This window comes from Elephas maximus, chromosome 3 (assembly GCF_024166365.1).
Source record: "Elephas maximus indicus isolate mEleMax1 chromosome 3, mEleMax1 primary haplotype, whole genome shotgun sequence".
In the NCBI taxonomy this organism is placed as follows: Eukaryota; Metazoa; Chordata; class Mammalia; order Proboscidea; family Elephantidae; genus Elephas; species Elephas maximus.
Genome location: NC_064821.1, coordinates 160,462,146 through 160,750,503, shown reverse-complemented (window position 1 = coordinate 160,750,503; position 288,358 = coordinate 160,462,146). Strand labels below are relative to the sequence as shown.

Genomic DNA, 288,358 nt, shown 5'->3' with positions numbered 1-288,358 from the left:
AACAATCCAAAAAGAGCAGGATGGTGGGAATGTAAAATGGTACAACCACTTTGGAAATCAATTTGGCATTTCCTTAAAAAGCTAGAAATAGAACTACCACATCACCCAGCAATCTCACTCCTCGGAATATATCCTAGAGAAATAAGAGCCTTTCCACGAACAGATATATGCACATCCATGTTTATTGTAGCACTGTTTACAATAGCAAAAAGATGGAAGCAACCAAGGTGCCCATCAATGGATGAATGGATAAAAAAATTACGGTATATTCACACAATGGAATACTATGCATCATTAAAGAACAGTGATGAATCTGTGAAACATTTCATAACATGGAGGAACCTGGAATGCATCATGCTGAGTGAAATTAGTCAGTTGCAAAAGAACAAATATTGTATAAGACCACTATTATAAGATCTTGAGAAATAGTTTAAACTGAGAAGAAAACATCTTTTGTGGTTACGAGTGTGGGGAGGGATGGAGGGTGGGAGAGGCGTATTTACTAATTATAAAAAAAAAGAGCAGGAGTGGCAATATTAATTTCTGACAAAATAGACTTTAAAATTAAATCCACCACAAAGGATAAGGAATGACACTATATAATGATTAAAGAGACAAAATGTCAGGAGGATATAACCATATTAAATATTTACGAACCCATGACAGGGCTTCAAGATACATAAAACAAACTCTAACAACATTGAAAACAGAGATAGACAGCTCCACAATAATAGCAGGAAACTTCAACACACCATTTTCATTGAAGGACAGGATATCCAGAAAGAAGCTCAATAAAGACATGGAAGATCTAATCGCCACAATCAACCAACTTGACCTCATAGACATATACAGAACACTCCACCCAACAAGTATACTTTCTTTTCCAATGCACGTAGAACATTCTCTAGAATAGACCACAAGTTAGGTCATAAAGCAAGCCTTAGCAGAATCCAAAATATTACAAAGCATCTTCTCTGACCATAAAGCCATAAAAGTAGAAATCAATGACAGAAAAAGCAGGGAAAAGAAATCAAACACTTGGAAAGAGAACAATACCCTGCTCAAAAAAGACTGAGATATAGAGGATATTAAGAATGGAATAAAGAAATTCATAGAATCCATTGAGAATGAAAACACTTCCTATCAGAACCTTTGGGACACAGCAAAAGCAGTGCTCAGAGGTCAATTTATATCAATAAATGCACACATCCAAAAAGAAGGGCCAAAATCAAAGAATTAACCCAACAACTTGAACAAATAAAAAGAGAGCAGCAAAAGAAACCCTCAGGCACCAGAAGAAAGAAAATAATAAAAATTACAGCAGAATTAAATGAAATAGAGAACAGAAAAACAATTGAAGGAGTTAACAAGACCAAAAGCTGGTTCTTTAAAAAAAAATTAACAAAATTGATAAACCATTGGCCAAACTGACAAAAGAAAAACAGGAGAGGAATCAAATAACCTGAATAAGAAATGAGTGGGAGATATCACAACAGACCTAACTGAAATTAAAAGAATCGTATCAGATTACTTTGAAAAATCATACCCTAACAAATTTGAAAACCTAAAAGGAATGGATGAATTTCTAGAAACACCCTACCTACCTAAACTAACGCAAACAGAGGTCAAACAACTAAAGAAACCCATAACAAAAGAACAGATTGAAAAGGTAATTTAAAAATCTCACCCCCCGAAAAAACCCCTGGCCCTGACAGTTTCGCTGGGGAGTTTTACCAAGCTTTCAGAGAAGAATTAACACCACTACTAAAGGTATTTCAGAGCACAGAAAAGGATGGAATAATCACAAACTCATTCTATGAAGCCACCATATCCCTGATACCAAAACCAGGTAAAGACACTACAAAAAAGAAAATTCAGACCTATATCCCTCATGAACTTAGATGCAAAAAACCTCAACAAAATTCTAGCCAATAGAGTTTCATAACATATCAAAAAAATAATTCACCATGACCAAGTGGGATTCATATCAGGTATGCAGGGATGGTTCAAAATTAGAAAAACAATCAGTGTAGTTCATCATATAAATAAAACAAAAGAAACACATGATCTTATCAATTGATGCAGAAAAGGCATTTGACAAAGTTCAACACCAATTCATGATAAAAACTCTCAGCAAAATAGGAATAGAAGGAAAATTCCTCAACATAACAAAGGGCATTTATTCAAAGCCAGCAGCCAACATCATCCTAAATGGAGACAGTCTGAAAGCATTCTCCGTGAGAACGGGAACCAGACAAGGATGTCCTTTATCACCACTCTCATTCAACATTGGGCTGAAAGTCCTAGCCAGAGCAATTAGGCTAAACAAAGAAATAAAGGGCATCCAGATTGGCAAGGAAGAAGTAAAAGTACCCTATTTGCAGATGACATGATCTTATACACAGAAAACCCTAAGGAATCCTCAAGAAAACTACTGAAACTAATAGAAGAGTTCAGCAGAGTATCAGGATAAAATGAACATACATAAATAAGTTGGATTCCTCTACACCAACAAAGAGAACGTTGAAGAGGAAATCACCAAATCATTACCACTTACAGTAGCCCCCAAGAAGATAAAATACTTAGGAATAAATCTAACCAGAGATGTAAAAGACCTATACAAAGAAAACTACAAGATACTACTGCAAGAAACCAAAAAAGACCTACATAAGTGGAAAAACATACCTTGCTTATGGATAGGAAGACTTAACATTGTAAAAATGTCTATTCTACCAAAATCGATCTATAGATACAATGCAATTCCCATCCAAATTCCGCCGACATTTTTTAACGAAATGGAAGAACTAATCACCAACTTCATATGGAAGGGAAAGAGGTCCCAGATAAGTAAAGCATTATTGAGAAAGAAGAACAAAGTGGGAGGCCTCACCCTACCTGGTTTTAAAACCTATTATACCACCACAGTAGTTAAAACAGCCTGGTGTTGGTTTGACAACAGGTACATAGACCAATGGAACAGAATTAAGAGTCTAGACATAATCTATCCACATCTGAGCAGCTGATATTTGACAAAAGCCCAAAGTCAGTTAAATGGGGAAAAGACAGTCTATTCAACAAATGGTGTTGGCATAACTGGATATCCATCCGCATAAAAATGAAACAAGACCCATACCTCGCACTATGAACAAAAACCAACTCAAAATAGATCAAAGACCTAAATATGAAATCTAAAACAATAAAGATCATGGAAGAAAAATAGGGACAATGTTAGGAGCCCTAATACATGGCATAAACAGTATATGAAACATTACTAATAATGCACAAACACCAGAAGAGAAACTAGGTAACTGGGAAAAAAAAAAAAATTTTTTTTTTTTTTTTTTTTTGAGCTCCTAAAAATCAAACACCTATGCTCAACCAAAGACTTTGCCAAGAGTAAAAAGACTACCTACAGGCTGGGAAAAAGTTTTTAGCTCTGACATTTCCAATCAGTGTCTGATCTCTAAAATCCACGTGATACTGTGAAAGCTCAACAACAAAAAGACAAATAACCCAATTAAAAAATGGGCAAAGGATATGAACAGGTACTTCACTAAAGAAGACATTCAGGCAGCTAACAGGTATATGAGGAAATGCTCACAATCATTAGCCACTAGAGAAAGGCAGATCAAAACTACAATCAGATTCCATCTCACTACAACAACAAAAAAAAAGGCTGGCATTAATCCAAAAAACACAAAATAATAAATGTTGGAGAGGTTGTAGAGGGACTGGAACACTTATACACTGCTGGTGGGAATGTCAAATGGTACAACCACTTTGGAAATCAATTTAGGGCTTCCTTAAAAAGCTAGAAACAGAACTACCATACGATCCAGCAGTCCCACCCTTGGAATACATCCTAGAGAAATAAAAGCCTTTACGCAAACAGATATATGCACACCCATGTTCATTGCAGCACTGTTTACAATAGCAAAAAGTTGGAAGCAACCAAGGTGCCCATTAATGGATGAATGGATAAATAAACTATAGTACATTCACACAATGGAATACTATGCATCGATAAAGAACAATGTTGAATCCATGAAACATTTCATAACATGAAGAAATCTGGAAGACTATGCTAAGTGAAATCAGTCAATTGCAAAAGGACAAATATTGTATAAGATCACTATTATAAGAACTGGAGAAACAGTTTAAGCAGAGAAGAAAATACACTTTGATGGTTATGAGAGGGGGGAGGGAGAGGAGTATTCACTAATTAGATATTAGATAAATTTCATTTTAAGTGAAGGGAAAGACAATACACAATACAGGAGAGGTCAACACAAAAGGACTAAACCAAAAACAAAGAAGTTTCCTTAATAAACTGAACACTTCAAAGGTCAGTGTAGCAGGGGGAGGGGTTTGAGGACCATGGTTTCATGGGACATCTAAGTCAATTGGCATAATAAAATCTATTAAGAAAACATTCTGCATCCCACTTTGGAGAGTGGCGTCTGGGGTCTTAAACGCTGGCAAGCAGCTATCTAAGATGCATGAATTGGTCTCAATCCACCTGGAACGAGGAAGAAGAACACCAAAGACGCAAAGTAATTATGAGCCTAAGAGACAGGAAGGACCACATAAACCAGAGACTGCACCAGCCTGAGACCAGAAGAGCTAGATGGTGCCTGGCCACAACTGATGACTGCCCTGACAGTGAACTGAACAGAGAAACCCTGAGGAAGCAGGAGAGCAGTGGGATGCAGACCCCAAATTCTCATTAAAAGACCAGACTTAATGGTCAAACTGGGACTGGAGGGGCCCCGGATGCCAGGGACCCCAGACCTTCTGTTAGCCCAGGGCAGGAACCATTCCCAAAGCCAACTCTTCACACAGGGATTGGACTGGAATAGGAGATAGAAAATGATACTGGTGAAGAACTATCTTCTTGGATCAAGTGGACACATGAGACTGTGTTGGCATCTCCTGTCTGGAAGGGAGGTAAAATGGCAGAGGGGGCCAGAAACTACCTGATTGGACACAAGGAGAGAGAGTGGAGGGAAGTACTGTGCTATCTCATTAGAGGGAGAGCAATTAGGAGTGTATAGCAAGGCCTATGTAAATTTTTGTATGAGAGACTGACCTGATTTGTAAACTTCCACTTAAAGCACAGTAAAAATTAATTTAAAAAATAAATAAAGTAAAAAAAAAATTTTCAAGACCTATCATGAATTACAATGCTGTCAGAAGTAGAATAATACCCATATACCCACAAGAAAGACCAGTTAATACAGCTATTAGTCAAATTTATGAGCCAACCACTAACGCCAAAGATGAAGAAACTGAAGATTTTTACCAGCTTCTGAAATTGAACAAACATGCAATCAAATCCATTGATAATTACCAGTGATTGGAACACAAAAGTTGTAAACAAAGAAAAAGGAACTGTAGTTGGAAAAATGACACCAGGGATTGCATGATAGAATTTTGCAAGACTAACGACTGAAAATACCTTTTTTCAACAACATAAACGGTGACTATACACAGGACCTTGCCAGAGGTAAGGTGCTGTATATCAACAGCAACAAATATTTGTTGAGCATTTATTATGTTTAGGGATAGGTATGTTTTAAATGTATCATTTTATCCTTCACTGAGATACAAAGTAATTTTGTCATTGTGTTGTTAGGTGTCGTTGAGTTGGTTCTGACTCATAGCAACCCTATGTACAACAGAACAAACACCGCCCAGTCCTGTGCCATCCTCACAATCGTTGTTATGCTCGAACCCATTAGGGTCTTCCTCTTTTTTGCTTACCCTCTACTTTACGAACCATGATGTCCTTCACCAGGGACTGATACCTCCTGACAACTTATCCAAAATATGTAAGACATAGTCTCTCCATCCTTGTTTCTAAGGAGCACTCTGGCTGCATATCTTCCAAGACAGATTTGTTGTTCTTTTGGCAGTCCATGGTATTTTCAGTATTCTTCACCAACGCCATACTTCAAAGGCATCAATTCTTCCTCAGTCTTCCTTATTTGTCATTCAGCTTTCACATGTATATGAGGTGATTGGAAACACCATGGGTTCAGTCAGGCTCACCTTAGTTCTTAGAGTGACTTCTACACTTGTTAACACTTTAAAGAGGTCTTTCACAGCAAATTTGTCCAATGAAATGGGTCATTTGATTTCTTGACTGCTGCTTTCATAGGTGTTGATTGTGGATCCAAGTAAAATGAAACCCTTGACAACTTTAATCTTTTCTTCATTTATCATGGTATTGCTTATTGGTCCAGTTGTGAGGATTTTTGTTTTTTTATGTTGAGGTTTAATCCATACTAAAGGCTGTAAAAAAAAAAAAAAAAATTTTTTTTTTTTAAAGGCTGTGGTCTTTGATTTTCATCAGTAAGTATTTCAAGTTTTCTTCACTTTCAGCAAGCAAGGTTCTGTCATCTGCATAACACAGGTTGTTAATGAGCCTTTCTCCAATCCTGATGCCCCTTTTTTCTTCATATAGTCCAGCTTCTCGGATTATTTGCTCAGTGTACAAATTGAATAAGTATGGTAAAAAGATACAACCCTCAAGCACATCATTCCTGACTTTAAACCACGCAGTATCCCCTTGTTCTGTTCAAACTACTGACTCTTGATCTATGTACAGGTTCCACATGAGCACAATTAAGTGCTCTAGAATTTTCATTCTTTGCAATGCTATCCATAATTTGTTATGATCCCCATAGTCAAATGCCTTTGCATAGTGAATAAAACACAGGTAAACACCTTTTTGGTAAACATGACACAAAGTAGTTGGTACTACTATTAACCTAATTTTATAGCTAAGGAAACTTGAATTTAGAAAGGTATGTTACTTGCCTGGGTTTAGCCAGTAGGTCTGGAAAGAGGACAGAAAAGCCTTCTTATATTTACACAGTGCTTAACAGTTCACGAATTAATTTCATATAGTTCTCATTTGGTCCTTCCAGCTTCTGTTGCCGGCACCTCTATGCCTTTAATTAAATAAGGTTCTTGCCTCTCACTGGTTAAGAGTGAACAAGTAAGGCACTGAGAATATTCCACACGAGCAAGTCTTTATTAAAAGAGGCTTGGAAGCGGAGACGAGGAGAACTTAGGCAACGCTTACCCCCAACTCCCAGAACAAAGGACTTGCTTGGATTTTTAAAAATTCTTGAGGTGGAGGGGGGAAGATTCATGTTTATTCAGAGGCATAGGCAGGGTTTTCTGGTAAGTGGCCCATTTTGGGCAGGGGATAGGTTAACTAAGGTGTGCACTCAGCAGCTTTTTAAGATGGGTTTAAGACGGCCCCTGTCCCAGAGTCTTCCGGGATCCACAGCAGGATTTATTATGAGGTGTCACACCTGCACAGTCACCTGTTCCCCAAGCTCGATTCCCCAGCTGCAGCTGCACCCCCTCACTGCTCCTAGTCGAAGGTCATACAGCGGTCACAGGCGGATGTTCAGCGCATGTCCCTGGGGCTGGTTTCATTTGGCTGCTTCTGAAAGACAACTTTAAGAAAGTTTCTGGGCTGTGTTCTGATACCCTGCCCCATTGTTCTGAGGAATGGCTTTGTTTCTGGGCCCTGGCCCATTTCCTGTTACTTTGTTACTTTAATTTATTTATGTGAATTGCAGATTTGGGGCTCCCCTCTGTTCTCTGCCTTACTACCACTTTGGAGTTAGTCAACTCTTAAAGATCATTCAATCAGGAAAGTAAGAACTCGAGAAACCGAGACCTGTTGAGAGCTGTTATAAGTAGTGCAGTTAGAAAGCAGCAGATACGGATTCAAACCCAGAACTTCTGACTTCAACTCTGGGGCTCTTTTCATTATCCCATAGTTGTTCATGATCTTAAGAAAATAGACCTAACTTGGAATTACTTCTGAAGACTGCAGCACAACCTTCAAATATCCTTAATGGAACAAAACATTCTTCTCTGAGAAGCACAGTTACCCTGAACAAGTATCAGGGAGCCCAATGATGATCAAAATGAACAATCTTATTTGAATAAAAATGGAGGTATGACTCTAAAGTTAAAAGGTTGGTTTTGTACATTTGCATGTGTGTGGTGAATGTGACTTGTGAAAAGAAGTTTACAAAGTGCCTTGAACAGCAACATTTTGGGGTTGATCAAGGCTGACATCGGCTGGGAAGTAATACCTCCCAAGGTATTTATTCAGAGTATATCATACTCTTTCAGGAGGGACCTCATGTACTTATCAAGAAATCAATTCCACCAGTGGACAGACACCATACATATTTACTCAAAAACTCCTGAGTGGGAAAGAAAAAGTAACAAAAAGTAGAAGAGAAAAAGTAGTAGAGAAGACAGAATTTGCCCTTGTGAGGTTTATAAGCCAGATGTGAAGATATGTCTTAGGTATCTAGTGTTGCCATAACAGAAATACCACAAGCGGATGGCTTTAACAAAGAGAAATTTATTTTCTTACAGTCTAGTAAGTTACAAGTCCAAATTCAGGGCATTGGCTCCAGGGGGAGGTTTTCTCTCTCTGTCGGCTCTGGAGGAAGGTCTTTGTCCTCAGTCTTCTACTGGTCGAGGAGCTTCTCAGGCGCAGGGACCCTGTATCCAAAGGACGCACTCTGCTCCTGGTGCTGCTGTCTTGGTAGTATGAGGTCGCCACCTCTCTCCTTGCTTCGTTTTCCTTTTAGCTCTTGAGAGATAAAAGGTGGTAGAGGCCACACCCCAGGGAAACTCCCTTTACTTTCGCTCAGGGAGGAGACCTCAGTAAGGGTGATGTTGCAATCCCACCCTAATCCTCTCAACATGAAATTACAATCAAGAAATGGAGGACACCCACACAGTATTGGAAATCATGGCCTAACCAAGTTGACACATATTTTGGGGGGGACACAATTCAATCCACGACAATAAGACTGATAAAAGGCAGGCGTATACAAATTTTGACCTTTCTGCATGGATTTTCTCATAGTCTTTTACTCATTTTCTCCCATGATCACATCATGGGATCATACTGTTGTTCACTAAAGTACTAAACTTTGGTTCCTTGCTCACTTTCTTAGGTTGGGAATTATACTAGACAGGTGTGGAGAGATTTTCAGCTCTGGGAAGCAGCCCTCTGCACTAGCATCTTAATCACCATGGACAATTGCCATAAATGCTTTCTCCCTTTCCTGCTGGCACCTGCAGGAGGGTCTGCTTCCTGAAGTTCACTTATGTTGGACCACATGCTGGCAAAAAGCCCAAAGGAATTCTTTGTAAAATTGTGCAGTTGTTACATTTTCAGCTTAAGCTGATTATTTTTGCATAAAAGCAGGACTTTGAACTGGTCCTTCCTGGTTCAGTCATGGCCAAGGAAGCAAAACTGGAACACATCGAAATTTTTAAAATTTGGGTGAACTAGACTGGGACAAGAAAAATTTGGATATGGATTGAAGCCCTGCTAGAAACATAATCTCCCTCTTGGAAAACAAGGGCAGCATATGTCTTGCATAGCAACCAAATCTCTTGTCCATCAGATTTTGAGCAGAGTTGGAAACAGTGGTGCCCTGCTCAAAGATGGTGGCTGACCACACTGCTATAAATGTGTGTCCCTCTCCACAGTTCTGACAATAATTCAATCTCATGCATCAAGCTCCTGAAAGGGCTCACTACGCCTCTTCCGAGTCTTCCATTCCAGGGATTCAATCTGTAATTTTTCCATTCTGGTTATCATTCTGGATCACGCAAATTGTAAAATTTCGGGTCTGTTCTGGTTTCATTTCGTTGATTATGACAGAGCCAGTCTGAACCCATTCAAAGCTCTGCTTAAAAGATTTTATTGAAATACCATTCACAGTAGCCCCCAAGAAGATAAGATACTTAGGAATAAATCTTACCAAGGATGTAAAAGACCTACACAAAGAAAACTACAAAGCTCTACTACAAGAAATTCAAAAGGACATACTTAAGTGGAAAAACATAACCTGCTCATGGATAGGAAGACTTAACATAGTAAAAATGCCTATTCTACCAAAAGCCATCTATACGTTTAACGCACTTCCGATCCAAATTCCAATGTCATATTTTAAGGGGATAGAGAAACAAATCACCAATTTCATATGGAAGGGAAAGAAGCCCCAGATAAGCAAAGCATTACTGAAAAAGAAGAAGAAAGTGGGAGGCCTCACCTTACCCGACTTCAGAACCTATTATACAGCCACAGTAGTCAAAACAGCCTGGTATTGGTACAACAACAGACACATAGACCAATGGAACAGAATTGAGAACCCAGACATAGATCCATCCACGTATGAGCAGCTGATATTTGACAAAGGACCAGTGTCAATTAACTGGGGAAAAGATAGCCTTTTTAACAAATGGTGCTGGCATAACTGGATATCCATTTGCAAAAAAATGAAACAGGACCCATACCTCACACCATGCACAAAAACTAACTCCAAGTGGATCAAAGACCTAAACATAAAGACTAAAACGATAAAGATCATGGAAGAAAAAATTGGGACAACCCTAGGAGCCCTAATACAAGGTATAAACAGAATACAAAACATTACCAAAAATGATGAAGAGAAACCCGATAACTGGGAGCTCCTAAAAATCAAACACCTATGCTCATCTAAAGACTTCTCCAAAAGAGTAAAAAGACCACCTTCAGACTGGGAAAGAATTTTCAGCTATGACATCTCCGACCAGCGCCTGATCTCTAAAATCTACATGATTCTGTCAGAACTCAACCACAAAAAGACAAACAACCCAATCAAGAAGTGGGCAAAGGATATGAACACACATTTCACTAAAGAAGATATTCAGGCAGCCAACAGATACATGAGAAAATGCTCTCGATCATTAGCCATTAGAGAAATGCAAATTAAAACTACGATGAGATTCCATCTCACACCAGCAAGGCTGGCATTAATCCAAAAAACACAAAATAATAAATGTTGGAGAGGCTGCGGAGAGATTGGAACTCTCGTACACTGCTGGTGGGAATGTAAAATGGTACAACCACTTTGGAAATCTATCTGGCGTTATCTTAAACAGTTAGAAATAGAACTACCATACAACCCAGAAATCCCACTCCTCGGAATATACCCTAGAGATACAAGAGCCTTCATACAAACAGATATATGCACACCCATGTTTATTGCAGCTCTGTTTACAATAGCAAAAAGTTGGAAGCAACCAAGGTGTCCGTCAACGGATGAATGGGTAAATAAATTGTGGTATATTCACACAATGGAATACTACGCATCGATAAAGAACAGTGACGAATCTCTGAAACATTTCATAACATGGAGGAACCTGGAAGACATTATGCTGAGCAAAATCAGTCAGAGGCAAAAGGACAAATATTGTATAAGACCACTATTATAAGATCTTGAGTAATAGTAAACCTGAGAAGAACACATACTTTTATGGTTACGAGGGGGGGAGGGAGGGAGGGTGGGAGAGGGTTTTTTATTGATTAATCAGTAGATAAGAACTGCTTTAGGTGAAGGGAAAGACAACACTCAGTACATGGAAGGTCAGCTCAATTGGACTGGACCAAAAGCAAAGCAGTTTCCGGGATAAAATGAATGCTTCAGAGGTCAGTGGAGCAAGCGCGGGGGTCTGGGGAATATGGTTTGCGGGGACTTCTAAGTCAATTGGCAAAATAATTCTATTATGAAATCATTCTGCATCCCACTTTGAAATGTGGCGTCTGGGGTCTTAAATGTTAACAAGTGGCCATCTAAGATGCATCAATTGGTCTCAACCCACCTGGAGCAAAGGAAAATGAAGAACACCAAGGTCACATGACAACTAAGAGCCCAAGAGACAGAAAGGGCCACATGAACCAGAGACCTACATCATCCTGAGACCAGAAGAACTAGTTGGTGCCTGGCCACAATCCATGACTGCCCTGACAGGGAGCACAGCAGAGGACCCCTGAGGGAGCAGGAGATCAGTGGGATACAGACCCCAAATTCTCATAAAAAGACCAAACTTAATGGTCTGACTGAGACTGGAGGAATCCCGGCGGCCATGCTCCCCAGACCTTCAGTTGACACAGGACAGGAACCATCCCCGAAGACAACTCATCAGAAATGAAAGGGACTGGTCAGCGGGTGGGAGAGAGATGCTGATGAAGAGTGAGCTAATTATATCAGGTGGACACTTGAGATTGTGTTGGCAACTCTTGTCTGGAGGGGGGATGGGAGGATAGAGAGAGAGGGAAGCCGGCAAAATTGTCAAGAAAGGAGAGACTGAAAGGGCTGACTCAAGAGGGGGAGAGCAAGTGGGAGTAGGGAGTGAGATGTATGTAAACTTATATGTGACAGACTGATTGGATTTGTAAACGTTCACTTGAAGCTTAATAAAAGTTATTTAAAAAAAAAAAAAAGATTTTATTGTGACTAAATTATAAGATGAAAAATTATAAAATACATATATATAACCATTTAAAGAATAATAATAAAGCAAACACCTTGTATTCACCACTCAATTTAAAAACTAGAAGCCTTGAAAGTCTTTCTTTTTTTAATTGTGGTAAGTATATATACACCAAAACGTTTGCCATTTCAACTTTTTTTATATTTACAATTCAGTGACAGTAGTTACATTTCTCTTGTTGTGCAATCATCACCACGATTTGTTTCCAATATTTTCCATCACCATTATCTTTTTATGTCCAAACTTTAACCAAGTCCTCTCAGCTCTGACTCCTTCATGAGTTTCTGAGTCTGTTTACTCCATGAATGAATGCCTGCTGTCATTACTTTAGCCCAGTCCTTTCTCATCTCTCACTGCACAATTGGAATAGAATCCTAACTGGTCTCCACCCCACCATACCAGAAAACCAGTCCTGTTGCTGTCAAGTCTGCCTCACAGAGACCCTATAGGACAGAATAGAACTGTTTCCGAGGCTGTAATCTTCATGGAAGCAGACTGCCACATCTTTCTCCCGTGGAGCAGCTTGTGTGTTTGAACTGCTGACCGTTTGGTTACCAGCTGAGCGCTTAATCATTGTACCACCAGAGCTCTTCCTTCCATTATAAAACAAAAAAAAACCATAGTCATTGCCATTGAGTCAATTCTGACTCACAGTGACCCCACAGGGCAGAGTAGAACTGCCCCATAGAGTTTTCAAGCCTATAAAATTTTATGGAAGCATACTGCTACATCTTTTCTCCTGCTGAGCGGTTGGTGGGTTCAAACCACTGACCTTTCGGTTAGCAGCTGAGTGCTTAACCACTGTGCAAGCAGGGTTTCTCCTCCCCACCTCACCCCCAATCATCCCACCCATTTGTGCCATCGAGTAGGTTCTGACTCATGTTATTGTTGTTGTTAGGTGCCATCAACCCGGTCCAACTCACAGAGGCCTTATGTACAACAGAACAAAACATTGCCTGATCCTGTGCCATCCTCACAATCGTTGCTATGTTTGAGCCCATTGTTGCAGCCACTGTGTCAGTCCATCTCATTGAGGGTCTTCCTCTTTTTCACTGAACTTCTACCTTACCAAGCATAAGGTCCTTTTTGGGGCTTATCCAGACAAGTTATGCACTGTCTACTGCCACCTATTTTCCTAAAAGCATGAGAGTTTCCTCATGAGATTACTGAGAATTGTATGCTTCTTGAAACTGAAAACTGCATGGCCTTACAGATACGTAACTATACACAAAAATCACTCATTCAAAAAATAGCTGCCATTTTTGAGCCTCTACCTCAGGTGTCAGTCACTATGCTAGGCATTTTATAAACATTGATAACTTACATAGTCCTAAGAACAACCCTACCGTTTTAAATAAAGCCTCAGGGAAGTTAGGGAATTTACCCACGCTCACAGCAAGTTAGAGATAAAGACAAAATTTCAGCATAAGTATTCTATCTGACTGCTAGTCCTATGATTTTTTCTTTTTTTTAATCTTGTCTTTCGTTTTATTTTCCATCCTTTACTCCTTTTCTTACATTGTTCAAAGTTTTAATACAACAGTAATTTTACTCAAATGCAGATAGTTCATACTTATTAACACAAGCAAAATCAGCTTGTCATAAATCTTTTGTGCTGTTGAATATGTATGAACTGAAGGACAAAATAAAAATTGAGCAGGCACAAACATAGGGTGTGCCACTCTAACTGCTCATCCCTCCAACTGGGACTCAAGCCCGTGACATTTCTATATGCTCAGGCACCCATAATAAGACAAAGACTGCAGAGAACTGAAAGCGTAATATGGCATGCTACTGCCCTCAAGAAGTTCAACGTCTAGCAGGGGAAACAAACATATACCAAACAGCTATAACACAAGGCAGAAGATAAAGAGATTTTCAAGTGATTAGTGCTGGTGTATCCAATATTTTAAGATAAATAAGTAGCAAAATAATCCAAATTTTAGATACCCCTGACTGCTTTGGTAGATATTTATAAACAAAGTGTTTGTTGAGGGGGGTGGTGGGGCAGGGAACTGAGGAAGAGTTATCTTTCCTATACATGCAACTTTTTTTTTCTTTTCCATTTTGGGACCGATGTAGCTTTAGGTTAAAAACCTATTGCAGTCAAGTTGATTCCAACTCATAGCAGCCCTATAAGACAGAATAGAACTGCCCCACAGGATTTTCAAGGAGCAGCTGGTGGATTCAAACTGCCAACCTTTTGGTTAGCAGCTGTGCTCTTAACCAACTCGCCACCAGAGGTTGTTGTTATTGTTAGGTGCCATCGAGTCAATTCCAAATCCTAGTGACCCTAGGCACAACAGAACAAAACACTTCCCAGTCCTGAGCAATCCTCACAATCATTGTTATGCTTGAGCTCATTGTTACAGCCACTGTGTTAATTCATCTCATTGATGGTCTTCTTTTTGCTGACCCTTTACTTTTATTTCTTCAATTAGCCAGTACTAATTCCATATTTTAGGAAACAAAACTTTGAAAATTTTCAATCATTCAAGCATTGATAAAATATTTATTGAATATTACTTATGAGTAAGGGATTATATTAAGTGCTAAAGATAAAAGTGAATCAGGCCTTTTTTCATGGCAAAATGGAGGCGTAGGTCTACATGCTACAACATGGATGAACCCTGAAAACATCATGTTGAGTGAAGTAGGTCAATCGCAGAAGAACAAATATTGATGATTTCGCTTATATGAAATATCTAGAATAGACAAGTGTATGAAGATCAAATTTTAATAGTGGTTAACAGGGAAAGGACGGATGGAAAGGGGGAGTCATTTTTAGGAAGTATTTAATTTCTGTTTATGGTGATAGAAAATTTTGACAAGGGATATTAGTGATGGTTGCACGACCTGATTGATATAATTGGTGCCACTGAATTGTACCCATCAAAGATGTTGAATTGGCAAAGGTTGTGTTACCTATAATCTTACAAAAAATTTTTTTAAAAGTGAATCAGTCCCTTTTTCTTGGCAAGGTGGAGGAGTAGGAGTTGACACATCACATCAAGCACTACTTGGAACACAATCTAGAGTATATGTTGATTTAATTTCTTTTCATAAGCAAGACATAGAAAGAAAAATGTCTCCTGTGAGGGAAATTGAATCTTCTTAGGGATGCCAATGTGGTAAACTCTGCTATGGTTGCTTACAAAAGCCTCCATTCTGATGATATTCTTCATGCTTTGAGAGAATAAAACACCACAGTTGCTAAATGGAACAGCTTCAGGCAGAAATGGAAGCAAATTGAAGATGTTTGAAGATCCCAAAACTACTAGGAAAATGCAGTTAGCCAGGGATGGTCAAATGCTGCTTGACCACCTGACTGACAAGCATGGTTTGGGCAAGAATACTTAGACGTACTCTTAAACCAGTTGCTGTTGATTCGGTTTTGACTCATGGCTACCCTATGTGTGTCAGAATAGAACTGTGCTCTATAGGGTTTTCAATGGCTGATCTTTCAGAAGGAGATCACCAGGCCTTTCTTCTGAGGTGTCTCTGGGTGACTTTAACTTTCAACCTTTTGTTTGGCATGATAATCTCCTCAGGACTCCGGACATGTTCTTAGTTATACAAAATTCCAATATGAATGTGCCAATTGCTCATGAGCAGTAGGATATCTTTACTTTGTTGGGGTATTGGTTTCAGCAATAGATAGAAATGCTTTCAGTTCACTCTGGAGGAAACTGACCTCCACAATCACAATGCAGACATGGGATGCACTATAGAAGGCCTCACACAATAAAGACTGCAGATAAAAATTCTGTCAATTTTCCACTTCAATCTCTTCAGCACTGATCTCTTATTCACTGATCTCTGTTTTTTTCAGTCACCACAAAGGCAGTTGTTGTTGTTGTTGTTAGGTGACTTTGAGTCAGTTTTGACTCATAGCAACCGTATAGGACAGAGTAGAATTGCCACATAGGGTTTCCAAGAAGAGGCTGGTGGATTTAAACTGCCAACATTTTTGGTTAGCAGCCGAGCTCTTAACCAGTATGTCACCAGGGCAAAGGCAGTTGATGACATTATTAATCTCTTCTTTTACCAGCCACAGTATCTCAATACAATTCAGATGATGTGGCCATATAGTCTCCACTTCTCAACTACAGCAGTCATGACAAAGATATTGTAAAAAGCAGGCAGGTGCTAAAAGGCCTAGTCAAAGTTATTCAGAAGAGTCTTACACATATAAAGAACCTATTTCAGTTTGCTGAATGAGTTTGTTGGGGCCAGAGTAATGTGAACAGGTGCTTGTGGATTACTTCTTGAGGACTGGAAGAATTTCCTTGAAACTACTGGTCCTCTCATATTTGAGACCTTTGGTTGCATCCACCAGTGTGTATCATCATTGATATGTTTGCAGAAAACTGGACATGACCCCAAAAGAACCTGAAATATATGTTGTGGATTTATTACAAATGCAAGATTGATTCTAAAACAGGCTCTGTGGTTATGGATAGTCTCATTCCATCCATGAGTGATTGAAAAGACCAAAGTGTTTCATTTAGAAACTAGATCTTGGCCATGAATATGGAGAAAAAGCTTAGTCAGAATAGTAAGTCAGACTCTTTCAACTGGGCAACTTGGAACTCTGATTCCTATTGAAGAAGTATAAAGGAATTTTTTAAAATTCAGCATCATAAACCCATTATAAAAATATGATACACACCTTGGAAATATTTAAAATATTATGATAAACTAGAGGAGGGGTAGTGAATCAAGCCTGGATCCTATTCTGAAATCATTTATGACCTGAAAGGGAAGATAAAACACATAAGTAAATAACTATAATACAAAATGGAAATTAAAATTGCATAAAAGATGCTTTATAAGAGTTTAGGAGAGGAGAAATTCCTTAAAGCTAGACGAATCAAGGGAAAATGAATGAAGGAAGGGGCATTTGATATGGGCATTGAAGGATGGTAGGATTTAATATATATGAGGAAGGGAGGGAAGAGAAAAAAGAAAGAAAGGTACAGGGAAAACAACTTTTATAGAGTGTTATGGATTGAATTGTGCCCCTCAAAAACATGTGTTGTAAATCCTAATAATCTCTGTGCCTGTTGTTATAATTCCATTTGGGAGTGAGTTTTCTTTGTTATGTTAATGAGACAGGATTAGGGTAGGGTGTTCTTAAATCAATCTCTTTTGAGATATAAAAGAGATTAAGCAAGTGAGAGAAGCAGAGATGGGGGAAGAGAGATGCCAAGCTTCTTGAAGATCTCTAAGGAACCAGAAAGCAAAAGCTGAAGAGACAAGGACCTTCCTCCGGAGCCAACAGAGAAAGAAAGTATTCTCCTAGAGCCAGCACTCTGAATTCAGACTTCTAGGGTTCTCAACTGTGAGAAGATAAGTATATGTTTGTTAAAGCCATTCACTTGTGGTATTTCTGTTATAGCAGCACTAGATACCTAAGGCATAGAGTAAACTAGCTCTTTGACAAAATTCGAAGGCATGTGAAGAACATTACAGGGTATTAGTGCAAGAAGTTAGGCAGAACTAAACCACAGAGGACACAAAACCTGGCCACAACATGGCACAACGCAGCCCTCCTCTGCTTCTGACAGGATTCCTTCCAGAAAGCTACCACATAGGGCTCCCCACTCAATGTCACGACCTTATTTAAATCAGACCTGACACCCAACACCTCTCTCTTTTCTTCCCCAAGACATTTCCTTTCTAACCCTGACAGGAAGCTTGGCCCCAGAACAGCCTTGAGCACCAAGTTCCCACTTTTGCAGAGATATTACCGAGAGACTTGTGGTGTGGCAGCTTGCCAGGCACCGATCACTTAGCCAGGGGAGACCACTATAGGGGAGTTAATCTGACACGCAGAATGAGCTGCAAGGCTCCCTTTCCAAAACCAGTGCTAGGGCATCAGTGCTAAATTGTACCTGACATTTAATTCCAGCTTTGGGCAGTTTTGTTTGAAACTTAACTTCAGTGAGACATTGATCAGCCCACAACCTTTCATTAGTTTTGACACAATCAATTTTCTCCGGTAGATTGGGCAATCATTAGCTGACTTATAGAAAGGCCTGGGTCACGCACAGCTTTCTACAGGCCTCAGAACTGCACGCCAAGAAGAAACGATGAAAAATTGCTGCTGGCAAGTGGCTGCTCCCTTCTCTACAAAATACAACCAACAAGAGTCTAGAAGAGTAGACATACTTTCGATCTCATCACCTCAGAAATTGGGTCTTTGTAGTTCAAAGAAAGAAGAGAGTCAAGAAAATCATCCAGTTGATTGGACAAGTGGGAAAAGTTGGATGATACTCCATTCACTTCAGGTGTCCTTTACAATGCTGTATTATCCCAAAACTTCTTAACTTACTCTCTCCATGTTTATTTATTGATCTAGGAAGAGATGGAATTAAAAATAAGGGACTTAAAATTTGGGTCCATATAAATTAATTGATGTTTTGGTGACTGAATCAACAAGCACTACCAGATTCTTAGAAACAGTGTAAAAAAGGCATTACTCTCTCCACCCCTTGATGATAGATAAGATGTCGGAGATTACATGATAGAATTTTGCAAGACCAATGACCTATTCACTGAAATACCTTCTTTCAAAAACATAAACAGTGACTGTCCCAGATGGAATTGTGTCCCCCAAAAATATCTTTTGACTTGGCTATATCATGATTCCCTTGTATGATTGTATGATTGTCTACCATTTTATTTTCTCATGTGATTTCCCTATGTGTTGTAAATCCTACCACTGTGATGTAATAAAATGGATTAGCAGCTGTTATATGGATGAGGTCTACAAGATTAGGTAGTGTCTTAAGCCAATCTCTTTTGAGTTATAAAAGAGAGGAGCAAGCAGAGAGACATGGGGACCTCATACCACCAAGAAAGTAGTGCCAGGAGCAGCGTTCATCCTTTAACCCTGAGGTACCGGCACTGAGATGCTCTCAGACCAAGGAAAGGTTGACGACAAGGGCCTTCCTCCAGAGCTACAGAGACAGAAAGCCTTCCCCTGGAATTGATGCCCTGAATTTGGACTTGTAGCCTACTAGACTATGAGAAAATAAATTTCTCTTTGTTAAAGCCATCCACTTGTGGTATCTCTGTTTTTGCAGCACTAGATGACTAAGAGAGCGACTATACACATGGACCTCTCCAGATGGAATACACAGGAATCAAATTGACTATATCTGTGGAAAGAGATGATGGAGAAGCTCAGTATCTTCAGTCACAACAAGGAAAGGGGCCAACTGTGGGACAGACAATCAATTGCTCATATGAAAGGTCAAGTTGAAGCTGAAGAAAATTAAAACAACTCAATGAGAGCCAAAGTACCACCTTGAGTATATCCCACCTGAATTTAGAGACTATCTCAAGAATAGATTTGATGCACAACATGGCACTATAGACAGAAGCATCATGCTGTTGCTCTGCAACAAAGACCTGAAAAACCAAGTAAAACAGATACAAACATCAATTCTGGAACCATAAGTGAAATGAAACCCTGGTGGCATAGTGGTTAAGAGCTACGGCTACTAACCAAAAGGTCGGCAGTTTGAATCCACCAGATACTCCTTGGAAACTCTATAGCGCAGCTCTACTGTGTCCTATAAAAAAAAAAAAATAGGGTTGCTATAAGTTGGAATCTACTCTACAGCAACGGGTTTGGTTTGGTTTTTAAGTACCAAATGAAGAGATAAAGAACTCATCCAAGCACTGAATGGAATAAGAAAATGACGAGAACAGAGAATGAAGAAAGCTACGGAGTGGAAGTCCTCTATCAGCTAACATGGCATGGATCTGCCATCTTGGACCCCTTAGCCACCAAGAATGGTAGACAGTGAGTATGGGAAAGTAGCTTAACAGAGCTTCCAGCAGGAGACAGAGCACCAGGTAACCAGGGATACATGCTTTCCCACTCCCCAACTTTCTTCCCCATGTGCAGTCTCCACTAATTTCTGGTGGCCTGAGGCCCTTTAGCCAGGGAGACACTGGCTCCTTGCTGCTTGAACTCCCCCCACCCCCACCGGCCAGCTTCTTCAGTGCCATTTTTTGTTGTTGTTGTTGCTGCTTTTTTGGCATCTTTTGATTTCTTCTCTCTCACCTCCTTCCTTTCGTTTCTCACAAACACCTGGGACCATCTGCCAATGCTGCTCTTTCTTGACAAGCTGAGCAGTACCACTTGGCTAGGGAACCACTTCCCTGGTCCATGCCACCAAGCCAGTGGTCTCCCTCAGAAATTTTTTTCTCTTTTCTCTGTTTCTTGTCACTCTCTACCTTTCTTCCTTTCCATTCTCCCTAACGCCTGTCACCATGTGCCATCTCCGCTCTTTCTTGATGGGCTGTGCAGTTCTACTCAGCTGAGGAGCCAATTCCATCATCCGTGTTGCCACACCAGTGGGCTCCCTTAAGGTTTTTTTTTCTTTTTCTTGATTTCGTCTCTCTCTCTCTACCTTCCTTCCTTTCCTTTCTCCAACCCTCCTAGCCACTTATGCCAATTTGGCCTCTTCTAGATGGGCTGTGCAACACTGCCCAGGTAGAAAGCCACCAGCACTGGCTTCCTCTGGTCTGCACCATTCCAATGACATGCTCCCACAGCATCTTTTTGTTTTGTTTTATTGGCTTCTGTTTTTCTCTCATCTTTCTTTTCCTCTCCACACCCACTTACATCTGCACATCACATCCTCACACTCCCTCCTGCCTATATACACCACATGCTGAATGCTGAACCCCTGAGCAGCACAGGCATGAACCACCAGACTGTGCCCTGAACTGCCCCCTGGCCCCACCCTGTTGGCATCAGTATATGCCACAAAAGACCCATCTCTGCTCCTTCCCCTCCACTGCACGTGTCCTGCTGCACCATAACTAACTGGCCTTGCACATTGGGCAGGATGGTGAGAAGTGTCATACCCACAGGCAAGCAAACAACAAAGAACACCCAACCCACCTGAGATACAATCAAATAAAACAAAAAAGTAGGAAGAAATGAACGAATCTACAATCAATAAAGGAAGAAAATAATTACTGAATGTTCCAAAGACAGAAAACAATATTAAAATATATTTTAAAAAATAGGACAGGATAGTCCCAATAGGTGCCCAAAATAAAACATCAGATGAACTTCCAATTGAAGAACAGGCACTGGACCTACCTGATAGGGAATTCAAAACTCTGATGTTCAGTGTTATCCAAGAGACAATGGAAAAAACAGACAAAACTGAGGAAAAAATAGATAAAATCACGGAAAATGCAGACAAAATCATAGAAAACACAGAGAAAAAGGAAAAATTCAGGAAAATAATACAGGAACAAAAAGTCAAAATAAACACACGATGAGAAATCATACTAGAAAAGCAACTAGAAATCCAAAAGAGAGGTGGAGCCAAGATGGTGGAAGAGACAAAAGCCTCTGGCAAGCCCTATTTACAACAAAGACCCAAAAAAAAAATGAAACGAGTATATTTATGACAAGCTAGGAGCTCTGAACATCAAAGGAAAGCTTAGGAAATGAACTGAGGGGCAGAGGGCAGAAGAGGCAGCTCAGAAGTGGAGAGGAGCTACCAGACTTGAATCGTGGGGAGCCCTCAGGCACCATTCTTGGAGCAGCAGCAGCAGGCTTGTACTAGCGTTCAGCAGCAGTTTCCTCAGAAAGAAGCAGCCAGCCACACACCCTACTCACACCTCTGGAACAAGAGAAGAACAGAGCTCTTGGCAAAAGCTAATTATTTGCATATATTTTACCGTGCACCCCTCCCAAGCCAGCTTCAGCGGCTGAATTCCCTGGGCCTGAGATAGGCACTGTCAAGTGCCTAGAGCCATCCTCCTGGCCTTGGAGAAGGAAAAAATTTGCAACTGGGGGAAAAGATAATTTGCCAGCTCCACTAACCAGGGGAGCTCAGGACAGAAGCATCTTCTGCCCAGACATAAACGGTCAGGGGACTTTGAGCACCTTTCCCCTAGCATGGACCTGTGTGGGCCTATTTCATGAGAATAGGGCCTTCTTGTCTGATTCCAACTATTTCAGCTGTGTGGGGGAGAGGTGGGTGTTTGATGTTTGACATTGCTTTGCTTATTAAACAGGGTCCTCACCTACCCACATCAAGGACCTAAGGACTGGTGGATCCACTCATGTAACCCAGCCACCTGTGACAGGAGACCAAGGATAACTGGTACCACCCAGTCCTTACAACCAAAAACATTTGGTGCCCATGGTCCCTCTGCAGAACCCACCCACCTGTACACTGTAGGGAACAGGGACACGCTTTCCTAAGAGACCCTTGGGGGTCAGTACTCAGCCCCCGCCTTGTTCAGAGCGTGACCCCCTGCTGCAATCAGATACCAGTATATACACCAATCACCCCTGCCACTCTAAGACTGTAGGACAGAGCCTCTGCCACACACTTCATGATCAGTTACCCGGACACGTGAGCTAAATTCATACAAGAAAAGTGAATGAACTCCCAGACTGATATACCTGATAATAACTACAGCCATCTGGGGAGAGGACACCAGAGCTCCAAAGGTGAAAGTAATAAAGCTACCTCGCTCAAGTCACCCATATGGGCATAGCAAAACAAAACAAAGCAAGAAGCTATGACACAGTAAGCAAGCATAAACTAATACAATAACTTATTGATGGCTCAGAGACAACAGTCAATCTCAAGTCACATAAAGAAACAGATCATGATCACCTCAACAAGCTCTCAAAACAAAGAATCCAGGAATCTTCTACATGAAAGTGCATTCCTGGCATTACCAGAGGCAGAATACAAAAGATTAATATACAGAATCTTCCAAGACCTCAGGAAGGAAATGAGGTAATATGCAGAACAAGCCAAGGAACACACAGATAAAGCAACTGAAGAAACTGGAAAGGTTATTCAGGAACATAATGAAAAATTTAATAAGCTGGAAAAATCCATAGACAGACAGCAATCAGAAATTCAGAAGATTACAATAAAATTACAGAAGTAGACAACTCAATAGAAAGTCAGAGGAGCAGAATTGAGCAAGTAGAAGCCAGAATTTCTGAACTTGAAGATACATCACTTGGCACTAAAATATTTGAAGAAAAATCAGATATAAGTATTTTAAAAAATGAAGAAACAAGAATCATGTGGGACTCTATCAAGAGAAATAACCTACGAGTGATTGGAGTACCAGAACAGGGAAGGATAACAGAAAATACAGAGAGAATAGTTGAAGATTTTTTGGCAGAAAACTTCCATGATATCGTGAAAGATGAGAAGATATCTGTCCAAGATGCTCGCTGAACTCCACATAAGGTAGATCTTAAAAGAAAGTCACTGAGACATCTTATAATTAAACTTGCCAAAACCAAAGATAAAGAGAGAATTTTAAGAGCAGCTAAGGAGAAACAAAAAGTCACATACAAAGGAGAGAAAATAAGAGTAAGCTCAGACTAATCAGCAGAAACCATGTAGGCAAGAAGGTAATGGGATGGCTTGTTTAAAAAAATTGAAGGAAAAAAATTGTCAGCCAAGAATAATATGTCCAGAAAAACTGTCTCTTAAATACGAAGGTGAAATTAGGACATTTCCAGATAAACAGAAGTTTAGGGAATTCGCAAAAACCAAACCAAAACTACAAGAAATACTAAAGCAACTTCTCTAACCATAAGGCCATAAAAGTGGAAATCAATGACAGAGAAAGCAGGGAAAAGTTCTTTGGCTAGAAAATCAAGAATATCAGGTACCAACCCAAGACAAGAACACTAGGCAGAGCAATCAGAAGTCAACCCAGACAGGGAAATCAAAAAAACAAACCAAGATTTAAAAAAAAAAAAAGCTCAAAACAAGGTAACAGCAATGTTATTACAAAAACGAAGACAACATTAAAGCAATAAAGTGGGACTAAGAAACGTAATCACAGATATTCCATATGGAGAACAAGATACGGCGATACAAAGAAATAAAAGTTAGTTTTAAATTTAGAAAAATAGGGGTAAATAATAAGGTAACCACAAAGGAGACAAACTATCCTACTCATCAAAATAAAATACAAGAAAAAAATTGACACTCAGCAGAAACAAAATCAACAACAAATATGAGGAAAAGGCAATACATAAAGATAATCTACTCAGCACATAAGATTAAGTGGGAAAAAGAAACTGTCAATAACACACAAAAAGACATCAAAATGACAGCACTAAATTCATACCTACCTATAATCACACTGAATGTAAATGGACTAAATGCACCAATAAAGAGACAGAGAGTGGCAGAATGGATTAAAAAATATGATCCGTCCATATGCTGCCTACAAGAGACACACCTTAGACTTAGAGACACAAACTAAAACTCAAAGGATAGAAAAAATATATCAAGCAAACTATAATCAAAAAAGAGTAGGAGTGGCAATATTAATTTCTGACAAAATAGACTTCAAAGTTAAATCCATCAGAAAGGATAAGGAAGGACACTATATAATGATTAAAGAGACAATATACCAAGAAGATATAACCATATTAAATATTTATGCACCTAAAAAAAAAAAATTTTTTTTTTTTTTTTTAATGACAGGGCTGCAAGATACATAAACAAACTCTATCAGCATTGAAAAGAGAGATAGACAGCTCCACAATAATAGTAGGAGACTTCAAACACACCACTTTCGATGAAGGACAGGACATCCAGAAAGAAGCTCAATAAAGACACGGAAGATCTAATCTCCACAATCAACCAACTTCACCTCATAGACACATACAGAACACTCCACCCAACAGTAACCAAGTATACTTTCTTTTCTAGTGGACATGGAACATTCTCTAGAATACACCACATATTAGGTCATAAAGCAAGCCTTAGCAGAATCTGAAACATTGAAATATTACAAAGCAACTTCTCTAACAATAAGGCCATAAAAGTGGAAATCAATGACAGAGAAAGCAGGGAAAAGAAATCAAACACTTGGAAACTAAAAAATACCCTGCTCAAAAAAGACTGGATTATAGAAGACATTAAGGATGGAATAAAGAAATTCATAGAATCCAATGAGAATGAAAGCACTTCATATCAGAACTTTTGGGACACAGTGAAAGCAGTGCTCAGAGGTCAATTTATATCAATAAATGCACATATCCAAAAAGAAGGGCCAAAATCAAAGAATTATCCCTACGACTTGAACAAATAGAAAGACAGCAACAAAAGAAAGCCTCAGGCACCAGAAGAAAACAAATAATAAAAATTAGAGCAGAGCTAAATGAAATAGAAAACAGAAAAACAATTGAAAGAATTAACAAGACCAAAAGCTGGTTATTTGAAAAAATCAACAAAATTGATAAAACACTGGACAAAAAGACAAAAGAAAAACAGGACAGGAAGCAAATAACCTCAATAAGAAATGAGATGGGTGATATTACTGCAGACCCAACTGAAATTAAAATAATCATATCAGATTACTATGAAAAATTGTACTCTAACAAATTTGAAAACCTAGAAGAAATGGATGAATTCCTAGAAACACACCACCTACCTAAAGTAACACGAACAGAGGTAGAACAACTAAATAGACCCATAACAAAAGAAGATATTGAAAAGGTAATCAAAAGACTCCCAACAACAACAATAAAAAAGCCCTGGCCCAGATGGCTTCACTGCAGAGTTCTCCCAAACTTTCAGAGAAGCGTGAACAGCTCCACTGCTAAAAGTATTTCAGAGCATAGAAAAGGACGGAATACTCTCAAACTCATTTTATGAAGCCACCATATCCCTGATACCAAAACCAGGTAAAGACACCACAAAAAAAAGAAAATTACAGACCTATATTCCTCATGAACATAGATGCAAAAATCCTCAACAAAATGCTAGACAATAGAATTCAACAACATGTCAAAAAAATAATTCACCATGACCAAGTGGGACTCATACCAGGTATGCAGGCATGGTTAAACATTAGAAAAACAATTAATGTAATCCATCACTTTTTTTTTATCACTTAAATAAAACAAAAGAATCACATGATTTTATCAATTGATGCAGAAGAGGCATTTGACAAAGTTCAGCACCCATTCATGATAAAAATTCTCAGCAAAATAGGAATAGAAGCAAAATTCCTCAACATAATAAAGGGCATTTATGCAAAGCCAACACCATCCTAAATGGAGAGAGCCTGAAAACATTCTCCCTGAGATTGGGAGCCAGACAACGATGCCCTTTAACACCGATCTTATTCGACATTGTGCTGGAGGTCCCAGCCAGAGCAATTAGGCTAGATAAAGAAATAAAGGGCATCCAGATTGGTAAGGAAAAAGTAAAATTATCTCTATTTGCAGATGACATGATCTTATACACAGAAAACCTTAATGAATCCTCATGAAAACTACTGAAACTAATAGAAGAGTTCAGCAGAGTATCGGAATACAAGATAAACATACAAAAATTAGTTGGATTCCTCTACATCAACAAAAAGAACATCAAAGAAGAAATCAACAAATCAATACCATTTACAGTAGCCCCCAAGAAGTTAAAATACTTAGGAATAAATCTCACCAGAGATGTAAAAGACTTATACAAAGAAAACTACAATACACTTCTGCAAGAAACCTACATAAGTGGAAAAACATACCTTGCTCATGGATAGGAAGACTTAACATTATAAAAATGACTATTCTACCAAAAGCAATCTATACATTTAATGCAATTCCGATCCAAATCCCAACAACATTCTTTAATGAGATGAGAAACTAATCACGAACTTCATATGAAAGGGAAAGAGGCCCCAGATAAGTAAAGCATTACTGAAAAAGAAGAACAAAGTAGGAGGCCTTACTCTAACTGATTAGAAAACCTACTATACCGCCACAGTAATCAAAACAGCCTGTTGCTGGTACAACAACAGATACATAGACCAATGGAACAGAATTGAAAATCCAGACATAAATCCATCCACATATGAGCAGTTGATATTTGACAAAGGCCCCAAAACAGTTAAATGGGGAAAAGACAGTCTTTTTAACAAATGGTGCTGGCATAACGGGATATCCAACTGCAAAAAAAAACAGAAATAACACACATACCTCACTCCATGCACAAAAACTAGCTCAAAATGGATCGAAGACCTAAATATAAAATCTAAAATGATAAAGATCATGGAAGAAAAAATAGGGACAATGTTAGGAGCCCTCATACATGGCATAAACAATGTACAGAATGTTATTAACAATGGGGAAGAAAAACTAGATAACTGGGAGCTCCTAAAAATCAAACACCTATGCTCCTCCAAAGACTTCACCAAAAGATAAAAAGATTACCTTCAGACTGGGAAAAAGTTTTTAGCTATGACATTTCCAATCAACACCTGATCTCTAAAATCTACATGATACTGCAAAAACTTAACTACAAAAAGACAAATAACCCAATTTAAAAATGGGCAAAAATACATGAACAGACACTTCACTAAAGAAGACATTCAGGTAGCTAACAGATACATGAGGAAACGCTCACGATCATTAGCCATTAGAGAAATGCAAATCAAAACTACAAAGAGATTTCTTCTCACTCCAACAAGGCTGGCATTAATCCAAAAAACACAAAATAATAAATGTTGGAGCGCTATGGAGAGATTGGAACACTTATACACTGCTGGTAGGAATGTCAAATGGTACAACCACTTTGGAAATCAATTTAGGGCTTCCTTAAAAAGCTAGAAATAGAACCACCATACGATCCAGCAATCCAACCCTTGGAATACATCCTAGAGAAATAAGACACTTTACACGAACAGATATATGCACACCCATGTTCACTGCAGCACTGTTTACAATAGCAAAAAGATGGAAGAAATCAAGATGCCCATCAATGGATGAATGGATAAATAAATTATGGTATATTCACACAATGGAATACTACAACAGGCATGAATCTGTGAAATATTTCATAACATGGAGGAACCTGGAAGGCATTATGCTGAGTGAAATTAGTCAGTTGCAAAAGGACAAATATTGTATAAGACCACTATTATAAGAACTCAAGAAATAGTTTAAAGAGAGAAGAAAATATTCTTTGATGGTTACAGGGCGGGGGAGGGAGAGTGGGAGTGGGGTATTCACTAATTAGATTGTAGATAAGAACTACTTTAAGTGATGGGAAAGACCATACACAATACAGGGGAGGTCAGCACAATTGTACTAAACCAAAAGCTGTTTCCTGAATAAACTGAATGCTTCAAAGGCCAGGATAGCAGGGGCGGGGGTTTGGGGACCATGGTTTCAGGGGACATCTAAGTCATTTGGCATAATAAAATCTATTAAGAAAGCATTCTGCATCCCACCTTGGTGAGAGGCGTCTGGGGTCTTAAATGTTAGCACACGGCCATCTAAAATGCATCAATTGTTCTCAACCCACCTGGAGCAAAGGAGAATGAAGAACAACAAGGACATAAGGTAATTACGAGCCCAAGAGCCAGAAAAGTCCACATAAACCAGAGACTGCATCAGCCTGACACCTGAAGAACTAGATGGTGCCCGGCTACAACCAATGACTGCCCTGACAGGGAACACAAAATAGAACCCCTGAGGGAGCAGGAGAGCAGTGGGATGCAGACACCAAATTCCCATAAAAAGACCAGACTTAATTGTCTGACTGAGACTAGAGGGACCCCAGTGGCCATGGCCCCCAGACCTTCTATTGGCCCAGGACAGGAACCATTCCCAAAGCCAACTCTTCAGACATGGATTGGACTGGACAATGGGTTGGAGAGGGATGCTGGTGAGGAGTGAGCTTCTTGGCTCAGATGGACACTTGAGACTATGTTGGTATCTCTTTCCTGGAGGGGAGATGAGAGGGTAGAGGGGATTAGAAGCTGGTGAAATGGACATGAAGAGAGAGTGGAGGGAGGGAGCGGGCTGTCTCATTAGGGGGAGAGCAACTGGGGGTATGTAAAAAAAAAAAATGTAGCAACGTGTATATGGATTTTTGTGTGAGAGACTGACTTGATTTGTAAACTTTCACTTAAAGTACAATGAACAATTTTTTTTAAAAAAATACAAAAGATAAACAACAAGATTTCAGAAATGGACAGTGTCACAGAAGGTTTGAGGAGCAAGTGTGAAACAAAGGAATCAGCAAAATTGTAGACAAATCTTCGGATACCACTTTAAAGGAAAATCAGAGAAAAGAAAAATGAAGAAACCTTAGAATTATGTGGAATACAATCAAAAGCAAAAATTTGCAAGAATCGGAATTCCAGAACAGGGAGAGAAAACAGAAAACAGAGAGGATCACTGGAGAATTGCTGACGGAAAAATTCCCTAATATCAAGAAAGGCGAAAATCTGACCATCTAAGAAGTTAAACATACCCCAATATAGGATAGACCCAATAAAATCACCAAGGTATATTATAATCTCACTCACTAAAACCAAAGACAAAGAATCTGGAAAGCAGCTCGAGAAAAACAAAAAGTCACATACAAAGGGAAAACAATAAGACTAAGCTCTGATTACTTGGCAGAAATCATACAGGCAAGAAAGCAATGGGATGACATACATAAAACCTTGAAAGAAAAAAACTACGAAATAAGAATAATAAAATGTCCTGCCAAATGCTTGTTTGAATACGATGGCATGATTAGGACATTTCCAGATAAACAGAAATTAAGGGAATATGTAAAAACCAAACCAAATTTACAAGAAATATTAAAAGGAGTCCTTATGTTAGAGAATCAACAACAAAAGACAACAGCCTGAATCTAGGACACAAGGCTGCATCAGCCAGATAGAACCTAGGTAATAAACTCCCAAAGATAAAACAAACCTAAAAAATTTACAACAGGGAACCAGAGAGGTTAATCTGTAATTCACAGCAACCTCAGAACAATAAGAGGGACTACACGATGTAGATATAGAATCTTCAAATGGAGAGGAAGTCAAAGTGATACCAAGTAATAAAAAACTAGTTCAAACTTAGGAAGGTAAATTTCAAGATAACCACAAAGAAATTTAACAAACTTACTCATCAAAATAAAGAAGAAAAGCATAAAGTCTGAGTAAACACAAAATCTACAAAAATGAAAAAAAAAAAAACCCACAAACAAAAGGAATTCAGCACAGAAGAGTAAGAACAAAGAAAGCATCAGCACCACAAAAAAAGAAAAGCACTACTAAGTGACAGCAATAAACTCACACCTATCTTTTTTATCGATAATCACACTGAACATAAATGGCATAAATGCACCCATAAAGAGACAGAGAGTGACAGTATGGATTAAAAAACAGGGCCCATCAATATGCTGCCTACAAGAGAAACATCTTAGAAACAAAGGCATAAATTTGTTAAAAATCAAAGGGTGGGAAAAAATATGTCAAGTAAACAGCTAACAAAAAAGACAGGGATCACAATAGAGGGTCCCAGACAGAGCTGGAGAAAAATGTAGACCAAAATTCTAACTCACAAAAAAAGACCAGACTTACTGGCCTGACAGAGACTGGAGAAATCATGAAAGTATGACCCCCGGACACACTTTTAGCTCAGTAATGAAGTCACTTCTGAGGTTAACCCTTCAGCCAAAGATTAGATAGGACCATAAAACAAAATGAGACTAAAGGCACACAACAGCCCAGAGGCAAGGACTAGAAGGCAGGAGGGGACAGGAAAGCTGATAATAGGGAACCCAAGGTCAAGAAAGGAGAGTGTTACATGTTGTGGGGTTGTTAACCAATGTAATAAAACAATATGTGTACTGTTTAATGAGAAGCTAGTCTGTTCTGTAAACCTTCATCTAAAGTACAATTAAAAAAAAAAAAAGCATGAGTGCCAATACTAATCACAGAAAAATTAGGCTTTAAAACAAAATCCACTACAAAGGACAAAGAATGATTAAAGAGACGATCCATCATGAAGACATACTCATGATATATATTTATGCACCCAATGACAGGGTTCCAAACCAAAACACATAAAACAAAACTTCAGGGGACTTCAGCAAACATGGCACCATAGACAGAGGCACCACACTGTCCCTCCACAGCAAAGACCCGAAAAACTAAGTAAAACAGAGACAAACATCATTCCTGGAACCTGAAGTGCCAAATGAAGAGATAGAGAACTCAGCCAACAATCAAATGTAATAAGAAACTGACAAAGGTCAGAGAGCAAGGAGAGATACTTGCAAAGGGCCGCATCAGCTAACGCAGCATGGATCCACCATCTTGGACTCCAGTCGGGGATGAACAGACAGGGAGCACGGGAAAGCAGCTTCACTGAACTCCCAGCAAGAGACAGAGCACCCAGCCTGGAGGTGCAGCATCTGGGTCTCCTGGATTTGCCACTCCCACCCAAAGTCAGAGGTCAGCGAACAGGCAGTATGGAAAAGCAGCTTCACGAAGTTCCCAGCAGGAGACAGAGCACCCGGTAACAAGGAATATATGCTTTCCTAACCCCACCCCGGTCTTCTTCTGCCCCCTTAGGCCTCCTCTGCTTCCCACTAGCTGCAGTCTCTTGGCCGGGAGGCAACTGCTTTTGCCTCAGGCTGCTTGGATTCACCCTGCCCACACTGGCCAGGCCCCTGAGCTGGTGTTGGTTCTTTCCGTCTCTTTTGGTTTCTTCTGTGCCTCCTACCACCTACCCCTCCTTCTCTGGAACACATGACTCTTTGTGCTATCTTTGCTTCTTCTTGAAAGGCTGTGAAGCCACGGTTGGCTGGGGAACCACTCCACCAGCCAGCAACACCACACTGGTGGGATCCCTGGGGCTTTTTTTTTCCTTGTTTTGCTTTGTTTTGTTTGTTTTCTTTTTCTTTTTTCAGCTTGGGAGCCCCTTGTAGCCAGTCTGCACTGCACAGCTTGGGAGCCACTTCCCCAACCTCTTCAGCTGTGTAGGTGGGATCCCTGAGGTCATCTCTATTTTTCTTCATTCTTTATTTTTTCTTTTCTCTCTCTTTTTCCCTTTCTGTCTGTATTCATTTCTCAGTTCTTGTCTCTCTACATTTATCTTCTTTTCCTGTCTCCTGAATACCTGGTGCTCTGTGACATCTATATGCCATCTAGTCAGGCTATACTGCACAACTGGGAACCCACTTCCCTGGTCTTAGTAGGCCCACCAATGAAACTCCAGAACACCTGAGGGCTTTTCTTTCTTTTTTTTTTTTTTTCCAAATTTTTATCTAGTTTTTTTTCTTTCTTTTTCCCATTTTGTTTTTCTCCATTTCTCTGTTTCTTATCTCCCCACTCCAAAGGCAAGCCCCCTCAGCATGCTTTTTTTTTTCTTTCCTTGCTTATTTGCTTTTGGCTCCTCTTTTTCTCTCCTCTCTCTCCTCTTTCCCATGCTCTTATTTGGTCCACACATCACAACTTCCCCCTCTTTCCTGCCTACCTATACCGTGCAGTGAACATCACACCCCTAAGCAGCACAGGCAAGGCCTACTGGAACCTGCCCAGTACTGATTCTTGGCCCGCTCTGTTGACCTAGTATGTGCCACAAACAACCCACCCCAGCCGTTTCCCTTCAGCTGGACCTGTCTAGCTGCACTATAGCTGAATGACTGGCCCTGCCCATTGGACAAGGAGGTGAAAAGTATCATGACTAAAAAAAAGAATGCACAACCCATCTGCTCAGACATAACCAAATAAAACAAAAAAGCAGGATGAAACAAACAAATCTACAAGAAAGAAATGAAGAAAATAACTACTGAATGTCCTGAAGACAGCAGACAATTTCAAAGCATATTAAAAAACGGAACAGGATGGGTCCAGTAGGCATCCAAAATAAAACACCAGATGACCTTCCAGTAGAAGAAAAGGCACTAGAACTACCTGACAGGGAATTCAAAACTCTAATATTCAGAGCAATCCAATAGTTGAAGCTAAAAGCAGACAAAAATGAGGAAAAAATAGACAAATTTTTGGAAAAGGCAAATTCATGGAAAACACATACAAAAAAAATGGAACAATTCAGGAAAGTAATACAGGAACAAAATGCCAAAATAAATTCACAACTAGAAATGATACAAAAACAACTAGAAATCCAAAAGATAAACAAGATTTCAGAAACAGACAGTATCATAGAAGGAATGAGGTGCAGGTTTGAAACAATGGGAGACAGAATCAGTGAAATTGAAGACAAACACTTGGATACAACTCTGAGGAAAAATCAGAAAAAAGAATGAAGAAAAATGAAACCCTGAGAATTATGTGGGATACAGTCAAAAGAAAAATTTGCTAGTGATCAGAGTTCCAGAACAGGGAGAGAAAACGGAAAACACAGAAAGGGTCATTGAAGAATTGCTGACAGAAAACTTCCCTAATATCATGAGTGATGAAAAGTTGTCCATCCAGGAAGCTCAAAGAACCCCATATAGGATAGACCCCAAAAGAAAAACACCAAGGCATAGCATAATCACACTCGCTAAAAATAAGACAAAGAAAAAATACTGCAAGCAGCTGGAGAAAAACAAAAAGTCACATGCAGAGGAGAAACAATAAGACTAAGCTCTAATTATTCAGTAGAAACCATGCAGGCAAGAAGGCAATGAGATGACATATACAAAACCTTGAAAGAAAAAAATTGCCATCCAAGAATAATATACCCTGCAAAACTTTCATTCAAATATGATGGTAAAATTAGATCATTTCCAGACAAACAGAAATGAAGAGAATATGTAAAAACCAAACCAAATTTACAAGAATTATTAAAGGGAGTCCTTCAGTCTAAGAACAAACAACATCAGATCACAGCCAGCATCTAGAATGCAAGGTTGTACCAGCCAGATACTAACCTAGGAAATGAACTATCAACGACTATCCAAAACCAAAACACTTGCAATAGGTAACCAGAGAGGTTAATCTGTAAATGACAACAACGTCAGAACAATAAAAGAGGGAAGAAACAGTATAGGTATAGAACTTCCTAAGAGAGAGAAAGGCAAGGCAATACCAAGTAATATAGACTGGATTAAACCTAGGAAGATAAGGGTAAATTTCTAGGTAACCACGAAGAAAGTTAACAATCCTACTCATCAGAATAAAGAAGAAAAACATAACGTCTCAATAAAAACAAAATCTGCAAAAACAAAAGAAACAAAAAAGAAATCCACAAACAAAAGGAATATGAGACCACTACTGTAAAAACTCATGAAAAGGTTTACATACAAAAAGAAACAATATTTGATGGTTACCAGGGAGGGCAACGGTGGGGATGGAAAAAAGCTTTATAGAAAAAAGATAAGAGGTAACTTTGGTGAAGGGTAAGACAATACACAATACTGGGGAAGCCAGCACAACCTGTACAAGGCAAAGCCATGGTAGCTCTATAGACACCTCCAAACTCCCTGAGGCACTGAATTGCTGGACTGAGGGCTGGGGGAACCATGGTCTCAGGAAACATCTAGCTCAACTGGCATAACAGAATTTATAAAGAAAGTGTTCTACATTCTACTTTGGTGAGTAGCATCTAGGGTCTTAAAAGCCTGTGAATGGCCATCTAGGATACTCCTGGTCTCACTCCTTCGGGAGCAAAGAATAATGAAGAAAACTGGAGACAAAAGGGGAAGATTAGTCCAAAGGACTAATGGATCACATCTACCACGGCCTTCACTAGACTCAGTCCAGTACAAGTACAAGGTGCCCGGCTACCACTATTGACTGCTCTGACAGGGATCACAGTACAGGGTCCCATACAGAGCTGGAGAAAAATGTGGAACAAACTTCTAATTCAAAAAGAAAGACCAGGCTTGCTGGCCTGACAGAGACTGGAGAAACACTGAGACTATGGCCCCCAGACACCCTTTCAGCTCACTAATGAGGTCACTCCTGAGGTTCACCCTTCAGCCAAAGATTGAACAGGCCCATGGAACAAAACAAGATTAAAGGGGTCCACCTGCCAGAAGGCAGGAAGGAGCAGAAAAGCTGGTAATAGGGAACTGAGGGTTGAGAAGGGAGAATGTTGACATGTCATGGGGTTGTTAACCAATGTCATACAACAATGTGTGTACTAACTGTTTGATGAGAAACTAGTTTGTTCTGTAAACCTTTATCTAAAGTTCTAAAGTTCAATTAAAAAAAAAAAACTCTAATAGCACTGAAAAGAGAAATTGACGGTTCCACAATAATAGTAGGAAACTTCAACACACCACTCTCTATAAAGGACAGAACATCTTGAAAGAAACTCAACAAAGATATAGAATGTCTAAGACCACACTTGACCTCATAGACATACTTAGAACACTCCACCCAACAGCTGCAAAGTACACATTCTTTTTCAGTGCACATGGGGCTTTCTCCAGAATAGTCCACATCTTAGGCCACAAAGCAACCCTCAACAAAATCCAAAACATCGAGATAATACAAAGTATCTTCTCTAACCATAACACTGTCAAAGTAGAAATTAGCAACAGAAAGAGCAAGGGGAAAAAAAAAAAAAAAAACACCATGAAGGTAGAAATTAATAACAGGAAGGGCAAGGGAAAAAAATCAAATACATGAAAACTGAATAAAGCCAAAGATGGAATCAAAAAATTCCTAGAACCAAACAAGAATGAGAGCACATCGTACCAAAACCTTTGGAACAAAACAAAGGCAGTGATCAGTGGCCAATTTATAGCAACAGATTCACACATCAAAAAAGAAGAAAAGGACAAAATCAAAACATTAGCTACACAACTCAAACAAATAGAGAACAGCAAAAGAAGCCCACAGCCACCAGAAGAAAAGAAATAATAAAGATCAGAGCAGAAATAAATGAAATAGAGAACAGAAAAACAATAGAAAGAATCAACAGAACCAGAAATTGTTTCTTTGAAAGGATTAACAAAATTGACAAACCATAGGCCAACCTGACGAAAGAAAAACAGGACAGGATGCAAATAACCCAAATAAGAAATGAAATGGGGGACATTACAACAGACCAAACTGAAATAAAAAGGATCATAACAGAGTATTATGAAAAACCATACTCCAACAAATTCAAAAACCTAGAAGAAGAAAATTTCCAGAAACACACTACCAACCCAAACTAACACAAACTGAAGTTGAAAATCTGAACAGACCCATAACAGGAGAAGAGATTGAAAAGGTAAGGAAAAAAAAAAGTCCCCCCGCCCCTCCCCCCCAGAAAAAACCCTGGCCCAGATGGCTTCTCTGGAGAATTCTACCAAACATTCAGAGAAGAACTGACATCAATATTACTCAAACCATTTCAGAACATAAAAAAGGAAGGGATACTTCTGAATTCATTCTATGAATCCAGCATAGCCCTGATACCAAAACCAGGCAAAGACACCACAAAAAAGAAAATTACAGACCAATATCTCTCATGAATATAGATGCAAAAATTCTCAACAAAATTCTAGTGAAGAGAATTCAACATCATGTCAAAAAAAATACTACACTACAACAAAGTGGAACTCATACCAGGTATGCAAGGATGCTTCAACATTAGAAAATCAATCAACGTAATCCACCACATAAATAAAACAAAAGAAATAAATCAGATGATTATCTGAATCAACACAGAAAAGACATTCGACAAAGCCCAACGCACATTCCTGATAAAACTCTCAATAAAATAGGTACAGAAGGGAAATTCCCCAACATAATCAAAGGCACCCATACAAAACCAACAGCTAACATCATTCTTAATGGAGAGAGGCTGAAAACGTTCCTCCTTGAGAACAGGAACAAAATGAGGATGCCCTTTATCACCACTCCTATTTAATATTGTGCTGGAAGTCCTAGCTAGAGCAATAATGCAAGAAAAAGAACTAAAGGGCATCCAAATTAGTAAGAAAGAAGTAAAACTGTCCCTATTTGCAGATGATATGATACTATACATAGAAAACCCAAAAGACCCCACAAGAAAATTACTGGAATAGAAAGATTCGGCAGAACAGCAGGATACAAGATAACCATAGAAACATCAGTTGGATTCCTATGCACCAATAAACAGAGCTATGAAAAGTAAATCAGGAAAACAATACCATATATAATAAAAAAAAAAAAAAAAATAGCCCCTAAAAAAATATAATACTTAGGAATAAATCTAGCCAGTGATGTAAAAGACCTATACATAGAAAACTACAAAACACTACTGCAAGAAAACAAAAGAGACCTGCATAAATGGAAAAACTTTCCATGCTCATGGATAGGTAGACATAACATTGTGAAAATATCAATTCCACCCAAAACAAATACAATCGATCCTAATCCGAATACCAACAGCATTCTTTAAAGAGATGGAAAAACTAATCACTAACTTTATATAAAAAAAAAATAGAAAGGGAAAAATCCCTAGAGAAGTAAAGCACTATTGAAGAATAATAAAGTAGGAGGATTTGCTCTGCCTGATCTCAGAACCTGTTATATAGCTACAGTAGTCAAAACAGCCTGGTACTGGTATAATGACAGATACATCAACCAATGTAGCAGAATTGAGAATCCAGATGTAAATCCATTCACCTACTATCATCTGATCTTTGACAAAAACCCAAAGTCCATTAGATGTGGGAAAGACAGTCTTTTTAAGAAATGGTGTTGGCAAAACTGGTTGTCCATCTGCAAAAAAGTTAAACAGGGCCCATACCTCACACCAGACACAAAAAGTAATTCAAAGTGGGTCAAAGACCTAAATATAAAACCAAAAACTATAAAGGTCATAGAAGAAAAAATAGGATCAATACTAGAGCCCTAATACATGGCATTAACAGGACACAAACCACAACCAACAACACACACTCCAGAAGATAAGCTAGATAGCTGGGATCTTCTAAAAATTAAACACTTATGCTTATCAAAAGACTTCAACAAAAGAGTGAAAATAGCATCTACAAACTGGGAAATGGCATTTGGCTACGGCAAATCTGACAAACGTCTAATCTCTGAAATCTACAGGAAAATTCAATACCTCTACAACAAAAAGCCAAATAATCCAACTAAAAAATGAGCAAAAGATATGAACAGACACTTCACCAAAGAAGACATACAAAAGACTGACAGACACATGAGGAAATGCTTGTGATCACTAGCCATTAGAGAAATGCAAATCAAAATCACAATGAGATACCATCTCACCCCGACATTATTGGCACAAATAAAAGTAACGAAAGTTGGAGAGGCTGTGGGGAGATTGGAACTCTTATGCACTGCTAGTGGGAATGCAAAATGGTACAACCATTTTGGAAAACAATACAGGGCTTCCTCAGAAAGCTAGAAAAAGTAATACCATATGATCCAGCAATCCTACTCCTAGGAATATACTGTAGAGAAATAAGAGCTGTCACACGAGTAGACATATGCACATTCATGTTCATTTCAGCATTGTTCATAATAGCAAAAAGATGGAAACAACCTAGGTGCCAATCAACAGATGAACTGATAAACAAGCTATGGCACATACACACAATGGAATTCTATGCAACAATGAAAAACAATGAATCTGTGAAGCATCTCACAACATGGATGAATTTGGAGGGCATTATGCTGAGTGAAATAACTCAGTCACAAAAAGACAAATATCGTATGAGACCACTACTGTAAAAACTCATGAAAAGGTTTACACAAAAAGAAACAATCTTTGTTGGTTAGGAGGGAGGGGAGAAGTGCAGAGGGAAAAACACTAAATAGACAACAGATAAGTGGTAACTTTTGATGAAGGGTAAGACAGTACACAGTACTGGGGAAGCTGGCACAACTTGTCCAAGGCAAGGCCAAGTAAGCTCCATAGACACATCCAAACTCCCTTAGGGATCAAACTACTTGAGCTGAGGGCTGTGGGGGCCATAGTCTCGGGGAACATCTACCTCAATTGGCATAACATAGTTTACAAAGAAAATGTTCTACATTCTACTTTGGTGAGTAGCATCTGGGGTCTTAAAATTTTGAGAGCAGCCATCTAATATACTGCACTTGGTCTCACCCCATCTGGAGCAAGGGAGAGTGAAGAAAACCAAAGACACAAGTGAAAGATGAGTCCAAAGAACTGAAGGGCCACAACTATCACAGCCCACAAGACTGAGTCCAGTACAACAAGATGGTGCGCAGCTACCACCACTGAGTGCTCTGACAGGGATCACAATAGAGGCTCCTGGACAGGGCTGGATAAAAAAGTAGAACAAAATTCTAACCCACAAAAAAATGAATAAATAAAAGACCAGACTTACTGGTCTGAGAGAACCTGCAGAAACCCTAAGACTATGGCCTCTGAACACCTTTTTAGCTTGGCAATGAAGCCACTCCTGAGGTTCACCCTTCAGCCAAAGATTGGACAGGCCCATAAAACGAAACGAGACTAAACCGACACACCAGCCCAAGAGCAAGGACATGAAAAGGAAAGCTGGTAATGGGGGACCTATTGTCAAAAGGGGAGAGTATTGACATGTTGTGGGGTTGGCAACCAGTGACACAAAACAATATGTATATTAATTGTTTAATGAGAAGCTAGTTTGCTCTGTAAACCTTCATCTAAAGTAAAATTGAAAAAAAAGAAATGATTTGAAGCATTGAACACTAATGACAAAAGAACAGACAAGTTGTGGGATGACAGCAAAGACATCATACATGAAAAAAGCAAAAAAAAAAAAAAAACCCACTGCCATCGAGTCAATTCCAACTCATAGCGACCCTATAAAAGGGTCATTAACATGGAAGGGACTGGACAATGGGTTGGAGAGAGATGCTGACGAAGAATGAGCTACTTGTATCAGGTGGACACTTGAGACTGTGTTGGTATCTCCTGTCTGGAGGGGAGATAGGAGGGCAGAGAGGGCTAGAAACTGGCAAAATTGTCACAAAAGGAGAGACTGGAAGGAGGGAGTGCACTGACTCATTAGGGGGAGAGTAAGTAGGAGGATGGTGTAGGGTGTATATAAGCTTATATGTGAGAGACTGACTTGATTTGTAAACGTTCACTTAAAGCTAAATAAAAATTATTTTAAAAAAAGGGTCATTAAAAAGACAAAAAAGAAAGAAAAGACCAAAATGGGTGTCAGAAGAGACTCTGAAACCTGTCCTTGAGTATTTGAATAGCTAAAGTGAACAGAAGAAATGATGAAGTAAAAAAGCTGAACAGAATATTTCAAAAGGCAGCTCAAGAAATCAAAGTATTATAATAAAATGTGCAAACACCTGAAGTTAAAAAAACAAAAGGAAAGAACAGGCTTGGCATTTCCCAAGCTGAAAGAACTGAAGAAAAAAGTCAAGCCTTGAGTTGCAAGGATTCGATTGGCAAAATATCGAATGACGCAGAAAGCATCAAAAGATGGAAGGAATGCACAGAGTCAACTGTACCAAAAAGAACTGGTAAACGTTCAACATTTTTTAAGAAGGTAGCATATGATCAAGAATCAATGGTTTTGAGGGAAGAAGTCCAATCTGCACTGAAGATGTTGGCAAAAAGGCTTTAGAATTGACTGAATACCCACTGAGATGTTTCAAAACAGGCATGCTGCACTGGAGGTGTTCATTCGTGTATACCAGGAAATTTGGAAGGCAGCTAACTGACCAACTGACTGGAAGAGGCACATAATGTGTCCATTCCAAAGAAAGGTAATCCCACAGAATGTGAAAATCATTAAACTATATCATTAACATTGCACACAAGTAAAATTTTGCTAAAGATCATTCAAAAGCAGATGCAGCAGTATATCAATAGGGAACTGCCAGAAATTCAGGCTGAATTCAGAAGAGGACATGGAACAAGGGATATCATTGCTGATGTCAGATGGATCTTGACTGAAAGCAGAAAATACCAGAAAGATGTTTACCTGTGTTTTATAGACTATGCAAGGGCATTTGACTTGTGAATCATAACAAATTATGGATAACATTTCAAAGAATAAGGGACTTTAGGATTGGAGGAAGACTCATTAACAACCTGCGTTATGCAGATGACACAACCTTGCTTGCTGAAAGTGAAGAGGACTTAAAGCCTTACTGCTGAAAATCAAAGACCACAGCCTTCAGTGTGGATTACACCTCAACATAAAGAAAACAAAAATCCTCACAACTGGACCAATGAGCAACATCATGATAAATGGAGACAAGATTGAAGTTGTCAAGTATTTCATTTTACTCAGATCCACAATCAACACCCATGGAAGCAGCACTTAAGAAATCAAAGAACACATTGCATTGGGCAAATCTGTTGCAAAGGACCTCTTTAAAGTGTTGAAAAGCAAAGATATCACCTTGAAGACTAAGGCACGCCCGACCAAAGCCATGGTAGTTTCAGTTGCATCATATGCATGTGAAAGCTGGACAATAAATAAGGAAGACAGAAGAAGAATTGATGCCTTTGAATTGTGGTGTTGGCGAACAATATTGAATATGCCATGGACTGCCAAAAGAACGAACAAAGCTGTCTTGGAAGAAGTACAATCAGAATGCTCCTTAGAAGCAAGGTTGGCAAGACTACATCTTACATACTTTGGACATGTTGTCAGGAGGGATCAGTCCCTGGAGAAGGACATCATGCTTGGCAGAGTACAGGGTCAGCGGAAAAGAGGAAGACCCTCAACGAGGTGGATTGACACAGTGGCTGCAACAATGCGCTCAAGCATAAGGATTGTGAGCATGGCACAGGACTGGACAATGTTTCGTTCTGTGATACACAGTGTGTCTACAAGTCAGAACCAACTTGATGGCACCTAACAACAGCAATAGTACAAATTATTTGTACTTGAAGTTTAAATGGTATGTGTTGGTACATACCATTTAACACATAGTAGTATGTGTTACACATAGTAGTATGTGTAACACATACTACTGAGAAACCCTATATAGCATAATAAGCACCGCTGCTTAAAGACGATGAGACTATAATCCCAGCTCTCTCATTCTCAGTATGATCTTGGAAAAGTCACATAGCTTCCTTGAGCCTCAGCTTCCTCAACTCTTAAGTAGATTTGATAATGCCTGTCCAATGTATCTCACAGAGACTGGTAAGAGCCAATTCAGACAATAGATGGGGAAATGCTTTGAAAAGGATTAACAATGATACAAATGTAAGGTGTATTCTGTGTTTTTCTTTAAAACAACCTGGCACGGAACCCTGCTTAGATATGGTCCAATGAAAGGTTTACATTTCCTTCTTTAACATGTCTTCCCTGAATATGGATTCTGACTCAGAGACTGCCTGCCTCCAAAGATGGTTCTCCTGTTTATTTAGAAAGACCGGGAAGCATGTTCATCAATGTGGACAACTTCAGCTATAGGTATTGGCCAGCATTTATTCAGAATACTTAATGCAGTGGAAATGAGTAAAGTAATAGCTTTGTTCCATGGTCATACTTGGATCACCCCTCAAGCACATGTTTCCCTTGGAAAGAGACAAACTCACCTTAAGCCAAACTATGGCCCACTGTACCCATCAGAGTAATAACATCAGCTACTATAGCAAACCATCAGATCCCATGAGCTTAACCCAACTAAGGCTTATTTCTTACTGGCACCACAGTCCAATGGAAGTTGGGTGGCTCTCCTTTAAAATTAATCCAGGGCCTCAGGCTACCCTCCATCCAAATGTTAGATGGGGGTAAAAAGTTGAATGTGAAGAAGACATGCCAGATACTTACCATCTCAGCTCAGAAGTGACAAGCATCACTTCTTCTCACAATCCATTGACTACAACTACTCACATGGCTAGGAGCCCTGGTGGCACAGTGGTTAAAAGCTTGACTGCTAACTGAAAGGTCAGCAGTTTGAATCCACCAGCTGCTTCTTCGAAGCCTTATGAGGCTGTTCTACTCTGTCCTGTAGGGTCACTATGAGTTGGAACTGACTCAACAGCACATAACAACAACAATTCACATGACCAGTAATTGTCAGAGAGACTGGGCAATGCAGAGGAACATGAGCAATAGTAGTGGGCACTGATAGTCTCCTTCGGACTCCATAATTAGGAAGACTAGTCCCGGCTCAGCAGTCCACTTTCTGGTTTTATAGGCATGACTACAGCATTATCTACCCTGATGGAAACCTTTGGTCATCTCATACCTCATTAAGATAGGCTGGGATAAAATGTGATAGAATGCAAAGGGGAGAAATGAGATAGGATGGCTAGGCTGTCCACTCCTTATAAGTGTCTGTGTACCACTAGGACCTGCGCAGTGCCTGGCTTGTACTAGATGAGATAGATAGATAGGCAGATGATAGATAGATAGACAGTTTGGTAGCTAGATACATAGATTATAGCTATGTAACACAACAGAAGAAGTATAGTACAGAGTGAATATCCAAGGAAGATGGGAGAATATCTCTACAGCAGGCTTGAATTGTGTGGTTCTCAGCAGTCTTGGATTGTGAAAAAATCAATGAGGCTTAAAGATTAGATAAGGGAGAGAGAGCACTGATCCTCTTCTTTTCTTGGTGGTTTTAATTTTGTTCCACAACATCTACTCAAGTTCTCTACTTTCTTCACTCCAGTCTCACATTTTCCACTCTTTTTCTCTCCCTATCTCTTTCTGCTTCTCTCCTCAGCTCCAGTTTTCTCCTTCATACTCGTCTCCTTGCTTTTCTTTACATCTCCTAGTGCCAAGGGGCAGAAAGGTTGGAGCAAATGTGGTCGAAGTTTAATGCGTGGTTGATTCTGGACAAAGGTGGGTAAAACTAGAAGTGTGAGAAGTTATTAAAGAGAATGTTAGGTCTAAAAGGGATGCTAAAGACTATGAATTTTGCAAATAAGCAGTTATTTCCTGCCCAATAATTATGATTTAAACATTCTGTGGAACCTATCCATTGCTATTATTTCTTTTAGATATTCATATTTTATGTAAGATTTCTTGGCTAACATATTTGGAAAAGAGTGATGTAGACCAGTACACCTGATTTATGGTGGTAAAAAAATAACCCATAGAAGAGAAAATGGCTTGGCCCAGGTCATACAGTGAGTTACTGAGTGAGTGAGTGGCCAGAATGATCTAAAACCGCACTGTCCAATATGGTAGCCACTAGTTACTTGTGATTATTAAGCTCTTAAAATGCTACCAGTCCAAAGATGTGCCATAGTGTAAAATACACATTGAATTTCAAAGACTTAGTAAAAAAAGAAAAACATAAAATATCTCAGTAATTTTTTATTTTGATGGCATGCTGAAATGATAATATTTATGTTGGGTTAAACAAAATATATAGTTAAAATTAATTTAATCTGTTCATTTCTTTTTTTCAGTGGGACTACCAAAAAATTTAAAATACACTTGTGCTCAAAATACATTTCTATTAGAGAGCGCTGGACTAAAATACAGGCCTCTTGACTCTACCAAGACATTTCTTTTCCGTCTCACTGTACTACTTTCATTTGCTTTGTTAGTTTGTCCATTTGTTTGTTTGCTCACTTATTTTCTTCAGCACCAAGCACAGCCCAGTCAGGACCATGTTCCTTTTACCAACTTTAAGTCAAAAGCACATGTAAGTAAAAGATCTAATCACTGGCTTTCACCAGCTATAAAAATGCTCCTGCAAATAGAGACAAGTATCAATATGCACTAAGTTACTCATGTGTGAAAGAGGGACAGGGAAAAGAGGAAGACTCTCAACGAGATGCATGACACCATGACTGCAACAATGGGCTCAAGCATAACATCGATTGTGAGGATGGCACAGGACGGGCAGCGTTTTGTTCTGTTGTACATAGGTTCGCTATGAATCAGAACTGGCTCAGTGGCACCTAACAACAAGTTACTCTAGCTCTGCCTAGCTGAGATACAGGGGGCCTTAGAGTGTAAATTGCATATTTTAATCTACCGCACACACCAAGGAAACTGCTAAACCCAGTGTCTGCTAACTCATGAGAACACGTGTGCAGGTTCAAACACCAGCAAATGCTGGAAAAGTCTAGCTGTCCTCAGGAAGACCTATCTTCACAGTTTTAGAAGTTTGTTGATAGTTAAACAGAGAAACAATTTCTATTCCAACTCATTTAATCTGTGACCCTCTCTGTGGGAAGGTCACAGATTAAAGCTTTAGTTCTCACCAAGGAGTATCAATGTCATTAGTAAATGCTTCTGAGCATCTGCACCGTATGTGTCTTTAAAATGTTCCTATCAATTACTACGGAGTGTCCCTATTACTCAGTCTTCTCTCTGGTCCCAACCTGCTTTTTGTATTATCTTTTTCTGAAGTTCCTCCTTGACAGGAATTGAAAGAGCTTATAGGCCTCAGTACCAGTGCCTGTTCTTCCATTGTGAATCCAGGAGGAAAACTAAAAGGGGTAAAGAAAAGTAGAAGAGGATGCAGTCTGCTGCTACTGTTCCCTTGTCTTCTGTTCCTTTTCTTGGCTTCTTGCCCTCTTCTGTTCTGGCCTCATCCTCCCATCCTATTTTGTTGTTAATGCAACCAAAATCAGAAGCTATCCCATGTGCAAACACAGATCACTCGCCTGCTTTAGCCAAGAGGACAGTGTCTGTCAATCAGACAAGTTCCAATGGCTTATTGAATGCCAAAGACCCGATGTTGTGTGGTGTGTCACGAGCGGAAGAAATTGACCTCAAGGTGCTAGCCCTGCAACATCACTACCCGGTGGTATATTCCAAAGTGTTCCATCTAGCACTGTATTTACAGAAAGCTTTTTTAGGAAATTACTCCTGCACAGCATCATTGGAACTCAAGCCCAGTCAGAGATACCTGATCAGTGGTTACTCTTTTATTAATTTCCGTCTCATTAATCCATGTTGTAATCCTTTAATAGGGGCTTCACTGTGGGAAGGTCACAGATTAAAGGATTAGTTGTCATCAGGAGTATCAATGTCATTAGTAAATGTTGCCCTTCTAGATTTCTGCATTGCAGGTGTATTTAGAATGTCCCTACATGGGGTCGCCATGAGCTGGAATCAACTTGACAGCAACGGGACAACAACATAAACAATTATTGAGAGTCCTCACTATACTTGAAATAACTCCAAATGGAATTAGTTTTCTTAGACATATGCTCTGAAGCTTGCAAAGCAAGTCAGTGTGCAGCCTGCATAAGCATTTTCCCCTCCTTCAAAATTTGTTCAGTGGAAATAAAAATGTTGACTTAGCAACCACTCTCTCACTCCTACCCTTGACCCAGGAAATGAGGAACAGAGGTGATTCTAGGGAAAGAAAATGAGCCCATCCTAGCTCAGATTTTACTGCTAATTAGAAGGATTCTATATTCCATAGAAAAAACTAAATTCTTCCCCAAAACAGCAGAACAGACCCTTTCCAAATTGTCACTAAAGCCAGGCTATAAAAACCACAGCTGTCACCCAAGTCACACATACACACACACACCCACACCCACACACACACACACACACACACACTGGCTTCTGCGTACCATCCAGGGTGATCATCAGCCACATCTTTGACCAGATTCCAAGGACCCCAGTATATTCCCTGAACATTCCGTCACAACTTTTCCAAGGGCATCCGTTCAGGTGTATTAACAATTCACTTTAACTCAAATCACTTTTTCCCTCCTTTAATTGAATAAAAACAGGAAGCAGTGGGCAGAAGTGGAGGGAGGTAGGGTGGGTTTATAGCAGGAAGCAAAGACCATATGCTTAGGTTAGGGTGTGCCTGGCTCAAGGGATGAGGAAAGAAGGGGAAAGAGTTATTACCGAACCTCAGCAAACCAATTTGTTGAATTATCACACAAGGTCATGAGTAGGGCTTCAGTTTACAGAAAGGGAGAAGCAAAGAGTCTAAATTTACCCTTTAGGACACTACTGGGAATTCAACTCTTTTGTCCCATGTATTCATTATCTATTTTTATATAACAAATTACTCTAAAACTTAGAGGTTTAAAACAGCAAACATTTATTATCTCACAGTTTCTATGGATCAGGAATCAGGGTATGGCTTAGATGGTGTCATGGATTCTGTTCCCAAAGAATATGTGTCAATTTGGTTAGGTCCCGATGCCCAGTTTTGTGTGGTTGTGCTCCATTTTGTGATTTTCCTATGTGTTATAAATCATAATCTCTGCCCATGGTTAAAAGGTATAACAGTGGGATATAACACCTTTGCTCAGGCCACATCTCTGGGGTGTGGCTTGCAACACCTTTTATCTTACAACAGATAAGAGGAAAGGAAAGCAAGCAGAGAGTTGGGGACCTTATACCACAAAGAAAGCAGTGCCGGGAGCAGAGTGTATTCTTTGGACCCAGGGTTCCTGAGCAGAGAAGCTCCTACTCCAAGGGAAGATTGATGACAAGGACCTTCCTCCAGAGCCTACAGAGAAAGCCTTTCCCCGGAGCTGATTCCCTGAATTTGGACTTCTAGCCTACTAGACTGTGAGAGAATAAACTTCTCTTTGTAGAAGCTATCCACTTGTGGTATTTCTGTTATAGCAGCACTAGATGGCTAAGATGGATGGTTACATCTGGCTCAAGTTCTGTCCTGAGGTTACAGTCAAGCTGTCAGATAGCTTTGGTCAAGTTTTGGTCTCATTAAAAGGTTTGACTGAGGGTGTAGGAGGTCTGCTTCCAAATTCACTCATGAGGCTTTTGGCAGGATGTAGTCCTTCACACCAAGGATACTGCTAAGCCCAATGTCTACTGACTCAATGAGATACCTGCACAAGTTAGGACATGAGCAAATGCTGAGGCTGTCCAGCTATCCTCAGAAAGACCTAGCCACATTGTTTCAGGTGGCTGTTGCTATTTAAACAGAAAAATTGTTACTATTCCAACTATTCAGTCTTCTCTCCAGTTGTGATGGTTAAGGTTGTGTGTCAACTTGCCTGGGCCATGGTTCTCAGTGGTTTGCCAGTTATGATGAAGTTTGTCAGCTATGTAATGATGTAATCACTGCCATAATGAGATCTGATAATATAATCGCTTCCATGACAAGACCTGCTATGAGCAGCCAATCAGTTGAAAGGGAGTTTCCTTGGGGGTGTGGCCTGCATCCAATATATGTGGACTTTCTGGTAAAGTGCACTAGCTTTTGCTTGCTCTGAATCCTGCATCTGACATCTGACCTCCTGTTCTTGGGACTTGAGCTAGCAGCTTACCTGCCGATCTTGGGATTCATCAGCCTCCATAGCCTGTGAGCTAGAGGCCTGCAGTCTGACCTGCTGATCTTGGGTTTTCCAACCCCTGTAGCAACGTGAGTCAGGAGAAGCCTCCAGCCTGACCCATGGACTAGGGACTTTTCAGCATCTACAACTGTGTGAGCCATTTCTTTGATATAAGTCTCTCTCTCTTTCTCTGTCTCTACATATATATGTATACCAGGACTAAGGTGTACCTGACCCAAGCCATGATGTTTTCAATCACCTCATATATATGTGAAAGCTAGACAATGAATATGAAAGACCAAAGAAGAATTGACACTTTTGAGTTGTGCTGTTGGTGAAGAATATTAAATATACCATGGACTGCCAAAAGAATGAACGAATCTGTCTTGGAAGAAGTACAGCCAGAATGCTCCTTAGAAACAAGAATGATGACATTCCATCTCACATACTTTGGACATGTTATTAGGAGGGATCAGCCCCTGCAAGAGGACATCATTCTTGATAAAGTGGAGGGTCATTGAAAAAGAGGAAGACCTTCAACAAGATGGATTGACACAGTGGCTGCAACAATGGGCTCAAGCATAACAATGATCACGAGGATGGTGCAGGACCAAGCAGTGTTTTTTTCTCTTGTACATTGGGTCACTATAAGTCAGAACCAGTTCAATGGCACTTAACAACAACATATAAACCAAACCTGCTGCCATTAAGTCAATTCTGACTCATAGCAACCATACAGGACAGAGTAGAACTGCTCCATAGGGTTTCCAAGGAGCAGCTGGTGGATTCGAACTCCCAACCTTTTGGTTAGCAGCCAAGCTCTGAATCACTGTGCTGCCAAGGCTGCATATACAAACATATACATATGGTTCACTAATTTTGCTTCTCTAGAGAACTCAGCCTAAGATACCAGCATCAACCTGTTTGTTTTTTGTTTTAAGCGAGAAATGTTAGGTAAAGTCTAGTCCACACTCAAGGAGAGAGGATTATGAATACCAAGGGTCACTGAGATCATCTTGGAAACTTTCTATCACATTTCCTGTCTTGATTAATTTTGATGTAAGAGTTTTGTTTTTTATGTTTCTGTTTCTTAAAGTTTGCTATATCAATTATAAGTAAAGCATAAAAGAAATACTACCTCATGATGATAGATGACTGAGCTAAAAACAATTTGACTTAAATTTTGCTGAAATAGCATTGGTCCAACAACAATTTGGTCAAAATATATCCTAGTCATTGGAGAAAATAACTGTGAAAGCATAATAAAAATATAACCTTGCCAAAAAAAAAAAAAGTAGAACCCCCTCAAATCCTGCAAGGCAGTTAAAAATGCCTTAAGATTCATAAGGGGCTGCAAAAATACTTTTCATGATGTACCAAAATAAATCATATTATGAAACTGGAGACAGGCTATTCATATTCCAACAAATTATCATATTGGTCAGCTGGCTTCATAAGAAATTTCATTGGGCCCAATTGCACTCAGCTGAATCACCCTATCCCATTAAAAAAAAAAAAAGAAATTAAATCACTTTGGTGCATGCTTGTTGTTCAGCATTTCACATCAAGATTTCTAGAGTAGGTAACTAGTGTTGGAGTATCCAGAGATGGAGCTTAGTAACAAATTATCCCAAAACCATGTGGCTTAAAGCAAAAATAATAATTTATCATCTCTCATGGTTTCTGTGGGTCAGGAATTCAGGAAGGAATCCACTAGAAGTTATCACTTAGGGTCTCTCATGCAGTTACAGTCAGGTATCAGCCAGCCGCAGTCATCTGAAGCCTTGACCAGGACTGAAGCCACTTCCCAGATGGCTTGTTAAAATGGGTGCCAAGTTGGTTTTGGCTGCTGGTGGAAATCTCAGTCCATCTCCACATGGGCATCTCCATGTGGCTACTTGAGAATGTCATGGCCAGGTAGCTAGCTTCCCAGAGCGAAAGGTCCAACACACCAAGATGGAACTGCAATACCTTTTATCGCCTACCATGTCACATACTGTCACTTCCACCATATTCTATTGATCACACAAGGCAAGCCTTGACTCAAAGTAGGAGGACACTACACAAGGGCATAAATTCCAGGAGGTATTTAGGGGTCATCATGGAGGTGAGCTATCACATAAATAAAAAATATGGACCACGCTCTGCCAGTTCTCTACAACTCCTCCTCTCTAGAACCCTCTGTCTCATTACAGGGATAGACACTGGTCCCTCCTTGGCTTATACAGAGCTCTAAGTCAGGATGAGTTCAGGCCTTTAGGCTGCATTCAAGATGGATAACTGAAATTCAGTTTATGGGACTATCTATCCTTAAACATAAAAGCAGTAAGGTTGCTGCCTGGTGGAACATCAGGAATATGAGGGAGAGCTCTTGCCCAATAAAATACCAATCCCACTACTTAGTGAATAGAGTTTAAATTCCACTAGAAACAGACAAAATGCTGTTACATATTTACAGGAAAATCTTAAAGTACATACACCCCCAGGAGAGGTAATACTGGCCTAAATTTACATCAAGGTGTGAATGATTGATGACAGATTTTTTCCTGAGAAGACGCTTTCATAGAAGTTGGGCAACAAATAGAAAGTGGAAATGACTCTACGAAAAAAGATGGGAGAGGCTTCCAGGAAAGTGGAAGTCAAATCACTGACATCACCATTTTTCCAGGACCTACACGTATCCCACATCAGTTTGAAAAGGGAATTAGAGAAAGTAAGATACAGTAGCCAAAAAGTAAAAGGATCCTAAAATAGAGTGCAGTTGGGAACTAGTAAATAAAAGACACACAGTTTTTAGGGACTATAACTTATTTTTGCCTTTTGAGAATGGCCTATCCACACATCTTCCTCTGTTATGTTAGACCTTTAACAGCTCTTACACAAGGCAGCAACAAAAGATGAAGGCCAGAGATAGAGGAGATGGAACTGAGCTCTGTGGAAATGCAGTCATAAAACCACACTCAGACCAGAAATAAGTTATTGCTGCCACGCTCCTGCTGGCCTTTCGCACCACCTGGAATTATCCCAAATGGGCATAAAAAATAATACTAACCTTGGCCCATTTCCTACCAATGACTAAGAGTTGGCTGTGTAAAGAGTGTTTTCAGGTCAAATCCCATGACAATGAGCTTCAGGGAGCAGGGAGGGGTGTTCAAAAGTTTCCAGGGTTCTGCAATTTGGTTGTACCAAATATCACTCGCAATCACTCCCAAATACCTGAAAACCATTCCAAGGAAATAGTCCCTACTCAAAATAATTATGACCTAAGATATATAGCTCATAGACTATAATTTTCAAAAATGTGGATATTGCAATACCTAATTCTTTTGCCATGTCTCCCTTTTTCCTGCCAGAATCAACTCTGCTACTACATTCTTTCTTTCTGCTAAAGAAAACTACTCCCATCTCTTTTCTACTTGTTAGCTATAGCCACAAGATACCATTTTTGCCATGATCAGTGAGTGCTCCATGGGCTGTCTTGCCCACATACTAAACCATGCAAACGAATGTTTCATATTTTGACTTTAGAGGAAAGTCCATTCATACAACTAGGAATTCAAGAAATTCTACACACAAAAATATAAAAATTTCATCTCATTCTTTGTGAATTGCAAACTAATTGGAGTACCAGCATACCCACTGCCATCGAGTAGATTCTGACTCACAGCGACCCTAAAGGACAGGATAGAACTTCCCCAAAGGGTTTCCAAAGCTGTAAATCTTTACAGAAGCAGACCACCACATCTTTCTCCTGCAGGGTGGCAGGTGAGTTCAAACTGTCGACCTTTTGGTTAACAGCCGAGCTCTTCACCACTGTGCCACCAGGGCTCCTTATCCAGCATAGATATATGTATTTTCCTCAGTGGAGCCCTTTGCAAAGGAAATATTACTTGTGAAATGTATTTCTCTGTAAAGAGACTATGAAATGCAGAAACTGATATGAAAACAAGAGAATTTAAAATAGTGTCCTTTTGCCTTCATCCTTTAACAGGGCTTTAAAGACTATGTCTGTCTTGTTCAATGTTTTATCTCGGTATGTAATAAAATGCTTAGCATATGGTAGATACTCAGTGAATACTTACTGAATGGATAAATCTGAATAAATAATAAAAGTCAATAAGCTCTTCACCTTAACGATGACCTGCTGCCCCACAACTTCTATGGAAAACCTATTTTTCCAAACCATAGAATACAACTCTAAACCCAAGATTCATCTGGATTCCCAAAACTCTTTCCCATCTCCTTCCTAGCTGACTTTAGTTTCCAAATACATGGATACCACCTTTCTCACTTCCCAATCTCTCTCTAGTCCCTACTGATCCTCAAAGACAGGACAAAAATTTTCTATTTCCAAGGCAAAGCAAAACTAAAATATGTTCAAAAGAAATTAGACCTCCAAGAAAAAATACTTAGTTGCCTTACCACATACGCCCCCACTAAAACCCTGATTTCAATCATTTCTGTGTTCATATATTAGTTCATTCTTTCAACGAATAATTGTTGAGTGACTTCTGTGTGCTATTACCCATGTTAATACAAAGATGCATCCAACACAGAACCTTCATGAGTTATAGCCCAATAGTCAAAAATTAACCAAAATTGTATATATGGCCTTGGTCATAGAAATGACACTGGAGATCGCATGATAAAATTTTGCAAGAACAGTGATTTATTCATTGCAAATACCTTCTTCAACAACATAAACAACAATACATGTGGACCTCATCTGATGTAATACACAGGAATCAAATCAATTACATTTGTGGAAAGAGACAATAGACAAGCTCAGAACAAGGCCAGGGCTAACGTCAGAAGAGACCATCAATTGCTCATATGCAAGTTCAAGTTGAAGCTGAAGAAAATTAAAATAGGTGCGCGAAAGCCAAAGTACAACACATCTGAACTTAGAAACCATATCAAGAATAGATTTGACGCACTGAACACAAATCACCAAAGACCATCCCACACAAGGAGTTGTGGGATGATATCAAAGACATCATACATGAAGAAAGTGAAAGGTCATTAAAGAGACAAGAAAGAAAGAAAGAAAGAAAAGACCAAAATGGATGACAGAAGAGACTCTGAAACTTGCTGTTGAACATGCTGTAGCTAAATCAAACAGAAGAAATGACGACGTGAAAGAGCTGAACAGAAAATTTCAAAGGGTGGCTCAAGAAGACAAAGTAAGGTAGGCGGGGCCAAGATGGCGGACTAGGTGGACGCTACCGTGGATCCCTCTTGCAACAAAGACTCGGAAAAACAAGTGAATCGATCACATACATAACAATCTACGAACTCTGAACAACAAACACAGACTTAGAGACGGAGAACGAACAAATACAGGCAGACAGCGATCGTTTTCAGAACCAGGAGCCAGCGTACCAGGCAGGTGACCTTCGGAGCCCAATCTGGGGCAGAGCCCAGCGGGGCAGACGGCACAGACAAGGGGCCCAGCCCTAGCCCCCGAACTTATCCCGGGAGGGAGCCTAGCCGGTTGGCACGGGCGGCCTAGCAGCGCAGCCGGTGGGAGAAGTCCCCGGGAGGCAGTGACAGATCTTGGAGCGGGGAGAGCAGCGTCCCAGCCGGGGAGCAGTCCCGCTGGGAGTTTGGCAGGGAGAGGGCTTGGCGCGAGTGTGGGGATCAGCTATATTTCCCTTAAGTGACCCCAGGGGGGGCCCAGACGTTCCTGCGGGCGACGCCCACCAAGTTCGCGCGTACGCCGCGGCGCACCGGAGGGAGAAGTCCCTGGGAGGAAGTGACAGGTCTTGGAGCGGGGTGAGCAGCGTCCCAGCCGGGGAGCCGTCCCGCTGGGATTTTGGCGGGAGCGGGCGGGGCGTGAGCGCGGGGACCAGTTATATTCCCCTGAATTGACCCCGGGGGCGGGCCCAGCTGTTCCTGCGGGAGACGCCTACCCAGTTCGCGCGAGCAGGGCAGCAAGCCAGAGGGAGAAGTCCCCAAGAGGAAGTGACTGATCTTGGAGCAGGGAGAGCAGCATCCCAGGCAGGGAGCCGTCCCGCCGGGATTTTGGCGGGCACGGGCAGAGCGTGAACGCGGGGATCAGCTCTATATTCTGAGGTGCTACACTCCTAGCTCTCTGATCCCTCCCCCACTCTCCCCAGGCGGCACCATTAACATCCGAATACCCTGAGCCAGAGGGAGAATTCAGATAGGGATCCGACTGAATTTTTTTTTTAGCTGATTACCTGGAAAAGCTAGTTTCCCAGTAATGGCTCGGAGACAGCAGTCCATATCAAACCACATAAAGAAGCAGACCATGATAGTTTCTCCAACCCCCCAAACAAAAGAATCAAAATCTTTCCCAAATGAGGATACAATCCTGGAATTATCAGATACAGAATATAAAAAACTAATTTACAGAATGCTTAAAGACATCACAAAAGAAATTAGGCTAACTGCAGAAAAAGCCAAGGAACACACTGATAAAACTGTTGAAGAACTCAAAAAGATTATTCAAGAACATAGTGGAAAAATTAATAAGTTGCAAGAATCCATAGAGAGACAGCATGTAGAAATCCAAAAGATTAACAATAAAATTACAGAATTACACAACACAATAGGAAGTCAGAGGAGCAGACTCGACCAATTAGAATGTAGACTGGGACATCTGGAGGACCAGGGAATCAACACCAACATAGCTGAAAAAAAATCAGATAAAAGAATTAAAAAAAATGAAGAAACCCTAAGAATCATGTGGGACTCCATCAAGAAGGATAACTTGCGAGTGATTGGAGTCCCAGAACAGGGAGGGGGGACAGAAAACACAGAGAAAATAGTTGAAGAACTCCTGACACAAAACTTCCCTGACATCATGAAACACGAAGGGATATCTATCCAAGATGTTCATCGAACCCCATTTAAGATTGATCCAAAAAGAAAAACACCAAGACATATTATCATCAAACTTGCCAAAACCAAAGACAAACAGAAAATTTTAAAAGCAGCCAGGGAGAAAAGAAAGGTTTCCTTCAAGGGAGAATCAATAAGAATAACTTCAGACTACTCAGCAGAAACCATGCAGGCAAGAAGGGAATGGGACGACGTATACAGAGCACTGAACGAGAAAAACTGCCAACCAAGGATCATATATCCAGCAAAACTCTCTCTCAAATATGAAGGCGAAATTAAGATATTTACAGATAAACACAAGTTTAGAGAATTTGCAAAAACTAAACCAAGACTGCAAGAAATGCTAAGGGAGATTATTTGGTCTGGTGACCAATAACATCAGGTACCAGCACAATACAAGGTCACAAAACAGAACGTCCTCATATCAACTCAAATAGGGAAAGCACAAAAACAAAAAAACTAAGATTAATTCTAAAAAATAAATAAATAAACAACATAATACACATAACAGGGAATCATGGAAATCAATAGGTAAAAGATCACAATAATCAAAAAGAGGGACTAAATACAGGAGGCATTGAACTGCCATATGGAGAGTGATACAAGGCGATATAGAACGATACAAGTTAGGTTTTTACTTAGAAAAATAGGGGTAAATAATAAGGTAACCACAAAAAGGAATATCAATTCCATAACTCAAGAAAAAAGCCAAGAAAAACGTAATGACTCAACTAACATAAAGTTAAACATTATGACAATGAGGATCTCACAATCTACTAAGAAAAACGTCTCAGCACAGAAAAGTATGTGGAAAAATGAAATGGCCAACAACACACATGAAAAGGCATCAAAATGACAGCACTAAAACCTTATTTATCTATAACTACGCTGAATGTAAATGGACTAAATGCACCAATAAAGAGACAGAGAGTCACGGACTGGATAAAGAAACACGATCCATCCATATGCTGCCTACAAGAGACACACCTTAGACTTAGAGACACAAACAAACTAAAACTCAAAGGATGGAAAAAAATACATCAAGCGAACAATAAGCAAAAAAGAAGAGGAGTAGCAATATTAATTTCTGACAAAATAGACTTTAGACTTAAATCCGCCACAAAGGATAAAGAAGGACGCTATATAATCATAAAAGGGACAATTGATCAGGAAGACATAACCATATTAAATATTTATGCACCCAATGACACGGCTGCAAGATACATAAATCAATTTTTAACAGAATTGAAAATTGAGATAGACACCTCCACATTTATAGTAGGAGACTTCAACACACCACTTTTGGAGAAGGACAGGACATCCAGTAAGAAGCTCAATAGAGACACGGAAGACCTACTCACAACAATCAACCAACTTGACCTCATTGACTTATACAGAACTCTCCACCCAACTGCTACAAAATATACTTTTTTTCTAGTGCACATGGAACATTCTCTAGAATAGACCACATATTAGGTCATAAAACAAATCTTTGCAGAATCCAAAACATCGAAATATTACAAAGCATCTTCTCAGACCACAAGGCAATGAAACTAGAAATCAATCACAGAAAAACGAGGGAAAAGAAATCAAATACTTGGAAAATGAACAATACCCTCCTGAAAAAAGACTGGGTTATAGAAGACATCAAGGAGGGAATAAGGAAATTCTTAGAAAGCAACGAGAATGAAAATACTTCCTATCAAAACCTCTGGGACACAGCAAAAGCAGTGCTCAGAGGCCAATTTATATCGATAAATGCACACATACAAAAAGAAGAAAGAGCCAAAATCAGAGAACTGTCCCGACAACTTGAACAAATAGAAAGTGAGCAACAAAAGAATCCATCAGGCACCAGAAGAAAACAAATAATAAAAATTAGAGCTGAACTAAATGAATTAGAGAACAGAAAAACAATTGAAAGAATTAACAAAGCCAAAAGCTGGTTCTTCGAAAAAATTAACAAAATTGATAAACCATTGGCTAGACTGACTAAAGAAAAACAGGAAAGGAAACAAATAACCCGGATAAGAAACAAGAAGGACCACATCACAACAGAGCCAAATAAAATTAAAAGAATCATTTCAGATTACTACAAAAAATTGTACTCTAACAAATTTGAAAACCTAGAAGAAATGGATAAATTCTTGGAAAAACACTACCTACCTAAACTAACACATTCAGAAGTAGAACAGCTAAATAGACCCATAACAAAAAAAGAGATTGAAACGGTAATCAAAAAACTTCCAACAAAAAAAAGTCCTGGCCCGGACGGCTTCACTGCAGAGTTCTACCAAACCTTCAGGGAAGACTTAACACCACTACTACTGAAGGTATTTCAAAGCATAGAAAAATACGGAATACTACCCAACTCATTCTTTGAAGCTACCATCTCTCTGATACCAAAACCAGGTAAAGACATTACAAACAAAGAAAATTATAGACCTATATCCCTCATGAACATAGATACAAAAATCCTCAACAAAATTCTAGCCAATAGAATCCAACAACACATCAAAAAAATAATTCACCCTGATCAAGTGGGATTTATACCAGGTATGCAAGGCTGGTTTAATATCAGAAAAACCATTAATGTAATCCATCACATAAATAAAACAAAAGATAAAAACCACATGATCTTATCAATACATGCAGAAAAGGCATTTGACAAAGTTCAACACCCATTTATGATAAAAATTTTTACCAAAATAGGAATTGAAGGAAAATTCCTCAACATAATAAAGGGCATCTATGCAAAGCCAACAGCCAATATCACTCTAAATGGAGAGAACCTGAAAGCATTTCCCTTGAGAATGGGAACCAGACAAGGATGCCCTTTATCACCGCTCTTATTCAACATCGTACTTGAAGTCCTAGCCAGGGCAATTAGGCTAGACAAAGAAATAAAGAGTATCCAGATTGGCAAGGAGAAAGTAAAGCTATCACTATTTGCAGATGACATGATCATATACATGGAAAACCCTAAGGAATCCTCCAGAAAACTACTGAAACTAATAGAAGAGTTTGGAAGAGTCTCAGGTTATAAAACAAACATACAAAAATCACTTGGATTCCTCTACATCAACAAAAAGAACACCAAAGAGGAAATAACCAAATCAATACCATTCACAGTAGCCCCCAAGAAGATAAAATACTTAGGAATAAATCTTACCAAGGATGTAAAAGACCTATACAAAGAAAACTATAAAACTCTGCTACAAGAAATTCAAAAGGACATACTTAAGTGGAAAAACATACCCTGCTCATGGATAGGAAGACTTAACATAGTAAAAGTATCTATTTTACCAAAAGCCATCTATACATATAACGCACTTCCAATCCAAATTCCAATGTCATATTTTAAGGGGATAGAGAAACAAATCACCAATTTCATATGGAAGGGAAAGAACCCCCGGATAAGCAAAGCATTACTGAAAAAGAAGAAGAAAGTGGGAGGTCTCACTCTACCTGATTTCAGAACCTATTATACAGCTACAGTAGTCAAAACAGCCTGGTACTGGTACAACAACAGGCACATAGACCAATGGAACAGAATTGAGAACCCAGATATAAATCCATCCACACATGAGCAGCTGATATTTGACAAAGGACCAGTGTCAGTCAATTGGGGAAAAGATAGTCTTTTTAACAAATGGTGCTGGCATAACTGGATATCCATTTGCAAAAGAATGAAACAGGACCCATACCTCACACCATGCACAAAAACTAACTCCAAGTGGATCAAAGACCTAAACATAAAGACTAAAACGATAAAGATCATGGAAGAAAAAATAGGGACAACCCTAGGAGACCTAATACAGGGCATAAACAGAATACAAAACATTACCAAAAATGATGAAGAGAAACCAGATAACTGGGAGCTCCTAAAAATCAAACACCTATGCTCATCTAAAGACTTCACCAAAAGAGTAAAAAGACCACCTACAGACTAGGAAAGAATTTTCAGCTATGACATCTCAGACCAGCGCCTGATCTCTAAAATCTACATGATTCTGTCAAAACTCAATCACAAAATGACAAACAACCCAATCAAGAAGTGGGCAAAGGATATGAACACACATTTCACTAAAGAAGATATTCAGGCAGCCAACAGATACATGAGAAAATTCTCCCGATCATTAGCCATTAGAGAAATGCAAATTAAAACTATGATGAGATTCCATCTCACACCAACTAGACTGGCATTAATCCAAAAAACACAAAATAATAAATGTTGGAGAGGCTGCGGAGAGATTGGAACTCTCATACACTGCTGGTGGGAATGTAAAATGGTACAACCACTTTGGAAATCTATCTGGCGTTATCTTAAACAGTTAGAAATAGAACTACCATACAACCCAGAAATCCCACTCCTCGGAATATACCCTAGAGATACAAGAGCCTTCACACAAACAGATATATGCACACCCATGTTTATTGCAGCTCTGTTTACAATAGCAAAAAGCTGGAAGCAACCAAGGTGTCCGTCAACGGATGAATGGGTAAATAAATTGTGGTATATTCACACAATGGAATACTAAGCATCGATAAAGAACAGTGACGAATCTGTGAAACATTTCATAACATGGAGGAATATGGAAGACATTATGCTGAGCGAAATCAGTCAGAGGCAAAAGGACAAATATTGTATAAGACCACTATTATAAGATCTTGAGAAATAGAAAAAACGGAGAAGAACACACACTTTTGTGGTTACAAAGCGGGGAGGGAGGGAGGGAGGGAGAGGGTTTTTTATTGATCAATCAGTAGATAAGAACTGCTTTGGGTGAAGGGAAAGACAACACTCAATACAAGGGAGGTCAGCCTAATTGGACTGGACTAAAAGCAAAGAGGTTTCCGGGATAAAATGAAAGCTTCAAAGGTCAGAGGAGCAGGGGCGGGGGTCTGGGGAACATGGTTTGAGGGGACTTCTAAGTCAATGGACAAAATAATTCTATTATGAAAACATTCTGCATCCCACTTTGAAATGTGGCATCTGGGGTCCTAAATGCCAACAAGCGGCCATCTAAGATACATCAATTGGTCTCAACCCACCTGGAGCAAAGGCAAAGGAAGAACACCAAGGTCACACGACAACTAAGAACCCAAGAGACAGAAAGGGCCACATGAACCAGAGACCTACATTATCCTGAGACCAGAAGATCTAGTTGGTGCCCGGCCACAATCGATGTCTGCCCTGTCAGGGAGCACAACAGACAACTCCTGAGGGAGCAGGAGACCAATGGGATACAGATCCCAAATTCTCATAAAAAGACCATACTTAATGATCTGACTGAGACTAGAGGAATCCCGGAGGCAATGCTCCCCAGACCTTCTGATGGCACAGGACAGGAACCATCCCCGAAGACAACTCATCAGACATGAAAGGGCCTGGTCAGCGGGGGGGAGAGAGATGCTGATGAAGAGTGAGCTAATTAAAGCAGGTGGACACTGGAGAGTGTGTTGGCAACTCTTGCCTGGAGGGGGGATGGGAAGATAGAGAGAGAGGGAAGACGGCAAAATGGGCACGAAACGAGAGACTGAAAGGGCTGACTCAATAGGGGGAGAGCAAGTGGGAGAAGGGAGTAAGATGTATGTAAACTTACATGTGACAGACTGATTGGAATGGTAAATGTTCACTTGAAGCTTAATAAAAATTAATTAAAAAAAAAAAAGACAAAGTAAAATATTTTAAAGAAATGTGCAAAAGGCCTGGAATTAGAAAACCAAAAGGGAAGAACACGCTTGGCATTTCTCAAGCTGAAAGAACTGAAGAAAAAATTCAAGACTAGAGTTACAGTATCGAATGATTGTAAGGGCAAAATATTGAATGATACAAGAATCATCAAAAGGGGGTAGAAGGAATACAGAGAGTCACTGTACCAAATAGAATTGGTCGATGATCAACCATTTCAAGAGGTAGCATACGATCAAGAACCGATGATACCGAAGGAAGAAGTCCAAGCTGCACTGAAGGCATTAGTGAAAGACAAGGCTCCGGAAATTGAAGGAACACTAATTGAGATGTTTCAACAAACCGTTGCATCGCTGGAAGTGCTCACTCATCTATGCCCATAAATTTGGAAGACAACTACCTTGCCAATCAACTGAAAGAGATCCGTATTTGTGCCCATTCCAATAAAAAGTCGAAATTATCAAGCAATATCATTAACATCATACACAAGTAAAATTTTGCTGAAGATCATTCAAAAGCAGTTGCAGCAGTACATTGACAGGGAACTGCAACAAATTCAAGCCAGATTCAAAAGAGGATGTGGAACAAAGTATATCATTGCTGATGTCAGATAGAGCTTGGCTGAAAGCCAAGAATACCAGAAAGATGTTTACCTGTGTTTTATTGACTATCCAAAGACATTTGACTGTGTGAATCATAACAAATTATGGAAAACGTTGCAAGGAATGGGAATTCCAGAACACTTGCCTGCGCTGCTCACGCAGAACTTGTACATGGACCAAGAGGCAGTCGTTCAAACAGAACAAGAGGATACTGCTTGGCTTAAAATTAGGAAAGGTGTGTAAAAGGTTGCATCCTTTCACCACACTTGTTCAATCTGTATGCTGAGCAAATAATCCAAAAAACTGTATTATATGAAGAATAATGCAGCATCAGGATTGGAGGAAGGCTCATTAACAACCTGTGATATGTAGGTGACACAAACTTCCTTGCTGAAAGTGAAGAGGACTTGACCGATGAAAATCAAATATTACAGCCTTTGGAATGGATTACACCTCAACATAAAGATAACAAATATCCTCACAACTGGACCTATAAGCAACGTCATGATAAATAGAGAAAATATTGAATTTGTCAAGGATTTCATTTTACTTGGATCCACAATCAGTGCCCGAGAAAGCAGTAGTGAAGAAATCAAACATATCGCATTGGGCAAATCTGCTGCAAAAGACCTCTTTAAAGTGCTGAAAAGGAAAGAGGTCACCTTGAAGGCTAAGGTGTGCCTGACCCAAGCCATGGTATTTTCAATCTCCTTACATGCATGTGAAAGCTGGACAATGAATAAGGAAGACTGAAGAAGAATTGATGCATTCAGGTTATGGTTTTGCCAAAGAATATTGACTATACCATGGACTCCCAAAAGAAGGAACACATCTGTCTTGGAAGAAGTACAGCCAGAATACTCCTTAGAAGCAAGGATAGCAAGACTTCATCTCACGCCCTTTGGACATGTTACCAGGAGGAACCAGTCCCTGGAAAAGGACATCATGCTTGGTAAAGTAGAGGGTCAGTGAAAAAAGGCAGACCCTCAATGAGATGGATTGACACAGTGGCTGCAACAATGGGCTCGAACATAGCAAAGACTGTGAGGATGGCTCAGTGTTTCGTTGTGTCATAGGTAAGGTCACTATGAGTTGGAACCAACTCTACAGCACCTAGCAACAACATAAATACATACATATTCCTTGTGCTAAAGTGCCAAGTTATTCCTAGTACTGAATCTCATTTCAGTAATTATTATGATGATGGGGAAACTAACATTACTAAGTTTCTACTATGTGCCAGGCACTGTATTGGATACTTTCCATGTCATTAAAAATTATTGCTATGGAGCATGAATGATGTCCTTGGATACTGTTTCATTACACTGGGCCTGCGTATGTGCAAGAGAGTCCTCCAGCTCCCCACATTTCCAAAATTCTCTAGTTTTTGTGAAACCAACAACTGAGTCACAGGTAACAGAAGCAACTATACTTATCAAGTCACAGATCTTGTTAGCGTTTGCAGAATTGTGATGCCACCAGAGTAAGGTTTCCTTTGTGGTATTAGTCAATGTTAGAAGGTTAGGCCTACATTACTCCTAGGCTGTACGAAAAAAAAAAATTGATTTCGAATTAGTCAGAAAGGAGATGACTGAGTCCCTGAGGATGAACATTAATGAAATCAAGAATAAACTCACTGATATAAGTCTTTGGCTTTATTGCACTCTAACCAAATGATTTTGTTTTTTTTTTTTTTAACCAAATGAATATATCCATGCCTACTGAAACTCTGACTAGCAAAATATCTCTTTTCCTTTGTTCATTTCAACTTCTGACTGTCTTATTTCCCTTGTCGGCCGCCCATCTCTCCATCTCCAAATGTGAATGGTTATTTTCAAGCCTCTTAGATTTATGCACATTGAACATAGCTCACCATTCAAAATGCTTCTAGGTTTGGAGACCTCCTTCTGAGTCAGGAAAAGTGAGATGGTTTACCAGGTGCATGAGTTCTCCATGTGTGCCAATGTAATGCGCCAAATCACTCAGGAAGGGATATAAGATTTTCCAGTGTCTTGATGAGCCAATGAAATAGGTTTTAAATGCCTGAAATATAAATTGACTGCATTTTGTGAAAAGATTCTCTGTTATAACCGAAACCTGGCAGGAGGAGGAGCAACTTGAGGGGACTTTTCTCCTCCCTGACTTGAAGTCCACGGGGAAATGAGGTTTCACCTTTACGCGGGTCTAGTTGCCAATGAATTCAGCATGATTGGACTTCACAGTTTAGATTCCAAGAAATTTCCATTAAAAAGAAAACTCTTGAAACTTGCCTTTATATGGTCATAGAATTCTGCACCAGTTAGCACATTTACCAGCACCTGAAATGATGAGGGAACATCTTGATTCAGTTTAGCATAACAAGTATTTGATAAAACAGAACCCTTTGAGGCATCTCTGAGGTGTTATAATGAGCCTGAGCTGTCATCAGTACATAATCTCTGGTATCTTCCTGATTAATTCTGATCGCTACAGCCAGGTCCACTGTGGGTAAATTGGTGGAAATGGAAGTATCTACCACGCGTTCCTTTTGGATAGGTGAAGAGAAAAAGGGCACACAAAACCTGAACACAGAAAAAGTTTGACCTTAAATTGGAGCCCTTTCTAAACCGGTGCTAATGATTCACAAAACCTTCTATCCCCCACCATCCTCCATTTCAAAAGCACAAAAAGTCAAAAAGGAAATAAGGATGAAAGGGTGATAAGTCAGAAGGTTTTATAATTGTAATGATGTTTATTTACACTTAATAAAATTAAAATTTCCCTTTTCAGTCTCAAATTTTTCTTGTCTTGCTTTTGCCTTAATCAAGCCCTTATCTACAAATACTTGCAAAAAAAATCGTAAGGTAGGTCTATTGCAGGAAATTAAAGAACTGAGAAAATCTTTATATAATTCATCGTAGATTATTATCATCAATCCTACACTTCTCCTGAAGAAAATATTTGAATGATAATGATGAGCAACACAACTCCATTCATATTCTGTTTCTTTGTGTCTGAGCAGATCACAAATACTTAGGGCTTCCTTTCTTTTATTTTAAATCAATTAACTTACTTATTTTTATTTATTTGTAGCAATTATATATAGTTTACAGCAATTAGCTATGGATAGTCAGATTGAGGATTACTTGCTCTGAATATTTTTTAATTTTTTGACTAGAACAATGTATCACTTTTCAAATAAGGGGAAAGGGTGAAAAAGGACAATAGACAAAAAAAAAAAAAAACTATCAAGTTTAAGAAAAGGCTCTAGATCCTTCCCGTTTAATCAGGTTTTCTCCATCTGGATGTATAAGGCTCAATTCCCTGGAGTTCATCGACTGCTTTGTCTTTACGCTTGATGAGGGACTCACATGCACAACCCTAAACTCTCTCCTCTATCCTTCACCAATCACCCCTCCTCCATGTGCTAACTGCATGGAATCTGCCTCTGAATTGCTCCTTGGCTCCATATTCTTCTTCAGTGAGGGTGAGTTTAGGTAGCTAGAATTCTCTCTTCTCCATCCTCTATTACTATGAGCAACAAGACCCTGAATACAAGACCTTGACCATTTATGTTCATTCGACTTTTACTAATTGAGTAATACTACTTTAGAGGAGTTGGCAGATTTGAATCTGGCAACACTATATTCTAGCTCTATTTTTTGGAAACCATACAGGAAATAGAATACAAAATTTGTCTTCATTCCCTGTCTTCAAGTGCTAGGACGCCTCTCAGCATTAAACAGCTGCCACATTCCTCCTCCAATATAGACTCATGTAGTGGAAGGTAAAATGATCCCAATAAGAACATTTGTGTATGAGCACAGTGAAAATTTTAAAGTGCTTTGAGGTCTTCCAGGATGGAAATATGCAGCTATTAATAGTTCCTCATTAAAAGAGTTGGGCTTTGTTGGATTGGAAACTTTAGCATTCTTCTTAATGACTATATCTGCCAGCTAAATGAGGTAGAAGGAAAAGAAACAGAGATTCACCAGAGCATTGGATTTCAAAAAGGCCTGTTCAGTTGACCAGTTTTTGACTTTTTGGTGAACTTGCTTTGATGTTTCATAGCCATGTTTCCACCGAAAGAAAGTGAAAACTCACTTTCTGCAAGATCTGCTGAAGTCCCTTAGGGCTTGATGAGGTGAAGCAGGTGAAATTGCAATGTTGCTATAAATTAATATTTATAGGGAGGATGCTTGGAAACAAACCTGTCTTCCCTTTGTTGGTATCTATGTTGGGCATCATAGAATGGATGAAATAGCCTCTCTATAATGCCTATTACCTTTTATCTAGTACAACTAATATGATTTTTAAAATATATCAAGATACTGAGAGATCTTGGAAATTACACTAGAAAATTAGTCCACAAGTCTAGGAAAACTAACTCTAATTTTCACATTTACATGCCATAAAATGGGGCATCTTGGTCTGGCTCAGTTATTCTGATCATTAACTAGTGGACTACAACAAGATTAAAGACCTGCCAGCCATCCTGTAGTGCAAGAAAACTGGCAATAAAATGCAGAGTGCTGTCTTTCGTGAAAACTCCAAGCAAAACGCCAACTAGATAACATTTTATTTCTGATGCCATAGTCAGAAAGATACGTGAAAGAACTAAACCACAGACAAGAAGTCTCTAATTATTAGCACAGAGTATTTTATATAACACTTGCCAAAACTAAGCCCCTTGCGGTCGAGTTGATTCGGACTCATCACTACCCTATAGGACAGAGCAGAGCTGTCCCATAGGGTTTTCAATGATTGGCTGGAGGATTCAAACTGCCAACCTTTTGGTTAGCAGCCTGAACCTTATCCACTGATCCACCAGAGCTCCACATACACTGGGCCAATCAATATACATACATATATATATATATATATATATATATATATATATATATATATATATATACACATACATATCTAATCATTCCAAACAATTTCAGTGACATCAACTTCCTCCTCATTAGTCAGTTCATATGAAGTTATATTGTGCTCGTTCCTGACCTTCATCCATAATATCCAGACAATCATAGAGCCTTGCTAGTTATCACTTTACTATCACTCACATTGTCCTTCCCTCTCCTTCTCCCATCCCGATTCTTCATCAGTCAATGTCTGAATTACCCAGTATCACTCAATCTTCCCCTTCTGATCCTTCTTGAATGCTACTAAAGACAAATCTTTTTCTAACTCTTCTTTGGTGTTATTATTCTGCTACTTGAAAACATACAGTGGCTTCCTGGTACTTACTGCTTCAACCCCAGCCTTCTGTATCAGGCTTTCTAGACCTCCTTATAATCAGTCTCACCCAATTTATACAACCGTACTTTCCACTAGCGCCCAACATACTTCCTCCATTGCTTACCAGTCACTTTCAGTAAACATGCCCTGTTCCTTTTGAGACTTGATGACTTCCTTGTTGACTTCTCTCTGAATTGCCTCCCTCAACTCAGTTTCTCAACTAATTGCAAGTTTTATCAATTCAATTCATTCAAATATACATAGATTTATCCATTCATCTTGGTAAGGAAACTATTCCAAACAAAAGAGCAAAGGTGTTCTGTGTGGGGAGAGAGAATTGTTAAGCAGCTTCAACATGAAACATGGTGGTGGCAGAGTAAAAGGCTAAAAAAAAATTAATAAAAGGTCAAATCATAGTAATCACTGAAGTATAAGCTGAGAAAAGTATGCCAAAAGTGTTATTTAAAGGCTTTATTTTTTTATCATTCAAATTTATTCTTTTAATTTTTCTTTGTGTGTGTGTGTGTATTTATATGTGTGTGTGTGTGTACTTATACATTCATGTATATTTATATACAAATGGTTAAGCACCAGACTACTGACTGAATGGTTCGTGGTTCAAACCCACCCAGAGGAACCTTGGAAGTAAGGCCTGGTGATCTGCTTCTGAAAGCTCACAGCATTGAAAACACTACGGAGCAGCTCTACTCTGCACACATGTGGTTGCCGGGAATTGGAAAGGACTCAACAGCAGCTAACGACAACAACATTTACATATTCATATAATTTTACACAAATGCATAAATGTGATCATTTACCATACACACTGGATTTTTTAAAGGATTTTTTGTTCCCCTATCACTTTTTAGAGCAGAGAGGATTGGCTTCCATTCACTCTCCTCTCTCTACCTCTAACCAAATTATCTTCATTCCCAAGCAAGAAGTTCATGTTAATAACTAACTAGTTTGTACTCATCCACCTTTTTATAGTCTCATATAGCCTTATACAGGCATATATAAACATATGCATATAAAAAAAAAACCATATACAAAAAATCTTTTGACCATTGTTTTTTGTTTTTTTTTTGTTTACAAAAATGGAATCATATTATATATATGATACTTTATGGAAATCCTCCAAGTAAACTGATACAGCTCCAATTCCCTCTTTTCTATTTATTGCATAATACACCATAGTATTAATGCACAACATATTTCATCATACCCACTAGGATGGCCACTGGATGATTTGTTTTCATATTTTTCACATACTGACATTACTACAATAAATATCCAATGAAATCTCTATGGATAACAACAGATTATTGCCCAAAACAGTGCTGGAAGATGGACGCCCTAGTTTAGAAGGCTTTCAAAATCCACAGTGCCCACAAATGTGAACTCAAGCATACCAAAGTGAAGATGGTGGAGGACTGGGCAACATTTCATTCTGTTGTACATGGGGTTACCATGAGTCGGGGACAACTTGATGGCAACTAAAACACGAAAGTGCCTTAATTATGTTACCTCCCTTATGCACTTCTTTTTTTTTTTTTTTTTTTACAATTAGTACTTGCTTAAACTTTTTTATTGACATGTTTGCAAATTCCTTTGCATTCTGTTACTTCTTACATCTTATGCCTTCCTTCTTCATTCCATCCTACAAAACACTCAAGAAGTTCTTTTGGTGAGATCTATGAATAGTCAATATTCGTTCTTTAATGAGATTTCAGAATTCAAATCTGGTAGGTTTTCTGGTTTTTTCCTCAGCCCTTTGAAGATTTTATTTCACTGAATTTTTTAAATCTATTTTTTTTTTCCTTTTAGGCAACTTTCTTTGGTCTTTGGTTGCATTTAACTATTTATTTTACTATTTGTAATACAGTTTTACTACTAGATACGAATATATTTTTCTTTATATTGCTCAAGTCTCATTGTGCTTCTTCAAACAAGATGTTCACATCTGGAATTGTCATTCTGAAAAAAATTCAGGTATTATATATCTTTGAATACAAACATTCCCTGTATCTCTCCCTTTTCTTTTTTTGGAACTCTGAACAAGATACTTTGTGGTTTAAAATTAGGAAAGGTGTGCATAAGGGTTGTATGCTTTCACCATACTTATTCAGTCTGTATGCTGAGAAAAGAAAGTGAGAAACTGGACTATATGAAGAAGAATGTGGCACTAGGATTGGAAGAACACTCATTAACAACCTATGATATGCAGATGACATAACTTTGCTTGCTGAAAGCAAAGAGGACTTGAAGCACTTGCTGATGAAGATCAAAGATTATAGCCTTCAGTATGGATTACATCTCAACATAAAGAAAACAAAAATCCTCACAAGTGGGCCAATAAACAACATCATGATAAACGGAGAAAATACTGAAGTTGTCAAGGATTTCATTTTACTTGGATCCACAATCAACGCCCATGGAAGCAGCAGTCAAGAAATCAAACAACATATTGCACTGGGCAAATCTGCTGTAAAAGACCTCTTTAAGTGTTAAAAAGCAAAGATGTCACTTTGAGAACTATGTTGTGTCTGACCCAGGCCATGGTATTTTCAACCACCTCATATGCACGCAAAAGCTGGACAATGAATAAGGAAAACCAAAGAAGAATTCATACATTTGAATTTTGGTATTGGCAAAGAGTATTGAATGTACTAGCGACTGCCAGAAAAGCAAACAAATCAGTCTTGGGAGAAGTACAGTTGGAATGCTCCTTAGAAGCAAGAATAATGAGACTTAATCTCACATGCTTTGGACAGGTTATCAGGAGGGACCAGTCCCTGGAGAAGGACATCACTCTTGGCAAAGTAGAGAATCAGCATAAAAGAGGAAGACCGTCAGTGAGATGGAGTGACACAGTGGCTGCAACAATGGGTTCAAACATATCAACAATTGTGAGGATGGTACAGGACTGGGCAGTGTTTCATTCTGTTATACATAGGGTGGCTATGAGTAGGAACCAACTAACAGCACCTAACAACAACAGGTATATATTGGGCCTTTTAATTATAAACTCTGTGTTTTGTAATCTCTCATTCATATTTTCTGTCCTTTTTATATCTCCTTACCTCTACTCTCCCAGAGTACTAGCCTAATGAAGGGGTTTACATTCCAGCTCTTCCCTTTCATGGGTGCACAGCTGTTATGTATTCTTTTTAAGATGCTCTCAAATCACATATGTATAAGTCACTATGATGTATGCTACTATAATGCTTACACCATTATGATGCATTTTATGATGTTTTTAAACAACTATGTGTAAGTCACTTATAATGTGAAGTTGGAAACGAGAATTTCTGGACTTAGAAGTAGAAACATGTGTACTTCTATGACAATCTCTAACCATTAACTTCAAGTCATTAGACACTGTAAGTAATTACAAAATTGTTCTAACCATGGAAATAGATCGGGGAACTATGAGAAGTATGTGAAGTATACAGTAAACAACCTCCCTGATAAAGAAATGTAACATTAATCAAATCTCTGTAATTAGCCTGGGACACAAATATGTCATACAATTCCCTTAATTGACAATAAAACATACTAATAATTCAAATCTCTATAAATTGGCCTTGAGACATAAATACATCATATACCAATTCCTTAATTAGCAATAAAACATAGTAATCTTGGTTAAACGTGACAACACCAAACCCTTATCTTATGAAGTCAAGGTGAAGAAATTGTATATAAACCTGCTCATTGCTGAGAGAAGACAGCAGCAAAAGTTCTCTCTAACTCTTGCTCTCTGTGAAGACTAAGAGTTTGCTGCGATACTGCCCACCGCAACCGACCTCCGACCCTTTGTACAGGGAACTTCCTCTGAGTTCTAGAGGTGGTCAAGTCTTCCTCCCAAGACTACTCTTTAATGGTAAAAGTCGAAGTCTAAAGATTTGGACTCTAACCATTAAGCTAACATTGTAATTGTTAGCTCTGATTCTTCAGTGTTAAATGGATGTCTTCAGGTCTCACTTGCATGCCTTGCCATAACTACCTTGCAATACACTAAAACAAGTTTATGCATGAAAAATCTGAGCATTTCTTTATTTATTCTTAAGTTAAAAGTCCTCCAGGAAAACAGCTATGTGCCCTATTCCCACGAGAATGTTAAAACTTCAACTTCTAGCTTCTTGAGCCTATACCTAAGTTCGGTATCCCTCTGCACTCTCAATAAATCCATTCATGTTGATGTGTACAAGGTGCAGGCATTCAGAAGATGTGAACCAGGATGGTGGCAAGCCTCAAAATCATGTCAAGTAGGGGGGTTGTTTATTTCATGCTTAGCTTTGAATAATACTTAACCTAAGTAAAGAATTCTAGGTTGGCATTTTTCCTTCTCAGAATTTTAAGGAGTTTGACATTGGTCAGCAAATACATTAAAAACAAAATCTACTCCCAAACCACAAACTCTTTCCATAAAAATAGAGAAGAAAAGTGTTATTATTGAATAATCCTTAAACCAGAATATTATGCATAATAGGGAATCTATTAAAGAGATTGCAAAACCAGAAAGACATCTTACCCATCACATTTATGCTTTCAAATAAAATTGCTAATTTTCCAATATCTTTATGGCAGAATATCTGAGGTTATGCTATTATCCTTCCAGGAAACCAGGAGGTAGGGGATGATTACTCGAAGCTACATTTTAAAGAAGTAGCTCCCAGGTCCTTGAGTTAATACCTTAGATTTACATACTTTTCAAAGAGTCCGAGGAAGATTTTACAAGTTATCTAAAGTGAATTATGAAAAAATAGGGGAGAAGAGCCTCTTCACTTCTTTTCAACATAAAGAATTAAAATCATATTTTCAATTTGTATTTGTCCTTACAACATGGAGAATATAGGTTGGAGAATATAAGTTGGATAATATGTCTTCAAATATCTGAAGAGTTTTCTTGGAAAAGAGTAATTAAATTTTCTGTGTCAGAACTAGGGTTTTTAGGTGCATGCTACAAGGAAATGTCTTCTGGTTCATAAGAAGTAATCTTTCAACTTTCAGAACTTCCAAAGATGGTATGGGCATTCTCAAAAGGTACTGAGAGCCACAGCATTAGAGAGATTTTCAAGGATAACTAAACAGAGTAACCGTCTTCAAGGAGATTTTCAAAGACGACTAAACAGGGCAATCATTTGGCACGGATGCTGTAGAGGATATTCCATTATCATAGGATTATTGAGCTTTTAGGTTTCTTCCAAAACTGAGAGACTCTAATTCGTTTGCATCCCCTAGATATGATTTCAGAGTATTCACTATGCACAGGCACGTGTTCAATAAATGTTTATTGGCTACTTGAACAAGATTTCTGTATTATTCAGATCCAAAAATGTCAGTGCCTTCTAAAATAAACATTTATTTCTTGCTCACATTATACAAGTTTGCTTACTACTCTGCTAGACTATGCTGTGATCAGCCAGATATGGGAGGTTCCACATATCTTCTCATTCTGGAACAGTCCTAGCTGGGTTCTCTGGAGAAGCAAAACCAGTGAAGCATATAAACATGTAGAGAGAGAGATTTATATCAAGGAAATGGCTCACATGGTTGTAGGGGTTGGAAAGTTCCAAGTCCATGGTCCTGGCTGGAAGCTTCTTCTGATCCACATAGCTGCAGGAACTAGTGAACCCAAGGTCAGCAGGTCAGAAAACAGGCCTCTTGTCCACAGGCTGCGGAGGCCAACACACCCCAAGATCGGCAAGTAAGCTGCTAATTCAAGTCCCAAGAACCAGAGGTCAGATGAACAGGAGCCAGCTGCAGTATCCAGAGCAAGCAGAAGCCAGTAAGCTTTGCCAGAAAGTCAACTTATATTGAATGCAGGCCACACCTCAAAGGAAACTCCCTTTTAACTGATTGGCTGCTCATAACATCTCATCAGGGAGGTGGTTATATTGTACCAGGTTTCATTACAGAGGTGATTACATCATTACATAGCTGCCAAACCATAACAGCCAAACCACTGAGAATCATGGCCCAGCCAAGTCGACACATAACCTTAACCATCACAGGGACCAAAGCTAAAGGAGTAGCCACTAAATAAGGCAGATTGTTCTCTAAGTAGAAAGCAGAAACTCAAATGAAAAGCAGAGCCAAGCCATATAAGCACATTTAAACCTTTGCTTAGATGTGGCTTATGTCATTTGCTCACATTCCCTTGGTCAAAGCAAGTCATATGACCAAGCCCAAAGTCAAGGGGAAAGGGAAGAAAATACCTCCTACCATATCCATTTCCATTAAGTCAAGTCTGACTCATAGCAACCCTACTGAACAGAGTAGAACTTCCCCATAGGGTTGCCAAGGTTGTAACCTTTACAGGAGCAGACCGTTACATCTTTCTCCCACAGAGCAGATGGTGGGTTCAAACCACTAACCTTACAGTTAGCAGCGGAGTGCTTAACCCTATGCCACCAGGGCTCCTTATACCTCCTACAGGGAGGCTTGCAACAACCAATTTTTTAATTTCAGGAATTTTGCCATTTGGTTGTTAAACCCTTTGTAGATTAAAACCAGCCACATGGGAATATTCACACCATGGAAGTCGGCAAATTCTACAAATTAGATCTCCCTCCACTCCCTTAGTGGTTGTTAAACATTTATCAACACAGCAATGAGGGGAACCAATAGTTCTGAGCAAATAAAGCAGCCTACCATTGTTTCCTTGGCAACCAGGGTCTCCAAGAGCCCAATAGTAACAATGAATAACACTTAAAAATCCTTCCAGGTGTGTTTCTTCTCTCTACCCAAATGGACATAGCACTGATTTTCTTAGCTCAGAGAAAAGAATCAGTGCCTTAAAAGGTGAACCCTCCTGAACCATCTTCTGTCACACCATGTTGAAACAAAATCAAGGAGGTAAAACTCATTCACCCTCCCTCATCTTTCATGAGCTCAGTTTAGGGTCTTCTGTTTCCTTGGCAACATACCTGACACTGAAACTACTTCCAGTTCCCTCTTTGCTCAGCTACTTTGAGTGTATCCAGTAAAATACTTCCATGCCTTTCTGCTCTGTTGGCACGTTCTATTGCTGTCACCCCACATGAGCTCTCGGGATGGATTCCAGGCTGGGCCCCCCACTTTAGTATACAGTGCCTTCCTTAAACTGAGCTCTAATTGAGTCCAACACTTTCTCTCCTGCAGTGTGGGCTGGATAGTGCTAACTGCTGTCACTTAAGGAACCCCAGGTGCAAAGGCTGGGCCTCCCCCAACCCCACACTGTCATCTCCCCACCTCCCACACTTACCAATTGACCTACACTGTCAAGATTTCCTAAACCAGTGCCTGAAGTCAGGGGTATTTGTGGAATCCCCCTGGAGACCATCCCATCCTGAAGATGATGAAAAGATTAAGGAGAAACCAACTTGAGATGATACCAATAGGTTTCGGCAGAGCGGCACAAGATCCATGGCCATTCGCCCTCTTTGTCTTTTCTCTCTTGCTCCCAATTTCCCCTTCTCAGCCTCCATCCCCACCCCACCCCCCACCCCCAGAGGGCTGGTTCCAATTGCAAGATTATTCCTGCAACAATCTCTGGCAACTGGAGTGAAAGGTGTCGACAAAGAGGCCCTCTCCACAGCTTCCTTTTCACAAGAAGCATGTATCCAATTAAAGGATTTTAATTAAAATGCTTTCTGTAGCGTCCTGTTTCTATTCACTGTTATAAATTAAACTTGACATTCTCTGATTTAACAGGTGGGTGAGATTATTCTGAAAGCTGCCAGATGAGAGGAAATAGAAGCTAGTCTGGAGGAAGCTGTGTGCCTGGAAGTGTGAGTGTGTGTGTGTGCACATGTGTGTGTGCGTGCACACTCATGCACTTGCGCAAGTTCACAATTATGTGTGCATGTGTCTGTCTTTAAATTGGTTTTAAATTGTTCAATTTCAAGTGGAAAAGTCATGATACAACAAGAGGGGCCCACCAAAAGAAAACAGAACCCCCATCTAAAAAATTAATCTCATGTGATATTTTTAAAATCTCAGCCAGCACTACTGCTTTGCACATTTTTCATGGGTGACATTCCTTTTCAAAGCATCAGCTCAGAAAGATCTGTAACCTCCATTTGTTGTTTCCCATCAGCGATGTTTTAATCCTCATTACTTCTCTATGTAGGAGCGAAGAGGGAAGACGTTGCAGTGTTGGCCATTACAGGCTTCACTTCCTCAGGGCTTTAGAGGGTTGTCACATAAAGGCTCTGAGGAGTTCTTACCAACTGTGCATTACACCCTTGGATGTAACCCGGTCACTTCAAGGACCCCCTTTGTTCCAGCCAAAGTCATTTACTCACAAAATCTAAACTTGAATTGTCTTATCTTGACTCTGTCTTTCTCCACATAATCCCCTCTGCCTAGACCTCTTTTCCTCAAAACTGTCTCCCTTCCAGATTCTGCTCCCATTTCTCCTCCTCCATGAAACTTTCCCTGATCACTCCAGCACATATTTACTGCTTTAAATGCCCACCATATTCATTTATTTATTCATTCAACAGAATGAATGGTGTTCTAGATGCTGAAGGTAGAATAGTGAACAAAAAGAAAATGAACAAATATGAAATATGTCCAGTGGTGGATATGTGCTAGGAAGAAAAGTAAAACAAGGTGAGATAGGCATCTAATTCTATCATTATTTAAAGTTTTACATGTTGATGTTCTACTTCTCCAATTAGATTGTGATTTCCTTAAGGATGGGAATTATGACTGAAACCTAGGGGTAATATTTAAATTATTTAACAATTGGTACAGCAGGGGCACTGACCAGTGAGACTGGACCCTAGCTATCCTAGTGTGTCCCAGCTGGATACCAACCTTGCTAAAGCTTCTTGCATCCTCCAGGCCACAATATCACTCAATATTTAATCCACATATTGGCTTAATAGTAACAGTTGGTTTCTCATGTTATCTACTCTAAAAAAAAAAAAAATCTAGTAACCTGAAAAAGTAAATGTATTTCAACCAAAGATCTAACTTATATTTAGAGAATATGAAGGATAAGCACTCCTCAACCAGAGCCAGTTACCATTAAGCAAAAATTAAGCAGGCTGAGTAAATTTCCTTGTCAATCTTAACATTGCTTCCAATCTCCCACCCTGACTAGGAAAGATTTTTCAGGAAAAATAGACCCTTTGAAAGAATGAAGAAAACTAAAGACACAAGGGAAATATTAGTCCAAAGGACTAATGGACCACATCTACCACAGCCTTCTCCAGATTGAAACCAGTACAACTAAATGGTGCCTGGCTACCATCACTGACTGCTCTGACAGGGATCACAATAGAGGGTCCTAGACAGAGCTGGAGAAAAATGTAGAACAAAATTCTAATTCACAAAAAAAGACCAGATTTACTGGCCTGACAGAGACTGGAGAAACCATGAGACTATGGCCCCTGGACACCCTTTTAGCTCAGTAATGAAAGTCACTCCTGAGATCTACCCTTCAGCCAAAGATTAGACAGGCCCATAAAACAAAACAAGACTAAAGGGACACAACAGCCCAGGGACAAGGACTAGAAGGCAGGAGGGGACCAGGAAGCTGGTAATAGGGGACCCAAGGTCAAGAAGGGACAGTGTTGACATGTCATAAGTTGTTAACCAATGTCATAAAACAATATGTGTACTAACTGTTTAATGAGAAACTAGTTTGTTTTGTAAACCTTCATCTAAAGTACAATAAAAATAATAATAATAAATTAAAAAAAATAATAAATAAATAGGCCTCTTGAAACCCCCTAGAAAAGGTCTAAAATTGCAGCTTCACTCTTTACGTCCATGGAGAAAAAGTGCATAATAGTATAGTCGAAAAATGACTTTGGATTTAACCAGGTCTGGATTCAAATCCTTACTTCACCTGCCGTTTGTCTTAGGTACTTAGCCTAGCTAATTAACTTTTCTGAGGCTCAGTAACCTCAGTTGCAAAATGAAACCAAGGATGAACTTACTTTGCAGTTTTATTGTGAAAATTAAATGAAATAAAGTGGTAAAATTGCATGATACCTACCTGATAAAAAAATCAGTGCTTTGTGAATGATACCTATTGTAGTTATTGTCATTATCTATTGTTATTGAAAACAGCCCAGTCACACATGTGGTTAGATAGCAAATTACACACAAATTGCATCTCCACCTTCAAATGCTGATGAATATCTATGTGAGGCTTCTATCCCAACATTCTCCAAGCTCCACTTTTAGCTCTTTCCACCACCTTGCAGATATTAAATATTCCCACGATACTGCAAGCTCCTTGATGACATGAATCTCAACTTCTCTCTCTTCTGCACCTCCATTGCCCTCCATTTCTATACCATTACTGGTATAAAGTTCTGACCACGGGATGAAACACAGCACAGAGCTGGGAAACTGGAGAAAAGTAACCAACATGATTGAAGGAACTGAGAGTGGGGGACTGGGAGAGTTAAGACTCTTGAGCAAGACTGAAGGGGGCATGCTAGAAGTCTCCTGAGTCATATGAGGGTGCATCCAGTGAACGCAGATTCTTTCATTAGGGGACAATTGCTTCAAGCTGGAAAGAGGCAAACCTAGAGCAAATAAATAAATATGCCGTTTTCCATATGGATTTTATGATTATGGAACTTATTACTCCAAAGAAGTGATGCATGTTGAAAATATAAATGGTTACAAAAATGAGTGAGAAAAACCCATGGAAGAGTGATGCATCATACGGTTCATTAAAAGAAACTAGAATATTTAAGGTGCAATGGCAACAATCAACAAGCATTTACTAAATCCCACTCTGTGCCAAGCCTTCCACTAAGTGCAGATGGAGAAGCAAAGAAATAGACAGGGTCCCAAGCCTGAGGGATTTTACAGAACAGAAGAGACAAGAGATACCCACAAAAGGCTGCAGAGCAAGTTAGGATATAATCAGCATCAACAAATTGCTATGGAAAATGAAAGGAGACAGAGATGGCTTCCACTTGAAGGCTTCAAGAAAGATGTGGTATGTGAGTTGCACTCTGAAGAAGGGATAGAATTTGGGAGGTGGAAATTAGAGGCAGAGCCTTGGGGAAGGACAGTGGGCCTTGAGAGAGGGAGGCAGTGGCGGGTCAGTGATAGAACTCTCATCTCCTACGCAGAAGATTCAGGTTTGATCCCCAGCCAAAGCATCTCAGCACAGCCACAACTCATCTGCCAGTGGAGGCTTGTGTTTTGCTATGATGTTTTTTTTGAACAGGTTTTAGTGAAGCTTCCAGAGTAAGATGAATTAGGGAGAAAGGCTTGGTGATCTACTTATGAAAAATCAGCCAACAAAAACTGATTACAACAGTCCAATTCTGTTATACACGGGGTTGCCATGAGTTAGATACCAATTCAAAGACAGCTAACGACAACAACATGGGCCTTGGGAGAAAAAGGGTAAAATGGGATTGGCATGCAACATAATGGGACCCTATCTTCCTTTCTGCTGCTGGGCCCAATAACCCTTCCCCATCTGCCCTACCTGGTGGAGGCAGTAGAGGGGAGGTGATTAAAAAAAAAAAGGTAAGGCAAAGATAAGAAAAGGCAAATGACAAAAAGTCTACCCATTTATAAAACAATAGGGGAGAGGAGGTTAAAAATGATGACATCTAAAATCCCCACCAGAAGTCCCTTAAGTAATTTTGTATCTAACATTTGCCCTTTCTGCCTGATCCCCCTCCCCAGCACATTCACACATTATACTCCCATTTCTGAAATGCTTAGCGTATGGCCCCACAAACAGGAAGAAAAGTACCATGTAACTGGGGAACCAGAGAAGGATAATCAACATTGTGAAAGGCATAGGGCAGGGGGCACTCAGGTGGTTGATCAGGAGGCTGAATGAAGATTGGCACACTCAACAGATAAAAACATAAATAACTATGTAATTACAATCCATGATAGCAACTCTACAAAAAGACATCATGGTGCAATGAGGGTGATTGGGTGACATATGAAAGGGCGGTAAGGATTTCCAACCCTCTTCCTGGAAGAGGTCTACATTTACCCCAGATGATACATTTAGCTTCTCAAGCAACTTCCCAGCATTTTCTCCCATCTGATTTTCAATCCATTACCACTTAAAAACCACATATCACACATATCACCTCTTTAAAAGGTAGGACTTCAACTTACAGCAACCCCATTTGTGTCAGAGTAGAACTGTGCTCCACGGGGTTTTCGATGGCTGATTTTTCAGAAATAGACACCCAGGTCTTTCTTCAGAGGTGCCTCTGGGTGGACTCAAACATCTAACTGTTCAGTTAGCAGTCGAAGACATTAACCATTTGCATCATCCAGGAATCCCAAAGCACATGTAAAAGAATAGTTTAGAAAACTATTGTAGAGCTGGAAGCCAAGTTTTAAATCATAGTTGGTCACACACATACTGTCTAAGCATCCATAGGACATGGATATATGGATCAAAACATCTGCCCCAAGCATCTAAGGAGATAACTTTCCCAAGAATTCTCCCCAAATGGACTGTGTTTTTCATTCCAGGAAGAAATCCACTTATGACAGTCTATGTTTGGTCTCTGGTTAAAAGATAAATTTTTTTTGGCAATTATGTATGATACCGTGTCAACTCTTCTGGCATTGAGTAAGAAGGACATAAAATCTGCCTGTGTTTCTTCATGAAGGGACTGAGCTATTACCCATCCAATTATTGCTAAGAAAACACTGGCAGCAAAGAATAAATATCTAGGACTGGAGTATCAGGATTAAGCAGTGTTCAGGCCTAGTACTGAGAATTCATCCATCTGAGGTTAAAGGATCAGCAGTTCAAATGCACAAGGAACTATGGAAAAGCCCTAATGTTAAAATGTTCAACCACACCTTTCATATGGAAACTCATTGCCATCAAGTTGACTCAGACTCATAGAAACCCTATAAGGCAGAGTAGAACTGCCCCCACGGTGTTTCCTAGGCTGTGATCTTTCCAGAAGCAGACTGCCACATCTTTCTCCCCCAAAGTGGCTGATGGGTTCAAATCACCGTCCTTTCAATTAGCAGCCAAGTTCTTAACCACTGTGCCACCAGGGCTCCTTACATATAGAAACTCACACCAAGAAACTATATTTCATTCTTCAGGGAAAAAAAGAGGGTGCTTCCAGAATAATTTCTTCAGCTCTCAACTCTTTGCCCAAATAGGCCCACCAACACAATGGCTTGCCCAAGCATAGCTTTAACAACTGGTGTCTTTCCAACTTTGAATATAATCTTACTCTTATTTAGGGATACCTGCTGATAGCATCTCGGGGGTACAGAAGGGAACAGTAATCTTCCTTCTGCTAGTTCTGCTGCTACAATACAGGAAGACTGACTAATTGTCCCATTTGCCCAGCATGACCTTGTTTAATCACTGAAAGTCCCATGTCCTCTCGGTCCCAGGCAAACCAGGTCGGCTGGTCACCCTATCAGAACACACCAAGCCGTGTCCTGAGTCACCAGTGAGGGGGCAGACCATGACTTGGGGAATTAAATGGAAACGGTTACTGGAACAGCACAATAGACTAATTTTGCCTCCTTCACAATTTGATAGGGGCCCAGGTCTCGACTGAAAAAGATCTTTAACTCGTGTTTGTCCGGGACTAAAAAATAAAAAGTTACAACATGGGAACAATATCCAAAAGCTTTCCTTTACTCTGGATAAATTCCTGACAAGAAAATCTAAAATGAAGCCTGCATCCTTCAGTTTACTTGTTTCAAATGGAAAAATCTAACTTCTGTAGTAAAATACCAGGGCTATTAAAAATGTCTTAAGGAAATCTTGACTTCCTGTTTCATAAGCAGCAGAAAGTGAAAACACAATCTCTCAATCTCAAATTGTACTTTGAATGAACGGGAAAATATTGAAGAATGATCTTTAGTAATGGCAAGTATCAAACGTACCAGATCCTGTATAGCTTCTGTCTCCGAATCAAGGGGGACAGTCTGCAAACTTGGGAGAATAGAATAATCACCATTGCAAAGGATATGCAATCTCAGAAGGAAAGGAGGCAATAAAAGATAACCCAGGTCTCTCATTCCAAAAAGTTGCTCCACAGAGTGGCTGCATCGAGATCCCTGGCTGCATCAAGGTTTCCTAGTTGGTATGAGGTTCATTAGAAAAGCACATGCCACATAGTAAATGCTGAATATGTGTGAGTAGGTTTTAACAGTGCTGAAAGAATTGGCAGATGAGAGCCTAGAATCACCACTAGTGATTCTGTATGAAGTTCAGAACATGAGAGAGGTGGCAGAAGAATGAAGATAACTTACTAACTAATCTTCAGGAAGTTTAAAACAATGCTTCCCGGAAACTGTATTGACTTCCAGCAAAATTCTAGAGTATAGTAGATTATTATGAGCACTGAAGAAAATAAGGATCACTAGAAGCCAGTGTAGGTTTACTCACGTTGCATAATGCTTCGGTTCAAACATCATTTCAGTTGGCATTAGTGATTTTTATTTTGATTTCAGGAAGTCATTCCTAATATCTTCATGAACATGATGAGTGGGAGCTCAGATGAGAGATATCTCAAGCCAAACATGTTCAGATTAGAACTGAATTCTCCTAACCACCACCTAACCTAATTCTACTTCAGCCTTCCTCGTCTCAGAAATGGTACCAACATCGACACAGACACCTGAGAGTCATATTTATTCCTAATTTCCCTTCCCCACGATATGCAATTCATAGAAAAAAGAAGAGAAAGAAAGAAAAGAAAATTGCTGTAGAATTGACTGGAACACAAGGCAACCCCATGTGTGTCAGGGTAGAACTTTGCTCCATAGGGTTTTCTATGCCTAATTTTTCAAAAGTAGGTGGACAGGCCTTTCTTCTGATGTGCCTCTGGGTGGGCTTGAACTTCCAACCTTCGGCAACTGAGCACATTAACCATTTGCACCATCCAAGGACTCCCAATTCATCAAATAAGGCAATAATCTCTGCCTCCAAAATATACCATCCATCCTCCTTGTTCATAGATGATTCCGTATTTGGTATTTCGCCTATTGACTAAAAGTCTGCTGCAGACATGTGCATGTGCAGAAAGGTGGAAATAGTCCTGGCTGGGAGCCCAGTATCCAATGTTCACTAATTTGTTCATTTACTTGTCTCCATCCTCACTGCTGCCACACTGGTTGGTCTCGCCATCCTCTCTTGTCTACAATCTCACAACAGCCCCCTAACTGGCCTTTCTATTTCAATTCTTGATCCCTATGTGGCATTCTCCACACACCAGCCAGAGTGGGCTTTCAAAAATCTATTCTGTATCGTTCACTGCTTGAAACCTTGAATGTCTTCCCGTTGCACTTAGAATAAAGTTCTAAATTCCTCACCATGGTCTACAGGAGCCTGCATAATCTGCCTCCATCTTCCCCCATCTCCAACTAGTTCTCCACTCTAGTTTCTGCCACACTCCCTTCCTCTTAAACGTCAACCATACAGGTCTTCTTTCAGCTCCTCAATACGTGCTGCTCACCCCAGAGGCTCCAGGCTTGCTGTTCCCTCCATCTGAGTGGTCTTCCCCACTTTTCTCACAGCCAGTCTCTTCTCATTCCTCAGGCCTCAGCTGAAACGTCTGTTCACAGAGATGCCTTATCTGACCCTTGCCATCACACCTAAAAGGTGACTTTCCGTTAGTCTGTATAACTGCATCCTATTTATTAGCTTCGTAGCTCCTATCATGTTTTGTGATTAGTTGTTTGTTTGTTTTTTAACTTCTTTGCTTGCTTATCTCCCTAACAAGGTTGCAAACAGGGTGAAAGCAGGTTATGTCTGTTTTACCAAGCAATACATACCCAGCCCTGTATCTACCTTATAGCAAATAACTAAAAACCAAACCCATTGCCGTCAAATCAATTCCGACTCATAGCCGCCCTACAAGACAGAGTAGAACTGCCCCTTAGGGTTTCCAGGGAGTGGCTGGTGGGTTCGAACTGCTGACCTTTTGGTTAGCAGCCAAACATCTTCAGCACTGCGCCACCAGGGCTCAGTTATAGCACATGCTGTAATATGTTGGATGAATAAATACATTAATGAAAGAGGTAAATTCGTAGCCAACTAAACAAATCTACCAAAATGCTTGAATAACGGATATGTTTTTATTTTTAATGATGCAATATTCTTACAGAAATTTTGGTGCTTTGGTTTTTCTGGTGAGGTTGGGGGAAGACGGCATATAGTAAAATATCTTATTCTCCTAGGGCAGCAATATCGGGGAATGTTTTGGGAGCAAAATAATACAAAACAGTTGCTGTCAAGTCAATTCTGACTCATGGCAACCCCATGTGTGTCAGAGTAGAACTGCTCTGTAGGGTTCTCAATGGCTGTGATCTTTCAAAAGTAGATTGCCAGTCCTTTCTTCTGAGATGCCTCTGCGTGGAAATGAATCACCAACTTTTCGGTTAGTAGCTTTTTTTTTAGGGGGCAGCAGTTCACGAAATACCCCTCAAGTATTGCCATAACAACCACTATTTACTTCTCCCAAGACCAACCCTAAGAGCATTATTTAATTTTAATCTTCTTTCCACTCTGACCCTGCACAGTGCTCAACCGGAGCCATAAATGGTATTAACTAAATTGGCCACCAGCGAAATGTCCTGAAGTGAATAAAACAGCCACGGAACAGGACAACGCTTAATTCAGCCCCCACACTTAATAATGGTCTGTCACATCAACGTAGGGAGTGTTGGGAATGGGTGAGGCCGCGGTTGGTAGCTTGTCTGAATAAAATTCAACGGCGTTAGAGATCCATTTCCCTCGTGTCTAGGTTACTTTTCCCCACAAAGCCTACACGAGGGTTGTTGGCAAGGAGCCAGATGGATCGATGGGAGTTCCACACCACTCACTCCTTTCCAAGCCTGGGTCTCTGGTGGAGGTGCTAATGTGCAGTAAAAAGGCCAGGAGGTGATGAGGAGGAGGGGAAAGGGGTCTGGATTACCCATGACCTATACAATCAATCCTTGAAGATGGAGCCTAACTAGATTTGCAGGATTTCCTTTCCACCCAAGAGTATGTGAGAAGTTCAGAGGAGATGGTAAAGAACCAGGAGCTGAGACATGGCCTTGTTAAAATGTGCAAACATTGATGCAACTTTTATAAAAAGTGTTTTGGGGACTGAGGATGGGTATTGAATCCTGTGGAATTTCTTATAGCTCCTTCAGTGACAAAAACTAGTATGACATATTTGGGCAGAGGTTTCTGGAAACCCTCTTTCTCTTCTCCACCCCCACGGCTTAATTCTATGGTCTTCCCCTTCAGAGAAGAAGTTTGGCAAACTAACCCACCCACTGCCGTTGAGTCGATTCCGACTCATAGCGACCCTATAGGACAGAGTAGGACTGCTCCTTAGAGTTTCCAAGGAGCGCCTGGCGGATTTGAACTGCTGGCCTCTTGGTTAGCAGCCGTAGCACTTAACCACTACGCCACCAGGGTTTCCTAGAACATGCAAAATGGTATACTCGTAAATCAGCTCTCCAAAGGAAAGCAAAGCCCTGGTTTCTAGGGTATGGTTATGCCAACTTCCATGGTATGAATACAGGATTTCAAACTACCAAAAATGTCACCCAAAGCAAAGTTAAGAAGAGAGGTGCAGAATCAACTGTCATGATCTGGTATGAGCTGACTCCAGCATACCATTGATACATGGATTTTAGAAGGCAAATAATTTAGCTCAAATTCTGGGTCTGCCCATTGCTAGCTGTGTGACCTTGGATAAGTTACTTAACCTCTCTGTGCCACATATTCCTAATCTTTTAAACAGGGATAATGTAGACAAAGGGGGCCCTGGTGATGCAGCTGTTAAGCACTCAGTTATCAGCTACTAACCAAAAGGTCAGCAGTTTGAACCCACCAGCCACTCTGAGGGAGAAATGTGGCAATTTGCTTCCATAAAGATTACAGTCTAGGAAACCCTATGGGCCGCTTTTGCTCTGTCTCATAGGGCTACTGTGAGTCAGAATTGACCCCACAGCAATAGGTTTTGTCTTTTTGGGTTTGTTTTTGTTTTGTTAATGTAGATAAAATACAAATTAGTTAAAAACATAAGTTGAAAGAAAACAGTGTACCGTATATGGTAAGTCCTCCCTGAATGTTGGGAGATGGTGGTATTACTGATGATTATTTACTTCAGCTAAAAGGGCTGTAATTTATTATAAGTGACTGACGAGTAGCCAAGAGTTTCTGTATAGGAAAGAGTAAACGCCAACAAACTTAAATGCTTAGGCCCAAGGGCTACTAGACTCCAAGCATCTTTCTTGGGAAGGAATTGAAGAAAGAAGGAAAACTATAACTTTTTACTAGATACATAGTTTGCATTTTTATAAGTATTTATTCATGTATTAAATGTATAGTTATTTTAATTTTTAAGATAACCTATGGAGAGAAAATTTCAGAAGCAATACTTTCAGGGTAGTAGAAACAAACAATGAACTTTAAGATTGCCTAGGAATTGAAAATTATGTACAATTCAGTTGCTGTGACCCTCTAATATAAATGCAGATAAAATTCCTGGGAAAATCTTTTTAGAGAATGTGAATTTGGACAGCAGTATATACCAAAGGGTATTCAGTGGATTCAGAGAAATCCCTAGAGTGAATTTTTATAGATGAATTGAGATGATATACTTTAACAGAAACTGTATAAACAAACCAAAAAAAAATCAATAAAAGGATAATGATCAGAAAACAAAGTTCAGTTTGAAAATCACTCATGGTAGAAATAGTATCGACATAGTGCTGGGTGGAATGCAATGACCTTCATAAAATCACATCTATCCAGGCTTATATGCCCATGACTTACAAAGTTTTTAAAAAATGATTGTAAAGTTTTTGTGGAAGACTTACAAAAAGAAGGAGTCAGGATGGTGAATTGGAGTGACTGAGAAATAATCAGGTTAGTAAAGTTTTGTATTTCACAATTTCATTGGGTCAGTGATCTGTGGACAGACATTCTACAGCGGGGAATTCAGATCATCTATTTAATTCCATGTGAATCACTGAAGGCAGACCTGGGGCCAAAAATAGACTTTGAAGGTGACAGTACTATGTGCAATCTCTGAAATGTCTTGGAATGATGATCATGTAGTTCCTTCATAAAGTTCTGAATTGCAGCAGATTCTTTTGGATCAGGGCTAAAGGCAATACCACCATCAAGGTGTTTGAACACATTGGGCTCGTTTGCTTCCTGAGAACAGAGACATCATTGCCCAAGACTCAGGTGGGTGTGCAATTCCCATCGCCTTGACCAAAACCTAACAGTGGAAACTCTTTAGACTTGGCTCAGCAAAGTACTTCAAAGCACACATTCCATGACAAGGCTGCAAGGAGCAGTGGAAACTAAGACTTGGCCTGATCCAGGGTGCCAAATATGTCTAGAGGTATAGGTTGGTGGGGCCGTGTTAAGAAAAGTCAAGACATGAAAATCTAAGTTGATTTAAAAGATAAACCAGGATCCAATTATTCTTGTCATGTATACGACTTGCCTTCAAGAGATACTGTGTGTTAAAATCAGTGAATTAAAAGACTCTGTGTAAATAAATAGAGTAGTAGATTGCGAGAAAAAAGTGTCTTTATTCACTATTAATGTATTCCTCCTTATTCAATTATTCAAGAAGTATTTATTGAGCAGTTACTCTAATTGTTCAGGTAAAAAGATAATAAGTATCATGGTCTCAAGCTTTTTTACAAATGTTTTCAAATTCATTGTCTGAAATACTCCAGACAATTACTCTGTCACATAGACAAGGCAAATAGTATTATTTTCTCTCTCGTCATAGTCCTGAGTACTGAGGGTCTAAGGATTTAAATGACCTTCTCAATAGTGAGTAGCTGAGAAGCAGCATAGCTACCAGGCAGGAGTTAAGAACACAGTCTGGAGTTCTACTACTTGGAATCAAATCCCGCTTCTGCTGTGTGACTTCCAGCAAGTGACAACGTCTCTGTGCCTTGGTTTCCTCAATGGTAAATGGAGAAAATAATAGTTCCTACCTCATAAGGTTATTGTCCCTAACTTAAATAATATGAGTTAGATACTCAGAACTATGTCTGACAGCTGGTAAGTACTTAATAACCCTTGACCATTATCATCAAACTCAATCCCATATGAAAGCTTCCATCACGCTGACTCTGTCCATAACTCCTCTTTGATTCCACTTTGCTCAGGGCTTTCACTTCCTCAAATCAGAAGCATTTATATTTCAAACTCTCCAGTTCCACTGGAAATTCTGACTAGGCTAATCAAAACCATTATGACCAAAGCCTTAACACTGGTAGCCATGAATCAATACACTCCAACAAATTTTCACTTACTATAGGAAAAACAGTTATATTTTCCAAGTCCATCAATCTTCCTGCATGAAAATTAAACCACCTGGGATTCTTGTAAGCATGATATTCCTTTCATTTAAACACTAGTTGTTTTTTTTGTTTTTTTGTTTTTGCTTTATGTAGTAGAGGTAAGGCTTGCCTCCAGGAGCTGGTACACACTTTAATATCCACACAGACAAGGATCCCTTGAGAATTAAAAAAAAAAAAAAGTTTTAGTTTAGTTTGGTTGAAGTAAGAGAACTTCTGTGATTGCATTTTCACACACTGGACCCTCAGCCAGCCACTGGTCAGTCAGCATACATTTCCTAAGCACTTATCTTATGCTGGGCCTTGTGATAAGTACTGGAGATTCAAAGATAAGAAGTGGTTCCTGACATCACACCAAAAGGAAACTGGAGAGGCAGCTTCTTCTGAATGGGTATCCACATGTTCATATGAATTACCTTATTTGAAAAAGTCTGATTTGGAAGGAGCATTTGAAAATTGCGTGCTGAGCTCACTTCCTTTGGTGCTTTAAGCAAGTTGAAGGTGCCAAGAAACTGAGAAGTCTCATGGAAGTAACGACCACCATGACGGGTACAGAAAGAATTGGATCCATTCTACCTATAAAGTCACAGATTTGGGGAAATCCTGCAGCTCATGTCCAGGATGGGGAGATGTTTTGGCCAGATGGGAAGCCCACATCAGGTTGGACAAATGTCCTGCAGTTAGGCTCTCGGGCCCAAGATGTGTGTTCTCTTGGCAAAATAGCAACTTCCTGCTTCAAAGTAAATAGGCTTAAATGGCTTATGGAAATGGCGCTGAAGGATGCTTGGCTATCCAAAAGCTCTTACAAAACAACTTTTGATAAGTTAAGTGTGAAAGAATCAGAAACAGATGGATTAATTTCACACAGAATACTCAGGGCTTAACAATTAACCAGAAAAGAAAAGTTTTAAAAAGGGAAGGAGGGAAATCATGTTTGGGGATTGTCCAAGTCAGAACTCTTGAAGGAGTGTTTGGGAAGTTCTGCCAAACATCTAGATTTGTCAGGCCCTTTATTTTGACCATTCTACAGCAACAGAACCCTAAATGAAATCAAGTTTGCATGCTTCTGTAGCCCTCTCCCAAATATGAACCATGAAAAATGTAGTGAGACGCCCCTTACGTTTTTAGGTCTTTTTCCAACTATGTGCTCCATGGAGCACTGGTTCTGCAAGCTTCCATTCCCTGACTCATGGCATCCTCTCTCTCAAGGAGGCCTTTCATTGTTGAATTAAATCTGTCATGTTCCTTAAGGCCCACCTTCGATGCCAGCTCCTTGATGAGACCTTCCTTGACCCTCCTTCAGGCAGGTCTCCCACACAGCCTGACAACTGCACTTCTTTTTGGGTGTCTCCAGACAGCTGCCACCAAAGTTAAAATATAGTTGTCCACAAACCAAGAAATGAGAAAAGGCCACTTCTGAGAACAAAGTCTGCACCCCAGTGGATCTCTTAAACTGGAGAGAAGAAAGACCAAGCTATGGAATACTCTGTGTATTGGTCCAGATTTAATCTAGAGGATATTTCCCAAGGTATATTCCATGAGATGTTTGAGATTTTACACAAAAGTAAGATTCTGTGGTCAAATTAATTTGGCATTTTTCCAAAATTTCTTAGACCATGTAATATGCTATTTTACGTTGTAAACTTCCAAAGTGGGAGTGGTGAGAAAATAATTGGGTACAGTGTTTCCCAAACTCATTTGACCATGGAACCTATTTTTGAAAAGCATCATTGTGGTGCTCTGAGAAACACATACAACAAGAAAAAGATAGTTTTTCTGCCTTCTTTTTTTTTTTTTTTTACAAATAAATGACATAGTAGCCACTTTAATCTGACTGCCTCTCACGATAATTAAACCGGTTGCCATTGAATCGATTCTGACTTAAGAAGACCCCATGTGTGTCAGAGTAGAACTGTGCTGCTTAGGGTTCTCAAAGACTGATTTTTTTGGAAGTAGATTGCCAGACATTTTTCTGATGTAGCTCCAAGCTTTCAGTCTGCAGCCGAGCCCATTAACTCTTTGCACCTCCCAGAACCATAATAACTGCTCTTAATTATTAGTCCTTAAAGTGAGATCCATGAATGGGTTGCGGGATTTTGTCAATCTCCTGAAATTGCATGCAAAATTGTATGCGTGTATGTATTCTAGAGAGACAGGCCCTCAAATTTTGGGAGCCGTTCAAGACTCAAAAGTAAGGAAAATTCTTCCAACAACACCTTGGTAAAACGGAGGGTGTTATGGATTGAACTGTGTCCCCCAAAAATGTGTATCATCTTGGCTAGGCATGATTCCCAGTATTGTGTGGTCCTCCTCCATTTTATGATCTGATGTAATTACCTATATGCTGTAAATCTTAACCTCTATGATGTTAACGGACCCCTGCTGGTGCAGTGGTTAAGAGCTATGGCTGCTAAACAAAAGGTTGGCAGTTCAAATCCACCAGCCAGTCCTTGGAAACCCTATGGGGCAATTATACTCTGTCCCTAGTGTCATTATAATGTTAATGAAGCAGGATTAGAGGCAATTACATTAATGAGGCAGGACAGACTACAGGATTAGGTTGTATCTTGAGTCAATCTCTTTTGAAATATAAAAGAAAGAAATGAACAGAGAAGAGAGAGACCTCATCACCACCAAGCAAGAAGAGCCAGGAGTGGAGCGCATCGTTTCAACCCAGGGTCCCAGCACTGAGAAGCTCCTAGATCAAGGGAAGATTGATGACAAGGACTTTCCCTCAGAGCCGACAGAGACAGAAAGCCTTCCCCTGGAGCTGGCACCCTAGATTTGGACTTCTAGACTCCTGGACTGTGAGAGAATAAATTTCTATTTGTCAAAGCAATCCACCTATGATATTTCTACGATGGCAGCACTAGATAACTAACACAGAGGGCAAATCCCTTTTTGTCCCAGGTAAATGCGGGTACAGAAACAGGCTCAGGAACACAAGTATTCCTCTTAATATTGTCATCCCATGATCAGTATCAAGGTGAAGAATGTTCCTAATTTGATCCAGAGTCCTTTTCTAGGCAGGATGTGGAATTTCCTGTGATGGAAATTCCAGTTTCCAAGGCCCTCATCCTGGGCTGTTCCATCGACAGACTGACTGGTGAGGATATGGATGGCAAATCTGTTGGAAGGACCCCAGATGCCTTCAGGCATCACAGAAATGGGCCTCATTGCACAGGAAAAGAATCCAAGAAAAAACGAGGGAGTTCAAAAGATCAAGATGCATTTTCATTGATCTTGGACTTGTAAGAGCTGCACCATTAATCATAGTCGTTTAAAAATTCCTATTAATGGCCTAGAGTTCTGGGACTCCCATATGGTTTGTCTTTGTAACATTTGGTCTTGGGCATCTCTTTGGAATCAGCATGAGAATCTGTCAGTGTCAGATTCAGACCCGCGCCTACTGCCTGACTCCTGGCCAGTAGCGTAAGGAAGGGAAACAGAAACGTGTGCTTCAATGCATGCTTCAGGATGATGCATACTTGGGGCTCAGCTAAGGGGCCAGAGGACTACAACATTTTGCCCATGGGAGAAAGAAGAAAACTGACGCATATTCAACCAGGCCAAGGAAATGTGCTAAGACCCTTTTGGAAAAACAGTAAGGAAGTAGGATGCTTAGAAAGGAACTCTGCCGTGTCCCATCTATCCCAGATGTGCTGGCAGCACCAGAAGCAGGGCTCCTGGTAGGGAAACAGTGAGGACTTGAGGGTCTGTGTGTTTAGAACAAACCTGTTGCCATCAAGTCAATTCCGACTCCTAGTGACACTATAGGACAGAGTAGAGCTGCCCCACAGGTTTTCCAAGAAGCAGCTGGTAGATTCTTACTGCTGACCTTTTGGTTAGCAGCCATAGCTCTTAACCACTACGCCACCAGGGTTCCCATTTAGAACAAAGCAGTGGCAGTTCAGAAAGGACCAAGACCCAGAGCCCAAAGGGAAAAGGGCTTGCTTCTTGCTCCCTTTCTTGCTGTCACTGAAGCAATGCAATGTGCACCAACTTCATGCAGAAGGGCAAAGTACAGAGCTGCAATGTTCAACATGGAAACCACTAGTGAGGTGTGACAAGTGAGGAAATGGTTAATCTGAACTTGAGATGTGCTGTAAGTATAAAATACATATCAGATTTATAGAATTAGTATGAAAAAATTATGTAAAATATAGCATTTATAATTTTTATATTAACATGTTAAAATAATAATATTTTATATATCGGGTTAAGTAAAATATATTGCTGAAATTTATTTCCCCTCTATACATTTTTAAAGCCGCTACTAAAATATTTTACATTACATATGCGGGTCACATTATATTTCTATTAGACAGACCTGTTCCAGAACATGGCTAAAAGCATCCCTTTTAAGGAAACCAAGCCTCTCCTCCATAAGGAACACTCATTTCTTCAAGCATCAAGTTGTGAGGGATACTGCCGTGTCCCCGCTCAGACTTACTGCACACACCCTGACCCCAGAGACAACTGCTCTGTGGTAAGGAGCTTGCTGATGTAGAACACACTCATGACTGGAGATTAGCAGACTTGGGCTCTAGCCCCTATTTCTATCTTTAACCACTCTGTTGTTGTGTGCCAGTTGAGTTGATTCCAACACATGGTGACCCTATATGACAGAGTAGAACTGCCCCTTAGGGCTTCCTGGGCTGTAATCTTTAAGGGAGCAGATTGCCAGGTCTTTTCTCCCAAAGAGCTCCTGGGTGGTTTCAAACCTTTTGATTAGTAGCTGAGCGGAGTGTTTAACAATTATGCCACCAGGGCACCTTAGCCATCAGCAAAAAGGCTAAACCACTCTGAGCTTCAGAGTTTCCCTATTTCTGCAATGCAAATACAAACTTCTGCACTTCCAAATTCGCATATATCTGTGAAGATCGCTTGGGATAATTGCGAATGTGCTTTTAAAAGTACTAATAATTTATATGCAAATACGAGCCTTTGTTGGAGGCACCAGCTCTGGCTCTTTCTCTTTCTCTATAGCTTGGAGAGAAACAGGAGTAGCCCTCTACCTGCTGGAGGATCTGCCATCTCTCAGCCTCTGGGCACCGATGGAGATGGACTCCTGCAACACTCTGTAGCCCTGGAAATACCACCTTCAATCCAGCCTCCCCACTGTGGCCAGATGCTTATTTAAAAAATAAAAAAACTCATGTCACTCACCCTCTGTTTAAAATCTTTTACCAAAAAAAATCTATATATATACATATATATAGATTTAAATAAGTAGAGTCTGCCTACTTCTGACCCAGGGAGAGAGGGAGGGAGAGGTGAGGATAGTCTCCTATCAGTCTCTTTCTGGTTGAGGTCCCAGGATTGGGAGTCAGGCAAAATAAACAAAAGATCTTAGTTGATGAAAGATTTGAAAAACTGTGTGATGTACAGAGGAAGAATGGACACTATGACACATGGAATACCTGTAGCCATTCAGAGTAAGCCCAGGACATCTAAGCCAATTGTGAGCCAGGCCTAATGGTAGCCTCATCTCTGGGTTCATGATAAGGCTGGGAGAAGACCAACAGCTGCAGCCAGACCAGGTTCTGATGGTCCATCAGAGAGAAGAGCTCCAGAGGAAGCCTGAATTAGAAACACTTACCGTTTCTCATTAGGCCCAAGAACGTTATTTATTTTGTTTCTCCCAGACTGTTTTATTTGGCAAATCCTGGGCGAAATGGCATCCTCTTTTCCCAGGGTCCTTGAAGTTGCTTATTTGTTTTTGCAATTGGCCATTTTACAAGTCGGGGTCACAGGCATTCACACGGAGACCTGATGGCACTGGTGAGCATGTGACGGCTACTATTTGCAGCAGCTCTGCCAAGGATCATTCCAAAGCCCTCTCCCTTCACTGTGTGCGGAGAATTCCTAAACCAAGCGTGGCTGTTCTATGGACACCTCCTGCGTCCTCCACAACAGTCGCTATATAAATATGTAATACAGGTATGGGCCTCTGGCAATCCATAAACTATTCTGACCTGTAGAGTGATTGGACAAATTGATTCACCCTTTGATCTTTTGGGGAAATTTTTCTTCTCACCCAAACTGGACATTAAATCACAAACCACCCAGGAGTGACTTTAGAGAGCTGGACATTCCTCAGTCTATGAATCCATACAGACTGCATCTTGGCCTTCTGAATATTCAAAACTAAATCGGAAAAAAAGATCCTATTATTGGTATGACTCATTCCTGCAGAAATTTCTGGGAAGAATATTGAATGTAGCAGAGCAGTTGAAAAATAATGTCTGCATTCTGGATAAATTTATTATAGAAACTGAAATCAATTAGAATTTGGAACACTTGTAAATATACTTGGTTTAGCATAGTTCCCTGGCTTGATTATATTGGTGAAACAACTGCATGTATTTAATTACCACTGAACTGAATTTAAATGTATTTTAAAGGTTTCCAAGCCAGATAAATTTAAGTCAGTTCAATCCACTTTGGTTGAATCCAGTGGAAACCGCACTTGCCTTCTAGGACATGCATCACCAGGTCCTTGCACATTTGTACCTTGACAATGCTGCACAACGTTAATTAAATATCTGAGCCAGGAAGAGGTTTTGAGCCAATCTTTGTGCACTTGCAACCAACTGCGATGAACCTGTATATGTTAAGCTAGTAGAGGCCCTTTGTGCTGAATACCAAATCAACCTGATTTAGTTTGATGGCAACAAAAATCTAGGGGAGTGGGTATGCCTCTGCAAAACGAACAGAGTGGGGAAACCCTATAAAGTGGTTGGTTGTAGCTGTTTGGGTTGTTAAGGACTATGGCAAAGAATCTCAGGCCAAGGATGTCATCAGAGAATATTTTGAATGCAAAAAATGAACAAATTAAAAACTTAGCTCTCAAAAAAATAATAATAATAAGGTCTGCATGACTTTAATAAAGAAGCAAGGATTGTCTATTTTGAAAGGTAAAAGCTGGGGATGGTCTACAGGTTGTTATATGGAAATGGAATCTACATTTCCATTGTGCCCAAAATAAGAGAAAGTGGGTTAGAAAACAATTTGGTTCTGTGGAAGGAAACTGGGAGAGATCCTCAATATGGGCTGATTCATTCATTTTTGGATCACGAATCGTTAATGAAAATCTGCTATGGCTTTGGACACTGAAAGCTCAAGCTTATGAAGACCAGGAAGAACACCTCCTGTTCTTAAGAAACTCACCAAATAGTTGGGAAGACAATATGCATCTTAGGCTGGGTTCTCTAGAGAAGCAAAACCAGTGAAGCAAATATATATATATGTGTGTGTGTGTGTGTGTGTGTGTGAGCACACGTGTGTATATGTATATGCATGTGTGTATATATGTATATGTATGTATATATGTAAGTATATGTATACGTATACGTATATGTATATACACATACACATGTACGTGTGTATATATGTATATATACATATATAAGAGAGAGAGAGATTCATCTCAAGGAAATGGTTCAAGTGGTTGTAGAGGCTGGAGTGTCCCAAGTTCATGGGTCAGGTTGGAGGCTTCTCCTAACTCATGTAGCTTCAGGGGCTAACGAACCCAATATCCACAGGTAAGATGCTGGCCCAAGTCCCAATAGCCGTAGGTCAGATGCCAAGGAGCCAAATGCAGGATCCAGAGCAGAGCAAAAGCCAAAGAGCTTTGCCGGAAAGTTCACATATATTGGATGCAGGCCACTCCCCCAAGAAAGTCCCTTTCGACTGATTGATTCACAGCATATCCCATCAAAGAGGTGATCACGTTATATCAGATCTCATCATGGGAATGATCACATCATTATACAACTGCCAAGCTATGTCATAACTGACAAACCACTGAGAATCATGGCCCACCTAAGTTGACACACAGCCTTAATGATCACTGTCCACCCCTTGTCAACTTGGCACCTGTACACATCTCCTTAAATCATACATCATCTCTGAATAAGGTCAAGTATAAAGTCATATTTGCACCTTAGATGATAGAACTAAAATGCATACAACTGAAAATGCACTAGCCCTGTTTATATCTGTTATTTTACAAATGAAGGAAACAAAAATATTTGATGCACTCATACCAGAAAGGAATACTCATGACAATCACAGTTCTTATTACTGCAACTGGCCATGTGGTCATAGCTGGTATTTAGAACTACCTTCTTTCACCAACCATTCCGTATTTCCTTTGCCCTCAGCGAGTACCTCAGCTGGTCGAGGTTCTTTGCCTAGTGGGGTGACCCAAACCTTCATTATTGAAGGGTCTGGCTCGTTAGTAGTACTGTCAGCATTAGGTTGCTATAGTTTTCCATTGACTTTAATCACAGCGCATGGTAGTACTAAGAGAAACCCTAAGGGATCTCCTGCCTTCCAGGCATACTCTTCTTTACATCCATTATGTAATATCAATCTGATTTCCTCTTGGTAACCACAATCAATCAAACCAGCCAATATGGCAACTCCCTTCTTTGCCTGTTGATCTACAGGTATAAGGAGTCCAAAGTGGCCAGATGACGTTCTTAACTTCCAGTTCAATGGAAGAAATGAAGTGTCTCCAGCTGGGAGTATTCCTTCCTTTGGAACTAAGACCTCTAAAGCTGAGAACTTAGGGTTGTGGGAACAGCAAGGAAAAATTTTTTGAGTGGATTACTAGAGGTAATAGTGAGTGATACCACTCACATTTCCACCACTTGGTTCCTGGACCCATGCATCCTGGCTATGGGAGAAACAGCACCATATATTGGACACTGATTTAGAGAGTATACAGACTCCTAGAGAACCTTGCCCCAACCTTGCAAGGTATTACTACCTAGCTGGTTCTGTAATTGTGTCTTTAAAAGGCCATTCTATCGTTCTATGAAGCCAGCTGCTTCAGGTTGAGAAACATGGTTAAGACCAGTGAATTCCATGAGCATGGGCCCATTGCCACACTTCATTTGCTGTGAAATGAATCCCTTGATCTGAGGCAATGCTGTGTGGGATACCGTGCTGTGTGGGATAAGACATTCTGTAAGTCCACGGATGGTAGCTTTGGCAGAGGCATTGCATGCAGAGAAGGCAACTCAGTATCCAGAGTATGTGTCTATTCCAGACAGAACAAAGCACTGCCCTTTCCAAGATGGAAGCAATAAATGTAATCAACTTGCCACCAGGTTACTGGCTGATCACCTTGAGTAATCGTGCCATATTGAGGACTCAGTGTTGATCTCTGCTGCTAGCAGGTTGGGCACTCAGCAATGGCTGTAGCCACACTGGCCTTGTTGAGTAGAAGTCCATGTTGCTGAGCCCATGCATAATCTCCATCCCTGCCACCAGGACCACTTTGTTCATGAGCCCATTGAACACTGACAGCAGTAGCTGGGAAAGAGGATGACTGGTTTCCAAAGAACAGGTCATCCTGTCCATTTGATTGTTTTGGTGAGCATTCACATGAGACACAAATATTTTCACTTCTTTGGCCCATTCAGAGAGGTGTATTCACATACCTCTTCCCCATATCTCCTGGTCACCAATTTTCCAGTCATGTTCCTTCCATATCCCTAACCATCCAGCCAAACTATTGCACACTTCCCACGAATCAGTTTTCTATCGCACACCTGGCCATTTCTCCTTCTGATCAAAGAGAACAACCAAGTGCAGTACTCAAAGTTCTGCCCATTTGGAGAATTTCCTTTCTCCACTGTCCTTCAGGGAGGTTCCAGAAAGGGGCTACAGTGCTGCCACTGACCACTTGTGAGTGGTGCCTGCATATTGCACAGAACCATATGTAAACCAGGCATGAGTCTTCTCTTCCACAGTCAACTGATCATAAGGAACTCCCCATGAGGCCATAGGTGCAGACTGGGAGACAGAGGTAATGCGACAGGAGCGGAGACCATGGGCATTTGGGCTACTTCCTCATACAGCTTACTTGTGCCTTTAAGTCCTGCTGTGGCCTGATCTCATATATACTGCTTCCATTTAATGATGGAGTGCTGCTTGGTACATCTGACTTTATAACTCTGTGAGTCAGACAACACCCAGTTCACAATGGGCAGCTGCGGCTGCATGGTGACTTGGTGGCTCATGGTTAAGCATTCAGTCTCTGCTAAGGCCCAGTAACAAACCAGAAGCTGTTTCTCAAAAGTAAATTCTCTGCAGAGGATGGCAGGGCTTTGCACCAAAATTCTAAGGTTCTGCACTGTCGTTTATCAATAGGAGCCTGCAAAGACTCTGAACAGCGTCTCCATCTGCCACTGACACTTCAAGTACCATTGGACCAGCCAGATTATATGGCCCAAGAGCCAGAGCAACTTACATGGCAGCCTGAACTTGTTGCGGAGTCTTCTTTTGTTCTGGGCTCCACTCAAAACTAGCAGCTTTTTGAGTCACTTGACGAATAGGCTGGAATAGCACACCCAAAAGAGGGAATATGTTGCCTTCAAAATCTAATGAGACCCAGTACACATTGTGCCTACCTTTTAGTTGAGGGAGAAGCCAGACGTAATAACTTATCTTTCACTTTAGAAGGAATATCTCGACATGCTCCCCATCACTGAACACCTAGAAATTTCACTGAAGTGGAAGGTGGCAGAATTTTTGTTAGATTAACTTCCCACCCTCTAGTATGAAAATGTTTTACCAATAAACCCAGAGTCATTAACATTTCTTCCTTACTAGGTCCAATCAGCATAATACCATCAATGTAATGGATCAGTGTGATGCCTTTTGGAAGGGAAGGTCAATCAAGGTCATTGTAGACTAAATTATGACAGAGGGCTGGAGAGTTGAGATAGCTCTGAGACAGGACACTGAAGGTTTATTGCTGGCCTTGCCAGCTGAAGGCAGACTGCTTCTGGTGGTCCTTCAAAACAGGTGTGGATAAAAAGACATTAGTTAGAGCAATAGCTGCATGCAAGTTACCAGGGGATGTATTAATCTGCTCAAGCAGTGAAACTACATCTGGAACAGCAGCTGCAATCAGAGTCATCACCTGGTTAAGTTTTCAATAATCCACTGCCATTCTCCAAAAGCCATCTGTTTTTTGCATAGGCCAAATATGCAAGTTGAATGAAGATGTGGTGGGAATCACCACCCATGCATTCTTCATGCCCTTGATGGTGGCAGTAATCTTTGCAATTCCTCCAGGAATGCAGTATTGCTTTTAGTCTACTATTTTCCCAGGTAGGGCCAGTTCTAATGGCTTCCACTTGGCTTTTCCTACCATAATAGCTTTTACTCCACTTGTCAGGTATCCATTGTGGGGGTTCTGCCAGTTTCTGAGTAGATCTACTCCAATTATGTATTCTGGAACTGGGGAAATCACTATAGGATGGGTTTGGGGACACACTGGATTCATTGTGAGATGAAGATGAGCTAAGACTCCATTAATAACCTGATTTCCATATGCCCCCACTCTGACTGGTAGGCCACCGTGATGTTTTCAGTCTCCTGGAATTAGTGACAGTTCAGAGCCAGTATCCTGTAATTCCCAAAAAAGTCTGGTTATTTCCTTTTCCCCAATGAACAGTCACTCTTGTAAAAGGCCATAGATTCGTTTTGGGAAGGCTGGGAAAAAGGCTAACAGTATAAGTTTTGGGCAGTGTAGCAGGGTCCTTCCTCAAAGGGGTCCAGCCTTCCCTTCATTCAAGGGGTTTTGAGTCTGTAAACTTGCTCAAGTCTGAGAATTGATTGAGGGGCCATGACTGTCTATTCTGACAATTTGAGTTCGACTGCTGTTCACTTGACCTAGAATTCTTCTGCTTGTACAGATCAAGTAAATATATAGCAGATTTCACTACTAAGGATGTTACGACTAAGTAGCCAGCATCATAAATCCATATGAGTCAGACTATTCTGATTACTGCTTTGACTCCATTGTCCATTACAGTATCCATGCCCACCTAGTATTTGTCAGCTGAGTGCCACCACTTGGCCCCTATTACCACAGGATCCAATCAGCCCCTTTGCAGTTGTTGTTGTTGTTGTTGTTAGATGCTGTTGAGTCAGTTCCGACCCATAGCAACCCTATGCACAACAGAACGAAACACTCCCGGTCCTGCACCATCCTTACAATCGTTGTTATGCTTGAGCTCATTGTTGCAGCCACTGTGTCAATCCACCTCATTGAGGGTCTTCCTCTTTTCCACTGACCCTGTACTCTGCCAAGCATGATGTCCTTCTCCAGGGACTCATCCCTCCTGACAGTACATCCAAAGTATGTAAGACACAGTCTCACCATCCTTGCTTCTAAGGAGCATTCTTGTTGTACTTCTTCTAAGACAGATTTGTTCGTTCTTTTGGCAGTCCATGGTATAATCAATATTCTTCACCAACACCACAATTCAAAGGCATCAATTCTTCTTCAGACTTCCTTATTCATTGCCCAGCTTTCACATGCATATGATGGGATTGGAAATACCATGGCTTGGGTCAGGCGCACCTTAGTCTTCAGGGTAACATCTTTGCTCTTCAACACTTTGAAGAGGTCCTTTGCAGCAGATTTGCCCAATGCAATGCGTCTCTTGATTTCTTGACTGCTTCTTCCATGGCTGTTGATTGTGGATCCAAGTAAAATGAAATCCTTGACAACTTCAATCTTTTCTCTGTTTATCATGGTGTTGCTCATTGGGCCAGTTGTGAGGATTTTTGTTTTCTTTATTTTGAGGTATAATCCATACTGAAGGCTGTGGTCTTTGATCTTCATTAGGAAGTGCTTCGAGTCCTCTTCACTTTCAGCAAGCAAGGTTGTGTCATCTGCATAACGCAGGTTGTTAATGAGTCTTCCTCCAATCTTGATGCCCCATTCTTCTTCATATAGTCCAGCTTCTCATATTATTTGTTCAGCATATAGATTAAATAGGTATGGTGAAAGAATACAACAACCCTGCCGCACACCTTTCCTGACTTTAAACCAATCAGTATCCCCTTGTTCTGTCTGAACAACTGCCTCTTGATCTATGTAAAGGTTCCTCATGAGCACAATTATGTGTTCTGGAATTCCCATTCTTCGCAGTCTTATCCATAGTTTGTTATGATCCACACAGTCAAATGCCTTTGCATAATCAATAAAACACAGGTAAACATCCTTCTGGTATTCTCTGCTTTCAGCCAGGATCCATCTGACATCAGCAATCATATCACTGGTTCCACATCCTCTTCTGAAACCGGCCTGAATTTCTGGCAGTTCCCTGTCGATATACTGCTGCAACCATTTTTGAATGATCTTCAGCAAAATTTGCTTGCATGTGATATTGTTCTATAATTTCCACATTCAGTTGGATCATCTTTCTTGGGAATTAGGCATAAATATGGATCTCTTCCAATCAGTTGGCCAGGAAGCCGTCTTCCATATTTCTTGGCATAGACAACTGAGCACCTCCAGCACTGCATCTGTTTGTTGAAACATCTCAATTGATATTCCATCAATTCCTGGAGCCTTGTTTTTCACCAATGCCTTCAGAGCAGCTTGGACTTCTCCCTTCAGTACCATTGGTTCCTGATCATATGCCATATCTTGAAATGGTTGAATATAGACTAATTCTTTTTGGTATAATGACTCCGTGTATTCCTTCCATCTTCTTTTTTTTTTTTTGATTAACTTTTATTAAGCTTCAAGTGAACATTTACAAATCCAATCAGTCTGCCACATGTAAGTTTACATACATCTTACTCCCTTCTCCCACTTGCTCTCCCCCTATTGAGTCAGCCCTTTCAGTCTCTCCTTTCGTGACAATTTTGCCAGCTTCCCTCTCTTTCTATCTTCCCATCCCGCCTCCAGTCAAGAGTTGCCAACACACTCTCAAGTGTCCACCTGCTTTAATTAGCTCACTCTTCATCAGCATCTCTCCCCCGCCACTGACCAGGCCCTTTCATGTCTGATGAGTTGTCTTCGGGGATGGTTCCTGTCCTGTGCCAACAGAAGGTCTGGGGAGCATGGCCGCCGGGATTCCTCTAGTCTCAGTCAGACCATTAAGTATGGTCTTTTTATGAGAATTTGGGATCTGCATCCCACTGATCTCCTGTTCCCTCAGGAGTTCTCTGTTGTGCTCCCTGACAGGGCAGTCATCGATTGTGGCTGGGCACCAACTAGTTCTTCTGGTCTCAGGATGATGTAGGTCTCTGGCCCTTTCTGTCTCTTGCACTCTTAGTTGTCGTGTGACCTTGGTATTCTTCATTTTCCTTTGCTCCAGGTGGGTTGAGACCCATTGATGCATCTTAGATGGCCGCTTGTTAGCATTTAAGACCCCAGACGCCACATTTCAAAGTGGGATGCAGAATGTTTTCATAATAGAATTATTTTCCCAATTGACTTAGAAGTCCCCTCAAACCATGTTCCCCAGACCCCCGCCCCTGCTCCGCTGACCTTTGAAGCATTCGTTTTATCCCGGAAACCTCTTTGCTTTTAGTCCAGTCCAATTGGGCTGACCTTCCATGTATTGAGTGTTGTCTTTCCCTTCACCCAAAGCAGTTCTTATCTACTGATTGATCAATAAAAAACCCTCTCCCTCCCTCCCTCCCTCCCCGCTTCGTAACCACAAAAGTATGTGTTCTTCTCAGTTTTTACTATTTCTCAATATCTTATAATAGTGATCTTATACAATATTTGTCCTTTTGCCTCTGACTCATTTCGCTCAGCATAATGCCTTCCAGATTCCTCCATGTTATGAAATGTTTCAGAGACTCGTCACTGTTCTTTATCGATGCGTAGTATTCCATTGTGTGAATATACCACAATTTATTTACCCATTCATCCGTTGACGGACACCTTGGTTGCTTCCAGCTTTTTGCTATTGTAAACAGAGCTGCAATAAACATGGGTGTGAATATCTCTGTTCGTGTGAAGGCTCTTGTATCTCTAGGGTATATTCCGAGGAGTGGGATTTCTGGGTTGTATGGTAGTTCTATTTCTAACTGTTTAAGATAATGCCAGATGGATTTCGAAAGTGGTTGTACCATTTTACATTCGCACCAGCAGTGTATGAGAGTTCCAATCTCTCCGCAGCCTCTCCAACATTTATTATTTTGTGTTTTTTGGATTAATGCCAGCCTAGTTGGTGTGAAATGGAATCTCATCGTAGTTTTAATTTGCATTTCTCTAATGGCTAATGATCGGGAGCATTTTCTCATGTATCTGTTGGCTGCCTGAATATCTTCTTTAGTGAAATGTGTGTTCATATCCTTTGCCCACTTCTTGATTGGGTTGTTTGTCTTTTTGTGGTTGAGTTTTGACAGAATCATGTAGATTTTAGAGATCAGGCACTGGTCTGAGATGTCATAGCTGAAAATTCTTTCCCAGTCTGTAGGTGGTCTTTTTACTCTTTTGGTGAAGTCTTTAGAAGAGCATAGGTGTTTGATTTTTAGGAGCTCCCAATTACCGGGTTTCTCTTCATCATTTTTGGTAATGTTTTGTATTCTGTTTATGGCTTGTATTAGGGCTCCTAGGGTTGTCCCTATTTTTTCTTCCATGATCTTTATCGTTTTAGTCTTTATGTTTAGGTCTTTGACCCACTTGGAGTTAGTTTTTGTGCATGGTGTGAGGTATGGGTCCTGTTTCATTTTTTTGCAGATGGATATCCAGTTATGCCAGCACCATTTGATAAAAAGACTATCTTTTCCCCAATTAACTGACACTGGGCCTTTGTCAAATATCAGCTGCTCATACGTGGATGGATTTATATCTGGATTCTCAATTCTGTTCCATTGGTCTATGTGCCTGTTGTTGTACCAGTACCAGGCTGTTTTGACTACTGTAGCTGTATAATAGGTTCTCAAATCAGGTAGAGTGAGGCCTCCCACTTTCTTCTTCTTTTTCAGTAATGCTTTGCTTATCTGGGGGTTCTTTCCCTTCCATATGAAATTGGTGATTTGTTTCTCTATCCCCTTAAAATATGACATTGGAATTTGGATCGGAAGTGCGTTGTATGTATAGATGGCTTTTGGTAGAATAGACATTTTTACTATGTTAAGTCTTCCTATCCATGAGCAGGGTATGTTTTTCCACTTAAGTAGGTCCTTTTTAATTTCTTGTAGTAGAGCTTTGTAGTTTTCTTTGTATAGGTCTTTTACATCCTTGGTAAGATTTATTCCTAAGTAGTTTATCTTCTTGGGGGCTACTGTGAATGGTATTGATTTGGTTATTTCCTCTTCGGTGTTCTTTTTGTTGATGTAGAGGAATCCAAGTGATTTTTGTATGTTTATTTTATAACCTGAGACTCTGCCAAACTCTTCTATTAGTTTCGGTAGTTTTCTGGAGGATTCCTTTGGGTTTTCTGTGTATACGATCATGTCATCTGCAAATAGTGATAGCTTTACTTCCTCCTTGCCAATCCAGATACCCTTTATTTCTTTGTCTAGCCTAATTGCCCTGGCTAGGACTTCACATACGATGTTGAATAAGAGCGGTGATAAAGGACATCCTTGTCTGGTTCCCGTTCTCAAGGGAAATGCTTTCAGGTTCTCTCCATTTAGAGTGATATTGGCTGTTGGCTTTGCATAGATGCCCTTTATTATGTTGAGGAATTTTCCTTCAATTCCTATTTTGGTAAGAGTTTTTATCATAAATGGGTGTTGAACTTTGTCAAATGCCTTTTCTGCATCAATTGATAAGATCATGTGGTTTTTATTTTTTGTTTTATTTATGTGATGGATTACATTAATGGTTTTTCTGATATTAAACCAGCCTTGCATACCTGGTATAAATCCCACTTGATCAGGGTGAATTATTTTTTTGATGTGTTGTTGGATTCTATTGGCTAGAATTTTGTTGAGGATTTTTGCATCTATGTTCATGAGGGATATAGGTCTATAATTTTCTTTTTTTTGTAATGTCTTTACCTGGTTTTGGTATCAGGGAGATGGTAGCTTCATAGAATGAGTTGGGTAGTATTCCGTCATTTTCTATGCTTTGAAATACCTTCAGTAGTAGTGGTGTTAAGTCTTCTCTGAAGGTTTGGTAGAACTCTGCAGTGAAGCCGTCCGGGCCAGGGCTTTTTTTTGTTGGAAGTTTTTTGATTACCGTTTCAATCTCTTTTTTTGTTATGGGTCTATTTAGTTGTTCTACTTCTGAATGTGTTAGTTTAGGTAGGTAGTGTTTTTCCAAGAATTCATCCATTTCTTCTAGGTTTTCAAATTTGTTAGAGTACAATTTTTCGTAGTAATCTGAAATGATTCTTTTAATTTCATTTGGTTCTGTTGTGATGTGGTCCTTCTCGTTTCTTATCCGGGTTATTTGTTTCCTTTCCTGTATTTCTTTAGTCAGTCTAGCCAGTGGTTTATCAATTTTGTTAATTTTTTCAAAGAACCAGCTTTTGCCTTTGTTAATTCTTTCAATTGTTTTTCTGTTCTCTAATTCATTTAGTTCAGCTCTAATTTTTATTATTTGTTTTCTTCTGGTGCCTGATGAGTTCCTTTGTTGCTCACTTTCTATTTGTTCAAGTTGTCAGGACAGTTCTCTGATTTTGGCTCTTTCTTCTTTTTGTATGTGTGCATTTATCGATATAAATTGGCCTCTGAGCACTGCTTTTGCTGTGTCCCAGAGGTTTTGATAGGAAGTATTTTCATTCTCGTTGCTTTCTATGAATTTCCTTATTCCCTCCTTGATGTCTTCTATAACCCAGTCTTTTTTCAGGAGGGTATTGTTCATTTTCCAAGTATTTGATTTCTTTTCCCTCGTTTTTCTGTTATTGATTTCTAGTTTCATTGCCTTGTGGTCTGAGAAGATGCTTTGTAATATTTCGATGTTTTGGACTCTGCAAAGGTTTGTTTTATGACCTAATATGTGGTTTATTCTAGAGAATGTTCCATGTGCGCTAGAAAAAAAAGTATATTTTGCAGCAGTTGGGTGGAGAGTTCTGTATAAGTCAATGAGGTCAAGTTGGTTGATTGTTGTAAGTAGGTCTTCTGTGTCTCTATTGAACTCCTTACTGGATGTCCTGTCCTTCTCCAAAAGTGGTGTGTTGAAGTCTCCTACTATAATTGTGGAGGTGTCTATCTCACTTTTCAATTCTGTTGAAATTTGATTTATGTATCTTGCAGCCCTGTCATTGGGTGCATAAATATTTAATATGGTTATGTCTTCCTGATCAATTGTCCCTTTTATCATTATATAGTGTCCTTCTTTATCCTTTGTGGTGGATTTAAGTCTAAAGTCTATTTTGTCAGAAATTAATATTGCTACTCCTCTTCTTTTTTGCTTATTGTTTGCTTGATATATTTTTTTCCATCGTTTGAGTTTTAGTTTGTTTGTGTCTCTAAGTCTAAGGTGTGTCTCTTGTAGGCAGCATATAGATGGATCGTGTTTCTTTATCCAGTCCGTGACTCTCTGTCTCTTTATTGGTGCATTTAGTCCATTTACATTCAGCGTAATTATAGATAAATAAGTTTTTAGTGCTGTCATTTTGATGCCTTTTCATGTGTGTTGTTGGCCATTTCATTTTTCCACATACTTTTTTATGCTGAGACGTTTTTCTTAGTAAATTGTGAGATCCTCATTTTCATAATTTTTGACTTTATGTTAGTTGAGTCGTTACGTTTTTCTTGGCTTTTATCTTGAGTTATGGAGTTGATATTCCTTTTTGTGGTTACCTTATTATTTACCCCTATTTTTCTAAGTAAAAACCTAACTTGTATCGTTCTATATCGCCTTGTATCACTCTCCATCTGGCAGTTCAATGCCTCCTGTATTTAGTCCCTCTTTTTGATTATTGTGATCTTTTACCTATTGACTTCCATGATTCCCTGTTATGTGTATTATTTTATTTATTTATTTATTTTTTAGAATTAATCTTAATGTTTGTTTTTGTGCTTTCCCTATTTGAGTTGATATCAGGACGTTCTGTTTTGTGACCTTGTATTGTGCTCTTACCTGATATTATTGGTCATCTGACCAAACAATCTCCTTTAGCATTTCTTGTAGCCTTGGTTTGGTTTTTGCAAATTCTCTAAACTTGTGTTTATCTGTAAATATCTTAATTTCTCCTTCATATTTCAGAGAGAGTTTTGCTGGATATATGATCCTTGGTTGGCAGTTTTTCTCGTTCAGTGCTCTGTATACGTCGTCCCATTCCCTTCTTGCCTGCATGGTTTCTGCTGAGTAGTCTGAACTTATTCTTATTGATTCTCCCTTGAAGGAAACCTTTCTTTTCTCCCTGGCTGCTTTTAAAATTTTCTGTTTATCTTTGGTTTGGGCCAGTTTGATGATAATATGTCTTGGTGTTTTTCTTTTTGGATCAATCTTAAATGGGGTTCGATGAGCATCTTGGATAGATATCCCTTTGTCTTTCATGATGTCAGGGAAGTTTTGTGTCAGGAGTTCTTCAACTATTTTCTCTGTGTTTTCTGTCCCCCCTCCCTGTTCTGGGACTCCAATCACTCGCAAGTTATCCTTTTGGTAGAGTCCCACATGATTCTTAGGGTTTCTTCATTTTTTTTAATTCTTTTATCTGATTTTTTTTCAGCTATGTTGGTGTTGATTCCCTGGTCCTCCAGATGTCCCAGTCTACATTCTAATTGGTCGAGTCTGCTCCTCTGACTTCCTATTGTGTTGTGTAATTCTGTAATTTTATTGTTAATCTTTTGGATTTCTACATGCTGTCTCTCTATGGATTCTTGCAACTTATTAATTTTTCCACTATGTTCTTGAATAATCTTTTTGAGTTCTTCAACAGTTTTATCAGTGTGTTCCTTGGCTTTTTCTGAAGTTTGCCTTATTTCATTTGTGATGTCTTGAAGCACTCTGTAAATTAGTTTTTTATATTCTGTATCTGATAATTCCAGGATTGTATCTTCATTTGGGAAAGATTTTGATTCTTTTGATTGTGGGGTTGGAGAAGCTGTCATGGTTTGCTTCTTTATGTGGTTTGATATGGACCACTGTCTCCGAGCCATCACTGGGAAACTAGTTTCTCCAGAAAATCCGCTAAAAAAAAAATGCAGTCAGATCCCTATCAGAGTTCTCCCTCTGGCTCAGGCTATTCGGATGTTAATGGAGCCACCTGGGGAGGATGGGGGAGGGATCAGAGAGCTAGGAGAGTTGCACCTCAGAATACAGCCAGAGTTGCTTGTCTTACTTGGAATGACTATTATATCTGAGATTTCCGTGGGGAGCGTCGCCTATACGTCCTGGCTGTGTGGAGATTGCCCCCAGGGGGTCTGGCCCGCTGGTGTCACGGTCAGATCCTCCGCTGTCAGCCCCACCCCCAAGGTTAAGGCTCCCCTACTGGGACGGTGTACTCTCGACTCCAAAATCAGTCGCTGCCTCCCGGGGACTCCCCGTCCCGCCAGCCGCGTCACGCGCTGCCCCCGCACACCGGGTGGGCTCCCCCCCCCGGGGTCAGCTCAGGAGAGCGGAGCAGCTTCCCGCGTCTGTGCCGCGACTGCACATCCCAGCTGGGACGCTGCTCTCCCCGCTCCAAGACCAGCCGCTGCCTCCCGGGGACTTCTACCACCGGCTGCGCCGCCGCGCCGCCTTCGCGAACCTGCTGGGACCGCCCCGGGGTCAATTCAGGGGGATGGAGCTGGACCCCGCGCTCACGCCCCGCCTGCGCCCGCCAAAATCCCAGCAGGACGGCTCCCTGGCTGGGACGCTGCTCTCCCCACTCCAAGACCAGTCACTGCCTCCTGGGGACTTCTCCCACCGGCACGCCGGGCCGCTCAAGAGAACCGGCTGGGCGTCGCCCGCGCGAACTGCCGGGCCCCCCCTGGGGTCAATTCAGGGGAGTGTAGCTGCTCTCCGCGTTCACGCCACGCTCGGTCCCTGCCAAAATCCCGGCGGGACGGCTCCCCGGCTGGGACGCTGCTCTCCCCGCTCCAAGACCAGTCACTGCCTCCCGGGGACTTCTCCCACTGGCTGCGCCTCCAAGCTCCCCGCGCGAACCGGCTAGGCCCCCTCCCGGGATGAGTTCGGGGGCTAGGGCTGGGCCCCTTGTCTGTGCCGTCTGCCCCCCTGGGCTCTGCCCCAAATCGGGCTCCGAAGGTCACCTGACTGGTACGCTGGCTCCTGGCTCTGAAAACAATCGCTGTCTCCCCGTATTTGTTCGTTCTCCGTCTCTAAATCTGTTTGTTGTTCAAGTTCGTAGATTGTCATGTATGTGATCGATTCACTTGTGTTTCTGAGTCTTTGTTGCAAGAGGGATCCACGGTAGCGTCCACCTAGTCCGCCATCTTGGCCCCGCCCTCTCCTTCCATCTTCTTTTGATGCTTCCTGCGTCATTTAATATTTTCCCCATAGAATCCTTCACTATTGCAACTTGAGGCTTGAATTTTTTCTTCAGTTCTTTCAGCTTGAGGAACGCCAAGTGTGTTCTTCCCTTTTGGTTTTCCAGCTCCAGCTCTTTGCACATGTCATTATAATACTTTATTTTGTCTTCTCGAGAGGCCCTTTGAAATCTTCTGTTCAGTTCTTTTACTTCATCAATTCTTCCTTTTGCTTTAGCTGCTCGACGCTCAAGAGCAAGTTTCAGAGTCTCCTCTGACATCCACCTTGGTCTTTTCTTTCTTTCCGGTCTTTTCAGTGACCTCTTGCTTTCTTCATGGGTGATGCCCTTGATGTCATTCCACAACTTGTCTGATCTTCGGTCACTAGTGTTCAATGCCTCAAATCTATTCTTGAGATGGTCTTTAAATTCAGGTGGGATATACTCAAAGTCATATTTTGGCTCTCGTGAACTTGCTCTGATTTTCTTCCGTTTCAGCTTGAACTTGCATATGAGCAATTGATGGTCTGTTCCACAGTCGGCCCCTGGCCTTGTTCTGACTGGTGATATTGAGTTTTTCCATCCTCTCTTTCCACAGATGTAGCCAATCTGATTTCTGTGTGTTCCATCTGGCGAGGTCCATGTGTACAGTCACCATTTATGTTGGTGAAAGAAGGTATTTGCAATGAAGAAGTCGTTGGTCTTGCAAAATTCTATCATTTGATCTCCGGCATTGTTTCTATCACCAAGGCCATATTTTCCAACTATTGATCCTTCTTCTTTGTTTCCATCTTTCACATTCCAATCGCGAGTAATTATCAATGCATCTTGATTGCATGTTCAATCAATTTCAGACTGCAGCAGCTGATAAAAGTCTTCTATTTCTTCATATTTGGCCCTAGTGGTTGGTGCATAAATTTGAATAATAGTTGTATTAACTGGTCTTCCTTGTAGGCGTATGGATGTTATCCTATCACTGACAACGTTGTACTTCAGGATAGATCTTGAAATGTTCTTTTTGACAATGGATGCAACACCATTCCTCTTTGAGTTGTCATTCCCAGCATGGTAGACTATATGATTGTCCAATTCAAAATGGCCAATACCAGTCCATTTCAGCTCACTAATGCCTAGGATATCAATGTTCATGCATTTCATTTCATTTTTTGTGCTTTCCAATTTTCCTAGATTCATACTTCGTACATTCCAGGTTCCGATTATTAATGGATGTTTGCAGCTGTTTCTTCTCATTTTGAGTTGTGCCGCATCAGCAAATGAAGGTTCCGAAAGCTTTACTCTATCCACGTCATTAAGGTCGACTCTACTCTGAGGAGGCAGCTCTTCCCCAGTCATCTTTTGAGTGGCTTCCAGCCTGGGCGGCTCAACTTCCAGCACTATATCAATGTTCCGCTGCTATTCATAAGGTTTTTGCTGGCTAATGCTTTTCAGAAGTAGACTGCTGGGTCCTTCTTCCTAGTCTGTCTTAGTCTGGAAGCTCAGCTGAAACCTGTCCTCCATGGGTGACGCTGCTGGTATCTGAATACCGGTGGCAAAGCTTCCAGCATCACAGCAACACACAAGCCCCCACAGTATGACAAACTGACAGTTTGTGGTTGGGTATCTTAATTCAGTTAGGGCAATTCCCACTGTCATATCTGACATATAAAATAACAATCACAGCAGTCTTCAAGGATGCTGGGGCTCCCTTCACAAATTTGTTCCTCATTGTGTGGTAAAAGTTGTGTCCTCTGAACCCTCCATGTGTGAGTCTAACCTGATATATCTACTCTAACCTGCCAAGGTCCCTAAGCTTTTTTATATCCTCTTCTACAGTGCACCAACGCAGGTCTGCTAGTTCAACTTGGTTTAGTGTATGCCACCGCAGAATCCATGCTTCAGCAACCCAAGCAAATAAACTATTAGATCCTTTCCTAACTTCTTGAGCTGAAACACTGAATGAAGAATCAGTGCTTCCGAGTAAACCCAGAAGAATCATTGCTTAGTGGGTCCATTTCAATAAACTCAGACTGATCCATCTTTTTGTTCCTTGCACCATTATCCCACATCCTTAATAGCCATTCCCACACATATTCCCCAGATTTCTTCTTGCACGTATTAGAAAAGTCAAGCAGTTTTTTGTGTGTGTGTGTGAGTGTAGCATACCTCCTTCTCGGTCACACTTTGTAGTTCACTTTTTGGGGCTTGCTGGGACTGAAGTCTAGTTACAGGTTGTCATGGATTGAATTGTATCCCTCAAAAAATACATGTCAACTTGGTTAGGCCATGATTCCCAGTATTGTGTGGTTGTCCTCCATTTTGTGATTGTAATTTTATGTTAAGAGGATTAGGGTAGGATTGTAACACCACCCTTACTCAGGTCACCTCCCTGATTCAGTGTAAAGGGAGTATCTCTGGGGTGTGGCCTATTCCACCTTTTATCTCTTAAGAGACAAAAGGAAAGGGAAGCAATCAGAGAGTGGGGAACCTCATACCACTAAGAAAGCGGCACTAGGAGCAGAGCGCATCCTTTGGACCAGGGGTCCCTATGCCTGAGAAGCTGCTCCACCATACGAAGACTGAGGACATAGGACCTTCTTCCAGAGCCAACAGAGAGCCAACTCCCTGAATTTGGACTTGTAACCTACTGGACTTTGAGAAAACAGATTTCTCTTTGTTAAAGCCATCCACTTGTGGTATTTCTGTTAGGGCAGCACTAGATGACTACGACACAGGTTTAGAAACCGAAGTGGGTGGTGGGGATGTGTTTTGAGAACTCTCAGCATTGTCTTGTAAGGCATCTGCCTCAGGCAATTCCCCAGGCAATGACTCAGGCAAAGGCTCTTTAGACACAGCTGGGTTAATCTTATCAGATGGGGGTGGAGGGGTTAATGGTTTTACTGGGGAGGGTGGCTTAGCAGGTAGAGATGGAATAATCTCTTCAATAATCTCTGTTGGCAGGAGGGATTCGACAGAATTTAAGGGCTCAGTATCCCATTTCCTGGCTTTCTGCCCATATGTACCCATCCCAAATTTCAGAATCCCATTTCTTCCCAATCAATGCCCTCACTTTAACTTTAGACACCTCTTGAGGTTGGTAGTTTAGCTGGCAATAATTCAGCCACTCTTACAATAAGATTCTGGGTTTGTTTTTTGGCAATATCAGCTCTGTTACTGCAAGAAATAAAGCTTTCTTTCAAGGTACCACTGGAAAATTTAAGGCTGTTTATGTGGCACTTGAGCTGTGACTCTGAAGCACTGAGCTCATCTCTTTCTTTGACCACTTTGTGTAGCAAAAGTAGACCAATCGACCAGCTTTCTTATCCTTTTCATTATGACAAAATTGTGGAAAGGTATCAAACATGGGATCACCAGAGTCTCGTCTCTCACCAATACCTGATCTATTGGTGGTGATACTTCACATATTTCTATTGCCATCTCAGCCATGGATTAGCAGTGCCCACTTTACTACTGGAAGCAGAGTCATCAACATCTTTAAGACTAACCAGACTTGAGAAGCAACTGAGAAAACTCATCCTTACACTTTTGTTTCTCTAGAATGACTCTCAGTATCAAATATCTTAGGCTGGGTTCTCTAGATAAGCAAAACCAGTGAAGCGCATACATACATACATATATATATTTAATATATGTATATATATTTAAATCGAGAGAGAGAGAGATTTATCTCAAGGAAATGGCTCACATGGTTGTAGAGGATGAAATGTCTCATGTCTGTGGGTGAGGCTGGAGGCTTCTCCTTGCTCGCGTAGCTGCAGGGGCTGACAAACCCAAGATCCACACATAAGACAACTGGCCCAAGAACTGGAGGTCAGATGCTGAGGAGCCAAATGCAGGATTCAGAGCAGAACAAATGCCAAAGAGCTTTGCCAGAAAGTCCACGTACATTGGATGCAGGCGACACCCCCATAGAAACGTCCTTTCAATTGGCTGGCTACTCACAGAAGATCCCATTATGAAGATGATCACATTATATAAGATCTCATCATGGAGAGGATTACATCTTTATATGCCAAAATACACCATAACTGCCAAACCACTGAGAATCATGGCCCAGCCAAGTTGACACACAATCTTAACGATCACAACGTGAAAACCAATAATGACTGTCTGTGAGTTTGCATGAAGAGAGGAGGATGAGAGCTAGGAGAATAAAGCAAGTAACCGGCATTTCTGAGCAGAGTCTTAAAGAAGTGGGAGCTCCTCTCACAGACAAGGTAGACAGGGGCATTTTCACCAATGCCTTCAGTGCAACTTGAGCTTCTTCCTTCAGTACCAGTGGTTCTTTATCATATGCTACCTCCTGAAATGGTAGAACATTGACCAACCCTTTTTGGTATTATGATTCTGTATATTTCTTGATCTCCACAAGCATGAACAAGTGGAAAACAGTGCAGCATTAGTTAGCACAAAGAACAAATGGGAAAGCGGTGAGAGATGAGGTTGGTGCTAGATTGCCCAAAGGCACCGAGATGAACAACTGAGGACCCCTCCCCACCATTTAATAACTTTAAGATTCATGACCATGTCAAAAGCTCAAACCCAAGCAGAAATGAGGACAATGCTGATGGGTTTATCTGTCCTTTTTTAAAGGAAATGTATGTTCATTGGAAACTATATGTACCAAGGGCTGGGGTAGTGGGCATATAGACCATGTACTGCCTTAAAAAGAGGCTCATAACTTCTTCCAGTCATATGTCTATTAGACCCAACCAAAGATGCCCCAGTCACAGCAGGAATCATACTGGGCTTTTGCTTGCCTTAAAGCGTCATAAAGGTCCCTGGTTGGTACAAACAATTTTGTGCTCAACTACTAACGTAAAGGTTGATGGTTTGAACCCACCCAGCAGCCCCAACAAAGAAAGGCCTGGTGATCTGCTTCTGTAAAGACTACAGCCAAGAAAATCCTGTGAAGCAGTTCTACTCTGTAACACATGGGGTTGCCATGAGTCAGAATCAACTCGACAGCAATGGGCTTGGTTTTGTTTTAAAATATCATAATCGTACTACATCTAGGCACCCTTAAAGAGGCTGCTTGGATTTGAAGCCTCCAGAGAACTTTAGAGCCACCCCTCTGGTTAAGCAAAAGCAAGCGTGGGTTTCTGCTGGGCCAAGATTAGGGTTTGCCCCATCCTTGAAGACAGAAGCACTGTCCGCAAGAGTGCAGCCTGCCCCAAAAACTGAGCCGAGACAAATTTAGCAGGGATGGCTTTATATAGTTCAGTGGGGGAAAGCAGCAAGGTCTGTGCTTTTTTCCATGAGCTAAGGTTTGGAGCAGAGGCCCCGGCTGTCTTCGGAAGATGCCTCGGCATCCAGCACCACAATCATGTGGAGTAACTGGAGCTGGTAAGGAATTGCTACAGGCACATCCTGCCTTCTGACCCATACTTTCTCATAAACACTAGTAGACCCCTTCGGCTCAGAAGTCTCTGTTTTTATTTGAAATATATAGTGGCTTCTCCTAAAGATAGCCAGAAATCATTTCTGTGGCATTGAGAGCCCCAAGGAACTAGGACTTTCTTTCCCTACTTTTCCTCTCTGAACAATTAACTTTTTAAATCTTGTTTCTGCTAGAAAATTCCATACAAGCTCAATTTAATTGCCCCTGTACTGGCAACTCTGCTGTTAACAGGGCCAGCTTCATGTGTGCAACTCAGAAGGGCCTGCCCTTGGTTTAATGCCGTGCAGTTGTCATCTTGAAATTCTTAATGATTTTGAACAAGGGCCCTACGTTATTATTTTGTACTGGGTCCCACAGTTATGTAGCTGATTCTGACTGAAACCAATAGAAATAATAATTTCTAGCTTTGGAGTAACACTTTTTTTTACGTTTTTGAATTGCTTTCACAGTTGTTTTCTCACTTGATCCTTACAATAAAGCAGACAGAAAAGGAGAGAAAGTGGTTGAGAAGATACAACCTCAGTGTCAGAGGGACTTGAGTTTAAAATCCAGGATCTGTACTTATTGGTTTTGTAACCGTATTAGTTTCTTAGGACTTCCATAACAAATTACCACAAACTTGGTGTCTTAAAACAACAGGAACTTACTCTCTCACACTGTCTGGAGACCAGAAGTTGGAAATCATGGGGTCAGCAGGAACATGCTCCCTCTGAAGACCCTAGGGTTCTCCTTTTGCTTTCCCTTGTTTGCCTTTTCCAGCTCCTGGTTGGCTCCAGGCTTAGTTGGGTTGTTGTAGCATAACTCCAATCTCTGCCTCTATCTTCACATGGCCTTCTTCCCTCTGTGTCTTAGTGTGTTCTTTTCTGTCATTTATAAGGACACTCTCATTGGATAAGGCCCCTTACCTTAATTGTAACTACAAAGACCCTATTTCTAAATAAGGACACATTTCAAGGTTCCAAGTGGACATGAATTTTGGGGAAACAATATTCAACCCACTACAATAATCTTCATGCCCCTTATTTAACTTCTCTGATCCTCAGCTTTCTCTTCTGTAAAACAGCACTATTACTTGCTACATTCAAGTTGTTGTGATGACCCTGACAAATAATGCACGTGACAGATGCTGAATAAATCTGTTTCCCTCTTTTTTACTTCCTCTCCATGCTGCCTAATGCTATCAATTTGCAGATATGAAAATTGAAGCTGAGAGGTTTAAACAAGCTGCCACATGTATTCCAAGTCCTCTGAGAAACAGAAATCAAGCTGAGATTAAATGTGCAAATATTTTATTAGGGGAAACCTGTGTGAGAGAAATGGGGAGGGAGCCAGAAAAAAAGCTGAAAGAACTGTCAGGCAAGAAGCAAGCCTGACCCTGAGTGAAGGAAAGAGTGAGAGAAGGTTGGGTTGAACCATCCTAGGCTGCAGTGTCAACTAAGGAGGGTTCCACAAGTCCTTGAGCCAGCTAGTTAGCCATCAGCTCTTCATCACCCAGGATTGGCCCTGCCTTAGTATTCCAGCCACGCTCAGTCATTGGCCGAAGCAGCCTGTGGAAGGTGTTGGTCCCGCACAAAAGAGGCTGTGGACTTCAGGTAACTTTGGAAACTCTAGTGGTATAGTAATTAAGAATTTGGCTGCTAACCAAAAGGTTGACAGTTTGAATCCACCAGGAGCTCCTTGGAAATCGGGTCACTATGAGTCAGAATAGACTTAATGGCAACGGGTTTTGGTTTTTGTTTTGGTGAACTATTCTCTCTGTAGCTGAAGGTCTGCAAGACACGTTTTCATGGCCATCACACTCAACTTCACATTGAGTTGGTGGCAAAGCAAGACCCACCCTGGACTCTTACCTGCAAGGAATTTAATCAGTCCAGCATCTTTCCTGGAATGGAAAGGTGGTTGTTCTTGAGCCCTCTTTTTTTTTTTTCCCTGAAAGAGCAAGACAGTGTTTCATTGTAGGAAATGACAATTAAGCCTGACCCTGGACACAGAAGTCCTCTTGGCCTATCTGCTTTCATCCTGTCTCTCTGAGGAAGCCAAATGTTTCCTCAGAATGCTTCTATCTGCTCATCTTAACTCTCTTGTGTTCTTGGAGCCCCCGAGAGGAGACTCATTTAGTCACGGAGTCAGGCAGGGAAAAGGGAAGCCACTGCAAAACTTTCAGGGTGAATCAGGAAACTTGTGCAAAAAGTTAAGTATCTTTTGGCTATAATGGTCCATGAAATAACTTTTAAGGTAAAAAAAAAGAAAGAGAAGGTGGGGAAAAGAAAAGGGGAAACAACATCAGGAAAGCATCTTCCTGGTTACAAAGAATTTTCACATATGCTACACTGCTGACATACTACCCTGAGAAGGAGGTGAAAACAGGGACAGGTGATCTTATCATTTCCATTTTAGAAATGTGCAAACTGAGATTCAGAAAGGCTGAACACTTGCCCAAATTTCCATAGCTGATTGTATTGGTTGAGGGTGTGTGTCAACTTGGCTGGGCCATGATCCTCAGTGATTTGATAGTCATATGATGGTGTGATCACTTCCATGATGAGATTTGATATTACGTGATCACCTCCGTGATGGGACCTGCTGTGAGTACCCAATCGGTTGAAAGATATTCCTTCAGCAAGTGGTCTGCATTGAATATAAGTGGATATTCTAGCAAGGCTTGTGGGCCTTTGCTCTTTCCGGATCCTGCAGTTGGCTCCTATTCATCTGATCTCCAGTTCTTGGGACTTGAGTTAGCAGCCTACCTGCGGTCTTACCTGCATATCTTTGGGATTCGTTGATCTTCACAGCTGTGAACAAGAGCCTTGCTCTCTGGACCTGCCAATCTTGGGTTCTCCAGCCCCTGTAGCTATGTGCATCAAGAGATGCCTGACCCACAGACTTGGGATGTTCCAGCCTCTACAACCACGTGAGCCATTTCCTTGACATAAATCTCTCTATATACATATATTTATACACTTTATTGGTTTTGCTTCTCTAGAGAACCCAGCATAAGACACTGATGAAAGACAAAGCTGGAAGTCCAGCCCCCGCCCTCTGTCCTCTTCCCTGAAGGACTGGGTCTACACAATACCAACGAAGCCTTTCAGCTGAATCATAGAAAATGTTAGTCATTTCAGTAAATTGCTATTCTGGCAGCTCGATGGCCTCCTCCTGCTTTCTTAGGGCTCTCTAGAGCTCAGGATACAAAATCACTGCCAATACTGATGGGAAGGAAGTGAGAGGATCACCAGGAAAGCACAGTCAAATTAATGAATCAAGAGTGAACAGATGGTAGGCAGAGAAGAAGGGAAGGAAGGAGGGAATAAGTCTAGTCTTAATTAGGTATGAATTCAAAGAAATGGGATGCTTTAAAACTAATTTGTTTTGCTTTATTGTTTTCACCTACGTACGATATTAGTAGAAATTCTTCAAAGACTTGCCTTAAGGAACAAGAATAATTTGTAATCTAGGTTTCTCATTAGCTCAAATGTCCTGAATTCTGAGTTTGTAATGTTTAGAATAGTGTCCAGGCCTTAGTTTGCATTTCTAGTGCATATTTTAAAAGATAAATGAAGCCAGTTAGTAGGAGAAAAAAAAATTAGAATATGGGGGAAAATTGCTATTCGCCCACTTGAGTGAAAAATAAAAGCCATTTACACCATTTCGAAGCATTGATTTGTTTGTCAAAAAAAGAAACGAATACAATGAGTTAGACTTATTCACTAAAAGCAAACCTAACAGGAGGTAAGATTTAACCTGGTTGAAAAGAATAGAATAAAGCCAATTTTACTTTTTAAATACTATTTTATTCTTCTTTAGTGCCTAATTCAGGCCAGCTTTCTTATATTCTACTTCCTTTTTTACCACCACCCCCACAACTTCACACATACACACCCTGTTCAGTCTAAATTAAAGAAATTTTACTGTGCTTGCAAGGTAAATTTGTAAAAGCCTTTTTCCACCCATGATGCCAAGTGAGAAAGTGGAGGCCCACAGCAAAAATTTAAACAAGGTATAATATCTTTATGATTCCACAAAATCATAGAACCGAAGCTTCTACCCAGTTTGGGAATCCCTTCAACAATATCCTTGAGAGATATTCCTTCAGTCTGCACAGAAACTCTCCAACGACAGGAAGTTCTTAGCTCTGTCAGGGATCATGAGACTTTATAGAAAGGCTCCAACATCTAGAAAATCATTTGTATTTCTTTACATGAAGTTCGAACTGACCCTACAACTATTTGAAGATATTTATCATATCATCCATTCATCTTCTCCTTTCTGGATTATGCATAAGCAGTTCTATCAAGCTTACATGACATTCATGAAGAGGTTGGTCCCATTTCTTTAAAACATGTGACTTGTCATTATTCTTTTAATACACAGAAATAAACTGTGCTATCACTGGTTTGGCTTTTTTTTTTTTTTTAATCACTGAATTTGTTTTCCCTTCTTTAATAATGGGGCTAATAATAGTATCCACTTCATAGGTTTCTACTGAATAATAGAAATAGCCCAGACTGTTAGTCTCACTAACATCTGTGTTCTTGCTCATCCTCTTGGGCACACAGCTGGACTACATTTCCCAGTCTCCTTTGCACGAGAGACCTCATGACTGAGCTCTAGGCAATGGAAGGAAGGCAGAATTAATACCTGTCACTTCGAGATCTACACCACCCAAAAAAATATTTCCTGCATCTGATGCTCCTTCTTTTCTTAACCACCTGCTGTGTGGAGAGAATTCCAAGGATCCAAAGGAAGGTAGAGCCAAAAGAAAGAAAGAACATGAGTCCCTGCATAACTTAGAGTAGAACATCCCCTTACCCCCATCTGTCACCTGACCCACACTGGAGTGTAACATAAGCAAGAAATACATTTTTCTTTCATTAAGTCAATGAGATTTTAAGGTTGTTTCAGCAGTTACCCTAATATTACTATGCACATAAGGCTAATACATTCCTGTAAAAACACAGGGCCAGACATACAGTAAGCACTCGATAAACATGAACTACTACTGTTTTTACCACTACCGTTGACACTAATAGTACCTCTATCATTACTTCTATTACTAACTGCTACAACTACTGCTATCACTACTACAAAAATATTCTAACTGGGGTCCAGTGTATCTATTATCTCACGTAATCTAGTCATTTCAGCCTGAAGATGAATCCACTATTTTAGGAATTACAACATACTTTAACTCATATTGAAATTCCAATAAACAACTTCAAAAAGAAAGAGAAAAAAAGAAACAGATCCTTCCACACGTGCCATTTTCAATGTAGTTCTCCTCTTTTCTGTCCTTTCCAGAACTCCAACTTCTGGAACTGAAAAATAACCAATAAATATGCTGATTTTAATTATTTGCTGATTTTAGTTATTGACCCATTTAGAAGTCTTCCAATATATTTTGAATCTTGATCCTGTGACTCAGTATATTACTTTCCTCAGTTTTTATATAAGCTACAAATGTTGATGTTTTGCAATCTATTTTCATCCAAATTGCTGATGAAAATGTTAAAGAGGATAAGGGCAAGTACAGAACCCTGTGGTGCATTTCTGGGCACTCTCTTATGAGTTTACAGTAGTCCAGTCATTAACAGGATTTGAGTTTTATAATCTCAGACCCTTTTGTCATCCAGTCCATGTCTCATCACCTTGGCCACAAAATATCTTGAAATCTTTGTCAAATGTCCCTTTAATAGTGTGATTTACTACCTTATAGCATTCTCTTAATCAATTAGTAAATTCACAAAATGATAAAATAGGGTTTAATGGAATGCCTTTTTTTCTTAATAATCCGGGGCTGGTTATCAGTAACCATTGCTGTCTTTTCTAAGCACTCACAAGTCATCTGCTTGATAATCTATTCTAGGATTTTGCCTGGGATTGACACTAAGCCTATAGTGTTTAAACTCTCTTCCTACCAACTCCCCTTTCAAAATAATGACATTTTCTCTTTTCCAATTTTCTAGGATCTCATGATTTCTTAGCCATTACCAACAATGGTTTTATTATCTCATCTATCAGTTTTTCTAGAATCCAGGATATAATTCATAGGATCTGAAGAACTGAACTCAGTGAAGTCTGACGTTTCATTCCCCTAGTCACAGAAAGGACTTGCAGCTACCACATGCTGTAACCATGGCTGCAAATAATCGCCAGAGAAGATCAGAAAACTTTATCTTATTTATGGAGCACCTCCAGGCTGGGAAACCTGCGTACTCACTCAACTATGTGCTAAAGGTCTGGTATGTCCCAAGCATTTTACACACACATCCATTTAATCCTAACCACAACCCTATGAAAACCAAAGTTCAGAGAATAAAGTTGGCAAAAGTTACACAAATAGAATCAGGCTGAGTCTGGAGTCAAACCCAGGCCTATTTAACTCCAAACCCTGACTCTTTCCCCTGAGCCATACCTACCTTCTTACTAGGGCTCTCCTACTGTATTCTCATCTATCTTGGGCTCCAATTCCTTTTAATTATGTCTGTTCTACACTTTACTGTATTAAGACATTTACTCTTGGTGAAGAAAATTGGAACTTGCCAGAAACTGAGGAGCTTTGCTTCCTCTGTTGTCTGACACACATCATAACATTCACAAAATGGTTGAGCACGTTCTAAACTTAGCAAAAGTGGATTCATCATTTTGTGCAAGCTCATTCTGACTTTTGCTTTTGATCCCAGCTTCACCCCCATATTTAGCTTAAAATCCTTTTGGTCATGTTAGCAAGTCTTGGCCCCTCTGGGTCCTCAGGATATATACATTGTACTCTTTATCAAAAGCCCATCTTTCTTATATCAAATAGTTTCCTTCAAATCCCTCTTAAATATCAGGGCACTTTCCATGTCCTTCTTTTTGTGAAGCCTGATTTTCAACCAGAAAATTCTTTCTTAATGCCCTACCCACCCTCCTTTAATCCAATCCTCTTCCTAGTTGAGTCACAAGCTAAAGGCATGGCTATTAAACTATCCTTTGGTATGAGCTGATGAACACTCCAAGTCTCCCTTTACCTGGGAACATTCTCACCTTTGGAAGGAAAAGATGAAGTGAGGTCTAGTTCTTGCAAGCACAACCTTGAGGTAGACTGCCTGGATCCAAAGAGCGACTCTATCACCTATTACTTCTGTGATCTTGAGCAATTTATTTAACTCTCAGGGCCTCAATTCTTTATCTCTAGGGCTCTCAAGTTATGTAAACTGTTTGTACCTCAGTTTCTTTATCTATAAGATGGGGATAATAACTTTGCTAGGATAAATGTTGGCTATTGTTGGCTTCTGTTAAGTGAAAGAAGAAATACTTGAAGGTCAAGGGCCCTGAAGATGGCCAATAAATCCATACCATGTGAGTGGTTACGTTTTCTGCTTCCCAATGAGCAGCAACAGAACTTCTGACTTGTAAATGTCATCACATCCAAGCCAGAAGCACAAAGCTTCAAACTCACATGCCAGTGAAGGAGACCAGATGAAGACTCTGTCAAACCAGAGAACTCATGCCCTTCCAAAGAAGACAGTCCTCCTCAGCTCCCACAGGCAACTGTGGCCTCAGTATTACCAGATCATCTTTTGATTCTTTTCCCAAGAGACATCAAAAGTTCAAGTTTATGTGAAATATCCCAATTTTTAAATGTTGGCAAATTATTTTTTAAATGTTGAGAGATTTTAACAACATGCCACTAGTTTTCAACCTCTGACCTAAAGCCTGAAGTCTGACATCCTACTCCCCTAGTCACAGAAAGGACTTGTAACTACCACATGCTGTAACCATGGCTACAAATAATCCCAGAGATAGGTCAGGAAACTTTATCTTATTTATGGAGCACCTCCAGGCTGGGAAACCTGCGTGTCCACTCAGCTATGTGCTAGAGTCACCTTTTTTTGCCACAGATATTGGTTTACCTCAAGATTGCTCGTGTCAGATCCCCCAGAATCTCCAGGGCAAATTCCTGGCCCATCCCAAGATTCCAGGCACTCACCGGAGATCTTATTTATGGTGTCAATTACTAATGGTCCCGAGATTAAGAACCTGGTAGAACAGATGCCAGGAAAGCTGTTGCTAAAAGTGTCTATGTATGGTTAGAGGCAAGGAGAACCCCGCCTCTGCCCTGCGCATCTGTGGAAGAGAGGGGGAGGTTATTGGAGCCAGCACCCAATGTGTTCGTGGTCAGGTATGCTGAAACCTACAAGATGATCCATTTGGGGAAACCAGGGCTGGTGTCAGCTGTTGAGTAAGCCTTGTTCATTTGAGGATTATGAGAGAGCTGAAGAAGCCATGATAAGTCACTAAGAGCCAAGTCTATCTTTGGGATCCAACATAATTTTCCAGCAGACTTAATCCATAAACAGCTAGCACTAGAGTTAGTTAAGATTTAATGCTTACAGATGTTCAAAACATATATTTTAAAATTCATGGAAGCATTGTTTGTATTGGCAAAATATAAAGCAAAGTAATAATAAAATAAGAAGCCTAAATGTTTATTTATAGAGAACTGGATAAAAAATACACAGTACATCTACACTATAGAATGATATGCAGCCAGTTATGGGGAAAATGCATCTTTTTAAAGCTCTTTGTAGAATAATATGTATGGTGCTGTCACTTTTTGGATAAAACAAATAAAGAAAAGTAAGAAAGTAAGTAAATAAAAACTATGTGACTGTATATGTAAGTATAAGTATATATATGTATATATATATATACATATATAAAGTGTGGGGGGCCGGATAGACATGGGAAAAAAAAAAGCTGTAAAGTTAAATATGAAATAATTAATAATAGTATGTCAGGGTAAACTTTTTATTGCATATACTTTATTATTTTATTTTGTTACAACAAGAATTACTTTTGTAAATTTTTAAAAAGTTAATATGTAAAGAAAAGATTTAATCCTTATATCAAGGCAACTCATATTAACTTAACCCCAGTTCTGACTCCAATACTGTGCTGTCTGCCATTAACAATACATAATAAAATTCTTTCTATCCTTAACTTTTATAATCCAGTTAAAAAAAACAAAACCACTTAGTTCGAGTCAATTCCAACTCATGTATTTCAGAGTAGAACTGTGCTCCGTAGGCTTTTCCTGGCTGTGACCTTTCAGAAGCAGATGATCAGGCCTGTCTTCCAAGGTGCCTCCAGGTAGTTTCGAACTGCCAATCTTTCGGCTAGTAGTCAGGATTTAAAGGTTTGTGACAGGTACTGTTATACTCCACCCCTATACTCCTATACTCCACTAAAACCCCAAAACCAAATTCATTACATTGAGTCGATTCCAACTTACAACAACCCTATAGGACAGAGTAGAACTGCTGCATAGGGTTTCCAAGAACTGGCTGGTGGATCTGAACTGCCAACCTTTGGTTAGCAGCCAAGTTGTTAACCACTGTGCCAACAGGGCTTCAGGGTGCCATTAAAAAAAAAAAAAAATCTATTGCCAGCAAGTCGATTCTGACTCGTAGCAACCCTACAGGACAGAGTAGAACTGCCCTATAGAGTTTCCAAGGAGCACCTGATGGATTTGAACTGTTGATTGTTTGGTTAACAGTTGTAGCACTGAATCACTACACCACCAGGGTATGTAGAGTTTATAAATACTATTTAAACCCAAGTTAATCAGTTCTTTCCCCTACCATAATTCCAAGACAAATAACAGTACTCCTGTTTTGCAGATAAAGGAAACTGAGGCTCAGAGGAGCTGACTGACAATAAGTGGAAGAACTGGGTTCTGTCTCTAAATCCAAGAAGCTTCACTACATAATGTGGGAAGGTAAATGTCTACTTTAGGATTTCATATTTCTTAGAATGCCATGGCTGTGAAGAAAAAAGGATATTCCAAGGAAAACTAATTAAGAAGTGTTTGGAAGTGCTACAGCAAAGACATAGATAACACTGTATTTGCCAATGCAACATTTTTCATGTGTATTATTTACTGACACCAATTACATCAATCACATTATGCAACCATCACCAATGTCCACTGCCAAATTTTCCATCAGCATAAACATAAACTCAATGCTTCCTAAACTATCTTTATTTTAAAGACAGAAAACCGAGGCCCAGCCCAGGGACGCCTGAAGACTCATGCATTTGACTAATGATAGGGTTGGGACTTGAACCCACTGCTCTTTCTGCCCATGCTCATCCTCATGAGTGACCCAGTGAAGCATCAAATGAGCATTCCTGGGTACCCAGCTTACCAGGCAAGTACTCTTACCAACTGCAATCTTACTCAAGCAAGATTCCCACTTTTTCAAAAGTTTCCTGGGTCAGCTTTAGTAGAGCAGGCAGTCGTAATATTCCAATCATGTCTTTGGGGAACAGCTTTGGTTAACAAATTATTTTCTATTGGGAAGACAGATGAACAAACACCAGCACAGCTAACATTTTTCAGGTGCCTAGTGAAAAAAAAAAAAAAAAAAATTTGTTTTTTTTTAGTATATGGCTATCACTGAAATCAGGGCTTTTGATCAAATTATCTTTTAACAATCTGGGAGGTAGAGTATGACCTTCATTTTACAGCTAATAAATGATGGAACCAAAGGCTCAAACCTAGGCCTTTAAATATGTCTAGGCTCTTTCCCTGTATGCTGCCTTCCACGGAGTAGCAGAAAAAGCACCGGTTTGGCCCAACGACTATAGCTTCTTTATAAGAAAAACATGCTAATAAAATCTCTGCTTCCAGGGGAGAGTCAATGGAAGTCAAATAAGAGTACATTTCATCCTGTCATCTCCTGACCTATAAAACTAAGTTGGAAGACTGGACTCCTGAAGAGTTGTTGCCTCCAGGCCTTACAGGAATCTCCGGCTATTTCTTATTGCTCGAAATTTCTGGACCTTGTCTTCGGGCCAGCTTCCTGTTCTCTAATCACAGCAGTACTTCATTCTGTGCTTGGACAGTCTGTGAGATCTGTGCTCCCTTGGAACAGATGGCAGTTCTTAGGCTTAAAAATTCTATAAATCTAGCCCTCTAGGTTTCCTGAAGTGGGCCTTCAGAAGAGCTGGAGCCAAGATCTATGCTCTTCATTTAAGCCTAAGTGTTACTCTACCATCTTCCCACCTCCTTCTTAACGTCTCCATAAGTCTTAGTTCTGAACAGTGCCTATAACTTAATGCAGTGGGAGAAAAAGGTTGGTTTTGTTTGGAAGAGTGGGTCCCACTTGAGTCTGTAACCCTGTGGTACAGCTCTTCACAATGCAGCTTTTTTCCTGAGATAATCAGCTGAAATGAATACATTCCTTACTACTGGTTCTTCTTTAATTATTTCTCTAAACAGAAAAGACTATGTCATTGAAGGCATAAAAATGCACCTAAAAAAATATTCTGCAGTACACCCCAATAGAATGGAGGTGTGACATCCCCAAGAACAGCCAAGTCACAAAAGAGCTAGTCATGCTGGGGGCCAAGTTAAATAACTCATAATTTTGGATCTCTGGGTCCTGCTAGCACTCTTGAGTGTGGGCTTATGAAATGCCTGAACAGGCAAGGCGGCCCTTATTGAATCTTGCTTGACTTGGCCCTGGCATGGGTAACTCTTCTGAGATTTGGCTTTCTCCACACATCTCACACCTTCCCACAAGTGACCTTTTCACTCTATGCTTGCCTTTTCTGTTGTGGGTTAAGTGTCTGCACACATTCACGTCATCAGGTTCCCGGTGTAAAGATGACGTGGTAGCATATTGCTCTCCGGATGTGCAAGAGGAGTTGAAGTTCTGCTGGGGCTCCTGCAATCCTTTCTGGAATAATTATGGCTATAAGGATATGGCAAGGTGATGAATGCCCTATATGTTTCTATGATGCTGCTACTTGAGCTGCCCATCAGTTTTTATCAAACTGAGCTTCCACATATCCAATGGCACCTAAAAAAAAAACCTTGAAATCTAAATCTTAGACCATGTGTTATTTCCTAACATTCCGGAGCCATTTCCTCTGATATAAAATTTCCCTGAATTCCACAGGCATACTGATAGTAAGCCTCTGCATTTACTTGGAGCATTCTTATAAGCTACCCTGATTACAGTCACTGGTCCTCAGCTTATCCCATGGTTGTGTTAAGGAGACTTGCTTTCAACTATCCATCATCCTCCCCAGGAAGACTTCCCTGAACAGACTTGACCTAACTGCTTCTCTTCTGTTGTCCCACAGAGCCCGTGCTTACTTATGATTGTTTCTGTTTCCAGTCTGTTTCCACTACTAGACTGTGAAACCATAAATTGTATGGGAACCAATAAATCCATGTGAACTGAGTCGCCCACTGTGATGGTTAAGGTTATATGTCCAGCTTAGCTGGGCCATAATTCTCAGTGGTTTGGCAGTTGTCATGGATTTAATTGAGTCCCCAAAAAATATTTGTCAACTTGGCTAGGCCACGATTCCCAGTATTGTGTGATCGTCTACCTTTTTGTCATCTGATGTGATTTTCCTACGTTATAAATCCTACCTCTCTGAAGCTAATGAGGCAGGATTAGAGGTGGATATGTTAATGAGACAAGGCTCAATGTACAGGATTAGGTTTTGTCTTAAACCAATCTCTTTTGAGATATAAAAGAAAGAAGTGAACAGAGAGACATGGGGACCTCATACCAAGGAACAAGAGCCAGGAGAATAGCGTGTCCTTCGGACCCGGGATCCTTGGACTGAGAAGCTCCTCAAACAGGGAAGACTGATGACAAGGACCTTCCCCTAGAGCTGACAAGAGACAGAAATTCTTCCCCTGAAGCTGGCGCCTTGAATTTGGACTTGTAGCCTACTAGACTGTGAGGGAACAAATTTTTCTTCAAGCCAAAAAAAAATTGTATAGATCAGCTCTTACTTATCTATAGATAACCAACACTTAGCACTATTCCCTGCACAAAATAGGTATCCTATGCATGTTGATGAGCCAGTGTTGAAGATTTAATTGAGTTAATTTGGGATGAATATTTATTTCCAGGCCTGTGAATTAACTCTATTCCACAAACTCTTTTTATTGCCAGTTTTACCTTGTCATAAAATATTAAGTATGGCTTGTGTTGACACTTGGATAAAAGGGCACATACTCAGCTAGAGTTGTCACCATGGAAAAGCTAACTCATTAGTTTAACTCTCAAAGGGTAAGCTTATTTACAAGATCTTATGGAGGGGGGCAGTGTGGCAGTGGGGACTGACTTCCCCCCCACCCCACTTTCTTGTTGTAGGAGGCAAGAAATTTTTATCAGCCACTTGGATTGGCCTTTAGTTTGGTCTGTAGCTCAATATCCTCTGGCAGCATCTTCCTTAAAACCTCCCAAAGGCTGTGCTGGGCTTCATGGGCATTATCAAACCAAACTGTCTAATATGATATTCGTCCCTAACCCTTTGTCTCAACCTTCCAGTCATACCCCCACCACATGAGCATGCTTCTGACTGAAACACATAAAGAAGAGATAATCTTTGACACTTTTCATTTACTTGAAGGTAGCTCTGTTCAGGCACATATGGAGGATGTTCTTAAGTCATTACGTTTAAGAGAGTATTATTTCCTGGCGGTTTGAGCAGAAAACTTTTTAGTTTCCCAGACCCTGGATTCCTGTCCTCTGTTCTTATTCTTTTACTATGGCCTTTGTCTTTTTAATTCTGAATAGTCAATGAAGCCCTTCTCTGGCCATGATTTGGTACAAAGAGCCTATGTTAAAGGAAAGTTTGGAGAACTTTAATGAGATATGTGTAAGCCCATGTTCCAAAGACAGGAAACCATTATTTAGGAAAAAGGCTCAATTGATGAAGCATGAAAAACCTCCTCAGACCAGCAAACTCTGATAATGGGAAATAGAACCTGTGGTAATTTGCCTATGTGTTTCTGGGAGCCATTTTTGCATGAAAGGATAGCTGAACTAGTTTTCATCTGAAAAGAAAACTAATTGTTGAGAAAAACCAAGATGGTTTTTGGTTTGTTGTACAGGGTGCTCACTCCGTACAATTCCTCTCTAAGGAGCATCACCAGCCACATTCTGAGGTCAAAAGCCTGGGTGTTGCCATGAGTTAGATAAAGTCTAGTTCCAGAAACCCAGTTTGGAAGCTGTGATGGTTAATGTTGTATGTCAGCTTGGCTGGGCCATGATTCTCGGTAGTTTGGCAGTTATGTAATGATGTAGTTATCCTCCATTTTGTGATATAATGTAATTACCTCTATGATGTGAGCTGATGTGATCAGCCAATCAGTTGTAAGGGGAGTTTCCTAAGGGGATGTGGCCTTCATCCAATACAAATGGACATTCTGGTAAAACTCGACGGCTTTTGCTCACTATGGATCCTGCATCCAGCTCATCATCATCTGACTTCTGGTTCTTGGAACCTGAGCCAGCAAGCTTCTGTATTGCCTGCCAATCTTGGGATTCATGGGCCTCTGCAGCCTGTGAGCCAGCAGCCTGATATCTTAGCTACTGATGTTGGGTTCATCAGGCCCTGCAGCTACATGAGTCAGAAGCCTCCAACCTGATGCCTGACCTACAGACTTGATGCTTGCCAGCCTGTACAACTGCATGAGACATTTCCATGAGATGATAGATAGATAGGTAGATAGATAGATGATAGATAGATAGACAGACAGACAGACAGATAAGTGGTTCACTAGTTTTCTTCTCTAGAGACCCCAGTGTAAGATATATGGTACCGTGGGTGGTTCTACAGAAACAAAATTGTAAGGATGGGCTTTCTAAATTTAATCATAAAGATGTTGATAGCTCTGCTTCCAGTAGTAAGGAGGGCACTGTTAAACCATGATGTGAGGTGGCAAAAGAAGTACACAAAATAACACCACCAATACATCAAGTATTGGTTGGGGGCAAGGCTCTGGGTGATCACATGTTTGAGACTTTTCTACAATTTTATCAGAATGAGAAGGACAAGAAAGATGGTTGGTTGGTACTACTTTCAATAGATGAAGTGGTGAAAGAAAGATATGAGTGCAGTGCTACAGAGTCACAGCTCAAGTGCTGCATGAATGACCTCAAAATTGCCATTTGTGCTCTGAAAAGAAAAGCCTTATTTCTTGTATTAACAGAGCTGATATTGTTGAACACCAAACCTGGAGTCTCAGTCTAAGGGTGGCTGAATTATAACACCAACTCAATTCCCAACCTCAAATGGTGTTTGAAGTTAACATGAGGGCATTTACTGGAAAAAATATAGGGCCCTGAAACTTGGAATGGTGACATATGGGCAGGTAATCAGGAAGCTGGGGACACTGAGCCCCTAACTTCCATTGAATCACTCCTGCCACTCACTTCCATCTGAAGAGATCACTCCATGGTTGTCTGCTAAACCACCCTCCCCAGTAAAACCATTAGCCCCTCCATCTCCATCTGATGAGATTAACCCCCAGCTGTGTCTGAAGCGCCTTTGTCTGAGATATCACCTGGAGCGGAGTATGAGTCATTTCCCCGGGCATTGCCTGAGGCAGAAACCTTAAAAGACATTGCTGAATGTTCTCAGAACACATCCCCACCACCCATATAACTAGACTTAGGGCCCAGCGAGCCCCAAAAGGTGATATACAGAAGGAGATACACTACACTCCAAAAGAACTGCTTGACTTTTCTAATATGCACAAACAGAAACCTGGGAAATATGTGTAGGAATGGCTATTGAGGGTGTGGGATAATGGTGCAAGGAACATAAAGATGAATCACTCTGAGTTTATTGATGTGGCCCCACTAAACACAGATTCTTCATTCAGTGTTTCAGCTCGAGAGGTTAGGGAGGATCTAATAATAGTTTATTTGGTTGCTTAGCTGAAGCACAGATTATGTGGTGGCCTACACTACATCAAGTTGAAATACCAGACCTACCTTGGTATGCTGTAGAAGAAGGCATCCAACAGCTTAGGGAAATTGGTATGTTAGAGTACGTTTATCAGGTTATCCCACAGACCCACTCCAGTATTGCCCAGAGAACACATCTTCTACCGCAATGGTGAGGAACAAATTTATGAAGTGAGCCCAAGCATCTCTGAAGACTGCTGTGATCATTATTTTATGTAATTCATAGTTGACAGTGGGAATTGCCCTAACTAAATTAAGACACCTAACTGCAATGGAGCTGATTGGACCCTGTGGTGGTAGAGGCCAATGTTAGCACTCAATCAACAAAGACAAGGTGGGCATGGTTACTGTAATGGACAGAATAGTTTGACAAGATAGACTTATGGCATTGGCTACTTAGTCATGGTGTCCTTAGAAGTGAAATAGATGGGAAATCTACCAAATTTTTACTTGATCTGTACAAGCAGAAGAATCCTAGGCCAAGTAAACGGCAGTCTAACTTGATTCACCAGAATAGAGAGTGACAGTCCCTCAATCAATTCCCAGGCTCAAGTGAGTTTAGAGACTCACAACCCCTTGAATGGAGGGGAGGCCAGGTCCCCTTAAGGAAGGACCCCAGTACACCGCCCAAAATTTATACCGTTAATACTTCTCCAAGCCTTCCATTAAGTGATCTAGGGCCTTTTACAAGAGTGACTATTCACTGGAAAAAAAGAAAATAATCAGACTTTTCAGGGATTACTGGATACTGGCTCTGTACTGACACTAATTCCAGGGGACCAAAAAGTCACTGTGGCCCACCAGTCAAAGTGGGAGCATATGGAGATCAGGTTATTAATGGAGTCTTAGCTCAGGTTTGTCTCACAGTGGATCCAATGGGTCCCCAAACAAATTCTTTAGTGATTTCTCTAGTTCCAGAATGTGTAACTGGAATAGATATACTGAGCAACAGGCCAAACCCCCAGTTGGATCCAAGCAACTGGGGTAAGGGCTATTATGATAGGAAAATCCAAGTAGGAGCCATTAGAACTGCCTCTATCTAGGAAAATAGTAAATCATAAGCAATACTGCATTCCTGGAGGGATTAGAGATTCCTGCCACCATAAAAGACTTGAAGGATGCAGGGGTACTAATTCCCATCACACTTCCATTCAAATTGCCTATTTGGCCTGTGCAAAAAACAGGTGTCTCCTGGAGAATGACAATGGATTACTAAAAATTTAACCAGGTGGTGACTCCAATTGCAGCTGCAGTTCCAGATGTGCTGTCATTGCCTGAGCAGATTAATACATCTCATAGTACCTGGTTTGCAGATATTGATCTGGCCAATGTCTTCTTCTTAATTCTGGTTTTGAAGGAACGCCAGAAGCAGTTTGCTTTTAGCTGGCAAGGTAAGCAATACACCTTCACTGGCCTATCTCAGGGGTATATCTGGCCCTATGTCATAATTTACTCCGAAGGGGCACTGATCGCCTTTTCCTTCCACAAGACATCACACTGGTCCATTATATTGATGACATCATGCTGATTGGACCTAGTAAAGAAAAGATGTCAATGACTCTGAACTAATGGGTAAAACATTTGTGTGCTAAACCAAAAAACCAAACCTGTCAATTTCAACTCAGCGACCCTATAGGACAGAGTAGAACTCTCCCCATAAAGTTTCCAAGGAGGGCATGGTGGATTCGAATGGCCAACCTCTTGGTTAGCAGCCATAGCTCTTAACCACTATACCACCAGGGTTTCCATTTGTGTGCTAGAGGTTGGAAAATTAATCCAACAAAAATCCAGGCACCTTTTACCTGAGTGAAATTTCTAGGGGTTCCGTGTTATGAGGCATGTCGAGATAGTTCTTCTAAAGTGAAGACTAAGTTTTTTTTTTAATCTGGCCCCTCCCAGGCACAATGCCTGGCAGGCCTCTTTGGATTTTGGAGGCAACATATTCCTCATTTGGGTGTGCTATTCTGGTCTATTTCTAATTAAAGTCAATGGAAAACTACAGCAACCCAATTCTTACATGACTACTAATGGATCAGGCCCTTCAGGAATGAAGGTTTGGGTCATCCCACCAGCCAAAGAACCACGGCCAACTGAGGTATTTGCTGAGGAAAAAGTGAACACAGAATGGGTGGTGGAAGAAGGTAGTTCTAAATACCAGCTAGGACCATGTGACTGGAAATAAGAAACATAAGTGTTGAGTATTTCTTCCTTGTATGTGTGCATCAAATATTTTTGTTTGTTTTTTTTTTTTACACTTATAAAATATAAGATGTAATCAGGGCTAGTGTGTTTTCAGTAGAATGCATATTAGTTGTATCATGATAGATGCATGACTTTGTAATTTATTTAGAGATTTTGTATGGTTTAAGGAAGTGTGTACAGTTTCCAAGTTGACAAGGGGTGAACAGTGATGGTTGAGGTTGTGTGTCAACTTGGCTGGGCCATAATTCTCAGTGGTTTGGGAGTTACGTAATGATATAATTATCTTCCATTTTGTGATATCACCTCCACAATGTGATCTGATGTGATCAATCAATCATAAGGGAAGTTTCCTCAGGGGTGTGGCCTGCAAACAATACATATGGATGATCTGGCAAATCTTGCTGGTTTTTGCGTACTCTGGATTCTCCAACCACCTCATCATCACCATCTGACTTCCAGTTCTTGGGACTTGAGCCAGCAGCCTGCAATATTGCCTTCCAATCTTAGGATTTGCCAGCCTCCACAGCCCAACAGCCAGCAGTCTGCCACCTGACCTGCTGATCTTGGATTCCTCAGACCCTGCAGCTATGGGAGTCACAAGAAGCCTCCAGCCTGATGCCTAACCCACGGACTTGGGACTTGGCATCCTCTACAACCATGTGAGCCATTTCCTTAAGATAAATTTCTCCCTCTCTGTAAGCCTATATGTGTGTGTATGTATGTGTGTTGTTGTTGTTGTTGTTGTTAAGTGCTTTCGAGGCCTTAGCGAACCCATATACAACAGACGAAACATTGCCTCGTCCTGTGTCATTCTCACAATCATTATTATGCTTGAGCCCATCGTTGCAGCCACTGTACCAATCCATCTCTTTTAAGGTCTTTCTCTTTTTCATTGACCCTCTACTTTACCAAGCATGATATCCTTCCTCAGGGACTGGCCCCTCCTGATAACTTGTCCAAAGTGTGTGTGATGTACTCTTGCCATCCTTGCTTCTAAGTAACATTCTGGCTGTACTTCTTCCAAGAAAAATTTGTTTGTTCTTTTGGCAGTCCATGTTGTTGTTGTTGTTAGGTGCTGTCGAGTCGGTTCTGACTCATAGCGACCCTATGCACAACAGAACGAAACACTGCCCAGTCCTGCACCATCCTTACAATTGTTATGCTTGAGCTCATTGTTGCACCCACTGTGTCAATCCACTTCGTTGAGGGTCTTCCTCTTTTCCGCTGACCCTGTACTCTGCCAAGCATGATGTCCTTCTCCAGGAACTCATCCCTCCTGACAACATGTGCAAAGTATGTAAGACACAGTCTCACCATCCTTGCTTCTAAGGAGCATTCTGGTTGTACTTCTTCTAAGACAGATTTGTTCGTTCTTTTGGCAGTCCATGGTATATTCGATATTCTTCGCCAACACCACAATTAAAAGGCGTCAATTCTTCTTCGGTCTTCCTTATTCATTGTCCAGCTTTCACACGCATATGATGCGATTGAAAATACCATGGCTTGGGTCAGGCGCACCTTAGTCTTCAGAGTGACACCTTTGCTCTTCAACACTTTGAAGAGGTCCTTTGCAGCAGATTTGCCCAATGCAACGCGTCTCTTGATTTCTTGACTGCTTCTTCCATGGCTGTTGATTGTGGATCCAAGTAAAGTGAAATCCTTGATAACTTCTTTAGTGATTTCTCCATTTATCGTGCTGTTGCTCATTGGTCCAGTTGTAAGGATTTTTGTTTTCTTTATGTTGAGGTGTAATCCATACTGAAGGCTGTGGTCTTTGATCTTCATTAGGAAGTGCTTCGAGTCCTCTTCACTTTCAGCAAGCAAGGTTGTGTCATCTGCATAATGCAGGTTGTTAATGAGTCTTCCTCCAATCTTGATGCCCCATTCTTCTTCATATAGTCCAGCTTCTCATATTATTTGTTCAGCATACAGATTAAATAGGTATAGTGAAAGAATACAACCCTGCTGCACGCCTTTCCTGACTTTAAACCAATCAGTATCCCCTTGTTCTGTCTGAACAACTGCCTCTTGATCTATGTAAAGGTTCTTCATGAGCACAATTAAGTGTTCTGGAATTCCCATTCTTCGCAGTCTTATCCGTAGTTTGTTATGATCCACACAGTCAAATGCCTTTGCATAATCAATAAAACACAGGTAAACATCCTTCTGGCAGTCCATGGTATATTCAATATTCTTCACCAACACCATAATTCAAAGGCATCAATTCCACTTCAGTCTTCCGTATTCATTTTCCAGATTTCACATGCATATGAGGTGATTGAAAACACCACGGCTTGGGTCAGACGCACCTTAGCCTTCAAGGTGACCTCTTTGCTTTTTAGCACTTTAAAGAGGTCTTTTGCAGCAGACTTGCCCAATGCAATGCATTGTTTGATTTCTTGACTGCTACTTCCATGGGTGTTGATTGTGGATCCAAGTTAAATGAAACCCTTGAAAAGTTCAATCTTTTCTCCATTTATCATGATGTTGCTTATTGGTCTAATCGTGAGGATTTTTGTTTTCTTTATGTTGAAGTTTAATCCATACGGAAGGCTGTAGTCTTTGATCTTCATCAGTAAGTGCTTCAAGTCCTCTTCATATTCAGCAAGCAAGCTTGTGTCTTCTGCATATAGCAGGTTGTTAATGAGTATTCCTCCAATCCTGATGCTGCATTCTTCTTTATATAGTCCAGGTTGGCATATTACTTACCCAGCATATAGATTGACTAAGTATGGTGAAAAGATACACACACAGTTGCATACCTTTCCTGATTTTAGCCACTCGGCATGCCCTTGTTCTCTTTGAACGACTGCCTCTTGATCTATGTACAGGTTCTGCATGAGCATAAGTAAATGTTCTGGAATTCCCATTTTTCACAATGTTATCCATAATTTGTTATGATCTACACAGCCAAATGCCTTTGCATAGTCAATAAAACATAGGTAAACATCTTTCTGGTATTCTTTGCTTTCAGCCAGGATCCATCTGACATCAGCAATGATAGCCTTCATTCCACGTCCTCTTCTGAATCTGGCTTGAAATTCTAGCGGTTCCCTGTTGATGTACTGCTGCAGTTGCTTTTGAGCGACCTTTAGCAAAATTTTACTTGTGTGTGTGATATTGTTCAATAATTTCCATGTTTGGTTGGATCACCTTTCTTTGGAATAGGCATAAATATGGACCTTGTCCAGTCAGTTGGCCAAGTAGCTGTCTTTTAAATCTCTTGGCATAGATGAGTGAGCACTTCCAGTGCTGCATCCATTTGTTGAAACATCTCAACTGGTATTCAGTCAATTCCTGGAGCTTTGTTTTTCACCAATGCCTTCAGTGCAGCTTAGACCTCTTCCTTCAGTATCATTGTTTCTTAATCACATGCTACCTTCTTCAGTGCAGCTTGGACCTCTTCCTTCAGTATCATTGGTTCTTAATCACATGCTACCTCCTTAAATGGTTGAACATCAACCAATTCTTTTTGGTATAGTGACTATGTGTATTCCTTCCATCTTCTTTTGATGACTCCTGAGTCATTTAACATTTTCCTTGTAAAATCCTTCAATACTGGAACTCGAGGCTTAAATTTTTTCTTCAGTTCTTTCAACTTGAGACATGCTGAGTATGTTCTTCCCTTTTAGTTTTCTAACTCCAGGTCTTTGCACATTTCATTATAATATTTTAATCTGTCTTCTTGAGCCACCCTTTGAAATCTTCTGTTGAGCTATTTTACTTCATCATTTCTTCCATTTGCTTTAGCTACTTGATGTTCAAGAGCAAGCATATATATGTACGCTTCACTGGTTTTGCCTCTCTAGAGAGTCCAGCCTAAGACAGAAGCTGTCAAGGAAGATGGTTCCCAAACTGACTGGGCCTTTGGGGATTGCAAATACTATTATATGACAAGGTTTTCTATTCTTCTGACTTGGGGTATGCAGTATCATCCAAACGCATGCAAACACTAGAAGCTGAGTAGAGCGTTATCCTGATATTCTAGAAAATAATCCAAGAAGCTGGACTACATGATAAAGAACAGAGCATCAGGATCAGAGGAAGATTCATTCAAAACCTGCAATATGCAGATGACACAACCTTGCTTGCTGAAACTACAGCCGTCAGTATGGATTACACCTCAACATAGAGAAAAAAAAAATAAGACAAAAATCCTCACAATGGGACTGTCTTGATCATCTAGTGCTGCTATAACAGAAATACCACAAGTGGATGGCTTTAAAAAAGAGAAGTTTACTCTCACAGTCCAGTAGGCTAGAAGTCCAAATTCAGGGTGCCGGCTCCAGGGGTAGGCTTTCTTTCTCTGTCAGCTGTGGAGGAAGGTCCTTGTCATCATTCTTCCCTTTTTCTGGGAGCGTCTCAGTGCAGGAACCTCAGGTCCAAAGGATGCTCTCTGCTTCTGGCACTACTTTCTTGGCGACATGAGGTCCCCCTGTCTGTCTGCTTGCTTCTCTCTTTTATATCTCAAAAGAGATTGGCTTAAGACACTATCTAATCTTGTATGTCTCATCAACATAACTGCCACTAATCCATCTCATTACATCATAGTAGTAGGATTTACAACACATAGGGAAATATCAAATGACAAAACGGTGGACAATCACACGACACTGGGAATCATGGCCTAACAAAATTGACAGATATTTTGGGAGGACATAATTCAATCCATGACAGGGACCAATAAGCAACATCATGATAAGTGGAGAAAAGATTGAAGTTGTCAAGGATTTCATTTTACTGGGATCCAAATCAATGCCCATGGAAGCAGCAGTCAAAAAATCAAACAACGCATTACACTGGGCAAATCTGCTGCAAAAAAAACCCTTTAAAGTGTTAAAAAGCAAAGATTTCACTTTGAGGCCTAAGGCATGCCTGACCCAAGACATGGTATTTTCAGTTGCCTCATACACACGTTAAAGGAAGACTGAAGAAGAATTGATGCCTTTGAATTATGGTGTTGGTGAAGAATATTGACTATACCTTGGATTGCCAAAAGAACGAACAAATCTGTCTTAGAAGAAGTACAGCCAGAATGATTCTTAGATGTGAGGATGGCAAGACTTCATCTCACGTACTTTGGACATGTTATCAGGAGGGACTATCCCTGCAGAAGGACATCATGTTTGGCAAAGTAGAGGGTCAGCAAAAGAGAGGACTACCCTTAAAAAGATGGATTGGCACAGTGGCTGCAACCGTGGGGTCAAGTATAGCAACGATTGTCAGGATAACACTGAGTAGTGTTTCATTCTTTTGCACATAGTGTTGTTATGAGTCAGAATTGACCCAATACCTAATGACAGCAACAACAAAGTGTCTTAGGAGAATGGGAAAGAACTCCTAGAGAAATATATATCTTATAAAAGAACTAAACTCTAGTGTGGCAAACTGAAATGCTCCAGATTGTTTTGCAAAGCAGCTGAGAAGCTGGAACTAGAAGTTAGCCTTGCCCTTACCTGCTGGCCTTTCAAAGGAAAAGCAAATCTTAGCAAGATTAGGTTGACCCAGGGGCTGGCAGAGACTCACTAAACCCATTGCTGTTGAGTCAATTCCAACTCATAGCCACCCTATAGGACAAAGTAGGGCTGCCCCATAGGGTTTCCAATGAGCGAATTGTCGACCTCTTCAGTAGCAGCCGAGCTCTTAACTACTGTGCCACCAGGGCTCCAGGGATTTGCTAAAGGCTAACATATCTGTTTCCTTTTTTCCCCAGGCACACAGCTTGACTCTATTTCCCAGGTTTCCTTGCAGATAGGTGTGACCATTAGAGTTCTAGCCATTACAATGGGGAAGAAGTCATGTAGCCAATTCCAGGCATGGCCCATAAATGTTCAAACCTCCATTCTTTCTCCACCCGCTAGTTGAATGGAGAAGACCAAACTATGTCTTGAAGACAGGGGAGCCATGAAATAGAAGGAGTATGACTCTCTGGATCACTGCTTGGAAAAGAGCCACCTAAACAGGAATGCCATGTTACATTGTGATATGAATGAGAAATAAACATTAACGTGCTAAGCCACAAAGATTTGGGGGTTTTATTACATTAGTCAGAGAGAGTTTAAGATGGCCTTTACCAGCCTATGGTTGGAAGAAAGATATACAATGTACCCTGATGGGGAGCACTCCAAAAATCCTCTTCATGGATTCCAGAAACTTCCCCTAGAATGAGAACTGCTGGAGGGTTGACTTGGCAATCATTTGGCAGCCTTCTTTGCCCACTTTGGTTTCACTGAGTAAAAATACTAAAAAGAACACAAAATCTCTTTGGTTTTCTGTGCCACTGCAGAGCCTGCAATAAAGTCATAAAAGCAGAAAGTGTGAGTAGGAAGCATCTGAAGTGGGAAATGCCATTAGGCTGGCCCATAAAAGATGAGTGCTATGAGCAGTAAAATGAGCTAAGAAGGAAAACATGATGAATGTTTTCTCAGACTTAAGCAGTATGGTCTCCTTTCACTATCCCACATGGCACTGTGTGCCTGGCTGGAGAAAGCAAGGAACTGTGTGTAGAATCAGCCTCAGGGAGTATGGTAGTTGAGCCTATCCCTGGGTCTCAGGCAAGCAGGGAGGTGTAGCTTGACTCCACCACCATCTCCCAGCCCCCACTGGTCCTTCTCAAGTTGAAGTCCCCACAGAGACACTGGAGGGAATCCTGAGTTACAGAGCCAGGACATCTCACACAGGAAAAGGAAACCCAGAGTCATGGTGTCAGGAGAAGTAAGGAAGATATTTTGAGGTTTAACTTATGAACGTGAACATCCTTTCCCCCAACGCCACTGTCACAGCTCATTGTACCATACATAAAACACTAAGCATTTGTCTTTACTGCCCCCTCCTTTCTCCTCAGCGTCTGCAGCATCCATGAATTCTTCAAAGTACCATTCAAGTCCAACCTTCTTCGTGAACCCTTCTCTTTTTATTATGTTGGTGTTGTTGTTAGGTACCCATGAGTTGATTTTTCACCCATAGCAACCCCATGTAAAAGGATAGAACTGTGCGTAGGGTTTTCTAGGCTGTGATCTCTACAGGAGCAAATTGACAGATCTTTCTCCCATGAAACCGTTCGCTGGGTGGGTTCAAACCGTCAACCTTTCAGTTAACAGTCGAGTGCTAAACTGTTATGCCACCCAGGCTCCTTTCTCTTTATTATAGTCCCTATGAATCTCATTTTTGAAAAAATACAGTAGTGGAAAGGCTAGGGCTGAAGCCCTGTCTTTGTTACTTGCAAGCTCTGTGATTTTGTGCAAGTTACTAACTTCAGTGGGTTTCAGTTTCACCATCTATTAAATAGAAAAAAAATGCAAATTCTTTAGGGTGGTTGCAAGGATTACAGGATATTACCTAGCATGATGTGTAACATGTAATAAACACTCAATAAAAATTAGGCTTCTTCTGAAATTCTGCAGCAGACATGGTCTTTACCACCAATTTAATACTTTTATTGTTCACTGTTTTATAGGCATATATCTTGACTCTTTAATCTGGCTGACAACTCCTTGAAGGTAAAAATTTTTTTATACCCCCATTTTACACAGAAAATGGAGATATAGAGAACTGAGAATGCTGTAGAATTCCAATCCATATTTATTTGTTTATTAATTTTTGTTAATTATTAATCTTATTGTTATTGTTAATCATTTGATCACTAGCTTTAATCTTTTACCACAGTCAGGCAGAAGGGGTGACTCTCATCTTCTGTTAAGGTGGTCATGAAATTAGGATTTTCTTGGGGCCATGCAGAAGAGAGATGGAGACATATGTAGTCTATAAATAGCCCCACTCCCAGAAGGCCAGCAGCAGGTTTCAGCAAATAAGCATCAAGGCTATAAATCCACTGTAAGGACAAAAATGCCTCACCTGAGCCTAGCAGACGACATCTTCCTGTGAGGATATAACTGTTCTCAGCACAAGACAGAGGAAGCAAATTTTAAGAAAATATCTGCATTTTCACCAGCTTTGAAAATCCATCTAAATGAGCCTTCGCCCTGTTTTCCCAGTCACTCTCTATCAACCTGTGATTTTAAATTTCCTCAAAGTAATTGTTGCAGTCTAGAATTAATATTATTCATTTATGTGCTAGTATATTCAATATCAGTCTCCCACCAGACCATGAGCTCCCTGAAGGCAGGAACTTGTCTAATTGTTCACTGCAATGTCCTCAGTGCCTAGAGCACACTTGGCACAGACAGAAAAAAAAAAAAAATCATTGCCATCGAGTCAATTCCAACTCATAACGACCCTAAAGGACAGAGTAGAACTGCCCCATAGGGTTTCCAAGGAGCAGCTGGTGGATTTGAACTGCTGACTCACTGGTTAGCAGCCATAGCTCTTAACCACTAAGCCACCAGGGTTTTCACTTGGCACAGAGTAGGCATTAAATAAATATTTATTGAACTGAGCAGGATGAATGAATGAATGAGTCTGGTCATAGGCATGGCACTGTCTAGAAATCAGATCTCCAGTTGACAATCGTAAGCAAAAAGCTTTTGTGAAAATTTATCTTTGTGGCTAGGTTTCCTTGGGAAACCAACTGTTCTTTAGTTTGCTGAATGGAAGTAGGTATGGCAGAGCTTCTTTGAAATCCTCAGAGTACTAAGCAATGAATCAAACATTTGGCATGAAACAAAGAGCTCTGTCCTTGGATCCCAGCCGCAAAACTCCCACTAATGAAAATATTCCATAGAAAAGGATATTAATCTACAGACAGCAAGAAGGTTCTGGATGTCTCCAGCTTTATTAAATTACTGTTCGAATTGAGATGCTATCATTTTTCCTCCATAACTCATTTACTTTATTGTCTTTTAAAATGCTATTTTATTCTCGCCCCATTTTTTACTTCTATAAACATCCTGAGCACTCTTTAAAGCTCAATCAAGTTCTATCTCCCCAGTGAAAATAATCCCAATCTCACCTTCTCACACTGAGGGCCTCCTCTGATTTTTCAGGGTCTTTTATATCATTTGCCTAACCTGTGCATGCCTGCCTGAAAAGTAAACCCTTTCAAGGAAGAAACTGTGACATTCTTTTTCACCTCCTCTCCCCGCATTATGCCCAATGGGCACTTGCTGGCTGCTATCTAAATTTACATTACTCTATCACAAGTACTGTATGGAATACAGTAAAGCTTTTTAAATTAGGTTTTATTAATTTAGAATGACTGATAATTCAGTCATGCAACCTGTTGAACTATCCTTGAAAATGGGTTTGGTAGACAAATTCAATAATAAGAATGAATGCATATTGAGCTTCTATAGAAGGCCAGGAATTGTCCTGAGGCATAGAGAATGCAAATATAAACAAGACAGGTTTTCCTCAAGGAACATAAGGGTGGAGCGTCTTAATCTAGAGAAGAACATCCTTTTAATAAATAGCCCCATAGTTATCGATGTGCCAATTACAATGAATTTTCACCATTTCATTAAAGAGAATTGGGTAAAGCGTATCCTTCACAATTCTTTACCCAGTTTATGTTCAAAGAAACATTTTTATTGCTTTATCCAGAACATATAGAAACATGCTATAATTCAGATGCAACTGACCTGGATTGTTCTAATTTCCATCCAAATAATAGAAATTTCCTGTACTTAATACTCTAGATGATGATTGAAATTAGTCTTCTTACTATCCAATGAATATATTGCTTGGCATGTTATGATTATCTAATCTGAGAACCTCAAAGGGTGTTGACCAGTGAATGATATTTGATATGCTGCTAAGTCAGAACAATGAGCTTCGTATGTAGTTGTTCTCAGTGTACCGGTACATAGCTGAGATACAGACAGGAGTGTCTTTTTTAATTTAGAGAGCTTTGATGCTCAGAGAGACTACAATTCACAGAGGGGCTGTCATTGTCCCAGCTATTTTGGCAATAATTTGCTGACTGTTGGAATTAACTGACATATCACTCCTTGAAGTTATTTATAAAACCAAAGCACTGATTAAGGTTCTTTTCTCCCCCGAACTAAGATCCAATTCCAATGAACGTGTGGTTATGAGCAACCTGAACCCCAAATCAAGCCCTGGTGAGTGGGCTCCCAGTGTAACTGTCCACCAGGAAGCTGTCTGGAGTAGAAGTGAGAGGAGAGTTCAAGTCCTGGCTCTGCTGCTTCCCAGCCACACAGGGACCATTACAATCCTAGTTCTCCATTTGCAAAACAATGCACCCTGCCCTGTTCACTTCTCATGCTTACTGTGAGGTTCCAGTGAGGTGATGTATGAAAATGGTTTTAAATGTATAGCCCTAGGCACTTTATTCAACTGTTAGAAATGGGCACTTGGTGTACCACATACTGCGGTGGTACATTCAAGGGGGAAGGTACATGTTTACAATGAAACATGTCAAGTCCAGCTTCAGAGACACTCTTGTCTTCACCCCTAGGGTGGATTGGGAATAATCTTTCCTGATTGTCCAAGTGCCTCGTGGAACTGCTGGGATTTCAGCAGAATGACATAGCGCTAATTGCACAGGCCCTTAGGTCCTACCTGAGGGTCTTGGTCAAGTATTTAGCCTCTTTTTAAGCCTGTCTGATCTGTAAAATAGAAATAAAAATAATGCTTATCTCACAGAATTATGGAAGGATTAATTGCTATAATCATGTAATGCACATTGTATAGCATCTGGCCCACCAACCATTGGTCAGTTTGCCATATTGTGGTGGCTTGCATGTTGCTAGGATGCTGGAAGCTATGCCACCGGTATTTCAAATACCAGTAGAGTCACTCATGATGGACAGGTTTCAGCAGTGCTTCCAGACTAAGACTAGGAAGAAAGACCTGATGATCTATTTCTGAAAATTAGCCAAGGAAACCCCTATGGATTACAACAATATTGTCGATATAGTGCTAAAAGATGAGTCCTCTAGATTGGAAGGCACTCAAAATACACATTGGCTGCAACAATGGACTTGAGCACACCAAAGATCCTAAAGAGAGTGCAGGACTGAGCAATGTTTTGTTCTGTCATACATGGAGTCGCCATGAGTCAGAGCCAACGGCAGCTAACAACAGCATAGTGTCTGACACATGGTAACGCTGAAGATTACTGTTAAATTCACACAACGTTCTGCAGCTAATATGAAAGTGAAAATCCTACTAATGTCAGAAGAATTGGTTACAGGACCTATTTCCCTTTGACTGGCAGTACGTTCCTGGATAATTTATTCCTTCTCTCAGGGGCTCAGGTACTAACTGTAAAAAAAGAATGATAATAATTATTCCATGGGATCTGTATAAGGATCACATGAAGTAGTACGTAAGTGCTAAGCACATTGTAAAGCATGATACAAGTACATAGGGCTGTTTGGTTTTTTGTTTTTGTCTTAACAAACACGCAGAAAACAATTGCAAAGATTTTATTTAGCGGCTTTCTGTGCTTGGCACTTAGAAACAGAGTTCCGTGCATAAGGGCAAATTTTTATACACTTTTTTCTTCATACATATTTTACATACCCTTTTTATTGCCCCCATTTTTTAATATTCATAATATTGGATTCCCCACTAGGCACATAAATACATTTATCTACAACACCTCAAAACCAAAAATCTTAATAATATCTGTATTATTTTACTTGGTATTATTTGCATTTCCACACCACTTAAAAAGTTTAGCTTGTACCAAGCTTCACTTGTTTACACCACTTAAAAAGTTTAGCTTGTATCAAGCTTCACTTGTTTTCTTATCATTAAAAGATTTGAAGGGGAAAGGGAAAAAGGAAAAAAAAAAAAATCTTCAAAATGCAATGAGCTATTTGATAAACACAGAGATCTAAGGGCAGATGGAAGGGTGTAGAAGGCCCATCTATATAATTCCCTGGAGTATGACAGGATTTCTCCTGCCACAGGCACCAGTGGCCAGCCGATCCAGGTCAGGTGTCTGGACTTGGCATGCAGTGGGCCAGGCCTCTGTTTGTTGCCTCTGCTCTTGGTATCAATTGTCAGGATTATAAAACTCTTCCTTCTTCACACTCCTTCTATTTCCCTTCCCCTGCCAGGCTGCATGCTGTGGAATCGGCACTTCCTATGTGGTGCACCTCTCTTCTGGCTCACGATAGTCAGAGCAGTGGAATCAAGATGCATTCTTTGCCCCAGTGCCTCTCACCAGTGCCCTGGTCATGCACCCAGTGCAGAACACACAAGCACAGTGTCCCAAAGAGGTTTAATCCTCATTTTTTTTTTTTTTTTTTTTTTAACACCATGATTCCTTCTATAACCTGTAGGGGAAAAGGAAAGCAAACAAAACAAAAACAAAATTTCCTTGGTGAATCAAAACTCTCATCATTGCTCACACCTTCTCTCTCAGTCTTGTTCTCCACGTCCCTCTTTCTCTTTGTTATTTCTCTTTCTCTCTCCTGCTCAGCTGCTCTGACTCCCTCTTTTCACAGGCACCAATGGAAACATCAACGATAGCACGCTGAATGAAGAGAGCCAAAGTTTAAAAGCAATCTTGTTCAGGCAGTCAAGTCCAGTTGTAGTACTGATGTCTTTCCACCTTCATCAAGGGAAACGGTTCCAGGATACACGGTTCATTCCAGAAACAGGGTAAGCTGCAGGGGAGAAAGGCTGGCAGCTACAGCTGGCCCAGTCCATCTAGAGTTGTATATAGACAAATTCTTGGTGAAAGCACCCATTCTGGGCCTCCCTCCACAAAGAGTTCACCCAGTTCAGAGTCAGTGTGCATGTATGGTTCTGTGTGTGAGTGTGTATATGAATATACAGTCATGCGCCATATAACGTCCATTTGGGCAACGTCTGACCACATATACATCCGTGGTCCCATAAGGTTATAATAGAGTTCTGAAATCCCAATTGGAGAACAGGACTATAGAACGTAACAGGACGTAGCGAACACAACAGCTTTCCACATGCAACACATGTATCTCATGTCTCTTGCATACAAAGCGATAGTGCTGCCAGGCGTATAATGGTACAGTACATATATAACCTATAATACATATGTCTTGATAGCCATAATAAAAGCCTACGTTACTGGCTTATATATATATGTACTGTACTATGTCATTATTTTAATGTGAATTTTCCCTACTTACAATAAAAAGTTTACTGTGTAACAGTGTATGCTTCAACTCGTAGGCAGCAGCATTCAATCTCATGTATCACACATCTCTTGGGTGTCGTAACGTTCTCTGTTTAATTTTCTTTCAAAAATATTACTGTGAAGCGCATCATGGCTCCCAAATGCAGCAAAACCAGTGCTACTGATAGCAGCAGCAAGAGGCAAGGAAGTATCCATTTGGAAGTGAAACAAAAAGTTGTTAAACAACACAAAGGTGGAAAATCAGTGAATGCTATTGCTCAAGATTTCGGCATGTTCACACAACGTCCAAATCACTTGACGTTCCATTTCACAGAACGTATGATGGACATTAAGCAACGCATGGCTATATATGTATGCATGTATGTATGTATACGTAGGTCTGTATGTGTGTCTGTGTATATGACTGGTCATGGCTGCTACACCCTAGCATCTCCCTTAACATTATTATAAAATGATTATTCAGTTTTCAAAGGCCACTTGGGGTAGACGATGGTTTATAAAGCTAAGGTTTGGGATGACAGGAGAATGGCCACTGAGTTGGGGATGATTCCACTGTAAGTATCCTTCAGTGGCTTAAAAGTGTCTCTTGTTTTTCCTGGGTATATGTTTTCCTCCTCAAAAAAAAAAAGCACAGTTCCTCTTTTTCAAAGGGCTCCCAAAGCAGAGGATCTGCCCAGGGAGATTCTGGGGCCTTGGCTGCCATGGGCTCCGTGGTGTCTGACTGGCCATTAAACCATGTGCACGGACATCTGGGAGGAGGAGCCTGGGACTGCCCCATACTGCCGGCCATCACAGGTGTTGGTCGCCTGCTGATTATTGGGTGAAGGGCTAATCATGTGCATGCTGTGCTCCATCCCTGTGGGCAGGTACTGCCTCTCACCAAAAGCCCCGTTGGAAGGAGAAGAACAGAGTAAAGTGCTTTGAGAGGCGCTCAGTTTTTCTGGGCTTGCAGCTAGCCTAGGGGAGGTGGGGAAATTGTATCCATACAGGTTGTAGGGGTTGTGGAGGGAGAAGGCATTGTAGGAGCTCTGCTGCATGTGGCTGCCCCCGAACATATGTGGTGAGGAAGAGCTGGAGGCTGCATTGCCTGCCTGCATGACATACTGAAACTGGGAAGTTGGGAAGGACCCCAGCTGGCCACCATAGGCTTCCATCTTGCTGTTGCTAGGCAACGAGGGAGGAGTTGGTATTCCTGAGATCAGGGATGGAGTCCTCTGAGGCATGAAGGTTTCTGAGGGCTGAGTGGCTGAAGCAGTGCCACTCTGGAGCCTATTGTAGCCACTGTCACTCAGCCCTGGGTAGCTCTGCAAGGCAGCCATGTTGCTTCGGGCACAGGGTGGATAATCAGAGAGGTTTAGATTACACAGCTGGCTCTCTCGACAGCCCACGTTGAAAGTGTTGGGGGCCAAATGAAAGGTTGGAGGAGAACAGGATGGAGATAAAAGATGAGAAGAAGCTGAAGGGGATGGTGTCCCAGTGCTGGAGGTGGTTGGGGAAGTGCCTGTGCTGCCCCCTGAAAACGAAACATAAATACCATTAAAACAAAAGGTCCCTGGGTGGTATAAATGCACTCGACTACTAACCTAACAGAAACCCTGGGGGCACAGTGGTTAAGAGCTACGGCTGCTAACCAAAAGGTTGGCAGTTCAAATACACCAGGTGCTCCTTGGAAACCCTGTGGGGCAGTTCTACTTTGTCCTATAGGGTTGCTATGAGTTGGAATTGACAGCAATGGGTTTTTGGTTTGGTACTATCCTAAAGTTTGGTGGTTCAAACCCACCCAGTGTCTCCACAGAAGACAGGCCTGGCAATCTGCTTCCGAAAGATACATTGGCCATGAAAACCTTATGGAGCAGTTCTACTGTGAAACATATGCGGCCCCATGACTCAGAATCAACTCCACAGAAACAGGTTACCATTGAGACAGAGGTTTGTAAGGTCAGTCTGTCTAGGCCAGATACAAACCATGCAGGAGATATTCTCAGATGTCCAAGATGGGCTGATTTTTACAGAAACATTGCTTTCTCTTAACCTGGCAGACTTCTGCTAAGTGATTCCACCTATATACCGCTCCCCCACCCCTGCAAGAAAGTACAAAGAAGGTGGAAAAAAAATAAATAATGCCAAACTTTTGCTTGTTTCTGTCTATAGGAGCCTTAGTAAGACCTGTTAAAAAATAAACAAATAAACCTTCTGTCATGGATTGAATTATGTCCCCCCCAAAATGCATGTTTCAATTTGGCTGATTCCAATGTTGTTAGACTTTCCTATATGTTGTAAATCTGCCTCTATGATGTTAAAGAGGGAGGATGGGCAGCAGTTATGTTAGTGAGGTAGGACTCAATCTAAGGATTGGATTGTGTCTTGAGGTAATCTCTTGAGATATAAAAGAGAGAAGGGAGCAGAGAGACAGAGGGACCTCAGAACACAGAGAAAGCAGTACCGGGAGCGGAGCGTGTCCTTTGGACCCCAGGGTCTCTGCACAGGGAAGTTCCTAGTCTGGGGGAGGATTGATGAGAAGGCTGACAGAGAGAGAAAGCGTTCCCCTGGAGCTGATACCCTGAATTTGGACTTTCAGCCTACTTTACCGTGAGAAAATAAACTTCTCTTTGTTAAAGCCATCCACTTGTGGTATTTCTGTTATAGCAGCACTAGATGACTAAGACACCTTCCATTATTCATTTTGCTATTTCTCACCCTCATATTCACTTTCAAGTAAGACCTCTGGTAATCAGCAGAAAATCCTAGCTCAACATTTTCCACTTTCAGTGGAAATGCATTAAATGTACATTTTATCCAGGGAATGTTGCCTACTTTATCACATTTAGTCTTTTAGCCAAAATTGCAGGATACTAAAGCAGGACTCTAATCTTAGAGGAAAATGGGTACTGGGGCAGGATACCAAGTCAAGGCTGAGGCCTGGAAGTGCTAAGCAGAGGGACCCAGGTTGTAGGGATGAGAGTATGACATGGAAGTTCTGTCAGATAAAAGACAATTATAAGAGCGAGGTTACATGGTCAGAATAAAACAAAGCTAACTTGAAACAAAATGATGATGAGCCAAAGGCCCTGTTGATCTCCCTGCAGAGGAGCCTACCAGTCCCAGGGACTAGAACAAAGACTGTAAATGGAATCTTTGGATTTGGAGATTTGTGAGGACAGCTACCAAACAGACCAAAAGTGACCTGAAAGTCAGGAGATACGGGTTCTACTCACAACTCTGCCACACTAACCTCCCCCTCCCCGCCCCGCTCCAGAAGCCTGGCCTATCTCTCTGGGTTTCAGTGTCTTCCTCTAGAAGTGAGGAATTGAGTTAGCTCAGTGGTTCTCTAGCTTGGCTGCATGTAAGAATACCTGAGAGCTTTAAATATGCTAATGTCCCAGAGCTGGGGACAGGACCTCCGCACCAGTATTGTTTTTAAAGCGAAACCCTGGTGGCTTAGTGATTAAGTGCTACGGCTGCTAACAAAAGGGTCAGCAGTTTGAATCTGCCAGGCGCTCCTTGGAAACTCTATGAGGCAGTCCTATTCTGTCCTATAGGGTGGCTATGAGTCGGAATTGACCCCACGGCACTGGGTTCTGGGTTGGGAAGGATTCTAATGCGCAGCCAGCATTGAAAGCCAATAATCTAATCCATATTCCTCTTTTCAATGCACCCTGGGTAGTGATTGTCAAACTTGACCATGCATCAGGATCACTGGGAGGGCTCCTTAAAACACAGGTCAATGGCTCTACCCCCTAGAGTTTCTGATTCAGTAGACCTGAACAGGACTGGAGAATTTGCATTTCTAACAAGTTCTCAGGTGACGCTGATGTTGCTGGTCCAGGGACCCACATTCCATGTTAAAGGAGCTCCAGGTCCTTTTCATCTCTACAAATCCTGAATCTGCATTTGAAAAGGTAGCTCTTATGACTTGTGAATGCAAGGGCTGGATTGGTTGCTTACACACCTACAGACTCAGGAAGGCCAAACTCACTTCACAGGTGTTCTCAGGTAGTTTAAGAAGACTAACAATGACCTTTACACGCCTCCGCTTTCCCGAGACCAGAAAGCCACAGTTAGCATCCACTTCCTGTCCCACCCAAAGGAAGCTGAAGACAGTGATGAGTGCCAGGGCTGCTGGGCCCTTTGTTTGACCGTGATGGAATTCCCTCCTTCAGGGCAAGATTGGGACTTTCCTAGAACTGTTGTAAGCTGTAATTCCCCAAGGAGCTTGGAACCCTTTAGGTCATCCACAGCTCAGGTTGGGACTCTTAGAATCTGAGCTGCTATAAAAGGGAAAAGAACATTTTAAGTGGAAGGAGTACAGATAATATTTTTCAGTGAGAAAAATGGGCAGAAGACCAGCAGAATTCCAGGGATATTGGGATACAGATACCATCCACACTGTACAAAGGGGAAGTATGCCAGATATATGAGTGGAGAGGTAAACGCTTAAAAAAAAAATTCTAAATTATATCAAATCTCTATAAAGAAATTTTAGGAAGGGCAAAAAAAGTCCTGAGCCTACATCCACAGATACAGACAGTCCTGTAGAAGTCCCTGGGTGGCGCGAACAGTTAACAAGCTCAGATGCTAACTGAAATGCTGGAGGTTTAAGTCCACACACAGGCATCTTGGAAGAACCGAAAAAACCCATTGCCAGTGAGTCACTTCTGACTCATAGCGACCCTATAGGACAGAGTACAACTGCCCCGTAGGGTTTCCAAGGAGCAGCTGTTGGATTCAAACTGCCATTGGTTAGCAACCATAGTTCTTATCCACTGCACCACCAGGGCTCCACCTTGGAAGAAAGGCCTGGTGATCTACTTCCAAAAAACCAGCCACTGAAAACCCTATGGAGCACAGTTCTACTCTGATATGCATGGGGTCGCCATGAGTTGGAACGGACTCAACAGCAACTGGAATTGGCTGAAGAAGCACAAATTTGGCTCTTCCTAATATTTTTTCAGAGTTAAATTTTTACAAACACAAACTAAAACCATCTCTGCCTTGGTCAAAAGCAGTTCCCCAATGCATTTTCAAGCTAGAATTGAGGTTATATATAAATAGCCACTGATTTTAGAGTCATTTCAGGAAATTCTCCTTCCTTGTCTTCTTGTTCAAATGTTACATTCCTTTAGCAGGGGTGAAAGGATTACAGATACTGCTAGGAGATGTAAACCAACAGTTGGCCATGGTGGGAAGATCACCAGGCTCAATTCTAGGTGCATCTGCCTCCTCCCAGCTCACGACCACAGGCAAGGTGGGGAGCCTCAGTGGGCCTAATTCTCATCTGTGAAATGAAGAGCTTGAATGAGTGGGTCCCAGTTTCTGTCCCCCTCTAACATTATATCTGTGTCTGAGGATTAAAGTTATGCTAAGATCTAAGAGACAAGTTAAAAATACTTTCCAAAGGATTATTTTAATATAAGGAAGGAGTTCTGGAAGGGGAAGGTTGAGAAGGAGGAGGAAGAATATCTCACGCTTCTTATTTTGGTGTCCCTGAATGGCCTAGACTACAGTGCCTTATAGGAAGGTTAGGGATTCATTTTCTCCATCCATGTGGTTCCTCTTTGAGGCATGCTACACATTTTCCTCCTCTGCCACCCTAAACACCATGAGCTTCAGTGAAATAAATGCTATAGCACAAACGGAGAAACTTGACTCCAGCTGTGAAGAGATTTGTGTTTTACAGGATATGTATCTAGTCTCCCCTCTTTGAAAGTCCGTCCTTGCCCTCCATGAGCTGGTGTTTATGTGATCCCTGAGGAGACCACCTGTTCAGCACGCTGTACCGCCCAGTTATAGGTACACTCCATCAGGCACTGGCCCTAGCCCTGCAGCAGGAAGTGCAAGATGGAGCAGATGACTTTTTACAACTCTAAATGGCTTTCTCAGATGGCCCAATATGGAGCGCATGGTACTGATTTAAGGCCTCAATTGGTTTCACTACAAAAAAATAAGAAGGGAACTGTTAACAAGTTACAAGGATTTCTGCTGGGCAAATGAGAGGCACATGTTAAAAAGTTTGTAATCAGCCTGCTTTGGCTTTTAAATGACACACCCTGGAAGTGAGACTTGGTGGCCTGCTGAGCTTCAGGGGGTGGGAGCCCCCAAATGAACTAGTGTTTAAAGATAGAAAGCAAGCCTGTCCAAGAGAAGGTCACATTGCCTCCATTTACTTTGAAGAAATGCTCTTATGCACTTAAAGTTCTCATTACCGATAATAGCTATTTTTCAAAACCCACATAGAGAGAGAAGACTATGGTACTCATTTTGGAGAGAAGTAAACCAAGATACTAAGAAGTCTTATGAGCTAACAGCCTGTCAGTTGTTAAACAAGATTGGGAGTGCCAGCCAATTGCTAAATAAGTATAAGAGGCAGCCCACCCTCCCCGAACATTTCAACACTTGGCTGGCTAGAGGCCTCTCATCGTAGAAAAGTGAGGGTAGAGAGGGAGGCCAGGGCACACTGATTCAGAAGGGGTCAGAGTTGCCGTGCAAAAAAAAAGCATGCTTCCCCTTCCTGTGTAGTACTCTCTTTCCTTTTCTCTCATTCTCTCTATACCTGCCAGGTCCTGAATGCTCTAAATGTCTGATATAAACTTTATTTAATGGATAAGCACGGGCTATAGGGTCAGACAAAGGTAGCTTTCAATCCCAGCTGTCTTACTGCTTATGGAATGTTGGCAAGTTAGTTTCTCCAAGTTTCGAGTTCCTTAACCGTATAAATGGTTATCTTCTTTGTTGCGACGTATTGAGAATAAATGAGATGATGCATACTACAAAGTGCCCAGAACAGTACTTGGCACATTGTTGTTGTTTTCTTCCATCAAGTCAGCCCCAATTCAATGCAACCTGAAATAAAACTCTGCCCAGTTGGTTGTGGATTGGACCATTGTGATCCAAAAGTTTTCACTGGCTCATTTTCTGGAGTAGACTACCCGGCCTTTCTTCCTACTCCATCTTAGACCCGATGGTGGCTAAGCATGAATTGCATTGGCTGAGAATTGAACCCCAGGCTCCCACATGGAAGGTGCAAATTCTACTACTGAACTACTTGGTACATAGTCATTAAATATTTCTTTCTTTTTTTTTTTTTTCTTCCTTTCTATGAGAGAGGAAAAAGTGAGGGACGGAGAAGGAATTTGGGAGCATTTAGGGGATGGCTATCAGGCATTAGCCTCTGTCCATGGAACTGAGTATTTCGGCTCCCACTGAACATTTTGTCACAACAAGTAAATGCCCCAATGGTACAGGCTAGAGGTACCTCCATGGTTGTGAATAATATATCACTGAGCACGTGATAGTTATGGTCCACTTGGGCCATATTCCCAAAGGCAAAAATGACTGGTTCCTCTCTGAATTATCTACCACCATCCCTCAGAACAGAAATGGGCTATCCATGGCTCCATCTCAGATCAAGCAAATATGAATTGACAGAACACAATACGTAGATTGGTTTCTTCCCCACTGTACTCAGAGGTCTTAATCTACTTCTGAGAGGTGATTAAAATGCAATGCCCTGAGTAGATTCAAACTCTCAGGTGTTCCAGCACCAACCCCTCATCCTAAACTGCTTTCACCCTATTTTACCCATGGACCAAGTAAGGAGGAACCCTTTAAAACTCATACACAACATTTACTTGCTCCAGTATTTGAGGCTGACAGAGAAAACAATCAAAAAGAATATATGGTTAGCAGTGATCCCATAAAAGGACAATAGCCTCGAATATACTTGTGTACCATGAAGACAAGTTAAACGTGGCCATGAAAATCCTGAATACCAAACCTGCTGACTTTTGCATCTTTAAATTGATCACTTCCAGATTGTAATATGGAGGCTTTTACATACGGTTTCCTTTTGGGTTTATTTTTTTGTGCTTCCCCCCCCCCAATTGAAAAACAGTAAGACAAAACTCCATCTGAGCTAGTAAAGAATAAATTTCCATGTAATTACTCGGTTCCACAAGCCAGACTCTTCTCTTGTATGACTTGATGGTGTCTGTCCCTGAGGAATGCTGATTCATTGGTGTCTTTGAGAACGCTTCTTTGAGATTTTCAAACAGGTACGAGGTCAAACGTCAACACTCCGTGGACCAATCCAAGGGAATAAACCCAGTGCCATAAGGTTTAATGAACACATCCCTGTTCATCTCAACTATGAAATCGTACCCTCTTATAATGCAAATATGAAACATTATAATGCTAATGGGAATTGTGTGATTTCATTCTTAGAAAAACTCCTAAAGCGTCCTTCTCCATAAAATGTACAGGTATGCATAGGTCTAAATTCCTTCCCTTTACAATGACTTTTAATATGTTCATCCAATTCTCATTTTTCACACTGGCTCTCTATGTTCCAAGACTCTCTGCTTCTTAGATGGTCCTCTTTTGCAGCTACCACATTCCCTAGGTGAACTGCCCCCACGTCTTCACTTTCCATCAGCTTGTTTGCTTTTTCTGCCACTTGATTTACTGCCTTCCTTGCTGCAGTGCACATCTGTTATTACTGTCATTTGGAATTCATCTGCCTCTCTCCTAGCAATAGTACCCAGATTTTCCATTGGGAAACACCCCTTCTTCCACTCTTACCTCTTCATTCTTACCTCCAGAGAAGGCATGTGACTCAAGTCTAGACAAGGAAAAATGTCATGTTCCCCCGCCATAGTAACTGGTTCAGGGGTGATGCAGTTAGAGTCAATGAGGCTCTGTGAGACTTAGCTAGAAATCTTAGAAGAGAGGCAGAGGCCCCTTCCTATCAGATTTAACCCTAAGAAGATGTAGGGCAAGGACTGCTGGCAGCTATGTTACCACCAAGAGGAGCCTGAGAATGAAGTCAACATGGAAGAGAGAACAGTCAAGAGATGAGCAAGACCTGGCCTTTGGTGATCTTGTTTGGGCCTCTGGCTCGAGCTTTGCATTAAAAAGCTACTTGAATACTTTCAGATTCATGAGCCAGTGAGTCTCCTTTTTGTTTATACCTTTTGGGGTTTATTTAACTTACAACACTAAGAAGCCTAATTACTACAACTCTAATTCTACAGGTAATTCTGCTGTGAATCTAAACATTAAGGTAAAACTGGAGGAGAGAGAAATGGAGATGAGAATGGTAGGCATAGACTACAGACCACTTTGTCAGATGGAAGCTATGAATGATGTTTTCCTATGATAAAATCCTAACAAGTACTAGCTAGGAATTTCACCTATCTGGACACCTGATAAGGGGCCCTGATGGCGCAGTGGTTAAAATGCTTCAAAAGATTGGCAGTTTGAACATACCAGCCACTCTGCAAAAGAAAGAAGTGGCAGTCTGTTTCCATAAAAATTATAGCCTTGGAAACTCTATGGGGCAATTCTACCCTGTCCTATAGGATCGTTATGAGTGAGCAGTGGGTTTTTGGTTTTATTGGACACCTGATGGATATCTGGCTCTCTGAAAGAAGAATGCCTGATAAGATGTTGACTTTACTTGCAAAAAATATAATCTCTCGACTGGTTGAGGAAATAATCAAGTGAATGAAGTGAAAATGCTAGAATATTCATAAGAAAGTGATTTTACATATTAGAGTTTATAACAAATAAAGAATATAATTTAGTGAATAAAAAATCAATTGTTGGTTACCTCAAAAAGGTTCCTAAAAGTCCAGAGAAAAACTATGTATAAATACATTGACAGAAAATCTAGATGGGAAGATGATTCCAATAACCAAGTACGAACCCATAATTGATAAAAGAGAAGTATTTACAGACTAACTGTTCTCTGATGGGATTTCATTATTAAATGAAATATAAAAAGACATAAGGAAACATATAAATAAGGGCATAAAAAATAATGGCACTATCTCATGCGAATAGTGTCAGGTAGCCCAGAATTAATTGAAGCCTGTAGATTTCCATAACAGTGATAACCACTCTCTTCTTCCTTCTACTGGGTTTCCTTCTTTCAAACAAGGTATGTCATTTTCAATATCTATTCTCATCCTTAATTCTGCTCCAACAAGATTCAACGTTACTGATTGAAGCATAGGAAACCCTGGTGGCATAGTGGTTAAGTGCTACAGCAGCTAACCAAAAGGTCGGCAGTTCGAATCTACCAGGTGCTCCTTGGGAACTCTGTGGGGCTGTTCTACTCGGTCCTATAGAGTTGCTATGAGTTGGAATCGACTCAATGGCAATGGGTTTGGTTTGGTTTATTAAAACATAACAAGCACTAGATATTAGTTGATGAGATGGGTAAATAATGAACCTTATTTATTCTTAGTGTTAAAATTTCAAGGTTGGTTTATTTATTCCCCATATCACGTGCACTGATGTGTGGATACCTGAGACTGTTTCCAACTTACTGTCCTTCTATGTCCTTGAGAATTTCTGGGTACTTCCTTCACTATCCTTTACCAAGCTTGTTTTTTTCTTGATGTCTACTTTTTGTTCTTTTTTTTTCCTATTCTCCCTCCATTTCAAATTTAGCTGAAAGTTGTCTTAATTTAGTGAAGTTTTAGGCAAACACATTCACACCAGCCCCTGTGATACAGATCCTAACAGAATTAATTTACTCATTTAACCAGTATTTGAGCACCAAATGTGTACTGGATACGATGCCAGGTAGGGTATTAATTGTGAGAAAAATGTAGTCAAGAGGAATCTGACAATGATACAAATAAACCAAAGCACCCCCTAGGGGAACTTAGCCTACTCCAGGTGGCAGAGAAACCTTCCCCAAAGACTTGATATTTGAGCTGAGATATCAAAGACAGATAGCACTAACTATGAGGGCAAGTGGCGTGGGAAGGAGCCATCCAGGCAAAGGGACCAACATGGAACAGGAAAGAGCATGGCATGTTTGAGAAAAGGTAGTAAGATCAGTGATGATGGAACAACAGAGAGAAAGAGGGAAAGTAACATAGGTTAAAGCTAGAGTAGTAATTACAGTAATAATAATAACAATAGGGAATATTTATTGAGTACTTATTACATCCTAGATATTCTTCTAAGAACTTTACATGTATTATCTCATTTAATTACTACTATCTCTATTTTAAAGGTGAATGAGCCAGAGCATGCAAGGTCTGGTAGGCCATGTTAAGTAGTTTGGTGTTTCTAAGTATAAATTGTGGCCATTGAAGGATTTTAAGCAAGTTAGGGTAGGGTGTTGATATTAACATACGTGTGTTTTGAAAAAACTGACTCTGATTGCTACATGGAGAAAAAATTCCTTGGAGAAGAAAATTCCTTGGAGGGCAACATCATCCAGGTGAAAGATGATGACAGCTCAGAGATGGTGGTAAGGGAGATCAGAGACGTAAGTGGGTTCAAGAACTTGGCTGGATATCCTGGGTACAACAGGAAGGAAGACATCCAAGATGAAGTCCAGGGGTCTGATTCATGGAACCAAATGGATGGTGGTGTACTTCCCTGGGAATAGGGCACCAGGTCCATGAGGTAGTTGACGAATTCAGTTTTAGACACACTGAGCATTAGGGGCTTTTCGGACAAAATTGAATATGTAATCAATAACTGTTTTAAGCGATTGAAATGAGATCTGGCCAACTCCTGTCAGGAATTCCTTGTTCTTAAAATGTAAGCCATGCAGCAGAATCAAAATTTTGTTCTTCTACAGCTTTAAAAAAAAAAAAAAGGTGCTTTAAAAAAGTTTCATGTGGACATTCAGGTGCAAGTTGCACAGATGGACATTATTCCTCATCTCAGTGATAAACAAGATATGTGAAAGTTGGCTGTCTTTGAATCATTACAACAACCTTACAGTTCAAAGGCTGTTGGCCATTGAATTGTCCTTCTTTCCCAATATTTTACAGCATTAACTTGCTCAGTATCTGATCCTTCCCACTGACCAATCACTAAGTATGACAAATCAGTCCGTTGAAAAAGCCCTTCACCAGCAGAGGCCCTCATAATTCAAACTTTTTAACTGTCTGACAAACATTAAAACACTCGGTGGTGTTGAAGTCTGTTAGGGATGTCTGCTAGAAACTGAGGAGAAGAGAGGGCTTCTGTAAACGACAGGTCTTCTCATTTGCACAGATGAAGAGACATGGCCAGCTCTGGTGTCACTTCACTGATCCAGAAAGGTTCCTTTTAGCACAGCAGTTGTCAGATTACTTGGAGTCAGTGCTCACTAAAGCTCTCGTTTTTGGCCACACAAATAGCTTCATTATGTTGTTGTTGTTGTTGTGTGTCATCAAGTCAATTTTGTCTCTTAGTAACCCCATGTGACAGAGTAGATGTAATCTTTGTGAAAGCAGGTCACCAGAACTTTGTCCTGCAGAGCAGCTGGGTGTGTTCAAACCGTCAACCCTTCAGTCGACAGCCAAGCACTTTGCCATTTGCACCACGGGGGCTTAACGTCGTTATACATGTATGTATATACAGAAATTGAAGCACAAATTTTGGTCAAGAATATCTGTCAGAACAACAACAGGGCTGACTGTAGCTACAATTAACCTGAGCTCTTATTTCTTTTTTTTTTTCTTATTTTCTTTTTCCTGGGTTCCTACGTCTTTTCAGACACTTTTTTTGTATGTCTGTTTTACCTCAGTCTCCCCAAACAGAACTTGCTTGGTTAGTTCACTTTCTCCCTGTCACTAGCAGTACTGGAGCAGAAGCCATTCCTGAAGTGTAATTTCTATCTCCACACACTGCAGATTGTCCAAAAGTATAAACTCCCTTGCTGATTCTAAATGAAGACATCTGAAGATAAGACCATATGCTCGACTTCATCAAAAATGAAATACAGATCTATTTGAGCTAATGCTTGAGTTGTTGAACAATAAACTCTCAACAGAAAAAGTCACCTAAATTCTTTGTGGAAAATAAAAACTCTGCTAAGTGAGAATGAATAAAAGTATGATCTGGTGGAAAGAAAACTGCCCTGTCAAGGAGGACATCTGCTTTAGTGTTTTCAACTCAGATCCACCACCACTTAACTACAGATATCTTACTAGACGGCTCTATGCCTTACTTTCTTTTTGTGTCAAAGGCAGAGAATAATGAATCCCATCCTATATGCAACACTCTAGAAAATGTTCGTTTTTTTTTTTAATAGAAAGATTTGGGTTATCGCAAAACTGTGACTAATTCACCTAAGCGCTTTCCTTGAAATGTTATCAGCAGATGGGTCTTAATGAAAAAGGCACCCATAACCACATTCAAGCAGAAAGGCTGATCCAGCATCCATCAGCTGCAGCATGAAACTGTCCTAGGACTGAGTATTTAACACGCCAGATATTCACGTAGTTGAGGCAATGAGGCAACATGGACACCTGGTTGAGTCAGTCATGACCTGGATGCTGGGTTCTGTGTCAGCATTGCCAATGCTTCTCTCATGAAAAAGGAATTACTGCATCGTCAGTCCACCACCAAAGTTTCCACTAGAAGCTCACCTCTCTCTGCTTCTTCTAAGACACAAAACAATTTAGCAAAGAGGGCTGTTTCTCTTTTCTTTGTTTTATGAGTGATGCTGTCCAGAGTTACTGAAGCTCTTGGTTCTTAAAGGAAGAGGGAATGGGTGTCGTTGCTTTTACGTTCTTTGTTAATGTCAAGAAACCAAGCCACATATTTTTCAATAATGAGAATCTGGATCAAGTTCAGTGCATAGTTCAAAAATATATTCCAATTAAACTATTTAATAGAGTCTTGGCTTTTCTTCTAGCCCCATCCTACCACCATATGTATCCAATAATTCCAAGCTTGTGCCCCACCCCAACAAACGGGAGGGGCACTGAAGTGATGGTGATGTCATGTTTCCAAAGTTCAGTTTCTCTTAAACCAGTGTTTTCGAAGTGTCAATAATAAACCTTCCATATTAATAAATTTTTCAGTAGAAGCACCACGAAACCCGCTCTGCTGCACACCTGAAAAACTCATGCAAGTTTCCATGCCTGTGCTTGCTCAATAGACCCACATGCTGGTAAAATGCAGGTTGTCATCCCCAATGAGCACTCCCTAGCCATATACACATTCATATTAGGCAACTGTACTTCAAGATGGAGTCAATGACCCTGCCTACACTGGTCACCAAGCAATCTTCACTCATCATTCATTAGGTGCTTCCTGGGCGCCAGGCCCTGAGACAGGCCTTGGGGATACACCAGCAAACACAATCATTGCCATCAATCCCTGCTCTCAGGAACTGGCAATATCCCTGCCAACCTTCTCATACCAGTCTCCACGATACAGACTCCTGCTTAGCTAGGTCTTGGGTAGTCAACAAGTAAACAGAGCAGATAAGCAAAGAACCTACCTCAGAAATAAGCAGAATCAAGTAAGCACACTTTCACACGACATTTGTCCAATTATAAAGCATGTTTATATAAATTGCATTACAAAAAGATTATTCCTCTTTCGTAGGTGAGGAAACTGGGGCTCAGAGTAGAAGTAACTTACCCAAGGTCACATAGAGAATTAACAGCCATCAAAGATGAGGGTCCAGATTTCCCAACTCCCAGCCTTCAGCTCTTTCTAATACCTCTGCCTCTTAAGAGCCATGAGAGCCTCAAAGCAGTAGTTAATACCTGAATATTTCCTGATCCCGCTTCTATCACAGCTTATGGGGGTCAAGTCACTTCATATAAAGGGCTTCCATTTCTCCTCCAGCAATAAAACAGAGATGGAAATTCTGGGTCACTTAACCTCACCTGATGAAGATTAATGATCTAATTATGGTTTGAATATTTAACGACTGGAAAGGAATACCCTCTGTCTCCCCACCACCACTACCACTACTTCTTCCTCTTAGGCTTCCAGGTACTGGGGCATACAGGGGACAAAGATGATGAGAACAACTAGTGTGTACTGAGTGCTTACTATTTCTATGCACATTATCTCATTTAATTCTCACAATAACTCTATTATATTCTCCCATTTCACAGATCAAAAAACTGAATGTTGGAAAGGTTGAGGGAGTTGACCAAACTCACAAAGTTAGGAAGGGACAGCGCTAAGAGTGTACAGGGTTGTCTGACTCCAGATTCTATGCTCTTAATCACTACACTCACCTTAAAACCTAAGAGATTTCACAAATTTAGGTTTCAACCTTAATTTAGTGTTCAAAGTACTAAAAGCTCCCTAAGAAGGGAATACAATATCATAAATTATCAAGCCCTAGAAAGGCCTTCCAAAAGGGAGAGCCAAAATATCAAAAGTTAGTGTTCTCTTACTGGTAGCCATTTGATGGAACAAAAAAAAAACTCAGTCTGTAATTTTGATCTGTGTCCCTTTTTGGGCACAAGGATTCTTGGAAAGAGAAACTCATAAAGTGTTTGACACTTTGGGAAGCCATCATCAAGGTACCCAGGTAGATGGATGCTACAACTGGGAGAGCCACTGACTGAATTTAAAAAAACAGTTGAAATAAGCCCACAAATTATCTCGCACTCATGGCCACCTGTTTCCTAATCTGAACTACAACAGAAGGGAGATTACAAATTGGATGAAAAACACAAAGAACTGGGGGGGTTGGGGAGGAAGTCCACCTAGCCCACCAAGCTGAGAGGAGTGTTGATCCAGATACAGCAAAAAAAGGAGAGGGCACAAGTTGCAGGATTCAGATGGGTTTGCAATGACTCCCTCCTCACCAGGAGACCTGGTGCGATTTATTCCCATTTTCTGGAGCTAAGTTTTTCTCATCTACAAAACTGTTAAGGCTGCCATGAGGAATAAATGGAGTTATTATAAAGATTCCTTCAATAGCAAGGGCTATATAAATTCTTAGTAATAATCATTTCATCACCATCATAAACATATATCCTTGCTTTTAGGCAGAAAAATATTGCCACATGAAATGCTGCCTCTGGAACTGGCCTATTTGCACAAGCGGTGATGCCTTAGTTATTTACGGAGCTACCAAGTTCTCTTGTTCCAGGAGAGTCCGTGTAAACCATGACTTGGCTTAGGGCCAGACGTGCTATATTCAATTCACTCCCTCCCTAGCCCTGTCACTAAGTAGAGACCTTGCTCCAGGGATTTACCTTGCTGCTTTTGCATGGTGGTGAAATCTTCAAAGGTGAGTGTGCGCACAGGGGGTCTCCAAAAGGCATAAGTCTCCATGATGGCTTCCAGTCCAGTTCTGTAGAGAGAAAAGCCAGCGAAGGAAGTCATAAATCATCCCAAGAAATGACCTGACTTTTAAAGATCCTGAGCTGGCTTGTCTGACAAGTAGTACATGAATTGACACTGAGAGATACCACCACCAAGGTGAACGAGTCCAGAAAAGCACAAAGATCATGTGACACTAGATTGCAAGATGAAAAACAAATTAACCTGATTCAGAGTATATTCAAGCAAATGTATAACTATGATGGAATTTCACTCTGACCTTTCTTCAAAGGAGGTATGGTTGGCATGAAAAAGCATGCTAAGTGTCAAAGATCACTACCACTAATATAATAAGTACAGTTAACAGAGAATAGCATTGACTCTTTAATGCAGAAAAATGCCATCATCATTACTACAATACGCTGACACAGCCTGTCCCAGAGTCAACCCCACTCCTCGACTATGTAAAGAGTCAATGAAACTGTCCAGCTGCTGTGAATTTAAAGCCTTCTTAAATCAAAAGAGACAAGCAGGGCAACATAAATAAAAGGAAAGGCAAGTAATGAAAAAGCATTCTAGTTTCTGCTACAAAAAGAAACACCTACCCAAAGGCAAAGAAAGGGCTCGGTCTTAGAAATATTGCCTAAGGCAAAAAGACTAATATATTTCTCCAAATATTTATCTGTATTTTTTAATCTAGGAATCAAGCTGGTCTTTGAGGGTCAGATTCTTCGAACTATCAGACTTCAAGAAATGTTGAATATTTTACAAGTAAATTTCTTTTAGGTTTCCAGTTCATTGATGTTCGAAGTTCCACTCATTAGGCTATATTCTCAGTGTCTACTTTACCCTTCAATTAATTATCTCTCTTCCGTATGTATGAAATGCTGATAGACATCATCTTCCCCTAATTATTCAGGTATTTCAGATATATTCTTGCTGATATTTCATATCCTTAAAACTGAGTTTTGGTGGGGTTTTGTTTAAAGCTTTGAACACAGCTTCTGATTATTGACTTTTCTTTAAACCTAACTGCTTAACTTCTATATAAGCATAGGGAGAGAAGGTGCAAGACTACAGGGCAAGTAGGAGGAGGAGGGTAGAGGAGAACAGGTGGCAAAAATCCTTTCAGTGCGAAGTCACTGGAAGGTACCATGGTATCCCTTCCTGGAGAAAACAAGTTTTTCCTTTTAAGATGAAACTTAAGTTGCCTATCCTTCTCCCTAGGTAATACATTTCCAGAGTTCTCTTCAGTCCTGCATACCAAGAATGAAGTGAGAAGTTATTTCATTTTAAGTGAGAACAAGTATTCCTTCCTTATAAATGACAATAGGGATACCCTGAGGTTCTTCTCAGATGAGCTGCTGATAACACTGACTGGCTCTTTGTGTTGGAAAATATCCTCTGTGAACATGCTTTACTTGCACAGTTAACTTTCTAAAGTCTTCCCTGGAATCTTGGAGGCTTTAAATACACTGATGTTGGCAAACCAAGCTCTGTATTTCAAGAAGAGGTTCAGAAGAGAGGGTGTTGCATGGTGTTTATTAGCTGTTAATCTGTTAGAAGTAGGAATAGAAGACATCTCCACATAGTACCGTACATTAATGCTGAATACAGTACATGAAACTATTTGTGGAGAGAATGGGCCCAGGCAATTAGGGAGTTCAGAATAATAAGGGGATAGGCAGATAAAGCCATGCTGAGCCTTGGTGGATATAAGAAATAGATAGGCCAGGCTTAGATCTGACTGCTTTGTTTTGGAATGTTGGCTGCCCACCAGAATATCTTAGGATTCCCTTTAATGGCACAGGAGGCTCACTGCAAATGGCAGGGTCTTTATTGTTCCACATCCTCTTCCATTCTTCCCAGAAACATGTACTGATGGTGAGGACAAAATATTAACTCAAGGACAAAGAACAGTCCATTCTCATTTCATAATAAAGTGCTGGAAGACTAAACTAGCAGTAATACAGTGATATGCATGCCAGTATTATATTTACTGGAAAAACAGAAAATGTACTTTGGTTTCACTCTTACAACAGGCAAAAAGGCTGTGGCAAAGATGTTAAAAATTTTATTTAATCAGCCAATCCTTAAGCAGCAAAGAGATAGTAATCATTTAACCCAAATCTAAAATGCAGCTGAAAGGCTGAATTGTGGGATTATAAATTTAAAAGTAGGGGAGGATCTTGGGTCCCATCTACTTCTATCTCCTATGATAAACTATTGAAAGGTTATCCAGCCTCTGTTGGTGTCTTTTCCAAGGAAAATATTGAGCTTTTTTGATAGATGCATTAGAAAGTTCCTTCTGACATTGGGCTGAAGTCTCTGATGTAAATTTCACCCTCTGGTACCATTACAAAATGGGTAAATGGTGAGACTGCCAGACATTTCCCACAAGGAGTCCATTTGTCGCATCATCACCAAGGCGACCTCCCTTATCTGTTGAGAACATAATGGATGACATGCCACATATGAACACACCCATGGTCCATCCAGTTCAGTAGTCTGTCACAACAAGGGTCATTTCTATTGGGCAGGGGTGGGGGCATGACTACCAAAAAATAACAGCTAAGACCACACATTCTTGACTTTACTAATCCACTGTGGATCCATCTCACAGAGATTATCCTAGACCCTTTACTGAACCTATTTATATATTCAGAATGTTATCTCTTTTTAGAAAAACTAGCCACATTCTCTAAAAGTGTACAATGTTCAAAGCAGATGTATTTTACTAACTAAAATAAGATATTTTTGGTTCAAAGAAGTCTTCAGGGGATAGTTTTGGCTTAAGGTTTAAAGTTTAAATATTATCTCAGGGCAGCAGTTTTGAGGGCTCATCCAGCCTCAGTGGCTCCAGAAAGTCTGGAGTCCACTGGGAATTTGAAATTCTGTCTCGTGTTTTTCCCCTTTTTGATCAGGATCCTTCTATAGAATCTTTGATTGAAAATAGTAGCTGGGCACCATCTAGTTCTTCTGGTCTCATGGCAAAGGAGGCAGTCGTTCATAGAGGCAACCAGACACATATTCAATTTCCTCCTCCAAATCCTGGCTCTCCTTCTCCGTTGCTTTCGGTGAATGGAGACCAATTGTTGTACCTTGGATAGCCTTTTGCTAGCTTTTAACCCCAGCCACTATGCAACAAACTAGGAGGTAGTTCAGAGGTGCTGAGAAACAAATTAGACTAAATTGATTGGGATGTCCCCTGAAACCATGACCCTAAACCTCCAAGAAAACAAATAGCATGAGGTGTTGGCTGCAACTCGAAAGTTAGGATGGGACGCTTAGAGGGTAAATTTAAGATGATTGTGGTGGAATAGGAAACCCTGGTGGCATAGTGGTTAAGAGCTATGTCTGTTAACCAAAAGGTTGGCAGTTCTAATCCACCAGGTGCTCCTTGGAAGCTCTATGGGGCAGTTCTGCTCTCTCCTACAGGGTCGCTATGAGTTCGAATCGACTCAACAGCAGTGGGTTTGGTTTTTGTTTTTGTTTTTTTTTGGTGGTGGTGGAATAATGTGGAAAAGGATAGCGAGACTAGTAGCACAACTTGAATGTAATTAGTGTCACTGAATTGTACATGTAGAAGTCGTTGAAATGGTGTTATCTTTGGCTGTGTATACTTTCACTAAAATAAATTTTTTTTATAAATTTACACAATAATTTCTTTAAATATACTCATTTTAAATTAAAAAAAAAAAACTAACTCTATTTACTATACATCATATTTTCATTTGCCCTCAAACTCTATTAAACTTCTTTAGACAGACCTAATTGTTAGAAATTACTCGGTCTATGTATCAGGAGTTGATGAAGTACCATGGCATAGTAGGTGGTAGATAACACACCTCTCTCCACCACTAGCATGTATGCACCTCAAGGCCTTTGCATTCCGTATATTTCTATGCCCCAACCCCAGGGCCTAACACAGTACCTGGCACATGGCAGGATCGCAAAGTAGAGGAATGAATTTTTATTCTATCTTTTCTTACCGAGTCATTATTTCATAAACTGTATCCAGCATCTCTATTCTAAGCCTGAGACTTTAAGAAGACAACTTCATGTAGATTTCAAGACTCTGAAGACAAGTCCTCCAGTATTAGACATTTGGGAATTGTTTCTATAGCTCACTGTGCCTTTCTTGACTCAGGTCTCAGAGAAGTTTCAGTTTTCCTTTTATTTCTTCCATTCCCGCAATGGAATTTCTGACCTTCAGCAGAATATGAGTCCCATAGCAGAGGCCAAGCATTTCTACCCCTCATTTTCTCTTACAAGAGTCCTTGCCAACTACACATGAACATCTTCAACCACCTAGATGTCTATTCAAACTTTATCCTGTGCTATACATTATTTACTTATTCATCATCATGTTATCCTACTTTTGCAAAATTTTAAAATATCAAGGTTCTTACAAAGCAAATTCAGTGTCTAAGAGAACAGATGAAAAAAGTGGTCTTAGGTGTTTGCATGTCATTAATATGTTCCACATGGAGGGCCTCTCTGGGTCTGCTATGCACCAGAGGCCTGATGTCATCTCTGAGGTTTATAATCAGAGATGATCAAATTGGCAAGTGTCCCTCTTTGCTTGCTTTTCCCTGTTTGCTCCAGTGACAACAGAAGCCTTCTCTAAACCCCCTTTGTTGGGCCCTTTAGCTGTAATCACCTCTCTGATTTCCAGGCCTCTTCTCTTTAGACTTTTCAGCCTACTCACTGGCCAAACCAACAGAATGAAGGGGAGGGTGGGAGAGGAAGTGAGCCAAAGAGCTCTTCTGCAAATTGATGATGCCTCGAGATTAACTGTTTTGGAAAAGTAGCCAGACTGTAAGAAAATATCCTTCCAGCCTCCTTATCCCCAATAATAATAATAATAATGTGGGATCATCCCTCTGGAGCTGAAAAAATACTTGATAATTACAACAACATTTATGATCCAGGGTAGCATACCAATGCATAGCTTCTGCTTTTAATTTGTCTTATAAGAGGGAGTTAATGTACATGTTTCCTTCATTTATTTTCTCTTTAGTTCTGACTTTCTTACTCAGTTTTAACTCTTCCCCACACTATTTGCTGCTGACAAGGGTAACACAAGGAGCATATGCTATAGTTTGATAAGGCCAGTAGTCATCTCTCAATAGAAGATAGTCAAGGACTAAGGGAAGCCTACTGAGACAAGGGTCTCAAAGTACGTAGTAAATAACCAATTAGGAAAACAATTATTCATTTATTCAACAACTATATGCTGGGTTCAGGAGATATGACGGCAAAACACACAAAAAATAAATACAGGATCTCTACCCTTCAGGGGATTCCTAATCAATAAAAAGAGAACAACATATAAATATGGAGCCCTGGTGGTGCAGTGGTTAAGAGATGGGCTGCTAACTATAAGGTCAGCAGTTCGAATCTACAAGCCGCTCCTGGGAAAAAGAGAACAATATATAGATGACTAATTTCTGAGCTGTGTGATAAATGCTACACTGGAGACACGTAGAAGATACCATGGATCACTGAGCAAGGAGTACTTAATACACCAGGAAAACTTGAGGAAGAGGCCTTAAAAGGCGAGTTGCTTAAGCTTAATATTAAAGGGTACTCAGCAATTTTTCACAGACAAGAGGCAGGAAGGGCTTTCCTGGTATAGTTAACAGTATGTGCAAAGACCTGTAGATGTGGAAGAGAAAGCATTTTGAGGGAGCTGAAAATACTTCAGGGTGGCTAGAACTCAGAGTTCAAGATGGGAGGGTGGACATCATGGGCCTTTATTCCATGTTAAGTGCTTGCATTTTGTCCCATGGGTGGTGCTGTGTCCCTGTCTCCTTTCCTTTCCCTTCTTTGTGTACTATTTGAAAAGGCACACAACTGGAATACATAATATATGTTGAAATACCATATCTCAGCTTCATAATCCTCTTTCTTAGACTGTTCTTGCTCCATTAAAGTGAGGTCAAACCTTCAACACTTTCTTCTCCTTCAGTGGACCTGGAATTGGCTCCTACATTCAGATTACTCAGGATATGTATTGTCTTGGGATATTCCAAAAGACCTCCCAACCCATTAACCTATTGTCATCAAGTCGATTCCGACTCATAGCAACCCTACAGGACAGAGTAGAACTGCCCCATACGGTTTCCAAGGAGCACCTGGTGGATTTGAATTGCCAACCTTTTTTGTTAGCAGCGGTAGCTCTTAACCACTACACCACCAGGGTTTCCTCACTATGACACCAGGGTCTGCAAATTGGCTAAAAGCCATCATTCAATTAGTCTCACGGAATTGAACATGTGAAAAATGTTGGATTGGCAAATATTTTGTTATCTCTATATTTACAACAATTAAAAAAGCAAACAAAAAAAACTGGCTTTAGGTGGTGTTATAAGTATATTTACATGATGAGGAGGCTGTCCTTCATATATCTTACATCCTCCCTTGGAATCTGAGTAGGTAGTAAAAGCAGTCTACAAGGAGTTTTCATTGCCTCAAGAAGTATAATACAAATCCATGATAACACAAAGCAGGCTAAAATATTAAGTTTCTATACGTTTGACTAGAATGGCCTAACTTTAATTTGGTAATACTAAAGTCACACAAGAGACAAATTAGACTAGTGCTAAAGATCATGGGCTCTGGGGATAGAATGGCTGGTTCAAATTGCGACTCTGCTTCTTAGTAGTGAAACCTTGGCCAAGTTATATAACCCGTTCATGCATAAGATAGAGACAATTAAATATTTCCTCCTAATTGTTGCTTAATAAATGCCAATTGATTAAAGACAAGACCTATCAAAACAAGAGAGAAATCATAACGAAAGGCTGGGAGGCCATTGGTCTAACTCAAGTAAAAGAAACCCAACTACTCAGCTCAGGTTGTAACCTGTGATAGAAGACAACATTCTTACTTCACTGGAATTCAAATCTATGTCAGTCCTCTGGCTCGGGGTTAAATGTGAAGAGAGATGTATCTTACCTAATTCCATTCCTCACTCTTCCCTCAAAGAACCGAAAACGCGTCCCTCAAGTCCCTGTAGGCCTCATTATCTTGCAGATATTTCAGACTCCAATATGTTAGCCATTAAAAAGACGTTATCCCATTTGATGACACCATTGCTGGGCAAGAGCCATAGATAATAAAACAGTTGCCAACTTTCCCTGGCAAATCCATATGGCCAAGAAGACAATGATGGAAAAAGCTCATGACAGGAGAGGGAGAACAAATAACAAAGCAGAGAAATATGTTAAATACCACTAGAAGACTGTAAGCCAAGGGGACATGATAAACAGCTATGGCCTAGATGGAGAAGGGGATCCAGCTGGACCATGCTGCCAGAATCCTGTATGGGTTCGGCTACCTTGAACTCTGGATGCAGTGGCGCATGAGGGGAGAGGCCAAAGCTGATTACATCCACAGATCTGCTAAATGGCAGAAGCCACCCTGCCAGGGATAACAAAAGAGTATGTAAAATCTGTGGGGGCTAGTGATATTACCAGGAAAGAGCAGGATGAGATTGACTCGAAAAACATGGCCAATGGCTCTAGGCAGAACAAATGAAAATACTGAAATTGAAAGTGAGGGAGACACTTGGCAAGGCATACTGGTTGAAAGAAGGCAAGTGGTCAGTTCATTGGCTCTAAGCTTGTTGCATGAGCCTTTAAGACTGAGAGGGAGCCGGAGGTGGATGAGGGCAAGTTGTCTGCTGACTGGTAAGCTGTGCTTAACAGGGGAGAGTGAAATCGTTCTCTGGGTGCTGTCATTGGCCACATTTGCAAATTCTAAAAGCTAGTAGCTCACCATATTCAGTTTTGGGGGAAAAAAAGCCAGTTACTGTCAAGTCAATTACAACTCATGGGCACCCCACGTGTGTCAAAGTAGAACTGTGCTCCACGGAGTTTTCAACGGCTGATTTCTCAGACATAGATCACAAGGCCTTTCTCTGGAGGCACCACTGGGTGGACTGAAACCTCCAACCTTTCTGTTAGCAGCCAAGAGTGTTGACTGTTTATACCACCCACGGACTCTGTATTCAGTTTCCGTCAGTAAAATGGGGTAAACTGCATGATACCAATCAACTAACTGGTAAAAATGGACAACCTGGATGACAGAAATAATTATTCCTATTATTTGTACACTTATCACTTGAATGGCTAGAAATAAACTGTGAGGTTGAACTGTATGAAATGTTAGCATTCTACCATTTTTTACCTGCAAATATAGTAATTTTATATGTTCAACTTAATAGGTAAGTAAGGGTGTAGACAAGATTTGAGTTACTTGATTACAATAGAGAGAACTCTATTAACAGATTTTAACTGAAATCCACCCTGCACCCTTCCTTCCCCCTCCCAAGGACAAGTTTTTTCTCTCAGATCTAAGCAAAGACAAACTGGTCCTGGGGCTAATTTATAACTGACTTTCTCTTCTCCCTCCTTTTACTTCTATGAACATTACTTAAAAAAAACAGTTGCTGTTGAGTTGATTCTGGCTCCTGGCAACCTCATGTGTGTCAGAGTAGAACTATATTCTACAGGGTTTTTAATGGCTGATTTTTCAAAAGTAGATCACCAAGCCTTTTTTTCTGAGGCTCCTCTGGGTGGACTCAAACCTCCAACCTTTCAGTCAGCAGCTGAGCATGTTAACAGTTTGGAGCACCCAGGGTCTTCCTGACATTACTTAAGCACTCTTATTCCTCATCTCACAGTCCTCTTTCTGGATGCGTGCTCCTCTTTCTATTGGGTATTCTGAGGGGGTGCTGGGCCTCTGACAAAGGGATCCTGTCTGCACCCCAGAGAGGTGATTCTTCACCCTGTGAACTTAGCCTTGGGACAGCAGCTACTTAACAGGGGGTCACAGGAAAACCCTTTTCTCCCAAATATCTTCCTCACTGTCATTAGAGATTAATTCCTTCCATTGGATTAAATATTTATTAACCTCTTTAAGCATCCTCTTTAAGCAAGCAAATACATCCATTCCTGTAACACAGTTAACGGCTCTGTTTGTAGATCACTGTCCCCTAAAACACTATGTAAGCAGGCATTGGACACCAAGAAGGACTGCCACGAGTCACATTCTCAGAAAACAGCAGTACTGGCTGGAAACACTCTGAGAATGAGCTCAGACTCAAATTTCCTCTTCCACCTCTTCCTGCTGGCCCTATTGTGTTTTTAGTGAGAGGTAACCCGTTAACACTATTCATATAAATCATATTAAACCTCTCTCCCCATGATGCCAGGCTTGAATCTGGCTCCTTTCTGACGGTTCCTGAGCTGTGCAATTTGACTTTCCTGGCTCAGGCCTCCAAGGGTGGACTCCACTGAGAAAAACACACCCTCCTAAGAAAAATTCCTAACACAAGGTCCTTGCAACCTCTCAGCTGTACCAGTTCCCTGGGCTACAGGCATCACCCCTCCTGGGACCTATCATGGGATCAGTAGCAATGGCTAGGATGCCATGCTAGCTGGGAGCATCTGAAGGAAACCATGACATAAGAGCCAGTCCCCCTTGCAGGTGGCTTAGATGCAATGGAGGCTGGTAGTAAGGGTAAAGGCCAAGGTGAAAGATGGGATGAAGGGAGCTGACACAGAGGAACCCAGAAGCTTGCATTCCATGGTATTTTTTAAGACAAGTTCATATAACCCCTCATTCCCCAGACAGACCATAATTTTAATCCTCTCCTTTTTATGTATGTGTTTGCTTTGGAGGAGGTCCCTGGGAATTATATAAAATTCCCAAAGCTGACTTGGGCTTTTGATAAAATCTTGGCAGCCACCTTGAACAGAAGCTTTCACATTCGATGTCAGAGGAGAGACCCACAGAGTCCCTTTTCGTTCCTTTGGCGACCCCTTACGCCCTTTAACATGCAGGCCCTCTGTAGTTGCCATCCCCCTCTAGCTGGGCACAGCGGGCTGATGAACCTCCTAAGCCCCTCCTGGACAGTGAGACTCAGTGCAAGGATTCCTGCTTCTTTCTTCATCTTCATGACCCTTCCCTTCTGCCTGGAATGGGATCCCCATTGGGTAACCACGCCAAAGACATGATTTCACCTCTTGGTTCACCACTGGGAGACCTTTCTCAACCAAACCTCATTCTGCTTTTAGCTCGGCTTCTGGGAACCCCTTCTTTGCTGAGGCTCACAGAATCTGAAAAATGCTAGGTGACCTCCTTCTCCAGGAAGCCAAAAAACAGAGTCATCCCCACTATCCTGAACCAGCTAAGATGGTCTGAGGGGGTGTGTGCTGAATCTCCTCTTAGGCTAAATCCGATTCTTACAGCGGTAATCAATCTCAGAATTGAATCAAATTTGCCCTTCATCTTTCAAACTAAGCCTATTTACAGATTCGTTCTTTATTTCCTTCTTCTTTGGTGTCCAAAACTAGCTCTCCGCTGTTGCTCTGTCTCCCCATCCTTGGCTAAGACTTTCTCACTGTAGAGTGTCTAGCTTTTAATTTCTCTAGCACTAATCACTTTTGTTTTCTGTTTCGTATCTAAACACTTAACTATTTTCTTCTGTATACCTTTCACTATGGAGAAAACCTAAGAATAGAAACATGAAAAGACATGGTCCCAGTCCTCAAGGAGCTTACAGTCTAGCAGAAGCCAGAGCCTGGGAGCACATACCTGAGGCAAACAATCTCATACTGAGGGGATCTATTTTATTCCTCCAGGAACAGGGTGATATTACTGTCTCTCCTAGTAGGAAAAATTTTCCAAGTAACCCTGGTATCGTGCTCTTGGGCTAGGCCTGATTAGAGATGAACATATACTGACCTCACCCAAAACCAGATTTGAGCCACATAATTTCTGAGCGATCTAGAAGTTGTGACAATTTAGAAATAAACACAATTTCTCTCCCATTGCAGAGACAACACCTGGAAGCAAAATCTGTCAGTGTCTCCACTCTGAAATGTCCTGCCACCTACTACTCTTCCCCACAATATGAACACACACACGTACACACACTCACACATGTACACTCATATTTACACGTACACACACACACAAACACGCTCACATGTACATACACATACACACACATATACACACATACACACACTCAGACACACATACACACTCACACGTACACAGTCAAACACATACACGCACTCACACACACACTCCCAGTGAAGACTTCTAACCAGGTGCCTAATCACATGGGAATGGAAAGCAGCAGCTCTATCAGTCAAGAAAACTTCTCACACTGAAGCTTGTGAACAACACTTCCTAAAGAGGCAGGCAGTGTTGTGCCAGGCTGTCAGGATGGTGACACCCAGGCCTGACACCAGGTACCCACTGGGCCTCCTGCTGGGGTTCTGGAAGACACAATGATTGTCTCCCCTTATCCTCATCTGAGCTCAGAATCAATTTTGAGAAACGCACAGAGACCTCACAAAATAGAGACCAAAATGTCCACTTTACTGCTAACAAAGGTGTCTGGAGACAATGGCATAGGTGTGAAGGCTGGATGAGCTAGCTAGAACTCCCCTGAAATAAGTTCACTCCCCAAAACTCCTGGCCCCTTCTGCTAAGCTTACCACCCAGTGGCAAGACAGCCTGGAAGGTACACTCTCTGCGGGCAAACAGGTCCTGATGGGCCCCTTCTCCCAGACTCAGAAACGAGACCAGTCACTCCAGTTCCCAGTGAGAAGAATGAGAAGGGCATGGGGCTAGAAGCCAGGAGGACTTCTACATGGATATCTCTTTATGTGAAAATATGCACAATGGGAAAGAAGTCTCCTCCTCCACAGCTCCCTCCAGCATTCTTTTCTACACTTAAGGGGGCACTGCTGAAGCTTGGTACTCTGATGGCACTGCTGTGAGTGGCTTTCAGACTAAGAAAGACCCACATGAGCATTTTAAGGGGGTGCGCTGGGTGAATGTGTCCTTCCTATCACACCTCCCTTCCGGAGCCTCCGGGTATGCTGGGATAGATTGAGATCGACAAACCCGAACGTGTTTTGGTTTGAGGTTTGGCAAATTCTGTAACTCCAAAGTATTCCACAAATGTTTTGTGTTCTGCAAAACCAAAAAACATTGGCCAAGCACTTTCCCCCTAATTTTTAAGCCCATGTGTTTTTAAAGGAAATGTAATCCGTATGTTTTGGGTACATTTATATGCAACTCATCAAACCATGCCCTCTGTATGAGTCACTAGATGTCTAAAATGCATTGGGAAGATCTTAGATTTTTAAGAACTCTCCGTTAGCACAATAAGGGCAATAGATTAGGCGCTGGTTGGAAAGTGGTAAACTGGATTCTAAGGCTGGCACAGAGCCACCAGTTCCCTGAAAATTTGTAAAAAAAAAAAAAAAAATACATATATATATATGTATATATCCTCACCCATCAATTTTTCCCATCTGCAAATGGTAGTAATTACTCCTGCCCTCGACAGATCCTGCAGGCAACTAGTGAGAAGTAATGTGTAATTAGCAGGTAATTCTGAGCTTTTAAGGAGCTCTGGTAGTGCAGTGGAAATCCTGGTGGTGTAGTGGTTAAGTGCTATGGCTGCTAACCAAAGGGTCGGCAGTTCGAATCCTCCAGGTGCTCCTTGGAAACTCTATGGGGCAGCTCTACTCTGTCCTATAGGGTTGCTACGAGTTGGAATCGACTCAACGGCACTGTGTTTGGGTTTTTTTGGGGGGGGCGGGTAGTGCAGTGGTTTAAGTGCTTGGCTGTTAACCGAGCAGTTGGTGGTTCAAACCCACCAGCCCATCTTTGGGAGACAGATGTGGCAGTCTGCTTCCATAAAGATTACAGCCTTCGAAACCCTAGGCAGCAGTTCTACTTTGTCCTATAGCTTATGAGTCAGAATAGACTTGATGGCAATGGGTTTGGTTTGGGTTTTTTGAGCTTTTAAAAAAGAGAAATACAAGACATCTGTACTTATGCCAGGAGCCCTGATGGAGCAGTGGTTAAGAACTTGACTGCTAACCAAGAGGTGGGCAGTTCAAAGCCACCAGCCACTCCTTGGAAACCCTATAGGCCATTCAACTCTGTCTTGTAGGTCACTATGAGTTGGAATAGACTCAACGGCAATGGGTTTCGAACAAGCTTATTTTAATCTAGCTTCCTAGAGTTTTTTTCCTAGAGTACCGGAGGACAAAAGTGGCTTCTACCATTAGTAATTCATTAAATTGCCCCACTGTAACACAGGTGAGTTCAGTGTCTTTACACCACAGTCTCACCTGCTAGCGAAGTTCAGCCTGGCTTATTGTCCTCTACTAAAAAAGCCCCTCTTTATAAGGGGTTAGAGGGTAGATGAGAAAGTCATGAGGCATAGTCTTTATAAAGACAGCCTGAGAATATACAGATTGTTTTATTTGAAAAAGAGAAGGTGCTGGGTGACTTGAGTAGTGTCTTTAATAAGATAAAGGGTTTTTAGAGGAAGAGTTTTGTTCTCTATATCTTTTGAAGATAAAGTAAGTCAAGTTTAGGCTGTTATAACGATAGAGAGGAAAGAGCACTGATTTTTGAAATCAGGCAGGCACAGGTTTTAATCCCTGCTCCAGCATTTACTGTGTATCACTAGAAAAGTTGGTTAACCTCTCTGAGCCTCAGTTTTCTTATTTGTAAAATACAAATTTTGAGAATTAGGGAAAACATAAGTAAAGAGTCTAGAACATACAAGCATTCAAGTACAGAAAGTTGTTATAATTACTAACAGTACTTAAAGTCATCTGTAGGTTTTGATGGGACATAATGAAGAATTACCATCCTATCAGAAAAAAAAAAAAACATTGAAATGGGCTAGGGAGGGTCCATAGTTCTGGTTTCCTGGAGTTCTTGTGAAAAAGAACAGCCCACCGGGGCAAGACAGGCAAATAACTAGGCAGTAAGACCAGCCTTCAGGCAGGCAAAAGCCTTCTAAAGAATTGAAGAGACAGGATGACCTCAGCACTTGAACTGAGATGTCATCACAGCTTCCTGACCAGCAGCAAAGACTTCAAGACACAACGCTTTTATTCTTAAGATTAAAGGGGTGGGTTCATTTCCCAGAGCATAATTCTAATGCTGGTCAACCCCGCTCTAGATTCCAACTTTCCATTCTATGCAATGGCCCTGCACCTTCCATTTCAAGCTGCTGAGCCATGTTCCTGGGCAGGCACCATCATCTGTGGCCACTAGGGCCTCCTCAATGTTCCACAAGCACACCCAGCACACTTCTCTCTTTGCACTTGCTGGTTTCTGTCTACCTACAATCAGGTACCTGCCTGGCAGCTTCCTTCATAATAACATTCAAAGTGCCTTATCAGGGAGACCACCCCTGGCCAGTTTATAGAAGTGGCATCCACTCTTACTCTATCTCCTAACCTATTTTTCTTCTCAGCAGCTATCAATAACTGACGTATATGTTCCTTAATAACTATGCAATACATGTTACAAATGGTAAAAGTATATCCAGATGGCTATTTCCAAGGATAGTGTGATGGTTAAGGTTGTGTGTCAACTTGGCTGGGCCATGATTCTCAGTGGTTTGGCAGTTATGATGTAGTTTGGTAGCTATGTAATAATGTAATCACCTCTATGATGAGATCTGTTATGAGCAACCAATCAGTTGAAAAGGAGTTTCCTTGGGGGCGTGGCCTGCATCCAATGCAAGTGGACTTTCTGGCAAAGCTCATTGGCTCTTGCTCACTCTGGATCCTGCAGCTGGCTCCTGTTTTCCTGCTGATTGGGATTTATCAGCCTCCACAGCCTTTGAGCAAGAGGTCTGCTGTCTGACCTGCCAATCTTGGGTTTCCCAGACCCTGCAGCTATGTGGGTCAGGAGGAGTCTCCAACCTGACCCATGGACTCGGGACTTTTCAGACTGTACAACTGCATGAGCCATTTCCTTGATAAAAATCTCTCTCTCGGAATGTGCTGTCTCATTACGGGGAGAGCAGCTAGAAGTACATAGCAAGGTGTATATAACTTTTTGTATGAGAGACTGACTTGATTTGTAAACTTTCACTTACCCAGTGCCGTCAAGTCGATTCCAACTCATAGCGACCCTATAGGACAGAGTAGAACTGCTCCGTAGAGTTTCCAAGGAGCACCTGGTGGATTCGACCTGCTGACCCTTTGGTTAGCAGCTGTAAATTGTGCTTTAAACTTTCACTTAAAACACAATAAATAAATAAAAGTTTGCAAGCAGCCATCTGAGATACATCTAAAAAAAATCTCTATGTATATATGTATATAGAGAGAGAGTAAAACAATAGATAGATACATACATCCATATAGATGCATATGTAGAGAGAGATGATAAATTGATAGATGATATAGATAGACAGATGACAGATAGATAGATGCATCACTGGTTTTGCTTCTCTAGAGAACCCAGCCTAAGACAGTAGGTACCTACCAATAAGGAAGCACTTACTGAGGCCTCAACTTCAACCTTAGAAACATGACCAGAAACTCTGAAGAACAAGGACTCCAATGGGGGAAAAAGTAAAAGAAAAAGAAAACAATCTTTGTACTGCCAAGAAGAAAATAGACAAATACTGGATGCTGCTGGGGTTACAGAAGAAAAGGAAAAGAAATTGTTGAAGAACTAAAGTCAGTGGTGTTGGCCCCTGGAGACAGATAGGTGTGCCGAAAGCATAAATTCTTAACTTTTGGCCGTGAACCTCTTTGAAAATCTAAAGAAAGCTCTAGAACTCTCCCAAAAAAAAGTATACCCAGCCATCCACATACAATTTTGTTTACAATATCTGGGTGCTCACAAAAACCCTTAAATCCATCCATGGGCTCCAAGCTAAGAATCTTAAATGTCCTTGCCACATGTGGGCTACTTGCAGAAATAGCCTATCATGAATGTCCTGTCCCAAAGAATCACCATCAGGGCAGATCTGGAGGCTTCTCGATGAAAGGCCAACTTCTACCTCTGACCTCCTTACCACTAACAAGGTCCTTAATCAACCCAGAGTATAGAGTCCTGAAAAGGAGGCAACAGGAAACAGTTCACAGGCACCCTGTGGCACCTAGACCTGGAATAAGCTACTGAGGAGGAAAAGAGTGGTCCATTTGAAATGGAAGAAAAAAAAAAAAATCCCACTGCTGTCAAGTCAATTCCAACTCATAGAGACCCCACAGGACAGAGTAGAACTTCCCCATAGAGTTTCCAAGGAGCGGCTGGTGGATTTGAACAGCCAACCTTCTGGTTAGCAGCCGAGCTCTTAACCACAGTGCGACCAGGGCTCCAATGGAAGAAGAGGTATACATTTTTCACTGGATAAATTTTGGAAATAAACACCTTTTTCGTATTTTAAACAAAGAATTGTCTAACAAGAAAGCATTTGGCCTGGAAACCACATGCCTGGGTTATTGTGTGGCTCTACCATTAACTAGTTGTTTGACCCAGAATGTATTACTCAATTTCGTTATCTACAAACTGGGGGTATAAGTGAATTTTAATTTATTCAGTAGATGTGACCTTAAAAAATGTCGCAGTAAATAAAATTTGCAGAAATAATAAATGTGTTTTAAATATAAGAGTTCTAGAGCCCTGGTAGCACAGCGGTTAAGAGCTCAGCTGCTAACAAAAAGGTCAGCAGTTTGATTCCACCAGCCACTCCTTGGAAACCCTATAAGGCAGTTCTACTCTGTCCTGTAAGGTCACCGTGAGTCAGGGCTGACTCGATGGCAGCAAGTTTGGTTTTTTCGGTATAAGAGTTTTATAAAGTCTTTTCATAGATCTTTTTGTAAAGGAAATGATTTTTAGCATAAATCTGAATTCTAATATAATGCACTACATATTTCATGAAGAATTTTAAACATAATACTAGATGGTTTATCTGAAAACACTGGCAGAAAGGATACCAAAGATAATCAAATTACATCTCCCTTGTCTAGCAGTATAACTTCTGACAATCTGAGTCATCCAATTATAAAGAGATGCCCCCTAATCATTAAAAATATCCGAACAACTAAGTTTATCCACAATATAAGACACAAATATCACATTTGCTGATTCAGTGTCATTTGTATAAAATAAAAGTTTCTGATTGAATAGCCCTAGATGTAGCTGATTCTTTGGCAATTTTATAGATAACAGAAGATTTTAATTTTATATCGGAAGGAAACCACTGGAAGGATTCAGAAGGAAGAATTATCAGCCAGAAAAGCACCAGTCTTTAATGCCATTTGCAATAAGGGCTAAGAGTCCTACAAGTTTCAGCAATTCCTAAGAATTCCACTACATACAGTAACAACCTAATCACAATGACAATCATAGGTCCCCAGGAAAGGGTTCCATGGCGTATTCTATAAATCCTCTTTACTAACGCAGGAATCATCTAATACATTTTGGAAATATTTCCTAGGGCAAAAATGATTAAAATTTTTAATAAAGTTTTTGCTCTTAAAGGTAATATTTCCTGAAAAGTTTTTTGTCCACAATCCCTTGTTTCCTGATAATACAAGATAAATGAGATATCATTGTAGGTGCTTTAGATGCTACTCAGGAGAAAAAAAAAAAAGGCCCCCTTTTGGTGATAATAAATCCATAAAATTTGTTTTAAGGGACTGATTACCAAGTACTGTGTAGGAGAGAAAAAACACCACGATGGATTTGATTTGGTGATTTAGAGAGTGTGAACAAAGAATTTAGATAATTCAGCCTTTTGAAGGTTGTATTTTGATTCTCGGGTCAACACAGTGGCCCAGAATGCAGGTGTTTTTCCAAAAGCAGGACCCAGGGGCCACCAATGGGGATTGGAACAATAACGCTACGGAGACAAAAAATGTCAGTGTCTTTCCCAATTACTCTTACCTGTTCCTCCCAGAATCTCTGAATCCTTTAGCAAAAGGGTTTCGGTCGATTTTTAATCTGGTGATCTGGAAACAAACAAAAAATCATGAATTGTATTTATTTTAAGGTTCCTGAGTGATGTAAATGATTTATGCTTGACTACTAAAATTTTTTTACTAACCTAAAGGTTAGCAGTTCAAACCCACCCAGTGGTGCCGAGAGAGAAAGACCTCATGATCTGCTTCCCTAAAGATTACAGCCAAAAAAACTCTCCAGAGCAGCTGCACTCTGTAACACATGGGGTCACCATAAGTCAGGATAGATTCCACAGCAACTAGTCTGTTTGCTTGTCTGTTTTTGTATGTTTATGTCCCTGATTTCTTTTTCAGTTACTCTACAAAAATTTAACAAAAACCACTCTGTTAGTAATAGCTGTTGTTTTCATTTCGTTTCCTTTAGTTTGATATTTTAATTGGCATCTAGATGTCTGAACCACCTGACTCACTTCTCTCTAAACACCAGGGTTTGCCCATAAACTCTCTTCTGCTCACCTTCCTTAACTCAAGATGGTGATAAATCACTTGCCTAGATAAACACGGAAATGGAAACCTAGGAAATGGTGGGGTCCATGGTACATGACACACCAGAGGCACTTAACTTGATGAACATAGTATCACTGAGCAGTACATGTGAAGATTGTTGAAATGGCAAATGTTTTGTTACCTCTATATTTACCACCTTAAAAAATTAATTTTTAAAAAAGCATCATAAAGCAGCTGAAAAAATACTTGATAAGTAAATTCATGCTTGTAGATCAAATGAATAGATAAGTGAGTGCATGAATAAAGGAATGAATGAATTCAGTCAATTCAATCAGTGTAAACCTCCAGGCTGAATCAGACTACCAGTCAATCTGTCTCAATCTAAAAGATTCAAATATTGTCCATTTCACTTGGTTGTGGCTTCCCACCAGAACTCTTCATTTAATAACCTGAAATGCTCATGTAAAAGACAGAAAAAGTAGCTCAGCCTTCCCAGGATTTTGCCTAAAGGAACATCTCCAAATGTGTAACTGGATAGGACAGGATTCAGCCATTTCATCCAGGTTCCATGGCTCACAAGCAACTCAGAAGAAACAAATAGGAAGCTTCGTAAGGTTTGAGCAAACCTGGCCATCCAACTGTGTCATCTGGGCTGGAGAGGTCCTCAGGGGTCATCTGGTCTAACCTCCACTCAATGTACAAGTCCCCTTCTATGGTATCCCCCTATCATAGTCCCGTCAAAATCCACCATGGTTGTATATATCGCCCTCGTGCCTCTAGACTGGAACAAGCCTGACCAATAGATTCCATATGCGCTCTAGTGTTTCCACTTTCAGCCTGGGTCATAGGAGGCATTTTGATACCTTTGTGTCTGAACCAGATGTTACTGACTCATACATTCAAGCGATCGAGACAGCGGGTACTGGGAAGCTCAGGAAAGAAGGGAAGGCAGTCTTGACGGAATGCAATTCTAGAAATGAGGGAATCTCATTACTTAAGGCTATCTTCATATTTCCGATAATTGTAGAACTTAGCACGAGGACAGCTAAAGTTGTTTCCTGTACTGTAAATCTCTCCAAGTCCCTCTTCCATCTCACTTCCTCAGGGCGGAATTTCCCAAAGCCACAGTCTTTACAAGTCTTTAAAATGCAATGTGAGATTCTGACAGAACAGACTGACTTGAAAGAACCACGCTGGCTTCGAGGCTAGTTTTCTCCCAAAACATTCCTTGCTTCCAGAATGGAACACTTAATAATGTAGCACTATTTTTAATAATGTAGCAAAAGCAACTTTACTTCTACTTTATAGACCAGAGCAGGATCCTGAAGGTTTGGCTTTCAGTGTCTGCCACGTGAACACTGTATTGAGTTTAAAGAGTGTCACTGCTTTTCTGTTTTTGACTTAAATTCAGGCCTTTCTTCCTCCATAATCCACAGCAATAAACCACACGCCGTATTTTCTTTTCAAGTCGGGGTTATAATATTTTATTTCCTCTTTCAAGTTGGCTTATCCTGTCTGACTCGTTTATGATAGGGGTTTCTGATATATGATTGTGCTGCCATGTTTTCGGGGCCTCCACAGACCCCTGTAAATATAATGATTTTCTGTTTCATGGGCCTGGGAGAAGTAGATGAAAACCTGTTTCTCACCACTTACTGGATCCCAGACCAAGGGACCTTGCATAGAAATTTAATGGACAAATGCCAGCTAATGTAAGAAAAAACTACACCTCCACACTTGTTTCAAAGTGTTCAATGTGCAATTTAGAGAGTTTTATGAAAAGTGTGGTTGTGCCACTCATTATTTATTACCAAGTGCCTTTTGTGTGCAAAGGAATGTGACAGGCAACACAGGTGACACAAACCTGCATATAGTCAGTATACGGCTATATGTAGTCAGTGTTTTCCCTCAGGGAGCTTATAATCTAGAAGAAAAAGCAGACATATACACTAAAAATTACAATATAAAACAGAAAGTGATAGGATCACAATAAAGACAAAATTCCACAAGAGCGTGGAAGAAACAGCCATTACTCCACGTTAAAGGAATCTGAGGTTTAGTGTAAGAGTAAGGCCTTGAAGGATGTGTAGGGTTTTAATAGATAAAAAATGCAAGAAGGGTAGAAAGGAAAAAGGGAAGCATTTCACAAGAAAGACCTATGTAAGCCAGAGTATCAAAGTAGGAAAAATTAAGCATATTCAAGAAATATTGAGTAGCCCAATTTGAGTAGAGCATAGAGGATGAGAAGAGGAGCAGTGAGAGAGAAGGTAGAAAGGCTGGCCTGAGACCACATCAAGGCATTATAGATTACCCTATAGGCAGAGAAAGGAACCCTAGTGGTGTAATGTTTAAATCTTTGGCTGCTAACTGAAAGGTTGGTGGTTGCAACTCACTAGCAGTTCCATGGGAGAAAAGACCTGGCGATCTGCGCCCATAAAGGTTACAGCCTAGGAAACTCTATGGGGCAGTTCTACCATGTCCTATAGTGTCACTCTGAGTTGACTATGAGTCGGGATTGACTTGATGGCACACAACAACAACAACATAGGCAGAGAGAGCAATTTTAGCTATAGAAACCAAATTATGATCCTAGTCGATGCTTGTGGTGACAACTTTGGCTATGTCTACAAATGTCATGAGTAATGGGGACAATATTTTGGCAGAGTAAACCAATGTGTTTTCAACCCCAATAATCTTCAGTTTCTAATAGTCGTATGGCTTCCCTATCAAGAGCTGGCCTGGTAGTATAGAAAGGGATGCAAAGAACAGCCGAGCCATAAGTCTTGCAGCCTATGGAAGATGAAGATATGAGGATAAAATATAAGGAGGAAAAAATAGAAGAAGAAGTAGAGAATCCTTCTCTCCCACACCAATAGAGTATAAGAAAAGAGGAGACAAACGGGAAGCAAGTAGTTAGACTTACATACACCTTACCAATCAAAATGCTGATGGGGTGGGGAGAGGCAGAGAAAACTGGCAGGGTGACCTCCATACATACGTGGGGTGGCTGCATCAAAGTACAGATGCCACCTGGTCTGGCTAAGCAAAAAGAGAGTTGTGTTACCATTTCCAGGCCTACTATGGCTCTTCTGTGGGAGGTAGGGGACTCAGTAGTCCTCCCATGTCACAACAGGGACAGTAGGGTGACCCTGACACAGAGGTTCTACAGCCTAATGAGGAGTCAGAGGACATGAGGAGACCTGAGGTGAGGCTGAGCCAGCAAGGGAGGCCCACGAGGCCCTGAGTTAGGCAAAAAAAACAAAGCACAAATCATCAGGCTCCAGCATTCAACCAAGGGACCCAAAGATTAGACCAGACCAGATACCCCACAGCAGAGGCCCATGAGGGCCCAGAGAACCTGAGGCTCCATGTCCAGCCATGGTAATGATTATAAACCCTGTCACCCCCACCCTACACATGAGCCCTACATCTACAGACCATCTGGTATGGAGCAGGGGGAGGGGGAAAAATCCAGGGGAAAAAAACAAAAACTAAATATTTACCCAAAATAACTGAACTACATGGAGGAATAGCTAACCCCAAATAGAACTGAAAAGTTTACATTTCCCCCTACCCGACCCCAAGACAGGGACCAGGGCTTTTTAGAAAAATTAGTTCAGATATAAGTGGGTGGGGAATATATAGGGAGAGGGAAAGAGCCAGACACCGGGTGGTGCAAATGGTTAACATGCTTGACTGCTAACCAAAAGGTTGGCAGTTCAAGTTCACCCAGGGGTGCCTCAGAAGAAAGGCTTGATGATCTACTTCCAAAAAATCAGCCATTGAAAACACTAGGAGCTCAGTTCTACTCTGACACACATGGGGTCGCCATGAGTTGGAATCGATTCAACGGCAATTGGTATATACGTGTATACACACACACAAACACACACACACAGCATGTTTGAATAGTTAATGCTCGATCCTCTTCGATAATTGTGTCTATCAGTTACACTCAAATATGGCTGCCTATCTCCACCACCCCTTCTCATCCAGACCACCATTATCTCTTTTTTTCTTTTCTTCCCCACCATTATCTCTTGACTAAACTACTCTATATGGCCTTTGAACTGATCTCTGTCCTTCCAGTGGTGTCGCTAGGGGATACAGGGATGTGGACCTCACTGGGTAACACTGTCAGAGGAGGTGACACCAAAATGACTGTTTATAAAATTTTTGTGCAGTGTTTCAGCAGAAATTTATTAGCTTTTTATAAAAATATCTCTGTAATCAGTTATAACAACAAAAACATTTTTTGTAAGCCCAGCTTACATGTGTCAGTATACCTACAAGGTTAAAACTCTATGCTAATTTACTTTTTGAACCTTATAATGCGCTCCGGTCAGAGCTGTCATTATTACCCAATTACAACGATGCTTGCAAATTACGTGGCTTCAACTGCCTCGTGCTACAAGCACGCACTGTTGTTTTCCATACTGCCAGTGTTTTTATAGTTGCTGATTTTGTCAAAATGGCTGTTATTTTAGCTACAATATTGTGGTAATTGGTATTTGTGAACCTACATCAATAACTTTTTTGAGCATGCAATGGTAATCAAAGGAAAAGAAGGACAAAAATCAAAAAAGGCTTCTGCACAGTTACTAATAATGTTGTACTTCGATGTAGAAAGAATTTACAAAACAATTTTTAGTATTCATATAATCTAAGAAATATTATGTTTAAGCAATTTACAACTGTATCACATTCTATGATTAAAATTGATAATAAACTTACATGTATAACAATTTTTGATTATATAGCTCTTTGATAACAAGAGAAACTGACAGCTCAACATGAAGTAGGGGAAATGCCACATTTCATTACTAAGGGTTCTATATGGTTTTGTATGGGAGGAGGTCCATGGTGGGGTGACACCATGCATTACCGCAGTCAGTGACACCAACCCTACTGATGCCACTGCCTGCTTCTACTTTTGTCTTCAATCTCTTCTTTACCAAGTGATCTTTGTTAACACATAATGGAATCATGCCATTCTCTTCCGTGGCTACCAGTGCATTTAGAATTCAACCCAACCTTCTTATGAGGCCTTGTAGAACCAGCACACCCTGGCTCCTGCCTACCTCTCAAACCTACCCACCCTCCTCTACCCCGGCCCACAGACTGCACCCAGATTGGGCTGCTCCCAATTCTGGAATGTGCCAAGCTCCTTTCCTGCTCAGGCCCTTCACACTTGCTCTGCCCCAGACAAGAATGCTCTTCACACCGCTGACTCCTTGAGAGAGGTCTTCCCTGATGATCTCTCCTACATTTATGTCAGACCACATAAACCGGTATAAAAAACCAAAACCAAACCCACTGCCGTCAAGTCGATTCCAACTCATAGCGACCCTATAGGACAGAGTAGAACTGCCCAATAGAGTTTCCAAGAAGTGCCTGGTGGATTCGTACTGCTGACCTCTTGGTTAGCAGCAGTAGCACTTAACCACTACACCGCCAGGGTTTATAAGGCCACGGAAATAAAATCAGTGTAGAAAAATATTTCCACAACCTGTTATTCTCTTTAACTGCACCCTGTTTACCTCCTTCTTTGTTCTTAACCCAGCTGGTAATTATATATTTATTTCTTTGTTTACTTTTTCACTCTCTGTCTCTCCCCCTGGATTATGGGCAGGAACCATGTCTATGTTGTTGTTAGGCACCATCAGATAGGCTCCAACTCATAGTCACCTTATGTTTAACAGAATGGAACATTGCCGGGTCCCGTGCCATCCTCAAAATCGTTGCTATGTTTAAGCCCATTGTTGTAGCCACTATGTCAATACATTTTAAATTTAAAAATGAATAATAATGTAAGAACCAGGGATCATCCGTCCAAAAACCATGACAAGCCCTAGAGAAGCCAGACCAAACAACTCACTCCATCCTATTTGCTTTCCCTGCAGGTATTACAGACTAAAGTTTTAAATGCCTTTCCAGTCAGAAGAGTCTATTAGTAACTTCCTGTGTAGCTAAGGCTATTCTACAGTAGTCATGTTTAAACTTGGTCCAGTGATAACGAGGAGACATGGGAAATTCAGAGGTTGTGGAAGCATTTTTCTACCTGACTTTACCTCCATGACCTTATACTGATTTATGTGGCCTGAGTTACTGAAGAATGTGGCATATGAGGGGGTGGCTGCTGTTTTGCCACAATTAATTTTAATCATTTTCACTGACTTTTTTAGCCAAGTAATATATGGGCAGTTAATAAACGAGGTATACCTCACAATGCACAGTGAAGACATAAATAGCACAACCTACAAAGGAAATGAAACTTGAATATTCTGAGTATGATTTTATAATACCAAGGCTGAAAGGGCCTTCCCTTATTAATGCACTCTTGGTTTTTTTTTCTTTTTTTTTTTTACCACATTTCTTGGAGGGTTTTCCACTGGGATTTTTTTAAAAAAAAAAAAAGACCTGGTCTATATGAAAAGAAATATTCTGCACATTGATTTGATTGGAAAGTTACAGCAAAATTGGCTCAATAGTTTAGATTATAATGAATGGTTCAGAAATCCTATTGGATTTGCTTATAAAAACCTGCCTGAGGTTTCAGACTTCCTATCTGATCCATGTAGCCAATTCTCATCAAGAAATGAGTCTGTGTTACCTGGGCAGAACAGGGATTTGTCTTTCGAAATTTAGTTTCCTATTTGGGGATGAAAAAATAAAATCAAGTTTCAGCAGTCTTTTTGCCTTAGAGATGACAAAGACTTTGCAGTGGAAATTTCCTGTTAATTCCATGAGGACATGTTGGCACCAGCTTCTTCCAAGAAAACACATAGAGCGTAGAGTCACCTTTGTTCAAACTTCTACCACCTTATTCTCCACAATGAGATTCCGGGCATGGCGTAACTTTTGCTCTGCCATAGACCTGCCAAGTTGGCACTGTGAGAGCAAATAATAGTAATAATAACCTCAGTATGCTAGCAGCCCTGGGAGTTTATGGGTCAGCCAGGAGGGGTAGGAGGAGGAATGGGCAAGGGGAAAGAAAAGCATAAAATGTTCCACTGAAATAGAAACGCTTTCTTCACACTTCACTACTGCTTATAACCAAAGAAGCAAAGCTGCAGACATATAAGGAAACTGGTAGTAGAAATGTGTTAGCTAGTCATTCATTCAATCAGTCACTCATTCACCTGGCATATTTGCAGTGCTATGCACTGTGAGACGAACACAGATACCTTTGAATTATGAAGATGGAAGAGTCCATCTTAATTAGTAGTTTCTAGACTTCAGGATTTCATGGGTCAATTCCAATCCCCCCACAACATGTGAAGGATCAACATTGATATCCCAATTTTTCAGTCTACCAAGTGAAGAGAGTTCACATCTTTCTACTATCCCCTGGCATCATCATTTCATAAAATAAATTACCTTTTAGTATAAAAATAGCAGGAAGAACAAAAGAAAATAATGGACAATCTATTAACCGCTCATCTGTCAGTTTGTCATACTGTGGTGGCTTGTGTGTTACTCTGATGCCAGAAGCTATGCCACTGATAGATTATTTCAATACCAGCAAGGTTACCCACGGTGGACAGGTTTCAATGGAGCTTCTAGACTAAGACAGACTGTGAAGCAAAGCTTGGTGATCTACTTCCAAAAATTAGCCATTGAAACCCTTATGGATCACCACAGAATATTATCTGACTCATTTCCTTTGGACAAATCATGAGGAGGTATCAGTCACTGGAGGAGGACATCACATTTGCTGAAAGAAAGGGCAAAGGAGACCCTTGGCGAAATAGATTGGCACAATAGCCACAACAATGGACTTGAACTTGCCAGCAATCATCCTGGGGATGATGCAGGACCAGGCAACATTTTGTTCTGTTGTACACAAGGTCACCACGAGTCAGAGTTGACTCGAAGGTAGCTATCCATCTACATAGGTACAGTCTACTGAATTGAATATGTTTAGATCTATGAAAAATCCCTAAGTTATCCTTTTTTTTTTTTCCCCCATTTTTCAGGGTACCATAAAAAACATCTCCATGGGCTGGTGACTAGGAAGCACTGATCCAGGCCAAATCATTAGTTTGCAAATGAGAATACAGAGGTGGAGTGATGTGCCAAAGGCACTCACTAGGGTGACAAAATAGAATTCAGTAGGAATCACAGGCTTCAACAATGGGGAAAAATAGGAGCGGTCATAAATGAATAGTAGATTTGGGAATATTTTATTTGTCAGCAACAAAACACCAGGCTCCCGCCTTTCAAGCGTGGACTTACTAAAAATGTATTGGTCTTCAATACTGTGGGTACAAAAAAAAAGTTTATGAAGATGAACACTTTCATAATTTTCATACTGGAAAATCTTGTATCAACTGTCCCTGCTTGATGACAATAAGTTGCTCCAGTCCTCATGAAAAACATGCAAAAAAAAAAAAAAAAAAAAAGGAGGAGAAATTAAAATTCCCAAGTTAGAAAAGATGTTGTAAAGCACAGGTGAACTCCTCATTTTCTAGAAGGAGAAACTGAAGCCCAGGAAACACAGTAATCTGCTCAGAGTAACATAAGTACCACCACTCATCTATCTGTTTGTCATTCTGTGGTAGCTTGTGTGTTGCTGTGATATTAGAAGCTATGCCACCAGTATTTCAAATACCAGCAGGGTCACCCATGGTGGACAGTTTTCAGCAGAGCTTCCAGACTAAGACTAGGAAGAAAGACCTGGCGGTCTACTTCTGAAAAAAATTGGCCAGTGAAAACCTTATGAATAGCAGCAGAACGCTGTCCAGTGCAGTGCCAGCAGATGGAAGGCACTGAAAACATTACTGGGGGAGAGCCTCCTCAAAGTAGAGTTGGCCTTTATCATGTGGCTGAAGTAAACCTTTTGGAACCTTCACCTGCTGATGTGGCACAACTCAAAATGAGAAGAAACAGTTGCAAACATCTATTAATAATCAGAACGTGGAGTGTACGAAGTACAAATCTAGGAAAATCAGAAGTTGTCAAAAATGAAACAACATACAAAGATCAATAGCTAAGGCATTAGTGAGCTGAAATGAACTGGTATTAGCCATTTTGAAACAATCATATAGTCTACTATACTGGGAATGGCAAATTGAAGAGGAATGGTGTCACATTCATCGTCAAAAAGAACGTTTCAAGATCTATCCTGAAGTACAAAGCTGTCATTTGACGGGATAATATTCATACACCTACAAGGAAGACCAGTTAATATGACTGTTATTCAAATTCACTTACTAACCACTAATGCCAAAAATGAAGACATTGAAGAAAATCCAAGTTCTGCAGTCTGAAAGTGCTCAAAAGTGCAATCAAGATACATTGATAATTACTTATGATTGGAATGCGAAAGTTGGAAATGAAGAAGAACATGCAATAGTTGGAAAATATACGGCTTTAGTGATAGAAACAACCCTGGAAATCACATGATAGACTTTTGTAAGACCAATGACTTCTTCATTGCAAATACCTTTTTTCAAGAACATTAACGGCCACTATACACAGGGACCTCACACAGGAATCAAAATGACTACCTTTGTGGAAAGAGACAATGGAAAAGCTGAATATCACCAGTCAGAACAATGCCAGCAGCTGACTGAAGAACAGACCAACAATTGCTCATATGCAAGTTCAAGTTGAAGCTGAAGAAAATTAAAACAAGTCTACAAGAGCCAAAATACAACCATGAGTGTATCCCACCTGAATTTAAAGACCATCTCAAGGATAGATTTGACACATTGAACACTAATGGTAAGTTATGGGATGACATCAAGGACATCACACATGAAGAAAGCAAAAGGTCATTAAAAAGAGAGGGAAGAAAGAAAAGATCAAAATGATGTCAGAGGAGACTCTGAAACTTGCTCTTGGAGGCAGAGCCACTAAATCGAATTGAAGAAATGATGAATTAAAAGAGCTAAACAGAAGATTTCAAAAGGTGACTCAAAAAGACAAAATAAAGTATTACAATGAAATGTGTAAAGACCTGGAGTTAGAAAATGAAAAGGGAAGAACAGACTCAGCATTTCTCAAATTGAAAGAATGGGAAAAAAGAAAATTCATACCCCAAGTTGCAATTTTGAAGGATTCTACAGGCAAAATATTGAACGACGCAGGAAGCATAAAAAGAAGATGGAAGGAATACACATAGTCATTGAACCAAAAAGAACTGGTCAACATTCAACCATTTCAGGAGGAAGCATATGATCAAGAACCAATGATATTGAAGGAAGAAGTTCAAGCTGGACTGATGGCATTGGTGAAAAACAAGGCTCCAGGAATTGACGGAACAGCAATTGAAACGTTTCAACAAAGGGATGCAGCACTGAAGGTGCTCACTTGTCTCTGACAAGAAATTTGGAAGACAGCTACCTGGCCAGCTGACTGAAAGAGATCCATATATGTGCTCATTCCAACGGAATGTGATCCAACGAAATGTGGAAGCTATTGAACAATATCATTAATATCACATGTAAGTAAAATTATGCTGAAGATAATTCAAAAAGAGTTGCAGCAGAAAATCGAAAGGGAACTGCCAGAAATTCAAGCTGGATCCAGAAGAGGACATGGAATGCAGGAGATCATTGCTGATGTCAGATGCATCTTGGCTGAAAGCGGAGAATATTAGAAAGATGTTTACCTGTGTTTTATTGACTACACAAGGCAATCAACTGTGTGGATCAGAACAAATTATGGATAACACTGTGAAGAATGGGAGTTCCAGAACACTTGATTGTGCTCATGAGGAGCCTGTACATAGAACAAGAGGCAGTTGTTCGAATGGAACAAGGGAATACTGCATGATTTAAAATCAGGAAAGGTGTGCATCAGGGTTCTACCCTTTCACCATACTTACAAATTCTGTATGCTGAGCAAATAATCCAAGAAGCTGGGCTATGTGAAGAACCTGGCATCAGGATTGGAGGATGACCTATTAATAACCTGCGATATGCAGATGACACAACCTTGCTTGCTCAAAGTGAAAAGGACTTGAAGTACTTACTGATGAAGATCAAAGACTACAGCCTTCAGTATGGATTATACCTCAACACAAAGAAAACAAAAATCCTCACAACTAGACCAATAAGCAACATCATGATAAACAGAGAAAACATTGTCAAGAATTTCATTCTAATTGCATCCACAATCAACGCCCATGGAAGAAGCAGTCAAGAAATTAATGACATATTGCCTTGGGCAAATTTGCTGCAAAAGACCCGTTTAAAGTGTTAAAAAAACTAAAACAAAGATGTCACTTGGAGGACTAAGGTGCACCTGACCCAAGCCATGGTATTTTCAATTACTTCATATGCATGCAAGAGCTGGACAACGAATAAGGAAGACCAAAGAAGAATTGATGCCTGTGAATTATGGTGTTGGTGAAGAATGCTGAATATACTATGGACTGCCGGAAGAACAAACAAATCTGTCTTGGAAGAAGTACAGCCAAAATGCTCCTTAGAAGCGAGGATGGTGAGACTTTATCTCATGTACTTAGGATATGTTATCAGGAAGGGCCAGTCCCTGGAGAAGGACATCATGCTTGGTAAAATGGAAGGTCAGCGAAGAAGAGGAAGACCCTCAATGACATGGACTGGCACAGTGACTGCAACAATAGGCTCAAACATAGCAACAATTGTGAGGATGGCGCAGGACTGGGCAGTGTTTTATTCTGTTGTATATAGGTTTGCTATGAGTCAGAACCAACACAATGGTACCTAACAAAAACAACAATAACATTGGTAGGTAGTGGAAAATTCAGGACTAAAACAAAGGTCTCCAAATGTCTAGCCCATTGGTGACTGTGGAAAAAAACACTGACTTTCCTTAGGAAGACTGGGTAACATTTCAACTCAATTCCATTCCCTCTTTTGTCCTTCCTGCATGTGTTCCTCCAAACAAGTTCCTGAGAACACTGAGGACCAACCGTTGACTAGTTTCCTCTTTACTTTCTCATAGGTCTCTGAAATTTCCCTTAAAATAAAAAAGAGGAGTAAACAATTTAGTCATAAAACATAAACTGTTCTAATTCTAAAATATCAAGAGAAATAAAAACATAGCAATAGATGACTACAGCTCACAAGAGAGAACAATTTATAGTATCCGGCATCTTCATGACAAATCTGAAAATTGTTAGGTACCAGTTCTGACCTCCAGAGTCCAGACTTCGAGATTCCCATGGGGAAAGACCTGAGGTTATTTTGCGTTATTAGAAGGTACTGTATTATATTAGGTCATAGCTACACAGCCAAAGGAAATGTTAAACAATTATCCTTGTTGATTTATATAGGGCTTGTTCAACAGGCAAAACCTGTTATCTTGATCTCAAAATGGGAGAAATTGAGTATGACTCACTTATTTTGAATGTCATCACATCGTGAATTCACCAACAGTATATGAGGACAGAAAGATCAAAGCAGTTACCTATTGATTCTAATCCCTTCGAGACCCAGTGCAGCTCCTCCAGGTCCCAGCCTTCTACTTTTTCCTTAATGAGCAATTTATTCTTTAAAATAGCCTCTACTCCCCACTCTCCTGCATACCTGTGCAGACCCAGCCTTGGAGCAACGCAGGCTGACTGTTATGAATTGTGTGCCAGTATTGTATCAGTGGGGAGCCCTCATGAAACAGTGGTTAAGACTTCGGCTGCTAACCAAAAGGTCGGTGGTTCACATCTACCAGACACTCCTTAGAAACTCTATGGGGCAGCTCTACTCTGTCCTGTAGGGTGGCTATGATCAGAATCAACTCAACGGCAATGGGCTTGGTTTTATTGTGTCAGTGGATTTATATACACCCACTCACTAAATTCTCACAACTTTTTGAGGTACATTTTCAGATCAGGAAACACAAGTTGAAGGGGGTTCAGAAACTTGCTCAAAGCCAGACAGCTTGTCAGTGGAAAGATCAGAAATCAAGCCGGCTATGTCTGATGCCAAATCCTGTGATCTTAATCATATATCTTGCCCCCACCAAACCACCATTGCCCCCACCCCAGCCCAGACATAGACAAAACATGTATGTGAGTAGAATGTACTCAGAAGCAGAACACTGAATATGAGGGGAGGTAGAGCAGGTAAAAGGGATTTCAGATACCCGTGTTTGGTCCTCCTCTATTGTAAATATAAGTTGTAGCTTTCTAGTTACAACCTGGGTTACAAACAGGACTTCAAACTGGTTCTTTCCAGGTCGACCCCCTGCTGAGAATTTGCGTTTCTACCCCCTAGATATTCTGAATCAGAATCTAATACCCAGAATGTAGGTTCTAATTCAGTATACCTGGGATGGAAATATAAATTCTCAGTAGTCGTTTGAACCCAGGAAAGGTGTGGCAGTCCTCTGTACAGATTTACAGCCTTGGAAACCCTATGGGGCAGTTTTATTCTGTCCTTTATGGTCACTACGAGTTAGAGTTGACTCATCAACACTGGGTATGGTGTTAAAATGTAGATTCTGACTCAGTATATCCGGGTGAAAAGGCAAATTCTCAGAATGAGGTTGAACAGGAAAGAACTGGTTCGAAGCCCTGATCACAATATTTGCTCTCCTGGCCTGCAGAACTGATCTCGGTGAGGCATAGAATGCTCAGTGTTCTGGGGCACATAGGACAGTGTTCTAGTTTGTTCTACAAACTAAATTCTAAAGTTGGAATACTTATTGCCATGTCTCTGCCTTCATGGGAAACCCATGATTAAATATAGTGGCTGAGGTATTCCTGGAAAAGTCTAATCAGTTATCCATTACCCAAAGAGCTTACTCCCTTCTTCTGAACCAAAGCTAATATAAAGGTATAGCTCCAATGGCTATATCTATGTTGCTGCTATATATAATCAGAGCTGGAAAAATCTTGACTATTAAGACCCTCCATGGCCTCTGCAATTTTACTATCCAAGGAGTCCTAGAGAGTTCAGGAGTTTTTAAATAGTGCCCAAAGCCAGCTACAGCTCTTCCTCTACTTTAGATCAAATGTGGCAGCCACTCAGAAAACCTCAAGTGGAGGAATTTTACAGCTGCTGAGAAAGTCTGACAAGATAACCCCACTGCTGTCGAGTCAATTCTGATTCATGGCGACCCTACAGGACAGAGCAGAACTGCCCCATAGGGTTTCCAAGGAGTAGCTGGTGGATTCCAACTACTGAGCTTTTGGTTAGCAACCAAGCTCCTAACCACTGTGCCACCAGGGCTCCGACAATCAGGTAGTACTTAATATTTATTGGACTAACAGGGTTTTGTATATCATATGCCTCTGGAGGTAGAGAACATCTAAGGAAACTTGTCCAGATACACCATAAAAGACAGAAACACCCTTCACGTATGAACCGAAGATTATATAACTTACCTATCCCCTCTGGCACATAGAAAGCAATCGATAAATATTTAGTAAATGAACGTTTTTCTTCTATTGTTTCCATTATCAGAGCACTGGTTGAAAAGTAGAGTGCCAGCACTAAAGGTATTGAATAATACTGTGCATTCATTTTGCCTCATGCAGCTCCAAAATAAAGCATGTAGTTTTCAAGCAGAATAAGCAAAAAACAAACAAAAACTCTTAATTTGATCCTGAAAAGGGTTCACAGCAGAATCCTGTAAATTAGGCAATTTGTGGAAAGATGAAGTACAATACCATTTTCAAAACTGGGATTCACATGCAACTTTAGGGAGTTGCATAGAATGACCAGTAATAAATCCATCCAGTCACTGTTTGCAAAACACCGTTCTAAACACCATTGTTTAGAATGTCCACAATAATTTCAGACCTGGCTTCTCCTTCCACCTCTCCCCATCCACACACCTCCTCCATTAGTCTGGCTAATTCCTATGTGTGTCTCGATGTCAGGTAAAACTTCAGCCCTTCCAGGAAAACTTCCCTCTTTCCCCAAACCAAGAAACACCCTGTCCACATCTCTGTCATTGAATATGCCACCATATTATCATTACATATTTATGTATCTTTTGCTCAACAAAGACTCCTTTTTCTTAAGGGAAAAATAAGTCTTAATCAGTTCTATTTGTCTACTAAGTCTGAGCATAGTAAACCCTTAATAAATATTTGTGGAATGAATGAACACATCACAGACATACAGACTTTAGGTGTGGATGGTGATCAGGTGGAGGTACACTTAATGTGAAAGTATAGCTGGAAATAGTGGGTCTTAAATGGAGTTTGGTGAAAGTCTTGATGAGTTTGATGTGGCATGGCGGAGGGAGACACAGAATGCAGATAAGATGTAAGGTATGAATTAAACTTCAGTACGTACAATGGAACCCCAAATGAAGAGATGTTTCCCTGGACATGGTAGAGACCGTGAACACAGGTACCACTACAGAGAAACATGAAAATAACTTAGGAGGTTTGGTCCTCTTGGTCAAGGACCTTGTCTCTGATCTAAATCTAGACAGTCCCAGCTGCTACTAGACATTACAGGGTTGTCATCACCAATGCCCTATGTGCACTGCAAGCCTGGTGTCTCACATTCCAGCTCCTCAGTGCCATGCAGAAGGACTAAGCATTTCTTACCAAAAGCAAGAACAGACTCTTCTGAAAGCAGATGCAGCGGAAGATTCCCACAGCAGCCTCTTACCTGCTGATTCTGATAGGCTGTGACCGTGGTAAACACAGTCTCAGGAAAGTTGAATGTTTTCACCCCATCCCCAACAGGGACAGGCTTGGTGGGCGAAAGGTCGCTGCTGAAGTCCTTGCGAATCACATGAACTCGAGGCTGGTATTTGTGCATAGAGTGCAGAATGATCTGAAACGAGAAGGGGAAATATATCAAGGCCGGTTTTAAGGTCCTTATGTCTCTTCAAGCTCATGTGCAAAATAAACCAGAAGATAGAAGAACTATGGGAAGACCACAGGTAGGGAATGGGATGCACAGGAAACGTGAAATCAGTGTACACGTCCATTTGTTGTTGTTGTTGTTTGCCAGCGAGTTGATTCTGACTCATGGTGACCCCATGTGTGTCAGAGTAGAACTGTGCTCTATAGGTTTTTTAAGGCTGCGACCTTTTGGAAGCAGATCTCCAGGCCTGTTTTCTGAGGCATCTCTAGGTGAGTTCAAACTGCCAACCTTTTGGCTAATAGTTAAGCACTTAACTGTCTGCACCACTCAGTGACCACTTGCACATGTCCGTGGCAGGAAAGATTAGCATTAGATAGATAGCATTAGACGGAACCGTAGAGCAGGTATCTTAACCTTGGGTGGTGGAGGTAACAGGTTCGCTTTGATTGGATAAATGCTAAATGGCTGTTCTGGTACCAGTGAACAACACTCCACTAAAAAGTCTCAGAACCTCTTACATGCGACAAATCATCTGCTCTGACTTCAAATTTTCAGCATGGGCTCCTGCTGTCTTTAAATACTACAAGTTATTGTTTGGCACTGCTTGTGTTTCTGGAAGTTCTCTTATGTCATATGAGAATAAACGTACACATGTGTCCCTTCCCTCAGAAAACTGTCATTTCCTTGAAGATAGAAACCATGGTTTTAGCTTATTTTCAGCCTTCTCATAGCACTCAGTATGGATCCTCGCATTCAGTGAAATCTCAGGACCTATTTTACTGCCAATAATAAACTAGAAACATTCAGTGCTCCAATATGCCTGGGAAGCCTTAAGACCTAGTCCTTTCTCACAAATTCATAAATTCCTTGACCAATCAGCCAAAACCGGCACTTCAGATGTTTCCCCTAGGTTATTGCTTTTTAAGTTATTCTACTGAATGGTGTAATTTCTTTTCATGTTGTTTAATTTGTCACGTGTTTCTGTCTTGCCTCCCCAACTGGACCGTAAGACTCTGTAGCATAAGGAGTTTGTTGGATACAACATTTTGTCTGATGTATAGCAGATGTTTGTTAAATGCTGGATTTGTAATAAAGGAAATTTCACTAGAGGACAAAAAAAACTTTTATGCTCATTCTTAAGACTTAAAATGGCATTGAGAGTGGTATTCTACCTGTCTGAAAAATTCTTGGACTAGTCATCTCTAGAGTAAAAAGGAAAAGAGGGAAGAAAGGAGAGATAAGATTCTTTGACTCACGTGTCCTTGATCATCCAATTCATTGTTGGTCAGCTTGAGTTTGTCAAAACTGACCACCTGTCTCATCCAGGTGTCTCCAGAAGCTAGAGAATCAGGGTGGATATAAACTCTTGGGGGCACAGGGGAATCAGCGTTGCCTGCCACCATCCACTTGGAGCTGTGATACACATATCTGAGATAGAGAGGGAGAGAGGAGAATTCAGAGACAGACGCAAAGAGGGAAGAGAAGCCCGGGAAACAAGTAGAGATAGGAGAGAGGAAGGACAAGAAGAGATATCAAGAATAGAGACGTGATGGGGGTGAAACAGGGAAAATGAGACAGAGATAGAAATGAAGGAAGAGGTGGTTTGGGGGAGTGGTTAATGATCAAAGCTACAGCTCTCGTGAAATAGACATTCTCACAGCCCCTCTCTTGCCACATACCCCTGCGTGCATGCAGACATCTGAACCCACGTGTCGAGCAATGGAAAAGGCATTTTACTGCAGCCTTTCACCTTTCAAATGCAAACCATACAATCCCTTGGCCACTTGTTCAAGATTTGGTTCCTTATTACAAACATCGCCCATACTGTCTTGTAAAACACAGCCATGTGCAGAGACCCTCCAAGTCTCTCACTTGTTAACCATTTACTGTAAGAATCTGAATTCTGAGGCATTTCTATGAAAATGGAGGGTCTTTGCCTTAGTGCAGTCATTCCCAGAAAGACCACTAAATCTTCCCAGTTAGTGCTCTCTTTGATGAACTTAGCTTTGAACTTCATTATCTTCCACATTATTTTCCCACAAGGGTAATGGAAATGGGATATTCTTGGTAGCAAAGAGGTCAGTTTACCAGACTTTGCCAGTCTCTCCATGAATCTGTCTCTTTCCTGCTTCTCCATTCTAAAGGACCATATAAGACCTGACCCTGGCAAACAGAAGCTCTCCAAATCACAACTCCTAAGATCCTCTACAACAGATCTGAGGTACCCCCTCTCCTAAGTCTTACAATCGAGACCACTTTTTTCTTGGCCAGCTCTCCCTACCACCATATTAGTCCTGGCCTTCCTCATTCGTCTCTTACCTCCAAATGTAAGGATTTATGGCTGAGGCCTCAGACTATAGACCTTTCTCACTGATTTAACTGAGACCTCAGTGGTCCATGAAGCCACTACTTGTTTCTGAAAGGAGCTATGAATAAGCTACCCAAGAGACCTGGAGACTTTGTGGTGTTTTAATGATTTGGAGAGAAAGTTATTTAACAAACTCACTCACAACCCATATTAATGAGCAATAATTCTCTCTAATTAGATGTTTGTCTTGAGGTCTTACCCAACTCTATTCTTCCTCTACATCCTCCACAAGGTAATCCGTCAAATAAATGATCGAATGTACTACACTGCCCTCCTTGTCCTTTCCCTCTCCAAAATAAATCATTCCAACTCATTTAGCATTCATAAACTCAATAATTTCATTTCTTAATCACTTTCAAGGCTAATTGAATTAATTTCAGACTTAAGATCCACTCAGTTTTTAATCCCCTGGGAGTCACTATAAAAGTCTACTCTCTATGAAGACATAAGGAAGATTCCAGACCAAACCATTATGGAGCTCTAATTTCCTACATCTAGTTACTACTTCCTGCCTGGTACTCTGCCACAGGCCATTGGCATATCCACCATTCTTCATTCCCTATGCAGTGCGCTCTGAAAATGCTTAATCTAATGAGTTTAAAGAACCCTCTTGGAATGCTAATGATGTCCACAATTCCACATCCCATAGTTACCATTACCTGTATCTTTTATTGTCCACGGGCACAATGTCCATTGCTATGTAGTACTGCTGGTGTGGATCCAGGCCAGTGATTTTCACTCTCATGGCAGGAAACATTCTCCTATGAAGGGGAAGAAGGCAGCAGGCTCAGCAATAAGCGATGGGGGAGTAGCAGAAGTAAATGCTTGAAGAGTCTCTTCTTATTAGGAACTTAAGCACACCAGAGCCCAATGTCCTCTAATTCTCAAAGTTGGTGGATTTTTTTTACGTTGGAAATTATCACTATAAAATATGCTGGGGACTTGTATTGCTGAAATAGCACCTCTTCTTAACTTAAATTGACCAATTTGATGAATCACACACTCGTAAGGCTCATACTATACCCTGTCTTGGTCTATAAACACATATACAGCTAGTATAATTCCCCTCTTAATAACAATGATTGTCCAATATACATTCACTACATTATTAGTTCGGAAACTCTGGTGGCGTAGTGGTTAAGAGCTACGGCTGCTAACCAAAAGGTCAACAGTTGAATCCACCAGGCATTCTTTGGAAACTCTGTGGGGCAGTTCTACTCCATCCTATAGGGTCACTATGAGTTGGAATCAACTCAACAGCAATGGGTTGGGTTGCTGGTTGTACATTATTAGTTAATCCTTAATGTGATATATACGCGTGTGTAGATATATGTATCTGTTACACACATACATTGCCAACTAGACTATAATATTCTTAACTAGACTTAATATTCTTTATTCTTAATAAGAGTATAACATAACTTGCACTCCTCTTATTACTCAAAGAGTTTCTCATTGTAGGTGATCATGAAATATTTTTAATTGTGTGAGTCTATTTGAAAATGATTATTCTAAAAATAATCTCACAAGAAAAGAAGAAAAAAAAGGAAGGTGCTATCGCCTAAGTTGTTGGTTCTTATGTTTTGTTTGGGTTTTTTTTTTTGGAATGCATAAAACTGTATAAAATTTTCCGAGAGTTCTCAGGCTGTCAACATGTGTGTTAGAGGAAGAACCCTGCAGAATACAGAGCACATAACAAACGAATTCTAGTGGCCTCTGGCAATACCTTGCCTCTACCACAATAGCTTGTTAAACTTGCCAAAGCAAGCAAGGTCAGGATATGGCACTTTACAGCTACTCTCATAATTGAAGAGAGGAGGAGAGGAAACAGCCCAAAAGAGGTATTGAGTTTCCAGAAGTCCAGAGTAAATTCACCATTCTTCTGTAACCATGAGAAAGAAGAAAAACATCAAGCTTTTTTGTATGTCATTCACTTAGGGGCCAGACATAAAAACTGCTCAGTTCAAAAATTTGGATTGGCTTGAATGTGCTCTTAGGGACTTGTATACAAAATGCTGCATTAAGCCTAACCATCTGGGGCCAGTTAGTCGAGCTGGGCAAAGCACAGTGCTAATGAGGTCAAGGTCACAGGCTTGATTCACATATGGCTTAATTGGCTTTGCTCCATTTCACGGCCATAGACCATACCCTGACCCCAGGCAACCATCTTATAAATATGCACTGGTTGGGTACATGTGAGGCTCTCTGTGCTAGTCACACACTTCACTACTCCTCCTGGAACAGCAACTCAAAGCTCTAATGTCTTCTGGCAGTAGGTCAGTGACATCATAACCTTATTAGAGGGAAGGCACAAGGGGGAGTATAGACTTTTAATATTGTTGATGGCTAAGTTTTTAAAAATTCATAAAGAATAATATGTAACCATTCCCACTTTAGTAGTCTTCAGAAGCTCACATTGGCATATTATTTTAGATTTTCTCCCCCTACCTCTGCAAATTTAACTATAAAGGCTTATGTTTTAGTTTTCCCAAATGAAATTTGATGGTGGGCTACTCATAATGACTAAGTCTAACATTCAGTATGGGTTAGGCACTTGGAGCCACATTAATTCTTTCCAAAAACTTGGGAATGTTGATCTATACTTATAAGCACAGGTTGTGTAATTTCCTTCTTAATAGCAATGATTTATGATTGTCCTGTATATATAAATGGTTAGAGAGCATCTTACCAGGGATGGCGAGATCCTCTCACTTGCTACCTGAGATAAAGAAATGGGGTTCCTCTCAGCCACCTACAGAGACTGTGTTTCATTGAGAGAGATGGATTTCTTTTCTTGATGTCTTCAAGGAAAGGAGGTAGATGTTTTTAAATTAAGTACCTGTTTTGTTTGAAGCACTTACTATAGGACCTTTAGTGGAGAAGCTACCATCTCTTACCAGTACCCATGTTCTAAAATGAAATAGTTGGGTGGCTTCGATATGAATAAGTCATTTAGCTCCATAACCTATAAAACAAAGGAATAGGACTAGATAATCCCTAAGATCACCTCTGCTTTAAAATTTCATGCCTGTATTTCAATTGTCTTCTTAAAGACTTACCAAAAGTTGCCTTTTTTCTTTGTCAGTACTTTAACAGTATACCAAGTGAAGGCATAACTCTGGAGAAAAACTAGTTTTTCATATTCCACAAAATGAGATGTAGGTTTGGCTTTAACATTATGACTAAATTTAGGCCAGTTCTTTTGTCTTCTAAACCCATTAATTCCTCCAAGCACCTCTGTCCATGGTGCTGATTATACTGATTATGTCGGTACATGCAAAGATTGAAGGTTCTACAGACTGCAGTAGTTCTGAATCAACAGAACTACAGTTTGGGGTATGGGAACAGGCATGTGGTAACTAAGATTTTCTGCAGAGGAAGGTCAGGAATCAATGCATAACTAAGGTCTAAGAGAATGGGAGTTCAAATTAAAATTGAAAAACTGCATAGGAAGGAAAATGAAGTTCAATAGAAATCAACTGGGAGAGTGGAGAAAGGATGGAGGAAATTCACAGAAGAAAAATCCTTCTTTGCATGTTTCTGAGGTGATACAGAATTATATGAGCAGAGTGTAGCTACAGCAAGAGGCTGAGGCAATCCAATACAGAAGCAATGAGTATAGTTTCTAAACTTAAACAAAGGACTCCAATATGACTAAGAACAAACTGTATGACTATGTTGAGGAATATCTAGATGTATTCACATATAAAAGTAAATTTGTAAAGACAGAAATATGGAAAAGAAAATGCTGCAGAAGAAATCATGAAATGAGGTCACAGGAGAGTTATCAAAAAAGTGCTGAAATGAGCTGAATTTACAAAAGTGTAATTTACTGAGTGAGAAGTGTGATACCAGGAACAAGAGTTACTGGAATACACATACCCAATGGTACTAAAGTGAACACCCACAATGAAAACTGGAAAATCTCATAGAAAAAAAAATGTAGTATCTCCCCTCTCACCAAACCAATCCCCTACCAAAAATTAAACAAAAAAAGAAAAACTTTTTCCTTGAATTGTTGTTTTCTTCCAAGACTTAACATCTCAAAATGTAGAAAAGGAGTTGACTGAAGCCCAAGCAATGAAAAAGAAACAATACTGAAAGTAACTCCTTCAGAGTTGCTCCTCCTAAGAAGCCTTTTAATGGTTTTATTCACTACTAAAACTTAGAGAAGGAAGAGGGTTCCAGAAGAAATAGAAGATGAACATGGTTTCATGTTCCTTTTAACCTAATGTTTTTGTGGTATTATATGTTTTGGAGAGGTTTCTCTATATGCATTCAAGTAAACTATTTAAAGTAAAAAATATATATATTTTTTTACTTTAAATATTCACATTCATGCAGATAGCTTAAGAGCAATGAAGCAGGTCTTCTTAGGTCTCAATGAGACTAGATTGACTTTGAAAATATTAAGTAGCATAATATTTTTTGTTTAATTTCAATTAACTATTCCTATATACCAAATTTAGTTTGTTCCAAATCATTTTCATTTTTAATCCAAGGCGCAAGAACTACAACCATTTCTTAGCCCTGAATTATAGTTAAGACCATTGTTTTAGAGTCAGACAGATTTGTCTGGAATTCTGGAGCTTTCCTGTTACTACCAAGGTGGCCTTAGTCTGGTTAATTAACTTCTTTCATCCTCTGCCCCTCATCCATAAATGGGATGATAATATCCTACTTCACAGAGTTGCTGTGAAGTTTAAATGAAGTAATTTGTGTTGAGTGTCCAGCTCCAAACAGATACTTAACAAATGCAAATTAAAAGATACCAAAAAGGAGTAACTGAACTAAAAGTGTTTATTTCCAGAGAAACTGTGTTTTTAAAACTTTCATCACACTAGTTAAATATTTTGCAAAAATTTCCTCCAGATCACCATTAACTTTTTATAATAATTTCAAGCCAACAATAAAACACAAGGGATCCACAAGCAGGGCTCAAAATATGCACCAAGCCCAATGCTTACAAAAATGTCTGACTGCTTTAAATGCCTTAGAAGACGCAAGCTGTTGCTTGGGGAGCAAGCTATGTCTTTTGAAAACGTTGGATGGTGAAGTAAGCACTTGCTTTAGAAATGTACCTTTTAGCTGCTAAGATACCAAGGGCCTCCACTGTTAGCTAAACTGCATCTGTAAGTGAGAAATGTTTGTGAGGATAGTGGTGATTTAGGTTTGAGTGGCCTTGGGAGGAAAATAATAAAATCATAGTAAAGACAACAGGACCACTTTACCAAGATGTCTAGATGCAGGAAACTGAGGGCAAGCTGCTTTGACTCCACTGACGCTACCACAAATAAATGAAAATATGTCACAGCTCCTACTTCTGCTCTCCTTTCTTTGAACGTGGCCATGGAGCATGTCCTTACCTGCCCGCTTTGGTGATGATCATTTCAGTTCCAATGTCATGGAACCTCTTCCAGAGGTCAGCACATTGCAGCTCCACCTGAATCTCCTCCATAGAGGACATGGTGGCAGGCACAGGGCCTGCAGCACCGGAGGTCAGGTCCCGGTGAGTGTCGAAGGAGCAGGAAGTCCGCTCGGTGAGCACCTCAGAGTCTGAACCAGTGCTCTGCTCAGAATCTGCAAGAGGAGCAATCAAGCCTTAGGTGAGAAACTGCTGAGCACCCACCCTAAAAAAATGTGTGTGGGGGGTGGGGAGAGGGGTGAACAAAAGGAGGCTTAAAGCTGGGGTGCTCCAGAGCACAGCACTCAAGGTATTTTATTATTTTTTTTACGGTTTGTTTTTGTGATTTACGACCTTCCTTCAAGTTTTGTGTTTCCAACACAGCATCTGGCATTTTAGTAAGTTTTAGCAACAGCTGAAGAAAATTGGTCCACAACAGGCAATGTGAAGAGTACTAATGTCACCACATTGACGAGAATGAGGCCAATTGGGGTGACAACATAAATAAATGCCAAATTAAAAATAATAATTACAGCCTATCTCTCCAAATCTACATTAGACTATTTCCCTGGGGCGGGGGGATGGGTTCAATGCTAACAACAATATTTTCTTTAATTTCGTACCATGCGCCATCACTGCCCATCAGGCAGTTATTTTTAAACACAGCCATTTTCCCCCACTTACATGGCCTGGCCATCAAAAGGAATGAAAAGTTGTTTGGGATCTTTAGAAACACTTTGTCGTGTATTTGAGTAAATGGCTTTTCCTGAGAGTCCAATCAGGCCATTTTGGGTGAATAAAAAAAAAGTCTGTTGTGAGGCAAGGATGTAAGCATATGGAAAAAGTTACCCAAGAAGGCAGCTGAAACAAAGGGAATAAATGAGTTCAGGAGACACCTTGATTGGTTTCTGAAGTATGTGCAGAGGGGAGGGGTGATCCAAACAGGAAGGTGGGATCGAGAACAACCAAATAAAAAGCTGGCATGCTGAGCCAGATGACGGTCCCTTCCTGTGTCTTCTGTGCTCAAGGAGTGAGGCGGCAGGAGGGGGAGGGGATGGGCATAGACTGATGAAGAAGACCGGAGTCAGATTTACCAAAGAAGAATATTCTTTAATTTTTTTAATTTACTTTTAGGGACCTGATGCCAAGAATTGAATGTCCTACGATTTTCCAAATTCAGATTAGCTGCTATAATTTTCTTAAATTCAATGATAGTGCAAGCCAAGTCTAAAAACCTGTTTCTCTGGCCCTTAACACACACGACTCTGATTGTTTCTCCTGTAAATAAACACAAGCATAAATAAAGGTTGGAAATAGAAGTGTCTCACTGTGACAACTGACTTTTCAATGTTCTCAAGGGTCACAGGTTCTTGAGCATCAGTCCTTGGCAGTAGTGGGATGAAGGAAGGATGGAACAGAATGCCAGACCATTTTGTTGCCATTCCCACTTACTTGTAGCAGATTTCTAGGTCTGTGATTAACCCATCCCACAATTCCTTTATTTTTCTTTCCTCCTAGCCCTGACAGATTTCTCCCTAAAATCCAGGCAGCATCTCTGGCAAGAGTCTCCCACAGCTTCACCAAAGCCCACAGGAAGCTAAGGGCCCATAGGGAGCAAAGTGTCATTGCTCTCCATCCTCCCCATCTCCCCGTTCCCTTTTGAAGGGCATTCAGGTCCCTACAGAACTGCCCCAAACTCTTAAATAAAGGGGAAGTTTCTGACCAAAAACTTTAGTTTATCCACAACCACTGCCCCCAATCACCATCTTCACCAAAGAAAATGAACAAATGTTTTATAACTAGGTTTTGGATGTCTAAGCATAAAATTTTATACCTTGGACTGAACAGCTGTAAGATAGGAGCTAATTTTGGTCTCTTTCAAGCACGAAAAAATTGGATCTGCTTTTCTAAGACGAGAACTGCTGTTGACGGACAAGGCTCCATCCTAGGATGACTCTATGTGCTTTTCAGTAGCAGGGCATTACATCATCACACACTCAGTCAAACATAGTAGCTCAGCTTCCTCAGACACGGATTCCCAAATCTCATTTTCTTTCTGTGATGTCCCAGGAGTTCCTTACTTATCACGAGTACTATGAATTTGTCAAAAATTTCTTAAAACAAGATTTTAAAAAAAAAGCTTTGCCTATCTTTGAGAGCAAAGTGTTACAAAATCTCCTCACCAGACAGCATTACAATTATGTAAAAGTTGGAAAGAGACACTCTGAGTAGGGCCCACCAGATATGTTGGACATATGATTTCCCCAGTGTGTGTTTAAGAACAGAGAGGGAAGGGAAAGATATCACTGTACTAAGTAATGAATATTTAATGGAAGCCAAGTCCAGGCTGGAATTGGAATAGGGACTACAGCTGGTGAACTAGGAAATAAAAGACCATGCTATAAACTCACTATGTTATCTGGAATAAAATGGCTAATCAAAACATGACTGTTAAATGGATAAATGAATAACCTTAGACAAGTCACTTAACCACATGGGCCTACTTTCTCACTGTGCAATTAAGACGGATTGAACTAAAAACGTTCAGCACCTCTTCCACCTCTAATGAAGAAGAATGGAAGAATCCTCTCTGATGCAAGTCTCAATGGTAACTCAGGCAACTTCAGTTAGAAGCATCAAATTTAAAACTGTATAAGCAAGACAAGCTAAAGAAAGAAAAAGAAAGACTGGGGGCCCGGAATCATATTATTATAGAAGTTAAAGAATTGAGTGGGTGTTCTAAACAGGTTTGCAATTTAAATCAAATCAATCAAAAAGCACCTATCAGCATATGGCCCTATATGAAGTTCCAGGTAGATAATTTGAAACAGAAGTTTCCCAGTTAGTATTGATTAATTATGTGTTTATTGAGTGCTTACTATGTGCCCAGCGTTGTGCTAGAGTCTGAAAAATACCAAAGGACTCAATGGGGTCCTTCTTCAAGGCACTTACAGTACAAATGGAGACTAGCAGCACTCACGAATAATCAGAGACTAACACAAATACTACCACACAGTTTCCCATACCATTACATATTGCCTTGGATGTTCCATAGCATCTCAGAAAAGACAGGGCTTTAAGAGGGCTGGAACTGTCCTGGGAACTCATGGTTAGTAGGTCATCTCTGGGTAGTAGAAGTCTATGGAGCATAGGCAGTATTTGCCTTTTAGAAGAGAATTTTCAGAGACAGTTATTTGTTTCCCTAGAAACTCTCTGAGGTTCTTGATTCTCATTCCTTCATAAAATAGAGCCCAGTGATGCTTATCTACAGAATGAAGGCCCCCGTCCACATTTTCAAAAACATGAATACACTGTTATTTTCCATTCTCAATTGTTTCTTAGATATGATGATTGGAAAATAAAATTCATGTTATATTTTATATTTTTTAAAAAACATCCAGGTTATATTTTAAACCTCCAGAGTTGTTCACTCCATGTCAGAGGTAGCTACAGTACAATACCCTTAAAATAATAATTTCTGAGTCAAGATCAACAGTCTAGATAAAAATAAATTTTAACCCTTCATAAAATGCATTTGTAAATCATAGTTATATTACATATTCAGATAACCAGACCAATAATTTCAAGTTGAACAATAAGCTATTAATCAGAATGTATAATCAAGTTACCTAAGCCAAGAAGAAATACATAGCGGGTTATTGCAATCAAATCAGATCACTCATTCAGAAATACAATCATTCCCTTGAAGATCAGAAAACACCTCTTTGTTTTCAAGTGCTTTTATTCTTAGCAATTTGTGACTTCCTATCTTCAAAAAAATAACCATTAGGAGCTCATTTGGATGACCCAGAAAGATTCTTTTCCTGTCAGATGCCTTTATGTGTAGTATTTTAACAAAGGACATTGCAGTAAATCAGGAATATAAATGATAAATTTACACATAAACAAGGAAGTTAAACATGAAAACTTAGAAACTTGCACTGAGCCAGTTACATCTCACTGGAGAACATGGTGTGAATCACAGGGTCAAACCAACAGATCTATTCCTATCCAAAAAAAAAATAACCACAAATCCCTAAAAGGCAGATACTAACTATGGAGTTCAGAGTGTCACCCACTATCTCCGACCTATTTATGCTTTTATAAAATGGATACTATAATACTAAGTTCACACAGAAAGTTGAATTTAGCTTAGAGTGAGTTCCATTTTCAACTCATGGATAAGGTACTCTAAAAAATTCAGTAGCAATAATAAAATAGATTCTTAATTTATATTTTACATATTATTTAATCTATCCTTTCAATTGAAAAAGCAAATGTAGCCTTTATTTTTATGTCCATTTTGTGGATAAGGAAATTGAGGCTAAGAGAAATTGAAAACTAACATGGACTAGAAGGTAGGTCTCCTGCCTCCTGATCTCCCCACGATCATACTAGGTTCAACCCTGGCCATGGCCATAACAGCCAGTAATTCCATAAAACCAGTTGCCATTGAGTCGATTCTGACCAATGACAACCCAATGCGTGTCAGTAGAACTGAGCTCATAGGGTTTTCAATTTTTGAGTTCCAATTTTCTTAAATTAGATGCACAGTGCCATTTCCATAAAACTAATTTTTCAGAAGCAGATTGCCAGGCCTTTCTTCCAAGGCACCTTTGCCTTACTCCGACAACTGACCTTTCAGTTAGCAGCCCAGCACATTAACTGTTTGCACCACCCAGGGACTACAGTAATTCTGTAGCACCTGTCAAATATTTTGACCATTCTTACAACTAAAATGTCTTAAACACATTGATCCTGCCCAAGTCACTATTCTGGTACCTAATTTCATTAATATTTATAGCACAGGACATGCACATTTAACTAGAGGTACTATAAAGTTCCTTTTAACTCCAACATTTAATGGATGGATTAGTTGTGCAGCTTAGAGACCACCAGGTCTAACAATAGCAAATCGACCAAAATAAATTGATTTGGTTTTCAAGCAAAGAAAATGCCTTACATTACAATGTACTTTAATTTTAATGAACAGTTAATATCAAAATTAGACATTACTAAACAATCTTCCAGGTGATCTGCATCTCCACTTAACATATACTTTTTGAGGAGTTGACCATTATTACAGTGAACAAAGTACATTTACTCCTGGAGATCTGCTACTCACCAAGAGTGAAATCTTGGAAAGTCTCCTCAGTTCACTGGGCCTCGGTTTCCTTATCTTTACATGGCGGGGCGGGGGGGAGCTACGAAAGCTTCCAGCTCAAAAAATTATATCTATATTTTTATGATAAAACAGAATCAAATTATTCTGTTTATAGTAATAGTATTAACTTTGAACAGTAAGAAGAGTATGAGCCCACAAGAACTATCCCAACTGAAGAGTTAATTTAAAAAAAAAAAACACAAAACCTGTTGCTGTCGACTCAATTCCAACTCATAGTGACCCTACAGAGAGAGCAGAACTGCCTCACAGGGTTTCCAAGGAGTGGCTGGTGGATTCAAACTGCCGACCTTTTGGTTAGCAGCTAAGCTCTTAACCACTGTGCCACCAGGGCTCCAAAGAGTTAATGGTGTCAGGCACTATGCTAAGACTTACACACACAACATCATTTAATACAACACACCTAACAGTTACTATTATTAAATCCATTTTATATGTTATTGATGTTATAGTCCAGATTACATCAATTCTGCCTCCTAAGGATTTTGCAAGCATATGGGACTACATTTAATTTCATTTTTATTTTACCAAAAATTTCTGCTTTCTATAAACCAGGTTATATGCTAATGTGAAGATGAATAAAACGGGTTCTTGCCCTAAAGGAGCTCACAGTCTGGTAGGAAGGACAGACAAACTGTTAAAGCAGACTGACCGCGAGAGCTGCTCCAGCAAATGCAGAAGCTTAGACAAGCAAGTCAATAATGAGAGAATTAAGAAGACTTTACAGGATGACATTTGAATATGGACTTGAAAAATAAGTTTAATACCAATAAGAAATTATGGGGAAAGAATTTCAGGTAGTGGGAACAGCATGAGTAAGCACTTGGAACTTTCAGGAAATTACAAGCAAACTGCTATGGCCAGATCTGGGATACATGAGGAAAGAGAAGAGAAATGAGGGAGGAAAGCCATGTTCACTTCACCTGAATGACTATTTATTGAACATTTACTACGTGACAGTCACCCTTCTAGACTTTTGAGATACACCAGGAAACAAAAATCTCTGCCCACGTGGAGTTTACATTTTAGAAGAATCTTTGATGCCATAATATGAAGCTTAGGCTATGTTCTCTATATACCAAAATTTGCTTTTAAAGCAAGGTAATGATAATTCCGTCTTCCCTTCCAGACCATGAATTCCACAAGTTGAGTTTAATGCTTTGCCGTTACATGATGAACTTTAACCTGGTTTAAATGTTGGTAATGGGTGATGGAAGGCTACTACAAAATCATGTAAGCAGTGTAGAATTTTCTGAAATTGGATGCACAGTGCCACTTCCATAAGACTGGACCTTGGTTGCCATAGTTTCACCCCCCCAAAATAAAATAGTTTGAAACAATAAAGAAAGCCCTAACCCAGATGATAATCAAACACTTCATCACTCTTGTTTACTCTGACAAAGATGTACACAAATACATTAAGTGGTATTTCCTACCTGGTGCTGGTAGAGCAGCCACTCACTCCTTGGTCTACTTCCTGGAGCCCAAAGTCTCTAGAACCCATGACTCTCACACAGCCATGTCAGGGCTCCCATTCATACCAAGGCAGGCGTCAGAAGCTTATAACCCAGGCAGCACTCCCTCTACCAGGCTCAGGTAAACTCCTGTTTCCAGAGTACCTCTGCAGTGGAAATTGGTTCTAGGCTGTCAGATTTTACCAGGTAGCTTAAAGAAAGTTGGTGATGAAACTTTTCATAGAATAATTCTAAATATGGCAGAAGCAGAGCATTTGGCACTAACCTGAGTACAGACTGAGCCCAAATTTGATACCCAGTCCAGAGCTTCAAGGGAATGAATTATAACCCAGGTTGGATTAAACTAAACTTATAATGATAGCAAACACTCAAACAAGCCTGGTAGGTGACTTTAACACTGGAATGGAGTCTTTGGGCTCTCCATGCCCTTCAAGTTCTATTTGGGAGAAAGGGGGAGGTAATCTGAAGCCTGCAATTCCTGTGCCAATAAACCAATTAAGGAGACTAAGAGCACATATCTCTCCAGCTGCCTAGAGCACTCTCCACCCGACAACCAGCACCTCTCTCCGTGATACGTAGAATCACAGTCAAGGACTCAAAGTCATTCTCTGAGATCTAAGTCTTTTAAAGAGGCTTTGCAAAAAAGTAAGCGTGGTAATTTTTATGTTTATTTCTTGTTGAGCAGACAAAGTCTCAATGTCATTACAGTTTCAACCTCTAGTGCTCCAGTATGCTTTGAAAGCACGATACTAGGCACTTCGTATCCCTTACACCATTTTCACAGAAACCCTATGAAGCAGGCATTGTTGCTGCCATTTTACAAAGGAGAAAACTGAGGCTTGGCAAGATTAAGAGACTCTTCTAACATTATAAAACTAAAAGATGTCAGGGCAGGACTGTAGTTAGTTTGACTTCGGAGGCAATGCTCTTTCCACTATACACCGAGGCCCAGTTTGCAGAACTAGAACTGCAGGTCTGTGAGCTTTGAAAGTAAGAACACAGAGCTTATGTTCAGCCAACTCAGACAGCTCTGTGGGCATTAATCCATTGTCAGTTCTCTTGGGAGAGGAGAAAATTCAAACCAAGGTCAGACAGGAGTTCCCCTTTCTCATTTCCAGTGCAGTTGTGTTCAGGAATATATTAAGTCTCTTCACAAAATTAAAATGAGTTACTAAGTAAGAACAAGTGTAAAAGGCCCTCTTTCATTGTGTCTTACTTCCCATCCCTAGTTCCACCTGGGTAAAAGGTCCAAATGTGGCAGATTACTGAAGATTACTGTCAATGTCAAATCGATCTCTTGTTTTAACCTAGACCAATCAGCAAAACAACATTAGAGGGTACATGCAAGATGTTTAGGCTTTGAGAAATATGTAATGACAGCACTGAAAAATAGGAAAAGGCAGCTGAAATGGTTCCTACTTATGCAAGATTTGTTTCATTTAGGCTTAACTCAGGCCAGTGTTCAGGCCCCAAAAGTTTTCAATAGTCTCAAATGGGTATCTATGCTTGAGGAGAATTCATCCAGTAGTAATGTATGTGAAAGCACTTTGTAAACAGTAAGGAGTCAAATAAACTTGTAAGATTAAATGCCGATAATGGAACTTATCAGGAAGACCCAGAAAAATAAAGGACAAATATATGAGCCCAGAATTTTCTAGAGCAGCCCTAATTTCAAATATTCTATCTCATGCTCCCTATAAAATTAATATTTGTGAGACCAAATTTTTGATTCAGAAAATATTCCTGATGAAAGTACAGATAGTACATTAATGAAATAATCAAAAATTGGCCACAAGCCACAGAGCAAATTCCGATATAAAGAGGTCCTCCAAAAGCTGATTCTGATGGACTGGGTGGTCTTCAAGATTTAGCAGTCAATTTTAAGCCAACAGCTGTCAACACAGGCCCCTCCCTGAGGCTCATGGCATTTTTTCTGGGTGAAGTGACACATTAGCTCATCACCAGGCCAGGGCTTGTTTGCTCTTTGAAATCACAACTGCTTCTAACTTCCCACTTTCCCCACCTTGCCCACCCCAGCCACAGCCATAGCACCATTATACATCTGGCATAATGGTCTTTTAGATTCAGTAAAGTGAAAAAGTGCCTTTCCCCAAAGGCTCTAGAAGCACTCGCCCTCTACTTTACTAGAAGGTTCGCAGTGGGCACGAATAAATAAATTCATAATAATGTGTTCAAGCAGAAGAACTAATCAGCCAATTTCTAAGCATCAAGTATAATTTAACTATAACTTCCAGAAACAGTGCCCCTGGAGGTGGCAATTTCAAACGTGTAGGTAGGATAGATATTTGAGCATAGCCAGGAACATGCAATACCTTTCAAATTACTCAGGAGACCACTAGCTATACTAAGTTTAAGATTCACCCAACCCATCATGCCAAATACCGAGAACCATCCTGTTTGATAAATACAAGACCTACTTGGCCGGCAGCTATATAACAACCTCTCCAGTAATCTTATGAATTCATTTATTTAATCAATCATTTATTTTTTTTTTCAGTAAATAATTATTGATTATCTAGCCTGGGCCTGGCAATGTGCTGGGTACTATGAGAAGCACACAAAAGATTAGGATATGATCTATGTCCTTGGAATCTGACAAAATTTCTTAGTGGGGCAGGACCAAAAAAAAAAAAAAACCACCCATTGCCGTTGAGTCGATTCTAACTCATAGCGACCCTATAGGACAGAGTAGAACTGCCCCATACGGTTTCCAAGGAGTGCCTGGTGGATTTGAACTGCTGACCTCTTGGTTTAGCAGCTGTAGCTCTTAACCACTATGCCACCACCAGCAGGGCAGGACAGCTCCATAAATAAATCTAATAAAAGTAGGAGAGTCAAGACCCACCATGGCACATTCCACACTGGCGACTGGGATCCAAAGACTGAGTTCTATCACTCACCTCTTGTCTTTCCAACTGTCTAACCTTGAACAGATCAACCTCTGTGCGCCTTATTTTTATCATTTGTAAAACAAAGATATCATTAGCAACTGTTGTTAGTTACCGTCAAGTTGACTTCAACTCATGGTGACTCCATGAGTGCAGAGTAGAACTGTGCTCCATAGGGTTTTCATGGCTGTGACCTTTCAGAAGCAGATTGCCAGACCTGTCTTCTGAGGTGCCGTTGGGTGGGTTTGAACCACTAACCTTCAGCTAGTAGTCGAGTGCTTAACAATTTGCACCACCCAGGGACTTTAATTAGCAACTACTTCATTTAATTTTTATGAACACTGTACGAAGTGTGGCGCCCTGGTGGCATAGTGGTTAAGAGCTCAGCTGCTAACTGAAAGGTCAGCAGTTCAAATTCACCAGGCACTCCTTGGAAACCCTGTGGGGGCAGTTCTACTCTGTCTTATAGTGTTGCTATGAGTCAGAATCAACTTGATAGCACCTAACAACAATAAACAACATCTGAAGTGTGTATTTGCTTTTCCCTTATCAACAGTAAAAATGAATGCTAATTTTCATGTACTATTATCTAGGTAAAGTATCAACAAAACACTATTGAGTATAGAGAAAAGGGGAATCTCTTTCAGCCCAGGAGTCTTTCTAAATCAAATGAAGGGGTGTCTGAGATTCTAAGGCAGACATGAGGGAAGGAGAAGGATCTTCAAAGTAAATGGAATTTTGAGGCAGGGACATGGCAGCAAAATCTACCAGACATGTTCAAAGAAGAGCAAGTAATCCAGACCACATCTGTGCTATTCCTCTTGTATCCCTAGCATCTGGAGCAGTGTCTTGCACCTACTATGCGCTCAGTAAAATATTGTTGAATGAATGAATAAATGAGGGGGTGAATGAATGAATAAAATGCTGTATGATTAACGAAGTAGGAGAAAGGACATGGCTAGAGAAGAGCTGAAAGAGTAGGCTGGAGCCAGATGAAGAATCTTGAATGCTCTTCTTCTGATCTTCTTCAAGGAGACCAATATTATTCCTAGTAATGAGGTGTCTTAACTGAATGTCATGTTTCTAATGAAATTCCAACATGGTTACCTCCTCAGCTACCGGAATCCTACCAGCTTCTCCTTGCATGACCATGAGTCACATGAAACTGGCCAGCAGGGCCCAATCAGAAATTTTTCAGGGGCTTCAAGCTGCTCATGCCTGTTTGTTCAGTGAGTAACAGTCACAGTCAAGCATCTAGAAAATACTCAGATACTAACTCTAACTCTCCTCCACATGAACCTAAAAAGGGAAGGTGCCAGCCGGTTGGTCATGAGGATAAAATGGGGGAACCATCAAGCCCTTCTACAAATGCTAGCACTAGTGATGCTGAGGGAGAGACAGAGAGGTAGCGATACCTCCTACTTCTGGAACAGAATGACTCCTGCACAGACAGCCTCTGCACTCACCCCCACCCATCACCAGTCCCTGCTGTCTGTGGTGAGGCATTCCATGTGAGCAGGGGCAGATTAGCCAGTAAACAAGGTGCACAAGGGCTTACATTAAGCAAAGTATGCACGGGTTTACTTGTGTTTACTTACTAACCTGTAGTGCACAATTTCACATGGGTTTCACCACATCAGATATGAAACTGTGCACTACAGATTTGTAAATAAGCACAAGTAATCTGTCCCTGTATGTAGGGACAGTGTGTGGTAGGGGAAAGAGTACAGTCCTTCCTTGGAATCACACCAACCCAGATGTGTGACTTTGGGCAAATGACTCAACCTCTCTGAGCCAATATCCTCATCGAAACAAGGATAATAAAGAGATACCGATGGCATGCAGTAGGATACATTCAATTTTAGGTTCTTCCACCACTTGAAAACGCAGGTGACCGCAAAAATTAGATCTTTTCCTAATCACGTCTCTGTCTATATCTGAGAGGGGGACAGAAAGCTTGTGTCCTTTCAAATGGAGAAAAGCAAATCCCAATAAAGAAAATTTTAAATGTTGAACAGGAAAAGATCACCTGATGAAGAAAATAATTCAGGGCCTGGAAACAAAAACTATTAAAATCAAATGATATTAGAAGGTAGAAGGGTAGAAGGGCAGAGGGAGGGAAAACAGAGAAAATGCTGAATAAGAAAGCCCGTTTTTGTGTGGGTCTACTTAAGTGACACTCTCCTGGTCCAGGACAGCTGCCACACTATCTAAGAAGGAAAAGGCTAGAATCTGAAAGAAGAGGTACCAGGGCAACTCACTGAGGAAAGATGTATGCTGGGTTTTCATTAAGTAAAAGGGGCCAGGGAAGCAAACTCTAGCCTTGAACAGAGAAGCAGAGAGACCAACCAGAGCTGAAGAAGCAGCCCAACAGCACAGCCCCATGACAGGTAAGAGAGAAAGAGCCGAGAGGCTGCGAGGGCTCCAGACTACAGATTGACAACCTTGTCCAGACCACCCAGCCTCTGGCTCAGGATAAGGAAAGTACATGCTGAGGAGTCAAAAACAATCCAGTGCCTAAGCGGGAGTCCCAAGGGGCATGAGAGTTGGGCATTATAACCATACATCTAAGGTAACTGAGACTTAGACAAGGTCAAGTGTCCACCACCACCCACCCAGAAGAAAAGGACCCCAGTCTGTCTTACTCCAAAGCTGGAACTCATTCTACCATCCACACCACCTTGAGAAACCCTAAAATCAAATGCCATGACAACAGACAGGACCCCGCTTTGGGGGCACAGGCAAAGCACTAAGAATGAAACAAATCCATTGGATGAATAGTACTGTCTTTCCATTTAAAACTCACTAACGCCAGCATGGAGCCCTGGTGGCGCAGTGGTTAAGAGCTCAACCGAATCCACCTGCTGCTCCTTGGAAACCCTATGGGGCAGTTCTACTCTGTCCTATAGGGTCGCTATGAGTCGGAATCGACTCAAGGGCAAACAACAACCCCACCTTAAGATGCTTGCAGAACTTAGAGCCTCGCTCTCACATCCCACATTCCCAGATCCCGCCAGAATCGCCCACCTCCCAAGTCTCTCCTGTCTTCATCTTTTTCCTCTGAAGCCCTCCCCAGAGAGGAATGAGTCAAAGGAGGCTAACCCCAGCATGGATTTTTGATGATGGTCAAGAAGAGGGTGGGGCTAGGCCAGGAATTGCCTAACACTGTCTTCTGTGCAGAAGGGTGGCTTGGGAATCCCAAAGTCAGCATGTTATTCCTAACTCCAGTTCTGACTCCTAGAACCATCCTGACCAGGTCACTTAATTCCACTCGTACCTCAGCCAACACCTTGGCTATAGCACGCCTCTGTTTCTCCCCAGGCCTACCTACCTTGAAGGGGCAGAATGACCCTTGAAGAGACACTGTCCTCCAAGTGTGTCAGCAATTCAGAAACTGACAGCTTCTAAAATAGCTGGTGTGCTGTTGGGTGTCTCTTGCCCTCTGAGGGAATGGTGGTGTCGCCGAGGCAGCAGAATTTCCCTGCCAATGCTTCTCCTGCCCTCCTCCCCATAAGAACCTGTACTGCCTCTCCCATCCCAGCCTAAGAAGACTTTGAGCCTGGGGGCTGTGGCATTTAAGCACTGTCAGAGTTCCCATTTCAGTACCCGTGGTGGTGCCAGTTCAGCATCTGTCATGATGACCCAGCCTGAACTGTATTTAGAAATTTTGGACATGGCACTGTGTCCCGGCCCATCTTAGAGTGACAAGAGATTTCCTGAGCACCTGGGCTTGTGATTCAAGCGCGCCTCCTCCCAGGGAATGAGGGTCATACCGACTTTCTTCTAATGGTCTGTTTCCTTTTCAGGAGGACACTCTTCTGTTGGATCCCTCTTACCAGAGATTCAATCTGCATCAGTGCTGTTATACAGATTTTTTTTTTTTTAATTCATGCTTTTCATAAAGCTTGCAATACATGGCAAAGGAGAGAATAACAGAAAAAAAGTTGATCAGGAATTGAGTTTAGTGCTCTGTGCATGAACTCTTCTTATAAAGATAAATCTCCCTGGAAATAAACCTGGGAGTTCTCAGAATCTACCAGAAATTGCTGATGAATAGAAAGAGCCTGCCTAAGACTCTTCTAGTGGACCAAAAAACAAAACCAAACCCATTGCCATCGAGTCGATTCTGACTCATAGTGACCCTATGGGACAGAGTAGAACTGCCCCATGGGGTTTCCAGGGAGCGCTGGGTGAATTCAAACTGCCGACCTTTTGGTTAGCAGCCGTAGCTCTTAACCACTACGCCACCAGGGTTTCCTTCTAGTGGACAGTGTGTGACAATTCACTTTCCTGGCAGCCTTCATGCCAGTCTTGAAAACAGCCTACTTGAGTCCAAAAAATTATAAGTCAATCCTGGCTAGTGGTAAAAATAAATAAATAAACAAACGAAACTCCTTTATTTAAACTGTGATGTAATCCTCCCCCAGATAGGCAGACTGATAACTGTATAAAACTAATTGTGTGGGCTGCCAGTATTGAAGGTTACTGCACACAAAGTGGGTCTAGGCACTCAACTCTGCTGGACCATAGAAGAAGGAAAGGCATTTTCTATAATTGACCCCCAACTCTCTGGCCCAATGTCCCTGACTAGAGTCCCTTGGAGACACCCTGTCATTTAAAAGGCATCACTGTTTGGCTTCTCCCCACTTCTGGGCAAGGACCCAGAACTCAGAGAATGTGGTTTTAGGATCATGGCATCTAATCCATTCTAGGATTATTTTCCCCCCTACAGCTCAGATGGGTGTGTTAATCATCACCTCCCTTTGTTCTGTAATAAATTCAACCCTGGCTAATTCCAGGCCTCTATGCATCACTGGAGTTTAAAGATGGAGTTTTGACAGGTCAGATATTTAGAATCAATGGACCACCAACCAGTCAAAAATCTTAAGTAGTTTTAGGAACATGTGGAAGTAATTTTTTCCAAGAATTCACAAGTCTGGAGGATGAGATCTTATTGATGGCGTATGGGCTGTTGTATATATTAAAGTACTGCCTTATATACCATCTTCTACATATAATCAAAACTGATTTAACAGTGAAGGCAGATTTTCCTCATTACGCCAAGTATTACACAAGCGCTATCAGATACAAATTACAATGAAGTACACACTATTTAGCATGTTTAAAAAAAAAAAAAGGACCAATAAAAAAACTAAAGTTATAAGTAAATGTGCAATGACCACATATCTAAAATACAAATGTTATAGGCTAGGGAATTTCATAAAAATCAGTATATTTTCTGTGACACTGGCTATTCATCTACGTTTTAACTAAAATCATTTCAAATGCATGCAGTAAATCTTTTTGTAAAGAAAAAATACTCCATAAAATATTAATTTCTAATCTATTAAGAAAACATTCTGCATCCCACTTTGAAGAGTGGCATCTGGGGTCTTAAATGCTAGCAAGCAGCCATCTAAGATGCATCAATTGGTCTCAACCCACCCGGATCAAAGGAGAATGAAGAACACCAAGGACACAAGGTGATTACGTCCCCAAGAGACAGAAAAAGCCACATGAACCAGAGACTGCATCATCCTGAGACCAGAAGAACTAGATGGTGCCTGGCTACAACCGATGACTGCCCTGACAGGGAACACAACAGAGAACCCCTGAGGGAGCAGGAGAGCAGTGGGATGCAGACCCCAAATTCTCATAAGACCAGACTTAATGGTCTGACTGAGACTAGAAGGACCTCGGTGGTCATGGCCCCCAGACCTTCTGTTGGCCCAGGACAGGAACCATTCCCGAAGCCAACTCTTCAGACATGGATTAGACTGGACAATGGGTTGGAGAGGGATGCTGGTAAGGACTGAGCTTCTTGGATCAGGTGGACACTTGAGAGTATGTTGGCATCTCCTGCCTAAAGGGGAGATGAGAGGGTGGAGGGGGTTAGAAGCTAGCGAAATGGACACGAAAAGAGAGAGTGGAGGGAGAGAGCGGGCTGTCTCATTAGGGGAAGAGTAATTGGCAGTGTGTAGCAAGGTGTATATGGGTTTTTGTGAGAGAGACTGACTTGATTTGCAAACTTTCACTTAAAGCACAATAAAATTATTTTTAAAAAATTAATTTCTACTTCTTTTAACGAAGAGGTTATTAACCCAAAGTCAGCGAATGGTCTTTAACAAAACCAAACCCATTCCCAGGGTTCTAGATGTCTGTAAATCAGTTGAAATTAGAAGCCAAATTTATGAGAGTTTGCATTTATCTGGGGAAAGGATAAATGGTATTCACGGAATTCTCAAAGGAGTCTGTGATTCTGAAAGGCCAGGGACCACTGGCTTAATAAGTGTTCTTCAAGTGAGGAACACTTCCATTTTTCCAAGCTCTCTTCCACTGTAATGTATAGCATTTTCTCCTAGCCATCCATACATTTCCATTGGGAGAAACACTCAAAAGAATAAGATGGAGAATACTAGCAGTGCATCTTAATGAAAACATATTCTCTGTCTCCCTTCAGAAGAAAAAGTGGCTGCGTTTCTATGTGTAAAACCAGTTACTAATTGCTATCAAGTCGATTCTGACTGATGATGACCCCACGTGAGTCAGAGTAGAACTGTACTCTATAGGGTTTTCGATGGCTGATATTTCTGAAGTAGATCACCAGGCCTTTCTTCCAAGGCAACTTCGGGTGGATTTGAAGCCACTGCCAGCCTTTCAGCTGGTAGCTGAGCAGTTAACCACTTTAATGTAGTGAGGAGAAATGGTCATGTGGGACTACTCCACGTTCTCTGCATGCTTCCTTACTTCCTATTTGTCTTTATTTTAACCACATGTACATGTAAAGCAGAATTGATTTTCTGTTTTGTTTTGTTTTTTTGTTATAATCTACATCAAATCTTTCTAGGAAGTAGGTGGGTCATATATTATCTTTTAGCACCTTTAAAAAAATAAATAAAGGAAAATGGGGCTTTTCCTTTGGCCTTGCTGCTTTTAATCTCATACTCTTTCACTGTCCTTCCCCGTTTCTCAGAAAAATATCAGTGGCACAGGAACCCAGGCTCACCAGGCTGCCTGCCCTTATGTCTGCCTAAACTACAGTGAGTTTGCTATCATGGGACATGGGTTCCAGTTCAGCTGCTTCTGTTCCTCACCAGGAATGTGCTCTTGGTCCGTGGTCCCCATACCTGAAAAGAACCACCCCATCCTGCCCCCAGCCTCCTCCAGGGCAGTGCTGTGTCTAGCGCTATTGCCAGAAGCAGCTCCCCAGGGAATGCCGGACACAGTGAGGCAGGGATGCTACCTGGGCTGGGCTACCAAGGCTTTCCTAAAGGCCACAGCAACAGATCCTGCCCAGGAAGGGAACATTTTGGTGAGCTCAGTTTGTTTGCTACCGAGAACCTCCTTGCCCTCATATCTTTGTCTATTTTTACCACACTATGACATCGAAGGCTCTTTGCTGTCATTAAAGTAAATGATAAACAGAGTAAACTCTGTGTTATCTGTCGTTCTGTGGGGAAAGGAGCCCTGGATTCAGAATTGGAAGGCAGGAGTTTGAGTCCTGGGTCTGACTCTTGGGAGCTATAGGACCTTGAGGAAGCCACCTAACCCTGAGGAGTCTCCGATTCAGGGGTGTAGCTACAGAAAATAGCTCCTATGGCAAGCACTGAAATTGCGCCCCTGTCCAAACATCTGACACTTGTCTTTTAGATAACTTCAGCATAACATCAGCTCAAAAATACAAGTTAAGCTCGTTAATCTTTTACCTAACACATTACGACACTACATGAAAATTACAACTGCACCTTCCTTGCTTGCACTGATGAAAATCGGTCTATGATTTGATCAAAGTCATTTGTTTTTTTTTTTCAGTTTCTTCTCTTTCTACACTCAGCAGAGCAAGATTACACAGCCTGCCTTGACCCATGGAGGCTCTCAAATATGAATGTATTAGTTTTAACTTGCTGAATGATCTCTCACAACTGGCGATGAAAACTGCTTGGGTTACTGTATTTTCACACAAATAACGCACGCCTTCTATGTTTGTCAACTGTGCCTTCCCACCTCAAGGTATTTTTGTAAGCACTGCTACGCCAATTTTTTTACATGTTGCTGTAACAGAAACTGCTCAGTGGCTTTCCCTTCAAGTGGTGCCCAGGGAATGTGCCATACCTGCCATGCCTTAGATACGCCTCCGGTCTCAGTAGAGGCAACTGTGAAAAGCGGACAAGGAGTCCTAGCCACCCAACTCAATGAGTCATCAGCAGGGTAAAATAGTGCAGTTGCAAGTGCTTTGTAAGCTACAAAGTGCCTTAGAAATCTAAGTCATCAGCACTACGTGTAATCATTTAACCCACAGCGATTTCTCACTGTGCTCTAAACACCATGCTAAATCCTTACTTACTTTACAGGGCCTATTAAAGATGAGGAAACCGAGAGAGAAGCAAAGTGGTGAAGTGAAAAGAACTGTTTGCTGAAAGCCAGAGTCTCTCTTCTCACTCATCGTGCCTCGCGGCCCCCCGTGTTGTGCACTTACTTTATGCTTGCTGAGCAGCTACTGCTTCATCTTTAAAGTTGAGATGATAATCCCTAGCTCCCACAAAGCTAAGGTCTGGATAAAATGATCTCCCCAGCATCTTGCTCCATGACCTATGATCCTGCGAGATGTAACCAAGGTCACAGGGTAGCTAGTGGTGAAGTGGGGACTAGAAGACAGACCCATTGACCAATGTACCCCATCATATCATCGTCCTGTGGCCTTCAAACCACAGGATGTGGCCATCTCCCCAGTGGTGAACCTGCTCTTTGGTATATGATCCTGAATTATCAGTGAAAAATCACGGAGCCATTAGGCTCACTCCCGTGCTAAGTGTATTTTATTATATTCTGATTCTCTGCCTATCTACGTATAATACATGTAGCAACTCCCCACTGATCAAGCAAAATATTCCATCCCCCAGTGCAGGTGGGCAGGTTTCTTCGTTTAGTGGTTAGATGACTGCACACACTCCAGGGGAGCTGCTATATCATAGACTGTCTTACATGGAGGTTACCAGGCTGCAAGATGTAGTCCCTTGGGTGGCACAAACAGTAAACACACTCAGCTGCTAACTGAAAGGCTGGAGGTTCAAGTCCACCCACAGATGCCTCAGAAAAAAGCCCTGGTAAGAATGAAGTAAACTAAAGATGCAAGGGAAAGATTAGTCCAAAGGACCAATGGACCACAACTACCACAGCCTCCACCAGACTGAGCCCAGTACAACTAGATGGTGCCTGGCTACCACCACCGCTTGCTCTGATAGGGATCACAGTAGACGGTCCTAGGTAGAGCTGGAGAAAAATGTAGAACAAAATACTAACTCACAGAAAAAAAAAAAAAAACACACTTACTGGCCTGACAGAGACTAGAGAAACCCTGGGAGTTTGGCCCCCAGATACCCTTTTAGGTCAGTAACAAAGTCACTCCTGAATTTCATCCTTCAGCCAAAGATTAGACAGGCCCATAAAACAAAATGAGACTAAAGAGGCACACCAACCCAGGGGCAAGGACTAGAAGGCAGGCGGGGACAAGAAAGCTGGTAACAGGGAACCCAAGGTCAAGAAAGGGAGAGCGTTGACATGTTGTGGGGTTGATAAACAATGTCACAAAACAATACGTGTACTAATTGTTTAATGAAAAGCTAGTTTGTTCTGTAAACCTTCATCTAAAGTACAATAATAAATGAAAAGAAAAAAAAAGAAGAAGAAAGCCTTGGTAATCTACTTCTGAAAAATAGGCCGTTGAAAACCCTATGAAGCACAGTTCTACTCTGACACAACACAAGGTCACCATGAATCAGAGTTAACTTGGCAGCAACTGGGTTTTTTGTTCTTGTTGCTATTGTTTTTTAGGCTGCAAGACAGTTACTATAGCCAAATTGTTCTCATCATTATCATCGACAAACTTTGTGCAATCCAATGGCAAAATGTTTTGTATACTGGCTCCGTGGGATTCCAGACCTACAGCAGAGGGGCCCTCTGCTTCCTTGGTGTAAAACAAAAGCCAGTCAGGGAAGCCTGGGGTTTTCTACAACCAAGGCACACAACAACAACAACCAGCTTCTCTAAGACCCAATGTTCCTGTCTCTTTTCTTCTCTGGGCCTCAGTGTAGCTCTCCCCTCAAAGCACTCTTCACTTCTCATTGTCCCCCACAGGGCCACTATTGTGGCAAGACTCAACAATGTTTACAACTTGCTTTAAGCAGCACAAGGGGATGTCTAATGAAGGACGTTGCCCTTGATTCTCATTTCTCCAATGGACCTTCTGAAACATGCTGCATGTTCCCTCACAGGAAATGACTTTCCTTCCCTGAAGAAAGAACATATGGTGGCTTAGGCTGGGATTACATATCTGGATTCAGCTCTCACAAATCTATTTATCCCTAAAGATAGATGTTCTACTAACACAGTCCTTAGAAGAAAGAATGTGATGTTTCTTGCCATGCTCTTAAACTACCTGTATAAAGACCTCTTTTTTTGTCATTATTTACAATTGGTCCGTGACAAAATACATTCTCTTAGATGGTGCTATGGATTAAGCTGTGCCCCCCACCCACCAAAAATATATGTTGGAATCCTAATCCCTATACCTGTGAGTAAGGAGCCCTAGTGGCTCAGTGGTGGGACCCACCAGCTGTCCACTGGAAAAAGATGTGGCAGTCTGCATCTGTAAAGATTACAGCCTTAAAAACCCTATGGGGTAGTTCTACTCTGTCCTATAGGGTTGCTATGAGTCGAAATCCATTCAAGACAACAAGTAAAAAGGGTAATACCTGTTGGCGTAATCCTGTTTAGAAATAGGGTTTTCTTTGTCACGTTAATGAGGCCCTACCAGTGTAGGGTGTGTCCTAAGCCTAATCACTTCTGATTTATAAAAAGAGCAGATTAGACATAGAGGCAGACACACTGGGGAAGACAGACCCTGTGTGAGGTTTCTCTACAAACCAAAGAACCAAGAAATACCCAGGCTACAAACAAGGAAGGAACTAACATGATTGAGACCCTGATTTGGACTTTTAGCCTCCAGACCTGTGAGAAAATAAATTTCTGTTCTTTCAAGCCACCCACTTGTGGTATTTGTGTTACAGCAGCACTAGGAAACCAAGACAGATGGGGAGGGCAAATGAGTTTCAACATATATGTCAACTCTGATCAGCTGAGACTGGCTGTGGAGAGAACAAGACTGAAGAGTATGAGGGAGGCCCAATCCAAGCTTGGAGGAAACAGTACCAGATTGATCAGCGATGTCTGCCATGAGCGTGAGAGTAGGGAATAGCAACAAACGTATTACATACCTGATATCATGTTCTTTCAAAGGTTTCTAGTAAAATGCTGCCATGCATGAGTTGTCACAATGCCCTTCTTACAGGCTTTAAGGGAATCAAAGGGTATTGTGTCATTTTTCATAATTTATGTTATTCTGTCCAAGTAGTCCAGGTTTCCAGGGGCACCAGATAGGCCACTAATCTCTCTCCTCTAGCAATAAGGTCATCATGTTAGCAAACCTCTCTGCTCTGACACAGTTGTGGTTTTAATGGAGAACTAATGTCTTCATCAGTATCCGTGCTATTTCACACTTCATTTCCTTCCCAACTCTTGGATGAAAACCATCCAGTCCCGGTGATTTACTTTGTGGGAGTTTCTTTCAAGTTGGTTTCCTTCTCTAGGGATGCCACGCAAGCATTTTCAGGGCTCCAGCTGGGGAGCACCCAGCCTTGAAACATCAGTGTGTGATCAAGTCATTCAAGAAAGCCAAGGGCCTTGGCAGGGGCCAAGTGTGGAGGCCCTTAGACGAGGTCTTCCAGTCTGAGGGTAACTGAAGCAGCTGCTACTTTTCCCGCCTCTCTGTCAGTACTGGTTCAGTGGCTCAAGGTGGTCACAACTGCCAGGGCCACAAGAACTAGGAACAGAGGGAAGGAAAACACACACGCTTTGAAATTGTGATCCACAATTCAGGCTGTCTCCAGGTCTCTGAGTTAATCTCATAAAGTCTCACAACGGCCTCAAGGAAAGAACTGTCTTATACTTCTTTTACATGCCCCATAGTCGTAGCAATCATCCAACCCAGATGCTCTAAGACATAACAAGTTTGTCTCTCCTTGTCATGTGCTATCCATCCCAGTTGCTAGTGTGAGAGAGAGAGCCCTCTCCCCACTAGTGTTTAAAAATTCTTGACTGTGGCTATTATTGCCTTCTGCTCACAGGAACGTTGGAGTTGGGCTGGAAGATAACATAAGTATACTATGAGGAAGTGAAATATTTTTTTTTTAATGACTTTCTATGCTTAAAATTAACCACATCTTTACAGTGAATGCAAGACTGTCAATTCTCTATTATTTTAAGTGTTAGTTCTCTGCTTATCCAGAGTCCCACTGAGAGATGAGGGAGTAACAGCCTCAGCCTGTTTTTTACAAGACTATCAATCCTGGTGTCAAGCATCCAGCTCCAGGTGTTTCTTCCCTCTTTCTCCTAGGCATCTGCCCTTACACAGCATTAAACACCCATGAATGCCCAGACTGGGCACCCACAGAAAGTAGAGTTGAACTTCCCAAGTGGGTTAGCCATAGAAGGCTCACTCAGTAGAGGCATAAGTATTCATTAGCTCAAGAAAGGCTGACAAGGACATTTTCCTCTGCCAAAGAAGCCATACTGGAGCCCACAAAACACAATCAGGTACTTCTTTTACTTGAAATTCTGCTGGCTCAGAAAACCAGGTGCAGGAAATCACCAGGAAAGACTGTCGTCAGCCAAAGGCCTTTAGCCCTTGAAGGAACAGTGCATCTCACATTTAGGTCCATCCTCAGATTGTTGTTATTGTTGCTGTTGTGTACCATCGAGTCATTCCCACTCATAGTGACCCTATGTGACAGAATAGAACTACCCCATAGAGTTTTCTAGGCTGTAATTTTTACAAGAGCAGATCACCAGATGTTTCCCCTGCAGAGGCACTGGGTGAGCTTGAACCGCTGACCTTTCAGTGAGCAGTCAAGCGCTTAACCATTGCGCCACCAGGACTCCTTAGATTAAAACCTCTTAAAGTAGTAAAGATGGAAAGCAGACACAAAAGAGGACTGGAGGAAATGGAGTTTAATTTTTTTTAATATACACAGACCCAATATTTTTTACACTTTTCCACATTGCCAGGGACTGCTAGCTGGGAAAAGCCTGTGGCCTGCTGAGAGTATTCTAAGTCTTAGACATGACTTTGTGACTAAATTCATTAAGGCTGCTGAATTTTTTCAAACTAGTGATTTTTGGACCGTCCTCTGAAACTTACCTTCACAAAGGAGTCATCAGAATTAAATCTATTCTGAATGATCTCCTTTGCCTTAATCGCTTTAACATCCAATTCAGTCAGCCAACAAATACAAAATAGAAGATACAGTATAAACATAAAATTGACTGTAAAAATAAAAAGATAGAAAGTAGTGTTCAGGGAAATTACTACTGCTCCACACTCCTCAACAGAAACATGGGGTCTCTGGCACCTTCCTCATTCCGCACCCACTTCCTGCCCCATCCCCACTCTGGGCCTTGGGACTCTCACGTCCTCACTTCAACTAACTAGGAAGAAAGTAAAGACGACTTACTCAAACTCTGAATTATAAAACGCATTTTTAAATGTCGTTTCATTACTTCAAAGCTCACACAATAAGATTTCAGATGGAGAAAAGATGAGAAAGACATTGCCTAGTCAAAGGTATTCAAAGACCTGCCTATAGAATACATATGATGTTACACACGTCAGAATTATCTGAAAGCCATGGCTTCTTAACCCAGCACTAATATTATATACACAGAGTTGTTCAAAGTTTCTTTTTTTTTTTAATCTAAGCTTATTAGCCTCCACACTCAAGAAAAGTCAAACGATTCACTACATGAATTTGATTAATGATGAATTTGATTAATTGATGAATATTTTCTATCCCCCTACAAAGGTATATACAATTTCAGCAAATACGAATTAATTCTCAACAGCCTAAACAGGGCCAAGGGGTTGCCCTTATTAGGAGTGGGAGTTGACTTAACATGAATATCAGAAGATATCTATGTAGTGGCCTTTGCCCACACTTCTACTTCTCAAAACCAGGAAGACAAAATAAAAACCAAGGTCCCCATCCTCAAGAACTGTCACATGACAGCCAGGCTGTGACTGGAAGGAGCACTAGTCTTCACGTGGACACTAGGAAGGGCATCAGTCCGATCAGTACTTTCTAGTGAGCTGTCAAAATCTTCTTTTCCCTCAAGCTGCAAGCAAATTGTAATTTGAAGATTAGAGGTCACAAATGGACAAAGTCAGATGACCCTCTGGGGACCAAGAAAAGCTAAGGAGTTCCCTGCTTGGCTTTCCAAAGCGAGGATCAAAGGAAGCTTGGAGTGGGTGCAATATCATAGCCCTGGAACGGAGGTCAGGTATTTGGCCTTTTCCTGGCTTCCAATGATATTGAATACAACAGATAAATTAAGATCAAGGCACAAGGCAGTTCTAAAAGCATCAGCCTGTCCCCAGGAGATCCCAGAGGCAGAGCCATCATCCACCACCGGCCAGATCCTGTCCTCACTTGGAGGAATGCCTGCTAACATGGGGATGGATTACATACAACGACATCTAATCAGAAGCCCTACAACATGATCACAGAAAGGGGTAAACTCATCAAGAGCATTCACTTGGCCAAGCAGGAGAACCTAATGCAGGCACAGGACGAAGTCAACAAAACCCACTGTGTCCCAGTTCCTGATTAAGCATATGTGTGTGGAAAAGTGATTACCCAAAATAGCAAGCAAGCGCTCAAGTACTTACGGGAAAATCTGACCCTTTAACTTAAGGCAAGTGTGGCTTACCAGCAAATCTCAAAGACAGGAAATATTTCTGAGATTAATAACTCAGGCCAATATTCATTTCAAATTGGGGGATCTCTCTAATCCAAGTGCTGGTTTCCACTGATATCCCAGCTGGGAGCACTGCATGGTTTCTAGGCCCTTGTTCAGTATTGCCTTCAAATTCTATCAGAATCCACCCCACCATAAAGAGGGCAAGTACCTCCTTGGCTGGAAGAACTACAAGATATCAAGCTTCAGGCTTTATCAGGCCCAAGAGTGGGTCTTTCAAAGCAGAAAGCAAATGTAAAGAATTTAAACCATCTTTCCAGAGGCCATCTTCATGGACAGCATAGGAATCACCTGTGTGGTATCATCTTAGGGTTTCCAGGATGACCTTCCTTGCCCTAAGCTTGCCTAACTCTCACCATTGGAGATTATCCAGGCCATGGTTTTATTTTTATTTTTAAAGGGACTTTTCCATATATAGGAGCTCCCTTCTTTTAAAAGCGCAAGATATTAGGTCTCCCAAGGCTATCTGCTTTTTATATAGGGACAGTGTGGTTTAAAAAAAAGAAAAAGGGTGCTTGGGAAAGGTGAGGTCTGGGACTTCTGTCGTTGTTTTGCTTCTACAAGAGAGAGTCTAGAGCCACTCCAGGGCTACTAGGTTAAGCTATCACAGCAAACATATAAGTCAATAAATCTGATCACTATATTTCCCATCTCACACATCCCAAAGCAGTCAGGATTATTCCAGAAAATTGAGCAAACAATGAATAGTTATTAAGCATGTACAATGGGGGATGTTAATAAGTATAATGCAAGTACCTGCCCCCAGGCACTTACAATCTAGTGTGTAGACAGTGTGGAAATATAAAACCCTTGGGCCAGTTTTCTGTGAGGCATTCTTTTCTGTGAGGCTATACTCTTTCTGCTTGAGCAAAAACACAGAGCAATTTTACAAAGGCTAAGAGCTCCCTAGAGCCCTGGTGACGCAGTGGTTAGAGCTCAGCTGCTAACTGAAAGGTCAGCAGTTTGAATCCACCAGCCGCTCCTTAGAAACCCCATGGGGCAGTTCTACTCTGTCCCATAGGGTCACTATAAGTCGGAATCAACTCGATGGTAACAGGTTTGGTTTGGTTTAATAGCTCCCAGACCTAGCACCATCAGGGAGAGAAAGAAGGCAGAGAATCACCTAAGGGTATGTATGCATGCTTTCCTGCTTTGACTCTGTGACCCTGTTCTAGGCTCCATGGAAGGCTAACTGTTGCCTTCCAGTCAATTCCGACTCATGGTGACCCTATGCGACAGAGTAGAACTATACTCCTTAGGGTTTTCTTGGCTGTAATCTTTACAGAAGCAGATCGCCAGGGCTTTCTCCCACGATCCCACTGGGTGGGTTTGAGCCGTCAGCCTTTAGGTTAGTAGCCAAGAGCAAACCATTTGTGCCACCCAGGGACCTTCCATGGAATGCTAATGTATGGAAATCTAGCGAGACACAAGACTTAGGTGCAGCTACCTACACTACCCTACGTGCGTTCCACAGAGATTTATAGCCCAGTTGTAAAAGGTCACACACAAAGCAATGCATCCTTCCAATCAAGGTATGTGGGCACAGAGCTCACCCTAACTATACAAAGACCCCCAGTCCTAGTGGTTATGAGCTGTGGGTCTTGCCTGCCTTCTCCATCCTCATCCATACCCTCTTCCTGAGAATTGGTACAGACTTTTCACTGGCATCTATATGACGCAGAGTTCTGCACTCTCATGTGGTATTTAGCGTGGCTTTGTGTATGCTCTTCTTTTCTTCTCTACTAGAATGCAAACTTCATAGGAGCAGGGATTGTTTTATGCTTCATAGGATCACTAAGGGCTAAGAACAGAACCTACCATCACTCGACAGAAGCATTCTGAGTTAACTCAAATAAACTACGTAAATCAAAATGATACATCAGTGCAGTCTAGCAAGTCACACCTAGGCTTGCAACCCCAAAGCAGAACAAACGATTCAAGGAAGGCTAACTGACGACACCTTCTCGGGGGAAACACTGACGATATCACATAGAGAATACACTGCACGGTGCAGTGAATGCAACAAATAACTAGTCAACTTGCCACATGGAATCCAAATCCTATCCTCGGCTAATATAAATGGAAAAAAAGAAAAACTCAAACCCGGTTCTGCTGAGTTGATTCCGAATCATGATGGCTCCCTGTGTTACAGAGTAGAACTGCTCCACAAGATTTTCATGGCTATAATCTTATGGAAGTAGATTGCCAGCCCTTTCTTCCCATTGCACTGCTAGGTGGCTTTAAACCTCCAACCTCTGGGTTAGTGGTTGAGCACAATTTGCAACACCCAGGGATTGTCAGCTAGAATAACCCCCCATAAAAGGAAAATAGTTAATGAATTAAAATTTAAACACATTGTTCTAGGGCTGGGGTAGTAAAGGTACAAGATGAGCCTGGAACATCTCGTTGCACCAGAAGGTAAGCAAGTGTTCAAAGGATAAGGGGACATATCATAAGCACAGAGGAGCTAGCTTGAAAGGACTCCCACTGTTCAAATGAAGGACAATTTCAAAATCAAAAAAATAATGATAATCTATTTGAATATAATAGGAACCCATGAATCCAACTAAAATAAACAAGAAGAAAAACCCTTCCAATAAAAGGTCAACTAATAAATATTTTTTATAATAAATATAGATAAGTGGTTTTTTTTTTTTTAAGTCAATGGATGCTAAAACAAGTGGCTGAAATTTGATTAGGAAGAAGATGCTCACAGAGTCTCAAAATATCTCCCCGTAATTACTTATTAATTTCAAATGGAACAAGCTAACTTTACAGTGGAGGGAACTGATTGATACCACCTTAACCAAGTAATCAAAGTTAATATCACCAGGATTGATATAAACCAACATCATGTGCTCTTGATATGGTACACTGAGAAGGACATATCACTTCTAGAGTATTCTTGACAAAGATGTATAACCTGAATCTAAATATGAAGAGACATCAGAGAAACTCAAGTTAAGAGGCAAAAAAACCAAAACCAAACCTGCTGGTTGTTGATACCAACTCACAGCAACCCAAAAGGACAGAGTCGAACTGCCCCATAGGGTTTCCAAGGAGCAGCTGGTGGATTGAAACTGCCAACCTTTGTGTTAGCAGCCTTGCTCTTAACCACTGTCTATATGTATCAAAAAATAAAAGGGTCAAGAAAGACAAAGCTTGAAGAACTGTTCCATATTAAAGGAGATTAAAAGGATTTGACAGCCAAATGCAATATATGACCATAGATTGGATCTTAGATCAGGAAAACAAGAATAGCTATAAAGAACATTAGGTCCAGGGCTTCGAGTCAGTTCGAATGGTTTCAGTCATGGCCAACGAAACGAAATCAGAACAGGGCTGAATATTTAAAATTTGGGTGAGGTGGAAGAATAAGCAGAATGGGAAAAATTACGGTTCAAAGCCCTAAAGTGGGAGACTCAGAAGAGGTGTAGTGAACACTTCAGGAGCCTGATGCAAGAGGGTGGATTATTTCCAGGACAGTGGGGAGTGACACACATTCAAGGCGGTGCAGTCGGCCTGCCACCATCATTGAGGGGGGCACCACTGTTACTGACTCTGCTGTTCAATAGACTTGACTGCTATGCAACACGCACACTGCCCTTGTTTTCTAATAGGGAGATTAAATTTCTAGCAGGACTTCAACCTGTAATTTTTCCTGTTCTGTTTATAGGTCCACTTTACTCACATTTTAAAAATTCGGTCCACTCAGGTTTTGCTTCATCAGCCATGACTGAAGCCGGCAGAACCGGTTCAAAGCCCTTATTAGGACAAAGGGTAAAAATCTGAATATGGACTGCAGATTAGATAACAGATGGTATCAATAAATGATGCCTCCAATTTACTAACAAATGGTTGAGAAAAAAATTATGCATGTATGCATGTGTGTGTGTGGATACGTGGATAGCAAGCTAGATTGACAGACAGATACAGATAGAAAGTTGAATACCATAGAATCTATTTTCAACTCATAGTGACCCCATGTAACTGAGTGGAATTGTCCCACAGGGTTTTCCAGGCTGTAATCTTTACGGGAGTAGATTGCCAGGTCTTTCTCTCACAGAGCTGATGGGTGGGTTCAAACCACCAACCTTTAAGTTAGCAGCTGAGCACTTAACCAGGGCTCCTTAGATAGAAAGCAAATGGAGCAAAATATACACAATTGGTGAAGCTGAGTAAAACATACATAGATAGGAGTTTCTTGTACAGTTCCTGCAACTTTTCTATAAATTTGAAATTATCCCAAAATAAAAAGTGGAAAAGTGTTTAATCATATTGGAAAAACATCTAAAAGGTTTTGAAAAGGTTATCAGTGGAGAGGTGAAGAAACATTCATGTCTTTAAAGTTAGGTTAAACCTGCTGACACTCCAAAGTTACAGAAGTCACAACAAGAGCTTGCTAACACATATGAAGATTCAGAATGAGATCTCTGGTTCCTGTCTACCTCCATGTATATGAGTAAAAGACGAGAAACTTAGCAAATTAGACTTGATTATTGAATATTATGTTTAACTAATTAACACAGTGTTGGATGAAATGCAAAGTATTGTGAAACAATGAAAACAATTAAGTGTTGACAATACAATTATGCACTTGACAATAATCAAAGAAGAAAAAGGAAATGAATTTACTCACTCTTGGATCAAGCCAATGAGTGGCTGGACCTTGACTCTCTGGCTCAGAAGACTGACTCCTTGGCCCACTGCCCCCACCTCAGATCCAGGAGTTGGGTGTGCCTAGGGTAGGGCCAGAACTAGAGAAGATGAGTAAGGCAGTGGCCTGGGGTGCAAAACTTAAGAAGGGGCCAAAAAATTCAGTAATCAAGATAAATATTCCAATGTAATTTTTTTAAATTCAAAATTAATGCAAAAGTCCACAATGGGGTAAATATCAAAATATTAAAGCTGGGATCGGGATCAATGTTACCGATTTTTCCATTTTTCTCAGGCTCCACTATCACTTCAATATTTTACTATTTAGTTTACCATGGAATTTTACACTAATTCTGATTTTTTTTTAATATTGCACTAAAATATTATTTATATTCTTTACTGAGATGAGCTTTACTTCACCCTAGTCCTGGCCTCACTCTAGGGAAATACAGCCTACTGCTTAACTCCTATCCTAACACAATATCATTGCATATCCCTCGGCCGCCCCCCCCCCCCCCCCCGCCCAGTGAAGCAGCCGTATCCCCATGAGTTCTGGGCCTGGGTTTTACCAATGTCTTGTCTTGTTAGAGAGCCCTGGTGGCTCAGTGGTTAAGTGCTTGGCTGCTAACCAAAAGGCTGGCAGTTTGAATCCACTAGCCACTCCTTGGAAACCCTATGGGGCAATTCTACTCTGTCCTAAAGGGTCGCTATGAATCGGAATTGACTCAACAGCAATGGGTCTGGTTTTTTTGGTTGTCTTGTTAGGACCAGCTACACCTGATAATTCCTGCCTCCTCTGCTTTCCAGTGGCCTGGTTCTGAAGAAGGAAAGCATTAAACAGGTGTTTCACCACAGGAGAGGCAAAGTTAGAGGTTGGAATAGTGTATGAGGTGGCAGATTGATAAAGGGTAGGCAGACCATGATTAGTGTTCCAGTATTACAAATATTGGAGTTCCTGGGTGGTGCAAATAGTTAACACACTCACCTGCTAACCAAAAGGTTGGAGGTTGGAGTATACCCACAGGCACCTCGAAAGAAAGGCCTGGGGATCTACTTCCAAAAAATCAACCATTGAAAACCCTATGCAGCACATTTCTATTCTGACATGCGTAGGGTCCTCATGAGTCACAGTCTATTTGACAGCCACTGTTTTTATTATGGAGCCCTGGTGGTACAATGGTTAAGAGCTATAGCTGCTAACCAAGAGGTCAAATCCACCAGCTGCTCCTTGGAAACCCTATGGGGCACTCCTCTTCTGCCCGATAGGGTTGCTATGAGTCAGAATCAACTTGAAGGCAACCAGTTTGGTTTTTTATGTTTTGTTTTGTTTTATAAATATTAGTTAATCAGGAGACTCTCTGACTCAGAGAGAAGGTGCCTTACCTGGCATCAAAGAGTATAACATCTTCCATTAGGTATATAAATAATCTGAAATTAAAAACATTTCTAGTGACTTTTCTTGAGCGAAAAAGTAGGAATAAGGAGAAAAAGGTAGTATGGAAGAGAGGAAGAAAGGTCAACAGTTGTTAAGAGCCTCCTATGCACCAGGAAGTTCCCTGGATGACGCACACAATTTGCACTCGGATACTAACCGGAAGACTGGTGGTTTAAACCTAACCAGCAGTGTGGTAGAAGAAAGCCTTGGTGATCTGCTTCCGTAAAGATTACAGTCAAGAAAACTCTATGGAGCAGTTCTACTCTGTAACACATGAAGTCGCCATGAGTCAGAATCGACTCAATGGCAACAGGTTTGGTTTGGGCTTGGGTATGCACCAGGATCTGTGCTAGGTGCTTCCCACGTTACTTCAAGGAATCCCACCATCCCACCACTCTCAGTGCTCAGTTGCCGAGGACACACTCTGCCCTATGCCAGGAAGCTTTCAGGTGAATAAGACTATGTATTTACAGACATCTGTGGTTGAGACCATCAGCAATCCTTGGGAAGGCAGAAAGCTATGTCTGCCAGGTGTGCAAGCTTTCTGTATCTGGGTATAAAATGTATGAGGTGTCTCAGGCTGGTGCCTGAGAGATGATGGTCCTCGATATTTCCAGTACCTGACCTCTGTCAGCAGTGCAGGGGCTCCAGCCTCTGTAGCTGGAAAAAACACACCATCTCTGCCAAGCTGAGCCAAGCCCCCTGGATTACTGCTGTCGCATCACCTGTTTCATTACTATTGCATGTTACCCATCTCCTAGAATCGCCTGGATATTCTGAGCACTAGTAAAATATAGAACCTGGTTCTCCAGAACAGTGTCAGCTCACCTCTAGCCCTCTCGTGCCTCATTATTAACTAGACAATGAACTCACCTCGGTGAGCAATAAGAGCTACATAGAGACCGAATGGGAAAGAGATGAAATCTGACTTCAAAACCAGAATAAGCATGAATAGCTACAATAAATTCAACACATCCAAAAACACTCTGATTAAAACCTGAGTGAGGAGCCAATTTCTGTTCCTTGTGCAGACACCTGGAATATATTGTCTTGGGGTGGAGCAAAGAAGCATGTCTCCCGTGGCTTCCCAGAGAATGGAAGCCCTTGACAGAGACCAGCTTCTCTGCATCTCTCCTGCATTCCAGGAAAAGGACCAGCAACCTGGAGATTGGAAAGACAACCTCAGCCCTGCGGGCTAGCTGAAGAGTCCCTGGAGCAGAACAAAACATGGAGAGAGGAGAGAAAAAGGAGGAGGGGTAGGGCAAGGGAGCAGAACGTCTGTCAGGGACTGGTGGGTTTCAGTGTGGCATGATGGGGGACTCCTCAGCTATTTCTGCTCTGCTTTTGGCAACCTGTCCACCTTGCTGTGTTTATGGGCCTGACGTGACTTTCCACCCAAGTGCACCCGCTGGGCTTGCACTGGAAAACTTGCCACCTTCTTCCCAGTTCACGTTTCATTCACTTCACACCAGGAAGCTCTGGTTTCAATAGGGTGGTGCATTTTTGCAGCTGAATGGAAACAAATGGATGCAAACCCAACCTGGAGAACACCTGCAGCTCTTCACTGCACTTGCTCCTTCCTCCTCACCACCAGCTCCCCAGTCTAGTCTAGGAGGTGACTGACTTGGGTGTCCAGACTTGGTGACTGAGCTTCTCCAGGCTTTGTTATCCAGAGCTTCCAGCTTCCCAGGATCCCAAGACAGGGAGCCAGTCCCCAAAAGCACTGAAGTTTGCACAGATGGTGGGATGACCAGAAGGCCAAATTGGAGAATGAGGGGAAGGGCTGTGGGGAGCACATGCCATGGCAGGAAGCACGGGGTTGTAATTTATGGGAGATGACACAGCCTCCCAAGCAGACTATTTAGTAGCCAGCAGTTTGTCTGAGGCTCGGGGCTTCCCGTTCCAAAGCTGAGTGGGTGTGAGGAAATAGGGACAAGCAGCCACTCTGACTCAGTCATACTGAATGTTTGCTACTCAATGTTTTGAAAGGAGAGGGGAAGGCAGGAACCGAGGTCTGGTCAACACAGCAGTGGCTCGAAGTACAATTTAATCACCCTGGACTTGGCCCACCCATCCTCTCCGAGTGAGGGATGGAACAATTTGTTACTGCTGCTGTCAACAACACAGGTGACACAGCCAGAGGCCTGCAGGCAGCAGTACAGGAGAGGCGGGGGAGGGGGGTGGGGAGGAGAAGGGGGTGGCGTGGTCCTCTGCAGTGGCAGCAGCAGGACAGGAGTGGACCACAGGGACTGGGAGTTCACACAAGGGCCTCCTTCATCCAGGCCCTGCTGCTGGGAAACCTGGTGGGAATCAGGAGACAACAAATGATTTCCTGGCTCTCCCTTCCAGGCCTGGCTCCATACATGCCCCGCTGGGCCACTCAGCACCTGTATTCCAGCTATCTGATTATGCAACTGTCTTCTTGAGAGCCCAAAAAAAAAAAAAAAAAACCCAAACCCATTGCTGTCAAGTCTATTCCAATTCATAGAGACCCTATAGAACAGAGTAGAACTACCCCATAGGGTTTTCAAGGAACAGATGGTGGATTTAAACTGCCGTCCTTTTGATTAGCAGCTGTAGCTTTTAACCGCCGTACCACCAGGGCTTCTCTTGAGAGCAGGGACTGTGTTTATTCATCTTTGTGCCTCCCAGCACCTAGTACCCTGTCTGGCTAGGTTAATGTTTGTCGAATGAGTGAATGAGCTGTGGTGGCACAGCGGTAAATCAATCAGCTGCGAACCAAAACGATGGCAGTTCAAACTCGCCCAGCAGCTCCTCAGGAAAAAGACCTGTCCATCTTCGATCTGCTTCCGTAAAGGTTACAGCCAAAAGACCCTATGGGGCAGTTCTACTCTGTCGCATGGGTTTGCCGGGAGTCAAATCAACTCGACAGCACCTAACGACAACACTGATGAAAATGTGATTCATTCTCTCCACTGAGACCTGAGGGGACTGCTGTGCTGCAGATCAGTCTATGCTTACAGCACTAGTTGGGATAAGGCAGCCATCTTCATGGGGCAAATGAGAGAAACTCAAAGTGCATACAGAGGACGGGGGCAAAGAGCGGGAATTAGAAGAAAAACTTGACTATAACCAAAATGAAACCCATTGGCATCAAGTCGATACCAACTCATAATGACCCTACAGAACAGAGTAGAAAAGCCCCATAGGGTTTCCAAGGTTGTAAATCTTCTATAGAAGCAGACTGCCACATCTGGGTTCGAACCACTGACCTTTTGGTTAACAGCCAAGTGCTTAACCACTGCACCATCAGGTCTCCTAACGACTATGGAAGCCTAACAAAGTTTCATCTCACTAAGTCCCCCTATTTTACATGTGAGGATTCTGAGGCCCAAGGAAGAAAAGTGATTCGCTCAAAGTCTCCTATCTAGTTACTGGCAGAGCTGGGAGTAGAGCCTGGAGCCCAGCCCAGTTCTTTCCCACCATAAGCTGAGTCACCTCTGTGAACATCTCCTGAGCACTCTTGCCGTGTGGGAGATGGGGACACCAAAATGTTTAAGGCACGAACCTTCCCTCAAGCTACGTACAGTCTAAGCGGAGAGACAACACTTGCTCTGAAATCAACGCAGACTATAGTACGTGTGCTGATGCAGATGCTAACTGCACTGGCTCTCTTAAGACACAGTATGTGAATTATCAGGTAAGAACTTCTCCAGTTACAGTAAGCTGCTATTTTTACAGAGGGGCTAGAAGGAATAAGCCAGTTACCATTCATATTCCCTGAGTGGTGTAAATAGTTAACATGCTGGGCTGCTAACCAAAAGGTTGGCAGTTTGAGTCCACCCAGAGACATCTCAAGAAGAAAGAGCTGGTGATCTACTTCTGAAAAATCAGTCGTTGAAAATCCTATGGAGCACAGTTCTGCTCTGACACACAAGAGGTCGCTATGAGTTGTAATTAACTCAAAAGCAACCACTTACGCCAATTTTAAAAAAATTCCAATACGTGAAATTCAAATCCTACTTGGTAGAATTTCTTTCTTCTTTAAGGACAGAGCTATGCAAAAGGCAAACATTCATTTTTTGCAGCACTCTAAGGGATATTTGCTTCAGGGTCATTATTGCTAACTAGTATTTCTAAAAATTTTGGCTATCTGAGCTTATAAACTGTTCCCAATTTCAGGTTAATAAGAGTTTACTGTAGCTTCTTTTATGTAAAGCCTGAAAACATCTTTGAACTGCCATTTCAAATGCTGCCTATGACCCTCAACACACATGACAATTCAAATAATGATGAGAAGGATAATTATTATCACTCCCTGAAAAAGGAGACCAGGGTACTCAGGCTACTACTTTTGTCTCTGGCCAGGGGCAACCACCATCCCCCCTTCCCTGTCACAAGCACTGTGTGGCAAATGGCAGCTGGACAGGTAAATCTGGCCCCCAGTGGTCAACTCCAACCCAATGTGAGTGTTAAAATGCTACAATAACAGTACTTTGTATTTAAATAACAATGATGCTTTGCCCAAAGCCCTCAAAATCTTTTACATGGACAAAATGAAAACAGATTAGGCTCCATGATACCTTTGGTATACCATAGAACTGGCACTCCACAACAGTCTCCTCACCGTATTTGTTTAGTTAGCTATACAATGCAGGCAGAATACTCCTACTTCAATGGGAATCTCTAAGATCGATGCCAACGATGATCTTCAGAGGAATATCAATCATAACCACTGACCACTGTATCAATTCAGTGTATAAATTTAGGAATGGTTGTTTTATGATCAAATCACAAGTAAGGAGGAGAGATCTCACAACAGGACTAGTTCCTGTCAACACCTCAGTTCTGTTAAAACTAAAGCTGAGGCTCCAGTGCAACCCTCTTGGTCTTTATTCCCTTTCCATGACTACTATGGAAGCCATGTATTGAGATAGTGGAGCTACAAAATGGAAGCAGACTGGATCCCTGAGTCAGCACTTGGAAAAGAGTCATGCTGGAGGATGTTCAGACTTTTCTCAGTGTGATAGACTGTTACAGCAATGACCCCTAATTAATGAACCCTTCTTCCCACTATTTGTATACCCTTGTGTAGTCTCCTCCCATACTGACTCTGGGTTTGGCCGTGTGACTTGGTTGGACCAATGGGACTCTTATAAGCATATGCAAGGCTTGATGAGTGCTTGCACGTGGGGCTTGGAACACAAGCTCTTGAAGCCCAGTTGCCATGCAGTGAAGAAACCCAAGCAAGCAACATAGAAGAGTCACATGGAGGAAAATAGAGGAACCCAACCAAAAGCCAAAGCTGAGACCACAAACATATGGTCCTAGTCATGTCATCTCAGCCAGTCAGTTGAGCCACCCCAGCTCAGGATCCAGCAGGGACAGATTACCCAATAAATAAGGTATGCACAGGCTTAAATGTGTTTACTTACTAATCTGTAGTGAACAATTTTACGTGAATTTCACATTGGCTTAATTGTGCTTACTTACCTATCTATAGTGCACTATAGATTAGTAAGTAAACACAATGAAGCCCTTGCATACCTTGCTTACTGTAAGCCAATGCATACTGTGCTTACAGGTTAATCCACCCCTGGGATCCAGACTTCATGGGACACAGAAGAATCATCCCTGCTATGCCATAAATACCTGACCCACAGAATTATGAGTAAATAAAAGGATTGTTGTTTAGCCCACTAAGTGTTTTAAGCCACTAAGTGCAGAAATTAATAACTGAAATGCTGAACAAGAAATAAACTCTGATCTTCATATTTCTTGTCTTTCCTCACTCCATGCTTTAGCATCTTATTTACTATTATCACATGCCTCTTCCTAAGGGGTAGTTCTGGGTACACAATACTTACTAACATTAACTGATCCACTTACTGTGGGTGACTTTAATTCTTCTAACAAACCTTTAAAGATAAAGAAATTGAAGTAGACGCCTGGAGCAAAGGATAATGAAGAACACCAAAGACACAAGGAAAATATCAGCCCAAGAGAAAGAAAGGGCCACATAAACCAGAGACTCCATTGGCCTGAGACTGGAAGAGCTAGATGGTGCCCCGCTACCACCAATGACTGCCCTGATAGGGAACAAAACAGAGAATCCCTGATGGAGCAGGAGAAAAGTGAGAGGCAGATCTCAAATTCTAGGAAAATGGTCTGACTGAGACTGGAGGGACCCCAGAGGACATGGTCCCTGGACTCTCTGTTAGCCCAAAACTGAAACCATTCCTGAAGCCAACTCTTCAGACAAAGATTAGACTGGACTATACGGCATAAAATGATACTGGTGAGGAGTATCCTTCTTAGCTCAAGTAGACACACGAGACTAAGTGGGCAGCTCCTGTCTGGAGGCGAGATGAGAAGGTGGGGGTGGGACAGGAGCTGGTTGAATGGACATGAGAAATATAGGGTGGAGAGACAGAATATGCTGTCACAATATAGGGAGAGCAACTAGGGTCATGTAACAATGTGTGTATGTTTTTGTATGAGAAACTGACTTGAATTCTCTTAAAGCACAATAAAAAAAGAAAAAGAAATCGAGGTAGAGAGAAGTTAAGTAACTCACCCAAGTTTTTAGAGCTAGCACGTGATAGAAACACAATTCAAACCCAGATGAAGCTCAAAACTGCTACTCTCCTCAAAAACTTCCAGTGGCTCCAAATACCTACTCAATTATTCTTTGTGCCTAGATTTTAAAGTCCTTAGGAAAAGACAATTCCTTACTCAGCTACATCCTGTAAGTGTTCGATAAACAGTTGTTGAATTTAATCAAATGGACTATGTGTCTTATGGCTCTTGTAAAAACAACCTGAGGAGTTTGTGCATGGGTCAAAGAAGGCATAAGCACTAGGATCAAATAAGAAGTATGGCTTATACCACTCCCCAGCCATTCTTTGGAGAAACGTGGGAAGAGCCATGTAGGAGCCATACTCTGGATCCCCCTCCAAGCTATTCCAGTGGTTCCAGTTCTTTCCTTCTACAGGAAGGGATAAACACTCTTCGTATATTTCCTCTCACCCCCAACTGCAAGGAAAACAGTAACACTAACTAGTTGTAACAGGGTGTTCATTTCACACAGGTCTCAGCAGGTTGCCCTGCTGTTCTTTGAAATGGTCTGGAAACAGCCTTGATTTTAAACATCTGAAGATAATTGAACCAAAGTTGCACCCAGAAACACTGAGCGACATGCCTTTTATTCTCTCCCTTACTAACAAGAAATGTTTGCTGCCATTTCTTATTTACTCAACACCTTGAAAGCCTCCGGCACTGATGCCTTGCACCCTGGGATCCTAAAAGAGTAAGTTAAAGTAATGATTGGTAATAAATGGAGGAGCAGGGAAGCCTGAGAGATTAAACAAAACCCTATGCCTGTGTAAAGAGAAGAAGGAATTGCCCTACAGACCTATAAACTTAAACTCTGTACCTGGAAAGTATGGGGAAGTTGGGGGGGGAGAGCTGAAGAGAATTTATGAAAAAAATCAATTTGCAAATATTTTTCAAAGACAAAGATATTAGCTGGCAAAGATAAAAACGGTCTCTAATATATCGTTGGCAAGCAAGTGGGAAAATAGGCTGTCATATGTTGTGGATGGAAGTGTAAAGTGAATAACCTATTTTGAGGGTAATTTGAAATATCCATCAAAATTTTAAATGTACAATAAAAATTTTTTTTAAATGCACATAGCTTGAACTACACAATTCCACTTCTAGAATTTATTCTAGAAACATTACCATAAGAGTGCCCAAAGATAATCTTAGCAGTTTTATTTACAGTAGTAAATGACTGAACATAATATAGAGGTCCATTAAAATAGGTTTCATAAAACTTATGAAAGATCCACAAAATGGAATGCTATGTAACTTAAAAAAGGAGGGGGGCCACCAAGATGTCCTTCGGTAGGTAGATGGATAAACAAATCGTGGTATATCCGTACAATGGAGTATTATTCAGCGATAAAAGGAAATGAGCCATCAAGCTACTAAAAGACATGAGAGAACCTTAAATGCATATTGCTAAGTGAAAGAAGCCAGTCCTAAAAAGCTACATAATACATGACTCCAACTATTCAACATTCAGAAATCCTGCTGGCATAGTGGTTAAAAGCTATAGCTGCTAACCAAAAGGTTGCCAGTTCAAATCCACCAGGCACTCCTTGGAAACCTTATGGAGCAGCTCTTCTCTGCCCTATAGGGTCACTACGAGTCAGGAGCGACTCAACAGCAATGGGTTTGTTTCTTATATGACGTTCTGGAAAAGGCAAAACTACAGAACTAAAAAGATCGGCAGTTTCCAGGGATTCAGAGGGAGCAGGGGAAGGCGGAATAGGTGGAGCACAGGGCATTTTTAGGGCAGTGAAGCTATTCTGTGAGACTGTAATGGTGGTAACATGACATGAAAAAACATGACATGAAGGATTTGTCAAAACCTAAAGGGCTATACGTCACAAAGAGTGAACCCTAACGTAAACCACGGATTTTAGTTAATAACAATACAACAATATTAGTTTATAATTTTAATAAAGGAGCTCTGTCTGCTTACCAAAGGTTGCAGTTCACATCTACCAGCCGCTCCTTGGAAACCCTATGGGGCAGTTCTACTCTGTCCTATGGGATGAGTATGAGTTGGAGTTGACTCAACAGCAATGGAGTTAATTGTAACAAATGTACCACACAAATACAAGATGCTAATAACAGGAGAAACAGTGTGCAGAGGAGAGAGGGGGGTTATGGGAATTCTCTGTGCTTTCTACACGATTTTTCTGTAAACCTGAAACTGCTCTAAAAAATAAAGTCTTTTTTTGTCTTAGATATCAGGGGGTATGGCTATTTAACAATCTCCAATACAACAGCTCTAAACTAAAACAGCCCAAAGTTCTATGCTATAATTTGTATTCTATTGTTAAAAGCTTGTATATACATATAAATATATATATACGCACACATGTATACATGCATGTGTATAAAGATTCATACACATATCTGAAATTATGCAAAAGAAACTGGTAATAGTGGTCGATCCTGAGAAAAGAAGCAATGAGACTTGGGATGGGATATTACTTTTCACTTTATGCTCTTCACTGACTACCTCTTGTGTTGTTTAAATTTTTTTTAATATTGGCTGAGATTTTTTAAATTTGTAAATAAAAAACCAAACCCATTGCCATCGAGTCGATTCCAACCCATAGCAACCCCATAAAACAGAATAGAACTGTCCCACAGAGTTTCCAAGGAACACCTGGTAGATTTGAACTGCTGACTTTTGTTTAGCTGCTGTAGCTCTCAACCACCATGCTGTCACCAGGGTTTCCGTATAAATAGAAGAGGAAAATAAGTAACAACTGTTCCGGCCTCTTAAAAAACACAATCTTGCAGGCCAATATGATCTTCTAAAGCAGAGACGTGGGCCAGATACTTACCAGGAAAAGAAATATTGAATTTACCTTGTCATTTTGAGCATTTGATTCTGTTTTTCAGGAAAAATCTGTGAATACATTTACCAAGCAGAGAATTAACAGGGAGCCCTGGTGGTGCAGTGGTTAAGAGCTATGGCTGCTAACCAAAAGGTCGGCACTTTGAATTCACCAGTTGCTCCTTGGAATCCTTATGGGGCAGGTCTACTCTGTCCTAGAGGGTCGCTGAGTCAGAATCGACTTGACAGCAACGGGTTTGGTTAGAGGTAACCAGAAGTCTATCCCCAAAATGAGGTACCTAATGACCACTGCCACCCACCAAGGATCTAACAAATGGCACAGAGGAGGTGCTCCTGTGTTTACTGGGCCGTAGCTAAGGAAACATACAGGTGGGCATTCTGGGCCCAGAAACCCTGACTCCTTGAATAAAAGAGTGATGGAAACCTTCTACATCACTATCATGTACCTGGAGCCCAGCCTTCAGCAGTCCCCTGTAGAACGCTGCCATGGTCAGAGACCCTTCGAATGTAAAATGGCGCTCTGCCTGCCCCCGGAAAATCCCCTAGTTCCCCTCCTCCAGGGTAAGGAAAGTAGACTGTACTGAGACTTGGGTGTTTACTGGGGAAGCACAGGGTCTACCCCAGAGCTCTGCTCCTACTTGGCTATGATCTCGGACAAGCTATCTTCATATGCTTTCCCACTTCTTAAAATAAGGTGGCTATGGAAGCGGACAGGAGCTGGTTGAATGGACATGGGGAATACAGGGTGGAGAGGAGGAGTGTGCTGTCTCATTAGGGGGAGAGTAGCTAGGAGTACACAGCAAGGTGTATATAAGTTTTTGTAGGTGAGACTGAACTGATTGGTAAACTTTCACTTAAAGCACAATAAACAAAAAATAAAATAAAATAAGGTGGCTAGTGGCCCCATTCTGTCTGGTTTTGGAGAATCAAACGAGATTATCACAGGATTTTTCCACCCTGGGACAGACAGACCTTTGAGAATAAACTGGTTATACAAATGTAAAATATCACCAATATTCCACAAGTCATCTTTTCAGGGGGAAAACAGCAATTTGACTGAACTTTCCAATCGCTCAGTTCAGGCAAAGCTGTCAATCTGATAGCCCAACACAAAAGCAAAAACCCAAAGGTATGATTAATTCATTGGTTGCTACACACTACCTGAGCACTTATTGCAAGCCAGGGATGGTGTAAGGACTAGAAATAAAAAGACAGACAAGACAGGCTCCTGACCTAGAGGAAATGCCAGGCCTAGTCAGGGGGTAAGATGTAAGCAAATAATTGTACTCTGATATCATCAGTACAGTATTTTATTAGAGGTACAAGCAAAGTGTCATGGCCAATTAAAGACAGAGATTGACTCCATGACACCACATCATCTGCAGTTTTGACCTTCACATACAGACTTATCAAAATACCAAGCTATATAGACTAGAAATAATGGCTCGCCAAACTGCATACTTATTTGTTCAGAAATCTGCGATTGTGATTAGTAGTAATTTTTTGGAACGGGATACTTATCAACATGCTTGCTTATTGTTGTTTCAATTTAGTCAGGCATCTTAATTAAATAATTTCAAAACTGAAGGGCCGAAATGACTTAATAATTGGTGGTCACTTCATATTTCACAGTGGTAAAAATACTGTGTAAAAATTCTAGAAATGACCTGTAAGTAGCAGCATTATTAGGCAATATTCCAACCAAGATGATTTAAAATAATGTGTTCACAACCACTAAGCTCAGGTTTTATGTTCTCTGTGTCCCTGACAAATACAGTTTTATTACAGCAAAACAGCAGCTCATCGGCCAATTCAGTGGATCAAATCCATTAGTTAAGTGAAGGGGAAGGACAAGTAGAAGATAAAATAGTTAAAGCAGTTGCTTGAAGCCCTATAGACAAAAGTAAAGGTTAATCAAATGTTTCCCTTTCCAACTTGTGTTTCATTCAATTCAGTGTTTCATTCAGGTCTAAACAGCATCCTAAGAGCTGCAAATTTTGAGCAGAGCTCCCTGAGTTAACGTGCATAAAATTAAATTTAATTATAATTTAATTCACTTCAGAAGGGTACTCAGTTGTCAATGTCAAAACCCTGAAGGAGTTTCATTTTCCATGATCTCTATAAAATAACAAATTGTGTTTGCTGCAACCAGAAAAACATCCTGAGCCTCATTTGCCGAGGGAGCCTGTAATCAGATATTACTTACTGCCCCCACATTATTTCAATAGCCACAAGTCATTCCTATTAAAATAAAAAGTAATTTTCTGACCTTGCTCAGTAATGAATGTTCTCAATAATGACATTTATTTGGGTGCTAGCATAACTGTTATAATGACTTTTAAAATACAGATTCCAGAACATTCGACCACGTGCCAAACATGCATTTTTCAGTCCCTTTTCACTCTGGCATTCCTAAGAAAAAGGTAACAGTACGCAACAGTGATTTCCGAACCTAGCTGTCCATTAAAATTATCAGGGGGACTTTTCTAAAACACATCCTTCAAACCCTCCTTCCCCTCCAAGACTCCTGAAAGGGCTCTCCAGAGGTAGGACTCCAGAATCTGTGCTGGCCACAGACACTTCAGGTATATTAGGTGATCAGGCTAGTATGAAACTTCATTTGGTATGGGGCATCCTTAAGAGAATTCTGTAGACAGATCAGAAGGGAAATACTGCTGACGATGAGAACTTAACAGTTACGGAACAAATCAGGGAAATTTGAACATGTATGATTAAAATGATGTCAAGAAATTAGCATCAGTTGCATTACGTGTGACGATGGCACTGTTTTTAGGTCAGAAAATGACCTTTTATATTTTTTGAGGTCTACGAAAGTACTTTGAGTCCATTGTTATGACTATGGTGTCAATTGATCTCATCAAGGATTTTCCTCGTTTTTGATGATCCTCTACTTTACCAAATACAATGTCCTTTTCTAGAAATGGGTTTGTCTTGATGACCTGTCCAAAGCAAGTGGGTAAAAATCTCATCATCTTTGCTTCTAAGGAACATGGACTCAAACATACCAATAGTTATGAAGATGGTGCAGGACCAGGCAAGATTTTGTTCTGTTATACGTATGGTCACCATGAGTTGGAGCTTGACGGGAACTAACAACAAAAACCAACCGCTACAATTTAGTACTGAAGTACCTAGTGGTGAAATGATGTGATGTCTGTCTGAGGTTTGCTTTAAAAGTCTCCAGGGAAAGAGAAAAAAGAAAGATAGGAGACAAGTGTAGCAAAAATATTGATGGCATTGAAGTTGATTGACGAGTTCATGAGGATTCATGGTACTTTTGTGAATAGGGACTTGACAATACAAAAAAATCTTTTAATTATCTTAAAAACAACAATAACTGCAAACCCGAACCGATCTCTGCCATACAAGGATGTTTTCTACTACCTCTGAAACATGGTGGGTTGGCATGCTGCACTCTCCTCCATTTATGTGAAGAAATAAGGAGGCAGAAAGAATAGATGATTTACCTGTATTGCCAGCTGCCTCTTACTAGTGGGTGCCTGACATTTCTTTCTCATAGGAGTCTTTCCATTGAATATTCTATTTGAAAATGGAATTAGAGACCCTTCCCTAACCATAGCTTAAGCAGCGTTTTAGAAGGTGACCTTCATAAGACACTTGGAATTTTTCTTCAGGAAATTCTATAAGGTCCAAGGAAACTAGACACTTTTCTTTTCAAACAGAAATGCATTGAATCTGTGGGCATACCACACAGCTGATGAAATCCAAGTCATCAGATATGCAAACTGGGTCAACAAAACCTCTATAAATACACAGAATCCATTAAATCTGGCTTTACCAAAGCGATAGGAATTTGTCTTCATTTCACTCTAGAACATGTAAAAACAGCAAACATCCTCTGTGCATTGAAATATGACTTGGTCATCCAAAAATTCCATGTAAACATTTTATGAAAACTCACATATTTCAAAAAGTGAAGTTCACTAGCACCTAAATATAAGTCTCACTGGTTAAAATAAAGTGTGGATATATTTACAGAGACTACTCAAAATAGCAGAAGAGTTAGTGCTTAATTTTTATGTCCCTGATAATGTTTTGCACTTGCAGGTAAGTAGGCTATATTGCTGATGCTGCCAGATGAAAAAGAAAAGACTCAGAAGCTCTAAGCATGCAATTAGTTTGAAGGACTGGTAGTTCTAAAGAGATGCATGTCATGTGGATTTGGGATTACAATCTGCAGTGAGCGTGGCCCCGAGTTTCCAGTTACAGACAGCTTCCCTGTTTGTCCAGACCCCTTTCCAGATAACACCAGGCCTCAAACTCAATCTTGAGTATCAGGAACTCCAAGCTTTTTTGAAAAGTATATTTGTAAAAAAAAAAAAATTTTTTTTTTTTTATATTTGTGGGTAGGATCAGAAAGCCAATTTTGAGTCCTCTTAAAACAGACTGGCTCAAATGTCATACATTGATTATGTATCACCAAGCACAGATTATAACAAGATCTGGGTTAAAGAGAAGCCATCCTAGAAGTTGTGAAAGGTAACTCTCAAAGTGGTCAGAAGGTCTCTTTCCCACAGTATCTGCACCAAGTTCCTAAGCATCCTGGATAAACGTGTTTACGCCTGTACCTAGTATAGCTCAAAACACCAGCTTCTCCCAGTATGTATCCTACAGCTCAGGCCCATTCCATCTTCACCCTTACTCAACAGGCCTACATCTTCTGAAACAGAAAAGAGGGGATCTCATGTGCAGCCACCACCTGTCAGTCAGTGGACGCTTGCACGTTGCTAAAATGCTTATCAGGTTTCGGCAGCGCTTCCATACTAAGACAGGCTAGGAAGAAAGACCTGTTGATCTACTTCAAAAAGTCAGCCAATGAAAATTCTATGGGTCACAATGGTCTGATCTGCAACCAATCATGAGGGTGGCATAGGACCAGGCAGCGTTTCCTTCTGATGTGCATGGCTCACCCTGAGTTGGGGACTGACAGCTAACAACAACAACAAGGCAGTGACTTTCTGGGGTTACTGTTGTGGCTATTGATCTTGACCTTCTGGACCATGGGAGACCTAAAGGGAAGCCTACAGTTTAGTTAAGGCTAGGTGATGCCAAGGAATGAATACTGAACTTCAGGCAATATACACAAATATGTTCCGTATGGGCAATATATACTCCCTGGGATGCACTTTAGCACTGAGGACCCTCGTTTTCCTTCAGGAGTGTGCAAGTAGGTCCTTCATGACCTACAGCTGGATCTTGTGAGTTGTTGTGTGCCTCCTTCTAGGCTGAGTTCCTGAGTCACATTCTCCTTCTAAAAAGGATCCAGAATAATCACCATGTGGGAATGGTAGACAATTTCTATTGTCATTGGCTACTAACAACAATGCATTTCCCCATTTTCGGACCCATGAACCCATCTTGAGGAAGTATTCTCATGACTCAGGATCAAGGATATTCAATTGGACGAAGATATACTCAGAGTCATTCTGCTTGCTTACATATAAAGTGCAGACAAGTGCTCTTTTCCCACAGCTTGGAGCTTAAGGCATCGACTCACTCCAGGCCCAATGGCCTTCTGTGTAAGTTTGGCTCTCTGAAGCTGTCTCCACTCCACTGTGTTTAGAATATCACTATGTGTCTAGAATATAATTATGGCTCAGAAGCCACTGGCCCTGCAGAGCTCCCTATGACACGGAATCAGCCCCAGCAATCATCTACCACTCTGGGCATTATAACCCAGAGCCCAGAAAAGTCAAGTTTGTATACCCTGCTCCCCTAAGCAAGTTCCAGCTACAGGCAGAAGTAAGGTAGGTCATAAGACATAAAGGGACAAAAGGAAATAGCCAAGTGAGGTTGTTTTTCCCCATGACAGTGCTAAGGACTTTATAAATAATTTGGCAGGTACGAAAAAGTACCTGGCACTGTATGTATCTGTCTCAGACTCTTCTTTACCCCTGTGCTATTTCTGAACTGCATTCTCACAGAGCTGCCTCACACTCCTCAGCCCTCCATCCTGCTCAGAAATTACCTTGTGCTTCAGAGGGTTTCCCCTCTTCTCCTCTCCTGACAACCTGCCTTCTCCCCAATCACAGGGCTGAGCCCTGAGCTGGGCCCTCCTGTCAGCTCACTCACATATTCCCCCCTGCTCATGGGATGGGGAAGTCAGAAGAATTTCTCCTGTTCTGCTTCAACTTAACCCAACTCTGCTCTTCTCAGGCAAACACATGCAATCTGTCTTTCATTTAGAGATATTTTTTGCACTTCTGTTTAACACTGGGGATTTTCAGATTGCCTTTTATTCAATTTCTTTTTCTCCCTTGCTGGGCAGGAAACAGAGGCTGCTGGACGTAAGGCCGGAAACAAATAGGGAAAGATGGAACAGAGTTACTCCCACAAACTAATCACACTTCTAAATGCCAAGGCCTCCTCAGGAGAGAGCTCCTGTGACAGACTCCATGCAGATAGCATTCAGCAATTTCTATCCACCGAAACACCTTAATAGCAGAATTTGCTATCATTTTCTTCTTATTAAAATTCTGTGGTCTTATCCCCATTACAAATAGAGACTCAAAGAGTATAGAGAGATCAACCGACATGTCCAAGGTCACACCTAGAGGGGGCTGACAGGACCCTGACCCACCTCACACTGGGCCTCCAGGACCATCTGAAAGCCAAATCATCTGTAAAATGACGGTAGTGGTTATAGAACACATCACTAACATCTGACAACTACCAACTCAGTTTAACAAATGTTCACTGAGCGTTAACGGGAATTCAAAGATGAGTAAGACACAGTACTCTCCTGGGTTTTACAGTCTAGGCAGGGCTTATAAAATAAATACGCCTTCCAAAAAGTTATACTTCAAGGCAAAATGTGTTAAGTATCATAAGAAAGGTGCAAAGTATTAATTTTTACAGGCTTCTACTTTACCCCTTCTTCCTATGACCAATCCTAAAATGTAGAAAAGATCAATCAAAAGCACTGTGTATAGAAGTGTAAGTATGTACGTATACGTACATGCACACAAACAAAGATGGCCACAGAACAAAGAGTGATGGCCAAAACCAATGTCTTCTGGGGTACAGGCATAAATCACTCAAGAGTCTAAAGGTAAATATTAACCTACTAGGGCAAAAAGAAGATAGCAGGTGCACATCCTGCCAAGGAAAGAAAGGACTAAAGCCGAATTCCTGGCCTATTAGTAGCATGAAGCCAGCAGGTATTCTATGAAGCCAAAGGCAGGGCAAGAACCTTGTAGTCGAGTCAGGTTATTTCAAGGGAAGCTTCCTACGACAGTGGCCAACAGGAGGCCCCCTCAATTTTTAAGATCCTGGAGAGCAGCAAATAATCTAGCTTGGACTCCCTGGTGACTATAAAGTTACAGAAGCACACTAGCACTATTTTGAGAGGAAACCATAGAGGGGCTCCTAAAGAGGAGATCGCTACAGCAGACTCCAAGTGAAGATAAAGTTGGTGGCGTGCAAGAACTTGCTTCCATTATGGCAATACCTGCAACTGTGTAAAAAACTATACATAGCTTTCTCAAGTCATCCCTTGTTTGAATGTGTCCATCATGTCAACTGACGTTTATATCAAATAACCCTTCTCCATCTTAGAAACAATCCTGCCATATTGGGTGCTGAAGACAGGTCTTGAAGGTAGGATAAACTTTCTTCATAAGGAATGTTAGGGGAGGAGAAGGAAAGAGCATAAGCAATGACATGGAGGATGAGGTTATTACCCTCATTTTACACATCCCAGTGCAAAAACCCAGTGCCGTCGAGTCGATTCCGACTCATAGCAACCCTATAAGCAACTGTAAAGCGGCTAAGTCACTTGCCCAAAAGAAAACACAGCCAGAACTAGATGCTTGAGTCCAGTCTCCCTGAGCCCAAAGCCCATGCTCTTATCCACTGTGCAGTGCTTCGGCTTCCATCTACTGTGTCAGTCTCCCACACCAGGCGACATTTTCTGCTTCTAGGGTACGAAGGACCGTCTGCTTTCTATAACATGTCATACTCATGTACCAAGAGAAGCCATCAATGGAATACAGGATTGGCACCAAGTTGACAAGATGATGGATGAAAACCCCTCAAGAATCAGAAAAGTGATGGGTGAAAACCCCTCAAAAGTCTGTATCTATATACATGCCTAAAAATCGTCCTTGCAATAAGGCCGGATCTGTCATTCTCAACACTCACCAACAATGAACTACACAGCTGTGGAGGCCTAACAATTTGGGCAGGAAAACAGACAGGCAAAGAAAAAGAAGAATGTAGTCAAGCCCCTAGGAAAAAATGTTAACATCCGGAACCAATTCACCCACACAAGCTAAGGAACCGTTACACCCAGCTCCTCTCCATAACACCCCTCGGCCCCCACCCCTCACCCCTCCCCTAGACACACACAAACACACACATGCACACCCTTGCCAGGGGCTTGGTTTATCATTTGCTCACCCATACAGCAGTCAAATTGGTCTGTGTCTGTAGGAAGCGCCTCCCGCAGTACCACCCAGTCAGAATATCACAGGGATGCCTTAAATCTTTGTGATGTCACAGTCTAATCTGGGTAATGCACAGTTGCACCAGATGGGATCTAACGTTCCCAGGATGAATACTGGTCACGCAACTAGTGCTCTGAATGCTGAAGGAAAAACGAAACGGCCAAGGCCGGGCTGGTTCCATAGCTTGTTGAATCTACATTTCTAATTGGACAGATCACATCGATAAGATCCAGCAAGTCACCTAGGACTGCAGCATTCATCTCATCCTCTGCCACACTCTATATTTCAAGAACTTGGCCCCACATGGGTTCCTTGGGGGAAAAAAATGGGTCTGGAGATTCATATGCTTCTGTTGCTGCAAAAGCGTATCAAATCCCATCAATCAGTTGCCTGCACGGAGTGAGGTTGGCAATAGGAGAAACCAAAGCTTTAAAACAGAGATGGGCTTTACGTCTCTCTCTTTTTAGCTTCTAAAAGCCACATTTCTATCACTGAGCAGAACCCTCAAGAATATGACAGATCATACAATTAAACAGCCCAGAAATACAGTGAAACCCTGTGAGAACCAGAACGTGATGGGACTGGCTTGTTTGTCCGGGCCTCACGAGTTTTCCACCTTTGACAGGATGCAGCCTTACCACTTTTCTACAGCTCGTTTTAGTGGAAAATATTTGTTTTCCTTCTCTGACCAGTTTCCGCCTTACACAGGTTCCAGCTTTCCCAGGCTTACTGCACATTAATGCTAAAGTTCACATGTTGAAACCAGGGGGTATAGTTTTCTCCAAATTCCCACTGGAGACATCAGATGTCCTAAGAAAGGAAGGATCCTTGGAGTGGGAGGAAAAGTGATGGAAAGACAGTGAACAGGTGGACTTTCACAGAAAACCCTGAGACCCACTGAAACTCACTGTTGGGATCACATCCACGTACAGCATGGACAGTGAAGAAGCACAAGGTGTAACCGTTCCTTGGGATGAAAGATTTCTGAAACTAATTGATCCTCTATCAAACAAGGCTGCTCTAAATAGAGCTGTTACAGAATAAATGAATTGGAGCAGTCACTCAGAGGTTAAAGTTAAGGCCAGCACTCTGAGTGCTGGTGTACTTGCCGCCAGTCCTCAAGGCGGTTTCCTAATCCTCGGGCATTAAAAAGAAGCCACTGTGGAAATCAGAATCTCTTCCTTTGTAAATTCAACCCATGGCAAAGGGATTTCAGCTGTGATTGCTGAATTTGAAAAAGAAAAAAAAAAGCAACAGTACTTAGAAATGCACGAATTGCCCGTCACTGCAACTGATATGTTTCTAAGCTGTTCCATTTTGAATCAATTACCAATAAGATTCCATCCATCCCGTTGTGAATGGAGGAGGGATGGGTAAAACAGAGCCATTAAAGTTTCCCCTGAATTTCACTGCATGAAAGGGATGGGAAGGTTTTAGATCAAATTCTATACGTAGCCACCTCATTTCAGACAGATTTCTGTGCACCAAGGCAAAGAAAAATAGGTCGAGCGGGGAAGCCTGCACGTGCCCCTTTCTGAAGACCATGGCTTAGAACTCAACCCTATGTCGCTACCACCCTGAGGCCTCTACTAACAGGTATGGAGAAGGCAGCCTGGGAAACCAGTCTGATGCTCCTTTTGCAGAGACTAATAACAAAGGACTCGACTCATAGTCCTTTGTTATTAGTCTCTGCAAAAAATCGACTCCACGGCACTGGGTTTTTTTGGTTGGGTAATAACAAAGGCAAGAAGCCCTGGTGGCACAATGGCTACTCCGCTGCTAACCGAAAGGTTGGTGGTTCAAACGCCCCAGCCACTCTGGGAGAAAGATGTGAAAGCCTGCTTCAGTAAAACATTTACAGCCTTGGAAACCGTATGTGGCAGTTCTACTCTGTCCTATAGGGTCAACTGAGTTGGAATGGACTTGATGGCAACGGGTTTGGTTTTTTTGTTTGTTTTGCTTTTGGTTTTATTTTTAATGACAAGAGCAAAGGGCAGATACCAAGAAAGAGTAAACAAGCTCTCTCTTTCATTTATGATTTAACAATTTCTGTTTGAAGGGCAGTTCAAATTTCTCCCTAAAGCACTTATGAGTCATCTACAAGTGCCTGGCGGCGGGGGGGGGGGCGGCGCACAGGAGGAGCAATATAGCCTAGCGGTTAAGGACATTGACTCTGGTACCAGAAGGGGCAGGCTGGGTTTAAATTCTGACTGGGTTGCTTAAAATGGATTGAAGCCTCGTGAACATGGACAAGTTATTTAATCTGTTTGGGCCTCAGTTTCCTTGTCTGTAAAATGGGAAACGATTACCTCCCTCTGAGGATTACTGGGTGGGTACAATAAAAGAATGTGAATTAAACTATCAGCATAGTGCCTTGGCACAGGGTGTGCCCTCAATTCATCAGTCCTGGGTGACGCAAACTGTTAAAGGGCTCGGCTGCTAACCAAAAGTCATCCAGAGGGTACTTGGGAAGAAAGACCAGGCAATCTACTTCCAAAAAACCAGCTATTGAAAACCCAACAGAGCACAGTTCTGTTCTGACACACATGGGGTCACTACGAGTCGGTATCGACTTAATTGCAACTGTGTTTTTGGTTTTTGTGTGTGTGTATGTGGACATTTTGAGATAAGATAGTGCTAATAAGATTGGAGAAAGTATAGAAATACCCATCTAGGCGATAAAATGTGGGGCAAGGAGTCTGTTTTGAAGACTGAGAGTTGAATTCCAGTCAGGGCAGACAGACTCCCTCTTCCTCTGGATGGGAGGGGCCTAAATGCTTTTGACAAAGGGCCCTGGGCTCTACCTGAAAGAAGCAGTAGGAGAGACCCCTTCTCCATTTTTCTTCCCCTGGGAAGCCACTGTCTCCCTCTGCTGCCAGGAAACAATATAAACAGAGACTGGGTGTAAGAACTTAGAAAAAAAAGTAAATGATCAAATCCAGGCTTGTTTTCTAGAAGGAAGAAAACTGTGCAAACTGGGGCAGCCAGATGTGGGTTCCAATACAATGTCTCGAGCTTTTGCTTTTCCTTTAAAAAAAAAAAAGACTTCCCAGTCTTTTCTTCCCAGGTATTCAGCTTATTTACAGGATTCTCTTTGCTCTTTTAACTCAACCAAGCAACACCTACCAATTTTTTACTGCAGCCTCAACTGATTGGTGTAACTGGCTCATTTTGCCCAGAATCCTGGGGATCCACCAGGAGACAGGCTTTACAAAGGCCTTGTGAAAATGAATCTTCCTTATCTCCTATGAGATAAAGCCTGAACTTTTGGGGATTCCTGAGCTCCAGGGGGAGCCCTGGTAGCATAATGGTCAAGAGCTCAGCTGCTAACCAAAAGGTTAGCTGTTGCAACCTACCAGCCGCTCCTTAGAAACCCTATGGGGTAGTTCTACTCTGTCCTATAGGGTCCCGATGAGCCCGGACTTGACAGCAATGGGTTTTTTTGGCTGGAGCTCCAGGTAGGAATATCAGAAGACAAATCAAACAGAATCATGCTTTTACTACTCTACTTCCCTGAATCCAGAAAGGTGCCTCTGTCCTCCGCCTGGGCCGAGTTCCTGGGGAGTTGGTAAAGCTGCGGCTCTCGGCCCCATCCTCTGCCAACCCCACTTTCCTACCACATGTCAGCTCACGGATCCCCACCCTTAGATGTCCTCCCTCCACCTGTTCCTCCCTCAGATGCTCACTTAGGTACTGACATTTTGCTTCATGGAACCCTGAGTATCAACAGCCCTCAAAGTTCTATTGGACTTTATTAGCCACAAACAATAACCATAGGCCATAAAAAAAAAAGAGAGAGAGAGAGAATCCCAAATTAAATCCCAAATAGTCCCTTTAAAGCAAAATGTTAGGGGAGAGGGGGGTGGCTGCTACAGATTACAACTAGAGGCAACTCTTGATCCAAGCAGGTCACTGAAGCGAGTGATTACTAGCTACTCAACTGATTCAACTGATAGTTGAATTGAATTACAATCCAACTGAGAGTAATAATAGGCACTGTGCTAAATCCTTTGTTCTTTTGTGCACATTATATCATTTAATCCTCACTACAGCAAACTTTTGAGGAATATTTTTATTATTCCAATTTCACAGATGCAGGAACTGGGGTTAAGAGAAGTTTAAGTAACTTGCTCAAGGTCACACAACTAGCAAATGTTGGAACCAAGGCTCAGACACAACTGTCTGACCCCAAGGACCTGAGCTTTTAACCACTATACCATATAATTTATCCATTCATTGCACCAAAATGAACAGTAATAGCAACTATCTTATAGGAGCGTTTTAAAATATATATATACACACACACACACCCGCACATATGTGTGTGTGTGTGTATATATATATATCACTTAGCACAGGGCCTGGCAGTGTTCAATAAGGGTTGCTATTATCATTGTTCTTACTTTGTTATCATTATCATCATATTATTATATTTACTAAGTACTTGCTATGTGCCAGTCACTTGTGCTAAGCACTGGAGATACAGAAGCAAAGAAGACAAGATCCTTGCCCTACAGCAGCTTATAGGACAAGAGTGAGAGATGAAGACCTGTAAACCCGCAAACGTCTGCACTGGGGCTGGAAGCATCAAGTAAGAGTGGGAAGCCACCGCTGGGGATTGAAGCCCAGTTGCAGAAGTCAGTAAGGAAATAAAGTCTCACAAGACAGAAATATGAGAAACCCTCCTAGGTGTATGCTGGGCCCAGTTTTGCATCTGACCCTTCCCTCAAGTTCAGCAGCTATGAATAGAGGTCTTGAATGCTACGCTGTCTTCTGATCTATCTTGTTGACAAGCGTTTTGCCTGTTACTAAGTCATCCTTTTAGCATTCTCACATCTCTGCCAGATCAAGATCTCGGCTTAACAGACTAGACATGGAAAATAGTTACTAGTGCTTTCTGTCAGGTTCAAGTAGTAATGGGGGACAAGTGATATATATACTTTTTTTTTTTTTTTGGTCCCACCAATTCAATTCATCAGTGATGAAGTTGCTTTTTATTCTCAAGCCTCATTTTTCAAATCCACAGAGTTTTTACAGTTGTTTCTGGGAAGGACACGAAAATGTTCAAAGCAAAAATAAATTACATGTCCTTTAAATTTGCAAATGCCATAGATCCCTTTCGGCAGGAAGGTTCTGCACTTTCACACAAGTTAACAATAGGCTACAGCAAACACAAAGCACTGGAAATCACTGACCCAAGACTTCCCAACATGTGATGTTAATTTTAAAACTTTTTCAAGAGCTTTATGAAAGACCTTAATTCTAGCTCTGAAATCATGCCTCTTTTTTTTTTTTTTTTGCCAGTGTTTCTTTCTATTACTGCTACTCTCTACAACTGCACTAAAATTTCCCTTATTCCAACAAAACAAAGCGTGGGTCAAGTGACAGGCAAGGTGCGTTAGGAGAAAATGTTAATATTTCAACAACAAAAAAAGTTAACAGGATCACAGAATTATAAAGCTTCAGGGACCTCAGGTGTCATTTGAGCCTGTCTCCCTCATTTCACAGACCAGGAACTGAGGCCTCATTCGTGGCTATGAAACAACTTTAAAACTTTTTTTTTCTTTCCAGCATTAACATGTCTGCTTTGAAAACAAATATTCCTGGTGCCAACATTAATGGCAAAACCAGAATTAGAATCTAGGTCTCCTAATACACGGGTATCATATAGAGTTAGGAGGGCCTGTGATGAGAGCTTTGTAGTATAGTGAAAACTTATAGAATATCCACACAAGCAATTACGGTTTCTGAAAATGTTTTACAAGTTAGTACTTCCCAGGTGGCACAATGGTTAACTGCTCGGCTGCTGACAGAAAGGTCATCGACTGAACCCACCAGAGCTCCACAGGAGAAAAGACCTGGCAATTTGCTCTGATTAAGGTTACAGCCTAGGAAACCCTATGGGGCAGCTCTACTCTGTCCTATATGATTGCTCTGAGTCGGAATCGGCTCCACCGCACACAACAAAATTTCTATTCAAGCTTGTTTATACCACTAATTCCCTAATTAAACTGTTTCTAAATATTGCATAGGTAGACCCCAACCCTTCCCAGGCCTTCCTGCCAAAAAATTCAAATTATTCAGTTTCTGAAATGAGGAAGCTTTCTCAAACCCAGGAAAACATCGCTGTGTTCACAATCATTGACACAATTGGTCGTCCTACCTCATTGTGAAAAATCAATTACTTTCCCAAGTCCTGAACTATCCAAAGTCACCTAAACCCTAGGTTTACAACTCTGTGCCCTGAGGCCTGTGTGTGATTGGCTTTCTGGAGCGAGGGTATCTCCGGAGCAGAACCTGCCTCTCAGCTCACTAAGGCTGAGTGAGCCCTAGCCTGCTTCTGACAGAACGTGACCACAAAACTAGTTGTCATTTTTTAATCTACTTTGTAAAGTTGGATGGTTTCTTTTTATCACTTATTTTGAAGAAGAAAATTACCTCTTTGTTTTTAACCTCCAAGAACTACGTGAAGGGTAATCGCTTGCTGTCCCTTCGTCTTGGTGAAGGACGCCCGGATTCCGGGCATGGGCAACGCTGCAGTTACTGACCCTCTCAGGCACCCTGGGATCCTTTGCATCTCACACCCACCGACCGGATGACTCGTCTTTTTAACAAACTGCCTACAATATTCACTGACCCTAGAATTACCCATTTGGAAATGGTTAGGGATTAAAAGTTCTTCAAACCGAAGGATTCTTGGTTTCTAATTGCTAATGTTTGAAGTCAGTTTGATTCCTCGGAAATTTGTTCAGCCTGATGAAAGCAAAAGCTCAAAGTCCCCTCAGGGAGCGAGGTGTAAGATCTTTGGGTTGGGTTTTTTGTTTGTTTTGTTGCTGATTTTTTTTTGGGGGGGGGGCTCTTCTACCAAGGTCATCCCGGTTAGCCCAGAGCTCCCACATTATCCGGGATGTAATCAGAGCTGAAAAGGGAACCCACTAACCCTTGAGTTGCCAGACTCCCTCGTTTCAAAGGCCCCCACGGCCAGCGCAAGCGCACGCGCTTTATAGAGCCCCGGGAGCTAGAGGAGGAGCGCGGAGCTGCACGCACCGGGGCCGGTGACTTCCCCGGGCCGCGCCTGTCCCGCCCGCGGCGCGGCCGAGGCCGGGGCTAGGGGCCTGCGGCGGGCGGCCGCCGCCAAGGCCCAACACGCTAGTTTGCGATGGTCACCGAAGTTGGCCTGTTTTCCCAGGGATGGGCCCGCGGAAAGAGATGCAATCGCAGTTCCTGCCGGGGCGAAACGTCATCTGCAAATTTTTTGAGAGGGGAAAAAAATGGACGTTTTCAACTTGTGTGTAGGAGGTTGGGGGAGAACAGGATGGCGCGGTGAGGGGAAGTGAGTGGGGGGAAGGGGAAAGTACGGGGTGGGACTGTTTTCCCGAGCCCCGGTCTGGGGCTTTAAAAATACATTCCGGGCGGTGAGGCAATAAAGAGGCGGCAGAGGGTGGTGGGAGTAAGAATAGCGGTTCACCCAGCTGAGAACGAGGCGCTAAAACTCCCAGGCTCCGGGCTAGGTATATAAAAATAACCTCTAAAGATCCCTTTGAAAGGGAACTCTACAGTTATTGGTAGTATTTCGGTTTTTAAAAGACAGCTGTATTAGGATATTACTCGTATAATTAAGAATTAGGGTTTGGGTTTTTCTTTTCTTTTTAATCTTCTAAGGTTTGCGACAGTATTTGGGAAATAGGTCATTTGAGCCTCAGCGACTGTATTGTAGAAAATATAAGAGAACAAATAAGGAGAAGAGTTTTACATGTACTGTATTTTTTAGGTATCCAGTAAAATTCCCAAAACCACAACGTTTCTCTCATTATTTCTATAGCCATTATTATTATCCAAATTTCTCATAGTTAACTCCCTTTACTTCATGGAAGAGCGCGAAATTACTCTTAAGAATAAAAAAGCAGTGTTGTGCCCATCCAAAATGAAGATGACATCATTCATAAAATTAAATGCCAAATTTAATTTGAAATATTTCCACTCTCCTTGTTCTTTTACATCTTATCTGTACACTCCCATTTTCTGTTTTCTTTTAGACTCTGGTCAAAGTCTAATTTGAGAGTTAAATGAAAATGCCTAGAAGTTGTAAATCTGGGAACCTCTAGAAGTGGTGAATGATACCCAGAGGTGGCAAAATTTCTGAACTCTCAAATTTTAGGTGTTCCCAATTTGATAAACTGGCTACACATACCCACAAAGGCTATTTCTTTTCTCTGGAATATTATCTATATTCCGTTCTGTTGTTCACACTCAAAACTTATACATAAACACATACACCTGTGTAGGTTACTACCTTTATATCTTACATATGTATTATATATATATATGGCAAAGCTAGATGCTGGCTGATTTTTAAAGTACAGAATAAAAAGTAGTGATTGCAAGGCCTCTTTTCACTTCTGGTATCAAAGGCTTATCAACCAGTTTGTACGCAGCAAAATGTTCTGCCTCAGAGTGAAGCCATTAATGGTGCTGAATAAATGTTGATTGGTCGTCACCAGTTGCTTGAATTCCCCCACCTCTTTCCATTTCACAGCGGTTCCTCCCTTCCAAGTCTCATTTTCCACCCCTGACACTTAGAACCAGGGCCTCACTTAAATTAACTAATAATTATCCTTCCCCAAAGAAGTGTAAATAGACCCTGATTTATAAATTTGCTAATTGCTGTTCCCAGTGCAGACCCCCAAGTATCTCAGTCACGCACATATAAAATCCCAGGCTCACTAGAAACCAGAAAAAGCAAAGCAAAAATAAACCACAGGGATGAGAGAGAGTGAGAAGGGAAAAAGATTCCACATTCCACCAATTCCCTACTTTTCCCTTTTGTGGAAAAATATCCCAAAAGGTCAAAACATAAACCTCAGATGAAGAAAACCGCTTAAATATTCTCTCCTGCTGAACTGCTTTGGGTCTCTTGGGAGTTAGAGAGTAATAATGAGCTACACCCCGGAATAAGCATCTGATGGGTTTCCACATTTCCAAAAAGGAAAGTGACATACCATGGTCTTTATCCCTATGCAATTTGCACAGTCCAGCCTTGCTATCTTTTATCTACAGCCACGCAGAGAAGGAACTCACAGATTTAAGAAGTAATCGTTTTCCTCCCAGGTGTGAGAAATAAAGTTCTACCAGCGTCCATAATCAGGGCCTCAAAAAGGCCTCCTATCATTGATATTTTTTGTTGGCAATAGACAAAACAGTTGTGATACTAGCAATGCCCTTTGAGAGGCATAGAGGAACACAGTGTTTCAGTCTTCTGAGTCGAAAAGCATTTGTCCCTCTCTCCTTGTGGCCCAATGTGGAGGGTTAATGATGAGGGGTTTGTTTCCATTAAATTCATGTCCACACATGGAAAGGAAGTTATACAGATAAAAAGGGGGACACAAACCACCCCTGCCAATATTTTTAGTTTGGGCCCCCAAGTTAGGCATTCCACGCCATCCTTCACTAGTTCTAATGCCATCTGTATTAATTAAAGAAAATTTAAACTAATTTTTAATAATATTTTTATAATACCATCTGAGGTATTTGGTATAAAAAAAAGGAGGATTAAGTATCAGGAAAACGGCAGCGGTCTGTTTCCGTATAATTTCAAGCCGCACTCCACCGGAAGTGGAGTTAAAGTCCACTGGAATTTAATTCCCCCTTCGTCCCTGCATGAGGGTCGGCCCATAAACTGTTCTTTCTCGGAATTATAAAATCAGAAAACCTAAAGTAGCTAGCTCTGAGCCCAAATATAGTGTTCAATAAGAAAACAGCGCTGAGTGGGGCGTGGAAGATCGGAATTCAGAATCCCTGAGCCTGAGCTCTGCGCACTGGTCTATCCCAGGCAGCGCGGCTCTTCCTTCGTGGCGCGCTAGGCCTGCATGCGTCGGGAGGTTCTCCGAGGTGCAGAGGCGGGCGGCGGAGGTCGCCGCCAGCCCCAGCAAAAGGAGAGGCCGTTCCCCGTCCGTTGGTCCTCCTGTTACCCCGTGCCTTCCACGCACATTGCAAGGGTTTCTGTAGCACGGGGCGGGGGGGGGGGCCTACAGAGGTGCAAACCATAGCCCACACTCTGAGCAGCAGGAACCTCCCCCCCACTCCAATCACCTGTCCTCCCACTTCCCTCAAGGATTTTGCTGTTGTCATTTCTATGAGATGAAGAGAGTTCTATTGTGCCATCGCTCCAAGGGCCGGAGTTTTACACAGGACGTCTCCATAACCCCTCCCTACAGCTCAGGAGCCCCTGCTGTGCGCACTCCCAGTTCCGTGCAGTCAGAGGGTGTCTGATCTCGTCGTCGTCCGACCACAGCGCGAAAAAGGCGCCTGGCAATCATCCCCGAGGAAAGAACCATCCTCACCCGCCAATGATAAATCCAGACCTAACCTCCCCTTCACCCTCCTGCCCCTTCACACAAGGTCACTTACCAGGGAGCCATCTCCGAGAAAGTCCGTTTTGACCTGACAGGCAAGAGTCTTGAGCATGTCCAACAGGCCCCTCACACCTGGCTTGCCACTCTCGAGGTCCACACTGGTGCAAGGGTGCACACACCGACCGGTGCCACATTGGGACCAGGGTTCCTCATACAGGACCCTACCCTAGGCAGACCTTTGGGCGTCTCGGTCCTGCGCGCCGCACACCCTGACACTGCCATCTGAACCCTGGCTGGTGCCTGCCCGGTACAAGCAGACTCTCCCTATTGCCTTCAAGCTCATCCTTATTCCGTTACATAAATACCAGTTAAGAGTTACTTTTTCCGTTTTCGCCCTGTGTTCTTTTACTGGGGGCTGGGGGCGGGTGGAGGGGTGATGTTGGGATTAAAAGCTCAGTGTTTTACTCTGAGCAAATGAACCATAAACTGGCAGATGAATTCGAGAAACAAATTGATCTCCATAACTCGGAAAAAAGAAGGAAAGAAGTGGCCTGGCGTAATCCGAGGTTTCTGCGCGGGCTTTTCTTCCTAGTTTCACTAGGCATTGCGCGGGTGGGTGTACACGAGGGTGCGAGCGCTGGACGCGTGTGTACGTGAGAGCGGAAAGAGGATCTGCCCGTGTGTTCTTGGCTCTGCCTGCCTGAGTGTGCCCACCCGCGTGTGCCGCCACCTCTCCAGGCCTTCGGGGCGCCTAGGCTGCAGGACTCAAGGCTGCTAGCTCTGGAGAGGGAAATCCTTCCACAGAAGGTTTGAATTATTTCGCGCCGCGGGAGACCCGGCCTCGGCCGCTCACGTCTGGGGATTTGGGCGGGAAAGTTCCAACCCAGAGCTGGGGAACCCGGGTGGAGCAGGGACTGGGGTCTGAGCGCAGATGGCGCCGCCGCGTGCCTGAAATATACTTCAAGGCCGAAGCTAGAGCAGCTGTTCTGGGCGATGCAAGTCGAAAGTTTTCTTCTGTTGCTGCTTGGAGGGAGGCGGGGGGGGAGCAGGCTGGAGAGCCAGGCTCCTCGGAGATGAGTGCTGAAACCCTCCCCAGCCCGCAGTGACTGAGGCCTGGCGGTTCCTCCAGAAGATCTCGAGTGTACGCGCGGGCGTGACAGTGAGGAAGCTACAAAGGCCCCTCTCCAAAACCGGGAGGGCCTCAGGGGTTTTCCGGGCTACTGGACTCGGTGGAAATTTTCGAAATACATACATTCTATGTGCCCTCTGACGTATGAATGCCTGCACTGCGCTGGCCAGGCTGGTCCCCCGCTGCTGCAGATTGGCGCCCCAGGCTGCGGGAGCCCGGGAGCCTACTAAAGCCAGCCCGGTCCTGACGCGGAAAGAAAAACCGCCTGTGAAAAACAAAACCGAGCGTCTTCGAATAAAAGCAAAACATTAGTAAAATCTAACCCTTGAGGTGTCTGAGGATCTCTGGAGTTTGTGGCTCTGGCAGTCAGTGCGGGCTGAAAACTGGGGGTACGAGTCAGAGAGCTGATGAGAATGCTAAATACAGTTGCTCTAAGTGTGTGTCCTGTGTATATGTGCCCGTTTGTGCTTAATCCCTCCCCAGTCCCGTGGCAGTTTTGTTTTTGTTGTATTTCTCCTGTTCCTGTCTGGTTATCGGCCTAGGGCAAGAGAGGCACGCGGCGACTCCAATCCCATAGCAGCCCTAACGGAGAGAAGCCAGTTTAAACAAAATCTCGAGGCCCAACCGGGCTGAGACGCAGCCTCGATGGGGTCGCCTGCGGCCCCCCTCCCCCATATACACACCTTTAAATGGGGCCTTGTGTTTGTTAGGGTGCTGCATTAGAGGAGAAAAGGAAAAAAGGCCTAAAGGGGACCCCCAAGCCCGGGTGCAACGCGCTGTCAGGGAAGGATCCAGCAGCTCCGCCTCCTCTGCTCCTGAGACAGGCAACTCTCTACGCTACTGCACCCTTTCCCTTAAAGATCTTTTCTCGATCTGCGTCCAGGCTCGTAAGAAAGCTTCGGCCACTGTGGGGCACCAACTTGGGGATCCTCCTCGGCCCATGGCTCCTCCAGGCCTGGACCATAGCCGGGCTCCGCAAAAGGCCCACGAATGCTCTCGGCTTTAGGCTTCTCCCTGCTCCCGGGCCCTTGCGCCACAAAATATTTCGTTTTCTCTCTAATCCAAAAGCCCAACTTTGCCTTAAAAGAAAAAATTTTTTTTTTTTTTTAAGTCATGGGGTCGCTATGGGTCGGAATGGACTCGACAGCGACGGGTCTGTTTTGTTCTGTTTTTAATTGGTAATGGGAACAGAACTCTCTGTTACGTAAGGTTCTTCTATGTCAGGTCCTCCACCCTATCACCCAGTGGGAGCGTGTGAAGAGGATTCCGGAGATTAGAATCCGCGTTTATACCCCTGGACTGGTCTCTCCTTGCCCTGAGCCCCTTCACTTAACTTCTTCCAAGAACAACAGAGAGAAAACTTTTTGCTGAGTCCCTGATTATGACCCCGCTGTTGGCTCTTTTGAACATGAGACCCCAGAGGGGCTCTGGGCGACCTAGGGCCTCCCAAGAGAAACGTTCTCGCGGACAGAACGACTGCCACGCGAAGCTAAATAACTTCTACCGTTTCTACCGTCGAGAAAATAAACGACCCTCCTAAATCGTGATTTGTCCTAAGGCCTGAAGGAATGTCCACTGAGTGTGTAAAACCTAGTGAGGTTTTGACAACAGATAAATGCGGTGAGGAAATGGGGTCTGGTGAAAGAAGGGAAATACACATTCGCCACGCGTTTCTTTCTGGATTGCCCACGCAGAGTTCTGCGTGGTCAGGCACTCGCATCCAAATACAGGGGAAGACTTGAGCTGACGAAATAAATCTCCTTTTAATTTTCTTTTCATCGACTAATAAAAATAATTCCCCAACACTAAACCCAAACACCGTAACGGGCCACAAGAACACGGAGAATTCATAAAACCCTGTCTCTGCAGGTCACCCGCTAATCGCGTTATTATTAGCCTCAGGAGCATGGAAATTGAACTGTCACTGCCTAAAGAGAAAATGTAAGCGACAGCTGTCCCTCCTCGGGCCGGCCGGCTTTCCGGCCGGGATCCCGAGTTGTCCAGAAGCTCTCGGGCCTGCGGCCGCTCCGCCACTATGCAGGACGCTACCCACTCCCCGGGCTTGTCCGCGCCAGGATCGTAGTCTACTCCCCAGCCCTGGCTGGTGGGCAGGAGCACCTCCAGTGTAGTTTTAGAAGCCCGAGCTGGAACGTTTCTGAAGCCGCCAAAGCAAGCCGCAAGCGTTGTGTGTGTGCGCGCGCAAGATTCTTCCAACAACAGCTGCTTCCTCAGGCTGTTTTGCACAGTTGAAATCTTGGCACTTAATACCAACGTTAAATTGCCCCCTCCCAAGGTCCTATTAAAATACAGACATCTATATCTGCCCTATGTTTTATGTGTTGTGTGTACATAATATGCACAGAACGCGCAGAGATCGGAGACAAAAATTAATCGCATGTTCGGCTCCCCAAATACACACAGCGATGTGGGTCCTGAAGAATGACTCAAGGCACGGAATGAGAGTCTAACATCCATTCTTGTTTCCACAAACCCCAACAGACTAGAAATACAATTATGCTCCCTGTCTCCGGGAACAGGGGAAACACAACAACTTGAATCCCAGAAAAAAGTTGGTGGGGGAAGGGCAAGGACCCAGGCTCGAAGCTAAATGGCACAAAGTGGGCATTTCTTGAGACAGAGGTGTCGGGCCGGAAAACCGCGCCAGTCAGGCAGGAACTCGAGGAAGTAAGTCTCGGCTCCCCTCGTTCCCCGCCTTTGCCTTCGACCCACGCCCCTCCTAACCCCCAGGGGCCTAGCTGCTTTTTAGCTGCGGGTACCAACAGGCCTCCACGCTTGACGTTGGCGACGAAAATGCAAGGCTCAGACCTGTCCCCTAAATTGGTTCCGGCGAATTCAGGGAGATTCAAGGTATTTGCAAGAAGAAAAGGGAACCCGCGCTGGAGCAGTGCAGGGCTTGAGCACTCAGGGCCTCCCTCCTCGCCACTCCGCCCGCCGGCTGGCAGCTGGCTGGCCGCCCCTAGTCCCCAGTCCGCCCGCCTCCGGCGGTCCAGCCCGACGCACTCACCCGGGTGGGGCTCCAGGCAGTGCGCGGCCGCGTCCTCGGTGTCTCCGAGAGGGCCCGCGGGGCTCAGCGCCTCCATGGACAGGTCCAGCCCCTTCTCCTCCCAGTCTCGCAGTTTCCGCTTTTTATTCGAGCCGATCAAGGCTTCAACTGAGAAGGCATGTGCTCGCGAGCTCAGGGCGACTGCAGATCTTCTCCTTTCACTCATTTTAGCCGCCCGCACCCCGGCCCCCGCTCGCTCCGCTACTCCTCAGCAGCCTGCGCCCTCACGCTCCGAGCGCCTGCCGGGCTGAGCCCCGGAAAGGCGGCGGCGCGGCGGCCGAGGCCGAGGCGTCAGCGCCGCAGGTCCTCTGCACCCTCCTCCTGTGCCCTCCCCCGCCCTCCGCCGCCGGCTCGGACAGGCGCCCCCAGCTGCCCCTGCCGCTAGGAACAAGCGCCGGGAGCGCCGCCCGCGCGCCGCATGAGCGCTGGAGTCCCGCTTCCCACCCACCCGGGCAGGCGCTCACAGGCTGTGCCGACTGAACTTCATCTTTTTTTTTATTCTCTCTCTCCTCCCTCTCTTTTTCTCTCCTCCCTCTCCCTCTTCCTCTCTCGGTCTTTCCGTCCCCTTGGATCCAAACTTCTGGGAAACTTTTTTTTTTTTCCCCCCTAAATTCCTCCCTTCCCGAGGAGCTGGGGGCAGTCAGTGAGCTCCAGTCCGAGGGGCAAGGGAGAGGGAGGGGGGTGGAAGAGAAAGACCGAGGGGAAAAAAACCCAGCCCTGACCAATGGCGAGGAGGGAACAAGAGAAACCCTGAGAGCGCAGGCCAATGAGAGGAGGGGAGAGACTGAGGCTCCGGCCAAGGCTCTGCGCTCCAGCGTCCCAGCGACGCTCCTGGGCCGACCTTAACCCCTGGCTTCCCGGTCCCTGATGGACTCCTGGGGGCGGGGGAGGGGGCCAGGGAGGGAGAATGAAAGCCAACGTCGGATCTGCGCTGTTACAAACTTCTGCAAATCCTAAATCCTTACCTCTTCCTCCTAAATCTGCTGGATCTTAGAGACTCTGCAAGTCCAGTCATTTTTAGGCAGATCTGAAGGTTTTGGGCTCTGACTATGTTAACCTGTCCAAAAATGTCAGAAAACGACCTTTATAATCTTGCCTACCCCCCAGTGTTTTTAGATCTGCTGGTTTCGCCCCAGTTTCCCCCACCACACAGGCTCTTACATTTCTGTTGAGCGTTTTCTAAACAACTGTGCTTAAGGCAAAACGAAACGAAGCAACCCCCCAAAAATCCGTTACTATCCAGGGTCTTGTAATCGAAAATCCAAAGATCGCTTCCTCCCTCCAGCGCTACCTGATGGAGGAGGAGACGCTGGCGCCCTCGAGCCAGAGGCCGGCGGTGGCGGCGCCAGGCTTACCGCGCGCTCCACAGGCGTGTCCCGGATGGGCCGGCACCCAGAAAACACTCGCCTTCCCTGTGGCGCGGACGCGCTGCTGTGGGCCGCCCTTCGCCTTCTCCCGGCGTTTGTTGCGGAGCGGCCCTGGGCGGGCAGCCTTGACAGTGGAGAGGGCGCTTTTTCTTTCCTTCAACCCCGTTTACCTCAGGAGTCCTCGGCTCTCCCTGCCCTGCTGACACCCTTCCTTAATTTTTTTTTTTTTACAGGACAGTGTATTCATCAGGAACTTAATATCCAACACTGCTACACCTTCTTATTTCCCACACCCTCTCCCCGGGTTCCGAATCTGGCGGCAGGAGACCCTGAGCGCAGCCTTGGTTCGAGCACGCTCAGACCCCCCCCCCATCCAAGCTGGGAAAATGTCACGGATTTCGCCGACCACGACCTACCACAGCCTGATCTTGCCGTTCTAAGGTCCTGATCTAGACGTTTCGATCCTCTTTTGTAGAGGCTGGAAAGAAATGGACCCCGGGGGGCAGGGGAGGGGGATGAGCGAGGGACCCAGCGGCCGAGCAGACTTGTCACGCTGACAGGCTGTGAAGCCATAAGGGACAGAGGGCACCCATGCCGAGCCAGAGGCCACCAAGAACGAGCGCCCACCCGTCCTCCTACCCAGGGGCGAGGAGAGACGGGCCCGTCGGGTCTCTGAAACGCAGAGCTCTTGGCTTGACCACCTAGGGGCCCGAAAAAAATGTAGCCCCTGCTGTAGCTGGAAGCGCGCCGGTGCTGAAGGCCACGACTAAGGGTCGTGAATGCTCCTGGAGCCTCTTCAGCCCAAGAGAGGAAGGCAGAAAGGCCATTTTGGGGTCCCTCAAATTGGACCCCAGCCCCGACGACAGGAAGCTAGCCACAAGGTGAATGGGATTGAGCCAGGCCTGGGCCTCCTGGGTCTTCCTGGAGCCTGTGTCTCTGGCTTGAGGGTCCCTGGGGAACACGTCCAAGAACCTTGGGGAGCTGACAGCTGGGCACTGGGCCCCCAGCGCCTCCCACGCGCTGCCGGGCGAACTCTGGGAGCCTGAGCGGCAAGGCGCATAGTTTCTCACTTCAGCCATCGCTCGGCATTGCTTGTAGGATTCTTGCGGAAAGTGACTGCGTTCACCCCTACAGACGTTCAGCAAAAACGCTGGAGACATGGCAGGGCCGGAGCGCGCAGTTCCCTTCCCTGGCGCCTCAGACCTCTCTCCCAACTCTAGCGTCGCCGGGCGTTCTTCCGCACAGCTGTCCCGGACCAGGCGCGGTGGGGTAGGGAAGAGGCCTGCTTCTAGCCTTCCCCGGCTCTTTCCTCTGCCCCATCGCCTATATCTCCCACTGGCTGTCTAGCCTTCACACTCTCCCAGAGGCCTGGTTTGGTTTGAGAAGTGGACACACTATAGGCCACACACTCTCCCTGGGGCCAAGAAAGTTACTAAAAAAGAAGACTTTTTGGTTACCCACGCACCTAAATGCAGGCCCAGAGGGGTGCACGATGTAGGTGTCCATGAACATGACCCACAGACGCACACAGAGGCATGAGCAATGCCTTCAAGGACACCCCACCCAAACGCTCCAGACCTGTGAGCTCTTGGAGTTCCTGCACCCTTCCTTCAGTTTACACATAGGTTCCACCACCCCATCTCATATACACACATATTCTGGAATTGTGGGTTAAGTCACTGAAACCAATCTGACCCCAGAGAAGCCAAATGTAAGTCATGAAATTAGGGTTCTTTTACCCTAGGTAACCGAGAGGGGCAGGAAAATCTTTTTGTGACTCTGTATCTGTCAATTTAAGTTTTTCCCAAAGAATGCATGCCTTGGTGTGTGACTCTGTACTGATGGGGCAGGAAGTCTGGAGAAAGATTAATCAGGACGGTTTACTGTTTGTGTGACCTAGATGTGTAACTGTGTGTGGTTGGGAGGAGAAGGGAGGATTTAGGGGGATTAAATGTAAGAAGCTGGGATTGTTGTATTCATTTTCCTTTGACTAATGGCATCAAAGAACTTTCAAAGTCTCCTCTCAGCCCCCTCCTCAGTTTCCCTCTCCTTTAACCTTTAGGAGTAAGAGTGGGGTCCCCAATGTATGAGGCTAATTCCTGAGGCAATTCCCTGGTTTCCCAGCCACAAACTCTAGCCTTGTACTTGGTTGGAGGCTATAGCCTGGCAGTCTATTCCAGGTCTATTTCGGGTCTAAAGTTGATTGACAAGGACCAGGCTAGATGCCCCACCCTATTTGCAGGGCTCCAAAGAGCAAGAGAAGGCTGTTGGGGTACTGGGAAGTTGCGGGGGCAGGGGGGAGTGTCAAGGAAGCCTTACTGATCACCTTCTAGGACATATGGGGCAAGAAGACAGTCAGTCCTAGACTTGGCAGCATAGTGATTGCTCACATGAAACTGACCTAAACCCAGTGCCATCCTAGTCCAGGTATTTTCATTTCTCAGTGGAACAACAGAGAGTCTGCCTCTGAGCATCGTAGAACAAGAGTCATAAACACAAACACTCATTTCTAGAAATGGAGCCCCACATACTTCACATACCTGCCCTTCCCTCCTATTTCCTCATCCCCAATACCACCCTAAATACCTCCATTATTGCTGAAATAACGATAAAAATAAAAGCTGCCTTTGATTTTGGAGTTTTGAGTGGGTAATTGAAAACAATGTTAAAAATACAGTGGTTATCCATTGGAACAGGTTAGGCTGCCCCTAAACACATGTGCAGGATACCCTGTGTGGGTGGGAATAGCAGTGATTTCACACCGTCTAGGCAGGTCATTTTTCTGGGTAAAAAAAAAAAAAAAAACATTATGAGGAGACTATTGGGTTTGGGTAACCACCAGTAACTCCAAGGAGAGGTGAAGCCTGGTGACCAGGCCCCACTGAGGCCAAACTGACCTTGGACAAGTAAAATAGCCCCTTGCCTCTGTTTCCCTGTTTCAGACTGAACGAATCCTGGATTCTCTACAACTAAGCAACGCATGCAAGATAATCTGTTTGAGACTGGACAGGAGAGAGGTTTTATTATTGTTGTGATTCAATCTTCCAGGAATGTGAGGCAGACGTTTCCCCTTTTTCCTTCTGTTCCCAAATTGGTGCCCCAAAAGCAACAAAAGACCACGAAATGGGGAGGCAAAACTGTCTTGGAGTCTTCACGCAGGGGCGGGGGGGGGTGGAGGGCAGGGGTAGTGGGGGGTGGGAAGGAATCCATTTCTGGAAACCTTGCCCAATTGCCAGTTCCTTGGAGGCAGCGAGGGCCCAGTCCTGTCGGCTTGAGATAACGCGGTTCGTTCGGGTCCCCAGGAGCTGTGAGACCGTCGTGTCGTTGACTATTCAATTCAACCACCCCTTCATGCTTTACAAATGAAAGTGCATGGGGGCAAAAGGGTCTTTAACGATGTTTTTTTGTTTTCGAGAAATAAAATCTTTTGTTTTTATTTTAAACCAGCAGTGTGCCCACCTCTCGGTCCTTCCAGATGTTTGCAATAAAATGGCAGGTTTTGCCTTTGGGACTGGAAATAAAATTTAACGGCCTTTACCCTGTAATTATTCTCTTAGCTCGCCCTTCATAAATTTATCTGCTTTCTATCGGCGTTGGGGCAGGGGGCGAGAGAAAGGAGGGAAAGCCCCGATTTTATATTTGTGACTATAAAAAAGCGCCACCCGGTTTCCTCGCCTTCGGCCGCCACGGTGTGCCCGGGAGAGCCGGCCCGGCGGGCGGCAACATTGCGCTATTGTTCGCTGGCCTAGGTCTGCGCAGGAGCCGGGCTCTTCCACAAAGGGGGCCTTGTGTAGCCAAGCCCAGGGCGGCCGCGCCCAAGGGGCGAGGAAATCCTGTTCCCCCAGGCCCGGCTCCTCTTTCCCTCGGGCGTATGGCGCAACCCGGCAATCCGACCTTCGCCTTCAGTCTGCGCCCACCGGGCGCCAGCTTCGGCCCCACCAGCCTTCGCAGGAAGCAAAACCAGCCTACGCTGAGCCCACTCAGGCGCCTGCCGGGAGCGTGAGGGAGGAGCCTACCTTCTGATTTCCAGGCGCTACGGAATCTCGGGCCAGGGGCTCCAGGCGTGTGGGATTCCTGGGAGGCCCTCCAGCACCTTTTGCTTCCTCACCTGGCTTCAGCGGGGCGGAAAGGTAGCATTCTGCACTCTCCGGAGCTCAGGGTTGCTTGGCAACCCAGGTGCTCCAACCCAAAGGCAGCTCCTTAGGGCCACAGGGGTGCACTTAGAAATAAATGTGGGTACACCAGCAACTACCATATGCTTGTACAGGAAGCCTGCAGGTAAAAGGTTTATGCAGGTATGTATCGAGCGTGGCTACGCAAAGTCATATGTATATGTATCTGCTAGCGCACAAGGCATATATATATACACTGTGTACACTTACATGCCTGTACCCAGGCATGTACCTTTCTAGAATCAAACATGCATGTAGACATAACCCATGTTGAGTACACAGCGTCACACACAGCTATATGAAGAAAATTCTAACCACATACTCAGCTGTCCCCAGAGTCTGCAGAAATCTACATTAATTCCTCGCTGCATCTCTCGCCCCTGTCCAGGTTCCCTCAGGCTCTCCCTGGCCTCCTGAAGCTAAACCCGTGGGGCTGACCGAGACCCAGTCCTCTATATCTGCACGGAGCTACCTGCATGTTCATGGTCTCCACAGCGACAAAAAATAAAAATTAAAACGGAAAAGTGAGGAGTGTCTGGCCGCGAGGCCTCGCCCTGAAGAGAGCCACCCAGTGCTGGGGCGAGACTAGGGCTTTCCCCAAAGTCTCTAGGAGCTCCAGCAAGGACTGGCAGGCCGGGGCAGTGAGAAGTGGTGGGGCCAGACCGGAGCAGCAGAGTTTTGTTTTGTTTTCAACTGCACCCAGCCCCCTCTACCTGCAGCCGAAAGTCAAACCACTAGGGCTAGACATGTCCTTGGTGGAGCGTTCTTTTCGAGTTCTTATTGGCCCCGGACCCCCAGCTTTTCCAGGTTGCCCTCTAATTGTGGCTCCATCCCCTCCTTCCTGGGGGCTTACAGGTGCTTGGCTAAGCGAGGCCGAGTTCCTCTACCCTCCCCTCCCCCAGGAAGAATTTTCTAAAGCTTCAAACCCACTGCCGGTCTAGTCGATTCCGGCTCATAGCGACTCTATAGTACAGGGTAGAAGTGCCCCGCAGGGTTCCCAAGGCTGTAATATTTACGGAAGCAGACTGCCACATCTTTCTCCACGACAGCAGCTGGGGGGTTGGAACCGCCCACCTTTCGGTTAGCAGACCAGCACTTTAAGTACTGCGCCACCAGGGCTCCTTATCTAAAGCTTACAGGGGTGAAAAGGAGGGAAAAGCGCCAGGCCCCCCCGAAGTCTGGTTGGCTCCAGCTAAAAACTGAGCCAAAGCACGGTCAGTCCTGGGGAGCCCTGGGACGTAAAGAGGATTCCTGACTTGGGGAAGTGGCTGGCAGAAGTGGGGCAGGGAAGAGGGGCGCCGAGAGCTTGGAAACGGCGCCCGGCACGAAGACCGGCAACAAAGGGCAAGCATTAGGGCTGGATGTGATGTCTTTTTTTTTTTTTTTTCTTTTGGTGAGTCGTGGTTGAATTTCACTTGCCACTAATAAAACGGCCAGGTCCTGAGGCTTCATGAGCAAACGTCGACCTGTGGATATTTACAGCCTCATTACAGATCAATCGCTCCCTCTCTCCGAGTGGAGAACGAATTGTCCGTAATCCAAGCAACATGGAAAACAAATCTCCACACTGGACCTGGTGGAGGTGCTGGGGGATTGGATGCCCCGGCAGGTGTGCAGTGCGGAGCTGAGAGTGGCGGGGGTGGGCAGACTTGCGCTTGGCTCTGCCCTTCGACTGGGGGCGGGGCGTTGGTCATGGGAGGGGTTTCCGTGGTTTGGGCCCATAATTACTGGATCATCTCTTTGACCATCCCCGGGAAAAACCTAATCAAAGAAGGTAGGAACGAATCGAAGCTGCTGTATAGTATGCCTAGTCCCTGGCGATGGCCGAAAACTGCTTGGGGTTGGTAGATTATGAACATGGGGCAGTTCGTTGCCGGGACTAATGAGCCTTCAAAATGGTTGTTTTATACCCCATAGCCCCTTCAGAGCAGAGACACACATGTGGATGTCTGCGGAGAGGCCAATATTGCCAGAGCCTCCGTGCCTGCTACTGGAGAAAGCAGTGGAGATCACCTCTACCCTGAAAGCGCTCTAACAGTTGCAGGAGACTTTGTACTCTGGTCATAGCCAAGTAAACCGGAGAGGCAAGGGGCCAAGAAAGTTTCCTATTCCTAACCAGAAAAGATGCGTATTTAATTCACAGACCTTCCAGGATCTGCTGGGACAGTCAACAAAGCTGGGCGGGGGGGGGGGGGGGGGGGGGCGGGGAGAGGCTCTCTCAGAGCACAACCACCAGGAATCCAGGTCTCCCTAATTCTCCAAAGGGCCCAGGAAATTTGAGGACTCTGACTGGGCAGGAGCCCTGGTGGCGCAGTGGTTAAGAGCTCAGCTGCTAACCAGAAAGGTCAGCAGTTCGAATCCACCAGCCATTCCTTGGCAACACTAAGGGGCAGTTCTACCCTGTCCTATAGGGTCACTGTAAGTCGAAATCGGCTAGACAGCAACAGGTTTTTCTGACCCAGCAACGGCTGGTGGCATTAGAATGGGCCTGGAACTGCACCAACAACCCATCCCTGTTATTTCTATCCTTGACGTCCCTCATTACTGGAAATGAGAACTTCTGACCCACCTCAGAAAACAGTAGAAGGCAATGATGTCCAGAGACCTCTCCTTCCAGGAAAAGCAAAGAGAGAAAAGATAAGTGTTTATTTGCACAGCCTTCCTCTTGCCACTAAGTCTCTCTGTATCTCCTTTCTTTCTGGTCTGCCCTACTTATCAGGAGCTAATATTTATTAAGCTTTTACTCTGTGCCAGGTGTGGTGCTAAGTGTTTTACTTGGACTAACTCATTCCACCCACTTCAAGTCCTATGAACCAAGAACTAGCATTACCAGCCCCTTTTACATATGAGAAAACTGAGGTACAGAAGGGTCATGTGACTTGGCCTGATCCCACAGCTTTCAACAAGGTAATATGGCTCTAGGGCCCAAATTCTTAATCGCTATAACCTGAGTGGCACAAACAGCTTGTGCTCAACTACTAATGGAAAGGCTGGAGGTTCAAACTCACCCAGTGGTGCCATCGGAGAAAGGCCTGGTGATCTGCTTCTGTAAAGATTACAGCCCAGAAAACCCTATGGAGCAGTTCTACCCTGTGACAAATAGGGCAGGAATCATGGCAATGGGTTTGGGTTTTTTTGTTGTTACTTTATATCCCCAGCAGGAGTCCTTGGGTGTCCCAAATGTTTAAGCACTGGGTTACTAACAGAAAGATTGGCAGCTTGAATCCACCCAGAAGTGCCTCCAAAGAGAAGCCTGACAATCTACTTCCAAAAGACCACAGCCATGGAAAACCCTACTCTACTCTACTCTGAAACACACAGGGGTCTCTATGAGTTGGAATGGAACTACATGGCAAATGGTTATACCCCTAGCCTTGCCTGGTGCACAGGCATATACATGCAACTTGTGTGCCTAGATTCCTTCTGGCTGCAGGTTACATGGCAAAGCCTATGCAGTAAGAGAGGGCCTGGGAGTAGGCTGACACCCTGTTATACAAGCAAAAACAAAAAAGCCCACCCGGATCCAAAACACACAGAAGGCCTTCTCAGCTCTAGCACAGGATCCTTACAGGAATAAAGGGACAGGAGCTCCCATCTCCCCTTCCCTCAGGGCAGGCTCAGGCCTGGCAAAGCAGAATAGAGATCACAGCAGGAGTTGCAGTAGTTGATTCCGGGGAGGGAGTTGAGTATGGTTGCCTCGGGCAGGCTCCTTCAAAGAGGATCAGGGTGCCAAACTCTCTTTGGGCTCAAAGGGCTCCTTTGGCTTACCTGTGGCAGGCCTCGCCTGGTGGACTCACCTGTCAGTACCTTTGCCTCCCTGTGCCTGGGCCGATTCAGCTTGGGAGGCTTCGCCTTAGAAGCTTCTCTTCCCAGACTCACTGTGTGTTTCTGACCCTTCATTAGCTCAAACTCAAGGTCAGTGGTTCCATGAAGCCTTCCTCCACACTGCCCCACCAGTAATATCTCATCAGTGGATCCCTCATACTTGTCGGCTGGTAACTGAACATTTAGGAGGTGATTGGATTTAGGGGGAAGCAATGAGAAGTCCTTGGAGCGCCCAAGCTCAGTTCTAAGCACCTGCCATTTGGAGTGGAAATTGTTGGTGCAGCCTTGGACGGTAGTCAGTGCTCCAGCAGAGTGTCTTTGCCCTCAGATGGGAGCTTCCCGAGGACAGGGCATGGAAGTCATCCCCGTAGTAACTCCGTGGCCACTAGCTAGATGTAGCTTCCTACACAGGGCTCTCTCTATATCACCCCTCAATCGTTATATATGTAGCTCACATATGCCTGAAATGCAAATACAGAACGGGTCTGTCGCTCAGAACAATTATTTGCACCAGTCGTTCATTTCTTAGGGTAGCTGAGGACTCTGAAATCAGGTTGGACCTGGGAGAGGGGTGACGGGAAAACTCCTAGATCCTTGGGGCTAGGAGCATAAGGGAACAAAACAGAACTCCAGATGTCAGAAGAAAAATCTCGGCTTGGGACAAAACTTTTTGCATAATTTGACGGGAATTCGGAGTAAGGCAGAGGCCCCTGGCGACCAAGAAGTCCCCGCTCCCCTCTCCGGGGAGTCGGGTTGGGCGGAAAGTATTGAGCCGCCCTCGGAGTCGCCACTGCTGAAAGGGCACACCCCCGCAGTGAGTCCCGCGCAGCCATCGGGCTCTGAGGAGGCTCAAGTTGGCTGGAGGCGGGGGGTGTGGGGGGGGTGGGGACTGAGTTCGGTTACGTCTTGGCGCCTGGGTGACTGCATCCTCTTCCCCTGCCAAGGCCGCAAGTCTAGCTCTCTTCCCCCTATCTCCCGCTCCCGTTTCCAGCTAAGGCTACGCGCTGAGCTGGCTCCGGGAGCTGAGGCTGCGGGTGTGAAGGGATCTGCCCGGGGAACCGCCAGTCACTGGAACCGCCTGGGCGCTAGCGCCAGTCGGCCGCTTCCTGCTGAATGGGTCCAGGAAGAGAGGGAAGAGGATGAAACGCAAGAGAACCCCCCCATTTTCCCTGTTCCGGATTTTGGGTTTCTCAGTGGAATGCTGGCAGCCTCTCCTCTTGGGCTAGTTTTTCTCTCCTACTGATGGCATATCCAGTCTCACTAGCACCCTTACCCCTGGCAAGGGCTTGTCCAGTTAGCATAGGGATGTGCTGGTTTCCTTGGTGTGGGTGTTGGCCAGGCGTTAGTTTGGTTCTGCTCCTCAATGTCCCTTCTGCCCTCACTAGTAACTGCTGCCCATGTCGGTCCACCCCACCAGGGGCCTTCCCTCAAGCCTCGGTTGTATTTTTTCCAGCCAGCCAGCTGACTGCAATCACTGTACTAGCCTGAGACTCCTGCTTGCTATCTTTCTATTCTTCCGGAATTTTTACATCATGACTGGTTGCCTAGTTACCCTGTGTCTGGGCTGGGCAGACTGTGGGGAAGGATGTGAGTGAGTGCAGGTGTTAGACAGGTAAAGGAGGGGAAAGATATTCTCAGGGAGGACCCACCAAGCCCCTGGCTAGAGCTGTGGCTCCTGGGAGACCCCTGAGGGCTCTACTAGGGGATAACTTTCTTTGCTCTCAGTTTCCCACCAGCACACTACACTCCCTGGACTCTATTTGAGTGTAGCGGTGCAGGTAGCCAGGTGGGCTAGTGGCCTCCTTGGAGCCTGAGAAACTTGGATTGTGGCCTTTTAGGACTGAGAGAGACTCCAGAAAGTAAAAGGGAAACAGAAGGAAAGGATGGAAGAAAAAGCCAGAATGTAGGAAAGAAAAAAAAAAAAAACAAAACAAAATGAAAGAAGACAAAGAGTAATAATAAAATTTAAGGAAAGAGACCAGGACGGCATTCACCTCCTGAAACCCCAACCCTGGCCATGGCATAGAATCAGTGTCCTTCATCCTGCCCCATCTTCACCAAGCAGCGTGGCATTAGCAGGATTGGGGTGAGTCAGGGCAGAGGGCCAGGGGGGACCTAGAATGGAATCTTCCTGAGAAAACACACCAGCATAGCAGACCACGCCCCCTCCTGCCCCCACACCCCGTGGCCCACTATTCTGGGTTTAAAGCTTTGGGACAAACTTGACTCCTGCAGAGAATTAAATGGCCTGGCTGGGCCACCAGCCAATACAAGGGCAGGGCTGGGGGTGCCTCCTGCACCCTTTCCCCAAGTCCAGATGTGCTGGATACAGAATTCTCCATGAAGCCACAGGATGGGGGTTCATGATGAACCATTCATTCATTAGACTCTTCCGCCACACTGGACCCAGTTGTTTAGGGGTCGTGTATCTCCCTAGGGCAGGGCCTTTCTTTCCTCTGTGGAAGGAGGAAAGGAGAGAAGAGGTCTCCGTTAGAGAGGAGAAAGGGTGAAGTTACGAGGAGAAGACTGGGAGAAAGGGCTGAGGGCAGCCAGAGACTGAGCAGGCCCTAGGGCAGTGGGAATTTGGCCAAGTCTTCAGAGGAGGGAGAGCCAGCTGGCAAGGTGTCAGGGTGGGAGGAGTTGGTGGGAAGGTTGCGGTGGTTCACTAACTAGCTCTTTACCTACTTCAATTTTCTCCCGAATCTTAATCCAGTTTGGGGTTATTAGGAAAAGTGCCGGGAAAGGTGGCATGTCTGCCTTATTTCAGTAAATGTCCGGGCTTTAAGTCGCCAGTAAGGTAGAAGGGAATGAGTTGACATTGGTCCTCCACCCCCTGAGTCTGCAGCTCCCCCCACCCTCCACTGGCTGGGGAGATGGTGGGGATAAACCAAGTTTTCCTCTTGAAGGTCAGGGGGTGGTCTTCTCTCAGAGCCCACCCACCCTCTTCCAACTCACTTCCCTGAACCCAGATCTCCAGCCTTAGCTTCTCCTCCAGTGTTGTCTTTCCCACCTGCCACCTCCCTACACCTTCTCTCTAAGCATCTCCAGGTCAAGGACAAATAAAGCCCAGCTTCCTGCCCAGGGTGAATCGCCTGGAATGGTCCGCCAGGGGGGAGGGGAAGAAAAAACCCTGCCCAAGAGGAATGCCCTGCAAACCCGGGCACACAGATGTGCCAAGCGCCGCGGGCCCAGCCCGGCTCAGAAAGCTTTTCTCAGCTCTGCGCCCTCAGGATTACATTATTTTCTCCCCGGTCTAATCACCCTTTCGCCAAAAAAAAAAAAAAAAAAAAAAAAAATCAGATAGAAATTGCTGCATTGCAAGATCAAAGTGCCGCTTTCTGGTGCATCTGGAAGAGCGGGAGATGGAGGGAGAGAGAAGGAAGAGTGGTGCAGCCTCAGTTGCCCAACTTCAAAGTATTCTCAACAGTGAATTTTGGCCACTGTTTTTATTTTAAATTCTCTTTCCCTCCAACTTCCCGGTGAGCTCAGTGAAGAAGCTGCAACCACACTTGTTCCAAGCAGCGCCCAGAAACCTTGCCCTGACCACCTCTGTGCGCCTGCTGGGGACTCAGAGCCCTGAGGTTCCTGCAGAGGCTTGAACTCAAGCAGAGCGCGGGGATAGGAGGGGAGGGGACAGGGTGAAAAGGGGAATGATGGGGGCTGATCCTGAGCCCAAGGCGTCAGCTTCCCGTCGAGTCACCAAATTACCCAGATAAGCCGCGGAGATGCTACAAAATCGCCAGGGCCCTACTTCTCTAGTTTGGACAATCTCCTGCCAGTCTCTCCTCTGGTCTGGCTGGCAGACCGCTTCTGCTCCGCCAGAAGGTCTGAGGGAACTGGGCTAGGATTCGAATTTTTCGGGAGACCCCGTTCTGTCCCAAGTTTTTCAGGCAGAAGTTAGCGGGGCTTTGGATTGTTGATTTGTTACTAAGTGGCCCGGCCATCTGGGAGACTATGCAAGTCTGGTTGAGGCCGGATCTTTCCATAGGGGAGCGTTGGGCAGGCGCGGGCCACGCAGAGGGCTCAGAGAGTGCGGCGTCCGCGCCCGCGCCGGAAGCCGCGGGAAGCGCCCGGCGAATTCTCAGGGTTTTTACAGCCAAAGCAGCTGAATTCAGGTCGGACTGAGTCCCTGCCGCGCGACCTCACTTTTTCGCCGGGGGAATGACAGTGGAGCCAAACGGCAGAGACGAGGGAAGAGCTTAATATGCAGGCAAGGAGTGCTTTTTCTCTCGGGCTCTGTGGAACCTGTCTCCGGACCAAGGAGCTCTGGGTGACCGCCACATCCCGCACGGAGTTCCCGAGCCCTTGAGTTGGGCCCCAGGAGAAACCGCAAGACTTGGCTTCTCCCAAACTGCGGCGATATTTTCTTTCCGGGAGAGATCGAGTGCGCAGTATCATCTGATTGCACTCGATCTGAATTGTTTCTGCGTGGCCATGTCTGATTTTTAATTTCAGATTTTCCTTCCAGAGCAGGATTGGTTAAAACAGACGAGCGCGCGCCTGTTCCTTCCTGCCCTGGATTCCGCATCTCCCAGCTGCCCGCGAGACTGCACATCGGACTAGGGAACTGTCAACCCCTTGGGAGGGAGAGAAGGCAGCATGGTGTTGTGTTTCCCTTTGCTATATGAGAAAACAGAGGTCCCTAAAACTTCACCGACTGGTCCCAGACTACTGAGCGGCAAAGTTAGGACCCTTACCCAGGTCAACTAAAACCCCTTTTCCTTCCCACTCTCCAGGTGTGATTCCACCCACTTCGCGTTCTCTTCCCCCATTTCCGTAACTCGAAGTCACCCGGCCCGGGGTAGCCCGACGCGGGGCTGTGCACACCGCCCTCACGCGCACCGGGCATCTCACCTCAGCCAGGCAGGTGCAGAGGTGGCGGGCGCGGCAGCCGCAGGTCGTACGGCCGAAGGGCAGGAGCAGGCTGGCCGCCTCCTTCTGCTGCCCTGTGGCTGAAGGGGCAGGGGAGGGGGAAACAGGGCTGGGGAAACCGCCGTCAGCGGGCCCGGGCCCCGCCTCCCGGACACAAAGTCCAGGAAACCTCGGAAGTTTCCATTGTCTGAGGAACTTCACTTTTAACGAATTGTTTCTACAACCACGGAGCTGCGAAGACAACCGGACAGCTACGGGTTTGTGGAGAAGAGCGGACCTGGACGGACCCTGGTGAATCCCTTTGGCGGGAGCCTGCCGGCCTGAAAGCGTTACCGGAACTGCTCAACGAGCTGGGCACAGCGAAACGGAAAGAGCGCAGCGTCCCAAGGCCTCCCAGCGCGGAGGTCAGGAAGCTATGCACCGGTATCTCAGGCTGTCCAGGTGTGGGCCCTCGGGTTCTGGATGGGAAAGGGCCGGAATCCGGCAGTGGAAGGCGCCTTCAGAAAGCGCATCTCCCCCGGAAGGCTCGGTGCCAGGCTACTGGCTCCAAGCACCAGGTTTCCCAGCTTTTCAAAGAGATTAAATTTGTCCAGGATCCCCACTGTACAGTGTGGTCGGTGGTGAAGCTGCCCCGCTCCTGGCTGCACAGAAGCCACACACCCCCACTCCTCCCCTTAGATATTTGCCATGCTCTTTCTGCCCTTTTCCTGCAGCGCACACCATCCTTGCTTCTACCCGGCGCTTCAGAGTAGATTCCCTAAAGGCCCAGGGACCCTCTAAACGCTAATCTTCTCTTCTTCTCATCACACTGGGTGAGAAACTGCTCTCTCTCTTTTGGGAAACAGTGGCGCTTGGGCGTGGATCCAACTCACAGGGTCATGGAGTCTCGAGGTTACCTTGCACAAGTCTCTTGATTACCGAAACCACACGTTTTTCATTTGTAAAACTGGTGCGACTAGGGCAGCGTAGAAGAGCTTCACTGTTACTGGGGTCGGTCACCTGTGAGCCTGGATGCCCACCCGGGGAACATCCGACACGTGTGCTCACTCACACATCTTCACACATTTGCATTCCGCCACCCGAGCCCGGCGAACACTAGTGCACAGGCTCACACTGCCCGACCCTTTCTTCCTCTCCAACTACTTTCCCGGCTTGCTGGCTGGTTTCTTCTGGGTGATTAACGACGCCAGATAGTGTATGGAATTCGGCTTCTCCCGCTCAGCATTTTCAATTCCTTAATTCGTCCCTAGGTGACCGTTAGCGATCGAGGCTGTAGATCACGTCGGGAGCGGGCCACGTATACCCAGCAGCTGACTCAACACTGTTGAGTTGGGGTTTGGTTTCATTTTTTAAAGGCGATCCAGAAAGTAGCCCCCAGAGAACTTCAAGAAGGCAGCAAGGGGCCACAGAGGTTCCTGCGCTAGGCGCCTTTGGGTTGTCACCGCTCTTATTCTTTATAAAGCTCTAACAAATCGCCAAGTCCCTCTGGGCCTTAGCCTCTGATGTGGATGCGGCAAGCAGGTGAGGAAACTGAGGCTCAGGGGTATCCTGCCCCAAATGGGCAGCATCACCAGAACTGTGCTCTGCAACAGGCCTGTTTCCCACGTGGACCCCTGGATATACTCTCCTGGTAGTTAGCAGGGAGTCTGTGGGGAGCAGAGACCCCACTCACTCTGGAGCTCCTCCAGAAGCAACCACAGTTGGACATTTTTCTAGGGGCCAGGGTTAGAAACAAGTTAGGCTCCCTTGCACTGCCCCGCATCACCATCTCTGCATGGAGTCAGCCGCTGGTCTGTCCCCATTCTTAGTCCCCCTCACTGTGGAATCGCATTCAAAGAACGGATGTTGTCCCTTCTGACCAGGCTCCAGTGGGATCTGAAATACCGCCAGGTTGCACCAAACACCTGCTGCTGTTTCTTTGGTAGTTTTGGCTTTGGTGGAGCTTTCATAATCTTTTTCTGTCCGCTTCCCCTTTCTAAGCTGACAGCTTCCCAGAGGGCAAAGCCATGGGAGACCTCCCCTTCTGAAAGCCACATGGTCTCCCTAGTTCTAGGGGAGTATGAGAGGAGGTAGGAGGGGAGAGGCTGCAGTTAAGGGGAGAGAAAAGTGGTGAGGGAAAGGGAAGGGGACAAGGGTTTCTGCCCTTGTTTTCCTGGGTCTTTCAGGCTGGGGCAGACTTATCCTGTTAAGAGGCGCCAGAAATCAGCTTGTCCCTCCTCTGTGGTGACTGGGGCACAGCTTGCTATCCCTTGGGAAAGGGTCTAGGGGAGGTGGGAGGGAGAGAGTTATCAGCATCCCCTAGGTGGCAGCAGGCTTGGATAAGGAGAGGAGGCTCTTTCAGCTCCCTCAGAGGGTTAATGACTTGGGGTCCGCTGGGTGGCAAGAGTGAGAGCCCCTGAGCTCTAAGATCTTGATCCTGGACTCCTTTCTCTAAGGCACCAGGTTTGTAATGTCTGAAGACACACACCTTTGCAAATAAAATACATGTTTTTATAAACAAACCTAGGGTACTAATCTCAGCTAGAATGGGAACTGGGGCTTCTACCCTTCCTGGAACTGGCAATCCTTTCCCAAATAAAGGCTCTAAGCTTTCCTGAGAACTTCAGCCATTCCGTGAAAATGCTGACTGAGGCGGGGGTCTGCTAACCTGGGCAACCCGCCCTTCTGCAAGCCTGTGAAACCCTGCAGTCCACCTCCTAAACAGAGAGTAAGGGAGTGTGTGGGTTTGCAGGATGAAATGAGCTGAAGAGACCTGTATAGAAACATGAGCGGTGATCTGTAAGGGAAGTAAGAACGTGCCCAGAGTAATGCATTTGCTTTTGCTGGCTGACTGACAGGCTTTGGTGGGGGCCGGATAAGTTTACCAAGTGGATGCAGGAGGGCTGTGCAGCAGGCAGGGGAATGGAAGGAGGGGGCCGCTAAGAACCAGAAGACTAAAAGAGAGATACTGAAAATCCCCCTGTATTCTGTGCACACAGTTCTTTGTCACTGGTAATGTATAGGTATACTACATTGGCTTACACAAGCTTATTAAAAAAAAAAAACCTTGCTTTGCACAGACTATAGATGTTATGTATATCTTTTAATCAAATAAGCTTTTATATGCCTATGTAGTATACAAGTTCATTCATTTACTCAACAAATAATCATTCAACGTCTACAGGGCATTTTGCTAGGTTTTTCTTTGGAGGTATGTGTGTGTGTCTGAATACAGATTCAAGCAGCAAACTCCAATTTGGCTTTGCGCAGGTTTGTGAGACTTTCAGCTCTGAACTCTCAGAGTGACAGGGCTCAGACTCAGGATACACACACACTTTGGGCCATTGCCAGAGGTGGTAACGAGTCTGCTGGCGCCCTAGGAGTTCACACTTTTCCTCCTGTGCAGTTGTGGAAGTGGAGGAGGAGCAACTTGGAGCTCCAATTTCCAGTCCTACTGCCTTTGGGGGTAATACTGAGAAGCACAGTGTGCTAAATCCCTTTTAAATAATGCTTTTCATTCCTAAATCCTGTTCCTCTTCCAGGAGCATTCTAAGGTGCTTGGGAACCACAAACACTGTAACCAACGAATTTGTTTTCAGTGTATACGCCAAAAAAGAGACTGATTTAGGGCAAGGTCCACAGGTGCAAACTTCAACAGCACGTGCGCGCAGACACTATCACATGCACGATTACACAAATGTACTTACGTCAAGTGTCAACACACCTAGGGAAAAAGGCAGAATGGGGGGGGGGGAGGTAGAGTGCAGTCAGTAGTTTTCTCTACTTACCAAATTCAGAAATTCTACAAGCTCAAAAATATCACTTTGTTTTTTAACAACCACCTGCATGGGCCCTTACCAACTCAAGTGCTACATCAGTCCATTACCAAACCAGCAGACCCATTTCCTGAGCATGTACCAGAGAAAGTGCTAGTTATTTATGGCTTTATGGCAAGTGCGTATCTAAGTACGCTCCCTGGTATCCAACGCTCAGATCCCTTGCCTACAGGAGCTGGTGGACCAGGCATAGCAGCCTTTGCGGGGGCATTTGCGAGTATAAGCATATCCCTGGCCAATGACTTTGACTTCTACCATTCACGCCAAGCAGAGAGAAGTATCAGTGTAGGAATTCTGTCTGAAATGCATTTTTCAAAAATCTAATTGGGCGAAGAGATGTGCGACAAAGGGATGGAGACGAAGGTAAAACGACTTAAATGACAGAAAAGCCAACCACATGCACCAATGGAAACTCCGCTGGAGGGAAAGCTGGGGGAAGTTGGGGATCGGATGAGCACCACCTGAAGTCATCCACAGGCCACTGTGTTCCAGCATAATCCCTGCGCCTGTGGCCAAAGCGGGAAGAATTCACTCAACACGAATGTATCGACAAGAGGGTACTGGGAGTCGGAGCTTCTTCTTTGATGGGTTCAGAGAACACTGTGAACTGCACATGTCTTCTCCAATGGTCCATTTGCCCTAGCCATGTTTAATGAAGTAGAGGATGGAGAAAATGACCCAGCTCTAGCAAGCTGAAAACATTTTCACTTTCACCTTAAACTAGTGAAGCAAACGGGTTTTCCTTTTCGGAACATCGCCCTCGTTTTTCCTTCTAGCCTTTGGGAATGTAGCCTCAGACTTAAACGCGCACAGTCATTTCCACTGCACCTGCACAGGTGAGACAGGCTCATACCTCCGCGGCGCCAGGTCGCCATATTACCGCGGCTACGACTCTGGGAGAGCCCTGGCCGCGAGCTTCCCTCCCCGGCCGAAGTTCAACGGCAGGGTACTCGGTGGTGTGTGCCTGTGGGGAAGGGAAGCGAGGTGGTCTGAGCGCCCGAAGCGCCCATTAGCGCCGGGATGAGGCGGAGAGGCAGACCAGCCGCTGGCTGCTCCAGCGCAGGAAGCGGGAGGTGCCAAACGGACAGTTTGCAGCTCTGTTCTTTCTACCGGTCTCGGAGGCGAGGAGAGGCTTCTGCGTGAGACTCCGTCCGCACCCGGTGAAGCGCAGGGGCGACATGTGCGACTCCCGCGCGGCCGCGATATTCAGACGCAGACCGGGCGGGGAGCCGCCACGCGGAGCTCGGGTGGGGCTCGGGGAGGGGGGGAAAAGCAGGAGGCGGGCCGGGCTTCTCGGCCAGAGTCCTCAAGGAAGCCAACTTCGTCCCTCGGGCTACCTCGGACCCGACGCTTTCCGCGATTTCACACGCCGGGGACACACACGGAAGACCTCGCCGACGGGCACCTCGAGCGTGGGCGGCCTGTGAGCCCCTGGCGAGGTTTCCAAGCAGGGACTCGCTCCCTCCCCAGCCTCACAGCGCCAACTCCCACGTGAGCGGCCGCCCCGGCGTGTACGGCAGCCGACGAGGGGGCAAAAGGACGCCTTACGGAGACGGAGAAGGGCTGTATCTTCCCGTGCGCTCTATGCGGGGTCTCGCCCTGTTTTTCGTTTTCTGACGAAAAACAAATTCTGTTCTGAGCTTTAATTTTTTTTTTCTTTCAGATTTTGAAAAGCGATTGTCCATCCCTTCCTTCCAATAAGGGCCTACTTCGCAGGGCACAACTCGAGGAGAAATGCGCCCCCGCCTGAGAATCCTGTGGGGCCTCCGAGGCCGTGGCAGCGGGTGTAGGCCCCGGGGCTCCGATCCGCACAGTTCGCGGCCCTCGCCAGAGCACACAGCGCGCGGAGGGCTGGACCCGAGGCCGGGTCTTGGCTGAGGCCAAAGCCAAGCTCTTCGACGAGCCCATATGACGTGCGTTCTCTGCCTGGCATTTTCTGTCTCAGGAAACCCCCTCTCTTCCTGATCTTTGAGGGTGCCTCCCTTCTTTAACAAGATGGGAAAAGCCTTGAATCGGACCGAGTCCCGGCTGCTGTTTCGTAGAGCGTGGATATAGCTTTATTTAGGTCTCATCGCTTTTGGATTTTATTTTATGTTCTGATAGTTCGCACGGCTGAGCAAGTTCTCCGGCTGCCGCCGCGATACACACGCACAGAAAGGGGCAAAACCCCCAGGCCTTCGCGGAAGCGCCCCCGGTTCTGGGAGAGGCCGCAGTATGCTTTCTTGTCACATTTTATTGGCATATTAAGGTCTTAGGGGCTCTTAAGGCTAAGATATTAACCCCCTTGAGTCGGGAACAGCACGAAGGTTTCAAACACTATGGTGTCCCTAAGTGCGAACAGTGCAGTCGGGGAGCCTGAATCCTGCCTCGAGGCAAAGCGCCTCACTGCCCGGCCCGCCCGGGCCTCGAGCTTCGGCGCTGGGAGAGGGCGGGCGGCCTGGGCTGGCTGTGCGTCCTGGCAGCTGGTCAAGGATGCTCGGCGGGCCGAGATGCCCAGATTCGGGCGCGGGAAACGCAGCCTTTTCCCTCCGCACCCGGAGCGAACCAAGGCGCGCACTCGCTTGTGGACGAGAGCGTGTGGGCGCAGCTGGACTTCAGGGGCAGGCCTGGGAACCGGAGCTTCCTCGGCTCGCCTCAGTGAACGGCCTCGGAGGTCCCACGCCCCGTCCTCCATTTACCAACAAGTCTGCGCGTTCAGGGCGGGAGCTGGGGGGTTCGTAATCGGAGGGGCTGGCCCGGCCGGGCCCTGGAATTCTCCGCGCTCGCCGGAGCCGTTTGCATTGTTTGAGGTCATTAGCGTCGTAGGACCTGCTGTCTGCGGCTCTTACCCCGCTGCCTCCTCAGTTCCTGCGGCTTTCCTTCCATTTCAAACGAAAACTTTTTGATTGTTCTACAATCCCCTGCGAATTTACTTGGTACCGACTCCTGACTGATTGAGAAGGGTGGAAGGCTTAGTTCTTAAACCGCCTTCCCGCTTCTCCTTTTCTCTTTTCTCACCCCTCAACCTCAGAAAAAGAAACTGAGCACATTGAGAAAAAAGGGTAGTAAAATCAATAATAGTATATTGGACTGAGGCAGAGGAACGTTAACAGTCACAAGACTGCCCCCAGGTGATGGTTTTCGGCAATAGCAATCATTTGTAAGGCAGTTGTAGGTCACTTTAGCTTTCTTTTGAGCCAATGTCATCTGTGGTGGAAAAGTTATTGAATTCAAACGTTTACTTTAATCCCCCAAGAGAAGAAGAAATGGCCCGGAAGAACTTCTCCTGCCCATAGACGCTGAAGAATCTGTTCAATTTGTCTTAGTCCTACTACCGTTTATGGTATCCACTACGTTTATGATAGCCGTGCTTTCAAAGTTAAAACTCTCCCCTCCCCAAGGGGCAGACCTGTTCCCATCCATCCCTTCCCCCTCTCCACCTCTTCCTTGTTTCCTCCTTCTGAAACAATAGGCCAGGCTTCTGGAGTCAGTCTGATGATATAATCCTTAAGGCATTCACGGGCAGACCAAGGGCCAAGCTATCAAAGGGTTCAGCTTCTTCTTCTTTTTTTTAAAGCTGTTTACTATTCAGGAAATTTGGTAATTATTTTTTTTTCTCTCTCCATGTAGTGGTATTACCCTCATCCTTTTGATATTAGATCCTCTATGGGCCCCTAGCTCCATACTGAAGGGAACAGAGAAAGATGAAGGGGCTGAATTCTGCATCAGAATGTAATTTCCCTTTATGTCATCATTGCTGCTAAAGACTAGCTTAGGGCTTCTAACAGAAGAGGAACCCCGGAGCAGGCACAGAATCCTAATGTTTCTGGGGGCAGAATGGAGTGCAATTCCATTTATTCTATTATACCACAAACGTGGTTGTTTTGTACCTAACTCCACCCACATACTTTCAGTTTTTTAATCATGGAATTAAAAAGACACAGAAAGAGGGGAAAGGGAAGATAATAACCAAATTTTAAAAATCATTTATTTAGAATGTTTTACATGGAGTCATGCTTTTTTGGAGGGAGGTTGTTGATAGTATTAATATTCTTGGTATGTTATAATGTTTACCATGCTATTCCCTGTGCCCAGCACAGTGCCTTGTTCATAATAGGTGGCACTCAATAAATACTTGTTGAATGAATGAACAAATCATTTGAGAGTAAAAAACAAAAGAGCACAATAGGGATAGGATATTTAACTCCACTCAGTTAAAACCCTTACATGAGGCATTTCTTGAGCTAATATATCCCACAAAGCAAGACTATTTTTGCTATATTGTGAGGGACTATGTTTAATGGAAGGAGCCCCTAGTGGCGCAGTGGTTAAGTGCTGGGCTGGTAATCAAAAGATGAGAACCCATCAGCCACTCTGCACGAGAAAGATGTGGTAGTCTGCTTCCCTAGAGATTTACAGCCTTGGAAACCCTATGGGGGCAGTTTTGCTTTGTTCTATAGGTTCTCCATGAGTTGGAATTGATTCAACGGCAATGTTGTATTTTAAATGTTTAATGGGTTTAAGTTTTGTCTCCCTGACTAAACTAACATACTGAGATCAGAGACCCAATCTTAATACTTTAATTACATACAATGTCTTGCATGTTGCTGGGTAATTGATCAATCATGTTAGAGAGAGTACAGTGAAAAGCAAGACTTACGTCATTATTTTTGGTCATGATTCCAACTTAAAATGGAACATGTCAAGTGAAATTTAATTTGCATGCATCCCTTTGGGTAGTTCCAGGTGTCTTGATAGATGGACAGTAGTGGCCCAGGTGTGGGGTAGTTTCTGTTCCAAATCCTACAACTGGGTCGTATTTCCTCTTGCCCAAATTCTCTCCAGAACACCTTGCCCTCCTCATCTCAGCCAATGAAAGCATACAGAAGGGGTTTAGTCTTTCATGTTACCTCCCATATAGCTTTTTTTTAGCTGCGATGGCTGGTTAA

General features: G+C 42.2%; 1 protein-coding gene across 2 annotated transcripts; it reads right to left on the bottom strand.

The window, feature by feature from the left end:
• Positions 1 to 123,882: 123,882 nt before the first annotated feature.
• TBX15 (T-box transcription factor 15) lies at positions 123,883 to 265,683 on the bottom strand. 2 transcript variants are annotated; one of them, XM_049879963.1, is made up of 8 exons: positions 265,341 to 265,683; positions 202,380 to 202,593; positions 197,673 to 197,774; positions 195,902 to 196,073; positions 194,445 to 194,612; positions 178,364 to 178,428; positions 160,549 to 160,646; positions 123,883 to 123,945 (listed from the first exon to the last, which is right to left on the bottom strand). In XM_049879963.1, the coding sequence occupies exons 1-8, from the start codon at positions 265,543 to 265,545 to the stop codon at positions 123,938 to 123,940; spliced, it is 1,032 nt and encodes a 343-aa protein (XP_049735920.1). In that variant the 5' UTR covers positions 265,546 to 265,683; the 3' UTR covers positions 123,883 to 123,937. The 2 variants fall into 2 exon arrangements, with proteins under 2 accessions (XP_049735920.1, XP_049735919.1); XM_049879962.1 differs by lacking the exon at positions 123,883 to 123,945 and adding an exon at positions 144,916 to 146,093.
• Between the last annotated feature and the right edge of the window lie 22,675 nt (positions 265,684 to 288,358).

Bases quoted from the DNA above. Each gene is read 5' to 3' on its own strand.
- TBX15 (XM_049879962.1), bottom strand. From the start codon at position 265,545: ATGAGTGAAAGGAGAAGATCTGCAGTCGCCCTGAGCTCGCGAGCACAT. The intron at 178,429-194,444 runs GTAAGAGGCTGC...GTTTGTTTCCAG, and splicing joins CAGCCTATCAGAATCAGCAG to ATCACCAGATTAAAAATCGA. The intron at 160,647-178,363 runs GTAAGAGTAATT...TTCTCTCTACAG, and splicing joins AGAGATTCTGGGAGGAACAG to AACTGGACTGGAAGCCATCA.